This window comes from Phalacrocorax aristotelis, chromosome 1 (genome assembly GCF_949628215.1).
Source record: "Phalacrocorax aristotelis chromosome 1, bGulAri2.1, whole genome shotgun sequence".
Classification (NCBI taxonomy): domain Eukaryota; kingdom Metazoa; phylum Chordata; class Aves; order Suliformes; family Phalacrocoracidae; genus Phalacrocorax; species Phalacrocorax aristotelis.
In genome coordinates, this window is record NC_134276.1 from 216,193,531 (window position 1) to 216,416,897 (window position 223,367).

At 42.4% G+C, this 223,367-nt stretch overlaps 1 protein-coding gene across 2 annotated transcripts; it reads right to left on the reverse strand.

The window, feature by feature from the left end:
• Nucleotides 1-6,024: 6,024 nt before the first annotated feature.
• On the reverse strand, nucleotides 6,025-171,550 carry CHCHD3 (coiled-coil-helix-coiled-coil-helix domain containing 3). 2 transcript variants are annotated; one of them, XM_075081691.1, is made up of 8 exons: nucleotides 171,358-171,550; nucleotides 169,348-169,432; nucleotides 141,872-141,956; nucleotides 115,820-115,964; nucleotides 65,745-65,828; nucleotides 37,016-37,086; nucleotides 12,199-12,334; nucleotides 6,025-6,757 (listed from the first exon to the last, which is right to left on the reverse strand). In XM_075081691.1, the coding sequence occupies exons 1-8, from the start codon at nucleotides 171,541-171,543 to the stop codon at nucleotides 6,734-6,736; spliced, it is 816 nt and encodes a 271-aa protein (XP_074937792.1). In that variant the 5' UTR covers nucleotides 171,544-171,550; the 3' UTR covers nucleotides 6,025-6,733. The 2 variants fall into 2 exon arrangements, with proteins under 2 accessions (XP_074937792.1, XP_074937791.1); XM_075081690.1 differs by having other exon boundaries at nucleotides 6,025-6,760.
• Between the last annotated feature and the right edge of the window lie 51,817 nt (nucleotides 171,551-223,367).

Sequence of the window (223,367 nt, forward strand, 5' to 3'; positions counted from 1 at the left end):
TTCTCTGGCTGCTGACACCCTGCCTCTCCCCCGCCTCCCCTCTTCTGCAGCTTTCCCCAAACCTGTAAGAACAAATGACAGAGGCACGCGTTTGCTGCGGCACTCCCTCGCTGCTCCGCCGAGATGGCAAATTGGGACCGCAGAACAGGAGCTGGGAGATTTCCTTCCTATTTGGTGCTGAAGAAAGAATTTTGCTTACTAAGTCAGTGTATTCCCGTCTATCTGCTCCGGCCTCAGCTCGTATGTCCCATGCTCAGCATTCCTCCGGCACTTCACATTAGTCCTAATCACAGCAACAGCATCAGCCTCTAAGGTGTAAAAACACTAATGCACATGTGCTCTGTTCCTTCTGCCTTTTCTGTGCTCCTGGAGCTGTATTTGGACCCTGTTCATGTAATTCTCCCGACAAAGCTGATTTTTTTCAGGCAAAAGCAGAGATTTTCATTTGTTTGCCAATTCCAGGAGCGGGAACCTTAAGCAAAATTAAAGAGATCACGAGACCTTTCTGATAGCACTCGCTTGCTATCAGTCAGACCCCACTTACCTCTGCAAATACCTCCTTTATAAAACATCAGGCTCTGCTATTTAAAGCCAGCTATGGTGGAATATAGATTTCTTGTTTGCTTGCTTTTTAAGAAGAGTCAGATTAAAAGACATTCAAGCTGACTTTGACCTTTTCAAAACAGACCAAGTGTTAATAATATTAAAACTGAGAGGAAGAAAAAATCCCCACTATGGGCACCAGTACTTAAGGGGTGGCTACAGAGAAGATGGAGACTCCCTTTTTACACGGAGTCCCATGGAGAGGACAAGGGGGATGGACACAAGTTGCTCTTGGGGAGATTCCGATTGGACACCAGAGGGAAATTTTTCACAGTGAGGACAGTCACCACTGGAATAATCTCCCCAGGGAAGGGGTTGGCTCGGCCACGTTGGACACCTTCAAGGGTCGTCTGGACAGGGTGCTGGGCCATCTTGTCTAGCCTGTGCTCTTCCTAGAAAGGTTGGACTAGATGGTCCCTGAGGTCCCTTCCAGCCTGGGATTCTGTGTGATTCTGTGATAAGAAACAGGAGAGAGATCCAGTAAATTCTCATGGGCAAAAATGGTTCCTGGCCATTAATGGGTCTTCAGTACCTCACCTCCTTGCCCCCCACTATACTTCTCCCACTAAACCCTTTGCAGAACCAAACCCCTATACCACAATCAAACAAACCTCCGAACAACTTTGCAAGGAGAAGATGACCCAGTTTAAGGAATGTGAGAACAATTTCTTGCCATCGGGTTTTACGGAGGAGCAGAGAGGTGGACTCCAACATTTGCCAAGTCGCTTCCAGCCCCGCTATTTCTATATAAGCAACAGATGAGCACGAAGAGCCTGCTTAGCTTGCAGTTTACTTGGGAATTCAATCCGCTTCTTGCAGCTCCAACGCCACCTCCCAGCCGAGCGCTTGCAGTTTGATCCGTGCAGTCACCCGCGCTTGGGGAGAACGGGGACAGCTGCTCTGCCCCCGGCCACCCAGGGGACTTGCGAAGGAAGCAGGGATGGTTTTCCTGAGTAGGGTGCTCAGAAACTAACTGAGGTTTCATATGACGGCTGAACAGAAAACACTCACCTCCGTTTGCTGACTTGCACCCCAAGCTGGTAGAAATGCTGCCGTTAAACCAGCAAGGCAGCCCACGGGCAAAGGGATGTGGAGGATCTGATACAAGCAGCGGTGGAACAACCCTCGTCTCCCAGGAACAGCAACGCCATGGGGACACTTTGAAATGGTTACCCCAGAGGTGCCCCCAGCAGCCTTAACAGTGTGTGAAATCTTTGTAATAAATACCACATAACCGCTGGGCTACGTGCTGCCTCGGGTCCTCTTACGGCACAAGCGCTTTTGGATGTCGTCGGGAGGTGGTTCAGAAGTTTTTGGGCACAAAACCTCTGACAAGCAGACCCTTTAGGGCTCTTTTTCCTCCAAACCATCCCATTCTTAGCAATGTCAGATGCTACTTCCCATACAGGATGGAGAAGGGTTAACCCGGCAGGGGGGTGCTTCCTCCAGCACCATGGCTGAGAGTCCTCTTCCCAGCAGTTACTGGCTTGAGAGAGAATCAAACTAATTACCTTAGTAATTACCAAACTAATTACCTCTCCAATTACCGCGCATCTTTGTTCACATGGAGCTGACATTCTTGCAGAGGAGCCCTGGCGCAGCGCCCCATGCTCTCCGGGAACCTGCCTGGCTCTTTCACAATGACTTGGAGCCCCAGGTCCTCTTCACACCATGGTCCTCCTCACACATATTCAGGAGATCTCCCTCTCCATCAGGGAGGGGATGGCGCTGATCAAGCCTCTTGGCTGGTGCAGGTAAGTTTGCACTGCAGTGACTGTTTTGCTGCCAGGCAGACTGTGGAGGGCACAATGCCTTTGCTGCACATAGGTTTCTCTGGTGGGAATACCCTTAGCACAGCGCTGTAGGATCACCACCACACCGACGATCAAACTAGAGATGCGCTTGCCCCCAGGCCCGACTTGATACCGCTCCCTCTGATAAGAGCAGCATCTGAGAGCAAACAGGAAGGTGACTCGAGATGACAGACATTTCTCTCCAACAGAGTTGAAAACAGCAGGGTGTTCACCCAGCAAAACCCAACGCGAATGCCACTGTCAACTTACCTCCCCTTCCCAGGCTTACTCCTCCTTCGTTTTCCAGACTTCTACTTGAATCTTGCCCTTGGGCCCTCAAAAGCCAGGGTCTGGTAGTCACTCGCCGCTCTCCTTGTAGGGGAATAGACAGGGATCGGCGACCGGAAGATCACGGGCTGTGACGGAAAGACAGACTCCTCCCCATAGGAGTGGCAGGAACAGGAAGCGCAAGAGCTATATAAGCGTGTGACGCAGCTAAATAAACGGACATTTTGTATCCATCATATTGATGTCTGTGCATCACTGTCCCCAGGGTGGGTAGAGCCCTGTGTCCCGGAGATATGCGGCCCAAGATAAGTTCATGTGACAGCGGGTGCTCAGCCCTGAAAAGAGCCCCCAGCTCTTTAAGGAAGAGTCATTGTTCTGAAAGCATGAACGCAAATGGTTTCATTAATGCTGATCATGACCTGCGGATGATTCCGTATGAAGAGATGTTAGAGCCTGAACACAGAAAGGACTCTCGTGGCTGTAGGATGGATGCCCACCTTGCACGTGCCCTCTGTTGCTCTCTTCTTCCACAATCCCCTCTCTTGTGTTTCCAGCCAACTTCCAAAACACAGTGTCAACTCAAGACAAACCTCTGCAAATGATGAGCTGACCAGCTCACAAGATCCAATTCTGCAGCTATTTGCCTGCAGGTGAGAAGACACCAAAAGCACAGCTGCCTCCTTCCGTCCTGGCAGTACCTACTGTGCTGAACAGCTGGTTCTGGTTAGGGATCTTTAGGTGCTCATTGAATAGAAAGATGCTAGAAATAAACCACTAGAAATAATCAGTTTCCCTTGCCCAAACCCGATCAGCATTCACAGCTGGAGGGAAGACCTTGCAGCCGTTTGCAGAGAAGAATATTGTCTAGAATTTCTGTTATTTTGGAAAGGAAAACAAAAAGGATAGACGAGGGAAAGGCTCCCCCTCCTACTGCTTCTTCAGCTTGAGAGATGACATGCAACTCCTTCAGACAGAGCCCACCTGAAACTCCATTCCCCTCTTTAGATTCTCTCTAAAAGGGCACAGGATCTAAAGAAGAACAAAGCAGTGGCCACCTGAGCTGCCAAATTTATCTCAAACTGCAGCCATTTCCATATTAAAGCTAATTCCAAGTATCTGCTTAAAACTGTAACACAGGGATAAACTAACAGGTGAAAAAAACCCCAACGCTGCAAGGTTATGAGATCTGTCTCAGACACACATGACTCCTGAGGAAAGGAAGTCTAGTATTTGAAAGAGTCTAACACTGCTAAATTACATGAGAGTAGGATAGCAGTGATTATTTTGACACCATTGAATGACTTGTGATTTGTTCCACAGACACTGAGCAAAGAACAATGAAAAGCTTTCATTTAGTTGTTACAATACTGCTTTTCCATTTAAAACCCTAGGTAAAATTGCCCTTTGGTTACAGCTGATCAGAGCTTGTGAATGACCAACAAGAACATCTGAAATTATTCTCTACCATGGGCAGAGCGTGTTGTGCCTTCATCTGTCATCCCCAGAGAATATCATCCCTGTCATCCTTCTGAGATCAGGACCCATTAAGCTGAGTTCAAGCTCACAGTTTGGCAGTGAGCAATCTTAGAGAGATCTGGTTATTTCTGAGGAGGGAGACCTACCCAGGGGTTTCCCATTCTGAAAAAAAGAGAGAAAAATGGGAAACTTCAAAGATTTTCAGTCTTGAAATGCAGCTACAAGGTAAGTCTTGGCTGGAAGAACATTGTTCAGAACTGACTACACCCAGCGCTTTTCCTTCTTCCCCCCAGTACTATAAACAGTAAGCTGTAGACACACACTCCTCTTGCTTGTGCTTCTTCAGATCCTATGAACCTTGCCTTTTAAATTATTTTTTTTTTAAATATCCTTAGTCCAGTTCCAAAACAAAGATGGCAACTGTCTCTATTTTAGGCAGACCTACAGCTTCCTTGAGCAGAAATGTCCAACATCACCTCTCAACTCTGTTGTCACAAGAACAGTGTCCTGCTTGACGTCCATACCGGCAAGTGGGAGAAGGAAGAAGTCAAAGACTGACGACGGGACTAGGATAAAGGTAGGCAGAAGGAGGGGTGGTAAAGGCAGAAGGGGTGGCAAACTGAAGCTCACTCCACAAACATCCAGAACTGCCGCTCCACTTCAATGGCAAAAGTTGTCCACAGGGCGGACAATTTAAAGCCTACACCCCGTTTGCCACAATCGGCATCCCCCAAGCTCAAGCAACGCATGATAGAGATGCCGCTACTGATGATACAGAAGATGTTTAAAGAACACAACATCTCAAATGAAGCCTGAAACACAGTTGGAACAGTGCAAGCAAGACTGACTCCCATTGCTCAAGACTGTCAGGATGGGAAACCAATAAACATTTGGCAATAACAGAGACCTTCCTTCCCGACATAGCTCTTCTCCTGATTTTACGGAATCATCTGGCCTTAAAAACGTCTGCTTTTCCTCTATGCCGTATTTTGCTGCCAATTCTAAGTCTGGCAAGGATGGATCTGCCAACTTCTTGGCTCTCTGTTACAAAAGAGAACATTACAAAGGAGAATTTGTGAGTTAGCTGATTTGTAAACACTGCAGCAAGTCACCATGTAAACACGCTGCTTATGTCGCTGTTACTTCTCTCAAGCAGTTTACCTGGCACCTGACGTTGAACTCCAGGATCTTCCTCTCCTACTGATATTACAGTTGCTTCACATGTAAAAAAACCCAGCTCCTTCTTGTAGCATTAAAAAAAACCATCCTTAATTAAACAGTGCTCACAAAGCATCCTGATAATTAGAATAGGAGAGTCACTGGCAATATTTTGAATATAAATGAGATCCGCAGGTGCACTCGCAGTTGTACAGTAGGATGCAGTTCAAATGTAGCCAATTAGAGAAACAGAACAGGTAAATAAATAGCAGAAGGCTCTCGACACATTGCTCATTTGACACTGTTATCCTATTACACAATGGCAAAAACCTTTCCTAAGACTGCTTGATAAGACAAACGTGGCAGTCGTTATCTGAACAAAAACAATTAAATGAAACTGGGTACTTGCATAAAGCTGGTTTGCAGCTTTGGGCACCGTATGCCCTTTCATTCACCAGTGTTTTCCAAGAAAGGAAACTCTGGTGGTGCATGAATCAGAGCACACTATCACGTGGGATCCTTTTAGGTTGCTCTGATGGAAAACAGTTATATGTAAGTACCGTTCCTGAAATCAAGGTTGGTTATGCATAGAAGTGTATGCTTTAAAGCTTCAGCAATAACATCTGCTGGGAAAACGTGATTGACACAGCAGAGGGAACACCATCCGCCTCGGAGAAGTGGAAAGAGAGACAGACTGAAACATCAATCTTGTGCATAAAATATATTTATTGTTGGTACAGAGCAAAGCATATTCGTCAGTACTTGATAGGAGTGAGGAGCACAACAGAATCATTTCATGTAAATAAAGGCCATGTTACATCTTAAGTGTTGGATCATTAACATCATTCCAGCAGAAGGCCTGGAGAGAGACTTCATTAAGTTACATAATTCGTGAAATAAGTTAAAGCACAATTTACGTCATTACACATTGTAAGGAAAACTTAAAGCAACGAATGAGCAACGAATACAGGCTGTAGAGTGAGGAGCAGGGGCTGGCTGGCTCACAAAGCACTGCCACGTCCTGGCACACCAAGCATCACATACCCGTGCCTTTGACAGTGAGAAGTTTTTCAGGAGATTCTACAATGAAATAGCAGCATTTGAAGGATATTTCCCCTTTCTAAGGTCAGTGAAAGGTTCTTTTCTTTTCCTTCCTTCAATCATCAATAAGTGGATTTTACTAAGACTGAACAGTATCTTCAGATGTATGATTTCTGATGTAATAAGATACAGGTCTTGGCTTTTCAAATGGTCACGCTGATTGAACCGTGATGGCTGCTGCTCTTGAAATGGCTCTTCCAGTTCTTCTCTTTATTGGTCTGCCCTGTAAATGGGCCGTCATATCATTCTTGGGGAAAAATGCTCTTCTGCTGAAATTAGAGTTGATGGTCTTGTGCTTGATTTGGACAATGCCTTTATCCTCCTCTCCCAAGCATGCTCTGCTGAGAAAGTGGTCAGAGGGGAAGGGGAGGGAGAAACACATATTTCAATTATACTCAAAGTTATTCCAGAGAAGTTTGGCTACAGTTCCTTCTAAGGAGTTGCAATTTTAAAAATTAAAATATAGAAAAAGAAACATTGTCAACATACACGTCATCACAGAGACAAGTCACGGAGGCAGAGTGAAGCTGTTTGAGGACTCAACACGCCAGCCATTTGGAGGCCTGAAGAGCTGCAGGAACAATTCCTTTTCATCCATGCTAACGCTATCATGGCTCTAGTCATGCTATGGCTATTAAGGAAATTAAAACATCTGACCTTACAATACGACAAATCCCATTCCCAGCAATTACATACTCGAGGAAATATATCCTGAAGTCATACAACACTAAATATCTCCCCTGCCTACCTCCTTCCTGTGTTCTGAGTCATAATCAAAATCTCAATAGTCTGAACTTGTTGCACTGACCTTGCGCTTCATGAATCACCTCCTGTGCACAGCCAGGCCACCAAGGGCTAAAAGTACAGATCTATCAAGCAGTCCCAGAGTTACTCCCCCTGCCACACCAGAGAGCTTTCCCCTCAAGGTGTTGACTCTCCAGAGAGGTCCTGGCCTCTACCATGAAAATGCAGACTTGCAAGGACAGTAGGTAGGGCTCTACTAAGAACTTCCTGCTGCCGTGATCTGGAAATAAAGGGTCTGCAGAAACGAGCACATGTATGGATACTACTTGTCTAGATCAGTAAGGAGAACAGAAAGTGGGATCTAATTGAACACTGACAGGCTAGGCAGTAAAAGCATGCTGCAGGCCACCTACGTTCACTGGAGGATTACAACACTGACCAAGGCAATCTGCTGCTCTTGCCTACAAAATCCATAAAATGGAGAAGACAGTAATTATGAGTCTCCTTGTAAGAAATGGTAGGAAGGGATTTGATCATTTTCAGGGCTTATGTAAGGAGCAAGCCCCAGTGTAAACCCTGAAATCTTACACGAGACCTACAAACAGCTGATTCAAGCATTTGAGCAGCAGCATCTGGCCGGACAGGGCACATTGTCTTGCGAGTCTGGGCTGCACTGTCACAGTCACAGAAGTTATGGCTCAGGAAAACTAAAAATAAAGGGAATGAAAAACCTGTTGTCATGCATGTCTTTAACCAAATTTTCATGGTATTTCTAAAAATAAGCCAGTGAACCATTCAACTAGATCAAGCGGTGTTTCTGCAAGGATTAAGAGGTGTACCAAGGTGCAGGACAGCGAGCACACAGAAAGATGGTAAAAGTCCTTGTGGTCACAAATATTCTCCAGAATCCATGGCAGAGAAGTACACGTTGACAAAATAAAAGGAGTTGGTTTTATGGTCCCTAGGTGCTATTACAAGCAAAAATAAGGGAAACTTTTATAAGTTAACAAAATCTCCAATCTCAGTTTGACAGCATCCCCATGGACATTTCTGTAAGACTGATGAAGGCTACTTTACCTTGAAGACTCTTTTTGCAGTGGTATTACAGAAACTTGCTTGAAGCCATCACTGGGCTGAATATTAACTTTACATAAATTTAACACTGCATAAGTTAATGCAGAAAATTCCCAAAAGATCTGAGAAAAATCGTGTTACTTTTATTTAGTGTCCTAAGGAAAGAAATTGCAGATATTTGTTCGTCAAATGCGTATTTCTGCCCACAAAATTTCATCTTCAGACAACGGGGAGTGTCTCAGGGCTTGCTTTGGTTTTGCCTTCATTTTGGGCTTTTTTTTAATGTTCTTTACTGACCCTTGCCATTTTAAATCACCTACAAATTTATTCATGTATTTAAAATGTTTTTCTTGTGGTCTTTTCATTGCACCAATGTTGGTGTGAAGGGAACCTGGTCTGACTCTTCCATAATAAACTTCCTTCAGTCAGGGTAGTGTTAAATGGTGGCCATAAAAGACAATGCCTTTTTACTGCATTTCAGTTCAGTGTTTCCAGCTACACTAATTTTACATATTTTTCTATTAGATTGGAAGATGGTATCTAGTAAAAATACTTGAGGGTGAGGCTAAAATAATGGCTTTATTCTGACTAGGATGCATGATTAAGGACCACTCTGTCCTACAAATTAAAATAATGGTTACAACAAGGCTGAAGAGGCTGAAGGATAACATTTTGTAGCCAGGCTGTCAGACAGCAGCAGCTGTTGGTATCATTCTTTGAAGTACTTTCAAATCTCACCTGCCTGCAGAGCCTTGCATCCCTCTGAAATTCAATGGTCTAATAGTAAACTGTTGCACAGACTTCATTAAGCTATAGCCTAGTTGTGTTTCCATATAGGAATTAGGACTCCCTATAGCCCAGGGGAAAGAAAAAGGGAAAAAAACCGGGTATTTTAACAGCCACCTGTCCGTATGAGCAGACAGCAGGCTAGAAAAAGTGATAAAAATGCCACTGGATGGTCCATATTAGTGCAGTGACTGGTCTGGCTGGAGGTACTTCAGCAGTGGGAGCACAAATACGTGCCCCAGACAATCCTAATACCTTCCCCTTAATGGATCCATTAAGTAGGTTTTTCCCTCCATTACTATTATAATAAAATGCAAACATTAATAATAGAGTTTAATTTATCTCACTGGCTTCTCATGACTTTGGGAAAAGATTTAAAGTAAAGATACAACAATGTGTCAAACTCCTCTGAATTAACAGCTCTCTGGGCCTTTCTAACAAGGGGAGAAAAGGACAGATAGAGACATGAGATTACAGACAGGATGAAAAATAAGGAGCATACAGAAGAGAGGGGGAGATAATTATAAGCAAGATAGGAAAGAAAGAGGAGTCAATAAATTCAATTTATGAAAAGCACAGAGTGTGCTCAGCCTGCGCACAAGTGCTCAGACTCACCGCCAGGAAATCGGATTAGTTAACTTATTTGGTTTTCAATATCTTGGTCTATTCCCTCTAGCAAATTTTCTTCTTTGTTTGTTTCTTGTAGCCAGTGTCAGTTAACTTTTTCATTTCTGAATCTGCTATTTAGCCCACTCCTCTGTCTTCCATCCAAGCACACATAGTAGGAAATTTCGCAGTATTTTATAACAGTGTCTAGCAATTATTTCAAAGTAGCTGTTTGTCTGGACTTCTGGGCAATCAGCGAGTAAAAATAATTACAATTACAGCTGCAACACATGGAGGATGAGCTATAGAGGACTGATGTTCATTATGAAAAACAATTGTTCCTGCTTGCAAATATTCCCATCATAAAAGGCTTCCCTTTCTCTGTTATCATAAGAGAGGAACCTCTCTGAATTCTCATCTTGAAGCATGTGTGAAAGGGAATAAGCAGCATTTAGGAAACACTTTTAACTACTTGACAGGCTTGGTTGAAGATCTTCAACAAAGACGCTGTTTAAAAGGGTTCAAAAACCTAATGCTCATATTTATGCAATTTCCTTTTCCTGCACCTTCTGAACATGAATTAATTCATCCTCATCATAGTCTTCTGAAGACACTCCTATCAGATGCAAGCTCTACTTATAGCTTAAACATCTATAACTAATTAATCTAAATTTTCTAGTTACTTTTAAAAATAATATAGAATTATAAACACAGTAAATTAATGTTCCAGAGGATGCAAGCCACGGAAAAGATCTAGGCCACTATATAACAACGTAATATTATTCGCTGGCCTTTTTTCTAAAATATCTCAGAAACACCGATGGTCTGGTAACTTCAGACTGGATTTGGAATGTAAAAATCAAACTAAGAGAAAACTTAGAAAAAAATAAATATACACACCAGTTATTGTTCGTCATAGAAGGCATTAATTTAAAAGAAAAAAAAACACCATTCAATTTAAAGAAAAAAAAAATCCAGTTCAAAAGGTCACGGAGACCACGGAAGAAGGGGAAGCAGCTCCTGTGGCCAGGGAAGGTACCCGGCCAAAGCTGGTTGCACTGCTCACGTTTGGGGGTGTCAGCATGGCTCAACCGTCCTTCCAAAATCAATAAAGTGTCAGTAGCTCCATGAAAGAAAGCCTCAGGCTGGGAGATCGGGAACATTTTTCGGGAGCAGGGAGATCTGGGAGGCTGTAGAGTTTTTAAGGAAATGAAGGAGCTCAGGAGCTTGGTGCATGAACAGGAGAAACACCAAAGGATATACTGAAGGAGGTGATTTGGAAAGGGACAGGGTGATCTCACCAACTTTTATATTTCATCACATGGATCCTCTTTAAAGCTGTCACTGATAATAACAGCGTTTAATATCATAAAGTGATTTTAGAACTGCCCAGACAGCCACACAAATTGTCCTCGCCTTGCACTCTTCCGAGAACAACCACACTACAGCTGTTAGCTCCAGCACTGCCAATCCAGCCAGGCTGCCCATGCAAAAAGGAGCATACAAACTATATAAACAGAGAATTAACAACCGCACCGCACAAAGGTATTAAGGGCCACGGGTTGAGGAACAGCTTTTGCCTTGCCATGCAACTGTTGGCTCCTGCCACGTTTTACACAGCACTAGGGCACAAGCAGTGTTAATTCCAGCAAGATCTTCAGTAATACCAGAGCAAGACTGCACCGGCGTTACAGCAAAAAGGTCACAGTGGATGATTATAGTCAAAGTCTTACTATTTTTCTGTACAGGCAAAATTAACTCGGCTGAAAATGATCATTATCAATTACTAGACGTGCTTGCTGGGTCTCTGCTAACACGTTAGAGCACACGTTTTCACATGTTCAAATATTAAGTCATAGATTTTTAGCAGAAGTAAAGATTAACAAACTTATTTAAGCACTTTTAACATATACTATATATATACGGCCTTACGGGCGTATCTGCGACTAGCTTCCTAAGAGCACAATTGAGGTCAACATATATATCTCTATACTTGAAAGATGGAAGCTGCTGAAGAAGAATTGCCTTTAGAAATTTTAGCTTCTTTTAACTGAAAAATATATATATTACTATCATTTTCCCTTATGCTGAACTAATAAAGCATGAAAGTTTATAGTCCGCAGTAATTACCCCTACCCTAGCAAACTGGATGAGAGGGGGGCAAGAGCAGGTAAACGACAGTATTAGACTCTCAGAGTACATAACATAGAAGAAGTCAAGACTTCCAACTGGCAAGGAATCGGGTTTGAGACATCCATTCATTTCTTACTGAAAGTGGTCGTATTTATCACAAATAGTACCACATAGTTTCACCCCCTTGTTTTACTGCTAAAACTGCAGGTACCAGGAAACATCTGCCAACAGTGACACTAAACAAGAGCTTCCCAAGGGAAGAGGTGGAAACCTTAGCATTTAAATAAATTGAAGGTGGACCCCACAGAGCTTGTGAGAACGTACATACTGGTGAGCTGCACCGCTTTAGCATGTAAGAAGGACTCACAGGATAATCCGACATTTTCCTCTCTTCTTCATTCCATCATTAGTTCAGTGGCAATATTTCTACACCCACCTGTTTGGCATGATTGACACAACGCAGGTACTGGCTAGCCAGGGCAGAGCAGCTGAGGGTCTCCTGAGCGTGTTGCTGATAACACTGTAGAATTTTATCCTGCAGATCAGCGCAGATTGGATGAGACTCATATCGTCTGGAGAAAGAAAAAAAACCATTTTGGTTTCCTTCTCAAGAAGATTTCAGGAAAGATGCGACTCCTTTTTCTTGTTTTTTTTTTTTTTGAAGTAGTAGTAAGCTAAATAACAGAAGTGAAGCAAAACACTTTAAAGCTATAAACAAAGGCTGTTTCTAGAGCTATTTGGGCTATAAAGTGGGTAACATCAGACACAGACATCAAGATGAGTTGCAGAAGTTTGGCTGTTGGGACTACAAGTGTCCTCCTGATCCAGTACTCAGGTTCCAGCTAGCAGAGAAAGCTAACACCCAACTTCATACGAGCGCACATCTTTAACTGAAGATCCCGGCAATGCCAAAGCACATCTGATCTCACCTACATTAGAAAAACAGCCACACAACCACAGGAAAGCTTCATTGCTGCGTACCCCTACGACCATATCATCTCGCTACTTATTAGATGTTGCTTGCTATTGAAATCACCCATTGGGCTGACCTCGAGAATATAAAAACCCTGCTACCATCAGCAAATTCCACATCCCACTTTTGCTGATCTGATGATAGCCTCTATTTTTGGCGCATCCTCCTTCCCATCACCTCAATTCTAATCCTGACGCCAGATGTGCAAGTTATTTAGGAATTTTGTCTATTTTCTTTACAGTATAGATTCATTACTCTTGCCCTCTTTTTGGCTGACGCAATACACTTTTTGCCTTCATCTGAAGCCAAAGGAATGGAAGCTTCTCTAGGCCGTCCTGTAAAATCCAAACCTATTTTTTGTTAGCTCATGGTCTGTTTTATTGGTTTATCAATCCAGACCAGCGTTTCACTTGCAGACAAAAATCTTACCATTTGCATTGATCTATAAAAGCTTATCCACACTGATAATCCCACAGAATTAAAATGGGAATACGATATTTTCCTATTTTAAAAGTAAGAAAGTTGGTGAAGCATTTCAGAGACGAAATGTCCATTGAAATTTTAAGTCTACTAGACATTTACTTTATAAATCAAATATAAACTTCCTAAGGTACTCATTTCTATAAGAGACAATCAAATCACAATTAAACCCCTTTCACACCAAAGATAAAATATTTTGACGGTAGAAAATAGAAATTGAAACCACATGAAAATTTAGAAAACCATTTACAGTTCATATGCCCTGACAACAACCATTTGCTTCACGTGTGCGAACTGCAGATTTAACGCATCTTCCCATTTACCCTACCAGAAAAGCCTGATGGTGGCTGCTCTAATATCCATTCCAGCCCACATTATTTTTAGTTCAATTAAGGTTGTAAAAAAATAATGAGACTCATCAGCCACAGTATCATGAGATGAATATTCTGCTCCTTCTTATTTTGCTCATCGGCCAAGGGAGATCTCCATTTTACTACGGTAAGAAAGTGAAACGTGAAGCACAATGATGTTCCTTAGGGGAATTGACTTCTTGGCAATCACTCAAGATGTAATACCAAAAAAAAAAGAATGTTAAGTCGCCTTGATTTTACAGTATATACCTATATAAAACGTCCCTCTCACTCTTTTCGTTCATTACCATACATCTGTGAAACGCCTAAACCAGAATTTAAATGCAGTCCCCGGGGCTTACACACTTTATGATCTGAAAGTTCAAACTTCTGTAGACTCTTGCGGATGAGGATTTTCCCTTAATCCCCCCTCTGCTGATATCAGCAAGCACTTCAAAAGCGTGTTAGGCATCAAAATGTATGACCATAAACTGCTGCACACCGACTGATTATGGCAAGGTCTGTATCGGGATGGAGTACGAGAGGAAGCACTGCATACGCTCTTCGTAGACGTAACACTCACAGCGGCGATGATTTGGGTCCAACTAAACCAGAGCTCGTTTTAAATGCCTGAAACCCTGGTCTGGATTGATAAACCAATACAATAGACGGTGAGTTAACAAAAAATACGCACAGTAAACCTCGCTGCGCCTTTATTCACAAGTGATTTTAAAGTGACCTCCTACATAAAGGTGAAGAGTGAAGGAAATGGGCTGCTGTACACTTGCTACATAAATTCTGTAAATGTATTTAAAACCATTTCAGCGGGGGCACTCTAACCCACATTAAGGAGCTTTTTTGATTGCTTTTTTCCCTCAGCCATGCCATTAGTGACCATTCGAAGCCCACGTATTATCCCGTACTTGAAAGCTTCAATGGACTCTGTAGGTTGCCAACCACACCCCAGTCCTGTAAGACACGCCGTCTCCTGCCCCAGTTATTTGTTTTCATACTATGACTTTTCACTGGTGATTTTTCAAAATGCTGCCTGTCCTTCCACGCACTGCAGACCCAAGGCAGGTCAACGTGAAGAGGGCCACTTCCTTCAAGTCACAAAAATCCATTTTCTTGGATTAATCTGTTGAAGGAGAGCACCATCTCCGTATTGATCTGCTGTGCTTGTTACGCTACCCTAATGCACTATTTGCACTTTTGGGAAAACGCTAAATGAGATTACAGTCTAACATTAGATGGCCATAAACCACGTGCTGCAGGATCTCCCGTTCAGGAAAGAAGGTTTCAGTGTCTATTATGGTAACCCCACCGAAGGGTTTGCGATTGATTTCTGTTTGGTGACGGATGACAGGACTCTCAGATGGACGGGCAGAAACAGCCAACTGCAAGGAAACTCCTCAAAAGGGAAATGAAATATCTCCCTGAAAGAGAACTTCTCTGATGCTCCTATAAATATGGGTAATTTTACAGAAGCATTTAAGGATCTGTGGGGCTTGTAAGAAAAGGTAGAGAGTGCAAAATCAGTAATTATGTGAAATCTGCACTATAAATGTGGAGGTTTTAAATACCTGAATGGCTAAAGCGACCTGGTCTGGTCCCAGAGCTGACCCTGCTTAGTGCAGGAGGTCCCTTCCCTGAACCAACCTGCCCTGAGAGATCGATCTGTATTTTGGGATTACGGCAGGGAAAGTATCCCATTATTTTATTTTATTTTTCTTAATCACTTGGGAATTTCACAACTAAACTGAAGGAAAAATGCACAATGGAGCCATGAACCAGGACTGCCAGGGAACCCTGAGAGATCTCCATCTCCATTCAGTGCAACTCAATAACTAGAGAATCAACACACACGAAATCTAAAATGCCTTTCTTAGCAAAAGTCAATATGAACAGCAGTCTGATCTGCACCGTGCACCACATGGCACGCCAGTAACGATGCTGTTTTTATTAAGTTTACAATTACTTGATCTGCTTTCGCTTTTCCAGCTGCTCCTCAAGCACCTCACGTGCTAGCAGAATATTTCTGCGCACTGGAATAAACCTCTGAGGGAGCCGCGCACCCACCTTTTCCATAAAGCTGATGCACTGCAATCTCATAAAGGTAATAGGACGACAACACAAAAGAAAATGAGAGAGAGTTTTAAAAAGAAATATTCTATGCTAAAGCACGAAGAGAAAATTTAATGAAGGTAACTTTGTACTCATCTAGCCTCTCTCAAAGAGCATAGCTTATTGTACTCCTGGGGGCGCCGAGAAAGGAGCCCCTTCATGGCATTCAAACAAAATGTCTACTAAAGAGGAAAATTGAAATCACCACGGTAAGCTTTACAAGTTTTGTGATAAAACTGACATTCTGACGAAGGAATCTGAATCGCTGATGAGTTTCCAGCTGTGTAGGTATCTGGCATAATCCCACCAGATCAGGACTTCAGGCAATTGTCATAAAATATGGGGCAAAAAAAATAGTAACAAAAAACTAGCACGAAATACAAAAAACAGTGCCATTAGATGGCCAGAAGTATCCAGGGCTTAATTTTATTCCTCATTAAAATGCTGACACCTATCAAAAGCATCTGTTTTTATTTGTGTAACGCTTGGCATCTAAAGCTACCTCTGTAACACTAAATAAAACAGTCCAGAGATGACCCTCTGGCTCCAAGGCCAAGCAGCACGATACAGCACCACCTGCATCTCTTAAGTGTAAAATCTTGCCTTCCCCTCCAAATAAGCAGCTCGGCCCATCCACAACCAAACCACAAACTGGGGACACTCCCCAGCATGTGCTGTTCCCCCAGTCACGCCTGGTGTTGCCCAAGGAAGCGTTAGCTCCGAAACGAAACCCTATAAAGGAATGTGCTACCAATTAGACCCAATGCACCGGCACAGGAGAGCGCGGGGGACAATGTCCTGACCTGTTTTATTTACTCCTACTGACGCAGCAGAGCAGCCACGCTGTGACCAGACCCCCGCTGCGCCGGGTGACATACAAAGAACAACACAGGAGGAGGATGTTTATTTTCTCAACGTGCTTATAAAGCACACAAAGATAAGAAACAACAACTTGATGGTGAAACAAGGAAACCCTCAGAAGACCCTCAGCCAGTTTGCTGACGATACCAAGCTGGGAGGAGCGGCTGATACACTAGAAGGCTGAGCTGGCATCCAGCGAGCCCTGGACAGGCCGGAGAGCTGGGCCCAGGGGAACCTCATGGGATTCAACAAGAGCAAGTGCAGGGTCCTTCCCCTGGGGAGGAACAACCCCCCACACCAGCACACGCTGGGGGTGACCTGCTGGAGAGCGGCTCTGCTGAGAGGGTCCTGGCGGTGCTGGGGGGCAGCGAGGTGACCCTAAGCCAGCACCGGGCCCTTGGGGCCAAGGGGGCCAGCGGTGTCCTGGGGTGCATGGAAAGGAGTGTGGCCAGCAGGGCGAGGGAGGTTCTCCTCCCCCTCTGCTCTGCCCCAGTGAGGCCCCATCTGCAGGGCTGCGGCCAGTTCTGGGCCCCCCACTTCAAGAAGGGCAGGGAACTGCTGGAGCAAGGCCAGCGCAGAGCTGCCAAGGGGATCAGGGGCTGGAGCATCTCCCTTGTGAGGAAAGGCTGAGAGACCTGGGCTTGTTCAGCCTGGAGAAGAGAAGGCTGAGGAGGGATCTCATCAATGCTTATAAATACCTGAAGGGCGGGTGTCAGGAGGATGGGGCCGGGCTCTTTTCAGTGGTGCCCAACGCCAGGCCAAGGGGCCACGGGCACAAGCTGGAACACGGGAAGTTCCCCCTGAACATGAGGCCAAACCCCTTTGCTGTGCGGGTGCCAGAGCAGGGGCACAGGCTGCCCAGAGAGGCTGTGGGGTCCCTTCCCTGGAGACATTCACCCCCCGCCTGGACGCGGCCCTGTGCCCCTGCTCTGGGGGTGCCTGCTCCAGCAGGGGGTGGGACGGGGTGAGCTCCAGAGGTCCCTGCCAGCCCCCACCAGTCTGGGACTCTGTGAAACTGAGGCAATCTGTACTCTTGTGATAGGCAGCCAAGTATAGCAACAGCCTAATTGTTTTCCAGTGCTTTATGAGCAACTGAGAGGATTTTTAGAGGGATCTGTGGGAAGTTGCTCAATTAACATGGTCTACGTCTAGCAGAAATTCCTTCTGAGAAACAGTGAAACTTGGTGTTTGTTTGAAAAGTGGTTGAGTGAATGATGGAAGGTGGTGTCACGAGTGGTTCAGAGATAAAATCAATAGGAATTGGAGACAGCAGGGAAGTGGAAGTGGGGCATGCAGGTCTTCAAAAGCAAAGATGTGTGACTTCCACGGGATAAAACTGATGGGGAAGCCAGTGACAGGATGAAAGGAGATTATGTGAATACGGGGTAGGAAATTATCTGCAGCACTGCTTTCAACAGGGCAAGATTTCACTTCTCATGGCCAGGGGGCAAACAAACATAATAAAAAAGAAAACGCAGCGGTAACTGGTAGCCTGAGTTGTGATGGATTTAGCTGAGCAGATGAACAAGAAAGGCCTTGTTCGAGATATTTTGCATAAAGAGTCAGCAAGAGCGAAACATAAGCCTAGCTGAGAAGACCTAGAGAGAAGGTCAGCTCAGAGATGAATTGTAAACGACAAGCCTGAAACAGCAGCGAGACACTGGTGTTTTCCATCATGACACCAAAAGGTGGTGGTGAGGAGGGCTATTCTTTTTTTAAGATTACCTCATGCAAAAAGAGCCACTTCCAACAGCATCTCTGCCGAGTGAATTTGCAGGACTTGTTTACAGTATAGAAAATAGTTGCAAAACAGATTACGGGAAAAAAGACAAAAGGGCATATGGTAATGAAGGTCCTTACTGCCGTACAATTATTTTTAGTTTCTAAATTAATTTACTCTTTATATTAAATTATTTTTAAAAATTGTGTTCGCACATTAAGTAGGTGATGACTTGAAAGTGCATTATGAAACATGTGAAGCACAAACCAAATGGTTATGTTCTTCTAAAAATCATTTGGAAGTAATACCACAGATCTGATTTCTGAATATCTACGACTGATGTTATCAAGCAGTCCATAATCAAGCTGTGCCCACACAGAGCCCTCAAAATTACCGTGTGGGAAGTGCTGCCAGCAAAAGATCAAGTACTGTAAGTTGATTCTTGCTTTTATTTACACTTGACTACACAGTGTGACTTTTCCAAAAGGTGTTCAAGAAAGAATTTGCCTAACGAATCTGTGATAAAATGGTGGAAGAGAACCACAGTCGTTTCCTCTCGACAATCGAGAATGCTGAACGTGTGTAGTAATAATAAACGACTTATGCAGAAACTGGAATACAACTTACTCTGCCTGCTGATATATGTACCTTTTGTGCCACTAGTCTCCAGCTCTAGTCTTAATATTGCCCATGTTATTTTTAGACTCTTTTGCCTAACATCCCGGCACTGACAAAACCACAGGCAAATGTTTGTCGTCCTCTCATTTATTTCATCTCTCACCCAGCCTTCTTAAAAGCAAATAAAAATCTATTTCAAATATTCTGACCTTTGAAATTTAGGGACGGAGATGAGAAGAGGAGGAAAGACACGTTCCAGCATATTCACACACACACAGCTTGAAGACAGACATTTAGTTATGTCTAGAGACTACTAAGTCAAGTCCAATATGTTTACAAAAACCTGGTTTAACAACGAAGGCTGGCAGATAGTACTATTGACCTTTTAAATGCCTCTTTTTTTTTTTTTTTTTTAACGTAGTAAATGTTTCCCACCTGGTAAAAGCACCTGGTATGTTGGTAGGATATCGGTTCAGCTTTTAGCATAAGCAAAGTGGAAACCATTCCTTGTATTGCAACAACTTATTTATTGCATACAGGGAAGAAAAAGCATCACTAAGATTAACAGAGAGAATTTACGATCTCAAATCTGGCAAAGCACATAAATACGAGCAGAACTTCAAGAAGTGAGTAATTCCACATTTGCATGTGCAAAGTTATGCACATTCTTAAACCCCTTCTTGGGCTGGGACTTAAAACAGGAAGATATTAGGATGAGGATCAAACAAGATTTGCTGGTTGTGAATCCTAATTAGACTGATGAACTAGTTGCCAAGGTAAGTCTTCAGACTCTTAGGACATTACATTAAGACTAGATCGCTTCAGTCTAGAGAAAGACAACTGCAAGTGAACGTGAGATGGATCTGTGAAATCATCAATGGCATATGGAAGCGAGGCAGCCACTGAGGTCTTCTAGCAGTAGATTTACAATGAAAAAATAATTGAAGCCTTTCCCAAACAACACATAATGAAAAGCTGGGACTCACTGCTACAGGATACTGGAGTTCTCATAAGCACATTTGGGTTCAAAAGACAATTATATGTAAGTATAAGTAATGTAACAGATGTCCATCAAGAGATTATGAGCAAAAATACAATGTTTGGCTCAGGAAAGCCCCACTCCACTACTTGTTTGAAGGTAAAATGGTATCACTGCATACTTCTCTTTTTACAGCATTCCCTAAATACTCACTCCTACCTGTTGTCCAGCAAGCTCGGGGGACCTCTGATCTGACCTGCTGTGACTGCTTCTGCTCCAAATAGCTTGATAAGCAAGTCATCAAATGCATATAAGACTCCCATCAACCCCAACAGACAAAATTAGCTGGAATACTTTTATTTTAATTGATATCAATTGACTTTTATGATCCCAAACAACTACTCGTTTATAAAATTCTCCTCCCTGAAAAAAAGAACAAAACCCCTCTTAAAATACAAAGCACACCAACAGATTATTATACAAAGGTACCTTACACACAGCTGGGCCTTGCAGCTGCAAAGGGAACCACACGTTGGAATTACACAAATTTAGGACGCACATTTTCTTTTTTTAGCTTAAGGAACAGTTTTTATTGAAAACCAGGATACTAGAATAAACCATCAACATGGATGATAACGATAAAAATTTTAGACTTCTAACAGGGGCACTCATGCCTTTACAGCGTAGAAAGATAGCATGGTAATTACAGTCTTTAATGAGAAGAAACTCGGGAAGGGGAGGTTTTATCTACATGGAATATATTATATCCATGTAATGTACCTATAAGCTATAGATAAAGATATAGATATATATTTAAAGAACTTCTTGGTGTTGCACTGATCAAAACCAGTTCCTAAGTTTGGCAAGTTAAGAGACAAAGAACAATCATCTCAGATAAACATAAGTTAGTCCAACCACTCAGCAGAACAAAACCCAAACTAATCCCACCACAAGAGTCAAATCTGCTCGGTCTGAATTGAGCCAAAACTCCCACTTTCATGCATACGTGAGCAGCACAGCAACGGTTGTGTTTCAAGCGTTGTAAATGTAAATTCATATCACAAATGCTTTTTAAGAGTTTGCATGTGGCATCACTTGAGCTCTGTCTCATTACTCCGCCCAAAAAATTATTTAATGGAGACTGGCAAGGTTCCACTCGCTCAGCTGTTCACGAGCAGAAAAGTCAAAGATCACCACGGCCAACACACCAGGTGGTGCCATTTCTTAGTATTACGACTTTTTGGGGGGCTTTTTGGCACTATGGAGGTTTAGGCTGCAGGAAGCAGCAAGGGAATTACTGCCCTGTTCAGAGCTAGCTAGAGTTCATGATAAGGTAGATCTAGTCTTCGGGAACTTTAATTGATGCTTTGGCTGACATTTCTCAAAGAAGTGGCTGATGCCAGCGGTTTGCCATGTTGCTGTTGCAGGACTGCTTGGGTATATTAACTAGCATTACATACTATGTAAAAATATTTCTGATTTTTAAAGCAAAAACTAATTTTGCAATAGTTTTAAACCCGCTTCTATTCAAAGGTTGACAAATAAAGATATGATTTTATCCCCTTCAATGGATATTTTATCCATTTTCATTTTATTCCTGTCCCTACCGTAAATTTTCCACAGTAATGTTACATCACTGTGTGTGTAAAGCACACACACACACACAAAAGAATACAGACAGACCTAAACAAAGACCAAAAACCCAAATGAGCAGCATAAACCAAACACACGCCAGCACACCACGTTGTAGATTTATTACTGCCACTTATTTCCCCAGAGCTACACAAGTCACTTCAGGCTTTGTAAACTCACGAGTAACATGATCATCCCAAAATTGTGGTAATAAAATCTTCACAGCACCTTACACTACTCCACTAAAAAGACCAGCTTTCCCTTTATATAGGTGCTATATAATGTGTCCTAACCAGGAGGCACGTTTCTCATCTATAGCAAAGGTCTACTACTGCACTCAATGCAAAGCACCACAAGACACTAACTCGTGGCACATTATTAATCCAAATATTACTCTCTAGAGCAACATAGGTTTAACTATCTTCTTCAGCTGTAAGAGGCCCAAAAGCCTGCTTCTGAGCACAAAAATAAGAGATATTACGAGTAAAAGTAGTGTGCAGAAGAAGCAACCAACAGTTAAACACTTCAAGCATCGCTACTCCCGTGGGCGATGATTACTTGAGGGAACCCAAGGTTGCAATCTTAACAGATAGTAGAATAAATGCCAAGTTTTCATTTGGGCGTGACATTATTTAACAAAAAAGGCTTGGATTCACTCTGATAAGTTACAAAGGCTACACACGCTTCCCCAGGTCTTGCACTGGGCTGTGGCAAGCCACCCTTTTCATAAAATATAATCAGATGGGCTGCAAAAACAATAATGAGTTAGCAAACACGCAGAGTAATAATCACCATGCGAACGTGCTGGTAATAAGTGGGTACTGGCCCTTGCTATAATGTATCTTAGTTTTAATGCGCTTGTACAATGTGCTATAGAAATAATAAAACATAATGCCCTCAACATCCCTTTTAGCCCCCTAGTAGGGAAAACGCACCTCTCGCCATGAACAAATCATGAACTGAACTTAGAGGTGAGTTGTAAAGTACAGCATTCATGGCTTTTTCATTATTTTCTTTATTTTTTCCTTCATTATTATGTCATTATTTTTCACTTCATTATTTTTCACAGCCTACTGGTGGACGTTTCTCTGAGACTGCTATAAGACATGACAGCACCTGGAAACCAGTTTAACACCAGAAGATAGAGGGTATCGCAGGGGAACATCATCGTCAGCTCACAAAGATCTTACAAAGGTCTCTCCTTACACATTTGCTGCATGCTGGCAGCATTAATTAGACACTGGATTATTTAATGGAGCTCCAGCCTGATCCAAGAAAGTGATTCTGATGCCTTCTGGTTTATAACCTTACCATGTAGAGTGTTTAAGTTGCTATTTTTTTTTGCCAAGGTCTTCAGAGAGTTTGGTAGTGGAATGCTTTTTAGTTAAAGAATCTCAAGTTTGACAAACTTCAGATCAACCACCGAAATTTTTCCCAGTTAGGTCATGCCCCTTGATTTCAACTGGTTCTCACTAAAGTTTTACTGCTAATTGTTGCTAACTGAAGAATTCAACTTGCTCCTGCTGCAGCACGTCTCGTTACAAAGGGTGGTACTAGGCTAAGAGAAAGAAAATCATTCTTCTTGCCATCTACTGATGAAAACTGGTGATCTTTGCCATTAGGCTGGGCTTTTTGGTTTTTAAGGGGTCCAATACAACACAGTCTGAAATAACCCTTAACAGGAGAACAGTAATAATTTAGGGCAAAATACCTCAGTGATGGAAACTGTAACAGAAACAGCATTTTTTTTCTAAAGCCCTTTCCTCCTCCTCCTTAGCATCGCTCCTGCAAGTAGGTAAAATCTAAATGACCTCTTTCATTTCATGGCACAAACCAAAAAGGTCTCCTTTGGGGGTACTGCCTGTATAAACCAGCGGGATTGTAGCATGCTCGTCCCACTTCGTGGGAGAGGTGAGTCCACTTTAAAGCTAACATGGTAGCGAGGGCAAGCACCCCACCAAAGGTAGGGAGAGCTGAGAGAGACAATAATGAACGTAATTATAGTTAGTTATTGTTTGGTCTACTTACGGCCCTATTTTATAACACTACTGCCAGCAGAGCTATTTTATGTGATGTCTTTTTCATGCAGCAACCTTTTCATAAATCAAAGCAAAAGCAATACTAGGCAGTTTCTCCTGCAGCCTGTTTGACAATAAAAGTTAACACTGAACCCTGGCTGTTATCAATCTTCATAAATGTGTCCATGATATAGCAAGCCTGTTCCATATTACACCGAGTCTGTTACTAATGCATGCATAGGAGCAACCCAGTGGCTTAATGGATCTCCTAAATAGCTTGAAACTGGGACCTGTGTTAAGTGGCAAGGAAAGTTTTAAAGAAATAACTGCTTTTCTCATTTCTTTCAATATATGATAAAATGATTACACTTTACAGTGGGTCTAGCTCAAGAAATTTATATTGTACTGTACTACAATAGGAATTTTCACACACAAAATAGAGACCTCAAGAAAATGGATATTAATGTTCAAGAAACTATAGTAAGAAGCGGATAGGACAAGGGGTGATGGTTTTAAACTGAAGGAGGGTAGATTCAGGCAAGATATAAAGAAGAAATGTTTTACACTGAGGGTGGTGCAACCCTGGCCCAGGTTGCCCCGAGAGGTGGTCGACGCCCCATCCCTGGAAACATCCCAGGCCAGGCTGGATGGGTCTCTGAGCAACCTGATCTCATTGAAGATGTCCCTGCTCACGGCAGGGGGGTTGGACGAGATGGCTTCTGAAGGTCCCTCTCAACCCAAACCATTCTGTGATGACTCAAAGTGCAAATTATCAGTATTTCAGTAGTTCCTTTTAGCAGAGTTCTGTGTCTAAGGATGTTTATATTGAAGCCCTGACCTCAAAATCTGACAGAATTAACAAACTTATTTCTGTAGTACACACATCCTCTTAGGGAGAAGAAGGGGGAATGCCTGATCTGTGTTAATTTGGATATTACCTGAAAACAATTATTTTACAATTCCTATCCAGAACACGAGGGTGACGGTGGAGTGTGACCTTCACACATCCGTACCGCAAGGACCCGAACAGCAGCAATGTCTTTATCTACCTAAACATGAGATTTACCAAGTACTGAGGAACTAAGACAACTTCTGCCCCACGCAGTGTCACGCTATGCAAGCAGAGAGCAATAACAAGTCTCCAGGTTTGGAATAAAGAGAAGCTGGGACAGAGCCATTACATAGATCAACTTTATCCTTAATGAATTCTCTTGAAAAGCGACCAAAACCTCTTCTGCAGACTGTCCAGAAGAATAACTGCAATTTCTCTACCAAAATATTTAGTAGAGAGGAGCTGGTGAACTGGATTCATTTGACACTGAATTTATCTATAAAGAACTTGTTTTTAAAATCTACATTGACTGCACTGACGGCATCTTTTTATTGACAGGGTTATAACAATTTTTTGGCCAAGGTGCTGTGTCTAGCCAAGGCAAAGGGAAAAGAATATATGTGATGGAAGAAAAGGGACTGCATTTCATTAGCCCATGCAAGAGCAAGATTTCACTAACAGTACAGCTGTGTAGACAGAGAGGTAGTCTATTACACACGGATCTATAAAGCCCGTCTCGCAAAAACCTTTCGATCCTGATCTTCTTGTGCTTCCAGTAATGCATACAGCACAGTGCAGCATTTGCTACGGAATATTATCTGTCTTAACACACCCCTGACAGGGGAGTCTGTCTTTATAAAGTTTATAGCCACAGACATGGCACTAGAGTGGTCTCCTTAAAGATACACATATTAGTTTTATCTCTTTGATTCAGTTCCTTTCCCCAGGCTTAAATGTGTGCTTTAAATGTTGCAGGACTATACTTAGATTTTGTATTGCAGGCAGATGACTGGAAAGGCAGAGGACAGTGAGACAGAGTGCATCTTTATGATTTTTTTTTTTTATAACATTGGCAAGTTTTCCAATTTCAGTTCTAGATCCTCTACAGAGGCACATCGTACTTGAATTGAGAAAACCCACTGACACTTAACTGCTCCATAAACAGTCACGGGGAAAAATTTCTCCTGCTGAACAGCTTTGTGTCTTCTTATGTTCTTTCAGGGTTAGAAGGTGGTGTGCTTTTCATGCTTCTACGCGTGCAGCATGGAAGGTAAATATCGGGACACATCTACTCAAGAAAAAAATGTTTTAAAATGCCAAAGCAAAGCAAAAACATTTAGGAATTCCCCTCTTCAAAACCAGCAGGAAAAGAGTTTTGATTTGCTTAAAAACAAAGCTCATGTTCAAGCAAATGCATTTATCAGGTGCTGTAAAAGCCTTTAAAAAATTGGTTAGGACATTTCATGACCAGTATACGAATTTTCTCCTATAGATGTCAGGACTTGTGCTTTAAAAATGCAGTGCTAACCACTGAACAAATCAAAAAGCACATTCAGAAATAACCTAGCATTTTGCACTGGGGAGTACTGAGAAAAAAGGCAAAATTTAAAGAAAACAGAGGCAGAACACCAGGAAAAAAATTCCTGTAAAGGACATGCATTAAATAACAGCATAGTATTTCAAGGGAAAAAAAATAAAATTTGATTTTTCTGCTAGGAAACAGACAATCTTGTTGGACCTGAGTACTTCCATCTAACATGGCTAACCCTTAGCTCCATGGCTAGCTAACAGAATAGCTAACAGAAGGCTGGTGGGGCTGGCAGGGACCTCTGGAGCTCACCCCGTCCCACCCCCTGCTGGAGCAGGCACACCCAGAGCGGGGGTACAGGGCCGCGTCCAGGCGGGGGGTGAATGTCTCCAGGGAAGGGACCCCACAGCCTCTCTGGGCAGCCTGTGCCCCTGCTCTGGCACCCGCACAGCAAAGGGGTTTGGCCTCATGTTCAGGGGGAACTTCCCGTGTTCCAGCTTGTGCCCGTTGCCCCTTGGCCTGGCGTTGGGCACCGCTGAAAAGAGCCCGGCCCCATCCTCCTGACACCCGCCCTTCAGGTATTTATAAGCATTGATGAGATCCCCCCTCAGCCTTCTCTTCTCCAGGCTGAACAAGCCCAGGTCTCTCAGCCTTTCCTCCCAAGGGAGATGCTCCAGCCCCTGATCCCCTTGGCAGCTCTGCGCTGGCCTTGCTCCAGCAGTTCCCTGCCCTTCTTGAAGTGGGGGGCCCAGAACTGGCCGCAGCCCTGCAGATGGGGCCTCACTGGGGCAGAGCAGAGGGGGAGGAGAACCTCCCTCGCCCTGCTGGCCACACTCCTTTCCATGCACCCCAGGACACCGTTGGCCCCCTTGGCCCCAAGGGCCCGGTGCTGGCTTAGGGTCACCTCGCTGCCCCCCAGCATATGTCCAACATACCACAATCACACGCTATCGCGTGTCTAAAGGCAATGGGCGCATATCCTACGAGCCATTAGATGTAGAGCCCTGTTACAACCAGGATCTTGCAGTCTATGGATCAGAGCTTTGGTCTCCTACAACAAGGCAGGAGCAATACTCTGTGCAAAGTGTGTGTACGGTCCCACCAGTTGGTCTGGGAGTAGCTGCAGAGCGCCCTTCTGATCAATTAATTCACCTATACAGTTGTGTTTAGAGATGCCCTTTGGGGAAGCTTGATGGAAATTTCAAGCTAAAGAAAGAAAGAAATTTTTTTCAAGACTTGTATCTTCTGGGAAATCATTTCAGAATTATCGTTTTCAGAAAAGGCAACTACTGTCTAAAACTCAGTTACTGAAATACCAAATTTTCTCTGATCAGAGAAAAATAACTGATAAACTATGTAAGTTTGGGAGTAGAAAGAAGTAGTAATGCTCATGAGAGCAGGATTTATGCCGCTCCCCTGTTCAAAGCTATATGAAAATGTACATTCTTGTGCCCTGGTCAACTCCTAGAGAATGGAACTGGGTAAGAAACAAAAATATATTTTTCAAAAACAGCATTATCTTATGCTGGAAGTGCTACTGACAGGATCAACAAAGAAAGCCAAAATATTGCTGCTTGATTCTAGTTAAGATGGAAAACAAAGGTTTGGGGACCATTATAACCTCTTACCTGTAAATGAGGCCCACACCAATTAGGTCACGGAAAAAATATATGGCCTATAAAGTTTGTGTAAAAAATGGCAGTCATTAACCCCTTAATTCTAGACTCAGATTCGGCACATGTTACCCCACTGACCTCTGCCAAGTCCCCTAAACTTAAGGGATAACCATATGCATTTCTGTCATGTCTATACAGTCCTTTCATTATTTTTATTACAGTAGCACGTAGATGGAATAATTAAAGCTAAATGTACATTAGGCAGGCAATTTGTTAGGCATTCTAATACGTAAAAAGGCAGAAAAACGTAGGCAGACTTATAAAGGCTTCTCCATGATCCAACATCCACGTAGCACAGACGCTGCCAACTGCCTACTGCACAATTTTGCTCTATTCAACAAAAAATTAGAGTTAACAAGTGCAGCCCGGCACAATTTTATTTATTTGTTTGAGCCTGTTAGCAGCACAAAATGACAGCAACGAAACAAACTTCCTCCCTTCTCAACGCAGGCACGACGCCGCGACGTGATAAACCTGTGACTCCCAGACACCACCCTCCCAAAGGGCAGCAGCTGCAGCAGCCCCTTCTCCAGATGTTGCCAGCTGCAGCTCTGCATTGCCAAGATCTGCAACATGCTGAACCACAAACGCGTGAGGACCAGCACAGAATAAATGCAATCCGGTTCTGGTTCCAGCAGCATTTCTGCTGTTCGGACGTTTTGAGAATGAGGACTCTATTTTAAAAATGTAAATGAAACAGCAACAGGTTTCTGGGTGAGTGTTGGACAGTTGGAGATGCTTGTTGAACGCTCCAGGCCTGACAGACACGTTGTGCTGACACCCCGACTGCTAACCAAGGTCCAAATCTGATTGAGAGACACCTCAATTTAGACTGTCCTACGCAAACAGGAAGATAAAAAGCAATACTGGAAGATAAACTACAACTAAAAGTGCAGCTCTGCTCAGAAACAGAGCTATTAGAGCGTACCTGCTCTCTGCATGCCTATCGTCTTACCTAGTTCCCACAGGAGAAATAAATAAATAAAATATTTTTGTAGCTTTTAGTCTGTTTATATCATTTTACCTTTTAGCTACAGAGTAAGGTAGGTGCACTATACCTGCCCGACGCCACAATTTTCAAGTCCAGTAATAATTTTTACTACCAGCAGTTAAAGTCTTACTTTTGAACCAATCTCATGTGAACTCGGAGGCGACAGGACAGCTTAACTGCTTTGTAAGAGGTCTTAATACATCTTAATACTATTTTTACAAACCTTATTTTCTGAGTATGACAGCACTTTGCAACAAAGCATACGATTTGATATTATCTCCCAAAATGTTTAATGTATACTTTGGCTTCACAACTGTGATTTCACTTAGATGGGGTCTAAGCAGAATGACTGCAGTCTTTTTTTTCCCTGATTTAGCCCAACACTACTGGAAGAGAAGAAAAAAAAAAAGGGAAGAACTGGTTAATTACAAGTAGCAGCAAACGAGCTGTAATGGAGGTGTTATGAATGTAAATCAGTGATGCCTGGTGCAGCAAAGGCAGCATCTGTACATGCAGCTTGCAAAGCAATGAGATCATGCTGATGTACTGGCATCCTGCTTTGATCACTTCATCTTGTTCAAGAACTCTGATGGGAAAGCAAAGGTCGGTGGCACTGACCTCCCCTTCCTGCAGCTTGCACATGCACAAATATTAGCGACTGATCAAGGATTGCTGTCTTTCTGCCCCATGATTTCGGAACGGATGGTTACGTAGTTGGGGGCCTTAATGAAACAGATAGCACAAGCTCCTGCAACATGAAGTGTCATGTTCTAACATGTAGAGGTAATTGGCAATTCATTCTTCACCCTCTAACCAGGAACAGGTGCATGCTTCTTAAAACACCCATACCATCAACTCTGCAAAACATGCTCCCTTCCAGAAAGAGAGGCTTACTGCTGTGCGCTCCAAAGGGGGGGCTGTGAGATTTGTAGGCTTTGATCCTACAGATGGCTTGGACTCATAAAAAACGTCTTTAGAAAAGGTATTTGTAAATCTCAGCAATGGAAGATTACAAAATACAGAACAAATTAATAATAAAAAGAAGAGACTGTGGGTTTTTAACCTCCTTTGGTTTAATACTGTAATTGGGAAATCATTTACTCGTGTTCATACAAAATCCCAACAAAGGATGCTTAACGTATTAAAACAAGAGGCTTTAGCCCTTGAAAGGGAGCATGAAGCCAGCTGTACCGCTGCGGAGTGTGACATGCCAACTACGCCGCAAGGAGTCAGTCCTCGCTGGTTGCGAGTGGCGCACAAAACTCCAGCCAGCAGCAAGAACTGCCCTTAATGAGTGCATCCATCAATTTTCAGGGGACTTGGTTGATTACCAGCACACGGAGCTAGGGAACACGCCAATTTAACTGTTGGCCACTGATGCATGAAGCAAGAGCTTCACTCGCTTTCGTAAGGAAGTCTATAAAATAACGCGCCTGTGTAAGCAAATATTTAACACCTGTGGTGCGCTGGAACATGAGCATGTGCCCTCCCCTTCGAACACATCAACCGGACTCACCTGAAGAGGAAAGGGACTTTCAGATATAGAGGCATGTTCGCCCACAAGCTTATCCTACACTAACAATACCCTACAATAACTATCCTACCTTTCAGAAGATCCTTTGTAATTCTACATACTAATTCATATCAAATAATAATAATAAAAAATCCTAGTCATTACATTACTTTGTGCTTTACTAAAATTAATTTTAAGATTGCTTTCTCCATTCCAGACCTTAAAGTATCTAACTGTGTGTTAAACTGGTGATAGCCTGAGGAGAGCTTTAATGAATGTACCCACGATTTCTAGAAAGGAAACAAAAGGGGGGAAAACGATTACGGGAAACATGGGAAGAAATGGCTTGGCCCCCTTAAGTAACGTGCTATCTAAATTTTGAAAAATGGATTTTAAAAGTTAAAATAGCCCTCAAAAAACACATTCCGTGCTTCAAACATATCTCCTGACCAAATAAGCACATTTAAAGTTCACACTACAGCTCAAATATTTCATTGAAAACACACATCCCCATGCAAACAGACTCACGATTCTGGGCTTCACAGAAAAACACACAGATATTATGCCAGAATCCCCTGCTCCCACTTCTACAGAATGAATCTGCATTTAGCTAAAAAGTGCACAATTAATATTTCATCCAGCTCCGTTGAGTACTCTCATTCCTAATGGACTGTATTGATCAAAGGAAGAAAGTTAAACATCTATGTTGCTGTAGGGAAAACCAAAGTTGTCATTCGCGAAGTGATCGTAATTTCATAGGTAAATGTACCGAATAAAGGGGGCTTAGAGTGTTTATATTTTAAAGCTGCTCAAAGGATATCCTCTTATATATATTTATAGATTGAAGAGCAACTGAGACGGGTAACTACCGACCACCAAAGTCCCTTCATCAAGCCAAGCAGCTGAAGCAGTAGGCAACTCTATCCGAAAGGCAGAAACACATAACTCCTGCTTCCTCGCTCCGATTCAAAGGCATGCATAATGCATGCACGGTGTAAAGGGTTTTGCCAGCCAAGGGAACGCTGTGACCAAGCAAAATCACATATACAAAGCAGCAGCAGAGAGTCAGACACGTCGCTTGAACGAGCTCTGCCACGGCAGCCCTCGGGTAAGTCTATCAGGACCAAGTACCGGCTGAAGGGAGCGAGTAAAGGAAGCAGATTCTGTTTTATTCCTTTTGGATTCAAAAGGAACAGGATTTTGGATGTACAAGATAAATAAGAAAGATCGAAAAGATTTGTAGTCTCTTTATCAATTTCTCTTCCTACATGAAGCAGCTCTACGCATTCCGAATCCGGACTGGTTTAAACCTAAGAGGGGTGACAATATCACAATCCACTCTGGGAAACACCACTTACACGTTGCTCGTTAAGTGTAATGCCGTTAGATACCAGATGTCGGCACTGGTTAAATCAAGGTAAGGAACTCTCACTGCTACACCACCCTCTGCACGGTGTCAGCACAACTGTCTGTGCAGCTACACAGCAAAGCAGCCCTGGGGAACAAAAAGGGGATGGGGTGGAGGAATAGAAAGAAAGAGAACTAAGACTACTCGAATACGTCTGCTGCTAAACAAAGTTCCATGGGTTAAGCCGAGTTGATGGTATTTTACGCTATGCACTCCTCCTAGCATAATTTACAAACACATTAATCCTACTCTCATCTGCGGGATGTTGCGGATAACTAGGGACCATCGTTCCCAGCCATGACACGTGAAGGAAGAATTCAAGAATCACAGAATCACAGGCTGGTGGGGGCTGGCAGGGACCTCTGGAGCTCACCCCGTCCCACCCCCTGCTGGAGCAGGCACACCCAGAGCAGGGGCACAGGGCCGCGTCCAGGCGGGGGGTGAATGTCTCCAGGGAAGGGACCCCACAGCCTCTCTGGGCAGCCTGTGCCCCTGCTCTGGCACCCGCACAGCAAAGGGGTTTGGCCTCATGTTCAGGGGGAACTTCCCGTGTTCCAGCCTGTGCCCGTTGCCCCTTGGCCTGGCGTTGGGCACCGCTGAAAAGAGCCCGGCCCCATCCTCCTGACACCCGCCCTTCAGGTATTTATAAGCATTGATGAGATCCCCCCTCAGCCTTCTCTTCTCCAGGCTGAACAAGCCCAGGTCTCTCAGCCTTTCCTCACAAGGGAGATGCTCCAGCCCCTGATCCCCTTGGCAGCTCTGCGCTGGCCTTGCTCCAGCAGTTCCCTGCCCTTCTTGAACTGGGGGGCCCAGACCTGGACACAAAATAGAACAACACCAGCGACAGTATCATCAGGGCAAACAATACCGAAACAACTGTTTCATGACAAAGCACTACATGTACGTGCTACATTTGTAAGAAAAAAAGGTTAATTCGGGATCTACTTAGAGCCCATCGACTGGCTGAGCAACGGGAACTCAACCAGAAGAAGGAAAGTCTGCAGGTTCTGTCCGAGGAGTTCTAAATACCTTTCTGTTTTCTGTTCCTGGAAATACCCTATGCAGTATTTCACAGATAATTTATAAGCTGTACTTTTAACTTTAGTTTTTAAAAGCAACTAATGCTAATTATGGTAACAAATGGAACTGGTAGAAAACTGGAAGTTTCTCACCAGTGGTTCTGCACAAGCAGAAACAAAGCAGAAACGATTCGCTTGGGTATCTCCAACATGGATTTCTATGTCACAGTAGTATGTGAGTACAACGTGGTAGTTCCTGAAGATATTTGCATTAAGGAATTATCACTATTCCTAATTCACAGATAGCGCAGAAGAGTCCCTTAAAAGTCACCATATGTGCCCAACATCAGAAGGGTAACGAGAACAGTGAAATAAACCCACATTTCCCTGGTCTCAGTCCAACACCATTAAAAAGCTTATTTTCTGTCTATACTGCATTTTTTCCCAATGTCCAGAAAATTGGCATCACTGAGACAATTATATTTGAAGATCGAAGTGTCACAGTTATTCATTTAACGTGGCTTCATTACAAACCTTCTCAACTTCACTTCCCAGTTCAAAAGAATATTAGCTAAAACACAACTTAAAGGAAGTGCTCTTCATGCTTCTATGTATTTACAGATAACCCTCAAACATAACCGTGCTTTAGATTTTATTTGCAGTAAACATTAATAAGCCAAGCTTCATGATACAGAAGTCATCAATTAAAGGAAGACATGATATTGATGTTTTGTCATTTATTCCCATCCACTCCATCCTGAATCAAACCCCCCGCTGGACGTATTTTCGAGGTTGTAATAGCCTGTTGCCTGGCTATCACCAAGCCCTACCTTCCATCAGCGATCAGAGCAATGGAAATGATTGAGGATCACGTGACATGTATTGATTTGGTTTGTAAAACTCTTTTTAAAACGTCTCAGATGTGTGAAGATTGTACAGTGTGAAGCAGCCAGAGCAAACCCCAAACCTTTGTGTTTAACCAAACGAGCTCCTCCAGCTCCCGAGAGGCGTTCCTCCTGATGGCAAGGTTCGTTAGCAACAGTCTCAGAGTAAGGGAATAAAGCCATCAACATTGGTTGGACTAGATGATCCCTGAGGTCCCTTCCAACCTGTGATTCTGTGAAAATCTGTAACTCAGAATAAACACCCAAGCTTTCAGACGATGCAAAGAATCCTCCATGATTAAAACTGGATCATTTCATCCAGGAGCCTGTCAATGTACAAACCCATACAAACCCCATGCCACAACGCACAAGATCCGGAATGTGGCTTCGTTGCAGACACGGGAGTTTAAAAGTGACACCGAAATGACACACTGAGATCCAGGGAAAAACCTCACCCTTGCTTGGCTTCGCACAAACACCCCCCGGGCAGCACAACCCAGAACAGCCGATCCCCAAAGAGGACCTGGGTTTTCTGTGAGTCAGGCTGGCTGGGGACGACGTTTTTGCCAAGAAATCAGCAAGAAGCAGCAGCTCCTTGTTGCCTACGAGAGCACGGTGGAGCAGGAGAGGAATGGCAAAATATTTTGGAAAAAGCACTAGTGCACAGCTATGAATTCTATTATCTACCACAAGCGATCAAAACGCACATAAGATAAAGTAAAAACATTTATTTTAGGCCAAATTTGCCCTACCTGCTTACTCTATTACTAAATGAATGATCGAGATGTTACTGGGCTCTAGACACCACGGAGGAATAAAATGTCACCACCGCAGCTGCCAAATTTCCCGCTACCAGCCCTTCAAATTACGGGGGAAAAAACCCAATACAAACATACAATTTGATTAGTTAAAGTTCAAATCTTTGCCCAAAGCCCGGCTCTTCCTGTAATATTGCATTCTTTTCGTCTTGTGTAAACTTCTCATTATAACAGAGACATCTTCATAATATAATAATTCTGGTTATAATGTAACTGCGGGTAACATAACTCCTACATTAGAAAAGGCAGCATGCTCTAGTAATGTTGTTTTAATGTAATTTGTGTACTGCAGGAACTGACTGAACCTGGTCATTTAGGATTTGATCAATGTGAATTAGTGTCTTAAAGAGATGAACCGTTTGATAATTCAGAATTTGATCAATGTGAATCAGGACCTCACGGAGATAAAACATTTATCATGAACGTTTGGAATATCAGTCTAATCCAGGCAGCGCTGGAGAAGGTAATAAGCAGGCATCAATAAGGACTGCAGACAAAGTACAGAAGACCTGCCAGTTCTCTGATCCAAGTATATGGGATATTTGGTTTTTCCCTTCTAACGGGGTGAATTATCCCCAAAGGCCGATGAAGCCTCAGCTGATGTAATTTCAGGGACTAAACGGAGGAAGGAAAAGGAAAATCTAGGAAATATTTAAGTAATTATCCACTTCTCTTTGCTCTTCAAAGAGACGTAGCTTAAAAAGTTGAAGAAATGCAAGTTATCTCAATAAAACTTAGTAACTAATTCTAGACGTGTTTAAAATAAAGTGAGACTATTTTGTAATAATACCACAATTAGATCTATTAGTCTCACACTTATAACCTGAAATCACACTGACATGCAGCCCATCGGTTTATGCATTAACAAAAATTTAGCAGTTCAACCTTATTTAATTCTTCTTTTACAGCCAATTAAACAAGCTTTTTAAACACCATTGCTTGAAACTCCGTCCTCAATCCTCACATCCAATTAAACCGAATACGAGAAGTGCCTGGTGACACGGAAAGAGCGTCATCTTTAGGTTTCACTAGATCATTCCTAGTTTATCCATCAAGTTACATACAGAAACAAGTGATAAAATAACATCTGCTGAATTTAAACCTTCAATAAAAAGACATGGCATTTAAAAGCATTTTACGTAAGAAAAACTTTTAAATTATAAAGTAATATTGATATTTTACGTACTTTATCTAATCTAGTGCAATTTATCCATGTACTTCAGATATCTTTTTCTTTTCATAATATTTTCTTTCTGGTTTTTTTAAGGACAAAATTGGATTCACTGATCAAAAAGCTCCAAATAATTTTTCAGAAAATTTAGCTTGAAGTGCAAAGGAAGCACAGCAATTTCAGTAATGGCATTACGGCAAAGACTAGTCAAATAGGTGACTTCTATTTATACCTTTAGTCTCTAGAAAATTAAGAAAAGACCAATCTCATCAAGCATTAGGAATCTCTGATTCCCCCTCCAAATCCCTTTTCATTAAATACTCTTTGCTTTACGCAGACAGACTGCAACATCCTTCAAATGGCTTTCTTAAAATTCTTAAGATACTGACTGACGCTAAGGACTGGCCAGCTCCGTTTGTGCAAAAAGGAAGCCAAAACCATTTGATTTACTTAGAAAATTATTTATATATTATTTATATACTAGGGAGAAAATCCCAAACCCGAAACCATTTCCTGCCTCTGACCACACCCACCACCCAGAGCGTCAACAACTACTTCAAATCACAATAAAAGCTTATTTTGGAATAATGAAAGTCAGATTAGGCAATAATTAGATTTCAAAACCTGAAAATACCCCACTGTAACAAAGGAAGGGGAAATATTGCTTTGATTGGAGCCTTATCACAGCTGAAAAAAACAACAGTGAGTCACAACATACCAGGCTTCCCATCCATTAGGGGAAACCCTCTGAATTATGCTTAAATCAGATCTTGAGTGAATGGTCATTCTGTCCCTCTTGTTTAAGGGACAGATGGATCCAGTCCTCAGTATATGATGCACCATTAACCAGTACAAAACCTTTATACATACTCTACAGAATATTTAACAATTCATGATTTTAAGAGGTGAAATGATTTTTATCGTATGGTTAAGGACTTTATTTATATCATTATCAGCAGCTCAAAAAGGCCTGTTCTCTTCTTGCTCACCAAAAAAACCAAAACGCCAACCAAAAGAAAACCCCTCCACAAACATAAAAATGGTCACAGAATAATTCTTTTTACGCAACACTTCGTGGTTACTGCTGAGACTAAAAGGTTGTAACAAGTTCTCACTGTATCCTTACTAAAATGATAAATGGAACCTTCTCCCTAATGGATGAACCGGCAGAGAGGGAAGAGTCCAAGGCTAAGGGTCGGAGTCGCTTTGATCCATCAATTACTATATCTTCATTTAACCATCCTCAGGACTGATAAAAATTATTTAATTTGACCTTCACTGTTAAGGGCAAAGTGAAGTTGCTAATTTAAATCCTTTCACATCATGCAAGCACAGGATGAATACTATTGTAATGCAAAGTTGGAACTACATTTTGGGTTCTCCATTAGAGAAAAAACGTTAAGGAATATATTTTTAGAATATTTAATGCATCTTATCAAATATAAATTAATTAGTACATTACTAACTGTACATCCAATTTCTATGCAGCTTATGGTTACCATGCACTGGCTTCCAAATTCTTCAAAATTCTCTCATTTCAATAACCAGCACAGACTGATAGGATCTATGATCAGGGGAAGGGAAATTATTGTGAATTTTAATGTGGATAAGAACTCATCTAGCTGCCAGGCTCAAACACCACAGTAGAAAAGACTTACTTGAACCGAGCTGACACTTCATCGGCAGCTTTTTGGTATTGCTCTGTGGTAACTTTGTAGAACTGGGCACTCTGGAAAGTGGAAAAGAAAATACAGATTTTATATAATATCATTTATATGCATGCTAATATCTAGTAAGTAATGCTAATTCGGATATTTTATCCATTTCAGTTGCTCCAAAAAAACCCCCCCCAAACCCTCAAATATTCTACAAAGTTGCCGAAATTACTCTTTTTTTTGCTGTTTTTTTTAAGTAAGCGTGTCCTCTTGGATCCGGAAGGTTATGCAAAAGAGATGGCTCTTAGGGAGGAAACTGTAAAAAGACACAGGGTAAGATTCACATATTTAGCATAAGGTGCTGCTGGAGCCTTTGAAGTGTCTCCGTTAGAAAAAGGAGAAGAAGAAAAAAAAAATCAAAATACTGAATCCTCACTTCTTTGCACGTCCCTGCTCGTGCTACTGACACATATATCCCCATCTAGCTTGCAGGTGATACTCAAGTCAAACGTCAAAGTTGGACAATAAATTAACTATGGCTTGACTTTCTCTTTTGCTCTTTGCCTCAATAACGCCTCTCACAGTGAGGCATTTTAATATTCCAAACTTCCAGGTCGCTTCAATCGGTTGCTAATTTTAATTTTTGAAATCAGGCAGCTTCAGAATGTATTTTCATCTCCCCTAAACCCAGGAATGCCTTTCACTCCGTTCCACCAAATCATTAATTTCCAAGATGCAGGCAAGACAAGATTGAATCATCAAGCAATAGAACTTTTATATACTTAAAAATGGCAAAGTTTCTCAGTGGGATGTAGGATATTCAAAGACAAATCACTATAATGTTGTGATGCTTCATGTCTAGATAATATATACTTGGTATTTTTAAAGAGGTTTTTATAGCCTTAGCACAGTTGGACTTAAGATGTAATAACTAAGGCACCTGGCTTCACAGTTGGAGAAATAAAGAAAAGTTAAAGCAGTTCAAAAGTTCTCTAAACCCATTTTTTCTCTAAACAGTGGGGCAAACAGGTCATGGAGATGTAGAAAGGTTTTGTTGGCGCTCAGAAGAACTCCTCTGTAGCTTTGCAGCTCTTGAGTCATCCGGCATCCCAGGGAGCCACGTTAACACAGCAACAGAACTCTTACAATCACACACCGCGTAATTACATAAAAACCACTCTGAATCCTTATCAAAGTTATTCATTCCACAAGACGGTTTTGCACCTATAAAACATTTAACACACACGGAGGGCACAATGCAGCCCACAGAAAGCATCATTCCAATTTTATTTTGGGTTAAGTAGGCAGTTTTATATACTTAAGACCTTGATGTATGAAAAAGCAATATGCCTAAAACATTGTTAGGAAAAAAATATTTTAAAACCCCTGTAATTGGAGAGATCGCTCTTGTGTAGAAGTCAAAAATGACTTAGTCTCTTTGATCATTGGATAAGCAAACATGTCCTGAGCAACATTAATCTGTGTCAAATTACGCTATGAGGAAGGCAGGTATGATAGCCCACTGCAGCAAACACACTTGACGGAAACTCTGGAAGAGGCAGCGCTATCGACAGAAGTAAAAGGAGAAAACATTTTCCTTTTCCATTTGAGGATCTCACCTTCCAAGGTTCTTCCTCGGGAATTATAACCTTGCAATGCACAGAAATCACTGAGAAAGAACACCAACTCCAGACACGGGTAAAATTGTATTGCAAGTCTAATATTTTACCGCAAATTATAACAAATTGTGTAACATCCACTGCAGTCAAAGGTCACGCACAGATCACAAAGAGCATGTGGGCTACTGCACTCGTGCTTCTGAGATTCAGACCTAATAATTCATTTGTACTGGAATTAAGGTTTCCACGCATGTGACGGGGTCATTTATTTTTTCATAAATCATTGCTGGCCAGTAAGAAAATGAAAATGAAAGCCTCCTCACACCAGTGACCCCCTTGCATTTAGCAATCTCAGCTGCCCAATGACAGTCACATCCAGGTTCCTTGGACGCAGATGAAATCAATAGGTACGCGATTAGACAGCAGACTGACTATGGTGCGAGTGCGGACAGGTCACCATTTGAGATGATGAATAGCTCTCTATCATCCTACAGTCCCCTACGATGCTAACATTTACTATAATCGTATTTGGGCCACGATTTATCTTTCTTTTGCCTGATCAATAAAGATGAACACAACAGTTGTAAGGATCGATTGCAATTTTTTACCATTTTCAAGCATGAGGGAGCATTTCTGACACAAAAACAATATTCTGAGTGGACTTGTTCTACTTTTTAATTGCAGTTCAAGTGGTCAACTGAGCTGCTATATATGCCAAGAAGTTTTAATCCTATGGTAGACTCAAGCTATCAAGGAATCATTTGTTACCTTAGATAAAGCGTACTGTGTTTCTTGGATCAGGTTCTCCTTTGAAATTCATTCAGGTTCTCTTTTAGAGATACTCTCTATAATCCAGAGATGAAGTTTCATTTTAGAAGTCCTCCCTAATCCTCAAGATAAGAGTGCAGCGGTCATTTCTCTAAATACAGAAAAAAGTGGTGCTATAGCATAGCTCTGTTAACATAAATGATTTCCTCCGTCTCCAGATAACACGTATATGCATTTACACTGCCTGTACAGCCTGCATATTCACTTACTGTTCGACTCAAAGTGGAGGTAAAAAGCTACGGTCCAATTCTCAGGTTAGCAGCAGTGGCAAACTATCAGAGAGGAGCTCTGGATCCGGCCTGTGGAGCTTCAGGAGTTCCAGCAGCTCTTCCAAACGCAGCTGCTCTCTCCCCAAAGCGTGCACCGGCGGGGAGGAGGGAAGGAACAGAAATGCAACCCCGCCTACCGCTCTGCATCAAGCACTGCACGCATGAACATACAAAGCTCAGCTATTTATTACATTCCAGATATACATACTCTCTAAATATTCTTGGATTCTTTTAACTAAATAAGCACTAAAACGGTAGCAAATACTACAACCAAGTTCCCTTGTATCTTTGATTTGGGTCCCTCAGGCACATGTAACTCTTCACTTAGAGTTACACAGCATCTCCCTCTCTTTAAAGTCTATTCTGTTGCTGTATAACAAAAAGATGCTTTTCTGCAGACCTTTACAGTCTCCTTTGTTGCAAGAAGTATGAAAGTACAGGAAGCGTGTTCCAAAAGACGCTAGGAACTTCCAAGAGGGAACAGAAGTGTCAGGGTTACGGCAATTAATCATCAGCTCAGATTATGTAGAAGACGCTATTTCTGTCTCTGTTGTGAAGTTCTTGCACGATGTGGGCATGTTGCTTGACTTCAATATCAAAACAAAGCGGCAAATTTGGTTCCTGATGACTAACCCGTAGCTTCTTCAAAGTCAGGTATCTAGTCTAAACTGAGCATGGAGGTGTGCTCCAGAATCGCAGGGGTTGCTGGCTAGCAGATCCCACACATGTAAGTAGGGACATATGGGGGAACCCCAGCAATTACAGGAGCAGGTATGGCGTTACGTCAGAGGTCCGTGTCATCTGGAGAATGGCGATACGTCAGAGGTCTGTGTCATCTGAAGAAGCCCACTGCCTTCTATACTGACATTTTCCAACTTGCAAGTATTTGATTTTAGCACTTAGCTATTCTTTCAGCAGAGAAAGCTTAAAAAAAAAAGGTGAAGAGGAAGCCGGGGGAAGAGAGGAGAAGAAATCCACCAAATGGCAGAAATGCCATGACGTAAAATCATGACACTGAGCTTGCATCACCTGGAAAATTATGATGCTTAAGATCTTCAATACAATCCTGTTCTACCTGACCTAATTACACAGTGGGTAGGACTGACTTGTGCTCGCCAAGCTGTCTTACAGATCCTGACATTCCCAATAGCTATCAACCTCTCTGCTCTGTTCCCTCAAACCAGACAGCTTATTCTTCCGTCAGTCTACTCTTAACTCTACTTCCTACCCTGTACCTCCTAAAGAGGTGACTCTCCTGTTAACCAACTTCTGCCTTCTCACAGCCTTTTTAACCTTCTGTACCCCGTCCCCCTCTTCCAGGCTGCGCCTCTGATGTCCTCGGCTTGAGCCTCCTGCCCCTCTCAGTCTCACGCCACTGGCACAGTCCGTTGTACTTGAGCTGTTCTTCTCGACCTCTGGGCTTTGCATTGCCCAACATGTATTTTGACAGTCCAAGAGCGACAGTTCTCAAGGAGCGAGTAATCCTCAGCCTTCGCTAGCACTTGGGCAGCAGCGCCAAGCAGATAAATACACTATAGGAAACACGATTTTTCTCTGCTTACCCACCTGGATCTCCATGGCAAAAGGTTTTGGTTAAGATAAGCAAAATCTGAGTCCGAGAAGGGAAAACACTGTTTTAATGTATGCGTGAACTGATGTTTTTATAGGAACATCAGTTGTCCTGCTGAACTGGAGTAAGACAAGCTTAGGCACATTTTCCCAGGAACGACAAAAACGAGAACCCAGAAAACATCCAAACTCTGCCCAATTTCAGCTTCCTAGAAAATTCTTAAAATGCAGTTCCAAAATTACCTATTAATCATTTCCTAAAATACTGTAACATTGTGTTAGTTACCATACAGGCAGTAAGCCATTCAGAGGTGTTTTGTTGAAAAAAACTACAAAAAATTTATAAACATTTAGTCAAGTGACTAATTTCACGTGTGGCTTTAATCTAACTGACCTGAATACTAGGTGATCCCCGAGGTCCGTTCCAACCTGTGATTCTGTGAACAGGACCACCACATGTTAAGTTACTTAAGTGTTTCTGGCACAAAAATTACACATAGGATACAACCAAATCGAGTGACAAGTAGTATTTTCAATGCCTTTCATTTAGTACCCTTTGAAAAGAATGATGGGGGTTTGTCATTCTTGGGGAAGAACTGCTTTTTTAAGAGCTGTCTTCAAAGGAGGGACAAGAGAGAAGCGTAGGCTGGCATTGTGGAAGAGAAGCTAAAGAAAAAAGGACATGAATTTTGATTTTAAATCCATCCAATTTCCCCTGATAAATACACAGTGCCACAGCACATATAAATAATGTTATAATTCAGGTAGAGAAAAATGAGATCTGACCACGGGCAAGAGTACTTTCATCATGTTTTCCCCCAAAATAATCTTTCCCGAACAAAAGTAGGAGCAGAAGCTTCTTGAAGAACATGTTGTGGAAGAACAGGAGAATAATTATTTTGCTAGACAGATCTGATTTCAAAGGTCTGTGTAAGAAAAATAAATTCCTACAGAACCTCAGAAGGTCAGCTGTTTTGTCTGCACGCGGGACCTCAAAGCAGAAGCGTGTGTTTTAGTCTCCTCCGAAAATCTTCAGATTTTCGGCCAGATAAAGTTCTGAAAGACCTTGTGTCATCCAACCTGATAAAAGGTTATCAAAAGAACCAGGAGAACTTCAGAGCCCTCATTTAATTTCACTAAAGAAACATCACCTATCTGCACTATTTTATAACAAATGTGCTGAAACTGGTTTTACTGCCGGCATACCACGACTTCTTTTTGGCATTGAAATTTCTCTTTTAAGCCCCTTGGCTCTTAAAGCCCTGAACAGATTCCGTATGAGAGTAACATTCACGGAACCTATTTAAGGTTGGGTTGTTTTTTTTTTTAAATTTAATAGTTATGTAGTTAACAGTTTATTTGACAAAGAAAATGACGTGCGACTTCCATACAAAAGAGACAAATCTGGCCTTCGCTTCAAGTTAGTGCTGTGAAAGACAAAAATGAGCACAGCTTGACTTCAGAGCAGCTCAGCACCTGCTCCACCCACCAAAGGAACGAAGAGCTTGGGCTGTTTGGCACCTTTGAGAATCAGGGGAGAATTTTTAATTTAAAGACTTCTTTTTCCTTGTCATCCTCCCCCACGGAAGGACTCAAAGCATCAGCAGGCAGAGATTACCACGTTCCCTGAATGGCAAATTGGAAAGTTTTCTTTGCCTCTTTTTAATCCATTTCTGCTGAAGTTAAGCTTTCTTTTATCCCTTAATTGAACTTCTGGCCATTTCATCTCAGTATCTTTTACGAACCCATTTGTGGATAGTATGAAGCATTTTGTTTTATTCATTCTGTTGACACGCAGCCTGAGATCTATACGGCCTTAGAAGAGAAGACTTCCAAAGCCAGAAGGAAGGAAGCCTATAAAGTTGCTTCACAGATTTGAGTCCAGCCTCAAGACTGCCACGGTCCCCTTTCTGTCTGGTGCTGCAAAGGAGCGACAAGAAGCCTGGCATGGCCACCGCTGTCAAGAGAGACCTATTACAGCTGTTGTGCAAAGGAGACCCGTAAAGGAGCGTTTTGGTACAGGAGGGGGCCACGAAAGGTGTATGATCGCTAGATCGTGCCCCACGGTTATGCAAACTATAAAGCAGACCATGTCGATTATAAAGAAAAAGGTAAGATTAACTCTTAGAAGAAATAGCCTTAAAACCCCCAGCCATGCTTGATCTGTGAAGCTGCCGCTAAGAGCAACAAATGAGCAAGAAGAGGAGAAATTGGGGAAGGGGAAATAACAAAAAGAGAATAAGACTACCTACTGTAGTGTGCATACATCCCAGTTCCAAATCATACTAAATTACAGCTTTATAGATATAAGACCATTTTTAAGGCATCTTTATTTGAATTCAAAATCTCTATTTGTCTCTGAATTGATTTTAATAAGCTATGGAAAACCAAGTGTATAACGTCATACAGACTCCCAAGTAATACTGCATCTTTATTATACCTCAAATGCTATTAAAATGATATATGAATGAAGTAATTTCTTCTGAAATATCATCAGATCAGGCCTTTGCACAAATTTTTAGATAAGTTATTTTTTATACAAGTTATGACTTCTCTCATCTGATCCAGCTGCACTATTCAGCCAATTGTTGCATTTTTCAACTCCAGAGATGAAATGAAAGATGTTCAACTCCACACGCAGGGAACCTACCTACAGCTTATGACTTCTGCTCTTGTTGGGGTTTTTACATGCTATTATGAGCTCCTTTTTGAACGAGGGGACTGACTGCCTTCATCAGAACCCATCGGACGGACCAGAAAGTTCTCTGTACCTGTCATGGGGGTAAAAATAATAAGGCATTCAGCTTTTAGGAAAATCTACTCAAATGGAGCAGCGTCATGAAAGAATAGCTGCTGCCCAAGGCAAACCAGTTTCCCAATTCGGAACTGCAGCATGAAGGCAACCTCCAGAGAAGCACCCAAGAGATCCCTTGATGAGAGACTTTGAGCACATAACAAGGATGTTCAGGACAACTCAGAAATAGTCAGGGGCTAAAGATGCATGGGCAGATCAGGGGACATGCTTTCAGAGCAAAGGAGAACAACTGATGTGCAAGGAATGGGAAAAGTAGCTGTAAGGCAGGGAGAGAGCAGACTAACTGAAAGAAAAATCAAAAAAAGCTGAAGGTAATGACCTGGGATCCTGGACTAAGCCTACCGAGGACATCTGGATGGTAAGGAAGTTAAGGCTAAGACCAATTTTCAGGATTTTGGTGGAGTTTGCCCAGAGCTACGTATTTCTTCCCTTGGCTCAAATTCAAATGCAATTCCCTCTCTTCTGCCCTTTACTCCCAAGCCTTTATAAAACCTCATCTCCCCCTTATGTCCTGGAAGAAAATGGCTCTGGACCAGAGCACCCCTCCGACAGAATAGATGCCTGAACTGTTAGGGACTGAAGGGAGGAGTCTGGGCACTCAACGCCACCACGTACTTTTTTCTATAGAGGGATAAAAAAGCAAACAGGTATCCAAAACAGTGTTGAAGATGCCAGAAAGAGAGACAGCGCTACCACCCACTCAAACAAAGGAAACAAAGGAGAAGCACATGCTGTATCTTGGCAAATGTTCTGCCAGAAGACAATTCACTTCCCAACATAATTTGTTTGATTTCATGACGCGTGTTTGTCAGAGTATACATTCAGCGTGCGGCAAGTGGGGTGAGGTACTTAACTCAGTTATCAGCAGAAAATGGGGAAAATAGCATATTCTTTGACCTTTTCTTTTGAATTTCCAATTGTTTTGCAGGCACCACTAACTAATACCTTTAACTGCAACTATTCATGTCTTTAAAGTTTCTCCCAAGATACGCTTCACTTCAACTTTTCTGCCCTAGTAAAGCATTGATCTCTAATTTGTTAACACTCAGAGCTGCCAAAGAAAATGAAAACCTTTGTGAAAAGGACAAATCTATTCAAAGTTCTTACAGCTATTCAGCCAAGCATCTAATCTGCATGTAATTGTAGTAGTCTTTAATACAAATGTTCTCAATCTTAGAGATGCATGTGTAAATGCACAACTATATTTATGTCTCCTGCTGATGACAAGATGCCTCATCTAAATGATTCCTATTTACAACTTTCCTTCTCAGTCTCACTCCTTTAAATGTTACACTTTATAAATTACATTCTCCCTAGGGTACCAATGGGTATTATTTCTCCACGTCCCAAAGCAGACTTTCCCCCCAGCATGGCATACGAACATGTCAAGCTGCCAAGGGCCGTCTTGGAGGCATATAGGAATGGGTATTGCTGCTGCCAGGCGTGATGCCCAAGAAATATAAGTTGAAGAATCCCTTCTCCCAGTACCATCGGGCGCAAACTGCAGCACTAGGAACAGCACATTCATAAAGGATTTAAAATCCCTATTGTTGGTTGCCTTTATGGAATTATTCTTAAATACATATCCAATGGGCCACTTTTGCATAGCAAAAGCCACACCATGGGGAACTACATCACCTCACAAGCAAACTAGGATCAGCACGAGTCTGTGGGTTACAAGGATATCCCAATACTTTATTTCAATGTCCACAGCTGCACATTATGTATACATCATTTAAAAAAAACACATATTTTTGCTACAGCAGTGCAAAGTCAACTCAGTTTAAGTCTTCCATTACATTCATGTATTGTTGCAGCTCATCTGCTGCATGAATAACTCTCACAAAGTCCAGCGGTGTCAGAGACTTGAGGGAAGACAGTTTGAGCTTGCTCACAAAGCTGTTGCTGCAAACTTGGAACAGAGACAGCTCTGAGTTCAAGGCAGCTCTTCCACGGACTCCAGCAGCCATAATTTTTAGGATTATCTTGCTCATCCTCTGCAGTCCGAGGAATGATCTGGGAAAATCACTTTAAGCACCACCTGCTCCAAACTTGTTTTGGTCAGCTTTCAGAGGCAGGCAGATATCCCATTACAGTGGTCGAAAGAATAGGAGAAAATTGCTTCTGTGAATTATGGGTGAAAATTTGGCTGGATTATCAGGCTCTACCGTCAGCCATCCCCGTTTAACATCTTTATCAATGACCCAGAGATGGAGAGCATGCTCACCAGGTTTGCAGGTGACACCCAACTGGGGGAACATAAGGAAAGGCCAAGGGAACATAACTTGTTTAGCTGGGAGGAGAAGATGATCTGGGGGGACTGAACAGCAGCTTTAAAAGCCCTAAGAGAAGGTTATCAAGACAGAGACAGGCTCTTTACTGATGTGCAGTGGGACAACAAGAGACAATGGTTGTAAATCAAAACAATAGAGGTTCCAAATAAGGAAAAATATTTCCCTCCAAGGACAATTAACCAGGGGGACAGGGATCCAAAAAGGTTGTGCTATCTCCAGCCTTGGAGGTTGTCAAAGATCCCACGGGACAAAGCATTGAACAAAGCACCGAACAACCTTGTCTGTCCTCAGAGTTGATCCTGCTTTGAGTGGGAGGTTGGACCTCCAAAGGCCCTTTCCAATCCAAATAATTCTATGAATATGTATGCCTAAACTCAGCGATATATCTGATATCAGAATGAAAATCTATTTTGGCTTGTAGATGTGCGATCTGCTCTGCAGCTGTATGTGAAATTCATCTGGTGGCAGAAGCCCAACATAAAGAATCACAGATTAGCTATATCTGCTTTCAAATAAATGGAAAGTAGCTGGGTTTAGCTTTGTTTATTAGATCTACCACTATCACTGCTCAGTGAGATTGGTTGCCTAAGGGCATAATGAGTGCAAGATTACCATTTTTTGAAAAGCACAATGCTGCCACAAATAACACTTATGTGCCAAGCCTCAAGAGATCAAGAATAAAGCTCTTGAAAGAAATTCTAAAATGCTTCGTCTCTCTCAAGCCAACAGCCCTGGCAACAGTGTCATCTCACAGACTTGTTCCTGTCCCTAAATCACAGATTTAAAAAATTTTGTCTTTGTTTTTCTGAGCTGATACCAGGCTGCAATAACTTTCTCGGGTAACTGTCTCAGCACAGCCAACACCAACACTACACCGAGACTCAGAACCAGTTTGATCGATATTACCAAAGGCCTTGTATCGTGGTATTATGAGCTGCAGTATCCAAGTAGGATGAGCTCATTACTCAGGACCACATTAATATTTGCATTTGCAGAGACCAACAAACTTCTTTGGATATCGCTGGCACAAATGTTTTAAATCACAGAATCATTAAAGTTGGAAAGGATCTCTAGGGTCATCAAGTCCGACCACCAACCCAACACCCCCAGGCCTCCTAAACCATGTCCCCAGGTGCCATGTCTGCACGGTGTTTGAACCCCTCCAGGGATGGTGACTCCCCCACCTCTCTGGGCAGCCTGTGCCAAGGCCTGACCACTCTGGCAGGGAAGACATTTTCCTTAATTTCCAACCTAAACCTCCCCTGACGCAGCTTGAGGCCATTTCCTCTTGTCCCATCGCCGGTGACTTGGGAGAAGAGACCGACCCCCACCTCGCTACGACCTCCTTTCAGGTGGTTGTAGAGAGCGATGAGGCTGAGAGGAGGCCTCCTCCAGACTAAAATGTTGGTATCTGGCTTTTTACATCACTGTCAGGTGAAAAGATTTTGATTTTGTCAGGATCACCAAGTCAGTAAAGAAGAGGTGAATATGGAGAGACTGTCCTTTCACTGTGTGAAGTATCAACTGACTGACAGGTGATGCTGTGCAACAAGAGCAAAGCAAAACTGTAAAAAACTACTTATCAGTAACAGGTTTTGGTGATGATGAAGTCACCAGAGTACCTCAAGGATGGTCTTTTGCAGCTGCTTTGAACACCATGTGCGAGCAGTGAGGAAATAACAGGACTGGTACAAGAATGCTGAGGATATAAAAAAATTGCTCAGTGAAAAATGTTGTGTGTATTTGTTTGGATGACTGATAAGTACCTGAATCCAAGAAAACTATGTTTTACACTCAGTCTAGATTGAGCACTATGCTCATATTTAGTGAAGCAAGAAACAAAACGAGCTTTGAGCATGTTTAAATCAAACTAGTGTGAGAATTTTCCAATGCTCTTACAACAGTGTATCCCAGCAGACCCACCCTGTTCAGAAACAGCCTTCTGAAAGAAATGCAGCCAAAACTAAGGCAGGTGGCCCTCTCACTCAAAAACCTGCTGAATAAAAAAAATCCAAGACCTATGAAAAAGAAGCCGATTAAGCGTCTCAGCATGCCACAGTGTAATCATTAGCACCAAATACATTGCTTTGGACGTTAAAGATGTAGTTCTATTGCTCTCAAGTAATAAGGCAACGTGCCGCAAAATTCCTACAGCTGGATAATGTGTTAGGCCAAATAATTCAAATGCAGACCTTTAAAACCATTCATAATTTATAACTATGTTTTGTGACCTCTAAAGATGATTCCCGCGATTTACTGGGCTTCTTTTCCCTGCATTCTTTGCAGGTTCTGTTTATTCCTACTATCCATTTCAGTCCTCCCTCCCGCAGTGCTCAGCGCATCTTACAAGCCGGAGCCGTTATTTTGCCTTTCAACCTTCCTGCAGGTATTTAGTGTATGTTCTGTCCTACATACGTATATGCTCCCGCTGCTGTCTTCATTTTTCCCTTCCATTTTAAATGATCACTTGTGTTATACACCTATATTTTTCCCGACGTCCACAGCCTTTCACAGACACCTCTTCCTCATTAGCCCGAACAGATTTTCAGTTGTGCTTGAGAATGCAGCCTGCATTATACCCAGTCCCCCACACCATGTCCGTTTCTCTCGACAAATGTTGGGGGCTCAGAATTTGCCTGTGTAGGGCACTGCTGTTATTACGAAGCAGGTCTGCTAATCCCTCTACCCGTGCTGGCAACGGCCCACAGCGTTTGTCTCTTAGGATGGGACTCATCACACCGAACCTCAGCGACCTACGGAGAGATGCTTGAACTACGCTTCCTCAATAATCAACAGCCAAATGAGATGGTTTGATCAACTTTCAGCAGCATCTCTCTCACCAGCAACTACTGAGTGAAGCCAGATATTTAATGCAGACTAGATGTTTCCACTTTAAGCCAAGTTAGAGAAAATGCATCAATGCCACAGAACCTCACCAAGGACGAGATGCAAAGACACCGTAGTTTAGACCAACTTTTCTCTGCGGCACATACTCTGTTATACACTCCTGCTAAGCCAACATAGCAGCCAAATCATACACAACTACTGAGGGAAGAGTTACACACCATAGTTATTTTCAAAATACCAGAAACCCAACCACAATCATTTATAAATCTCCTTCATTCCTTACAGAAAACCAGTCCAGCTAGATAAATTATACCCCTATATCAATTAACACAGTTGCCTGATAAATGCACGGAAGTATTTGCAGGTTTTGGTTTTTGCAGTTTATTCTACAAAAAAAATGTTATATCTATATAATGTATGGGAGCATTCAGAACGCACTTGGTACAGTCAATATTTTTTTCTCTTTTTCCCCTCCATAGCACCAAAGCTACTCAACAAAAGCCCCTATATCTTTGGTTTAGTCAGCTATCTTAAATCCACCATGGAAAAAAACATCCATTTTGCTATTACGAGATCTGGAAATACCTTGTAGGATCTACATCACTGTGAGCTTACTGAATACTAAAGTAGCTCCTTGCAATACTGCATGTAGTACTGCAAATACTTATTCATTCTCCAGATGTAACAAATGGTAAGGCAAACTCTCTGAATCAGCAAGCTTCCTTTTATAGTGCCGACTCATAGAATAATTTAGGAGGCACCTTCAGAGGTCACCTATCCCAAGCGTGCGGCTCAAATCAGGTCCAACTACACCAAGTCGCTCAGGACCTCAGCCAGTTGAGTCGAACACCTCCACGGATGATTCCTCTTTTGTATTAAATCTGTGTCTGATGGATCATGCCAAAGAATTGTATTGATGGTACCTGCACACAGAAGCTTTCTATTTACTCTGTCTCTACTTTCATACTATTTCTTAAAGCCCGAACAAGAAAAGTAGTAAAATACTGCTAGTGAACCCAGCGCCACATGAGAACAGGGGTTCATGTGTCTGAAAACGTGTTTTAATTACATCAACTAGTCAAATAAAAAGACATCATATGTCCTCTCACATATTGTCAATAAATCCTCGTTCTGTTAACCACTCGTAAAACTCCCACTTCAAAAATATTCCACACGTGGTATGGTACAAACACACACAGCATTTTATACTTGGTTTTCCAATATAAAAGCACAGGTCTGGTAAGGATTTTGCAGTTTTTTATAAAGTTCTTCCTATTTTACAAGTATCGGAAATAATCTCTTGTCTGTTCATGGCAATAATTCAAAGAAAAAAAAATCACTGAAGTTTTCTGAATTTAAAAGGATCGCTTTCTGCTTTTGAAAAAGCACTTAAAAAAAAAAAAGAAAAAACTTCTTCACATTTTCTAACAAAAGGAAGTCCAACCTCCACTGTTATCCAATAGTTATCTTACCTATACACAGCAATATTTTGTTTTGTTCAGTTGAAAACCTACTAAAATACTACTGCCTGCTCAGCTGCAAGAGATTCTCAAATCCAGCATTCTGCATATTATTTTAAACTTATAATTAAAGAAAGTTTCAAAAAAATTAAGTGACTGTAGCAGCAATAAATGCTTAAGAAGAAAGGAACATCATGAAAGATGTTTGAAATGTGTAATGAGAGTTGGGGTTGTACAGCCTGGAGAAGAGAAGGCGGCAGGGAGACCTTATAGCAGCCTTCCAGCGCCTGAAGGGACCGACAAGAAAGTTGGAGAGGGACTTTTTACCAGGGCAGGTAGTGACAGGACAAGGGGTGATGGCTTTACACTGAAAGAAGGTAGATTTAGATAAGATATAAGGAATAAGTTCTTCGCTGTGAGGGTGGTGAGGCCCTGGCCCAGGTTGCCCAGAGCAGCTGTGGATGCCCCATCCCTGGAAGTGCTCAAGGCCAGGTTGGACGGGGCTTTGAGCAACCTGGTCTAGTGGAAGGTGTCCCTGCTCATGGCAGCGCGATTGGAACTAGATGATCTTTAAGGTCCCTTCCAACCCAAACTGTTCTATGGTTCTATGAATGAACACGGTATGGTCTCTATTAATTTCAAGGGACATGTTACGCTGTCAATGCATTATTTGGTAGCATTAAGTAAAAAAAAATAGTGTACCGATTCACTGGTATTAAAGGGGACAAGACAGCGAAGACATAGAACCACAGAATATCTCAAGGTGGAAGGGACCCATAATGATCCTCAAGTCCAACTCCCTGCTCCTCACAGGACTACCTAAAACTAACTGATATGACTAAAAGCATCATCCAAACACTCCTTGAACTCTGACAGGCTTGGTGCCATGACCGCTTCCCTGGGGAGCCTGTTCCAGCGACCAACCACCCTCTCAGTGAAGAGCCTTTTCCTAATGCCCAGCCCGAACTTCCCCTGATGCAGCTTCATTCCATTTCCTCATGTCCTATCGCTGGTCGCTAAAGAGAGGAGATCAGCTGCCCACCCTGAGGAAGGCTGTGATGAAGTCACCCCTCAGCATTCTCCAAGCTGAACAAGGCAAGTGACCTCAGCCGCTCCTCGAAAGTCTTGCCCTTGAGACCTTTCACCACCCTGATCATTCTCCTCCGGACTCGCTCTCATAGTTTGATGTCCTTCTTACACCGAAGCACACCGTGCTCGAGGTGGGGCCACACCAGTGCAGTGTAGAGTGGGACAGTCACCTCCCCTGACCTATGCCGTGCTTGATCACTAAATTGAACCCAAAATGATCACCAAATTGATCTGAACTACAGGAAACTATATCAAGGTGTTTTGTGTAAGGACAGACAGAGCTCCTGAGTGCCTGACACACAGGGTAGGGATGGCGCCCCGTGAAAAAGCAGCGCATGGAGTCCTCATCGAAGACTGTGGCTCTTCTCTTATTCCAAACCACCTTTTCTTTTCTCTTTATGCTTTACCGAACAATACATAGCTTCTAAAAAAGATCATTTGGGTATGTTGTGTTCACATCCAAGGTTACCTGCTGAATATAAAGCTTGCACAACTGAAAGCCAGTGGGAGGTGGGGAGAAGAAAAAAAGGGAAAATCTCCGTATTACTATGGTAATCACAAAAGCCATGCATACATCCAGCACCTACCTCTACTGTAAATCCCACAAAGTAGGGTTTGCTGCAAAATAATGCATAAGATATCGCTCTCCGCAATCTAGAACAGTCTTTATTACATATTTTTGTAACTCGCATTATGCTGTTTCAATGCGCTACACAGCAATACCCGTGCAACCCTATATCCACCTGATACGAAAAACAACAATTTGCTATCTTAAAAATGAAATCTGCTCAAAAAAATGTAAACTACGATGCACACTTGAAAACCCTGTTAGACAAGTTAAGCAAGAAATGGCAAAACAGTAACTTAAAATCATGCTTTCATATTTCTAGACATTTTGCTGAATAAAATGGTTATAAAAAAGACTGTATTTTAACTTGCTTGCTTCTCTAGACAATATGTGATATCTCCCATATAATTTATCAGAGGAGTCACCCTCAGTATGATACTCTGATGATTACATTGTTCTTCCCCTGCTTGGAGAAACTGAGGCAATGAAAAAACGGTGAATTTCCCAAGGTATGAAACAGAAATAGGACTATCAAGCAGATTTTCTGTTCAAATGTTTCCTCGTTACTCAAAGGCAAAATTGCCATTTACTCAAAAAATAGAGGCATTTTCTATATCTTGGGTCAAAACACAAGTATTATTAATACCTGTAGAAAGCAGTAATTATAGTTTATGTCATGTTATCCGCTGCCAAGCACTACTATGCTTCTACTTTTGAAAACTGTAGGCTAGTGAGGATTAACTCCTGGAATCAGTAGCAGGCTTGGCACGAACAGACATTTGAGCTGGCACGCAGCAACAATTATCTGCGATGCTTTTAAAAATACATATGGTACCAAACACCGAAAAAATATTCTGTATTATTGTCACAGTCTACTGGGAACAAGGAATAGCTTCTTTGGGCTTTATGTTTGGTAAATTAATATAGACAAACAAGCAATAAATTTTGTTGCAGGAAAAAACTGGATTACAGTGGTACCAGACATGGAAAACACTGAAATGTTATTAAGGTAAAGCATTTTTTAAAAAAATTACAATTCTCTGCGAATTAGACATATGTTTGAACTCCTCGGCTATGGTTCATTTGAATTTGCTTCCTAATTACTGCAGCTCTGTTTTTGTGTTTTAGTGTGCATAAATACATATTCCTGCATGATTATGGCCCACAGTAGCACAAACGGTTAAACTCTCTGACATGGGGAAAAAAATAAAGATTTCAAAAGTGGCAGGAGAGTATCTACTCATTTCAAACACATGATTATCTTTCCATATTTCAAAAGGAAAGGCCTTTTGAGGCATAGAAATATGCATGTGAATAGAAACATATTGAAAATTCTCAGCTTTCAGGTATAATGCTTTTCAGTTAGAAAGGCAGAAGATGGGGGAACTTTCAATTCTCTGTGACACGCTTAAAGAGACCTGAGCGCACCGCCAGCCTGGCATGATCATTCCCGTCCCCTCTCCCGGCTGCTGATGGCTCACTACTTTTGCTAAGCTCTGTTGATATCCTAATTAAAAACTACAAGCCCCTCCACTGGACCTATTTCATACCAAGCAGGTTATCAGACACAGAAGCCATCAAGAGCCGGGAAACCAGTTAAAACAGAATACAAGAAGAGAGAAAAAACTTTCACCTTGGAAATACTAGTGTAAAAATAACACATTATTTTTCCGAGAAGTATCTCACCGATACAGAAAAGCAATGCCAGCGGCTCCCTCCCTTCCGAAGGAACGGGGAGTCAGGGATTTTAAAGGAATCTGGGTAATGCCCAAGACAAACCGGTTTTGCTCTCTTCAAAGCAAAAACTCAACTGCAAACGGGTTGTCACTAGACTTGTCACCAAGTCAGTTTTTCTGATTTTCTCCCCCCCTATTTTCCCCAGTTTTCTTCCTTCAACCCTCGTCACCTTGATTTTGAGTTCCTTCTGCCACCTGTAAAGCCAGTATTTTAGTTTCTCAGGAGTTTCACAGAATACAGAAAAATCTGGAATTCTGAATTTCTATATTCAGTTTTTAACACAGAAGAAAACCTTTTCTTAAGCTTTCACTCCTTCTGTAGCAAAGCCTGGCCCAGGCTGAGATCTGGGCCACAATTAATCTTACACAAAACCCGGTACACCTGCCTTATCCCCCCTGTTGGCAGTGGGCTTAAAATGTGGCTGCATCCCAAGATGTTGGTTCAGCTCTTACAGTGGCTGGACTCTACCTGATGTTAAGAATGCCATCACTAGACACAACGGCTCCTGGGCTGGACTTGGTCTCTTGCACGTGAAGAGGACAATAAAATGAGATGAGAAAGACGACATGCCTATACCAGGCCACAATACAGAGCACCGATTTCCTCAAGCACGGTGTGAGCCGTGTCCCTCACACAAAGCCTTCCCAAAACCAAGCGTTTCTCTGTGCTTACGCTATAGGAACCGAAACGCGGATTAAATGCGCCGTCCCTTTTCCCTATATTCACACATACACAAATGGTGAACCACCAAAACCTCACATGAAAAAGGCCGTGTCTGAATCGCAGCTTATTGTTCAGCGAACCTAGAATAGCCTCACAAAACCCATCAGCGGCCAGATGTAAATGCCTGGTGCTAGCGCTGCATTTCGGCAGCTCCTCTGAGCTGAGCAGAGCCCTCTCTCCCTCCCAAGGCCAAGTTATTAAGAAATTGTTTGTCGACTTAGATTGGATTGATCATTTATTTCCCAAATTCCTTTTCCCATCATTTACTCATTATACGCCTCCTCCTGATGTAAGAGGACATTTATTAGCTTCTGCATTTATTGTGCCTGCAAATAGAAACATTCTGCAGCATTTCCTGGGGATTCTCTCATTTATCTATTGGTTACGGGACTGAAGTATTTTTAGGGGCAGAAAAAAATTAAAATATCACTCAGCCTGACAGCAGCGCAAATGAAGCCGGTATGTGCTTGGGAAGGCCATTCCAGCCGTCAGGTTTACAAGGCTATCTACAAAAAAAAACATGGCAACATTTCGCATAAACATTATTGTTTTATAATGAGAAAAATTACTAACTACTGCTTAGGCAGAAAAGGGACTGTTTGAAAGGGAAAAGGTGCTCAGAGACTGTTTTGATCCACATAATGTCATTGATACTTGTTTAAATAGAAAGTATACTTAAATTGGTACTTCTGGGTTTTAAATGCAATTGCACAAAGGACAGAGAACAGAAAACAAGTTAAAACAAGGACTGGTCTGAATGGCACTTTTTTACTGGCCAAAAGTAAAATTACTGGGCAATTTTAAAAAAAAAAAGTCTGAATATATTAAAAAGATAAATATGTTTAAAGAAAAATGTTTCTATCAGATTCCCAGGGAACTGAAAGAGACTAAAGGATTATTCCTGTGGAATTATTCCAAGTATCATACAACCAGTAAAATCGCCAGCAAGTATCCTAAGAATTCAGTATTTTACTTGTCAGGTGGTTCAGCCTAGAGTTGCAGTATTTTTAAAGTATGTTACCTTGACAAAGAAATCCAAGCAAACTCTCTCACTGAGTGTGCTTTCAATATAGTGTTAACTTAGTACAGGATTTGTTCCCAAACTTCAACTTCTGTAAAAGAAAGAGGGTGGGAGGAGGGAACAGACCTGGGTGAAATGAAAGCTGCTTATTCATTAACTACCCATATGTTGAAACATTTTGCCATATCCTATGAAACACGATAAACACCGCCTTTTAACATTCAAATGACAACATTTCTTTGGTTTGTTCCATTTTGCCTATTAAAAAAAATTCTCTCTCATGATACTTTTCTTTGCTCCTCAAGATGGGGAAGGGGAAAAGCGCAGCTGAAACTCTAAACGAAAACAGATGCAGACACAATCACTAAGGGTGACTTAGGCGATGCTGACATGTTTGTGTTTAACTGTATGCATCCACTAATTTGTACTCATAAAAGCGAGCGGTGCTGGATGAACAACCTGCTTAGCCTCGTTAGGATCCAGCACCTGCTTTTGCAGAACGGCCATCCCACGAGAGGAGCGCTTGCTCCCACGCCGCGCACGCGGCCAGGCCCCACTCACCGGGATTTCACAGAGTCCCAGACTAGTGGGGGCTGGCAGGGACCTCTGGAGCTCACCCCGTCCCACCCCCTGCTGGAGCAGGCACCCCCAGAGCAGGGGCACAGGGCCGCATCCAGGCGGGGGGTGAATGTCTCCAGGGAAGGGACCCCACAGCCTCTCTGGGCAGCCTGTGCCCCTGCTCTGGCACCCGCACAGGGAAGGGGTTTGGCCTCATGTTCAGGGGGAACTTCCCGTGTTCCAGCTTGTGCCCGTTGCCCCTTGGCCTGGCGTTGGGCACCACTGAAAAGAGCCCGGCCCCATCCTCCTGACACCCGCCCTTCAGGTATTTATAAGCATTGATGAGATCCCCCCTCAGCCTTCTCTTCTCCAGGCTGAACAAGCCCAGGTCTCTCAGCCTTTCCTCACAAGGGAGATGCTCCAGCCCCTGATCCCCTTGGCAGCTCTGCGCTGGCCTTGCTCCAGCAGTTCCCTGCCCTTCTTGAACTGGGGGGCCCAGAATTGGCCGCAGCCCTGCAGATGTGGCCTCACTAGGGCCTTCCCGTGTCCTTCCATGAGACAGGGCAAGCAATGGCAGGGAAAGGCATTATCTCCTGACAACATGATCTCAGACACGGGAATAAAGAAGGGGGAGAGTGAAGGAGCTGCCCAACATGCTGCTTTTCGCCTGCTTTGTTTTTCAGTATTGCCTCAGATGTTCCCAATCCCATCGCAGCTTATCCTTATCTATATCTTTTATTCATAGGAGTAACGTGCATATCTGTTCAGACTTCACAAGCACCAAGATTCAAGTTGACTTTAACACAAATTGAAACACTCACAGAAAAATAAAGATTAGTTATGACCAGTTATCATGGGACCGTAAATAAATTCCTATTCTTAAAGTACAGTAGGAGGTCAGAAATGCTGAGATCCAGAGCGGTGATAATTGTATAACTGAGGAAAAGTTAAGGAAAAAAAAATACAATTCAAGCAGTGAGGACTTAAAGGCTGCAGGAAGAGAAATGTGTTTTTGAAAGAAATCATCTTTACAAAGCTACGTGATAGTCAGATAAACACAAAGCACTATATAAATAGCCAATTCCTGAAAAGTATTATTTCCCTGTTTCTTGGGTCAGTAAATCCCCCATTAACTACCAAAATCTCTAAGAGTTTGAATTCTCGAGGTTTTGAGCATCTCATTTCCAATCAAAAGCTCTCCCGCCTCTCTGAGCGTACCTCTGCAGAGGCAGACAGAGCAACCGCACCTCAGAAACACACCTTCCCCCACACCTGAGGACATATCAGCGCCGAAATTCTGTAGGAAATGACACTGGGACATCCTAGAGGCAAAGAAAGGGACTTCGGGATGAGATTAAAACAGCATTTTACGCCAAAAAGCATAATGAAACGTAGCAGGAAGAGTGGAGGGGAAATATCAGAGCCAGTTCTGGCCAGCAATGCAAGAAAGATGTAGGAAACCAGAAGCTACTCAGGAAAAGAAAGTTGTAAGAATGAATATGGGTTAGAGGGAGATACTAACGGCGATAGAATAAAGGAAAAAAAAACCATAACTGCATTTCAAAAAGCAGAGCATGTTTGAAAAGTCCTGAAAGATCACACAAACACCTCCCTGCTGCAGGACCCTAAGTCAGCAGTCTGCACCCAGCGTACCATTATCCCTAGGTCTTCTGCAATGTCTTACAAAACAAAACCATGGAATTATTCACCTTTTGCCCCAAACTCAAGCAAGAAAAAAACCCCAAACCCATTCCAAGCCACGGTTTGGCACATACTGGATAAATAAAAAAAAAAAAAGGATTGCAAACAACCTAGATGAAACTAGTGGTTACATGTTAGAGGTTATCAAGCTTCTTACTGCACAGGGGAAAAAAGCCTGGAATCATAGTTATCGCACTTATTTTTTGGTCTCCATTTATATAAAGACACACATACAGAATGGAAAAATAATCTATAAACAAACATTCAGAGAAACATCAATACCTACTATTCAGCGTGGAACAACTCCTTATTTTGTTATTAAGCGGCATTTCAGCATTGCTATTGATTGGATACGTGATAGTGGACGACGAGACTGAAACAGGTATTTTTAATGGGAAAATGTCTCAGAAGAAAACACCATGCATATGTGGTGGGCTTGGAGGAAAATAATCTATATATATCTATAGGTGAGGTGTGTATTTAATAACAAACATCTTGGCTACTTATTCATAAATGGTAAATAAAAGATAATGAGCAGAAAAAACTAGAAAATCAAGGCTTAAAAACAATTGTTCAAAATAACGACTGTGGCTCAGCAAGATACGGAGGTAGCGCATTAATGCAGCATTCCTGTCGGAAGGCTACAGCTCGCTCTGCCTTTGTCAATCAGGTTGAGGTTTCAGATATTGTAATTGGTAGCAAGTTTCCTAATCTCAACCTGCCAGGCAAGAAGCGCTCAACAAAAGCTCTATCCCCAAAATATAATGAAATTTGAAGAGAGAAATTTTCTAGTATTGGCAACGTGAAGCAAGATCACAGGTTGGGTTGACAGCTTTATTATGCTAAACTGACAAAAACATTACGCTCTGGTCAGTCCTAAAAAGTCAGTCTGGTGGTTTTCATGAGCAGTGTGGAAATACAAAGCGCTGGGAAACTCTGATGAACTCCTGCTTTTATCTTATTGGTGCAGTGTATGAGCTCAGACATATAAAATCCTCCTGGCCCAAGTACAAAATGAGAAATTAAAATGTCTTGATTTTATACACAGGTCTCCTGCTGCACCGATTTGGGGAAAACAGCAAGAACCCCCTGTCACGGTTGAATATCCATTCAGGAAAAAGAAAAAAGACACCAATAACTTCACAGAGATAATACAATTCATTAATAATTACATGATAGGATACATGGTACTATTCCTCAAATGGAAGCTGTAATACCTTTTATTGCTTCTATCTGAAAAATGTTTGGAAATAGGGTTATGTATTGATATACAGGGTTTTTCTGTATATAGATATATGTATACACGCATATTTATTGCATATTGTATTATACATGTTTTATGTGATTATTTTGTTTTCAACTAAGAATCAATTTATATTGATTATTGTTTAATTGACATATTACATACATCATGTAATAACGTATATTGTGTATATATATGTACAAATATATATATTTGATATGGGCAGGGGGGGAGAGAGGGAAATAGGCAGACAGATAGCTAGAAACAAGAAAAAAACACTGAGAACATCTCACAAAAATGGATGGGAAATAAGAATGACGGAATTCTCTTCTTTCAAGCCATGGATATTTAGAGACTGATGCTATAATGACTAGTTAAAATGCAAAATTATTGTTAAGTGATACAACACAGGCTTAGAATTTACAGAGAAGAAAGGTCTGCAACTGCCTTTCAGCAACTCTCCTCTGAAATACAAGGGACGGGCTAGGTCAAAGACAACACGGGTATTACTGAAAGCACCAGTTTAAATAGCAGAAGAAAGAAAACGAGTGAGCATTTTTACCAAATTCACCTCTCCAGACAGAGGACTACGAAGCCTCCCCGTAGAAGCAAACTGGAGAAACTCTTGAAGTTGGGGAGGTTATAAGACATTATATAAGACACCGCGTTCTCAGAAAAGGTGTTGGCAGTATACGCTAAAGCCGCTACCGAGAGGTTGTTTTACTCATCTACGATAAGAATAATGCAAAATATAAAGCAAAGGTGGAACAGAGTGGTTGTTCCTGTTGCTATACATTATGTTTAGAACCGAAATCTATTTGAGCGACATTTTGTATTGCAATGGACAATTTGGAAAACCTACCGGTATGACGTGCATCCAACAACAAAACCACACGTTCCACTTGATCAACAAGTACAACTTCGCGAGTCTCAGCTCCGTGCTAGAGCTAATTCCATTTCTTCATGGCAACAATGAAAAGAGGTTTCCTGAGCTTTCCCTGCATCTCCCGTAAGTGCTCAGTACATACTATCATCAGGCAAAACCATTTCTTACTTTGCTGGATCCAGCCTCAAGTCTTGAAACACTGCGCCTACATCGCTGCTACTCGATTTTGAAAGACATGAAAGACTGCAGTACAAACGTGTGGAGAGTAAACATGTTTGCTCTGGTGAACACAAAACTCTAAACACAAGAGGTGAGAGAAGAATCATCCTCTGGTGATAAAATTCTTGCTGATACAGTCATGCAAGACTGAAGAAAGTAAACAGCCTGATAACTTAAAAATAAATAGAAACAAAAAAAAAATGTTTGAACTGCTAAAATACATTGTAGGGAATAAAAATGTTTGTAGTTATTATACTGCTTTATAAGAGTCCCCCTCTGTTATCTACATCTTGCAAACTACAGTTTACAAAAAACATAGCAAACAGATTCTGATTATTTAGTTGTTGAGATTTGAAAAGGTAAACAAGTCTCTGAAGCATCTGAACAAATGTGGCACTCGCATTGTTTGCATCTTAGCGCTTATGTTCATTATAAACACCTACAAAAAGCCAATACTTGGCTGTGAAGCTGAACCGTATATCATCTCCTTTTCTGAGCACTGGGGTATCACTGCAAAGCATGTTGGCCCATGCTAAGCCTTGAATCAAAAAAAAAAAAGGAAGAGATCATTAAATTATAATTTCCCCACACAACTGGTATAAGCATTTCCTACCAACAGGATTAGTATGAACGCAAGATCCCAGAATAAAGCTGCTCAGCAGCGAGGATGGCAGTTTAGTGTCTAGTAAATTTGATTTCTCTGAAAATCCTGACACATCATAATAGTGAAATCCTATTTACTGTAGCAAGCAGGATGGATAATACTATTTAACACCTGGTATAGTATATGCCATCAGCTCACAGCTTTGTGCTCTGCGTGCTCATCTTACCTTAAGGTTAATGCTCCTTGACAGCCTACATGGTAAGTAGAATCCCCAAATTAAGTGCCGAACCTACGATTTGCAAATCCTTCCTCAAAACTTAAGTCATGAAAAAATGGACGCAGATAAGAGGATCACATTTCCAGGAGTTATGTCTATATTCTCAGGCTCTGCTCTGGCAGTAAGCCCTGGATGGTGCAGGAGTATCCCTGCACAAAGGCCACTAAAGTCAGCAAGGACACGCACAGAAATTACAGAACGGGCAAGGAAGAGCTATTAGGGCAGTAACTTGTTGAGTGCTAAATCTTTAGCCTATCTACTGTAATGCCGGAACCTCCAAGCGCTAACAGAATCACTTTATTGCCTTATGCAGTACGCATATTCACACGCATGCTACTCGATACCTACGGAAGGTAGTTCTAGGAAATTCACAAGCATAGAAACTTTGCTCGAGTGAGAAATATCCTGATTAATACAGTCATATCTTGCTCATTCACACTGATAAACTAAGTAGTTGTGCCATACCGCAGTGTATTAAAATTAATTTCCGTTTGCTCCTATGACTAGAGGCATGATTCTCGTAATGAAGCATAATAGTATTATGAAGCAGTGTAACATGGAAATAGTTGGATTTGCTGAAGAAAATTTGAGGTAGGAAGAGTTGCATCGTTCTTGAAGCAACAGAAGCATGCGGAGATACACCTCACCATGAATGTCTGCCTGACGCCAAAACTACAGGCAGAAGACGGAGCAAAAATATTCCAGGGCAAAAGCAACCGGATGAGGGACCGACAGGGTGTTTTTCCTGTACGGGTGCCAGAGCAGGGGCACAGGCTGCCCAGAGAGGCTGTGGGGTCCCTTCCCTGGAGACATTCACCCCCCGCCTGGACGCGGCCCTGTGCCCCTGCTCTGGGTGTGCCTGCTCCAGCAGGGGGTGGGACGGGGTGAGCTCCAGAGGTCCCTGCCAGCCCCTACCAGTCTGGGATTCTGTGTCGGCTGCTCTGTAAACAAAATTAATGCAGCTGTTGGTGTTGACTGGATCCCACGCATCTCAGCGACATTAGAGATGCAAAAGGTGGTTATGAAGTCTAAAGCCACCGGGGCTTGGAACCGACGCTGCAACCAGTGGCACAACGGAAGGATGACGGACATGGAGGAGCTGAACGGAACAACGACGAATACAGAAGGACAGAAGTGCGTGACTGCACGTGTGGATACTCACATGAGCGAATGTTAGAGAAAGAGGCCATAGCATTGTCCTTCCAGGCAGCAAGCTGCTCAATCTGCCTGAGACATTAGTTTTCCTTGTTCTTGCTCTGCTATTTTAAAAGAAAAATGTTTAAAATGCCACTAATGCCACCTCGTAAATAAATAAGACAATGTAGGGTACACACATGTCAATGATCTGAATACTGATATCTCTGGGGTGTTTTTTTTTGCTGTAGTCAAAAAGCACCATTAGCCTGTAAGGAGACAATGAAAAACACTGACAAATTCTTCTCAAAGCTTCATGTGCAAACTCTTAAATAACAGCTTCACATCCTAGTCAGGTATACAGCATGAGAAGGTTATTCTTTAACTCCTTTGTTAAACTATCTCATTTTGCTTTGCTGCCGTGGAGCATGTAGTAACTCATAGCTTATGTACTATATTTGACCTAGAAACACTGGCAGCTGTTAGGGGAATCGCTGGGTTTTTGGAAAGTATCAAAAGGTTTTTAGCACATAAACCAAATTTATGAAGAGATATTGCCCTGGAGAATAGAATTGTTTATGTTTTAGTATTGCAGCTGTCACTGGTGCACAGTTATTTCGTCCTGTATTAATGCCCTGAAAAGGTTGAGCATCTTCACTCAGTCACTGAAATATTTTATAATTGACAGACTTCATCTGGCACTGAATATGTATAATAATTTTCTCCATAAGGAGCACACTGTGCTGACACTAATCTGTTCTGTTGTCGTCTCCCTTTATTATCAATGTCTGCATTGTTTTTTCAGCAGCATTGAAGAACACAAATACGAAGCTTCTAATTGAAAAAGCTAAGTAATCAAAAAGCCAATTAATCATACAGATGAGCTCTGACACTCAATGATGCAACAGACAGAAATACCACACACGCATAACTGAAGTATTTTTAAAGTGTGCTTATTTGATGTAAGAATGATCTGAGAATGTAATTAGCATTCTTTGTCACAGGTGACAGACTCATATTGCACACATCTTCATACTGACATTACTTCTGTGAGCTCCGCTTGCTCCGCGCCCTCCTTACCTCCCATTCTGATCTTTTCTCTGCCGAACAGCCCGTACTCCGACTTTGTGTACCTTCCACTGAAATCAGGACAAGTTTAGGAACAAATAAGCAGCCTATTATTGTGCTCTGTAATTTCCAGGATGTTAGGCCTTGCCAGACCTTCCTTTTTCCTTAAACCTCTGTTTTCAACCCAATGCTCAAAAATCACCAACTCTGAAACTCACAAATGACCTTAATAAGGGCTGCAGGCACCAGCCGCAGGGAAGCTGGGATTGCAGGAGACGCGACCTTTCTGCTTTTGCAGGTTTTCATTCTGTAATCTCCACATCTCCTAAAAAGTTCAAAGTCAGTTTTGGAGCACAGAGTTCACCTCCTTTCAGAGCTCGAACAACTCTTTTTTGTGTAGAAGGGATACGCACATGTACTTTGAAAACAACCTGGATGACAACCTGGCAAAGGATTTTTAGTCAGAAGGAGAAGACAAGCCTTAATACCACGAGAGCTCTACGCTGAAGATCGAGCAAACATCATCCATGGCACAAGTCAGTCAATTCAGAACCGCCTGCTGTCATCTTGGAGACTTCCAAGTCCGAGAAGAGAAAGCAAGAGACGGCAGAGTTCACCCATTTCACAGCACCTGGGAGACGACACTTCAGCAGCACTCAAATGCCGTTATTTCAAGTTCATTATCTCACTCGCACACAACAATGATATATTCACATGCATCTTAACATGTGATTCCACACCGGAATTCCTCACTTCACAGGAGCAAGCGAAAGCACTGTATCAGTGACCTACTTTAACCTTAAAAATAACTAAGAATAAGACCTTATTTGCTGCATAGCACCTTAAAAAGGTAAAAGAAAAGCTTTCAAAGAATCATGGTTTATCACACATCCCTCACCATGAATTACTCGGTACTACTCGCACCGAACCAATATAATGGAAGGCTGATAACTAAGAGCAGGGGCACAACCACCCCATAAGACGCCAGTTTAAATGAGATACTGCAGATGCTTTTTCCTCTAACCCCAGCCAGTTATTTGAGAACAAGGACAATATTCTGTGGCTTGGTGGTTTTTTGTTTTTTTTTTCTTTTGGTGAAGGATCTTAATTTTTAACTGCTTAAATAATGCACCATTTTAGAATCATTACCCTAATTTACCCTCGTCCTTTCAAACCATTTTTCATTGCCAAGAACATGGACTTCATTAATGTAATCTTCAAAAAGGTAGGACAAAACACTGAGACAGTATCTGATATGCCCTCTATTTAAAATATTCATTAAGACCAATTATACACACTGATAATTCAGGCAACATGCGTTTCTTCCTAATCCATAAAAACAAGGCGTTTTCTTCTATCCCGCTAAGCTGCATAAATGAATACATATTTTGATAATATCATTTCGAAAACTAACTAAAAAAAAATCCAAATTAATCAACAATAGGTAGGCTGAGGAAGAAGGCAGAGGGGTAAAGGAGGCAAATGTATTCAGGCTAATGGTTATGACGAACCTGGGATCTAGAAAATTATGACAGCAGTAATTATTAGAAATTAACATCCTATAAAATAAACCCTATAAAGAATACGAACACTAACAGCGATACGTTAGAAACATTGTAAGCATGTCACACAGCTTACCAAACTGTTCTGTACAGTTTAGTTTCAAGTCTACTGTAAAAAAAAGACACAGAAGTGCTTTTTTAAACACGGCATAACGAACCTGCAATTAACATCAAACTCTCCAGGTACTGGTGGCCTTTGGGGGAATGACTAACACCACCCAACGAAAGCAACTGCGAACTGCAACGGAAGCAGGAATTCGGTACGCATCTTCACACTTCACACGCAATTTTATGACTGCTTGACGGTACTCATTCACTTACACCGGCTCTTCGTTGGTGCTGGTATAAAAGTAACTTCGTTTTGAGTATTTCTCTGTATGGATTTACTGTGACAGATGAAGCCTCATTGCAAATGTGAGAACTTAGTAAAGAAAACAATATTCTCAATGTGAAAGTCTCCATCTTGTCAATATTAAGCCAGAAACAGTAGCAGTTAATGCCACAAAACCCCCTCTGGCCACAGTTTTTTTTAAATCTTTATCTGCTTAGAAAAGTCATCCTGTTTAACGGTAAAACATAACCAGAAAGTCAGTAGCAGAAACAAACAGAGAACTCTTCATTAAAAGGGAAAGCAGGCTTACCCTTTCTTCCAGTCGAGCCAGCTGCTCTTTATAGTAGGCATCGTGCTTCTTCAGCTCTCTGTCTTTCTCTTCCAGCTGCTTGGCCTAAAAAAAGAAATAGAAAGATAAAACTGGATCAAGAAAGAGCATCACTTGCAAAGCAAAACATCTACTATAAATTGTACCAGTAAGGAATATACAGCGATTGAGAACTGCAGTCTATTAGTTTCTGCCAAACAGTACATTAATAAGATGATGATTGCTGCATTGAAAATGTAAAGAGATTGTCTATTGTACTGGGTTTTTTCCTTCCCTCCTCAACAGCTGTGCCATAGTTTGTCCAAACATATCTGGAAGTGTCATGAAGATGGAACCAAGCATATCCTGCTGAGATTGATTAATCTTCTTTTTTTTTTTTTTTTTTTAAATTAACTTTGCGGATCACTTCTGAACTTTGGGAAACTTGCTCAAGCTACCGAACAAAATGCACGCAGAGCCTGAATATTTAACTTTATTTGTTAACTAAGTGGACGTTTTGACAGGAGAAAAGCTGAACCTGCCTCCATACATTTGTAGGCAGTGGTGAAAAGAATTCTTTTGAAGTAGCGGGTTTTTTTCTCTAAACCCCCAGTTCAGGAATGTATTTAGCATGTGCTTAATTCTAAACACATGAACAGTTGGAAAGAACCAAATGCTTACATATTTACAAAAGCAGATCTAAAAAGTACATCTAAAACTCTGCTGTCTTCTTCAATTAGTAATTATTCCTCTGGAAGCTCCTACATCGGTTGAAGTATCCAACTAAGTAAGCTGAAACCCTTTACTGTAGGATCTCTCCCATGTCCAGTAACTTAAAATAACACAGAAGACTTCTGAACATCTATCTTTTGAATACTAATATGACTTGAGCATTCATTTAAGAGACACTACTTCCAGCACTACTGAGCAAGCTGACGTTTTTTTGGCGTTTCATCTGTAGCATGTTCTAATGTGTAATATTAAGGGAACTCATTAAGAATTCTAAAATACATTAAAAGAGAACACAAGCACACAGAATACATACAAAGCTACAAGACCTCCAGAGGAAATACTAGACAAGTGATTTTTAACAAGCTATGGAGTATTTAATGCCTAAATTATCAGTGCAGATTCATTCGAGGCTCATAATGTTTTAATAATAAAATATCTTTAGTGACTAATAATTAACTATCAGTGGTCATTACCACAACTGCCTGTTCGACATTAGTCATTTACCTCTAACATGTTATTTTCACCCAGGTACTGATACTACAAAGCCAACTGCAAAATTTGCTATTTTAGCAGCATCATGTAAAATGGTAAACTCTTGCACTCTTACTGCTCACATGGTACCGCCAGGTCACGCTCACAGAAGCACATCATAAAACTTACTTAGACCATACACTGTGCTATACTTGTTCTACAGGCACTGGACTTATTTCTTTTTGTCAAGATTTGCACATTTTTGCAGCCAGACAAAGAATAAAATAATTTTGGGGTTTTTGGTTGTTCCTGAACTACTTACCTTTTTTTCTATATCCTGAAGCATGTAAAGAAAAATCCAAAAGTCAAATTAGATTTATTTTATAATGGCAAATAGAAACAATGCAGAAATAACCATACATGTTAGGCATATCTGTAATTTAGAACCATGCAAAAAAACTACTTGGAATTTGGTTTTCTTCATGAACTTCACCAAAAATACCCTGCTCTACCAAAAGCACAAAGCCCAGTTTAAACTCTACTTGGATGAAGCAAAACTTGTCCTCCGCCAACCACCTCATCTTCAGCATAGTGCCGTGGAGCACATGCTGCAGCCCTGCCCACCACCATTTAAATCAGACTATATTCACTACAGAAAACTAATTACAGGTTTTTCCAAAGCTGATTACACTAAATAATCTACAGCCTGACTACCATGCTTTGTATTGATCATGGTTTTGATTTTTCTAGATAATCCCTGTATCCTCTCTCAAACCCGCCTCTTGCTGTGCTTATAGAAACAACTCATTGCAGATTGTGCCTCCCCAAACCATCCTCTCCCAAATATCTAGTACAAGACTTCAATGCATTATCATAGTTACCCGTACATGAATATTTTATGTATAACCCCCTTACAACCTCTGAAATATTTGCAAACTCAAGAACTCAAGGGGAGTTAAATAGGCCAGTGACAAAGAAAACATAAAATTAATGTTCCATAATGCTCATGAGAGCTCAGTTAAGTTTTAGTTCTTAGAATTCAATAGGGTTTCACACAATTCTGTCGATGACCTGAAACCAAGCAGCAAATCTGACTTTGGAAAGCCAATAAGATATAATAAAAGTCATGCAAGAGCATCATGACTTAATTCACTCGCCCCATTACTGACAATTCACAAGGGCAGAAATTCTCAGGGTGGAAAAACCCAACAGGTCAAGGGCACACTAACAACAGGGGAGATGAAACCCATCTTCTCCTCCAGGTCCAGCTGAGTTCAGATTCTTTTCATCTGTGCCTTACTTGCTGATCAAATACCATTCAAAAGAGTGAAATGGATTTGTTTAACAGTATCTGATCACTAAATTTATCCATGAAAGACAGTATGAGCAGGGGAATGCAAATAACATTTGTTCCAAGGATATCCATCTGAATGCAAGTTTTTGCCCTGGAAAGTTTGTTAGTTTTTGAGTTGATTTTTGGGTTTGGTTCCCTGCCCCCCAAGATAATTAGCGGTCAAAACAGCTGGATTTTACTGCACTAAAGATATGGGGGTCAAGAAGTAAATTATAGTCATGCTTCTTATTGCCCTGATACTATCAAAGCTTTTATATAACTGATAAAGTAGAAATATTAGATTATAAGAATACTAAATAATACGTTTATCCAAAGATTTCATTCCCTCTATTGTGAAAGTAACTGGAAGGGTTGGTAGGCCAGGAAGAAATTCAGGTTTCTTCCATACGGCTACCACCCCTTGCATTTATACAGTAATGTAGATACAGCAAAGTTTAAAAAAAAATTTCATTTATACAAGAGACAAGATAAATATGTCAAAGGAAGAGAATTCACTGCAGAAATAAAAACCTGTAAGGTAATACTATATTTATGGGGCCACAGCAACATGATCCCAGTGAATATCAATTAGCTGTAACAAAATAATTAACAGTAGCCATGTATTCAATTAGCTGAATGCTGCACTTTAGTTGTAAATGAGATATTGGAACAGGTTCATTGCTTCTTCACAAAGTAGCTCAAATAAACAAAGCTTTTGCTTGGGTGTTATTTAGAAAACAGCTTTAGAAGGTCACCTTTGAGGCAGCCCATGTTCCCAAGACTACCCAAAATTAAAATCCAAAAATAGATCACTTATATTAAATACAGGCTCTTCACAATCTCTAGGAAGTTGGACCAAGATTTAACGGCCAACCCGGGTTTAATTTTCAAAAGTAGCTCCTGGCTTTAGCACAGCACTGCTACGAGTTTCCATCACTGGGGAAATGGATGTCTACAAAAGGCTTCCATGCATCGCCTCTTATACGGCTGCAGGGACACTTGCAGAGCAGTCCCGCGACGAGGCCAAACCCTTCTCATGCTGGATACAACAGATACGCGTTAATTTTTTCCTTTCCAGGGTAGAACAGAGCAAATCAGCAGCCAACTGAAAACATATGTTTAATAATTATCTTTAAAAAATAAAGGAATCCAGTTAGCTGTAGACAGCAAGGTTCATGGTGTGTGCAGTCTTTAATTGCTATTCTTTAAGGGTGTTGCAGGGGATAAGCCATTATCAGGTAATGTAGGAGAAGTTTGTAGGCAGATTTCAAAATCAGCTCTTGAAGCAATCGGCAGTCCCAGGTTTACAGCTGCCCCTCAGTGCAGGCTCCGAGCTCCAAACTCATTAATATCCAGCAAGTTTACAGAAGAACACCCCTGAGATGGCTTCAGTTTGTGTTTTTCTGGTAGAGGAGAATAGTCTGCTTCAAAATACAAACTCAGGTTTACACTAAATTGATAAAGCATCATCAGTCATCTGAAAGTGCCGTGCCTAGGTCTTGCCAAGCTACTTCATGGCCAGCTCCTCATCACCCCAAGAACGTCAGAGGACGAGGTAAGTGGCCAACCAAGGGACCAGGTCTCCCCAGCCACATTCAAGGCTGCGAGCGAGACCAGGCGTTGGGTCTGGGGGCTGAAGGAGCACCCTGTCACGACCGGCTTACAAGACTAAGGGGATTTGCCTGCTGTAACGCTGACTACAGCAGCGAGGGCTTTTCTCACGGGAAAGGTCACGCAAAACATCTACAGGCCTTCATGCGGGTCCATGTGCTTTGAAGAAAAGGTGAACTGTATTAATAAACAAGAGAGAGATGGCAGAGGGCTGGCCTTCAGCAGCTGCAGAAGCAAGACCACCTCATAAGAAAACTGCTGGCAGGTTGGGATGAATGTGATTCGCCAGTACTGCATGAGAACGGATCTCAAAAAATTATCTTTCATTACGTTGCTGGAGATTTTGTTTTACAACGTGAGGTTTGCTGGATGAGCATACCTATAGGTTAAGGCAGGGTGTGAATTCACGACCTCGTTGACACTAACGTCACTCAGGTACAGGCCATGACTGTCAGGTTGTGGAACAGTTATTCAGCTTTTGACGTCCACTGTATCGCTGTGCCCAGAAACCCTTTTGCAGTGGACTGCATTCACCCACCAGTATAGCCCCGTGCACCCACTTCTGCATGTTGACAAATCTACGATGAAAAAGGTCTGTAACTCGTACACGTTATTATGGCCAGCAAAACTACCACCTTCGTTCACTGCATATAGTGTCCCAATAAAAATGATTCTCGATTTCCGCATTTAATGTATGTCAGATTACAACACTTTTCAATTTTAACCTTCTGTTTCAACATATAGACACACGTCATTCTGAATGGGCAATAGGAGTAACTTATGGATGTTCTTAGGAACATATGCTTCTCCCTTCCCCCCCAAAAATAATTTCTTTTTGAAGCTATCGCTATTCACCAAATCATTCCTCACCACAAAAAAATTATCCAGACACATCACTTAGAAAAAACTGTGTTAATTTCCACTTGTAAAGGTAGAGAATAGTTATGAATTAGAAACAGAAGCAACAATAATGCATCATAAAATATATTATTTGACAGCTGTAATTAAAACAAGCTTTTGTAATTACCGGTAAATGTGCTACAGTACATTTTCTACAATAATGATGTCCTAAAAGAATGAGTGGTGCAGATTAAAAAGATCACATTGAGAGAAAGCTAAAGGAGAAAATTTAAAAATTTAAGAATTGAATTTACAGACAAGTTAGGATCTAGTCTATCCAAAACATGTGATATTAAGCGTCATTTACTAAATCTAGTTATAGACCAAAGGAGAAAATATACAAATGTACACTGTGCCAAACAAGAGCTACGGATTCAAATTTCTAATGTAAGCCACAGGAATATGCAGCTGAAATCCAGAGGCACGTTGCTATCAATCAAGACAGTTCGTTGATGTTCTTGCCCCAACAAAAGCAGCTTACATTACCATGTTAGAAGTAAAAAGCTGAACAAGGAAAACGTGGTACACCTGCAAACGAGGTGGGTGATTTAGAGAAAGTCAACAGTTGTGGCTGAAGTACTCAAAGGGACCTCAGGAGGTCCTTAGTTCTTGCTTGAAACAGGGTCAGCTAAGTGGCCAGACCTGGCATCTCAAGGCTGTATCCAGTTGGGTTTTGAAAACCTCCAAGCATGGAGACAGAACATCTACCATGCCTTCCTCATCACCCAGACTGCGTGTAGAGAGAGTGCAAGGAGGAGAAGTATTTACAGCAGTAAATAAGTACTGAGTCATCAATCACCTGAGAGGACTCCAGGTTCCTTCTAGCCTGAATTATTTCACCTGAAGCTGGGGCAGGGTCTGGAGCACAAGTGTGCTGGGGGGCGGCTGAGGGGGCTGGGGGGGTTTAGGCTGGAGAAGAGGGGGCTGAGGGGAGCCCTTCTCGCTCTCTGCAGCTGCCTGAGAGGGGCTGGAGTGAGGTGGGGGGTTGGTCTCTGCTCCCAAGTCACCAGTGACAGGACGAGAGGAAACGGCCTCAAGCTGCATCAGGGGAGGTTTAGATTGGAGATGAGGGAAAACCTCTCCACCGAATGGGTTGTCAGGCATTGGCACAGGCTGCCCAGGGAAGCGGTTGTGTCAGCATTCCTGGAGGTATTTAAAAGATGTGTAGATGTGGTGCTTACGGACATGGTTTCGTGGTGGACTTGGCAGTGTCGGGTTTATGGTTGGACTTGATGATCTTAAGGGTCTTTTCTAACCTAAACGATTCTATGGTTCCGTGTTATGATCCTATCCATAAAACACAGGACAGAATGATCAGACAGTTGTACCACGCTACTATGAAATGAGCAATGAGTACTAAAGAAAAGCTGCACTCCTCACCAAACTCTGCTCCTCACTGGGTGAACCATCTGGTTTGTTCAGTTTGAGATCAATAGATATTGAAGATTTTATTTTCTTGAAAGTAAAAATACATTCCTAACTACGATATTCATTAGCAATATGCAGAAAAGCCTCATGTTTCCATGCAATCATAGCTTAAAGAAAAAAAAAGATGCAAACAAATCTGTATTACATATATGCATGTCAACAGGAATAAAAGAAAGGCCTGACTTATTTCTGAAACTGTATACATGCTTTTCATTTAACTAACACAGTCCAAAAAGATGAAACATTTTAAAAGACTATCTGTACTGCTGCCAGGTATTTGTAGCAATTCAAATAATGTCTATAACCATTTCTGACAGCTTCTGATGTTTCAGTCATATGTCAAATATGTACAGTTTTCCACTAATCTTAAAGAAGCAGTCATAGACTGCTCCGTATGAGCCAAAGTGGATTTTTCTATACAAAAATGGAGCAGAAGAACTAATATCCTGTAAAATCCAGGAAAAACAACTGCCAGTAAGCAGATTTAAGACTACGTTCTATTTCCAGCTTTGTCGCTATACCACTATTGTAGTAAGCCATAAATATTTGTGTCAAATTTTTTACTGTGTCCAGAATTGATCTAATGATAATTTTACAGAAGTACTTGGAAATTCCTGGATGAAATGAACAACAGAAAGATAAAGAAAAGGTATTAGTAAGCACTGTGAGCCAATATTCGATGTGTTTTAAAACAATGCATCATGTAAAACAGAGGAATTATAAGGAAACACCGCCCTTCCAGAAAGTATTCTCACTCCAGATCACCCTCAAGTCCAAAAACAAGTCAGTAAGAAGAAACTTGCACCTTATTCACCTAAATTCAAAATTTTCTGTAGTCAGAATATTTAGATATCTTCTAAGCTTTCCATCTAAAAAATTTTGTCGCTTCACAAATCCAGCACTTATTGTCAGCACTTTGACATTACATTATTATATTTTTAAAAGCCACAATTTCTTTCATTCGGTCTTGTAAACTGAAGATTCAGTAGACTGAATGTAAATGGTGAAATAATTCTTATAGATGCTGCACTAATACAAGCAATGAAAACTCAACATCTCATTGAAGCCCACTTCAAAGTCAATCTCATCTGAAAAATAATAGAAAACTTACTGTATCCTCTGTTTATTAGAGGTCTAGCAGTGTCAGGGATCGCACATTCTCCAATGTTATTTTCCATCTGCAAATATCCTACTTCTTGTATCAAATGATCAAAACTGTACATGAATTGATATAACTTCCTTCCAACAGAACTTGCATCATTGGAACTGGCTGCTCAATCTGTTATCCCAGTAACCAATTTCCACTAAAGGTAAAAAATGATGATGCTCAAGTAGGTAAATCCACTTCTGAATACAAAATAAGCGTACATTTATTTCTTCTCAGCTATTCAAGTTATTGACTTCTGCTTAAGAGACAAAATTGAATCACTTGTAACTACATCAGGTGTTTCTCAATTTGAAAGATACAATATAAGCAGTACCATCATTTTTGGATGTTCAAGAAGGCACTAAATAAAAATATCTTTAAAACAATAGATTACTTGTATTTTTTTTTTTAAATTAGATCTTGTTAAACTGAACTCTTCTCTTTAGCAACAAACAAACTATCAAAACTCATTGACTCTGTCTTCAGATAAGGCAGCCATACCGCTAACCAGTATTCCAAAAAAGAGATATTTTCCTGACCAGCTTAATAATAAAAGAACAGCAAATAGTAGATAATTTAAGACAGAAGTTGTAGCTCCAAAACAAGCTGATCTTTCAAATGGGCCATGACTTAACAATGAAATATTCAGGTATTTACGAAAGAGTCATAGAATTATTAAGGTTGGAAAAGACCTCTTTAGGATCATCAACTCCAACCATCAACCCAACACCCCCAGGCCTCCTAAACCATCCCCTGAATTGCCACATCTACATGTCTCTTGAACCCCCTCCAGGGACGGTGACTCCCCCACCTCTCTGGGCAGCCTGTGCCAGGGCCTGACCACGCTGGCAGGGAAGGCATTTTCCCTCATCTCCAACCTAAACCTGCCCTGACGCAGCTTGAGGCCGTTTCCTCTCGTCCCATCGCTGGTGACTTGGGAGCAGAGACCAACCCCCCCCTCACTCCAGCCCCTCTCAGGCAGCTGCAGAGAGCGAGAAGGGCTCCCCTCAGCCCCCTCTTCTCCAGGCTAAACCCCCCCAGCCCCCTCAGCCGCCCCCCAGCACACTTGTGCTCCAGACCCTGCCCCAGCCCCGCTGCCCTTCTCTGGACACGCTCCAGCCCCTCCAGGCCCTTCTTGTCCCGAGGGGCCCAAACCTGAGCCCAGCATTCGAGGTGGGGCCTCCCCAGGGCCGAGCACAGGGGCCCCAGCCCTGCCCGGCTCCTGCTGGCCACACCAGCGCTGACACAAGCCCGGGGGCTGGTGGCCTCCTTGGCCACCTGGCCACTGCTGGCTCATGCCCAGCCGGCTGTCAGCCAGCACCCCCAGGGCCTTCTCCGCCGGGCACTTCCCAGCCCCTCTGCCCCAGGCCTGGAGCGTTGCCTGGGGTTGGTGTGACCCAAGGGCAGGACCCGGCACTCGGCCTTGTTAAACCTCACACAACTGGCCTCGGCCCATGGATCCAGCCTGCCCAGGTCCCTCTGCAGAGCCTTCCTGCCCTCCAGCAGATCGACGCTCCCGCCCAGCTTGGTGTCACCTGCAAACTCACCGAAGGTGCACTCGATCCCCTTGTCTAGATCGTTGATAAAGATATTAAAGAAGACTCTAGCCTCAGCATTGCCAAGGGAATACCATTTTGTCAGTTTTAGGAACGCTATAGCTTTCACAAAAGACCTTCTCCCATCAAGATACACATAAAAATCACAGGGAAAAGAAAATATTTATACCTAATTGCTATGCCATATATGTCAAGGCTATAGAACATTTACCCCAATGAACAGGTCACCGCTTTTTAGCTCTTATGTTTCGTCCTTTGCAGCATGTTGAAAACTGAATTCAAGGAAATAAGAGGACAGTTACATAGTTCTTTTCATCGTTACCTCTAAAGTGTTTAGCTAAGTGTGAAAATCCTATGTGATAGAAAAGTTACTATTCCTGTTTAAGTTACTAAATACAAACTAAGGTGCAGCAAAGCCAATGGGAAAGCAGGGGGAAATGGCAGGGAGAGCGTGGGGGGATACAGCGAGACTTATGCTCTTTGTATTTTAATTAGCAAATTACAATGCTGGTCTTTAAAGAAAATTCTGAAAGTTTTAGCAACTTATTCTGAAATAAACACACAGGAGAATTGCTGCCTGGAGTAGAGTACCTCTGAAAGGAGCGGGGATTAATTTATATATTGATTATTGGGGAGCATCTTCCTTTTATATAATCCTGTAACACGTGTCATTGAATTTCTGTGTCCAACTTCAATTCATTGCACTTTTATTTCTCTTCTCATTTGATTGCAGAGTCTCTAGGGCAGAGCCTGGAACTCACTACACATCTGTGCAGTGTTTAACATAATTACACTTCAAGCTCTGCTGGCATTTGTATTATTCTAACAGAAATAAATAATATTCTAAGCACAGAAAATACATAAAATTGATGGAAAAAAGCAAACTAACACAAGACAGTAAGGGAGACAAACACTGGATTTTTGTAAAGACCATGCAGAAAACGAAAGAAAATCATGGGTTTTTTTAAAGCCCAGCCCAGTTCAGATGACATATATCTGAATGTGCTAGTAATTTAGGACTAAGCAACTAAAAAAACCCCAAACTTACACATATCATCTACTAATTGGAGGAAGGAAATGTATTTAAGAAAGGGTCTGATGCTAACATTTTTATTCCTTACTCTGACATCCTTGTCATGTAAATTTGTTGACAGAATATTTAGAGCGATTAACATAGCAGGGCAGAGACTGGCTGTTACAAGAACGTGATTCTACATTTTACTATACATTTTTCTCGCAATAGGAAAGAATAAAACAGTTGTTGAATGGGATATTCAAAGATAATTCAACAATATCTTACACAAAGAAAAATGTAAAGCAAATAATCATAAAATCCAATGAAATGCTCAAAGGTTTAATAAAAATTACTGGGTAGAAATGGCCAAAAAGATCAAAACAAAGAAGACTACGTGCTCAGTGTCTCATGTTTTAGGCAGTTTACAACTGAGATGACTTCAGTCATCTAGAAAAAGGGATACATTGAGATGATAGCAACTGGAAATCATCTTAATTCATGAAGACCATGTAGAACATCACAAGAAGCTGTTTAAGCTACAAGGACCAGGCAGCCTAAAGCCAGGCAGGATCCAATGAGGACAAAGGGAAAATTATACAACTTGGAGGCAAAAGCCTACACCAGCCAGGTGAAGCATTTTTATTCTGACTGTAAAGCCCCAGAAAAAGGCCTTATATCCCTGCAGGCAAGCCAATAAAAACTTGTGCTGTGTGTAACAACAGCCAAATAAAACCAGAAAGAGATAAATGAACAAAAGAGGAAAGAGAAGACAGCACCACACTGAGACTGCATTATTTGACATAGACTAAATAACCTTCCAGATCCTCCCAGAGCTCTGGTCACTACACCCAAAAGCTTCAGAAAAGAAAGAAGCTGGAGGTACCTAAAGACCAAAACCATGGGAATTGCTTTGTGTGTGTAGAAGGGTGCATGATAGAGGTATACGAAATAATTAAATGTTCAGAGAAGGTGAGTCAGGCTCTCTTATTTACTCCCTTCTCATAATACAAGACCGAGGAGATACTCAGTGAACAGTGAAATTGAAAAGCAACAAATTTGAAACCAATTAAATGCATAATTAACCTGCAGAACTCATTGCCACAAGTTATCAGTGAAGCCAATCGCTTAGCAAAATCCAAAAAAGTTTAGATGTTTGTATTAACTCTGAAAACATCCGCAGTTATACCTATAAGGTAGCTGAGACACTGTATTCCTTTGAGGACTGTAAACCTTATCACTCTGATAACAATATATTTAAGTCTGTTACGCATGAATTATAAGAGATGAGGAGGAAACTCCCCGTCCTTTTTGTACCACCTGTATGTTACAAAGAGCCTCCAGAGAACTACTCTGTTTCTTGTGGTGTATGACAAAACCCATTATTTTAGTCAAAAATTTCAGCCGCTTTCAGTCAGCTGCTGCGATGCTGTATTTACATAACCAAGGAAGAAAAAAAAGCCCTAAATAAGCCTTGCCAACTTTTTTCTTTCACAATCAAGATGACAATTTATATAGGGATTACACAGATCCATACAGAAAGCTTCAAGAAGTCTTGCAGAACTGCCCCTCATTCGTGTGCTGGTAACAGCTAAACAATGTAAGGAACCGATGTTAAATGAAACTCAAGGTATAAAACAAAACAAAATATCTAATCAGCAGGGAAAAAAATAGCTAACAAGGAAATTTAAATACTGATGAGACAGAAACCAGAATGCCAAACTGGTTCAAACGACTTGTGCAGAAAGAAAGACTGCAGTTTCTCTGCTCAGCGAATTTCCTACCATTAGCCTTATTGTTCTTAAGACAGAGAAATCCATGCAGCAAAAAGCACAATTTTCCAGCCTGAAGAAGAGAAAAAAGTGCTGAGGAGCACACTGAAGACACGGACAGTGAATCCACACTCTGAGCTTACCAAAGCAAACCAATCCTGATGGCTCCTCTAGCCTCTCCCTTCCCATTTCTGCTCTCCCTCTTCTCCTCACCTTCCCAAACAAACAACGAAATGGCAGAATTGTCTCAGCTATCACTTACACTCTGACACTTCGGCTGCCTAAATAACTCTGAAGGGTGAGTATAAATTAGGACTGTAATTTCAATCTAAATAGTAAGAATTCAATCACTTGAAAATCAAATATTACCACTCTAAGGGCTGGGTAGAAATAGATGAGAACATCCCAGTACGATCCACCACTAGAGAAACTATTAATTACTGTGTTGGTTTGTCTCTCTGTTTCCTGCTGTATCACAAATAGAGCAGCTCAACCTTAACATCGATTAGGATTCAGCCGTGTTCAGCGCTGCACAAATGCAATATGGACAATTAGCGGAAGGAAGAACACCTGCGAGATTTAATGTAATATATATTCAAGAGATAAGAAGGTAAGAAAAAGACCAGAACTAACATTCACTAAGCCATCCTCTGAAGTATTTTGGGAAGTTTTCTATTCTTAGAGAGTGCGAGCGGTAGCAGGCACAGTAACAAATAAGCTAAACATGTGCTGTTATTATAACTTTCAGAGATGTAAATGGTATCAGTCATCAGGAGCATCCCAATATTCATGACTGTTTAATGTTTTAGGAGAAGAGAATTAGGCCTCCAATGCAGACAGCTTCTGGCTCAAGGGCATTCCCTATCAATGAAGTCCAACACAGAGCCCTTGCCGCGTGTCAAGCAACAGGTCTCTGATAAGGACTAAGCGCGGTCCTGGGGTGCAGGAGCACAAGTTGTGCCCTCGGTTCAACTGCTTGTGCAACCTTGGAAAACATTTCTTTCCCTTTTTTCTTTTCCTTTTTCAGGCTGCCAGTGATGTTTGCAAGGAGTCTGAGAGCTGTCTGTACAGTGCTTGGAGAATCTACAATCCATACATTTTATAAAGCGATACTATTATTTTTACATGACCGTTTTCTGTTGTGGGTGAGAAAGTCTCCAAGTGAAAGCAAGCACTTAAAAGTTCTTTGTAGAAAAACAGTTTCATCCCAGTCAATAGAATGCTTCACAAAAATATAAGCTCCCAAGTACTTTTATAATAATGGCAAAAAAAAAACCCCACCTCTTATATTTTGGGAGTTGCTAAAACATGTCAATTTTACACAATCTTTTGTGTACTGCCCAACATTTAGAGTGCTAGAAAGCAAAGCTCTTCTCTGAATTTGTGAAGTGGGGTTTTTTTTTTTACTGCATGCTTAAACCTTATTTGTCATGCAATACAGACTGTTCTAGCCCACAGTGAGAATTAGCGCTTAATTTTCTAAACGTGGAGAGACATACCAACTACTTGCAGAAGTAATGTCACTGGTATTTGCATGAAATTGAGAATAGCAAAGAATTGTTAAAATCAGATTAATTCAGAAATGGTAGAAGAGTAACAACTTTTCTCTGTCCTTAAAGAGGAAGAAAAAAAAGAAATAAATCTGCAGAATAAAACATGACTGATCATAAATAGGCAAGAAGACCTAATAAAATATTTATTCATCCCTCATAATACGGAGTACACGACCCCCTGTTGAGGTTTCCAGTTATTAAACAAGATAAGGGGTGGCTACAGAGAAGACGGAGACTCCCTTTTTACAAGGAGTCCCATGGAGAGGACAAGGGGGATGGACACAAGTTGCTCTTGGGGAGATTCCGATTGGACACCAGAGGGAAATTTTTCACAGTGAGGACAGTCACCACTGGAATAACCGCCCCAGGGAAGGGGTTGACTCGGCCATGTTGGGCACCTTCAAGAGTCATCTGGACAGGGTGCTGGGCCATCTTGTCTAGACCTGGCTCTTCCTAGAAAGGTTGGACTAGATGATCCCTGGGGTCCCTTCCAACCTGGGATTCTGGGATTCGGCACTGCAATGAAATGAGAAGGAAACCTGGCCTCGGGATTGAAGGACTTGCCCTTGTCTTCCAAGCGCCTTGGTCTGGTCTCAGAAAAATACAGAAGTTACGGTGACACGATCAAGGCAGATGGACTGGAAGATTGACTGAAAATGTCAGGCAAGGGGTGAACACTTGTTTTTTCCACTTTTTTCCCCTCCTCACACTGTCTTGTGAATTGCAAGGTAAGCCAGATTTCAGAGACAAACAACAGAAAAAACATATATAATTGACTTTCTATGAGCTCTTCCTGGAAGATTTTTTAAATTCTTCTTCATTCATGAGTGCAAGCAGCAAAAGCCAGCCTAAAGGGATTCTCCTCTCTTATAATTTTGGGTCTACAAGTAACACATAAAATACAGGTGAAAAGATTTGAAAAGGAAAAGTCAAAAGAAGAAAAACATTATTGCACTGCAGAAAACAAGAAATATATATTAAAAATATATTATCTGTGTGTGTATATAATTACATTTAAACAAGTCCATGGGGCCGGATGGGATCCACCCAACGATACTGAGGGAGCTGGAAGAGGAGCTTGCAAAGCCACTCTCCATCATTTATCAGCAGTCCTGGTCAACCGGGGAGGTCCCCGATGACTGGAAACTAGCGAATGTGACACCCCTCTACATGAAGGGTCAGAAGGAGGATCCAGGGAACCACAGGCCTGTCAGCCTGACCTTGGTGCCAGGAAAGGTCATGGAGCAGATCATCTTGAATACCACTACGCAGCACATGCGGGACACCCAGGGGATCGGGCTCAGCCAGCATGGGTTTATGAAAGGGAGGTCCTGCCTCACTAACCTGGTCTCCTTCTATGATAAGGTGACCTGCTTAGTGGATAAGGGGAAGGCGGTAGACGTTGTCTACTTGGACTTTAGTAAGGCCTTTGACACTGTATCCCACAGCATTCTCCTGGAGAAGCTTGGACAAGTGCACTCTGCGCTGGGTTAAAAACTGACTGGTGGCCGAGCCCAGAGAGTGGTGGTGAATGGAGTCAAATCCAGTTGGCGATCAGTCACGAGTGTGTACCCCAGCGCTCAGCGTTGGGGCCGGTCCTGTTCAATATCTTCATTGATGATCTGGATGAGGGGATGGAGTGCACCCTCAGTGAGTTTGCAGGTGACACCAAGCTGGGCGGGAGCGTCGACCTGCTGGAGGGCAGGAAGGCTCTGCAGAGGGACCTGGGCAGGCTGGATCCATGGGCCGAGGCCAGTTGTGTGAGGTTTAACAAGGCCCAGTGCCGGGTCCTGCCCTTGGGTCACACCAACCCCAGGCAACGCTCCAGGCCTGGGGCAGAGGGGCTGGGAAGTGCCCGGCGGAGAAGGCCCTGGGGGTGCTGGCTGACAGCCGGCTGGGCATGAGCCAGCAGTGCCCAGGTGGCCAAGGAGGCCACCAGCCCCCGGGCTTGTGTCAGCACTGGTGTGGCCAGCAGGAGCCGGGCAGGGATGGGGCCCCTGTGCTCGGCCCTGGGGAGGCCCCACCTCGAATGCTGGGCTCAGGTTTGGGCCCCTGGGGACAAGAAGGGCCTTGAGGGGCTGGAGCGTGTCCAGAGAAGGGCAGCGGGGCTGGGGCAGGGTCTGGAGCACAAGTGTGCTGGGGGGCGGCTGAGGGGGCTGGGGGGGTTTAGCCTGGAGAAGAGGGGGCTGAGGGGAGCCCTTCTCGCTCTCTGCAGCTGCCTGAAAGGAGGGTGTAGCGAGGCAGGGGTCGGTCTCTTCTCCCTAGTAACAAGCCATAGGATGAGGGGAAATGGCCTCAAGCTGCGTCAGGGGAAGTTCAGGTTGGTCATTAGGAAAAACTTCTTCACCAAAAGGGTTGTCAGGCAGTGGAACAGGCTGCCCAGGGAGGTGGGGGAGTCTCCATCCCTGGAGGTATTTAAAAGAAGGGTAGGCATGGTGCTTGAGGATATGGTTTAGTGGTGGGCTTGGCAGTGATAGGTTAGTGGTTGGACTCAATGATCTTAAGGGTCTTTTCCAACCTTAATGATTCTATGACTCTACGATCTTGCTACTATCTGCAAAATATAACAACTTTCTGCAAGGTAACACAGCTATTCAAGCCCACCTGATATTCTACCTTTATTTAACACTGATACACGCGCCTAGAGTTGGAGAGGCTAAAGAACTGAATTTCCAACAAAAATCACATTTTTGTATAACAGACCTCATTGTGTAGCAATCTCTGGCCACTCAAAATTACATGAAAATTATTTATATGTGAGAAAATACTCACAGACATCTTCTGGTACGTTTATCACCATGTAGTATGATCCTGCTAAATTTCAGCAACCGAAGGAGATGAGGTTCGGTTAGTTATCGAGTGAGGCAGCACAGCAAAGTCCACGCTGACCACTGTAGCACGTGGTATGGTTTCATTTCAGTTAGTACTGAATAAGTACCTCAACAAGGTGCTAAGGAAACTCAACACTTTCCAAATGGGACATAATACCGGTGTCCTAAGCACCTGTGAGTCAAATGTCTAAAGTCCTCCTGTAAAAATCAGGTTCCCCCATTCCCCTGACTGCCAGCTGTTAACTGCAATCTACCTCCCAAATTCAACAGGCAGTCTCCAGCAATGACTATTTTTCACTTCTTTCTTTATGCTGTTGAGCACTATTAGACGTCTGCCACATTCTACTTTCACAGCCTCAATTTATAGGTGGAGGAAGCAATATATTTACATGCAGAAGGTAAAATGTATTCGGGCACTGAAATACTGACAAGGTAACTGTGGTAGAAGCACAAGTGCTATTACCGGCGGTGACATACAGTCCGAGCCCAGCTCAGACGCACCAAAGGAGAGATGGAGCCATGAATCTGCATTATGCAGAATATCACCACAGGTGCATAAATTCAGCCCCTATAAACTAAAGAGAGCCTTGTTTGCTTTTATGAAGCCTTCATCTGTAACGCATAGCGAGCAGTTGTGGTGTTTTTTTTTTTTATGATGGGGAAATAGTCTCGTATCTCCTCTGAACTTAACTAGAGTCAATTAAAAAAAAAGCCAAAGCAGTTTTCCCTGAAATTTAAACTGGTAAAATATTTAAGACAAGCCTGCAGGGTTTTTTTGTTTTAACAATTCTGTAACAAAAAGACCCAAACACACATGGTCCATGGAGCTGCTTCATCAATCAGAACTAAAAAAAAAACACCCCAAAACTAGAGTTAAAATGAAGACAGCTTTGACCAGATTGGAATCTGCCTATTCAAACCACACAAGCAACCTCTGGATTCATTATATCCATTTTCGGTTTCCTTTTTTTTTTCCCTTAGGCTGCAGATCTGTGGTGGTGTCGGGTAGATCTGCTGCTTCTCTTGCCTTCTGTACCTGCGGTCACCGCTCCTCCTTCTCCTGTGCAAACAGGTCTCACCCTTTCAGTGTTTTACTGGTGCCAAAGCCTATCTTACTCTAAGAACTAGAGAAATATTCTAGACAACATATTTTTATAATAAATATATAAATTCATAACTTTATATAAAATATATTAATATATAAATAACTATTCTAGTAGCAAACACGTCCATTTTCAGGGAATGTTGGAAGTATTTAACATTCAGCGTACCCAAATTAAAGTAGAGCTAATAGTGTAGCTGTGGCTAAGCGACATAAGAAGTCCAAAACCCTGCCTGGGTTTCTTAATTACATCAAAAGCTACAGCTGGAAATGAAATATACCTGCTTTAGGCACACAGGCATTTTTTGCCCCACCAAGTATGTTACCTCACACATATTTTTGTGTCTCTGTGTGTATATATATATGTATTTATACATTTTTATGTACGCGTATATACAAAAACCCCTTCTCCTTCACCCCTCAATCTCAAAAATTACAACATACAGTGAAGACCTGACATGTTCATTCTCAAAAAGTGAAGTATTAAGAGAGAGGTAAAAGGTTTCTACAAAATACTACATGGAAATTTTTAACTGACACTTTCCTAAAAAGCAGTTTCTTTTTGAAGCCTCAACCTTTTTCCATTTTTATCCAGGTATAAGGCTTCCAAATGATACCAGGATTCTATCCGAACCGAAATACTCCCAGAGCACCAGTAGGGAGGGAACATGGACATAAGTAACAGCAAACAAAATTTTGAAAAGGGCCAGCATTTTTGTGAAAACACTTAACTACAAATCTACCAATGAATTCAGTGGGACCAAGACTAGGACCTGGATACTTCTGCAGGGTTTTTTTGTTGGTTTCTAATAGAACAGGGAGTATCAAAGACACTGAATATTTGACTAATCTTCTCTTTGTTCAGCTCCCAAAAACATTTCAAAGCATTAACACAAGCGTTCCCAAACTGCTAGAAAGAGGCAACAGGGTCTATTTTAAATGCATTTTTTCCACAATAAAAAAACCACCCACATCAGCAGTCAGATAGACAAAGATCTACCCTAGTAGTTACAGCCTCAAAAGGATACTGCACAGCGGAGCAGTACAAACAGATCAGGGAGTGTAAGCACAGGTACGCTCAGGGTCTTTTGAGCTACATAAGAGCAATAGCTTTTATCGTCATATTCCCTGCATATAACTTAGCTTTTCTGTCTAATATTTCTGGGAGGAATAATTCTGACAAATATTTTATTCCTCTGTCTGCTCGTAGACATTTACAGGTTCACAAGCAAAAAGCCATTCATTCGAGGCCAAGCACGAGAGACGGCTTGGGTAAAATTGCAGTCACAGCTAATCTCCTGCTCCGGGCTACCCGAACCTCCTCAGACATTATTCTCAGATCAAGACTGTGATAAATTTTGAAGACACCGAAAAGCAAGAAATAATAAATACTTTTGTAAGGGCAGAATGGGAAAAACCAGAAGCGTCCTGCAGTAAAATGTGGAGGGCTGATATAATCCTCCCGACGGCTACAAAAGGTCTAGAAGCTTCATGACGTGGCTGGGAGTGTGGGTGAGGAGGTAGAAGAGGATTCCTCCAAAAGCAAGTCAGAGAAGGAACTGAGGGCAGTGTCCAACTATGGCTGGCCATCACTGCTGGGGGAACGGAAACTTGTGCTAGAGCCGAGGAAGATTATTTTCTATTTCCATAGGCACAAAACCCAAGCCCTGCCTTACCAGTAGGCCAAGTATTGTGCAAGAAAGAGCACAAAGCTGTGCAGCTCTACGGGACGGTTGTGTCTGGCACACTGTTGCAAGGGGTTTCTCTGTATCTGACTTAGCTTGGTTAAATACTCGTCTCTGAACATGGGCAGGCCAAGCAGAAAGAAGCAGGATGTCAACTTGTAAAATTAAACAAATTGTGACTGGTAGCACTGCTCGCGAACTGGGCGAGGTAAGGAGGTGGGCCAGAAGACGACCTCTTCCACTTTTTCACCAGCAGCTCACCTCCTCACACACTGCATGCAGGAGAGGAGAGTAACTTTTTTAGTCTACTCAAGCTCTACAAGTGAGGTTTATGATACACCACCAGTGAAAACTACCAAAAAGGAGGAAATCAAGCAGAAATGACGACGACAGCACCAGCCAAAAAGTTTCACCTGAGGGTGGCTGGCAGGACTAGGTGAGGCCGGACACTGTCGAAGGACATCGGTAACAAAATACCAAGCCATGGTTTGAGAAGCCAATTTGTCGAAGCATACTTCTGAAACGCAAGTTCTCTTGTTTTCTGGTGGATTTCTTTTTTCTTTTTTGCAAGTTCTTGATTTTCTGAAATTAAGATGCACCCACAGCACGTAGAAGTGAAAGATATAATCATGCTACTATTTTCCTCATGATATCTGAAGCAAAATGATTTTTAATATTTTCAGTGCTAGAAAAAAAAGACTTGAAATGTTCAGAAATTCATAATTACTCTTGTAAGCAATTCAAAGATTGCCTTGGTATTAAAAAAACCCTTTGGATAAAAAGGAATAAAAACATCTAAGAGACTACGTTAAATGGTTAAAATAAATAGGTTAATAATTTGTATTATCTTGTCACTAAGGTATATACAGTCATAAAACCATAATGACAAGGAAATTTAGATTTAAGAAAGAAATTATGTCTACAACCTTACCCACTGTCCTAAATATTAACTTTTTTTTAAATTAATGATCTGCTTATTAACAATTTCATATCAGAAACACAGAGGAGAATGAGGCTCTCTCCCCATTTATTTTTAAACTATTCCCACTACTAGTACTCATGGCTTAATGCAAGCACCCTTTCCAATAACATATTATGGCAGTGAATCAATAAAACTCATTACCATAAAACCTGACTCCACTCTGCCCTATGACTTTCTCCCCAAAATGATAATCTATTTATAAACCCACAGGAAGAAAAATAATCTACAGTCTACGCCGTTGCCTGCATTTGGGAACAGGAGACCTCAAACACTGCTTCAGTGTGTGGCTTAAGAGATGAAGGTGTGAGGGTACCCTGCTATATGAAATCATTGGTCATAGACCCAAAACTCCTTAAATGCTTCATGAAGAAAGAAAATTATGTCAAAGAACTGAGTCACAAACACTCCTTATTTAACAGTTTTGAGTGATTCTTGTTAGTATAGCTCTTTTTATGCTTTAAGCTCTAATTTTTTTAGAGCTACAGAGTGTATCTTTATTTATAAATAATAATAATTAAAAAAAAAGGCATAAAGCACTCAGCATGCAATACCGACCAACCAACCAAGTGCCACGTGCCTTGAGAGAGATCTAAGACAGGAACAAATTAACTTAATCCTATTACTTTAAGGTCCAGGACTGAAAAGAGCTGCTGAGCATTTGTGGTGAACCTGTGTCACTTTGATCTTCACTGTAACAGAAAAAGCAAAATGACATGCTCAAATGAAAATCATTTATAATAGATGAAAGCAGGGCTGAGCACTCCACGGATTAAATGTGTTTAGGAGAGTCAGAGGGTGAAAAATAAATAAAAATTGCAATTTTATCCAGCCCTTTTCCCCCATCTGAGATCCTTTTCTCAAACACAAGCTCCTGCTTCCCAAAATTACTCCTAATTACGGCATATATGAAAACCAAGTGAAAAGAAGAATGTACACGAAAATATTGGTTGTACCTAATATGTCATTCTGTAGCTGCCTCAAATGCAACCGCGATTAAACAAGTAAATCAAACTAGAAACGGAAGCGTGAACTTTTATGTTGTAAAATTAAAAACCGGGAGGACAAGAGTTCCATTCTTCCACAAAATTGAATTCATTTCTCCATATTTCAGTCTCTATTTCTAGAAAGACAAAATGACATGTGACTATTTTAATACAGTATTTGACAGGCTGCTACAAAAGGATGCTATGAATGCAAAGCAACACTCACTCATATACAACCGAGGTAATGTGACATACATTAAAATTAAAATATGTTGATAATTTGACCTCGGGGTACCTTGCAAGGTTTGTGTTTTCAGAACCCATTTTTACTCAGCCGTGTGTGCTCCAAGTAGTATCTTAGTGATGATTACGTTAAGATCTCCATCATAAGCCAATGAAAACATAGTATGTCAAAATATAGCATTTATTTTTTTCAGAACTAAGCTTCTGACTGTTTTAATCTTCTTAGAAGTACTGCTAAAAATGAATTTTGAGAAAAGAAAGCAACCTGCTCTAGCTGAGCCTGTTTTTAGAAGGGGGGCTCGACTAGATCACCTTCAGAGGTCCCATCCAACCTCAGCTAAGAATTCTGTGAAAATATTTGTCTTCTTTCTGAATAACTATTAACTACTAAAAGTTGGCAGTCCTACCACTCACATTTTATTCATTTCTGGCAGATTTGAAGTTGTCTGTTGTATCTACTGCTTTGTTGACTATTTACCCTTTGAAATACCAGCACAGCTTTGGGTACAGTGACTGTCAGCTGCCAAACCACCCATTCCAAGAGCGATTTATCAGCTGCTTCTCTAACAGGAGAGAGTTTTAAAAACTCTTCTGTGCTACAGTCAAACAGCAGATACTAATTTCATTCTTAATATTTGCACACATAAAGACCTGTTTAAATTCTGTTGCGAAATCTTTCCAGAATTCTCAATTCTTCTGTCTGCTCTGGTAACCTTTAGGAGGAGGCTGCATGCGACGAGCTGTGCTGAACACCCTGAACCTCAAGTTTGTGGCTCCTTTATTGAGAAACAAGTAATTGGCAGTTTGGGGTTATCTGCTGCAGTAGCCGTCCCTGGAAAGGCATCCCTCTTCAAAAACTGTTCATTCAGAGCAGTCAAGGAGCTGAGGCACTTAAATCACCAGCTGTTCCTCCACCCACACCAAAACGCAATGTAAGCATTTGGGTCGAGTCCTACAAGTATTACAGAACAACTCAAAAATCACAAGTGCAACCCAAGCACCATGAGAAATAACCTGTACTTAGGGCTGGTAAAAATTAGTATCTTCAAGAGGAGCTAAAGATTTTTTTGGCTGTTATAAGTCTATAAAGTTTTGATTTTAAATATTTATGGAAGCTTACATCTTTGTCTGGAACTCCCCACTCTTGCCTAATTCTGGAACACCATTCTTCTGTTGCAGAAAACATCGCAAATGAGCCCATACTTGCAAGCAGAAGTGAACAAAACAGTTCAACTAAAGCAGTCTTAGTCAACAAACTCTATCTGACCACAGAACATGAGGATTTGCTCCATAATTATCAGTTTGGTACATTCCTAATATATGGTCTTCCTTTAGCTCCACTGTCAAAATTCACCTTTATATACCAAGAGGCCAAAACAACCAAAGGGAGAACAAAATAAATATTACTTGTGGCCTAATGTTGGCATAGAGTTTCCTTATACCATAACAGCTTTTCTCCATCTGTAACAGTAGGAAATTTTCACGTGTACGTTGCAGGACAGAGACAGTAATTTGGTTGTTTCCCTACGAAACAACGTAACAAGGCTGATGCGTTGTACGGGCTTTTTAGTTACCTTTTGCCTACCCAATTCTGCTATCTGCTAAAGCCCACAGCATTTCTAAAATGGACAGGTATCTGTGTCATCTGCTCTGCCTTATGTCAACTCACCGACGGCCGGGAGGTGCTGGGAGAAGTTCAGGGCACAACCTCCACGAGGGGACTAAGAAGCTTTAGCAACACAATTTGGCAAAGAGCTTTTACTGACTGTGCCAATGATGCCTAGGTTTGGGAGGGCAAGACTAGCTTCCCCAGCCGCAGAAGGTTGCCACTTGCTTAAGAAACGCTCTGAGCAATTTGCATTCCTTTCCAAATGAAAACAAGTATTGATGAAACCTTCCTAGCTTTCAACCACCTTTGCCGTTCTGCCTATGAAAGTATCGTGGACCTGGTTTAAAACAGTCTGTGAGAGGTCTAATACGTCTAGAGCACAGCAATTTATTTCTTTTTATTCCAAAATACAGAAGTTGGTGTTAGATGATTATCTATCACATGGACAACTGTTACACGGATTACACCCAAACGATAATGGAAGGTGATGTAAACGGAAATTAAATACAAGAGACAGGATTATGGAAGGAAGGCTCAGTTTGCTGAAGCTTAAGTCTCCAAAATTACTCACTATCTGAGCTATCATCTGCACTCGCTACTTTAAGGTCACAGTCTTGCTTCCTCAAAGAAATTTTTATTATTAACTGCAGTCCTTAATATTAATTTTGCTGAGCTAATAAACAAGGTGTGAAAACAGTGGACCAAAACAAAACTATCTTTTAAAATTAAATTGCCATTACATGTAATACTGGAAAAGAAGGTAGAAGTTCTGGTACAAAACATCGTTCCCAAGCACTGAGTCAACAAGCCTGAAAAAAAGCAGTTCCAGAGAATTCTGCGCATTTCTGTACTGCATAAGCAGCACTGGGAGAAAGAAAACCTCCAGACTCACAGAATAAAACTCATGCACGTAGAGTTCTTCACGGGGACATTAAAAAACAAAACAAAAATAAAATACCTGTGCTGGGGATACAAGTGAGTCTACAGAGATACTAGCGCAGGACTGAGATTGCCAAGCTGAATGCCAGGCACGTGCCTTAATTCTCCATAATGCTAGACAAAATGACTTTTTATTGTTAAAAAAAGACTCTTTTCTTTTGAAGTATGAGATATTACCAGCCTAAGTCACTTTCACTCTGTTTTTATGACACCCCACTTGAATTTCCAAAGGGAAAATAAAAAAACTTTACACAATAAATAGCTAGAATACCTCTATTTGTAAGTATTTATTATAGCCAAATATAGGGGGGTTGTATCCTGCATATTATCACACCCTCCAGCTTTAAAATAATTTCCTCCCCTAAGCAGGAAAAGAAATAAAAACGAACTACAAGCAGGAAAAAGACAATACATTCTCTATTTGCTTTCCAAAATATTTTTCTCTAAAAGTAAAGCCTGCCGGTTTATATCCCCTCAATCCCTTCTCATTGCTGTTTCTGACAAGATATATTAATGAAGAATTCTGAAAATTAAAGCAGTAAGGTGGCTGCACTGCAGGGAGTCGCCACATGGGGGATTCCAAACTGATGGGAATTACACAGAAAATCAGGGGGAAAAAGCTGTGAGATCATGGAATGGAAAAGGTAGAAAATACAGACTTTACTTTTTAAAATGACAGGTCAAACTATATGGATTTAAACAGATTCCCTGTGTACTTCTCACTAAACTTCTGCTCTAGGAAACTACTGTTTGAGGGGGGGGTTCCCCTCTGAAGCTAGACCTGTATTTGTATATTGCTTCTAACGATATAAAAAGATAAATCAGTAATTTTATCTATTTTCCATACTTGGATCTTTTCTATTTTGCAGATGTCAACTGGAAAAAAATTGTAGACGTACAAATACACACACACCCCCAAAAGTACGCATGGATGCTGGCACATAGTTCAAATCCGTATCTCATACTTCATATTTTCAGCCTTTTTTCCACACCTAGCAGTAAGTCTGAGGTCCAAACTCAATTATGTCTGAGAAATCTCATTGTTTAAGCAAATGAAATTTTGTTTCTCAAAGTACAGTTAGGGACTGGGGGGGGTGGGAAGGAGAAACAGGGTTTTTCCATAACTGCCATTAGTACCAACAATTTGGGTACTGATTTGTACTTTTTGTACTCCCAATTCCTTTAACTTCCTTTACAACTTTAGAAGTGCTCAGCACGTGGGTCTCAGCTGCTCACAAAGGAAGAAAAAACATCTAATATATGACGAGGCAATGTTCAAAAGCATTTCTTGTACAAGGCAAGTGACAGAAGACATTGATAAACCACTATTTTTTTCTTTATATATCAATGGCCGTTTATTTTACTATTTTACCAGTTCAGCAGTGGATCTTTCTGAAGGCCACCATTTGATAAAAAAAATGTACTTTTCTAAATGTTATTTTAAACAGGATTTGAGAGCCAAGCCTCAGCATATTACAATCTATTACCTGTAGTAACAACCTAACGCTTGGGTATGCAGCGTGAGAACTACCTCCTGTCTTTAGAAACCGATTGCATCCAGTGCAACGCAATTCACCCAGTAAAGAGAAATCTGTATTTTCCCCCAGTCACTGTACTTGGGTATTGCATCAGTGATGACAAAATGAGAAGCTCAAATATAGACACTCGTACACCAAGGCATACCACGTTAAACCACACTCATACGTTTCAAAACAAGACTCCTACTGAGCGAGTAGGTGTTGTGAGAAAAGAAGCCCGTTTTCTACTATGCATGGAGTCACGAAAACCACCGGCTGAAGGTTTGAAGAGCACAAAACTCGTTGAGCTACAGGAAAAAAAAAGCTTTAAGATTAGAAATAATTTCCAATAAACTTTTTTGGTGTAGATACACACAGTGTCTTCCGTTCACTTCTAAACAGACCTTTGCTCGTTAGGTGGAGGTTTCCAAGAGAAACAGCCTTGGCATCAACCAACAGCATTTCTCCTTTCTCCTGTAGCATTTGCTGCTCACTGAGAAAGAAACCTCCTGGTGCCATACCTGGACTGTCCCCACCAAGTGCTATAGTGGCGTGTGGGGAGGGGGAGGGAGAGGAAGCAGATGAAGGTGGCATCAGCTGCAAGGTCACTTCTAATACAGCAGCCTGACTGGTCAGCAGGAAGGACGGCATCATGAGGTCATCAGGCATATCACAAAGTCCAAGGCTTCGTAAGGCAGGACTAACAGGTCCTAGCAAGGCTGGGAGCTGGGCAGGGGCCGTCACTTCTGGTCTTTACCAAGGATTCTGGCATACCCAGGATGGCCAGAAGAGAGGAAAGCCACTGAGAGATGAGAACGAAGGAGGACTACAGAAAAAGACCCAAATTAGTCTATTCAAAAAACTACTAATATTACTTTCAACAGGAAAAATGCTTGTATAAGGCTACTCGAGACAACCCTGTTGTTATTATTATCATCATCATCATCATTATTATTTATTCCATGGACTGAAAAAAAACCCCCATGCATCTGTGCGGGCTTCTGCACCACATTATCCACTTGCATATCACCCCCGAACAACCCTACCATTTCTGAACCATTTCAAGCCAGAGCAGAACATTTTTGAGGGAACTTCAACCCTTCAGGTCCTCGCCCAACCTCAGATCACTGCCAGAAGCAGCCCCAGTTTCCATTTCATCCGCTGTCATGTGCTGTTGCTGTTTCTACTAACTCAGAGTTAAGAATTTGGTGGCTACCCGACAACTCTGCTCAGTATAGTGCTTCTACACAAAGCCGGTCCTAAATAAATATCGACTGCTAAACCAGATCAGACATAACACAGAAACACAGCTACCCAGTGCAGCATTATGTTAAAAAGCAATAGGCTTGCAATTACTACTTCTAGATATAGTTAAGTCCCTGACTAGAAGTCATTAAAGCTCCACGCAAAATTGCAGCCCATAATGGCTGTTAATTCAATGTCCTCTATTCTGAAGGCAATACTTGCCTCGCCTGTCTAAACTCATGCTGCTGATTCATTTTAGGGTCTTCCACTTCCTATTCGGTCTAGCACTAAGTCATCTTGGTACGCTGAATTTCAACAATACTAGTACTGTATTTTCCCTCATTTAAAAGCAAAATTTCACATAGTAGATCTTCACACCACAAATTGCTTCTGTGTTCTACCACCGAGAAAAAAAATATTTCTGTGAATAGCGTGAGATAATATACTTAATTATATATTTAACTTGTAAAAGCCCTTTGAGAGCCCCCAAGATAGAATTCATTCTATGGAAGCTCTCTTTATTAATAAAAGTACTTATACCAATTACTTTGAACTTCTATAGACAGTGCCTTATTTCAAACTCTTTTAATCAATCCTCACAAAATCTCTTGGCAACAGCATACAGGAAGCATACAGAGGCAAGGGAGTCGTGGTGTTTCAGTCAAGCTCCCAATTCTTTATGTTTATTATTCATCCTTACCATGCTTTTTAATTAATCAAACAAAATAAAACCAATGCGGTTTGCCAGCCTCCGAGTTCTCCTTTATTAAAAAAGTGATTACATCCACTAATCTGAAGTTAATATTAGAAAGGCTCATAGAATTTTCCAGCCCATACTACTCATGAAGTAACTAATCATTCAAAGAGATTTAAATTAATTTGGGTCAAATGAGACTCAACATCATCTTTCAGGTGCAGCTGCTCCCGCTGAAAAGGTTACTGATCCCACTGACGTGCTTACGGAGTTGTTCATGTGCATCTAGCGGGGAGGGAATCAGTCTAGCTCACACCATCCATTTAAACTATTTCAGCAAATAGATGTTGCCCAAAGCAAATTAGGGAAGTGTTTGCATGAATTGCTGCTAGGCCAGTTGGTGAGGGACACCCATCTCTAGCAAGGGGAAACGATGAGGAGCTGCTGAAACCTGTGACTTTCTCCGCTAATATTACTGGATCTAGAAGAAGATACACGCCACAGAGACCAGAGACTGCCCAGGCAGTAAATGACAGGGAAACGACACGGATTGACTTTCCATTTCAGCTTCAGCCCTGTGATGTTCTGGCTGCCAACTGAAATTATGTGCAATGGGACATGATTTATATTCTATGGGACTATTAATATATTTGACAGACGGAATTACAGATGTCTTAAAAGCATGAAGTCATTTCTTCAAGAGAAGTTTAATTATTACACACCATAAAAAATAAAAAAGCTTTATTTTACAAGCCTTAATTTTACCATCTACTGAGATTGAGTGAATCTTGCCCCAGAAGTATGGATTACTAAGAATTCTATATTACATCTTTGGAGCAAAATACGTGCTTGGAGATAACATACACTACCAGTTTCTTTCAAACTGACAGTTTATGTTGGGCTAAACACAGTTTGGTGGCCATTATCAAGAAAATTGGAATTGCTCAGTTCTGGTATTACTTGTTTGGAAGCTTTGTGATTTAGTGAAATCACTAGCAATTGTTTAGCAGGTAATTAAACCACAAAGCTGAGACCTGTGATTTTCAGTCTTTTGAAAACAATAATCATCAGAATTCCCAGCACCGTTTAGACGATTCCCATCTAGGATCACCAGCATAATTTGTGTTACTGTTCATCCCCTTCATACAGCTGTTAGTGACTTTATCCAAATTACACACTACTGTCTGCTGTTTTACTGAATTTCACTATTAATGTCCATCTCTCAAGAGATCTGGGTCCATTTCTTAATCGTGATACGCATGTAAAATTTTAGCATTTCTGTTTATTCGTTCTGAGCGAGACTTTCATTAGCATACAAAAAATATCTGAAGTGAAATCAAACTTGAAAAACTGGACGACTGATTTCTTCACATTTTTTAAACTGAAGACTGCGTTATATAAATTTCACGATTCCCCTAAGTGCCTTTAAAATTACAAGCAATTTAGACCATGATTCACTTTCATGCAGACTCTGACTGCATGCAATTTTTTTTTCCCCCCATCTCAATTATATCTTAATATTATGGGGGCTGAAATGCATTAAATAAATCATATTTCATAGTAAAGCAATAATACTTACATGCATTTTCAAAGAAATTGTCCTGCATTATAAATGTATTTATAATGTCATTACCTTATTTTCCACATTGACTGAAATATTAGGCAGCAGCAACTGCTCCAAGCTACGGATGGAAGCTTTTAGCAAACCTTATGTTTATTCTGCTGCTGGTAATTAGCTGTTTTAGTTAATATAATACAACATTTACAAACAGCAATTTATCCAATATATAAACTCGCTCCTGTAATTAGTGAAACATTGTTATTGATTAAGATTTAATATGGCGGTTGCTGTTTCTGCAATGTACTACATAAAGGGAACGATCGCTAATTTGTCAGAGGACAGTTCCTAGTCAAAGTAATCTCCTGGCAGAGTACCATGAATTTAATTCTCTATAAACAGTTTTCTGCAATATTTTATCCAACCTGCAAAATTTAAAATGTTTTAAAGGAGCAGGTTATAGCAAAGAGAAATTTCAGAGATAATTACACACCTGTTCTCTCACAAAGAGACCAAAACTACTTGATTTTTCTTTAATTTCAAAGCAAGCTTAAGGTGATACTTATATTACTAAGACCCACTAATCCTATTCCAAAATATTTTCAAAAGCACACACAAAAAAAGAATCTAAGCCATCATTTTAAATTCAACAGTAAATACACTAAAATGGTATTACACAGAGGTATCAATATTTCTATCGGTAGTATCTGTGAAGCATCAGACATTGTATTTTGTGTAGGAGTACAAACAAGAAAAATTCCTTGTCAGAAAAAAGGTTCTTCCTGAAAATATTTCAGTTCATTGCAGTAAAATAAAGAAAAAGTTTACGGTGTTTCAATTTCAAGTTTAAGGATGAACTCACACTATCAAAACTTGAATCTGAACAGTAATTTCTACTGCCAGCATTCCCTGGGTTCAGGCTTAAATCCAGCGGTGTTACTGAAAGTGAAATATGAGCCCTAGACTCCTGCTGAATCACTCAGCTGAACAGACTGTTACCTATTAGGAATATCACATTTTATACTTTCATTATCAAAAGCAAATGAGGCAACTCTAAGTGAAGTACAATTTCAGCTCTTTAGATTTTCAGAACATGTAGTACATTTCAGTAAAATACACAAGTAACGTGCTCAGAAGCACCAAACACCATGCAAGACAAACGTGTCTTAGTCTAGAGCTAGTTATCTCTAATTCTGAAAATCTGACTCAAACCCAGCTTTAAAATTCCATATTTTGAAAATGCTGTAATCCAAAACATTTCTTTTAATCTCCAAGCAATTTCAATTTTTACAATGCTATTTTGTTCGGGTTTTTTTAAATTAATGAAAAAGTAAGAAACCTTCACTGACAAAGCAAAGGGCATATTTAAAAACACAAAACACTCATTAGTCTAAAAGCCCTCCTGTACGTTTGACGGAGAAAATGTATGCATTATCTAAGAGCCTAATATTAACTGGAAAAATGACAAATATTCCAGTCTGGGAATACAGGCATCCTCATAATATTGCATGAGGTGCTTTTGATAATGACAGAAATAACATATATAAACTTATTATAGTAAGTAAAATGAACAGAACTATGTATGCTTTTGATCCATTCCTCGATACCTGTGGAATTCAGAGTAAGACTAAAGGATGAACTTTTAAAAGTATTCTTATAATTTAATCCAGTTACATACATATAACGACCGGGGGAATACTGGAGGAACAAGGTTTCTCTTACAGAGGAAGTCAGGAAAACTATTATATTCATTAAAATGCTCCTAAAATGACTAGTTTATCATCTTTGCTACAGAACAGAGCAAGCTGAGCATAAATTATTTATGATGTGTAACAGTTTAATGGAGTATAAAATAGCTTTTTTTCTTCTCACTAGTAGTACAAGTTCTGGGGTTTTTTTTGTTGTCAGCTCCACACTCAGCGATGTACTCTACCCTTTTACAATTATGGCAGATGCAACAATTTTAAAAATTGTTCTATATACACTCTAACTTAAAGGAAATACTTCTACCACCTATTTCTTATTTTCTTTAAGTGCTATCATCGCATTCTGCAGAGATCTGTCGAACTGCATGAAATTCAAGTAAATCACAGGATGGTTCTAATTTCCTCCAGAAACTCAGGAAAATCCTTGTTTCAAACCTGCGTGTGGCCCGACACCATTGTGGGAAGATGCACTAACATCAACTTTCATTTCACTGGGGCCACAATCACTCACTCCACAATCCTGCAGGACATGCTCCAGTCTTGGGGAAATGTGTGAATTTTTATAAGTCTGTGATTACCTATGGGGCCAAAGGGATTTTAACACCGAAATAGTTGAAACCTTAAAAAGCTAGAACTACAGAATGTACCATACATCACAAAAGAAAAAGGAAGCTGGTATAAAACCACTGTCACCAGTTCTTCACAACTCATTACAAAGAATAAATGTGTTCTGATCTAGAAACACAGAATTGTTTGCGTTGGAAAAGACCTTTGAAGAACATCTAGTCTAATCCCCCTGCCATGGGCAGAGACATCTTAGAATCATAGAACCATTAAGGTTAGAAAAGACCTTTAAGATCATCAAGTCCAACCATCAACGCAACACTGCCAAGTCCACCACGAAACCATGTCCGTAAGCACCACATCTACATATCTTTTAAATACCTCCAGGAATGGTGACACAACCGCTTTCCTGGGCAGCCTGTGCCAATGCTTGACAACCCTTTCGGTGAAGACATTTTCCCTCATCTCCAACCTAAACCTCCCCTGACGCAGCTTGAGGACGTTTCCTCTCATCCTGTCACTGGTGACTTGGGAGCAGAGACCGACCCCCCCCTCACTCCAGCCCCTCTCAGGCAGCTGCAGAGAGCGAGAAGGGCTCCCCTCAGCCTCCTCTTCTCCAGGCTAAACCCCCCCAGCTCCCTCAGCCGCCCCCCAGCACACTTGTGCTCCAGACCCTGCCCCAGCCCCGCTGCCCTTCTCTGGACACGCTCCAGCCCCTCAAGGCCCTTCTTGTCCCGAGGGGCCCAAACCTGAGCTCAGCATTCGAGGTGGGGCCTCCCCAGGGCCGAGCACAGGGGCCCCAGCCCTGCCTGGCTCCTGCTGGCCACACCAGTGCTGACACAAGCCCGGCGGCTGGTGGCCTCCTTGGCCACCTGGCCACTGCTGGCTCATGCCCAGCCGGCTGTCAGCCAGCACCCCCAGGGCCTTCTCCACCGGGCACTTCCCAGCCCCTCTGCCCCAGGCCTGGAGCGTTGCCTGGGGTTGGTGTGACCCAAGGGCAGGACCCGGCACTGGGCCTTGTTGAATTTCATACTGTTGACTCTGGCCCATGGATCCAGCCTGCCCAGGTCCCTCTGCAGAGCCTTCCTGCCCTCCAGCAGATCGACATTCCTGTCCAACTTGGTGTCACCTGCAAACTCACCGAGGGCGCACTCGATCCCCTCACCCAGATCATGGATAAAGACATTAAACAAGGCTGGCCCCAACACTGAGCCCTGGGGAGCCCCGCTCGTGACCGGCCACCAACTGGATTTAGCTTTGTTCACCCCAACTCTGTGGATCGGCCAGCCAGCCAGTGTTTTACCCAGCTTACAGCAAGCCCACTACACAGCAGATAATCTAGATACTAAGCTTTTAAGGCAGCATAGATTGGAGACTCCCATATTTATCATCTCCATAATTAACTATCACACACTTGAAAGTAAACCTGAAGTGACAGTGAACTTATTTTTTGAATAATTGTGAATGAACCCCTGTAATTTTCCTCCAATTTATTGGTCAAACTTGCACTGAAAGCTATTGGGGAAAAGTAGCAGTTTTCTCCTTACTCTTCCATCATCTGTACAAAAGCCTTGTATCATCCTCTACACAAAATAAAATTACTTTCTATTCATTTTCCACTCCACAGATCCTCAAGCTACAGAGTGTGAGAAGCAAGAGGAGGAAAAGAGTTAAAGATGCCACATGCTTCATCTCCAACATTTCTGAGGGCCTAAGCCAAATTCATTTCATCCACATTAAAAAAAAAGAAAGAAAACCATCCGCTAACAATAAATAAAATTTATTTTTGTTCTTCTGAGAAGTTTGAGCATTCACGTAGCTTCCAAGGAATCCAATACCCGCCAGGAGAGCGGTGCCCACCACATCAACTTCAGGGCACCTCCTCTTTCTACTTCCAGTAAAATCAAATTAAACTTAGTCATGTCCAAAAGCCTCAGGGCAGGGGGAGCCACAAAAAAAAACCACCCACCACATAAAAACCACACCACAAAGAGATCAGAGTCGGTAAATTTTTGTCAGAGCCTGATAACAGTGTTCTGCATTAATTTAATCTGCCAGATGCATGCTCCAGCGCCGAGAGCTCTTGTGGGCCAATTCACACAGCCCAGCAACTTCCACAGCTTTGCTGAACGCGCGTCCTCCCAGGACTGCAGAGATTATAGGGGATTCCTCTGCAATTATTTCTTCCACCAGCTTCAAGACACTGTAGCATCAGGCCACAGAAGCAAAGAGGACAATTAGCTCCCAGACATCATAGAAAAGAAGCAGTAGTTTGTCCTGAAGATATGAACAGAAGGGCTTGGTTCTTTTGCAGGGAGAGAAAAAAAAGGGAGAGAAGAAGAGTTTTAAGTAGGAGAAAAATAAAAAGAAAACAAAAAGAAGGACCTAAATGAGGAATGGGGTGACTAAGGGCAGGAAGGAGCTACAGGGGTTGGCAAAGATGGAAAAAAGCAGAAGATTTGAGAAAGAACTGGGGCCTTGGGAAAAGTTGAAAGAGAAACAGATGTCTAAGAAAACAATTTAATAACAGTATTTGGGAGAGAAATACCCACATTTAAAAAGAAGTAATTAAATCCCAAATATGATCCTATACAAAATACTTATTGACTCAGAGTTCCCAAATGTAAAGACTACTTTTTCTTTTCAGGACAACTTGTAAAGCTTACAGAAGGCATGACAAGATGAACGTCCCGGGTTTCTCCAGTAGTTCACACGGAATAATAGTTATATCGCTCTCCCCAGTACCTAAAATCTTACATGAACTTAAACATCTTTCCTTTCATGGGGCTTTGGAAAGATGAAGCAAAGAAGGAATAAGATTTGTTTTCTTAAAACAGAGAAAATTACAGTCAAGTAAGCCACATCAAAACAATAACAACATAGCAAAACCATGATTTCAGAAGTCATTTTATCTGATATTTCTTATTTGTTGGACTTCAGCTCCAAACTCGGTATTTATGCAATTTTAAATCTAACATATTTATCACCTTTACACTTTCTCGGGCACCAGACTGTCAGCACTCTCTGAACAGATAATTACGCACAGCTTTTTCCATTATATTCCACGTGCAACAGATTCCTCGGCCTCTAGAGTGACACATACCAACCCAAATAAATACTGAATGAAAAAAAATCATCTGTAGTGCTTTCATATATGGTAATGCTTCATATCACATCCCTACAAAGCAAGTTTAGAGACCAGAAATCAAGACCAACACAGTCAAGTGAGTTCATTGGATCTGAGTACCCAACTAAAAATTACTAGAGCCTAATTTTTCAGGATCCCTATGTGATTTTTTTCACTCTCCAGAAATAACACTAACCATCTTTAGGAGATTTTGCAATCTTAATCATAGAATCATAGAATCATTAAGGTTGGAAAAGACCTCTAGGATCATCAAGTCCAACCCTCAACCCAACACTACCATGTCTCCTAAACCATGCCCTGAAGTGCCAAGTCTACATGTCTTTTAAATACCCCCAGGGACGGTGACTCCCCCACCTCTCTGGGCAGCCTGTGCCAGTGCCTGACCACTACTCCTAACGGACTGACAGTTAATTGTTGGGGCAGCCAGAAGTGCTGTTGAGCACACAAAAATGTTATGTACACTAGCTCTGAAAAATTCTAGTAGTCAAAACTTATCACGTGGCTGAGGCCACTGCAACTGGGCAACGACAGAAATTCATAATATCTACTCGAACAGCTATTAAGACACTGTTCATAAAAGACACTGAAGGTTTTTCTCAGAATCTGCTTTGTCCAATAAAACATTAATGGAACTGTTGATCAGCATTAGAACGACATCAATCTCTCTTATCAGGACACTTCATGCTCGTCTTCCAGTAGAATCTCTCTTACTCCTCAAGGCTACATGGATCCGCTCCCCTAATATACCAGGATTGACCACCAGTTAAAAAAAAAAAGTGTGTCAAATATTTGACAGATTTTGAAAGATGCTTCAAGGCACACCCCTGCCATACTGACTCACAGCAGTTATGTGGTCACCTTCTTTTCTTGCTACAAACTACTTAGCTGCATTTACACTTGATGGAACTTGACCACCAGTTTTCTACTAGTCTCCTGCATGAAGATATAGTTACTCTTCTAGAAAGGAAAGTTTAATTTCTCCATGAGCCTCCAAACCAAAGAGGAATACGGGAATAAAACTGACAGCAGTAGAAGATAACATAGGCTAGCAAGAAAATCTTTAAAATAAATGAAAGCTTGCCTTAATACCCCATTCTTTTCCTTAAGGTCAAATCTGTTCATATAAAAAATTTAAAATGAATTTTTAAGACATACCAAACTGCAAGAGAAAACGACAGGCACTGTTTTTCTGCTGTACAATAGCTGACTCGCAGGTAGCATGTTCAAAGAATGATTTTCTCAGGTTCAGTATCTTCTTCCAGCATCGTTACTTTCAAGAGAAATAACTATGATTTTTTTTCCCCACGCTTCAAAGAGGGAGACAGAAGTGAGAAGGAAAATTAAAACATCACATGAGTTACTACAATGTAAAACGAAGATCCAACTAACCTGTTTGTCTGAGTACTTCTTAGAAGCTCTCCCATTACTAAGGCAGAAACAACACCCACTCACTATCCTTCCTTCCAACATCCCTCTTGCCTACCTTCAGAAGCATTAAAGGAAAATCTGATATACACTCTAACAAAGTATTATTTTCCTTGCACCAAAACAGGGGGTACATTAAGCCATTGCTGTGAGTCTGCTGTCATGACATGAATATTTGGTAGACCCTACAGGCTAGGAATGACTCTGCTGTCGCTGTTGGATACAGCAATTCTCTTCCCTCTGAGAGTTCAGAGCAGTCTTGATGTGCTCTAAATGCAAGAGCCACCCAAACAACGGTGTGGAAGGCTCTTTGTTGGGTTATTCACCAGCTTAAAGATAGACATGTGGTCACAAATGGACTTTGAAAGCCAACATGTATTCACCTCCAGAACTACTGAATTTCAATTCACTCTTACACCCTTCGTGCCTACACACTCCAACACTACACTTGACCAAAAACATTCACCTACACCTAGAACTCCTTTTTCAATGTCATGGCTTTTTTCCTCCCTGGATGCTAAATGCCCTAGTAGAAGTTATTTTGAAAAGCAACCATTAAAGGTATGCTAATGACTATGAATCGTGACAGCTGCTGCAGAAACAAGCCTGTTGGCTCAGGCACAGCACCATTAACTATCTATCATAAAGTACTCTGGACTTGCTCATTTATTACTGCTGCATAGCCCAAGGGGGGGAAAAGAGGGAACAGCAAGAGTTTCTTTCTCCGAGGCAAAATCATAAGCCACTTACTTATCCTAATGTCACGATCCCCACTGTTTATCTGCATGATAATTAGGAAAATGAGAAGTAATTAAATTTTTTACTTATTTATTTATTTACAAACGTGATTTGAATTCAACCATCTATGTAAAAGACAATGCCGTATCTTACCATGCTAACAGACTGGTGGATCTTCCAAGCTCACAACTAAATTATAAGCATCAGCCATAGTGACTGAGAAGGAATGTGACAAGCACATATTACCTCCTCCTTTTGCCATGGCTTCCCAAAAATGAATGTTGACAAACTTCTCCCATATCCTTCCTATGAAATTTTTTTAAACAGCAGGCTTGACAGCTGAAACCAATTTCTGCTTTCAAAATTCATTTTAAAGGAAAAAAAATAAAATTGTACGCTACATGTTGAAATTTGCATATTTTGAACGGGAAGGAACGTCCTGAAAGGAAAATGGCTTGGCTTCAATTCTCTACATTACTTGTATAAATCAAAGTTTGAAATTTTTTTTAATTAGGAGCAACGCAGCCACCCACATGTCAGATTCCCCAAATACACCACCTCAGAGAGCAAGAAACGAGCACACGCATACAATCGCCCATAAAAAGGTATCAACACTACATTTCTTGGAAGGAGACTGAACTCCCAGCTACAAACTCCACTGCACTTCGCAGGACAGAGATGACATCCTGTCCTCTTGGGAACAGGGAAATTAAACAGCCCTCAGTCTTCAGAGGATTGTATTGTCAAAAGGATAATTTTTATTACTGAAATAAAATGGTGTATTAACATTCCCAATTTATTAACCCTTACACTTTAAACTCTTCCCTCCTTAAAAAACTAAAAGGAGGCAGACTGTTTTTTCCTCCATGCGCACACCGGCACGTCTGCCACAGAATATATCGTACAACTAATACATGATATGGCAAAAAAATTTCTTACCATTTATGTAGAAAAGCCAAACCCGCAGACTTAACCATGACATTCCACTTTCTTTCCTCATACTCTCTCTGAAATATCCTTTTTAATTAGATTTGTACAAACCTGCTTTAGATACACTGGCACCTATTGCTATAACACTTACGCATCTCAACGTGTTCCAGACACCTGGTGGGACCCTGATATGAAAAGGCACGGAAACTTAAAACTATATCAAACACTGAGATTTTTTGTTGTTGTTTTTAATTTGCCCCTCTCTCCCTTTTTCCCAGAATACCACTCCCTATCAATACACCTTTTCTAGAATTCAGATTATCATCAACTCTACCAGCATAAGTATTAGTAACTTAAACCCTCCAGCATATTTTGTGACACTACGTAAGCCAATCTACAGCAACGGGAACACCAATAGTAATCGTCTAAGATGGCACTTTCTGACCACGTTTCATTCTAACCTGTGACACACAAATTCGAGAACTGTTATCTTTGGTGAAGGTTAAATCATTCTTCCCGAACACAACTATTACACCATCCATTACCTGTTGCAGGCTCTTTGCTAACCAAACGTTGTAACTAAGACCGAGAACTGACAGACAAGGAGAGGCAACAGAGCTTTTCAATCTTAGAAACTGCATTTGAACTGGGGGAAAAAAAAAAGGCACGCAACAGTATTTCAGTGTCATTGTTTAGTTCTCCTACAGAGACACGGAACTTTCACTACTTCAATAACGCACAGTGGAAACACAAGTCATCCAATTTGATACTAATAAAGAAAGAATATGTCCAAGTGCACAAGGAGCAGAAAAAGCATTAAAAAAACCAAATCCAATAAAAATGTCTCAGGCATCACTTGTGTTTGTGGTTTGGTTAAAGCAGAACATGACATCACTGTGGGAAATGCTGATAATGTAGATGGTCCTCCCACTCGCTTTGGCCTTATCAACGTTAAAGTCAAAGTGCTTTTTTGTTTGGTTGAAGAATTTAATAGAGCTTTCCTAAAGTGTATTTTCTCTCTATCCCTCACACAAACACAGCACCAGACTTAAGCTTTCAGAAATGCATAAGGAAAAATACTTTGTTAATGTTGCCTTGGTGGTTCTAAGGCTGGAAGCGCTCAAGGTAGAGGAAACTGGTACAGGTTCCATTCCCTAATTCAGGGCACTACAAAATAAGCACTCAAGGGAGGGGGGGGGGCGGGGGGAAAGCTTTTGTCCTTATAATCAAGAAGATAATTTTCTAAATGGGAAAGAGACGTAAAATTGGGTGGCAATGGGACTCCTGAATGTAAAAGAGCTTCAAGTAATAGATCAAAGATGACAATGGACATCCACCGCTTTGTGTTCTCCAAGAACGCCAGGAGAATCAGCTCCTCCTAAATGAGGCAATGTACGTGTAAATAACTCTTTACCTACCAGTTTCCCACCCTTAATTACCCTCAAGTTTATAACCCAATGTTGGGCAGAGTTGTGAATATAGAAGCTGGCGGAGCATAGTCTGTTAATCTGCTTGCTTACAAGGAAACTCAAGATTTCTTCCTCTCCCCCTCTCCCCTCCACTCCTCCCATTCCCAAGAAATACTGTCACAACAAAACTGCCTGGAAAAGAGAGACACAACATGTCTCCCAGGGAAAATAAATTTTCCATTATTCCAGGATTTCTGAGATGGAAGAAGCACATAACCCACTCACTCCTAAACAGGCTCTGTCAACAAAACTCTGTATCCAGATTCTCACCTGCTCCCAAGAGAAAGGAAGATACTCAAAAATAAGAGGGATGTCTACAAAATAAAATCATAAAATTAAGCCATAAGGAACATGGTATGTGCCACGTTGTCACCTTACTGCTACTCACAACAAATCCTCTTTTTTTTTTTTCAGCTCAATACGTCAAAAGGAAGAGCAGCTGTCTCAAAACTTGCTTGCAACAGGATAGGCAGAGCCCTGATTATAGCAAAAACTACAACAGTACAGAGTGAGTATCACAAAACAGCAACATCAAGACCTTTAATCAATAGAGTGACTTATTAATAAATAGTGATTTTTTTAAAAAAATATATATATAGTTGGCTAGGTCATCTCCAAACTGTCCTCTTTCGATGACTTGGTCCCCTTCTTTCAGCTGATGCTCCTAAACAAAATACCCACATTCCACAGTGAAGAGTCCTCAGGTAACTAGAGATACCATGAAATAAGGATTTTCATTAATTGTTCAGGTGGTCATTAGTAAAACAAATTGCTCTTAATTTCCACCCCCTCGACCCCCAAACAACCCTTCTTGTCGTAAGTCTTCTAATTCAACCCAAAGGAAGGAAGATAAACTAGAGTATTCTACAGGAGAGACAAGGGCAATATTTACCCAGCCAAAATTAACCTAACCTGAGAGTAAACAAATATTAAATGAAAGTGAGAATGAGAGTCTCAAGACGCAGCAAATTGTTTTGTTGAAATGGAGGAGGCTGTCCGTATTATGTTTCAAGACTTCTGCTGAATGAATCTGTTTTAATCCGTTGCATGTATTTGTACCACGTCACGTACAAGGACAGGTCTTGACAACACTTTGATTTGGCTTTTGCTGTGTCATACAACTGGCAGGCTATACATGCTCCAAAGGCCCAGAAGTAATCAAGAGGAGCCCGGATAGGAATATTTTTATATAAGCATTGTACTCAAAGCTTCACAAGAGCATTATTTAAAGCATTCTTTTTATGATATCTTGAGGGCAGAAACGGGACTTCTCTCTGGAAGAAGGGAAGGTATATGTAAAAAGGATTAATATGCTTACTTGTTGCCCATGCATGACAAGGAATGATGATATTCATTTGAAAAGATAGCATGGCAATTTTTTTAGCCATTCAATAAAAAGGGAGTAGCAAGAACAAATTGGTTAATGAATGAGGGAGGGGAGAGGAGAGTATTATGCAGCAAATCTATAAAAATGAACTCAATTTGAATTCAACCAAAAGAACAAATTGATGGAGCGGCAGGCTTTGTAAAGCACTAGATCTTCATCTGGATCTGAGATAACGCAGTGATTAATTTTGCTTCTGTCAAATATCTTGGGATTTGCTATATAAGTATTAAAATAGCAATGCTGTTTGACTAACAAAACACATTCCTCGCACCATTCGAAAAGAAATATTTAAAGAGAATAAATACTCACCGTATGTACCTTACTTGGCTTCAAAATTTTCTGGTTTTACTGTGTTTTTCCCATCTGTCAAACTTTGACGCAGAGGAAAAAACCCAACTAACCATTACATGTGAAATAAAAATCATTTTAAAAGTCTGTAACATGTTGCCAAGTGAAAAACTGAAGGAAGGAGAAAATTATTTGTGTTGTTCCACTGAAACAAGTACTTGAAATGTCCAAACGGATGCGTAAGGAGCCAGAGGAGAGATACAGGTAAGCAACTTCTTATTCTAGTTCACAGGCCCTTGATGGCAGTTTCAGAGATGAAATAAAACATTTGCTTAACAGTTCACATGACAGAGATCATGCTGGGATTACATCCTACAGCACAGAGAGTGCTATCACCCACAGGCTATTTGAAATTATTTTTACTGTTTAACTAAATCAAGGAGAGGGGGAATTGTTCACTCTTATTAATAAAGTAATTTTAGACATGCAAGTGGGTCTTTACCATTTCAAGGCACATACATCTGTCCAGATAACAAAACCACTCATGATTTGCAAATATTTGGTGGGGAATCCCATTTCTTGCATTGCTGGAAAAAAGCATTATTAATCTCTATTTGCATAGCACCAGATTCTTTTTCCTAGAGTTTCACATCATCTATTTAACATCCCAGAAAGAGAGATTCCTACCCCAAACACCTTACCCCTGCAGTAAAAACACCAGAAAAGAAGGGGGAGAGTCAGTGAGAGAAGAAAAGTGTGCCCCGAGAGACCTAAGCCATATCCATGATACTATGTTTATTCAAACGAAGATGAGCACGTAAACTGGAATGGAGTTTGTATTTTCAAAACGTAAATGACTTATTTATTGTATCCCACTTCTAAAGGACCAAAAGTAACTGCTTCCTCCGCTCGTCTCTTACCCTGTCTTTTACAACAGGAAAAAGCAAACCCAAGCAAATTACTTTTGCCCATATCACAAGAGCACTAATGCAAAAAGACTATTTGCTGCAACAAAACTGCTATTTCTGAACAGCAGTAACAAGAGTGCATGGCAAAAAAAGAACCACGCACATAAACCTGAACGAAATCTTATGAGTAAATCTCCAAAAATATCCACTCTCAAGGAGACTTTAAGAGAAATTTCTTCTTTCTAAATCATAAAAATGAAGAACAAGAGACAAAACAACTGCCACTAGATTTGATTTTGTACCACGTGGTTTCTAAACCTTAAATCTAATTTTCAAATATGAGCCTTTAATATTTTTACTATCATAAATTGTAAATTATAGTCACCAATCATACTGTACTTTTCAGAAATAGCTAGGCCCTCCCTACAGTAAGCAATCATGTTTTGCCTCAGGCTATGTAGTTTACCTCAAATTATTTCAGAATCATCTAAAAAGATTCATTTTTCTATTAAAATGATGAATGAGCTAAATGAGGTATGTAATAAATACTGCACGTTTGTAAACAGACTTCTTTTCTCTTGAGAAGTAATGCCTTAACTCATTTAGTAATTCTTCCCCCTGGTATTTTCTAGTGAAGTCATCCTTAAAATACGTTTAGCACAGGACTGTTAGGAAAGAGCAGGAAGGGTCAGAATATAATCTGCTTATGGAAAATAGGGGACCTCCTCTTGACAAAGCTAATTCATTAAGGACAGGAAAAATAAATGCAACGCTAAAGCAAAGGTCATTGCGTAGCATGTGTACACAGCGGTAGGGACCAGCCACCCAAGGGTGACAGGGAAAACATCTAAACAGTTGAGACACAGAAGAGTGAAACACTATTTTAACACTACGTATTCAATTATGACAATAGGTCAAATTCCCTCCTAACATAACTCAACACGCTTCAGCTCGAATGTACCTAGGAATGTATTTTGTCTATTGATTTCGGTACTCAGAAGAAGAATTCTACATCTTAAACATGTTTTTGCTAGGAAAAAATATCCAATAATCTGATTACCACATTCACCTAAGATGCAAAAAGTGCTTTTTAATATAAGGATACTTCTACCAAATTGATTTTCTGAACACAGAATATATTAATACACCTTCCTGTGCAGAAAATAATTTACACAACAAAAAAATACCTCAGCAACAACAGATTTCATTCTCTAACAGGTTCTTCAATGAAAGCCCAGAACAATACATCGGAAAATATATTTAATTGTATTAGTATGGATACAGATTTCTACTGATAGCAATAATCAAATTTTAATGTTATGGTTACAGCAAATGAACAGAACACATTGTTTCTGTGCCTCTTCAAAGGGAAATGAGACTTTAATGTCACTGGCAGCTCAATAAAACCATTTTCTAACATACAGGGTCTTAATGACAGCTCGTTTCAGCCCAGACAGCGAAGCAAATATGTTAACAGTAAACTCCAGGTCATTATAAGGAGATGGAAATACAACAGGTCCTCTGCACTTTGGATAACTATTGATTTTTTTTACTCCATATTCTCGACGTCTCACCCTGACTCACATAATGACTCAAGTGATGGAACGTCAATAAGCTATTTATGGCAAAGCTACCACATTTAAAGCCAGTCAACAAGATGATGCCCAACTCAACTAACCACAATTTCTAGATGTGCAGGCAAAGCTCTCCAATAATAAACACCGCAAAGGAGGATAGGTCTGCGGCCTATGTGTGTAAAACATAATACAAGTACTCTTGGAGAAGCCAAAAGTACAGGGGCTTCAACTGCACCAACCTTTGTTAAAGAGGACCACACGAATATCAAAACTCTTTATGGACAGACTGAAATAAAAGACTTAATTTATTATGAAGTCCCCTTTCAAGACAGATGGGCAGAAAAAATATCATTGAATCATGGAATCACTAAGGCTGGGAAAGACCTCAAGGATCGTCAAGTCCAACCACCAACCCAACACCACCAGGCCTCCTAAACTATGCCCTGAAGTGCCATGTATACACATTGTTTGAAAACTCCCAGGGATGGAGACTCCCCCACCTCTCTGGGCAGCCTGTGCCAGGGCCTGACCACTCTGTCAATGAAGACATTTTCCCTCATCTCCAACCTAAACCTCCCCTGACGCAGCTTGAGGCCGTTCCCTCTCGTCCCATCACTGGTGACTTGGGAGCAGAGACCGACCCCCCCCTCACTCCAGCCCCTCTCAGGCAGCTGCAGAGAGCGAGAAGGGCTCCCCTCAGCCCCCTCTTCTCCAGGCTAAACCCCCCCAGCTCCCTCAGCCGCCCCCCAGCACACTTGTGCTCCAGACCCTGCCCCAGCCCCGCTGCCCTTCTCTGGACACGCTCCAGCCCCTCAAGGCCCTTCTTGTCCCGAGGGGCCCAAACCTGAGCTCAGCATTCCAGGTGGGGCCTCCCCAGGGCCGAGCACAGGGGCCCCATCCCTGCCCGGCTCCTGCTGGCCACGCCAGTGCTGACACAAGCCCGGCGGCTGGTGGCCTCCTTGGCCACCTGGGCACTGCTGGCTCATGCCCAGCCGGCTGTCAGCCAGCACCCCCAGGGCCTTCTCCGCCGGGCACTTCCCAGCCCCTCTGCCCCAGGCCTGGAGCGTTGCCTGGGGTTGGTGTGACCCAAGGGCAGGACCCGGCACTGGGCCTTGTTGAATTTCATACTGTTGACTCTGGCCCATGGATCCAGCCTGCCCAGGTCCCTCTGCAGAGCCTTCCTGCCCTCCAGCAGATCGACATTCCTGTCCAACTTGGTGTCACCTGCAAACTCACCGAGGGCGCACTCGATCCCCTCACCCAGATCATGGATAAAGACATTAAACAAGGCTGGCCCCAACACTGAGCCCTGGGGAGCCCCGCTCGTGACCGGCCGCCAGCTGGATTTAGCTCCGATCACCCCAACTCTCTGGGCTCGGCCACCAGCCGGGTTTTACCCAGTGAAGAGTCCACCCGGCCAAGCCATGAGCCGCCAGCTTCTCTAGGAGGGTGCTGTGGGAGATGGTGTCAAAGGCTTTGTTAAGCTCCTGGTAGACAACATCCACAGCCTTTCCCTCACTCAGTAGGTGGGTCACCTGGTTATAGAAGGTGATCAGCTTGTATATGATATGTATCATACACATGTTAAAGGTATGGAAGATTTTTTTTAATCAGCTGCACTGCTACAGGCAGTTCTCAAGCACAACTTCAAGCACACAGCGTGCTTTGTCCTTTGGTGACAACACTCAGACATACTTGCAAGGATCGAGTCTCAAAAGTGACTGTAAGTGAAAGGTACAAAAAGACTCTTTTTAGTGGCTAGGCCACTTAAAGAAGTTTTCATTTTCTTCCCCCAACAACTTGCCCTCCCATACGCAGTTTGGAATTTCCTCAGTTGAGCTATTTCTGTAGTCAAACTAGAAAGCAGATTGTGGGCACAGCTCCATTTGAAAAAGGCCTCCATGACAACTTTGTAATGCATTTGCTCCAGCCCACATCATCTGCACTGACACAACTGAACAGGAGGTGAACTGCAGCGCAGAGCTGGAAATGGGTAGAAAAAGAGGTAAAGAAATTCTTCATCAGCAAAGCATCCCTTAGACCTAAGATCTGACCCTTCAAAATAAGGTAGTTGTCATTATTTGCCAGACAGCAGAAACAGACAAAAAAAAATTCACTTCTCCCAGGTGAGCTCATTTCGGTATCAATTATCAGCCCCACTGCAATGGAGACACACAGCCAGAGATGGGGGAGAAGCCAGAGGAGATGCAAGACCTCACCAGCTCCTCAGCACACTGAGTCCTCACCGGCATTGCTTTTTAAAGACTAGACTCAAATGCTGCGGGATAAGGGAAGTTAGGCTACCTCTGAAATACTCCTCAAAGCCAATGACATCTGAAGGAATCAACAGCAGCTGGATTTATTTCTGCTGAATTAAGCATCAACAGTTGAACAAATCCTCATACTGACACCATGAGGGATTTCTGGGGCTTTGGTCAGGCTCTGGAAATTCCACTCTAAATTGTAATTTCTACCTTGGTTGGTACAAACATCAGAATTACTGGCTTGTAAACCTCTGGATCTCCCCTAAAATTGTTTTTGAAGAAGTTGACATCCCATCAGCCACTTTCCAGTCCACTTGTACCAAGGGAGCTTTCCCTAACAGCTTACACAGCGCATAAGTAGTTCAGCTATCATTAGCTCATCTATCATCTCCGAGTTTCTTTCAGAGCTTTTATGAATACCATCCAGGCTGGAAGAGCTGTTATTGGTAAAACTGTGGATTTCCCTTAATGTTTTCTACAGAAACTTCACATCTCAGTCCTCGTTTGAGGAGATCCCTGCAAAGTTTTGGCACGGCACTTTCAGAAGTTCCTCTCCTCTAAAGAGACAAGTCAAGAATTTGAGTCAGGCTGTTTTTCTGCTACAGCCTCATCGCTTATGCACGCTGCTCATACTCCTCAGTCTTCTCCTGGGTCTGCAGTCTTTGGTGGGTTCCCTGTTCCACAGTGGGTGGCTGTCATACTAGCGATGGACGAGAGGAAACGGCGTCAAGCTGCATCAGGGGAGGTTTAGGTTGGAGATTAGGGAAAATGTCTTCACTGCCAGAGTGGTCAGGCCCTGGCACAGGCTGCCCAGAGAGGTGGGGGAGTCACCAGCCCTGGAGGGGTTCAAACACCTTGCAGACGTGACACCTGGGGACATGGTTTAGGAAGCCTGGGGGTGTTGGGTTGGTGGTTCGGCTTGATCCTAGAGGTCTTTTCCAACCTTCATGATTCTATGATTCTATGAGTGCACATACATGCGCGCGCGTGTGTGCATGTGTGTGTGTTAGCTTTTATACCTTTTGTTAATTAAAACCCTTTCCGTCATACTTGATGGTTTTTGGAGGGTTGGGTTTTTAGGATTTAGCCTAGCAAGTGTCACAATCCTCCTCATTCTGCTCACTTAAATTACCTCTTTTTTTTTTTTCTTTTTTAAGGATGCCCTCCTTTGCCTTACCTTGGTGTCCAAGCTCTGCTGACTTCTTTTAGGTTTCTTTCTTTGAGAAATGGAATGCTTTCATTTAAAGAGACAAATCATGTCTTTCTGTAGTTCTTGTCACCTGCAAAGCTTTTAGTTTTTTAGATGTTCATTTTACCTTCATTTTATCAAGTTTTTTCTTGTTTGTATGAAGAGTTAATGCTAACTTTTGGGTTGTTAACACTTAAAAGTTTCTTCTCTCTGAAACTATAAGCAACAGCTGGTGTTAAAATTGTTTAGGAATGAGAAATATTACTGAAATCTAATAATTTTATATCACTTCTATTTATATCTATTTTATATAAATTTATATTTTATAAAACTATACTTTATATTTATTAAAACTGAATTAGCCTTTATAAAAAAATGAAATTCCCCCTTGCTAACCAAAAATTCTTTTCCTGTGCACTATTTAAACAATTAGCAAAGGAATTAATTTTGTAGATAATGCTACTGACATTTCGGAACCACTCCTTTTTTTCTCCAAATAGAATCTGACAGGCCAGATCAAATCCAGGCTCCATAAAATACAAACCTACCGTAGCAGTTTACTAGAACATGGACTTACTCTTTCTACCTGACAAATGGTACAGAGATATATCCCTCTTGTGTTACAGATTTTAAAAACTCAGCTTGGATATATAAAACAAAGAAACTGCTAGCATAAGCAACGAAGCCAAGGGAATAAAAACTGACCAGCTATAGGAGAATAAAGAAGGCAACTTACAGAAGGACTTGCAAGGAAGGTGAGAATTACTAAATGTTTTAATATTTAGACCCATTTTAAGGAAACTAATCCACAAAGCATACTTGCTGCTTTCATAGAATCATAGAATCGTTAAGATTGGAAAAGACCGTTAAGATCATTGAGTCCAATCAGTGACCTACCACTGCCAAGCCCACCACTAAACCATATCCTCAAGCACCACGCCTACCCTTCTTTTAAATACCTCCAGGGATGGAGACTCCCCCACCTCTCTGGGCAGCCTGTGCCAGGGCCTGACCACTCTGTCAATGAAGACATTTTCCCTCATCTCCAACCTAAACCTCCCCTGACGCAGCTTGAGGCCGTTCCCTCTCGTCCCATCACTGGTGACTTGGGAGCAGAGACCGACCCCCCCCTCACTCCAGCCCCTCTCAGGCAGCTGCAGAGAGCGAGAAGGGCTCCCCTCAGCCCCCTCTTCTCCAGGCTAAACCCCCCCAGCTCCCTCAGCCGCCCCCCAGCACACTTGTGCTCCAGACCCTGCCCCAGCCCCGCTGCCCTTCTCTGGACACACTCCAGCCCCTCAAGGCCCTTCTTGTCCCCAGGGGCCCAAACCTGAGCCCAGCATTCGAGGTGGGGCCTCCCCAGGGCCGAGCACAGGGGCCCCATCCCTGCCCGGCTCCTGCTGGCCACACCAGTGCTGACACAAGCCCGGGGGCTGGTGGCCTCCTTGGCCACCTGGGCACTGCTGGCTCATGCCCAGCCAGCTGTCAGCCAGCACCCCCAGGGCCTTCTCCGCCGGGCACTTCCCAGCCCCTCTGCCCCAGGCCTGGAGCGTTGCCTGGGGTTGGTGTGACCCAAGGGCAGGACCCGGCACTGGGCCTTGTTGAATCTCATACCATTTCTTATAGTATGCTTCAAAGAATGAACAAACTACAGTGGAAATGACAAATTTGCAGTAGTAACAGCAAATGTGCATAGCAGTTTTCACCAAAGAACCTCAAGATATTTTAAAATTTCACAGATCTAGACAATCAAAAATGAGATGAGTACACCAGGATACATAAGTCACTAGCAGAGCTCAGATACCTTGCTTCTCTTCCAAGGTGCAATATCTATGCCCTGACACGCCTGGGATTCCACTAAAGCAAATATTGGGTAGTTGGCTCTGAAATGCCAGGCAGGGATGCCATCGCCACGGAAAGGCAGCAACTCATGCCGTCCTCCACGTGAGGGGGCATCCTGCAGGATTTTAAGGTGTTCCCGTCATTTCATTAGCACCACTTGTATTTTCTTATTCCAACTCCATACACAGCAACACCACACTGCTTGAAACACCACTCCCCAGGCTGATAAGGTTCAAAATTACTTAACAGCAATTCCTAACCACTTCACGTTGGCAGTGCTAACTTATTTCTCTAGTAAAAATTAACAATAAAACTGACATAATGGTTAAATAAACCAATTTGATATCCATAATATCAGATGATGAGAAAGGTACCGTGTGCTTCTCAGAAGCGCAGTGCTAGCTGTAGTAGTAAGCGAAAGATGCAAAACCCCTGTTAATTATGCAAATAATATTCCCCATTAGAAATCTTCAGCTCCTCATTAGCTGGAGACCACAAAACCCTCATCTCTCCTGCACAATATTGAGAATCCAAGGGTTTAAGGCATAAGACTAAGGTTCTGCCTTGGTCGTAATTCCTCTCCATTTACCTTTGTTCCTATATTTTAAAATGCAAAGTATTAAATGTTTGTTTCCCATACTGCAATTATTTTTCAACAGTAACACTACCACAGAGGTGAAAAAGCATTGGGAAATGTCTGCAAAGGGTACTAATTCTATGGTGTACTTAGGTGAAATTTGATTTTAAATTGTGATTTGGAAAAATAACACGGACAATAGATTTTTACTTACGCAGCATAGGTAAAGCTATTGCTTATTGAAGTCATTGGTTTACTATGTTACCAACCAATAAACCTTAGAAAACTTTGACTTTTTTTCGTATACAGAGGGCCAAACTCTGCTCTTTGAAAATACCAATTTTTATACTATTTATACTCAGGTATTTAAGAAATAAAAAGGTATATTCATACCTCAGAGAATAATGATTATTCTTACAAAGAAGAGTCAATACAGACTCAACGTAGCAAGCAACTGCTTATGTAAGAAGTTATAAATCTGCCAGACATTTGAAATGGACTGAAATATGTAGTGCCAGTTTTCAGAGGAAAACAGCCAGCCATATGTCACAACTTCCTCGTCAGAAGGTTTTATACATTGGCTCTAATGAAATATGATTCTCTGACACAGAATTTTTCACCAAGCTGGTTCCAAGGTCTGAGCCAATCACCAAGAGTTAGACTTTTTGTTGTTGTTTTCTAGCACATAAGAAACTTCTAAACTGATACTTTTTTAATTCTTATTGTTAGCCAGGTTTGCAGCCCAGAAATATTATGGACTTCCTATAAATATGAAGTAATTCCTCTCTAAAAAAGTTCTCTTGTATCCCATAACTTCTTGACGTAGAATAACCACATTTAAGAAATTGATCTAGACTATCATAATATCTTTCACCCTCTGATAAAAGACATATAATATTACACACACACACAAGATGACATGCTGTATTTGCAACTTCAGAAAGGCTAGGCTCTGTGTAATCAGCTATTCTTAAGACAGGGATATTTGACAAAAAAAATAATAAAAATAAATAAAAAATAAATAAAATTACATAATATTAACTAGTAATAAAGGAAAGAAGATAACAAGAGGACATCTGTTTTCCTCTTCTACTAATAATAGTCTGCAACAAGTCTGAAGACATGATTGAAACATCTGAGATTTCTCTAAGAGTTTCTGAACTTACAAAACGCTGTGCCTTCTGACGCTCCTCTTCTGTGGCAGCTCTCTCTCGAAGAATGGCTCGAGTCAAATGTTCATTTGAAGAAATCCTTTCTCGTTCCAGAAGTTTGCCAAACTCATCACGGACATACATCTGTTCTTGTTTCAATCTACAGAAGGTGGAGGGAAATTTAGATGGAATGTGTATTTTCCAAGCATAATTTAAAAGGTCATAGGCACAGTCACTTTAAAAGCAGTCACTGTAATAAGTTATGATCGGCTTAAAGACACCTGAATATGAATGTTCACTACAAATTCCTGAAGTCTATTTCAGATTGAAGCGTCAAAATCAGAACACACGAATTTATCAAGTCTTAGCAACACTATTAAATCACACAAAACACAATTTGTTCAAGAGCTCTCAGAAAATACATCTTTTAAGTAATAAGAATATGCACAAAGCTCTCTCTGTTGGTTGCTGGTTGTTCTGTTTTTAAGAAAGCCTATTTCCACAAAAATCCCTCTTTCCACCAGCCAGTGGGCATCCCACTTTCAGCTAAAAACTCTTATTTTCTGCAATGGAATATTGCTTTCCCATCTCTGGACATACCATAAACCCAAATACTGCATCTATTTACCAAGCTACAAAAAGACCGAACAATCATAATGAACCTTTCCCAGTGATTTGAGAGGATGAGATGAAAATTGCTATTGAACTCGCTGCAACAAAATTAATAAAGGCAACTCCAGTCCGAGAGAATTCTCAATATTTGTATGTCACAAACCATAAATATAATTGTAATCTTCACTATAGTACTTGATATAAGCACACCATATCTAATTTTCATGAAAATACATAGATATCAATTGCTTAGCTAATAAAACTTCCCTGCTGCATGTATGTTGTGACACTGAACACAGAGTCAGCATTAGGGAACTCGGAATAGTAATGGCAGTATCAAACACTGGTTTTCAAATAGATTTTTGAAAGAGTGATGGAGAGGAAGCTTAAGTATTCTCAGTGCATTTATACATTGTCAAGGGAGCTTCGGAGAACAAATCATAATGAGTAGGGTCACTTTGTAAAACGTACTAGCATTGCAGTACATTAGATTCTTCCCCAGGGAAAATATTTAAGTGAGGTGGGGAGGAAAAAAAGACAATTACAAGATGTATTACTTCTGTGCTCAGACACAACCCTCTGAAACGCAGCAACCAACTGGGAATCTTTATAAAAAGTTTATTAAGCAGCATCTTCAATTACTCCAGCAAAAAAGTCATATTATGCAGACATGGACCAAATTCCATTAAGTGATTTCCCAAGGTCCCCCAAATTATTCCAGCAGCATTGATATAACAAATCCTTCACACAATCAATGGTGCAGTCAAAACATGCCGGTTGTCTTTTCGATTGGAGAAATCATGTTTTGTCTAAAAAGAAAAAAAAAAGTGTCAAAATAGAAGCCTCAGCAGCTTTTTCTGGTGAGAGACAGCAGAGAAAGCATTTAGCTTTTCCAGAGACTGAAGTAAGCTCCTTCCTCATCCTTTCTGGATTTTACTTCCCACGAGCGGTTCTCCCCTAAAGATGTGTCTTCTTTATGCACACTGTACCTACTGATTTCGCCTACTGTAATTACTCTGCTAATATCTGAAAAAGGCTGCCAGAGGTTTCCACATTACAAACGCTCCAAAATTAAAAAAAAAACAGGTAGATGTTTACATCTAATTCTTGGCTAATTATTCCCATATTTGACACGAGCTCAGTTAGTCTTCTCATGTCTCCTTCTTGCCCCTGGAATTACGAGCCTTCATGAGGTCTCCTCTCAGCCTCTCTTACAAAAAGAAGAAAGTCAGTTTTCTTAATGCTTAAAAATAATGGGCTCCTAATGTCAAGAAAAACCCTTTGATGGCTTAACCTGCCTGCTGTTACATTCAGCTTCCCTGCTAAGTACACTACAGAGGGATGGGATCTTCTTTTCTATTTTTGCCAAAACTCCGCGTGTCCTTTGCTGCAAACTTGCTACAAGACGATGACCCAGAATCTCATCTGCATTCGCGAGTCATCTGACTCCCCACCCTACAAGCCAGCAGTTAAAAAGCTTTTCATCAGAAGCTCTGACATCCCACAGAATTAGCAGGCAATATCACAGCTGTGGGTATGGCCACACCCATGACAGAAGGGATGGCTACATAATGCTGGTTTCCCACAAGTGGAGAACTCAGGGTAAGACTTGCTATTTCAACGTTAACTAGCCCATTTAAAATTAGACCAGATATCTCAATACTATCTTGTAGCCCTTCCAGTTTTGAACATGATCTTGGCCATGAATGGCTACATCCTACCACGGCAAGAGAGGAAAGAATGGGGATAGGACACCTGAAACTGGGACCTAAAATTCCCTGCCGAAGTTGCATAACCCTACACCTGACCCTATAGGTTATGGTTTCCAAGTACACCACATAATAAAAATCCCAGAAAGAGGATTCTGTGCCATCCTTTGTTGACAATCAAATCTCACTGTTGTTGCCGCCAAACTGATCCCCCGAGGAACCTCCATCGCAATGGAGTGACTGGTAGGAGTGCAGGGAAATTCTCTCACTTCCAACTCCCACCGTTGGTAATAATGCATTATATATTTTATTACTATCCACCCACCTCCTTTTTCCCTAATCCACATGTAAAATGATATTACTAACCAGTTAAGTGATGTGTTCTTTCCCAACATACGAAGATGAAAAACAATATATAATACTAGCTTGCTCTTTGATACCAATACCAATAACGATGTGAAGTATTTAGATAAAATCTTTCCATTTTTGATGTATGTCATTTGTAAAAGTTCATCGAAATCCAGTTTTCTTAGTTACAGACCACCCTTCTTTCTTAAAGTGGGATTTCTTGGTGTCTTCAAAAATGCACTTAAAATGGTGTAAGAGTCAGTATAAATAGCCAAACACAAAACTAAGCATTTACTGGGTCATCAGGCAGTCCAGAGTTTTGCAGCTACGCAGTAATGCCTTGCACAAATTGATCAACTTCATCCAAAACAACCACCAAAACAGAAAAAAGAAAAACATACCAGAAAAGAGCCCCCCCCCAAACCAACAAACCCAAAACCGCCAATCCCCCCTTGTAAAACCAACCCAAACCCTACCGCTGTCCCTATTCCTCCTGCGAGGCTGCAGCAGAAGTTCACTTTCTAGAGATTTAGGAACATTCTTGTAATGTCTAAACTCAATTTATACTTGCTCCATTTGAACACATTCACTCTGGAGACAAAGATCATTTTAAGACAACCGCCTTGTCTGTGGTTCCATCTTCTGTTTTTCAGGCAGACAAAATTCATGCTTTCAGCCTTTTATAAGAAATATTTCCCCGATCAACCCATTAGCTCTTCCCTACAGCTCTTGCACAACTACACACTCCATTTCCAGAGGATTTTGCATTGGTGATTAACTAATACTTACCAGGTTTCTTATTCCCCGCTATTACTAGATGGAAGACGTACAATGCCAAAACATTCGTTTATTTGGTAGCACAAGTACCCTGCACTTTCATACCACTTATCAGTTACGAGGAGTCAGTCGTTTATTTGCTCACATAAGACACATCAGCTTTTCTTTTGCAATACTATCACACAACCTTTCGGAAATAAAAATATTAACATTAGTTCCAAGACTGCTTTCTGAGAAACCCCATTACCAACCACCTTCCAGACTAATAACCTCCATTTGTCATGTCTGACAAATCTCCACCTTCTCCAGTTTAACCAGTAATTTTCTAAAGACGCCACGTGTTTTCGTAGCCATTACAAGATTAAGTCTACTGTTTTTCTGTTGTTTTAAAGTAGTTATGTTCTTTGGGGAAGTAGCTATGTTGGGGGAATCAAACTATTTATTCTCTGCTGCTATTTCCCTTTAGTAAACGTGTATTTTGTCTTACTTTCCATTCCCTTATCTACGTCACAGAATCCCAGACAGGTGGGGGCTGGCAGGGACCTCTGGAGCTCACCCCGTCCCACCCCCTGCTGGAGCAGGCACACCCAGAGCAGGGGCACAGGGCCGCGTCCAGGCGGCGGGTGAATGTCTCCAGGGAAGGGACCCCACAGCCTCTCTGGGCAGCCTGTGCCCCTGCTCTGGCACCCGCACAGCAAAGGGGTTTGGCCTCATGTTCAGGCGGAACTTCCCGTGTTCCAGCTTGTGCCCGTTGCCCCTTGGCCTGGCCTTGGGCACCACTGAAAAGAGCCCGGCCCCATCCTCCTGACACCCGCCCTTCGGGTATTTATAGGCATTGATGAGATCCCCCTCAGCCTTCTCTTCTCCAGGCTGAACAAGCCCAGGTCTCTCAGCCTTTCCTCACAAGGGAGATGCTCCAGCCCCTGATCCCCTTGGCAGCTCTGCGCTGGCCTTGCTCCAGCAGCTCCCTGCCCTTCTTGAACTGGGGGGCCCAGAACTGGACGCAGCCCTGCAGATGGGGCCTCACTGGGGCAGAGCAGAGGGGGAGGAGAACCTCCCTCGCCCTGCTGGCCACACTCCTTTCCATGCACCCCAGGACACCGCTGGCCTCCTTGGCCCCAAGGGCCCGGTGCTGGCTCAGGGTCACTTCGCTGCCCCCCAGCACTGCCAGGGCCTTCTCAGCAGAGATGCTTTCAAGCAGGTCACCCCCAACCTGTACTTGTGTGGGGGGTTGTTCCTCCCCAGGGGCAGGACCTTGCACTTCTCTTTTTGAATTTCATCAGTAACAGGTCAGTTCCTGATGTCAGTAACAGATCTTCTCTTCCAAGATTTGTTACGTCTTTGGCCACTAATTTTACTTCAACAGTTCCAGAGGTGGCTGGATGGCCTTCTACTCCCCCAAAAACATCCTTCTTTGGTAAGTGAAACAAACCCAAAACTCCATCTATTTAGTTTAAAACATACCAGAGTAAAGAAAATGAAAACTTCCACTTGACTTTTAGTAATTCTTATTTTGACTTCTTGGCTGCCTTTGGCTCCATGACTTTTGGCATAAAGCTGTCTTTGCTGACCCGTATGTCTGCATAGCTGCCTGTCTCATGGATCTTTTGATCAACTGCAATCCTTTCTGAAGGCAGCTATTCAACCAGCAAAATCTGGAGCTCTTTCCTACACGACTCTTCTTCTTATCTGGCTCTCAAATACTGGAGAGTTTTCACAGCTTTGTCTTTTCGATTCTTTGAATTTGTCTTTGTCTTTGAATTTCCAACTCTCCTCTGCATGAAGAGTTTATCAGCTCTTCATTTCAATTGGCTTAACTAGATGCCTCCTTTCATCAAGACGAACTTGCTGATGCCACAAAGCAATCCTACAATTGATGTGCTCATCTCCAGAAGCAAAAGCTTGCTCCTTCACTAGAGGCTAACAGCAAAGCAAAGTCGTTCCCTGCCTTACTGTGTCTATAAGCTCAAAGGCTTGGCAACATCTGTGTTTCCAGCTCTGCCAATGTGTTTAGCAGTAGTTTTATTAAACTTCAAGGCCAGGTCACCTCAGTCAAAGAGACTTGCACAGCAAACATTTCACTGGGCTGTTCTGTTTGGTTATTTTTTTCTTCTTTCCTTGCATGGCATTCCACCATAAAAGAAATTTATACTATTTAATGATCAAAATTTATACCATTTAGGCCAAAAAGGTACGTGTTTAATGTTCTTCAAAAACATTCAATATAGCCTTGCTCAGGCAGCACCTTAACACAAAAATTTAAAGTCTCTCCTATCCACTCTAATCCTCATTCATGGGATCAGGAATGTATCTCATTGTACCTGCAGAACAAAATATAATGCGTTAACTTTCTGAAGGACCCACTAGATTTCATTTAGGGCAACTTTTGTTCAGGAAGAAGTCCTAAATAGCCATCTCAAACGATTTAAATTCACCAGAGCTTTATCAAAAGAAGTAGGATTTTGAATTAATTTTCATTTATTTGAGTTACATAATTGGGTGGCTTGTAGGAGCTTAATGAAACAAACACAAGGCAGATACATACTGATCTCAAACATTTGCTTGCATCGACTTACAGTAGTTTTCTTCTTTGACATTACAAATTCATTTTACTGGCATTCAGCATGTACTGCTGCTGAATAAAAGGCAAACATCAGCTAAACCTACAGTAATAGATTATATTATCTAGCCGAAAGTAAGAAAAATAAATAGATGCACGTCTGCAATTTATAAGGAGTTAAACAGCACAACTTGTCAGTACAGTCCACTACTCCAAGAATTCCACATAAATAGACCACTTAAAGTGACATTTTTAATTACAACAAATATAAAGGCTCAATAAAATGGTTCTCACATTTAAGCACAAAGCTCTACTTAAGACACAAGAGCCATTACGCGTTACACTGATCATTTATCCAGAAACAAAGAAAGTGCTTTAAAAAAGTGCTGAAACAGCAGAGAAGGCTGCTGGCTATACATTTTTCTACACAGTTGATAGTTTGAATAAAATACTTCTGAATAATTATGAAATACCGTTGCAAGAAGTGTACAGCTATTTAGTTACAGTAGGTGATTTAATGAAATAAAGTAAGCAATGCTATCGTTTTTCCATAGCGCTGTTTGAAAATACACATAAAGCATTAACAAGAACCTCTACGCACTAAAGTTTGGATTCACACTTCACAGTATTTCATGCTCTCAACTGTTTTATAGCATACAATCATACGCAGAGAGCAACAGCTCCTGCCTTTCTACAGCACTGTCTTTCAGGGCTTTAATGCTCTGAGTTAACGCTATGAAGAGAATTTATTCTTCCATGACTCGTACTTTTTGCAATTGAGTAAACAAACTCCCAATGATTAAGTAGCTCATCTTTTTATTATGCCTAAAGCTTCTGGCACTCTTAAATTCTACATCACAACTACTTTCACGCATCCTTTAAATGCTTGATGACTGTCTCTTAATTTATTAAGTAGTAGAAGTGCAGTCCACAGCTCTCAGAATCACGCAATTCTTCAGGCTGGAAGGGACCCCACGTGATCACCTGGTTCTAACTCCCTGCTCAGAGTCAGCCAACGCAGGCTGCCCAGGACCGTCGCCAGTTGGGTTTTGAATATCTCCACAGATGGAGATTTCACAGCCTCTTAGGGCAACCCAATCCAGTGTTTGGCCACCTTCACAGTGTTTTCTTGTACTCACGTCAACTTTCATGTGATTCAGTTTGCATCCGTTGCTCTCTGTCCTAATCCCCAGATCTCCCTGTTTGCCCTTCTTGTAGATGGAAGTGACATTTGCTTTCTTACCGTCTTCAGGAACCTCTTCTGATTGCCACAACCTTTCAAAAACAATCGAGAGTGTCCTCGCAGTGACATGAGCCAGCTCCCTCAGCATCACGGGTGCAACTCACCCATCTGTGTGGAACTGCTCTACGTGCAGTTTAAATGCAGTTTAACCTGATCCGCCCTCACTATGGGTCTGTGCTCCACACCAACCCTCTGGTCTCAGGGTCCTGGGATTCCTGAAAGCCAGCATTAACAGTAGAGACAGAGGAAGAGAAGGCAAAAAGTGGCTTTACACTATCTCCACCTTCTCTGTTTCCTTTGTCACCAGGGCACTGCTCCATTTTGCAGTGGGTCCACATATGCCCCAGTCTTCCTTTTGCCATTGAATTTAACCCTCTATTCTGGTAATTCATATCTAGACAAACATCTCCATCTGTCCATAGGTCTACCTGCTGGTAGATAATGTAAATACTTAATTACTTTTAGATAAGTAAAGCAATAGCAAAACAACAAACTACACCTTTAATTTTGCTATTTGCCTGAATGCCAAGTTCATGGATGCAAGACAGGAAGATGCGGCACACCTTCCTGAAATTTTTCTTTGAAGAATCAAGTACGCACAAAGTTTAATTTTTAGCTTGTTCAGTGAAGTGGTACTTCAGCCTTGTTTTATCTTGGAAGCAAGAGTACATCCCTGCAGTCAATGAGTGACATAATTAACCTACTGGACATACTTCTCGTAACTATGATACCTCAAAACAACGCGTTCAGATCAGCTCCCATCCTTGTTCTGGAAATCTGTTCTCAGTACAACCCAAACTTGTCAATATTAAAATCAAAAACCCTATCAATGAATACCTACAACACTTCCTGGGTTTGTTTTTTTTTTGTGCTAAGATGCAAAGATTCATTTGTTATGTATGTTTCAATAAAAGCATGCTTTCCAAGTAGAAAACTGATTCATCTCCCGAATATACGTATTCTAAATATAGAAAATATTTGGGCATTAAAACATGGGACGGGGGGGGAACTTTTGTCAGAGAACAAGTTGTACTGGCTTAGAGCTGGACCCACCTTTGTACCGACAGTCTTCACAGCACTGCAAACATCCTGCTTATCTCAAAACAGAGAATAAAAATGCGCTACCTGAGGCTCTTATTGCCTCTAAAGACAGCACTTAAAAGCTTAGCTAGAAGAGGAAAAAAAAAAAATTTCATTTCCTTTGTAAATAAATACTGTGACAGTTATGAAGCTTACCTATCTGAGTGAAAAATTTCACTCCAGATTCCTCTCAAGAAAATTCCCAGATTCACGCAATCCCCACTTCACTGGAGACAGCAGCCCCTTGGAGTCACTCAGAGCAGAACACCACTGGATGCATTGAAATTACTGGACTCTAGAGACCCAGATTTAGGAAGTTTGGATTTTCCTCAAAAAAATAAAACCCAAACAAACCAGAAGTACAGCTGAACATTGCTGTCATTGAGGGGGATGGGGGGGAAATCCTGGAGGAAACTGCAAGAGGCTAGGTTAATCCTGATACACCAACCACCAAAGATTTTTGGATCTCAGAACAGAGGCACAGTAAGAATTTGGATATTTTTGTTATCGTATTACCACATTTAGGTTCCTCTGTAAAACCAATTTTGGACCATCTTATTCCTGAAGTTACTTTAATCAAAGTAACATTTACAGTACATTCCACCTACACCAGATACTGTTAAAACTGAACACAAAACCAACCCCATTTTTCTCAAGGAGCAATCTCGCACCAGCAGGCAGATGAAAAGAATTCTGAAAGATGTTCTTATATATATAAGCCAACTTGTTCTTACATCTAGATATTCTGAAGTGTGGGCAGGAGGGACAGAGGCAAAATCAAAGTTATACATGTGATTAAAACATCTGTCCCAACCATCTCCTGAGGCAGATGTTCAGTCTACACCCAAAGAGGAATTACCGATTTCAGCAGAATAACCTTTTTGCTTCTGCATTCCTCTCTTTTACTGAACTCTTTTTTTCTCTAAAAGCAAGTAATGCAAGATTCTAGCTGGCATTTGTCATTATATAGTTTTTCAGCTAGCTCTGAACATACTTCGTGTAAGATGAAGTGGAAAAGAATCTACGCGTGAATATACCAAACATTTCAGAGCATTATGTAAAACAGCCTGAAATGCTTACCCCGCATCTCTGGGAAGAAAACCTTCTTCTCTGCAGCTACGGAAGAGCCCAAATTAATTCAATTATGGCATTTCCCCAAGCTAGTGGTACTGATATAGCCCCAAGTTGAATTAAGAGATGCTGAAAAATCATGTCAGTGATGCTGTACCATACATTCCCACTGAACAAACAGGCTACAGGTGAGAGCACCCATCTAGCACACAACAGTCTCATCAATTCTGGCTGACCATCACATGCACCGGGGGGGAGGGGGGAATCTCAGTTGCATAGTTAACCTCGGCCATTTACTGTCATTGACAGAAAATGACAAGTAAATTTCCCTAAATAATGCATATTAAGGAATCACAGAATCATAGAATTATTAAAGTTGGAAAAGACCTTTAAGATCATCAAGTCCAACCATCAACCCAACACCCCCAGGCCTCCTAAACCATGCCCGGAAGCGGCACGTATACACATTGTTTGAACCCCCACAAGGGATGGCGACTCCCCCACCTCTCTGGGCAGCCTGTGCCAGGGCCTGACCACTCTTGGTCATTTTCCCTGATCTCCAACCTAAACCTGCCCTGACGCAGCTTGAGGCCGTTTCCTCTCGTCCCATCGCTGGTGACTTGGGAGCAGAGACCAACCCCCCCCTCACTCCAGCCCCTCTCAGGCAGCTGCAGAGAGCGAGAAGGGCTCCCCTCAGCCCCCTCTTCTCCAGGCTAAACCCCCCCAGCCCCCTCAGCCCCCCCCCAGCACACTTGTGCTCCAGACCCTGCCCCAGCCCCGCTGCCCTTCTCTGGACACGCTCCAGCCCCTCAAGGCCCTTCTTGTCCCGAGGGGCCCAAACCTGAGCCCAGCATTCGAGGTGGGGCCTCCCCAGTGCCGAGCACAGGGGCCCCAGCCCTGCCCGGCTCCTGCTGGCCACACCAGCGCTGACACAAGCCCGGGGGCTGGTGGCCTCCTTGGCCACCTGGCCACTGCTGGCTCATGCCCAGCCGGCTGTCAGCCAGCACCCCCAGGGCCTTCTCCGCCGGGCACTTCCCAGCCCCTCTGCCCCAGGCCTGGAGCGTTGCCTGGGGTTGGTGTGACCCAAGGGCAGGACCCGGCACTCGGCCTTGTTGAACCTCACACAACTGGCCTTGGCCCATCAATAATAAATGGATGGAATACATCTGTATTTAAAAACTGACACAGAAAGTTGCTCTTTAGGTTTTCAGAATTTTACATTTTCAGCATATATCATTTTAAAGTATTCATTTCTACTGAAATTAAACTAGTATTAAATAATAACAACATAAAAATAACACCAAAGGAAGCAATAACAAGAATAATCCCTCAATTATGGAATGACTTAAAATGAATAACTGGCAACTATTATATAGGGTCCAACAAAATAAGTCAAAATACACAGCTAGCTCCTCTCTCCAGTTATTGTGCAGCAGAATTTGAAATTTAAGAAACAAATAAGAATGCCTCTCTGACAGGACAAGCAGTCTCTTTTCTCTATGAAATACAAAAATACATTAAAAAAAAGCATGATAAAACTTTGCTGCACTTCAAAAAAAATTCAGTCCTTTTCAGATCCATTTTTAAAATGGATTCAAGAGAAGAAAAGTGTTAATTTTGCCATGTGAATTTATGACATGGTACTGTAATTTTGCACAGCATGATACATGTTAGCCACACTAACAAGATGAATAATTTAATTCTCAATCCAGAAGAATTCACTCTACTGTTTACTTCAAAATATCCATTTCTGTCATTCTTGAAAAACACCTGCAGGTATGAAGGATTATCATTACGGAAAAAGCACATTTTAATTCACAGACAACAGCAACACACTGAGAAATGTTAAAAAAATATTAGTTTTGTGCTTCGATGCCCACTACATGCTTTATTCTAAGTTAATCCAGAATCGACAGGACATCTAAAATTGGTGAACAATACTATATTAAAAGCAAATATAGCGATATATCATTTTCAGCCCTTATTATGGATATCGTAAATTTATTATGCTATCAAAGATTAAACGTTTTCTTTCTGTTACTTTTCAGGGAAGTGATTACTTGCCAGTTGTTATATCTTTATCACAGTCTCCATGCTGCACAATCTGATGGATCTGTGGTGATCCAAGATAAACTCATACAAGCCCAAAGCATGAACTGTGTCATTTTTCATTCCCTCCAAGCACCAAAATCAAAACTTTTCTGGTTTAAAGTCCACTATCAGGAAAATCATCCTCTCCTATATAATATCTAGAAAAATCTGAAGAGGTATTAGTATCCAAAGTTGGAAATTATCCTCAAATATTAACTCCATGTACGATGACAAAACTAAAACATTTCAGTATAAAAAAAAAAATCTGTACACCTTCTCACAAGGTTTTAACATTATTATGCAGCTTGCTTAATCTTTCATGATCTCCAAACACCTCCATCTCTATATGATACCCCCTCAACTGAAACAGTTTATGCTGACTAAAACTAAGAGTACAACGTGTTTACGGTGGAAACTGTTCATCAGGTTTTTTGCTTAGTTTGACACAAGCGAGTTTGTTAATGCATTCTGACAGACTTGCATAATATCCAAAAATGTTTTGAACAATGCAGTTTAGGCCATGATGCAATATTAATGAATGAGTAATGTTTCTGAGTACTGAGTTTCAATATTTAATGAGTGCATGCTGAACGTGCCATAGAAAGCCGTGGTTGAAAATCACTGGAGCTGGCAAGGGATTTGAAAAGATGCGAGAGATCAGGAAAACAACTTTAACCTGAATTGAGGTCTTGGAAGTGTGATATGGATACTTCTCCTACTCAATTTCTAGTAACTGATAATTCACCTGCCTGCAAAGTCAGATAAATTACATGAAGTTCATCTGCCTCTGCAAAACATAGGACTGCGATATGCAAAACAAATTAGAATCACAGAATCATTAAGGTTGGAAAAGACCTCTAAGATCACAGGTCCAACCGCCAACCCAACACCCCCAGGCCTCCTAAACCATGCCCTGAAGTGCCACCCCTACATGTTGTTTGCACACCCTCCCAGGGCTGGTGACTCCCCCACCTCTCTGGGCAGCCTGTGCCAATGCCATTTATCTGAAAGGCAATGTCTTTTTCTTCACCAAAGTCTCAGAATGACAATACAAAGAAGCTCTACTAAATTGAAGTGATTCCCTAGCACTATTTACACATTAAAAAATTTATTCTCTTTTCACATAAGACTTTGCATACTACAGGCGAAGGGGGCTACTCCTAACATCAGTAGCAATCACTTCCTTTAAACATCTTTCCTAAAATTTCATTTCTAAACCCTATCTTTCAGATTATGCAAATGTTAGCGGAGGGTGGGGAATCATTCTCCTGCGCTGTGAGGCCATGGTGTAAAAAGGACTCATTTTGCCTTCAACTTCTTTGCACTCGTACTGCCCACATGTCCCAGGTAGGCAAAATTTATTTTTTTAACCTCTAATTCACTTTGCCTTTTTGGCAAATTTTTATGTGAATTTTATTCTAAATGACTCATTGCTCTAGGTGAGGACTGGAGGGAAAACCCAACATATTACTAAAAAACCATGGAATGGGAATGCAGAAAACTCCTCTAAATTTAAGATCGGACTATAACCTTCCTGAACTTTGGTTCAGTATGTAGATGTCTCAAAAACCACTCAGGTAGAACCTATCTCTCACTAAGTACAAGGGAATTAGGACTGGTAAAGTATAAAAAGCAAGGCAAACTAAAGCTTTAAAAATGTGGGAATATGAAATCAAAAAAGGAACCTGCAGGCCAAAGCAAGATGTGCAATCATTTCATGAGCACTTAGCCCAAAACCATTCAAACGTGACTGCATGGATCCAAATTGCTGTCCACTTCAGGGACCACACCACGCACAATCAACGTTCTTTGACAAATTCACTACAAACGATCAAGAGCTCTCATGCTTATGGTGCACACAGGAAGGGAGAAGAGATCAAAAGGTACCATAATGCTTGCAGTCCCTGTCCTGTCAAACCATTCTGAGTAACGCCACTTGTCCTATACACGAGCAGGCTGCAAAATAAAGCCCTCCAACTCTAACCTGATGCTCTCCAGACCTAGTGACTGGCTCCTCCCTTCACTGTGTAAGCAAACCGCAGCCCGGCACTTGCCAGTACCATGGCAAGCGTCCCAGCTGATTTACCACAGCTATAACATGGAAGCCAGTCATCTTCCAGCACTTCCGAATGAAGTTAAAGAAACAAACGAAAAGGAGGAAGAGGAAGAGAAAGGCCAAGTTACACACTCAGGATATAGGTTGGGAGGGTCTCTTCGTCCTCTGAGAGGAGGCAGCTGCAGCTCTGGAACTTGCAGATTAATATAATGAAAAAAAAAAAAGATCAATAACTGTTCCATGTACCTTTTATACTTTCTGGCAGATCTACCCCAAACTGCATATAGCAACCTGAGTGAGATTTTCTTACAGTCTTATACTATATTGCTGTTACTTTCCTATGTTTGCACTTCATATTATTAAATTTAACAAGAACTCCACTACTTTATTCCACATCCACTTCTTTCTCACGGTGACCTGTTTCTCCTTTATGCTAGCCATACACATACACAAATTACCTTTTCCTTAATCAGAAATATTACTGAACACATAAAAGTGGTAACGATTCCAAAATTGATCCCTAAGCAGCAAGTAAACTTTTCCCATAACGTTAACTTCTCCCTCCAGTATGTCCCACTACACTTGTCTTGATCAGTCCTGAATTGCCTTATAATTCTTACATTAGCTTCAGACATGTCCAGTAGCAATAACAAGGAGGGCAAGGTACGAAGTGCTTTGCTTTACTCTTTCTTTAGGCTGAGTTTGTTATCCAACCCAAGAAAACACTGAACTTAATACAAAATATCTGGGTTAAGACTATGTTCCACCTCACCCCACTTAACCATCTCTTTCCATTCTCTCAATTAACCCCCACTTCAAATGCTATACTTCTCAAATCAGCCATAAGAACGAGTCCAAGTAATAACATTCAGTGGAACATATTCATTCATTTCCTTTTTCCAGCTGCCTTCCAGTCTCAGCATTACATCTGTCAGTTGAAAAATCTTTGCTAATGGCCATGTTATTTCATGTGCCAGTCCTTGATCAAAAGATCAAAGACACTAATTTCAAAACTCATAATTACATACAGCTCTTCAATTTATCAACAGTACTTCCATGGACAGCTTGTTAATACGTATCGCGTATGGACACAGGCTCTTGTCAGTCTGACGGCTGCTCATACCCTACAGAAGATGGTTGACTTGACTTTCTTCATTAAGATGCTTGGGGTTAGGGTTTTTTTGGCAGAGGGACGTTGAGAGGGAGGACGAGTAGCAGGGAGGGAAGGTTGTTTGAGGGGATTTTGTAATTATACTTCATAAAGCCACTGTTTTTAAACTGTGTGCTGATAGATCAGTGTTACATAACAACAAAATAGACAAACTAATTTCTACCTTTATGCCAGAGGCATGCAGAGAACCTAAGTCAGAACAGTAAAACTGTTTTACATAATTTGTGTGTGTATTTAGCTAAGACTTCTCCCAATATCCACATAACTCCACTTGAAATTACTTTCCAATTTAATATCACTCCTCTTGGGATCTGCAAAGGCAGTCATGAAATTACGACAACATTAATTATCCATTAAAATGAAGTGACAGTTACAAAAGTTTGTATTATTATTATTTTGTATTATTATTTTTAAGTGCTTCTCTGTATGTCTACTCATTTGCTACTTTTCAAAATGAAAAAGCTCAGCAGTTTGAAAGCAAAGGTTTGTTTAAAATTGCCAGGGGGAACAGTTTCCCTCGTCCCTACTTGAATCTAAAACTATGAAGCAGCATTATTTTTGTTGACGTTCTCTCCAAATAAACTCACTGACTTCAAGTCATTTTGCCATCTCTCCTAGAAATAAACTTATCAAGATGAAGCTTGGTATACAAGTTGTCAGTTGAGATGCCAAGTTTTAAAATCGAAGTGAAAAATAATCCTTTGAAAATCGGGATTTATGAAGGTAGGAGTGAATTATAGCGCTTTCTCCAATTTCCACTTCCTCTCCCTGAGATTCATCTCCATATATAGTGAGAACCAGGCAAAATGGTATTAATGGAGAGTCAGACCAATAACAGAGTCTTGGAGAGTAACTCTACTATTGCCAAACACTGTTTTTTTTCTTCACAGAAAACAATAAGTAAAGTAAATCAGGCTTGGAAGATAGCTTGGTATTTCCAAACCCTCAATCTCATAAGCAGCATGGCTGCAAATGTTTTCATGCTCCCTTGGCATTTTGCAGGTAAGATCGCACGCTAAACTTTTACAGTTTTAAAGAGCAAAAAGGTAAAAGGCAGCCCCATTCAGAAGACAACTTACGCCTCCATTATAGAATTGTCTTTTCAATAGCTGGCTGCCCAAAGAAGCATCAGTTACAAGAGCTCACCTGACCACAGGATTTGTTTCACAGGTAAATCTGTGCTCAAACCCAAAATGTCTTCACGCTTAATCTTGGCCTCTCCCCTTGCCTGCAAAGGGACAGTCTTGACCCAGCCTGACCCTCCTGTGTCAGAGCAGTATTATCCCATAATCCTCCAGACTTCAGTAATATTATAGCTGTCAGCGAATAAATTCACTTCTAAACTGTTTGCTGAGAGTGAGATCAGACAAGGGAAACGTCTGCTGTGAGAGAGGGGAAAAAAAAAATAAATATTTGCGATAGCATGACTAGGAAGGGGGAACAGGACAAACCCAGCCTGTGGAAGCGAGGCCAAAACTTGCCACTTTCTCCACAGATGTTCCCCAACCCTGAGGCTTGTGGCCTTTCAGACAACCAAAGAAAATAGGTTTTACTATTTTTATTTTTCTAAACTCAGTTATACACACAAAAATTGAATGTTTTGTTTTGGTCAATGAGTAACCCTCATCACTGCCCAGCATTATCCAAGTTTTGATCTCTCAGATCAATATCCATGTTTTTTTTCCTGATACACTGAATGTCAACCTTTTTCTAGTATAAGATTCCCAGCATTTGTGGAGGACAAATCATACTGTATAAAGGTGAGGCCCCACCTCGAATGCTGGGCTCAGGTTTGGGCCCCCCGGGACAAGAAGGCCCTGGAGGGGCTGGAGCGTGTCCAGAGAAGGGCAGCAGGGCTGGGGCAGGGTCTGGAGCACAAGTGTGCTGGGGGGCGGCTGAGGGAGCTGGGGGGGTTTAGCCTGGAGAAGAGGGGGCTGAGGGGAGCCCTTCTCGCTCTCTGCAGCTGCCTGAGAGGGGCTGGAGTGAGGGGGGGGTTGGTCTCTGCTCCCAAGTCACCAGCGATGGGACGAGAGGAAACGGCCTCAAGCTGCGTCAGGGCAGGTTTAGGTTGGAGATGAGGGAAAATGCCTTCCCTGCCAGAGCGGTCAGGCCCTGGCACAGGCTGCCCAGAGAGGTGGGGGAGTCACCATCCTTGGAGGGGGTTCAAGAGACATGTAGATGTGGCACCTGGGGACATGGTTTAGGAGATATGGTAGCGTTGAGTTGGCAGTTGGACTTGATGGTCTTAGAGGTCTTTTCCAACTTCAATAATTGCATGATTCTATGAACAAAGATAGAATAATTATCCACAGGCTACATAAATATGACAATGGAGCTTTACTTCAAACGTATGCCTTGTCACAGCAGAGTATCTAACTTTTGACCCCCCAGGGAATGACAACGGCAATAAAGAAGTTTCCCTCTGAAAGCAGACTTTTTAAATTATATTTTTAAGCAGTGGTTGAATCTCTCTGCAATACTTAGGTCATAGGAACCTTGTCAGGGAAAGGACGACCAGAGGAGGCAAGCTTTGGTGCAAGTCTGCTGCACCAATTCTTGCATTCTGAAATATGATAATCAATCAGGTAATATCTTCAGCTGTTTTGTAAAAGAAATTGTATGGTCCCTCATGCCAGAAGATATTAAACTCTCATTCTTGACCTATCAGAAGTCAAAATTATTATAATCACGTTTGCTGCTTCAGGAAGTTTTTCCAGTTTTCCATCCTACTGTCAGCAGCAGAGAAGATCTGTTTTTCCTGACTGTTTTCAAACTTAATCTAAACACTACGAAGAGGTCCCTATGGCAGACTAGATTACAACTGTTTTCAAACAAAGTAGCTTTTTGTCTCCCGTGACAAGAACACTGCAAGAAAAAGCCAGTCTTCCAATTTAACATTGCTAATTACCTGGGAAAATATAATCGTTTAAGAAAAATAATCTACTTCAAAAAGGTTTTCACCACATTTAGTGCACTACCCACATGAACTGAAGATATATTAATATGCTTGTCATAAGTTCACCTCAGTAAAATACAGAATGAATATTGTAAATAAATAATTTTACTTTTTCCTTATATTCTCCACACCTACGCCAGTAAACTAGAATAAACATGTTATTAAAACAGAAATCAATAGTAAGCTTTGAAATATACAGTAGCACAAAAAGGTCAAGCCCCAGTATTGATTTTAATATAACATTTTTGGTGTGTAGTTTCCCAAAGGGTTCTTCTCTAATATTGTTCCTCATTCTTCTTTCGCTTTACATTTTTGCTGGTGAATTTGTCGTTCTCTTCTGCAAAAGCTGCCTACTCCAAGAAGTTTACTAAGAGTTTGTCATATATGCAATGTAATGCTGAGACATGACAAAACAAGGTCGGGGGGAAGCACTCAGACACATCAGAGCATCAATTAAACCATAAAGTGAACTACAGTTATATAGGGACCCTCCCCCAAGCACAACAACAACAACAACAACAACAACAAATATAAAGAAGCTAATGGCTGCAACTTAATAACCTACCACTGAGAGCCACCTTCCTGCACCAGCGTGTACATATTTTTAAAAGCTGATTTAGAGTTTAGAAAGATTTTCTTTAAACAGATGAGGATGTTTAGAAATACAGAGGTTGCAATAAGTTATCCAGCTAATGACAGATAAAATGCCACACCATATGGAGCCCAGCTAGCCAAGTAGAACAGACGCAAGCAATTCATTACCAGGGAATGTTTGAAAATCTATCATCTGTATTACTCAAGAAAAGCATTTTTCATGTGGCTTTCAAGACAAAAGTTACCAGAGCCATCACAGGAGACTAGACAATCAAAAAATAGCAAAACCTAAGAGTTTACAAAAGCCATCATGGAATCACAGAATGGTTTGGGTAGGAAGGGACCTTAAAGATCACCTAGTCCAAACCCCTGCAATAAGCAGGGACACCTTCCACTAGACCAGGTTGCTCAAAGCCCCGTCCAACCTGGCCTTGAGCACTTCTAGGGATGGGGCATCCACAGCTTCTCTGGGCAACCTGGGCCAGGGCCTCACCACGCTCACTGTAAAACATTTCTTCCCTATCCAATCTAAACCTTCCCCCTCTCAGTTTAAAACCACTGCCCTGGTGAAAAGTCTCTCTCCATCTTTCTTATAAGCGTCCATTATATATTGAAAGGCCTCAAGGTCTCCCCACAACCTTCTCTCTCCAGGCTGAACAACCCCAACTCTCTCAGCCTGTCCTCATAGAAGAGGTGCTCCAGCCCTCACATCATTTTTGTGGCCTGCTCCGGACCCGCTCCAACAGGTCCATGTCTTTTTTGTTCTGCTAATTGGCTTTTTGGTGACAATATTGGAAAATAAGCAGAGGCAAATACAGGGAAGAAACAACTGGGATCACAACCAGCAACCACTAGAGGACCCAGAAAGGTGGACAAGGACTGAATAACACTACAGAAAAAAAATGCAGGCTTGTACCTGTAGTACAAGGTAGTTAGGAGACACTGAAACACTCCTGAGGCTGCAGACAATAGTTCTCCTCTGGATCTGCTGGTTAAAATCATTAATCTCCAAATACCCACCATTTCCCACCCACTGACCAGTTATCACCCACTGACTTCCCTTCACAAGAGATCCTGGGAATGTGACCCATTCAGCTTCAGATGAAGTCACCTGGAGAAGTTCAGGTGTGTTCCTCAAACCACATCCATGATCTTAATTTAAACAGAATTAATCCTGCAGGGTTGAGACTGTCTAAATAGATGTTTTAAAATAGATTTAATATACACTGTGTAACTTCTACATACATCAGATCCTTTTTAATGAGATTTTGAGCAACAGTTGCACAATGCTTAGTGCTAGTCCCGATAATTCATTACATTTGTCACGCCTTAAACAATTTCAGAGCAGACCTAGCAACGGAGTTATTGAAGGGCCAACAAACCAAACAAAAGGTTACTTTCAAACCTTTCCCTGCCCTAAAATTCCTACTTACAGTAGTACTTTTCCCCTAAGAAACAAATGCTAGAATCACTGGAGATATGATATAGGAGAATCCAAGTACAACTAAGCATAGGGAAAGCAATCATTTGGGTCTCTTGGGACAGTCATCCATCAGTAAACTGCACAGGGACATATACTTGGCATGCTAAGAAAATTATATGCATGTATATATTGAAACCTTGAACAAAATAAGCTTTCTGCAATATTGAAAGGGCTCTCATGCACAGCCTTTTGCAAAAACAACTCATTCGACATATCATTAATATTTGCCATGTGCCAAACCATATTTAAAAAATGGAAGTTAGGAAACACTTGCCAAGCGAAAGAGACTGAAAACCCACAAATATAATTAGCATAAGCTAAATGATTAGTAAAATAAATAAGTCTGAAATGTCCCTGATTTTCAGGGGGAAGGGGGGAGAAAGGTAAGTAATCATTCATGAATGTTCAGTTTCTATGGGAAATCACATCCTTCACTTGCCTCTGAAGTATTGCTTTGTGTGTATTTTAGTGGAGGAATCCAGCAGTCTGACGAGGTTGACAGTAGCTAAAGTTTTATTAATATGCTGATGAAAGAAGTTATTTACTTTTGCTTTTTCAAAATACTTTTTCTTCTGCATATGCCGTTCATAATGCAAACTCTTTATAAACCAAAAATTTATTGAACACCATCAGTACAGTATCGTGGACTGCAACAAATTAATAGTTTCATATTCAAGAACAAAGTTAGCCTATGTAGTAGACAAAATTCCATTCAGTTTAGAAGTTAAAGATGGGAGAAGGGAGATCACCTAATTCCCAATGCCTCTTCTCCAGAGACATAACGTTAAAATTTTTTACTCATTGACTTCTTGGGAAATTAGGAAAAATGCTAAATATTTCCTGAGCATGTCCAGAATAAGAAGAGAAAAGGTACAAGTTATTACTACATATTTAAATTCAGAAAACCGGTTTAAGAGGGACAGTACAACAGTTCCAGTACCATGTTCTGGCAGTAAGAGGCAAACTAGAGCAAGCCAGACACTGAGGCACAACAATCAAAAGTGGAAAAATTTCAGATGCATCTTGCTGACCAGAAGCAGCTTCTCATCACCCAAGTTCATGAGCCATCACACCACCTGGTACAGCACGGGGCCACCTCTGTGCTGTCAGAAGGAATGCTTCCGATTACCTCAATAGGAACAGCTATTTCAGACTCTCATCACCAACATCAACAAAATTATTAAAATAAGAGAGTTCAACTGCTGTGACAAGACACAGTGTCATGATCTACATCTGCAAGACTACACCTCAGGAGGAAATCCAAACAGCTAAAGGATTCAGAAGTTTCACTGTCATATTTTGCATCATCTCATGTCACAGCAAATAACTAGTTTCACAAACTCTCCATCTCTTTCTATTATGACACTGGAAATGGAGTTAAGAACTTTGTGAAACAAAGACACTGCATCAACAATTATCATGTATTACCTGTCACTACTGTCAAATTCACGTTCTTGTGCCTTTTCTCTCATTTTTAAGGGTCTCTTCTTACAGAGTTGTGTAACAGCATTTTTGGCACACGTTTCCGTGGGGCAGAAGCCTGCTTCTTTAGTAGGTCTGAAGGGACCACACATACCAGAGGCAGTAACAAAAATCACACCTAGAAAGCCTTTTAAAAGATGCCCAGAGCAGTGACATGTGTGGTTTGCTGAACCATTCAGGTACTAACCTACACCTCGCTTTCAGTAAATACGAAACCTTATAATGAGTGGAGTCTCTCTGTAACACTGTAAGAATGGGGAATATTTGTGAGAGGTACTGACATGAAGTGGAAACAGACTATAGAAATGCCAAAGCTATATTTTTCTCTGGGGGGAAAAACCACATTACTCTTTCCTCTTACTTCTGCTCAGAACACAAAGAAGCTCCCCAGTATTATCAACTGTAAAAATAATAGTATTATTGCTACCCATGCTATAACACCAACAGCGTTACAACCTGTATGTTACCTTGAGTATTATCATAGAGTTGTAGCTCTGACACATTAACTGGTCTCATCTCCCAACACAGTCACTGCAATTTCTGTTGCAATCAAATAATAATCAATTAAACTTTTATAAATGAAAATACTTTTAAGAGGAAACATTTCAGATATTCAAGAACCAAAGTGAGAAACAACAGCTGGGCTGAGTAAAGGAACAAATAAACTAGAATCAACTTTGGCTCCTCAGTGGGGTTTGTGGTCAATGTGTCTTCATTATGAAACGCAAGACAGAGTGAACGCATTCCTCTTTTCCACAACTGACCGGAAAGAATCCCTACACCGGTCAGCCAAGAGGTCCGGCCTACTCAAATAACCCGTCTCCAACACTAGCCAGTAGACGCATGAGAAAATATAAGACATGAGACAAGCAGACATCCTTCATGTACAACTCTGCTCATTTCTGAGAGAATAAACGTTGCTTCCACCTAAGATGAAGGAAAGGAAAAAAAGGCTTCTATACACAGCAACTGCATTCAGCCAGTCTATCTGATTAAGTAGGTACATTCTCAGTGGACAAGCAGCTGAAAGGCAGCTTTATTGAAGCACTTCCAGGAATGTTCATCCATCAGTTGGACTGCAAAAGCAGCGGGATGAGGCAGTGTCCTGGCCCAGGACAGGCAAACGCAGGAAATTCAGCCACTGGTAATGCTCAAATCTCCATCAACGGACTAGACGCCACACAGGTTCTCATGACAGTAGCTATAAACCTTCATATCAACTTGCAATGCTTCCACAACCTCCATGTGGACTTTCAAATTCTGGGGGAAGAAAACCCTGTAAAGGTTCATCATTATTTGTTGAGAAATTTAAGTTCCCAAGGAGCCTCCTGATTTTCATCCTACTCTCACATAGTCACAAGTTTTGGCAAGCTACATATCCTCAGCCAAGAAACATATAGGTTTGTAACCATACGCGAAGCAGCATACAGAAATAATATGAAAGACCAATGGCCATACCATTTTGGACACATGGTCTGAAGTAGTGACTTAGACCCAGCTTTATGTATAACTGTTCAAAGTCCCTTTAAACAAAAGCTGGGTAATCCATGTATTGTGAGTGCACTCACAGCATTAAAATACAATTTGAAGAGTCACCCTTTAGCTCCAATCCCAGAAATAAGCACAGAACTTAACTTTATGTAGTAAGAGTAGCCCATCTGTACTGTGTAGGTATATGTGAATAAATAAATTATATAGCAAGTTAAAGTTTTCTTCAGTCTGAAATGAGTAAAATACTTCTCACAATCAGATCAAAATGTGGTCATACACTGCATCCAGAAGTAGTACTGAAATTAGCTAGTAGACAGTTGGAATCAAACACCACAGAGAGTTGCAAGTTTCAGATATTTATATGCTTAAATGTTGTTTCACTTAAAGATTGGAAAAAGCTACATTTTTGAGAATGGAATTAAAATGTACTCATGCAAAATATACCAACTCTGGTAAAAAAAAAATCTCATAAAATGAAGGCAAAAATAAAAGATCTTTAATTTTGTGTCATACACCCTCGGCATGTCTTAAAAGACAGTCAAAGAAAAGTAGTGGGTTATCAAATTAAATTGTTAATAGATTAGAAGCATTAGTGGTTTTTAATACTACGATATCAGTCAGATTCACCAATGACGGGCTTATGTCCCTATCATACCATACCTCTTCAAAATAAAAAAATAAAAAAAAAGAGTAGAAGTCCAGCACTTTGACTTCTTTTTCCTAGATGAAAGCTGCAAATCTTATGTTCAGAGAGTCAGGCCTCATTGTATTCATTTCCCCACCAAAGGGCCAACATCGGCTCGTTGCTACTCACAGAGACATGAGACGCCAACACGCTTCAGTCCAACCGGCCACGCGCAGCTCCAGTGCCTTTGTACACTGCATCCCTCCATATAAATTGTGAAACCTGCACTACACTGCGTTCTTTCTTGTGCAACTATTGACATACGAATACTATAAGCTCTTCTCTGCTAACAGTTTCCTTCCGTTACATGTTTTAAGCACAGACCAGCTGGGAACTCAGGCTTTGTTCTGTTTTCCAACACTGCATCGAAGTGTTTGTATGTTTATTATGAATAACTACAGCTGAGAGAATCTTTTCCTTTTCCTCTTTATATTACCTAGAACACTCTGCACTGGGCAACCACGCAAGACGGAAAACACCTTCTCTGAACAACGTGTATCTGGCTCTTAAGTAGGTACTTCACAACTGAAGTCCAGTAAAGATGAAAATTTATATCGACTCCGTAAGTGCACAAGCGTCCAGACGATTGGCACAGCAGGTTGCACAGAAGACTATTTCTTCCACCTGAAAGTACGTATCCTGACTTGAGAAAGAAGATTGCACAAACATCTCTCATGCCCCTGTATTGTGAAGAGATTTCTTTCTCTACTAGAATGAAAGAGAAGGGGTAGGTATGCTGAACCTGAACAACAGAAATCTGTTCTTAAAGCGATCGACAGAGCTGCATTCACTTCCGTCTCAGAAGAGAATGAGATGAGAATGAGATTCTTATGAGAAGAATAAAATCCGGAGGAGAACAGCTCCATGTTTGCTACAGCATTTCTTGAATGCTTTTAAAACACAAACCTCAACCAGAATTTAGCCCATGAAGACCTCAAGTAATAGCTAAGTAAACATTTCCATCTTTTAAAGTTGTTTGATCATGAAAAGAGCTTCTAGAATTTGGTTAAAATATATTTTTTATACTGGGTGAAAACTATAATAAGAAATCCTTGCTTATTGCTAAAAAAAAAAATATTCAAAACTAGAAAAGGATTAAAGCTCCTAACTATACTTGATATTTATAATTTTATTCTTTATATTTTTATTTTTTACAGCTGGCATTTCAAAAGCACAGATTCTTCAACCTAAATTTTAAGACAACAAAAAGATCTTACAGGATCTTTTAACATGCAATATCTTCCTCACTAATCCTTCGCCAAATAAAAGGGAAGACTGCCAGCATTGCTCCCTACAAAATATAAAATCAGGTATACAACAAGCCAGTCTGCTCCCTACCTTTCACAGATCAACGCACAACCCATGAAAACTAAATTATGGAATACTTAATGAAAATTACTGAAAAGCGTCAAATGACAAAATACTGAAGCTGCAAAACAGATATTTCCATACCGTAATCACATTTAGCTGAGCTCGTGAGCAGTCAACGTTAAGCTCAGATGTTACACAAGTCTTCCTGTCAAAGCCCAGTTCAAAAGAGGAGTGATTTCACTGTACCATATTGATCTCCTTTATTACTGATTCAGGAAAAAAAGGCCTGATTTTTTTTTTCCTGGGGCATTTATATAGTCCTATCTAATTATATACTCCATCAACTTAACTCAATTAAATAATAATATAATGATGTGTAGGAAATAACTGATACATACGCAGGCAGTTTAAGTAGTACTAATTACGTTCTAATTTTTTTAATTCATCATAATGAGCCTTTCTTCCCATTCCCAGAATGGAGGACATGTAGGTTAATATGTACATTCAGTGCATCATATTATCTATTTAGAAAAATCACTGAAAGAAAGTACAAGTTAACACCCAAGTCCACCGAGTTCACCATACAGCCAAACTCGATTTCAGACTCAAACAGGAAATGTATTAATTGCTAATAATCCCACAGCAGCACACTAAACATTGCAGAGGATATTTTAAAAACGCTGCACCTAAAGTCTGCCAGTGCATTCTGTACGAGTCTACCCTGTCTTTCACAGTAACTACAAACTCTGCAAAAAAAAAAAAAAAAGAACATGCATAAGAAAGTAACGTTTCACTACGCAGGAAGGACATCAAAAGGGTTTTCTACTAGTAAACTGTTTTAATGCACTACTTTGTACCTTCAAAGCACTATGCTGTGCTACTAAAGCAGTTCTAAACACACCGCAGCTCACAGAAATACCTAGAATTCACAGAAATACCAAGAATTACCATTTCTGCTGCTGTTAAAATTTACCTTTTGATCAAACAGAGGGATTGTAAGTAACCCGCCTCTGCATCACTCTCAAGCTATTTCTGTCTCTGCACCGCAAAGTGAATATTTGGACTCGGGAGAAATCAACAAAGACTGAGCTTAGAAGACCACAAAAGAGAGTCAGGCTTATGAGGTCAAAAGGGATTTAGATCAACATTTTACATCAACTCTTACAAGGAAACTGCAGTTAAGTTGTTGCTTTAACACGTATTTAATATCAAAACTTGCTATATCACCCAAAGGTCTTACCTACCGTTTTGTCTTGGGGCACAAAATTTAACTGTTTATAGTAGGTAGATGAATAACAAAAGCATTAAGTACATGTTTGTTTTAAACATTGTTATCAACAAACCAACCTTCTCTTTTGAGCTTCAGAGTCTCTCCTGGCTCGTTCCAGTGCCAATTCTTCAGCTATTCTTTTCTTTAGTTCTTCATCATTAACTGCAATTAGAAGAAAATTAAATGAAATGTTAACAGAACACAACTTATTCCCAATTACAGAAACAACTGCATAATACAATGCTCTATTTTACTTTATTCTTTTGTAAAGCAGTTGGAGCGCTTTCTTGTGGCTTAACCACCTTTCGTATTTTAGCATACAACACTAGAGAGCTTTTTAAAATTATTCTTAAACAACTTTTCAATTACTGGAATCTTTTGAAAATGGAAAAACATACAGTATATGTTACATTAATCACATTTTTCTTAATAAATGTGTCTTTATAAGGTAAAATTAGGGGGGAGGGGAATGGGACTGAAACCTACATAGTGAAGTCATAAAATGTGGCTTTTTATTCATATGGAACCAATGGAAACATCTTCCTGTGTAATGAATCAAGTATTTTCAGATGTATATTTTACCCTGCAGCGCATTTACAACATCCTAGATACCCACACTTCTAGTTTCTATTGTTACAAAAAGATTTTGCCTCAAATTCCCCCAGTTTTGTTTGAATGAGCAGATGTGCAAGTAATATTTTCTTCATTTAGATTACATCAGATGAACTAGTGGAAAGTCTGGTTCAGAACTGAAAAATTAAAAAAAACAATAGGGAAGCTACTTCTTCAAGTCTATGAATAAACTTTTCCACACACAGGTAGAAAAGTACGAGACACCTTAATCCTACAAGCCTGGAAGACAGCTGTAAGACTACCAAAATCCATTCAATAAGGTTTGGAAACACCAAACAGGTCCATCCCAAACCCTCTTTGACATTGAAGGGCTCAGTCATGCAAGCTACTACACTGATACTGTCCAATATTAACGATCTCTGCATCTACAGGCAACTGCGTACTTCTGAAAAACCTGAAGAGTTTAAAATACCCAGATAACTAATAAGAAAGAATAATATTTTCCATTTGGGAAAATGTAGTAGCTTGATAAACAAAAGTTACACCAACTTCTGTAGCTGTTAATTTTGCATAAAATATTGATTTGTAGCAATCGAAAAGAGTGAGTTTTCCTATAGGTGGAAAAGGAAACAACTATAAAGTACAGCTGTAGAAAGAGATTAAAAATCAAGTAGTTATTTCCAGGTTTATTCCAATATAAATACTTATCTAAACCTGTCTGTCTGGCATAAAGGTATACCTGCGCTAGCTGAGCTGTTACAGGCATACAGATAATTCCCTTATTTATATGAAGCATCTGGCTCAAATTCCACCCTAGGGAACCACAGAGCTAAAAGACATGTAATCTCCCTCCAAAATGCCTACCACTTGAGCATAATAGAGATGTTAAATTCAAGAAGGTGATACAACCCCCTCATCCGCCCTCAGCGGTAACAAAAACACTTGCTTAGGTAGCTAAAAACCCGAGAACTACATTTTCAGGCAAGACAAGACATGAAGGAATTGCAAGACAAGAAACAGCCTCCTTAGAGGTTGCATTTGTAGCAGGTATTTATGCACGGAAACAGCATTCAAAAACTATTAGTATAGTTGAACAGTGGTTCGCTGTAAGTTCTGTAGTGTATAAGCTTGTGAGATACAGGGACAGAGGGGGGAAATCGGTCAGCCTCCTCTTTTACTGAAAGCTAATACTTAAAGCATTTGCCCAGAAAGTGGAACATCTGGAATTTAGACCCTCCTAAGATGGAGAGGTTTGAGTCCACATATCCCATATACTTCAGTAAAGTGCTCTAATCACCAAGCTACCACCTAATTTAGGCAGATACAACTTCATTTTGCTTGGTTGGGGTTTTTGACACATTAAGCTAAAGATAAAAGCATCTTAGAGGGTGTCTAGTGATTAGAAGACAAAACTGGGACAGGCTCCAATTCTAGTACCCACTTTGTGGAACCGGCTGTATGTCTTACATCAGGCAGCAATCAGATTCTAAAAAAAAAAGTAGAGACACACAAAGAAGCCAGCAACAAATAGCCATGTAGCTCAGTGACCTCGTCTCCAGGAGTTGCCTTTATCTGCAAATATTATCTAACATCATTAGCCCACCTTCCCATTAAGAGTTAATAGAGTCCAGTGCGCAATTCTTCTCATCCTAAAGTAGACTTGTAAAACAGTGAATTTTATGAATGGATGAGGCAGCTCCATCGACTATATAGGAGTCTTGGCCAACTAATTCAGTTATAAGCATCTTCAGTAAAGCAGAATGAATCGATATCCATCCTGCCAGATGCAGCAAATGCTTAGATGACAGAAACAGAGTTGCACTTGGGAAAAGTGCGGGACGCTTGTGATGGCAAGTGAGACCCCAGCCTGAAAATGTATTAGCATACGCGAAAATTCAGAGGTAAATATGAATCTTGTAACAGATCACTATCCCAAACCCTAGATGAAAAAGCAAAACCCCATTTTATCAGGACTATCTCTGCTGACCACTGACACTGCTCCACTATTTCCTCCTCCGAGGCTACGCGAGGATACTCTCCGTTCCAGAAGATACCGAGCTGTTACATCACACCTGCACATTTCCAAACAAAGACCAGCTAATCACAGTGAACTGTATCACCAGAAGAGAAAAGTTGTTTAGCAAAATATCAGGCAATCACAAGGATCCTGCTTCTGCACTGCAGCACACATTAATCTCCCCTACACCTCAGTAAGCATCACAAGCCAAAATGAGAGCAGTTAAGGTTCTGCATTTGTACACTTAGAAATGATTAAGCTGTCATAAAAGGAAAGAATTTATTTCACATCACAGCTACCTTACTCACAGGACAATCTGAAAACCCATGATCAAGTATTTCTTACTGCAGTTCTGCTCAACCCAGATACCTCAACATTTCATGTCCTTTTAATACTGCACCTGAGAACACACAAAACGTCGCATAAGTATACGTTCACCAGCACCTACATCGTCAAGTTTTTCGTTCTGGTGTGCAAAAATGGGTACAAGAGCTCTTAACAGACCATAGAAAGGGTTTTTAAGTTGTAATGAGAAAAGATTCAGACATCCACCAATAAAGACATTTGACCTTAACAATCAATTAGGTTACCCATCGATCAGCCAAATACTAATAGGGATTAAAAGTGGAGCTATAGATCATTCAATAGAATTATTGTAAGATATAAGTGGGTAGCTCCCAAATGGGAACTTTATGATGTTTCAGTAAAAAAAAAAATAAATTAAAAAAAAAACCTCAGTTCTACATGTAGGAAGGATTTATTCTAAGGGAAGAAGCATTTAAAGAGAGAAAAGTTAATGTATTAGAAAGAGGATCAGAAAAAAAAAAAAAGGAACTATTTCTAGATAAAAGCAATAACATTTCTCTCTGATGGCAATCTCTGCTGAGACTATAAGGCATTAAAAACAGACAGCTGACCATTAAACTACCAGAGAATACTGGAACCTGGTGGGTGCAAGGCTGCTAAAATAAGCATGATCTGGAGACAATAAGTATACAGCAGTTGCCAAAAATTATGTAGCCATTTCCACCACCATCCGTTTTAGCACTTTAAGTTCTTCAGGATACTGAAATCAGTGTCAACTTTGTAGTAAGTGCATCCCAGAGCAGACAAATTTGGAAGAATTTCAGGCGAGTACATTTAGGAAGGTCACACTTGCATCCCAGTGCTTTCTTATGCTCCTACAAGAGCGTAAAATGAATGCAGCTCCACCATTTCCCACGTCTGAATGTGCTAATGCACAGCTCACATCACAAGACAATTTAGATAGATGGTCAGTAATGGGAACTATACTCAAAAAGCCATAGTGCTACAGCCAGAAATAACTCTTCTCTGGCCTCTTAGCATGTGAAGGGTGGATGCTGATAGGTGTCTGATAAGCAGTATTCTCTTCAGGATAATGGAAATGGAGTGCCACCAGCTGCATTGCCAATGGGCTCATTACCATGCTCAGATCTAGCAGCAGGTTGCACAAGGCTTAAAAGAGTGACCAGACTGTGACACGTCACAACGCCGCAGACACAGAAAACCAGTATATGATAAAAACGACAAAGCTCTTGCCTGCATCTCGGCAGACCAAGCAGCAACTGTCAACAGACAAGGACATTTTGGCCTTTTAGATGGCCCCCCGGATGCAGTAAGCCGACATCTCTTATTTGTCCACCTACTCTTTTGGAAAAGTTTGAAAGACAAGGTCATTTATGCCTGATATTACAGAGCCAGCATACACACACACGAAGGTAAATTCAACTTCTTTCACATTTAAAATAAAGCTTTAAGAGCATGGAAGAAAGAGGACAAGACAGTCAAAGATTAGATCTGAAGAAACTATTAATCACGTCCAATGCATACCTTTTGGCCAAAGCCTGTGACTGTGCCCAGCTTCCAGAAGAGAGGCAACTTCCAGAATAAAAGTTACAGCACAAGTTTTCTACCAAATTGTTCTAGCTGGCGTTATGCCTTCGGACAGATGTGTGGAGTGAAAGGGTGTGGAAGGGCGTGAGAGTACCTCTCACCAGAACATTGGTTTATGTTGAAAAGGATGCAGTGCAGGCTGGCAGTTATGGAAGCATATGAGCATTCTCTCCATTGCCATGCTTCAACACTTTTCTGTTCGGCTTTTTCCAGGAAAGGAAGACACCGAGACTCCTGTCCATCCAACACCCTTTGGCAAACTGGAAGGAGGCTTATTCTGCTACCTTCCTGCAAGGCCACAGAACCTATGAAAATACTTTTTGGGAGCCACTTGTAGAGATACGATATTGTTTTCTGTAGTCCAGGTAAAGGCTAACCTGATTGCACACTCTTATCATTCAATTGTTTTGGGGTTTGGGGGTTTTGTTTGGGTTTTTGTTTTGGGTTGGGTTTTTTAATCAAAGCTATTTGCTTAACCCTTATAATGGATTCTTCACTTGTGCTTCAAAAGTAAAGGAGTAAGGAAGCATATACCTGATATGCTTCCCAGGGTCCAAAACGCTTTGAACAATTACAGGAACAGCTGATGAGGACAGAGGAGCTAAGGGTACTGAAGAGCTTACACACCTACCAACAGTTACTGAGGTTTCAGATATATAATATGCACTTCATCTTGGAACTTCAAAGGCCATCCACTAGCAGTATCAGAGCAAAGCCAAGAGCATCACATGTCGACAGCAATTCTTGAGAAGCAATCAGCAATTTTATCTTTTAGGTCTACTCTAGGTTGGTGCATAAGGGTACATACAACTCCTCTGCCATTGCTAGTCACAAGATCTAAATCCATACCTGTCCCTTCTCACTCTAAAGCAGTTGCTTCATAGAAAAAACATTCAGCGTAGTACTAAAAATAGAGCGAGAAGGCGGCACCCAAAGCTGCAGACTACACACCAGGTAATGCAGACACCAGCAGCCTCAAAAAGGTTAACCTGAGAAATCAGGAATACAATACGGACAAATTAAATCAAATAGCCTCTAGCCTGCAGAGCTGGGAATCTGCCCATTAGTCTTGCATCTGCAAAAAAAAAAAAAAATCATTAATGGAAACAGCATTTATTATCAGGCACCTTAACTGAATCCTCTTGAAAGGGCAGGTGCATTAAGTTATTAATGAAGAGACACTTAGGCTTGATACAATCAAACATCTTTTAGAAAATACTTCAGCTAAATAATATTCAGAGAATGAATTTACCCAAAAAAAAAAGAAAAAACAAAACAGTTCCACTTCTTTTCGTTCAGCTTTGCTAATAAAAAGAAATAAAACCGTCACTGAACAGGATGTCCTTCGGAGAGGAACTTCTCAAAAGCCAAAACAGAACCATACAGATGTACGCCAGGCCTTATGACCACCTTCCTTAAAGAGACCAAAATCTGCTTCTGCAAAATATACCTCCAAGGATGGAAATGGCACAGTCCCTCTGGGCAGTATGCTTCAGTGCTTGACTGGCCTGATGGCAATAAAGCTTCTCCTGACAGGTCAAAAGCGTTCTTGCTTCAACGTAAGCCTCTTGTTCCTCGCCTTCATGCCACGCACAACCACGAAGATACTCGTTCTGCCTTCTCAATGACTTCCTTGCTGGAAGGATGCTTCCAAGCCTAACAAGTCCAGGTCCCTTAGCCCCTCCTTTCCTGTTTCAGACCACCACTTCTTCACCCAAGGAGCTCTGCAATGCGTTCGGGGCTACGCCGGCTACTCCTGCCTTCAAATAAACAAGTCACAAGGAAGGACAACCCATGCCATTTAAATTAAGCGCACGGCTTGGGTGCAATCCAGAGGACCGACGCAGGGGTAAGAGACACAAAAGCAGAATGCACAATCTTCAAATTAGTGTCTGAATGCATCAACAAGACAGCAAATCTGTTAGTGCATATGAAGCCACATATGCGATTCACTTCATCTTTTACATCAGCACTCAGGAGAGGCTGTTAGGAAAGTGTAGTTATAAAATGAGTGGTAAATTACCCTCATGGATTAGAAACAGGCTAAGACAAAACAGAGGACAGAAAGTGCTAGCAATAGGAAAGCTAAACAGAGGCTTTAAACTCTGCACATGAATAGTCTAAAATCATTTTAATCAAGACTTTGTAAGACTGGAAAACTTTAAAAGGGAGAAAATAAGGCCAAGCAAGCTGAGCAGCACAATGCTATACAAATTCAGTTTTGAAAACTGAATGGTCACACACACTGGAAAGCATAATGCGATTTTATCTTGCATTTTGCTTGGTTTTTAAATCAACCATAATCACATGTAAGTCCCGAGTATCACACAAAGAAAATTTGTTTCACGACCAGCTGGGCGCAAGAGGGAAGAAGGTAGAAGGGAAAGAGAAGGTCCAACAAAAGTATAGGATATATAAAGAATGAGAAAGAATATGAAAACTAGATACAAGATGATGCACCTCCACACTCCCTCAAGCACGGTGTTTTATCAGTCTTTGCACACAACAATTAAAGCCAAGATCTCAGCAAAGCTTATCCTATTTCAGTTCTGCCAAAATTTATAGGCTCAACACAATAATCACTTTGAAAAGTTCTCCAAACTATTTTGTCCAATACCTTATGTTAACATTGTCTTTCTTTTAAGGCAAAGGGGAAACATCAGAACATTTAGGCTTTGAAACAAAGCACAGAAAAAGTGAGAGGGGTTGTTGGCGTTTCTTTGGTTTGGGGTTTTTTTTTTTTTGTCAGTTTTTCCATCAGAAGCACTGGTTTCTCACAGATCTGCATTGCACATTTCTCTGCCCCCTCATATTAAGCCACGCTGATCTCTCTTGTCCCTGCGACATTGTCTTCGCTGAGCACTTCTCCAGCCTCCAAACTTCAGCTCTCTCTCCCATCTCCTGCCTTGGCGATACACAGCACAGGCTGTAGTTGCTTCTGCAGAACATGTGCCAATCTGCCAGACACAGAGTACACGTGGAGTGGTAAACCTTCGCCAAAACGGCCCAGGCAGCTGAAGACCTTCTCTCCAAAAAGGCATTTGTCTTCTTATCTCTTTTCTACCTAGCCCTTGATTTATCAAAACCCATAGAAATATCAGGGCCTTGAGTCTTTCAGCCCCCTCTTAGGGAGATTTGGCTGCAATCAATAAATTCAGAAGTTATCAGAAGGCAACTGATGAATGTGTGGCACTACCACACAACACTTTTCCTTTGGGAAAGCACACAGAAATAATGGCAAGAAAACCTGAAATGGCTCAACACAGAGAAGAGACATGTTATAGAAAATAATGATGTAAAATAGGCAGCTCTGGGTTTCTATTCATAGAATCATAGAATGGTTTGGGTTGGAAGGTACCTTCAGAGGCCATCTCGTCCAATCCCCTGCCGTGAGCAGGGACATCTTCAACCACACCAGGTTGCTCAGAGCCCCGTCTAACCTGGCCTTGGATGTTTCCAGGGATGGGGCATCGACCACCTCTCGGGGCAACCTGGGCCAGTGTTTCACCACCCTCACTGTAAAAAATTTTTTTCCTTATTTCCAGTCTAAACCTCCCCTCCTTTAGTTTAAAACCATCACCCCTTGTCCTGTCACAACAGGCCTTGCTAAAGAGGTTGCCCCACCCTTCCCACAGCCCCCCTTTAAGCACTGGAAGGCCGTAATAAGGTCTCCCCGCAGCCTTCTCTTCCCCAGGCTGCACAACCTCAATCCCAGCTATGCATTCTTCCACCACACGCTGTTAAAAAGGCTCACAACAAAGCTGATGGGGCAACATTTAAAAGGCTTTTTTTTTAATATTTGAAGTACACAGCGGACAATATATTGTCTACTCCTTTTGCTGAGGCCAAAAGCAAGTAAAAATCAAGACAGGGGAGGGAGGAAGACTAAAGAACACCAAGAGGCTACGTAATACATAAAGAGGAGCTGAAGAACACTGCTTCAAGGTACGTACCAACCACTGCCAGAAACAGGAGACTTCTCTTTTGCTAGAAAAACTATTTCACACTTACTGCAGAATTTCTTGCGTTCACCTCTGTAGCATCTGGTATTGACAAGAGAGCATCAGGGCATTCAAACCATCGATCTAAGCCAACAAGGCAGTTCTCATGTCCCTGTGCACATTAAGTATGAACATTAACCAGCTCACTTGGGACAACGTACCTTAGGGCTGTCTTCAAACCCATCATCTGTCTCAGTAGCTGGCAGGGCAACTGCAGCTTTGTAGACATTAAAGTTAATGAAGATGTCACAAGGAAAATTCCTAACTGCACATTAACAGTCATAAATATTGAACCAGAAGTCATACATTGGCAACCTGGTACCTTCACAACGTCAAGCTGTGGGCTTATAAACACAATATGGGTCTTCCATAATTAAATTGGAATGTGGGTGGGAGAAGTGTTTTAAGATGCATAATACACAACTATTACAATTTGCAAACACCCTCAATTTATTCTTTCTACTTAATAAATGCTCCAGTTTGGTCCACATTTAAATTCATAGAGTCACAGAACAGTTTGGGTTGGAAGGGACCTTTAAAGGTCATCTAGTCCAACCCCCCTGGACTTCCATACATCACACAAAAAATATCAATATCAACAGTAGCCATTTAAGTTGAACAGCAGAGAAAAGACTAAATATCAAATCCATTAAGCTTAATTTAGAAAGAGTAGCCAACTATGTAAGTGACAGGCACACAAATAGCGTACAATAATTTCCACTCGACCAGGAAAAAAAAAAGTATACACTTTATTTCTCATTCAATTAAACAACATTGTTACTTTTCCTGACATTCTCAAAGTTGTCTAAAGCAGCTAACCGTGGAAACAAAATTTGTCTCACTCCTGAAACAGGTTATGTGAGGTCCAGGTGGAAGTGCACTGGTAAATCAATGCCAGACAGTCCATCTACGCCTACCCATGCTGCCCGTCATCTGTGCATACGTAAAAGCTTCAGCTCATCAGAGCTGTCAGTCGGGTAACTTATGAGCATAAAATTCACTGGTAGAATTATATACTTTAGTTTGCTTTAGATATCAGCAACACTCTCAAGGAACTCTTATCCTGGACTCCTAAAAACATGAGTTTTTACGACAGCCATATATATATATATTCATTGCGTACTAAAGAAAATAGTAAGACTGCTAGTTTTGAACTCAAACTGTATGATTTCAATGTCGATTAAAGCTGTAGCAAATATATTTAGTGTGTCTAAATTAGGTGATAAGTCAATGACACCATTAAATATACTATTACTTCTTGAATTATTATTTTTGAAAGAGCCTGCATTTGCTGGCAACAGAATACGACAGGAAACAAGGAAGCGTTGTAATGGTTAGTACCTCAGTATTCCTGGCATACAACGCTTCTTAATGGCTTTCAAACACTGTTAGACCTGGTCTTTAACCTTACAAATAGACCAAATTAGCCTCACACTCAGTGAAAAAAGTAATGAGCCTCCCCTTCATTCCACCAAGAAAAAACTCCAGAAATAAGTTATTTTCTTTAAAGACCAAACTATCTGTTTCCCTCCCCACAACAAATGAATCCCTTGGAGACCCTCAGGAAGTTTACTGGTATATGCACAAGTGAAGCCTCAGAAACAAGCATCTATGTGTGCCCGAACAGTTGCTTTCACGAGGGACCTTACTGTACATTTCCCAAATTTCTTTATTATAAGCATGGATGAGAGCACAGACAACATTTAAATTGGGGGGGGGGGGGGGGGGGGGAAGCGGGGTGTTATTTAATTAATTATTCTTTTTAAAGAATAGCATTCTTAATAATAAAACTATTTTCAGACTCATACAAATTGAACTACCACACACATATAGCAACCCTTCCATCTAAATTCAGAATTACAGGCACTTCCTACAATCACGGATTCAGTACAAACATACAGTGTGCTTCCAAGGACAGATATTTGTATTAACTGTTAAATATTGGTAACGCGGAGCAATACTTACACAAGCTCATGGGATAATTAAATACAAAAACAATGCAATTAAGTGTGCATAATTTGAGAATATTTAATATTTTAGTTTCCAAATGCACTCTTGCATATATTACATTATCTGTTTTACAATGTAAATGTGGATATCAATTTATACTAATTTAAATGAGAAACAAGATGGTACGTGATCAGGAAATAGCAAAGTAAACTTAGTTCCTATTATATTTTGAATATCCTCTTTACAGCATCTCATTATTGTTGTAACTTTAGCAGTAATTCCAACAACAAACTTACGACCGGGGCTGGAAAAAACAGGCGAGAGCAGGATTACAAGGTTTTCCCCTGCAATTCTTTGAATTGGATTCTATCTGCCTGTGCTTAACAGCTATATTTAAACAAGAGTACTCAGTTCTGAGATTCGTACCTAAATGAGAAAAGCAGAGAATTTTCATTACTCCCTTGCATGTCCAAGGTTACATTCTAATAAGTTAAGAGAAAAATCAAGTAAACAGAAATAGATGTATACAATCCACAGAAAGAGAGAAAATTAAAACATACAAGATCCCAAGGCTAAACTTAGAATTAGATCTTTCAAACAACACACAAAGGAGAAGGGGAGCATAGGAGAATAATGCAGTAGAGTCAAGAAGCAAGGACACACGAGGAAAGGCCTGTGCAGGAGAAGACCATCCTGCTGCACCGAAGAGCCTCCCCTTCCAGTCACTGATGGCTTAACAACAGATGTGCGAGCTCTTCCACGACAAAAGCCTTATGCAATATTAGTCTGGGTTTTCATATCGCCCAGAAAACACATCAGCCTCTCCTCCATCCATGCTAAGCTCAAGCTGTCAGCCCTGAGCGCAGGCAGGGAGAGATGTCCCGGAGTCACGGCAACCACAGCGGCAGAACAGACAGAGGTTCTCACCACAAGATTAAAGTTGTATATTTGTGCGATTCTTCTGTCAGACTTCGTGACTATTCAAAAATGTTACAGGAACTTCAATGCAGTACAGCGAATCCTCAGAAATCTGTCAAGAATTTCCTTCCAGAAACTTAGAATTCATTACAAGAAATATGCACGCTTGACACAGCAGAAACACCCTGTCTTAGAGGACTGAAGTTAGATATAACGGGTGACAGATACAGGGAAGCACTGCAAGAGAAGAAACATGAAATATGGGCAATACGTCTTGAAACGTGACAGCTAATAAAATAAGCCATTTACCACCAATAAGTAGATTGAGTTAAAGAAGCCAGTTAACATAAAAACATACCTAATTTTTATTTTCTCTGGGAATTCCTGCTGTGCCAGCTACAAGACTACGTGAAGTTTTATTTTAACTTTTAAAATTGTTCTCAATGCCCTTACAAGGTTGTTAATCATTTCAACCAAACCTTCATAATCACCCACACTTCTCACCCACCTCTGTAATACACGTGTGTGTATATTCGTGAAATAACCTACTCCAGCAGCTATTTAGCCATAAGTCGTTTTGCTGCCCTGTTCATTTTCAATAATTAAAAAAAACTAACAATGAAACAGAAGTGTCACAGACCTTTACAAGCCTACCACTGGCAGAATACTCTTAGACTGAATACAACAGTTGATAGACTTGCTATTTCAGCTGTCTGTGCTAGTAATTCCTACTATACATACACCGTAAGGCTTTTCTTGCTGAATACAATAGATAAAAGTATCAGGATTCCATAATTCAACATTTAAAAAAATAATCATATTGTAAGCAATGATGGGAAGGATTTTATGAGTCTGCTTTCAACAGGATTAAGCATGCAGTGTTCTTTCAGGACAATTTCAGTTGTCCAGTTCCTGATCTTTATGGTTCATAAGTTTATTCTAAAGCTCTTTTATCTGACAGTCTGGGCAAATTTACTGGTATCCCTTTTATTTTCTTGGACAAAATCATTTCTAAATTCTTTCACCACGCGTATTTTGATGAACATCTATCACTATAGAGGGCAGTGCAATAATCACGTATTTCTACACATAATAGCTAGGTGAAAGGGTTTATAAACTAAAGCATCTCTTTAGTTTTACATTTGTAAGTCACCACTAATGGCAAAGAATTACTAACTGCTACTGCACAGGCCAGCGCTCCCAAATGGGACTCTCTGCACTGTCAAGGCTACATAAATAGCAAATTTTGACGTGCAGTTCATCTATTACCATCAACTTTAAAGAGGATTCTCCAGCTGTGATTGCACACTATCAGTGGCACTGAAAAGTGAGTTTTCCCCAATTACAGCTCTGGATTGCAGTCACTTTCGACAGGACTAAGGAGATTCACAAAGCTGCTCATCACTCTGCATCAGAAAGCCTTTCGTTGAGGATATTTTCACATACCTTTCCACTGGTGGGAATACAGGCTCAGAGCAGCTCTAGGCATTGAATTTTCTTGTCAAATGTCCATGTGCCAACTGTTTGTGGGGCAGGGGGCCCTGCTTTTACAGAAATGTGGTTCAAAGCATAGGGAACGGGCCTTGCTACCCAAAGGCAGCAAGTGAAGATGTCTAATGAGCGACTGAATGGGATAAGTTAACGAGAACAGGTAATGGGATAAAGAATAGCATTATTTTCCAATATTGTGCACTCCATACACGCAGTACAAATGACTGTACACACTTAAAAGAAACAACCACCCCCCTCCTTTCTTTGTTTTTTTGTTTTTTTTTTGTTTTTTTTTTTTTACAAATAAATGTTTGCAAAACAAATTTCTATTCACCTAACCTTTTAACCTAAACTGAAATTTTGTGTTCCATCCACACTCACATACTGGTAACTTTAAATTATCTTATCAGGCCCTGTGACAGAGCCTCTCCCTTCATAGCAAACCAATCTGAAAAATCACTCAGGAGAAAGAGGGGCAAGGCAAATAAACATAAAGAAAGATAACCGAAGACTGGTATTTGCTGCAAGATACAGCTTCATGATGATGATGCTTCATCAGCCTTCTGAAATTTAACCCCATTCACTACTGCTAACGCTATTTCCAAAGCCAGCTGCATCCTCACAGCTCCAAATGCCAAAGGAAATTCTCTCTCTACTTTGTCACATTGAAAACCAACAATGTCTTCCTTCCCATGAGCCACTAAATTAACAAGAACCTGGCTCGTTGTGGATTTACGTCTTTTCCTCTTATACACACAATAACCCTGGCTTCTCTCATGTCACGGTACTAGGTAAGCAAAGGTGGTGAATTTTACAGCTGGCCCAGAGCTATGCTCGCAGTGACTGCCCACCAGCACGCTTGTATTGACTGAGCAGTAGCATAACATACTCCAGGGGAGTTTTGCCTACTTTTCCTGTAGGAGGTCATAATTCACAGGTCTCCCAGCCTCCTGAGGGGTCACACAGTAGGTAACACACTAAAATTGTGGTTCCAAACGACCATCCTGTACTAATATCATCACACATCAAAACCTGCATCCACCACTAATTTGCAACTACTCTTACTTAAAGCTATCACGAGACATGTCAAATTTAAGTCATTACCTTTGAGTTTTACTAGAGTGGAGCCACTGCTTGTTTGTCCTGTCCCACAGCTGTTCTCAAAGAACAGTGTCTTTCTGTACCCAGTTCCTTCCCTTCAGCTACTGAATTTCAAATACATGCGACCGCTGAGCATCCGAAAGCACGCCAAGAACAGCGGTACAACCACTACCTCCAGAGCCTTCCAGAACCTAGTCTGGCCTATGCGCATACATTGCCCCAAAGCATCTCCCCCCTTCACACTTGACCCAAGCTCTCCCAAATCTCCCAGGCTCACTGATGCATGGGCTTTTCCACAGTCTGGTCACTCTCCAGGATTCCTCCGCCTCTGCCTTTCTATGGTTGGACTTGGTGCTCTTAAGGATCTTTTCCAACCCAAATGATTCTATATGCATCAGGTACGGCTGCAGAAGCTCTTGCTGCAAGTCTCCACATATCATTGTCTCCTCCAAGGTCAACCCTATCATCAACCCCTCTTTCCTTTCTCACCAGTAACGTTCTGAATTTTCTCCACACAAGATTATGCACAGGCAGACACAGCAAGAGGTACCATTCCCTTTCTGGCCACGGAGACCAGCCCTTTTGAAGGGAAGGGACTGGTGAAGAAATCCTGTAAGGAAGAGGATGGGAAGATGAATACAGACATTTCAAAGCACTGATAAGGTGGAAGGGGAAGTTTATGGGATTTAGAGAGGCAAATCTACAATTAACCTAGGAAAAGACAATAACAATGGAAAAAGAATATGACGGTAATGGTGGAACAGGTATGGGTACCTGCTGGAAAGAGACCTTTGTAGCCATTCTGCAGCAGATCCACATCTGGAAAGGAGCTTCCCCCAGCCACCCTGAACACATCCTTTTGAGGAAATTTCTAGGAGTGCAACAGAAGTCTGAATGTTCAAGCACAGTAAGTTGCAGCATGCACTGCAGGATCCATCAGTGGTTATTCTCACTTTGCAAATCAGTTCAACAGTACGAAGATATTCTATGATATATAACACTGGTCAATAATAATATCAGGAAACACTGCAATAGCACCATTATCATCAATCCGTTTGCAAATTTTCAGAAAACATGTAAATAAATTAATCATCCTTGAGAAATCTACCTCTCTGACCAGTTTGGATACAACTGGTTAATAACTTTGAACATTATTCTGGGAAAGAGGGAAGGTAAAAAACAAATTATGTGAGAGGCCATAATGCAATGATACTGTGAAAAAACAAGCAGTGAAAGGGTGTCTTCATAGGTAAATGTTAATGAAAGAAAAGAAGAAAAAAAAGGGGCATTTTTCCCAGAAATAACACTCATCGATACATCAGCTGATCCCATTAACCAGATTTCTCAGTGGTTGGAGTTGCATGGGAAAATTCATCAAGATGCCAAACTTTTACTTTGTCCACTTAAAGCAATCTGACAACTTAGTACTGAATCTTAAAAGGTGTAAAAATTTTCCAGTAGAAGCTGACTATTCAGCAAATACAAGTGTAACTATCACCATATCAAGTCATAATTTTATTTATCAAGGACGTGGGCACTGAAACCGTGCACAAAGCCTGAAAGCAATCACTCCACCTAAAACTAGGCACAAAGAAGCCTGCAGTGATAAATAAGTGGATCTCAACAGCTGTTGTGGCACGCTCAAATCTAATCTCCTGTTCATTCATTCAAGTTATAACAACAGGCTGATACATGGATGTTTTGCATCAGTGCAGCGAAAACAGTAATTCCAGAATTTGTTTCTTCAGCTCAGATGCAAACTACAGCATATTCGGTCTCATTGTTGCTGACTCAAGGACACAAGGAAAAGAATTTAGATCTGAGTCAAAAGTGTAAGAACCTTTATACAGCATATGTAACAAGGTCCTGGAAGTGAGAAACGCTGACTTAGAAAGGGAAGAGCAGGAGAATCTAAGTACTTTCTTATGTCTCAAGGGTAACGTTTCCAGTTTCCTACATCCCATACAGCAGTGAGTTTGTTCTAGAGAATAATCTGAAAGCCAAATTTCAGTAACAAAGTGACAGAACACTTCTTTCATGTAATATTAATGGTAGGCCACAAGAAGTCAGACTAGAAATAGCCAAGGTACACATTTCAAATCTATGTACCACAAAAGTATCAAGGGCTTTTGCAGCCCTTGCAGGGGAGCAAGGACATGTTTCTGTTAAGGAAAGAGGAGGTGACTTACAAAGCATCGTAATGTGTCTTCCTTCAACTTCAGCAAAACCGGCTTTATATTTAATTGTCAGACGCAGCTACAGTATTTTGAAGTCTTGAAATGTGGTAACTGAAGTATTTTCAGCCCAGCATTTAGTGTTACTGCTTGTAATAACAACTGAAAACTGATTGTAAACAATATGAAACTATGATGTTTGTCCGAAACTATATAAAAATAAAGGACAAATGCTGAAATGTTTAAAATTCTTGCAACAACAATAATCTAACACCTACATTTTTAGTAATGGGTAAGGAGATCTGCTAACAAAAACAACTTTTTCAAATGATTGGTCTCTAAACCGATGAAATACCAAAGTAACATGATGCGATACCCAGTGCTGCTTCCCCAGAAATTATGGCTTCCTTAGCTTTCTGATTAGCACTAAAGTCACTCTTCTATATAATCACTGTCTTTATTAATTCTACCAATTTCTGCAGATACTACTCTTTCCACTTAAATTTCAGAATACTCAGTGCCATCCCCCCCACCCCACCCCCGTTGAGAAGTGTCACTTAGTAACATCAGGGATAATTAAGTCCCTTCCCTGATGATAAGCTGCCTCCTTCTCACCACAAAAAAAAGGCAGGGGGAGGAAGAAAAAAAAGTCAAGTATTCTGGATGACCCACTCAACTCTTTCTGCATAAAGCTCCAGAGATTAAGGAGAGCTAGAAGCCTTTCCCAGGATGGGATGAACCACGGTATCTCACTCCTAGCCTAAATGACCAGCTTAGATTATATGCTTATTTTTCACATGATTAATGTTAGGTGAAATTAAACACCGTTAGTGAAGCTAAAGATGAGAATCAGATAAACTGCCTTCCTGAAGCCCTGTCAGAGGTACACAACAAACTTTGCAAATCGAAGGAAAGAAAGAATGCTCTTCCTCTAGTTTTTAAATTTCAATTTCAAAAAACAGGTAGCAGCCTCTGAAAAATGCAATTTTCAGGCTGCTGTTCCCCAAAACTTCAGTAACGTATCTCAACATGAGATCATTGACAATCGAGGAGTTCAGTACACTTGCAAAGCAGTCCTGGAAAAAAAAACCAATACATAGCAGTAGCTGAAACTGCATGCTTTTCCCCTGAGGCAGAAGAAAAGTCTAAGTGCTTACCGCCTGTTTAACTAAAAAACAACTAGTACAAAGCTTTCAAGAAGCAGCACTATACAATATACTTAACCTGCCTGATCTGACAAGTGATGAAGAGTTTTAGTAACACTTCGCTGCAGCCTGAAGATGAAAGACTAAAACAAAGCTTTTCTGTTCATCTTAATGCGATAAACCATACATTTAAAGTATTCTGTAATATCACACTGAAGATTGCTTAACCGGTAAATAAACTGTGATGGAAAGAAAGAAAAATAGCATTTACTATTAAAACCACAAGATTTTATTACTTGGAGGTCTTCTTGTCCTGTACCACAATCTTTTACCGGTTCATTGGAGACTTGGTTTAGAAATATTTTCATGCTTTCTCCCCTTATAGCAGTCCCTCCCTTTTTTTTATTTTATCGAAAGTTGTAGTCAGTGGAGAGATAATTTGGACAAAAATATATTTTACTATAAAACTGGAGAGGATGCTATATAGCAGAATGACAATTTCCTTGCATAGAGTTATCGACTAACACTGGTGAAAGCAAACAGTTCTAATTTAGTCATTGGTTTTATTTCACTAAAGTTATCAATATTTTTGATCTTATTCTTTAACATAGCAAAATCACTCAAACTGCTCCAATTACTTCTACTCTAACAATCCTGTAAATTACATCCCTTTTATCTTAGCCATCTATCTGGCTTTTTGACCTATAATCCCAGGAAGGTCTCTGAAGGACAAAGGAAAAATAGCTGGGTTTTATTCTGGTGCCCAGACACAGCATGGACCAGAGAAGTCAAAGGCTGAAATTTCAGAAGAAATATTAAATGGTTCATACTGAGAGTTAAATGAGCTGAAGATTGATGGTAGTAGGGATTGAACTAAGAACCTGAGCACGTGTGAACCATTATTCCTGCAAGAACGTACATGGGAGATTTGTAACAAGGCCCGCAACAGATCTGTCCCAAACAGGCATCTTCCTCCGTCAAATTCTGATTTTTAACAGACAATGTAAGTGGAATTAATTTTAAAAAAAAAAAAGGGGGGGGGGGGGAAGCATGCTCATGGATAGATTATTTAATTCTAACATGAAAAAAAAAAACCAACCCAAAGAAAAACACCCCACACTGTCTTTCCCCAAATCTGCCTCAAACATTTGATAAATTCTGGCTGCATTTTCTAGAAGTTCAGCCTATGGCTAAGCTCCAACTGTCTACGCTCAAAGATCTAAAACTTTGCCAGGATTTAACTACAAAACAATCCAGTACTCGGAACCAGTAAAAGGCAATGGCGCCAACTCCATGCATAAATGCATAACCATTTAGTCCTTAAAACTCATCATTATGTGCTGTTTTGCAAAGGGCTCCATGAACTGCACACAGTCTCTTTTTCACAGGTTAATTTTTTCCTCTGTGTTTTTAGAGACCCTTTCCCTGGCTTTCTTAATTAAGCTTACTGCAGCACCAGAAATTAATACAAGAATCACATGCCAGCCACCAACAGTTGTTATTCAACACGGCTTTCTGCTAACTACTGGAAGATTATGTTTTAGCATGCACGCATCTTGTGCTTCAACATGAAAAAGCGGGTGGTTCTAACTTTTAACTTGCAAGCCATATCTAAGCAAATACTTTGGATATGCTTGTTATACTAGCTATGACAAAAATTGCTTTTTATGTGCACTGCACAACCTCTCCAAAAGATTTTTAGAGCAAACGTCTGCACTCAGTAAACCCTAATAGAGCACATGCAGCCTTAAGCAGAATAGCATGAAATTTAATTTCGACAAATCCACTAGAGACCAAAAAGCACACAGTATGCAGTACATAAGAATTACCCTTCTCTAAGAATATATAGAAACAAAAATGACACTTCCAAATGAACACCCATTGAAAGATAAATTCTGCCTATCTGCAAAGAGCCACACACACAGAAACCCATTTGTAAAAACTCTAAAAGAAGCCAACTATCATCGCAATGAATCTGCCTTGGCCTGAGACCTAGTTACTTGTGCGTACGAGTAGGACAGGACCTGACACATCGAGTGCTCTTGCTTTAAATTTCATCAAAAGTTCTCTACCAGTTGTAAAATGAGAGCCCCTAAATAAATCAGTCAAATGTCCCCCTAGTATTTGACAATATTCATGGGATATATTAGCTTTCTCCCTGACCCTCATGTATTGGCGGAGGGGGGGAAATCCAAACAAAACACAGCTCAATCCCACAAGCTCTCAGAAACCAAATTCCTCCATTTGCAGTATCCTCACAAACCTCAGAATTCGTTCTTTAGCTCTGTTTACAACACTGAATACCAAAAAATAAAGCAAAAGCAGGAGCAGGAGGAGAGGGGGGATGTGAATCAATTACTGCAATTCTAGCCTTAAATGCCTCCCACACACGGGCCACTTTTTCATACAAAGTTGAACATGATCGTTTCATTACAATGAAAGAAATGGAGGGAGGGAGATATTCCTCATTTGGCCTGTCCTTCCAAGCACACAATCAAACTTAAACCAAATTTAGACCATGTCAAACTCCAGGTTGACATTAACACAAATGTCATTTCTTAGAGCATATTTAAGTATCTATATTTATTGCAGTCCACTACTGTACGGAGACATAAATAAGGTATTTCAGGGGGCTGGTTGGGTTGGTTTTTTTTAATTGTTATTACTGATTTACCTGTAAAAGTTATGTTTTGTTTAGAAAAAAAAAATATCCTTCCTTGAACAGCATAAAATATTATTTCAGTATTAAGAAAAAATAATAATAATTTTAGCCTACGGAAGCTCAAGGGCTGTTTCACCTCCCAACACTCTCCTTCCTCTCCTTCTGAAGACCACTTGAGCCATGCCTGCGCTCTCCAGCTCCCCTAATTGCACAATCACACTTACTCCCTTCCCCTAGCGCTGGCACTTCAACAACCAGTGATGAAACTGCTTAAGCAGCTGATTCAGGAAAGAAAAACTTAAGCCTGACACAATCTGCAAAGCTGTTCCAAAAGGTGGTCATCACCACAAAAGAAGAGTGATGCTATTGCTGCTCTGTACACTCCTGCCTCCCTTCTCTGAATACACAAGGTTCAACTAAGGGAGCTAAGCTGGTACAAAACTCTTCATGTAGGGTGTTTCTGGATGGTTTAGATCTCTGGACATCAAGTTATGTAGTGTTCTATGTCTGGAACAGACGTGATCAGAGATGAGATCGTTCGATAAGATTAGTTGTAACATCAGACTGTACCTTTAAAGACATGACATTTGCATGAAAAGTTTCGACACCTCTTGACACCTTTAGACATTTTTTTAAAACGTCTGTCGTTCCACAGGATGTATCAGCATTCAAAATGCAATTAAAGCAGGCAGCCCAAACGCACAGGCTTGATGGGGTCTCAAAAAGGGGATTTCAGTGAAGAATCAAAACACTGCTTTTGAATTGGAGAAATGCTGGGAATATAGTACAACAGAATACGCCAGGCACATCAAGGTTTTTGCAATCCCACCTTAAAAAGAATTCTGTTCATAAGCGAGGCAAGCGTTCATCAGGTTCTAAGTATTCCTCTTACACAGTTATGTACCTTTTCCATATTCATCAATCCAAGTCTTTTAAAAATTAAATTAGGGCTTTTTGCCCATTCTTTAATATTTTTGTCATGTCCCAACCCAACCTTCCGTTACCCACGCACCATCTTTTTGCTGAGGTTAATACTGTCCTTTAGGGACACAGTGAACTAAGCCCTCCCACAGCCCTGAGTTCCAAATTACTATGAACTAAAACAAAACCAGACATACAATTTGCATTATTTGCTACTTTTTCCTTCTAATTCCAATACCATTTTACAAGGACATACCCAGCCACCTGAAAGCTTTCACAGAACACCTTGCATGTCACACAGACAGTGAGAACTTCAATTTATGCAATACTTAGTTCATCTCCCATGCATAATTCTATCTTCCCTATACCTCCGCCATCCAGTGACATGAATGTCAGACTCAACTAAAGATTTGCTGTTACAGTGACAGCATTAAAAGTTTGGCATCTTTAGCAGTCTAGCGAGTTACAAGACGTTTCACCTTTTGATAATAAAATACTTCCATCAATAGCAAACCTTTAACCCAAAGATATCAATATATATCACTGAAAATCAAGTTACCTCCAAGAAACTCAGTGACAACTCAGTGGCAATACAGCAAGCTACAGGAGAGCGGGAGCAAGCACTGCGGCATCAGATACGCAAGAACACCCAAGACAGCTTGCTCAAATTTAGATCACTCATTAAAAAAATATATACCCTCGGCAGACTATTGCCTGGGTGCCAGAAGCGATGACGTTCTGACGAAGCTGCCCTCCCTCTACATCATATATTTACTCCCTTTACCAAGAGCAGTAGGTTGAACCTTCCTCAACAAAATTGCCAAATATTCTTTGGAACATATTCCTGCTGTAACAGCTACATTAGAGGCTTCTGAGATTTTTCAGACCAAAAGCCTATCACAAGTGAGTCACAAGAGGTCAGAGGGATTATCAAACCAAAAACCGCAAGTATACTATTAAAATAAAATGCAGTATTATTCTAAAAACGCAAATCGTGGCCTTCCAGGCTACCAGTGGTCCACAGACCAGCTCAGTTTGTTGACTAAGGATTCCTACTTGATTTATTTCACAGAGCTTTTCAGTACCAGTTAACTGTAAAACTTCCTTCTAAAGAGTACGCAAAGCTGTACCTAGAGAAGTGCAAAATAAACACTACCAAATGGAGAGATCAAGCCCTCACAGTTGCTGCTTCAGGAAGAAAGGTCGCAAATCCATGTCAGTGGCTGAAAGGAACTGCTTGAGATTTACTGGTGTCTCACAGCAATGCGAGCAGCAGGGAATGAACCCAGCATTGCTAAAACTCTGTTGTTTTCCTTTTTCCAAAAAGAGAAGAATTCTACAAAACAAAGTCACAGAAACAACAGCTTACTTCATCTTTCTGTTATGCAGAGAAAATGTGTTGTTGCAACAAAAAATGTAGATGAAAACTATTAGTACATTAAAGGGCACAGAACTCACATTTATTTGCAGAGGATTCCTGATTAACTGGCATAAATTTAGCCAAACTCTGTAAATTTCCACATACTCATAAAAAGTGAAAATACACAACAATTCAAAGTTAAAGCAATAAAGCCGAGCCTCCCACAACATTTATCATTAAGTATTCCAGTTTTCCTTATTTTTTTTTTGCATGCAGCATCTGACTACCCACAATTACTTGTGCCATCAGTACCTGCTGTAATTCTTCAAATTAAAAAAATAAACCTTCCTAAAAGCTGGACAAGAAACAAGGGCAATGACTCTGGGGTAAAATTTCTTGCCACGTTCTCTTGGGACCAACCCAGGTGGTCACAATGGTCCCTTCTCATGTTATAAGGATTAGAAATGCTGTGTTTCAGTAAGCAACATTTTCCCACCCTACTGCCAAATCACAGGATCACAGAATCATTCAGGTTGGAAGGAGCCTCAGGAAGTCATTCTGTCAAACTCTCTGCTCAAAGCAGGGTCAGCCTTGAGATCAGACCAGATTGCTCAGGGGTTTATCCACTCACTTCTTCAAAGCCTCCAAGGATGAAGGCTGCACAGCCTCGCTGGGAAACCAATGCCTGACTGGTCTCATTGTGACAAAGTTTTTCCTTATATTTCCACTCTGAACCTACCCTGCTTCAGTGTCTACTGTCTCTTGCCCTCACACGATGCATCACCATGAAGAGCCTGTTGGCAGCTTCTCAATAAGCCCCACAGGTATGGGAAGGTTGCTATTAGGCCTCCTCGAAATCATCTTTGCTCGACCTTGAACAAGCCAAGCTTCCTCAGCCTCTCCTCACAGGGAAAGCACTCCAGCCCCTGGACTTTTGTTGGACTGGTTCCAGCTGATCAATGGCTTCTAACGGGGGACCCAAAACTGGATGCAGTATTCAGGATGTAATCCGTAAAGTACTGAACAGAAGAGGATAATCACTTCCCTCTATCCACTGGACATGCTCCTGTTGATATAGCCCAGGATGCTCTTGCTTTCTGAGCACAACACTGGCTCACACACCCCACGCTGCCTGCCAGGGTGCTCAGCTCCTTTTCAGCAGTTACTCCCCAGACAGGCAGGCCTCACTTGCGCTATGGCAAGGGGTTGCTCTTCCCGCAGTGCAGGACTTCGCATTTGTCCTTGTTGAATATTATGAGGTTCCTGTTGGCTCATTCCTCCAGCCAGCCTAGGGTGCCTCTGGATAGCAGCCCTCCTCTCGAGCATACTCGCTGCATCCCTCCAACTTGGGATGATCTACACAGAGGAGCATGTACTCCACCTGCTCCTCCAGAGCACTGACAAAGCTGTTAACAGGACAAACTCCTGCAGAACCCGATATGATACCAGCCTCCAGGGAGAATATGATCCATTAACTACAATCCTTTGACCCTGGCCATCCAGCCAGTCACCTAACTTTTTGTCCAGTCACCCACACTGCGACGTCCTAACATGGATATAAGAATATTGGGAGAGACCGTGTTGAACACCTTGCTGAAGTTGAGGTAAATAGCACCTACCGTCCTCTCCTCATCCACAAATCCACTCATTTTGTAGTCTGTCTCTGCTTCCACCCCCTGCAACCTCATTTTTCCACTGAAGCTCTATAATGAGCTCCCTGTTTAACCAGACCAGCCTCCCAACATAGCTATTAATTTTCCCAAGTACTGGAATGGACCATTCTTGCACTAGGAAGAGGTTGTCCTTAAGGACCTCACAGCTCTCCTGAGCTTATCCCTCAGAGCTGCCTCCCATGGGATCCCACCAACTAGCTCTCTTCATAAGCTGAAGTTTGCTCTCCTAAAGTTCAGTTAAACGCTGGTTGCTCTCCAACTAGAACCTAATTCTTCAAATACTCATTCCTGTACATCTCAACAATGCTTCCTTGTGTTTCTGACTGAACCAAGATAACCTGGGCCACTGAAACTCTGCCAAAAGACACGGACACCAACACAACAGAGTACACAATTAAAACGCAACATTCCCCACAAATGAACAAGGCTAAGAAATATATTTTTCTCCACTGGAAACATGCCAGGTCTAACCCAATTTCTGAGGAGGCATCAGTAGCGCTCGCTGTATTACACACCTACATCATACTCTATGACACGGATCCTTTACCAATTTTGTTTTCATGAGGACAGTAAAGTAACAATAACAAAGACAACAGTTAAATACTAAATAAAAAGAGAAAAATCCTCTGTATCCTCAGTGTAATCTGTTTCTGCAAAGGGAAAAAATGGCTGTTGAGATGCAGAGACTCTTGATAATTTAAGCATTTGTTCTTTTTTTTTTCCCCCCCATAATAGGCTATTAGCTTTCCAGATACCCACGAAGCTAAAACAAATTAAACCATTCCCTTTGTCTGTTATGACTAAAGCTTTAGGTATAACACACACTCAAGAAAAAAAAGAAGAGCACTCGTCGTCTGACCGAATTGCTTTTCATCAATATTGCTTTAGGAATTACAGACATACTTCAAAGATTTTACACTTGTTAAATATTTTAGTGCATTTAATATTACTCAGAAGTCAGAAAATGATCCAAGGAAGCCAGGATGCTTTAAGACATAGTATTTAGATGTCAGATTTCATTGTAGCGTATGCAATTTCATTTTCCGACCTTGAACTGAAGTCAATAAATTCATCATATATTGGCAAGCAACAAGATACACATTCTTTCATGTAATCTAATACATTATTCCTCTACCAAAAGCTATCAGAGACTTGCCTTAAAGAAAGGGCTGTTTTTAATACCTCTAATGTTTCTCCCTCTAGACATCTTTTTTATTTTTGTAGAAAAGTGTTATTTGTCTAGAAGATATAAGCGCAGGCTAACAAACTGTCAAGTTCGACAGTTGCCCAGCTGGTAATCCAAGAGCCAGAGCCAGCCTCCAAATGCCACCACCCTTGGAAAGCTCTTTTCAGAAGCAGCGAGCGATCCACTCTCAGAAAAACAAGTCACTAGCACCAGATTCATGAGCAGGAGGGGAGGAGCTGCCTGGAGAGAGGTCTCTCGTCAACTGTGCAAGAGGCTTTACCAAGAAACCAAGCCCCAGCACTGCTGGGGATCCCCAGATTTGGGATCTGGGCCCCACAGCCATCAACAGAGAGCAGTTCGATATTAAGTGATCAGAGCACCAGCTTTGAAGCGAGCGCGCCTTCTGTAATGACACCTTATCAGACCAACGCAGGCTCTGACAAAGTTAGATGTAGCCACAAAATAAACAAATAGGTTGACTGTTCTGACAGCATCCAAGAAATTCAATAGTTGGTAATTCTTCGTCAAAAAAAACATTCAGTGAAAGAGGAATGGATGGTACGGTAACATGTACTTAGGTACAATTTAATCCTCTTAAATACAAATCATTTTAGCAACTGCAGTAGAACACTGATTATACTTTCCTGGGGAAATACAAGCACTTGACCTAAATCACTAGTTCTTAAAGCAAAAATACCCATAAGGTTTCTCAAGCTTGTGAAGGGTCAAGCGATTCATTAAGCCTTTCAATAAATATTTTTAAAAAAAAAAACAAAACAAACAAACAAAAAACCAGAAAAGCACCGTTTCAAACACACAAAGAGAAATAAAACAGAGGTTCAGGTGTGTACATACTGTGAATTAGCAAAGAATTACTGGGGTATTACAGCCCTCATCTCTGGTCACCACATACCCCCCCACGTGCAAAAAAAAAAAAAAAAAAATCACAGACACTTATTTCACAAGACTACTTCCATTACCCAGGTTTGAGGATGACAAAGCAACAAGCACTGCCATGAAGCAGGCAGGATGTGCAAGTATTCCTTAGTATAAAACCTTTTACTGTGGCAAAGAAATTATTCTAGGTAAATACATGTACATAATGAGAAGGCTATTATTTAAAAAGAAAAAGAAAAGAAAAAAAAGATGGACAACCTGGCAGTCCATGCATGAAACTACAGCCCTACTCGATCCAAACCTTACTTATGGAAGCATTAAATTCTAAGCAATTTTATTGGGCAAACTACATCTCACAAGCCAGGTCACAGTTTAAATCATTTTTAGCCCTGGTATTTTCCCTGCCTTCACTATGCCACAGTCTTCCTACTCATAAAGTGGAAAAACAAACCTCTAAAACAGCATCGCCTGGGAGCCCCAGTGTTTGTAAAACATCCTGTGTTGGATTTGCCTGACATCGTTAGATGCTTCAATCCGACCTCTTCACCCTGGTATTCCTAGAGGGCAATTCATCTCATCCTCAAGTAGAATTCTCAAACAAGCCAGATAATTCTCCCCCAAAATGTCTTTTTCTAGTGACTACAGAGGGAGCCCAGCTCAGATATAGACACCTTCATTTAAACAAGAGGAAACCAACTTCCTAGGCTTGAGATGAAAGACACTATGTTCTGTTCATTCAGATCTTGCTGCAAGGCCCACAGACTTGGTCACGGGACTTGTTTTTAATCAGCATGTCGAGTTTTGGTGGGATTTTTTGTAAGTATCAAGGCAAAAGGCCCTTAGGGAATACTGATATCATTCATATTTCTGGAGCACTGATAAGAAGCCTTACTCGAACCTTACAGATTTCATAGTCAAACAAACATAAATCACAAGCTCCAATCTCTGCTATTCATTTTCACTCCTCCAGTAGCTACTGTTTGTCGTGTTCACTGTGCTGAAGTATTTTAAATTAGAGTACCGGCTGCCTGGCACGAAGCCTGCTTGACACATCTGAACAGGCCTCAATAATGAAATATAAAACGTTAGGAAAGCCATCATTTTGAGCCATCGATCCGTATGAACTGCATGCGTCTTATTTTCACTGTTCCATGATAGGAAAATAGCATATTATTCTTTTCATGTTTGCTTAAGTATATTTCAACAGAAGCTCACTATACTAAAATTCAGTGTTAAGTATGCAAGAATTTTCACTTCAGAACTCAATGCATATTTGAAATGGATATTTGCTTTTTCTGTTCAAAAAAAAGTTTTTAACGATGAATAATACCTTAGAAAACCAAGTCTAATAAACAGTTGTGTTTTACATTTTAATGTCAGTCAGAAGAAACTAAAGAGTAATATAACTCCTCTAAATGCCTACAAACTGCTTCCTTCTTCAAAATGAGGCGAGCAAAAAAGTTATGTCAAAAAAATCATCTCTACAAAACAGCAATGAGTTCATTATAACGCTCTGAAAGGCATATTCAATTTTCTTCTTGTCTCTAAAAAACAGAGAGCGTGGGCATACCTGCACCAGATGCTGACTGCGGAGACTGTGGTCTTCCACTGGGTGAAGAAGGTTCCTTCATACGATCAATGACGCTGTCAGACAGCTGAAAAATATAACCCCCAACCCAAACAGAGTCAGGCTGCATCTCCTCCTTTATCCCCATTATCCTCCTCTTTCCCCAAAAATGAAAACTTTATAAAAAAAGAGCATAGAGCCCCAGAATCAGATATAACAGCTGCTAAAATTTTATCAACAATGCAAAACAAACTTAGTATTTCCCATTTTTTATGGGGCAAGCACTCATTTCCGAGTGCAAACAATCAGGCTGAACAAGACCACTTTGGCTTTCACAGAACACAAGAAACTGATATGACAAAATATAGGATACAGGGAAAGATATAGGAAATAACACCCTTTGAGATGTTGCTTGTAATTAATCAGCCTTTTTGCCTGTCTCAGTTATTTGGATGACAAATACCACACTGTGCAGGTGCAGAGCACTTAAGCCACGAGGAACTTCATCCTGATAAAGACCTCAAAATATTTGTGCAACACAAGTGGTCAGAGCAGGTATCAGCAACCACTAAGTGCATTCTAATGCTGACGCACAGACACACAAAAACACTGTCACAAATTATGTAGAATCAAACTGAGAATAAGAGTAATGCCCAGTTTCAGATCTATTGTAGCCCAAAGAAAAAAATTAACAAGTTAAAGAAGTCCTAATGTGAAAGCTTTTGTTTTCCAACTTGTAACTTTCTGTTGGTTTCCTCAAACATCAACTCTATCAAAATATTGTTTTGACGGCCCATGAAAGTTAATTTTAATTAGCAAATTCTTTACTAAACCTGCAGTAAGGCATCTCTCACTGGCAGAAATCTGATACAAGGATTTTGCTGAAATCTGTAGTATCAAGTGTAAAATTTCTTCAGCATAGAATCATTAAGGTTGGAAAAGACCTCTAAGATCATGAAGTCCAATCATCAGATTTTGTAAGATTTCTTAATGCAATCCTTAAAACTCTCAGCTTAACTTCACACAGTTAGTTTTATTTGTGTAAACAGTTACATTTATCTCACTTTCCGATGCTCTATTGACTAATGTTATTTATTTAGCCAAGAATTTTCCTAGTACCCATGATATCATGCAGTTTTTATTCCCAGTTTTTCAAGATCCAGGATACTTTCGAGACATTCCAGTAGCCCTTCCCAGTATTTAAGGTTGTTTTGGAGCTGATAACTCTGCTGTGAACACTTATGTTACTGTCACGTCTTTGCCCAAGAGCATTAAATGACCAGAACGTTAAAATATTAGTATGCTGAAATAGGCAGCAGTTACTATCATGGCTTATTCTGCAACACTCCTCCCTACAGGCAGCAATAAAAGACAACTTATTATCCTCCCTAGTATGAGCTACAGTGCATTCCATTGAAAAACTTCTAAGCCGTAAGGATTCTCAAAGTGTCTTCTGTCACAAACTACCTTCTGGCATATTACAGACATGTCATAAATAGGGAAAAAATGGGAATGCTTCTGCAGGTGCAGAGGCAGACGGATATACGGCACGTAGGAGAGCGGAACGTGGGAAAGGGAGGAGCTCTCACACACAAAGGTCAGGGAAAGACAGAACAAGCTCTTCTAATTACACATCTCTCCTACAACCGTTCTGCAGCCCGTCTTGGGAGACCAGGCCGGGCCAAGGCTGACAGCCTCGCACTGACGGCGCGTCCCTCCCACGGCAGCCGCCTCCACACCGCCCCCGAGCACCACGGCGCTCCCGCCGCTCCCCTCAAACAACCCAACTGAAGGAGCGGAGGGGGAAAGGGGCGGAGGTGGCTGCGGGAGAAGGGATGGAGAGGGAGGAGAGCAGCCGTGAGGGGACGGGGCTGCAGGGCGGGTGCCAGCAGCGTGGGGGGAGGAGAAGGCGGCAGAGGGACGGGGGCGGGCGGAGCCAGGCCCCGGGAGTCCCGGCGAGGGTCCCGGCGAGGGCCCCGGCCCGGGGCAGCCGCGGGGGAGCCGCGCTCTCACCCGCACGCCCTTCACCACCGTGATGTTCTCGTTCTCATCCGCCTCGAAGGTGACGCGCCGGGTGCTGCTCCCGCCACCGCCCATCTTCGCCCGCCGCCGCCGCCACCAGGCCGCGGCCAGGGACGGCCCCAAGGAGACTGGGCTATGCCCGCTGCCAGGGCGCCCCGCAACAACGCCGCCCTTCATTGGCCAGCCTCTCGACTCATCCCGCCCCCGGCGTATAGAACCCGGCTCCCTATTGGCCGTGGAGACGTACCCATGGAAACCGCGCACACCCTCTGAGGAGCGGCAAGGTACCCGGAAAGGGTGCGGAAACTTTTTCGGTTTAAACTTGGATGAGGCGGATGGAGACTACAAGTCCCATGATGCTTAGCAGGGGGAGGGGGAGTGGCACTGCCGCGCCCGCGCGGTGCACGCTGGGAACTGTAGTTCTCGCCATGCCCGGGCTGTGCCGTGCAGCCGGGGCTGCGCTGAGCGCAGCAAGTGGCGTCCCTCGTGGCCTCTTGGGGTCTCCCGGGACGCAGCCCCGCTCTGAGGGGACTCTCGGGATCCCCCGGCTCTGCTTCTCCAGCTGGGCTGAGGTGGGGTGTGCTCCTGCCCTCCCTCAGCGAGGGAGCCCAGTGCGAGATGGGTGCCCCAGGCCCCTGCTGGAGCCCTGGGCCTGAGCTGGTGCCTCGTCCCCTTTTCCACATCATAAAGACATAAAATTACCTTTGGGCATGTAACTTGCTTTCCAAGAGATGCATAATGTTAATGACACATAATACTTGGGGGTACTGGTGGACGAAAAGCTGAACATGAGCCAGCAATGTGCAGCCACAGCCCAGCAAGCCTGGGCTGCATCCCCAGCAGCGCGGGCAGCAGGGCGAGGGAGGGGGTCCTGCCCCCCTGCCCCGCTCTGTGAGACCCCCCTGCAGCGCCGCCTCCAGCTCGGGGCTCCTCAGCACGGGACAGACACGGGGCTGTTGGAGCGGGGCCAGAGGGAGCACAGAAATGCTCCGGGGGCTGGAGCCCCTCTGCTGCGAGGCCGGGCTGGGAGAGCTGGGGTTGTGCAGCCTGGGGAAGAGAAGGCTGCGGGGAGACCTTATTGCGGCCTTTCAATATACAAAGGGGCTTGTAAGAAAGATGGAGAGAGACTAAGGGAGGCAAGTTTTAGATTGGATATAAGGAAAAAGTTTTTACTATGAGGGTGGTGAGACCCTGGCCCAGGTTGCCCAGAGAGGTGGTCGATGCCCCATCCCTGGAAACTTTCAGGGTCAGGCTGGACGGGGCTCTGAGCATCCTGATCTCATTGAAGATGTCCCTGCTCACTGCAGGGGGGTTGGACAAGATGACCTCTAAAGGTCCCTTCCAACTCAAACTGTTCTATGATCCTATGAATACATTTCCTTTTCAGCCTACAATATAAACTGCGCCTGGGTCTGGCTGTTCTGCAAGTAAAATCTTTTCTGTAGATCCCATGGCCTATTTTGATGGCCAGAATTGCAGAGGGGCGTGCTGGGAAGGCATCTGAAAGGAGAAAAAGGTGGGGTTTAGTGTATAATATCAGAAAAAGTATTGCATTCTGGATGACAATCATGTCAGATGCATCTTTGAACTTCTCTAGCCTAAGTATGAGGCAAGAAGTACCTTTATGTAGCTGGAAAATATGAACATACATTGTCTCATCTCTCCTACCATCAGGCCTCTTTGCTTGTTTTACCCAATGAAGCCCCAGCCTTCTGCTGGGACTTCTTGACACTGGTAATGTACAGATGATGATAACCATGATATTTGGGAAGCTTTATCTTTTCTTTTTACCCCTTCCAAGTCCTTCATCTGCTCGGCTAAGGGAAGGATAGCCTGTTTGTACCAAAGTGACACCGAAGTCTTCCACTCCTCTTGCAAGGAGTTTGTTCCAAAGTGTTTTCACAATGATCACAACGGGGTATTGCAGCCTGTGTCAACTGATGCATTCCATTTCTCTGAATCAATGCAAACATGTTGGTTGCATCAGCAGAACTGCTCACATGTCCTTGATATATTTTCAAGCAATTTTTATTTGGAAGTAAAGTGTCTATCGGCCAACATTTCAGCAGTATCTGCCTTCCTTGGGGCTTAAGATATTGCTGAAGCATTGGCTGATAGCCACTTTACTATCAAATAAAAATTGGTTGAAAATATATCAAGGACATATGAGCTGTTCTCTTGAGGTATGTGACGCGATGTTTATACCTGTTTTTATAGATGTTAAACCAGTTTCTACGAGGGGATGCTATTAAGAATTCAGCATCCTGGTAACTGTATGTTTTTAAGGGGATAAATGGATTGTGCATCTATCTGTCTTGACACTGTGTGAGCACCAACAAATGGAAGGTATTGAATTTTCTTTTTTTCTACACTGGGACTGTTTTTAGGGGGTCAAATTGTATTTATTCAGTTAGTGACATAACTGCTATGGAAATGCCCATCTCCAAATCAGAAGCAGCTCTTCTGATATATTTCTCCTCTGTTGGGAGAGATCGGAGAAAATACTCTTGACTTGCTGAACAGAAAGATTTGTATTTAGGAATTAAGGTTTTAACAACAGCTATTTTCTACCAGGATTTATGATTGTTTTGTATGACTTGAAATTAAAGAAGACTGTAACATATGCATACATTTCAGGAGGGGGTAAAAGAACAAATGGGCAGAATTACATCTCAAAATTGCTTTGGGTCATTTTGATGGGTTAGTAAGGTTCACTTACTGTAGAAAGAGCAGGGCTGAGGTCCCCCAGAATTTATGGCTCCCCTATTACAGGTGGAAATGAAAGACTGTTTGCTACAGGCCAGAGCTATCGATATGTCAGAAGCTTTTCTCTGTGGACTGTCAAACCTATTTGAGAGCTCTTTCAAAGACATTTCTAGATGAAAAAAGTATTAGAAATTAATGTTAGAAAAGGCTACAACAAATTTTCAGTTCATTCATTAATGACTGGCAAATAAACTCATGTCTAGTTCACAACTCTGACTATGAATTTGCAAATAGAAAAATAAGTTTTTCTGTGTATAGCGTCAAACAATTTATATGTTCACATAAATAATACACTTATTTTAAGAGTAGTGTCTATCAATGTGGTACACAGACTTGACAGCTACGTGGCATAGAAAAACCCAACTTAGTTTAAACTAACTAGTGCAGGCAGCAACAGTAATCAAAACATCAAAACAGAGCTCAGCATAGAGTAACTTGTTACTACTCAGTAGTGTTAATCACTCTACAGGAGTTCTGCGCAGCCAAACCAGGCGCTTTTGATAGGCGTGTTACCTCAGATTCCCGTGTCTCACTCTGGTCAGAGTAAAACTTTTCAAAGGTAGAGATGATGAAGCGACATGCCCAAGGTCGTTCAGTGCCAAAGCAGCAGGATATTGGTCTTCTATATCAGTTCTCTTCAGTGGTTACTAGAGAGTACATTTCTACAGAGAAAAAAGATAACGCAAGAGCAGAATGACAAATAAAAATGTAGCAATCAATACAAACCTATTAAATGCTTCTGATTCTTCTTTGATCTGAACCCATTTCTGACTTGTGTAAGCAGAAAAATCCATCTCAAACTGGTAAACTTCAGGTATTTCATTCTGTATCCAAAAAACAAGCAGTATCTTCTTAGGTTAAAAACATTCACTTCTTGTGGTGCTGTGCGCTTTTCCATGTACCCCGCACGTTTTTATGGCCAGATTATAAATGCTTTGTTAATCCTTTGTTAAAAAGCAATGCTGTAATCTAATCTTGTTTGTCCTTGACTGGACATATTCCTCTGTGGTAGAAGTATTTCTTGTACCATGTAATACTCAAGTTGTTCACTATAAAGTATAGCCAAAGAGTAGCAAAGGACAGCATTGCCAGACCTTCACAAACAAATAAATCCTAATGAGCCCAGGAGCGAGTTCCTATTACATTTCAGAGTCTTGTCTCAAGACTTGAAAAAATACTGTGAAAACACTTGATAGGTGAGGTGACATATAAAGGCTCATTGCACACCTGCTGTGAGTTTTTATTCTGCGGAGGATCATCTTGCTCAGTCACTGCCACGGTGAGCACGTTGTACCATATGACTTTACCTGGTTATCCCTTGATGGTCATCTATTCCTTAGAAATGTTCAGCATGGAAGGACTTTGATAGTACCTAGGTTCCTTTTCATCAGCAATAATCGTTATAGCAAAGTCTGCAAGTTCTCAAAATCTGGAAATTACTCTTTCCTGTTGGGTGCAACAGTTCATAATGCCTTCTGCCGTAGGATGAAGTTTCATGAGTAAATAATGCATCTTCAGTACATTCCTGGTGTGCCAAATCCTGCTTCTCTTGGTGCTATTGGCACAGGTTTCAGTACCTGTTATAACTGAAGGGCAAATCAAGATAAATCATCCAATTCCTCTAAATGAGCTTTTCAAACATATTTGAAGGCCTGGTTATGTAAAGGGCAGAAGACCTTCCCTTTCAAGCCCAATTCAGCTCCTGCAGAGGCTGAAGGTTTGTGGCTCTTCTCAGAATGCTTCAATCATTGCTTCACCTGTTCTTTATTCTCACTAGTTCAAGACAGGAACTAATTCACGTGAATTTTGCCACATGCATACTACACGGAGACTCATATCTGCATGGTTTGGTTTGCTGAGTCATCAAGGTTAACAACCTGATCAACGAATAATGAATTATTCTTTTTCTGAGAAAAAAAAAGTGAGTTCAACTAATCATATTCATTGTAGGAGTGAGGCTGGATTTCAAGTTGGTGTCTGAGACGGATCCATGTGATGTGTGCTATCTGCAGGACACCACCACGTCCTTGGGTAGCATTTCTAGAGTACCTGGGATATTTTATCAGTCTTTATTTCTCTCTTGGCTACTGTGCACTGTGTATTGGATTACAACTATGTATATGACCCCAGAGATCCGTGTGCTTTCCACAGATGGTGGCCTGGAAGGCTGTGCTGCCATCAAGAAGACCTGGCCAGGCTGGAGAGCTGGGCCAAGGAGAACCTCGTGAAATTCAACAAGAGCAAGTGCAAGGTCCTGCCCCTGGGGAGGAACAACCCCGAACACCAGCACAGGCTGGGGGGGACCTGCTGGAGAGCGGCTCTGCTGAGAGGATCCTGGGGGTGCTGGGGGGCAGCGAGGTGACCCTGAGCCAGCACCGGGCCCTTGGGGCCAAGGGGGCCAGCGGTGTCCTGGGGTGCATGGAAAGGAGTGTGGCCAGCAGGGCGAGGGAGGTTCTCCTCCCCCTCTGCTCTGCCCCAGTGAGGCCCCATCTGCAGGGCTGCGTCCAGTTCTGGGCCCCCCACTTCAAGAAGGGCAGGGAACTGCTGGAGCAAGGCCAGCGCAGAGCTGCCAAGGGGATCAGGGGCTGGAGCATCTCCCTTGTGAGGAAAGGCTGAGAGACCTGGGCTTGTTCAGCCTGGAGAAGAGAAGGCTGAGGGGGGATCTCATCAATGCTTATAAATACCTGAAGGGCGGGTGTCAGGAGGATGGGGCCGGGCTCTTTTCAGTGGTGCCCAACGCCAGGCCAAGGGGCAACGGGCACAAGCTGGAACACGGGAAGTTCCACCTGAACATGAGGCCAAACCCCTTTGCTGTGCGGGTGCCAGAGCAGGGGCACAGGCTGCCCAGAGAGGCTGTGGGGTCCCTTCCCTGGAGACATTCACCCCCCGCCTGGACGCGGCCCTGTGCCCCTGCTCTGGGGGTGCCTGCTCCAGCAGGGGGTGGGATGGGATGAGCTCCAGAGGTCCCTGCCAGCCCCCACCTGTCTGGGATTCTGTTAGCCTTGAAGCATGAGCCACAGGAAGCTGTCGCAAAGCTTATTTACTTAGCGCATATCATGCAGTTCAGGACCCTCAGATTTACCTATGGACTTCAAGGCATAATATATTAATATTATGTCATATTAATATCTGATTATTTATGTTGATATACTTTTATCTGACTGGTGTGGTTCACATCAGTAGCAAGTGAGCTGCAGAATTTTTAGCCTGTCTGTCTGTCACCTCCAAGACCAGATTTGATTCATGGTCTCATTTCCTGTTTTTACTCCCACTGCTCACAGCCCCCTTTTTTTTTTCCTTTCTCCATGGTCCATTTATTAAATGTAGAGTTAGAAACAATCAGAATTTACTCAACTCTATAATGTCTGAATACTAAATCTTTGGAACAATAAAAATTCTTTCCCAAACCTGTCTTATCTGGGTTGCCTGTTCAGCTGATGAACTCAGCCTGTTTCACTGATTGAATGACTAAAAAAGAAGCACCTGATTTGAGCAATTCCAAGCAATGAGTGTGTGAATAATTCTGAAATTCCCAATCACCACAAAACAGTCTGCAAGTGCAAAGGCACAGCAAAAATATTTTCTTAGCATCCTGTAGGCACTGATGTGTGAAGCTGAAAACCAGAAGTGTTGTGATGCGAAGCACTGATGCACCAAAAGAAAAAGGTAAAGTCCCAAACCAAGGAGAGGACGCAGTCTCCTGTGGACCGTGGAAGGGGCTTGTTCTGAATCTGTGCCAGGAAAAGTGGTTCCAGTAGGGATTCTGCCTTGAAAACATGTATGCATGTAAAGACTCTTGCTGAATATTTACAAGAAATCAAGGCTTGGTTTTCAAAGGTGCCAGACCTGTGCCACACACATTCCTTGGGCTGTCACCCCTTAGGGGTTTCTGAGCTGGAGTCTACCTAAGGGCAAGACCAGTAGCCAACAGAGAGACAAACGAAGGATATTTCCCTTCCTTCCCGCACTCTGCAGCACATCACAGCTGTACCACGAAAGGGAACCCAACACTCTGGGGAAAAAAAAATCAAATTATCATCTGTAGAACTGGCTATTAGAACATTTGTGATGGGGAACATCTGCAATCCAGACACGGCTTGGTGTATCGTGGAGGGAGCTGAACTCACATTTTGACAGTACAGTTGTTGGGCCATGGTTTTCGTTCAGGCTGCTCCCTGCGTTCGTTCTTTCTGCTGTGGCTGGTCAGATGGGTCACATCAAAGGGTTTCTATACCTAGGTTATATGCTCAGTTTTATAGGCCATCTAAATATCTTTTCCAATTGGAAAGCATCTGAGAACATTTTGAAATGTCTGGTATATCTTGTAGAAATGGGTTTTTCAACAGAGGTTTATCCAGTTTATGACAATGTTCATCGTAAATGGTTCATACAGTTTATGACAACACCTCCTTGTGCTTTTAGCCAACAGATCTACTCTTCTAGGCAAGCACGAACTGTCTCTGGTACAGAAGACAGAAGAATGCTGGTGGTCAGACTTTGCAGGAGGTCAGTGTATGAGAGCATTACAGAAGTTGCGCTATGGCTGGAGGCTCCGTGTTCCGAATGATGTTTCTGTTACACAGAAAGCATGTATGGTGGTCTGAGCACAGCTCACATCTTCCTCTAAAGGATGGTCCTTTAGTCTTAAACTCAAATTAAACTTCATTCAGACTCCCAACACCTGAACGACCTTTAGAGATGACTCATCATCTGTTCACAGAGGCAACCAGGGCAAACTGCGTTGCTAAAGAAGATATCTCAGCTATGTGCCTAAAATTAAGGGCTAATGTAGTTAGTCAAGCAAGCATCTCTCCTGAAGAAAGCAAGCTCGGTCCCTCCTGACAGCTCAGGTACTTGCAGCAATGCTCTCAGCAAGCCTGCATTCACAGTGCTTTCTATGAAGACAACTATGAGGAAAAACCTAATCACCTGGCAGTGGTAATGACAGGCTCAGGATGCTGTGAACAGTGAAATTCATATTATGGGCAATAGTAGAACACTCCTCAAGAGTAGAGCTACTAGTTTACTGTTAGCCCAGATAACATTGCAACAGTCTAGTCATCCAAACTAAGTCATATTTTTGGTCTCATCAGTAATGCATTTTAATTTTTTGTGCAAAAAAAGCCTTCCTAGACTCTACCCTTACCTCTGGTGTGATGCTCCCCCTGCCAGCGTCCCTCTGCATCCCAGGATCCCTCAAGCACCATCAGGGAGAGGGTTACAAGTCACCACCACCCTGAGCTCTTCCCTGGCAGGAGTGTGATGTTCACGGCGGGGTTTCTTCCTCCTCACTCTTGGGACCAGCGGGGGGGATCCTCATCCCCTCTCCCCACCGCCTGCTCCCCTCTCCCTGGCCCCCGGCACCAGCGGCAGAGCTGCCCAGCGCCCAGCCCGGGCACACAAAGGGCTGGTGTTTGCTGGGCAGTGCCTGCCCGGGGCGGCAGCCCTTGGCCGTGCGGGGTGTCCCCAGCGCTGAGCTCGGGCAGGTCGGGCACGAGGCCCTTGGCCACGGGACGCTTGTGACCAGAGGGACGCCCGGCTCAGGGCACGGCAAGCCCAGTGATGCCCTGAGACCCTGCGGTGTTGGGTCAGTGCAAACCCCATGGCCTTCTGCTAGTGATGGCAAAAGTCATGTTATAGTATCAATGTGACAAGGTCATAGGATGAAAAATTAGACTAGCAAAAATACTTGGAAGAAACAAACGTGTTTGAACATACAGAGCAGTCTTCAAATCTGACACAGCATAGGGCAGAACCTCTCCTCACTTCAATATCTAAAAGCCTACAGAAAACAAAGAATGAAAATTCAGGTTTACCTGGTTTTAATAAATTTAAATGCTTCTGGTAATGCAGGGCAAAAAGAAAGCATTTTGTTTCCACTTTGTGTATTGTTTTTTTTTTCTAGAACTCGCTCTCTAACACAGAGAAAGGTCTCAGGGACAGCAAAAATGAACTGCTTAGTGGAGGTTTACAACAGTGTCAGACAGATTGTACTGGATGCTGCAAAGTGATCCATGGATTCAGGTGATCATTGAAGACAGGGGGTCGCCTGTCAGAGGTGGTCTTCTGTGCCTGGCTTCATTGCAGGTGCCTTCGTAAATACACGAGTGGCAGGGACCGCAGCGCATAGCTGGGTTCCAGCTGCTTCAGTACAAAAGCAAAAGGATTTAGTATTTAACATCAATGTCAGCAGAAATGTTTCATGACCTTCAACAGGCCTCTGCCCCCTATGGAGTTATTCATCAGAAAACTTGGCTGGGCTGTAGCATCATCTTGGACACATTCAAGTGCCTCCTGCAGAGAGCATCAAGGACTCGGGGACTTAGCATTGATAGTCTCTCTGGCCTCGCTCCGCTGGCGCCTGAGTCACAAGGGCTGGGAGCTGCATTTTCAGAAGCAGTTTTTTTGATCATTATCTATCCTCTCTGCTCTGTCTGAAGAGAGAAAGAGAGATTTGAAGTAATCTCAGTTAATATTCACTTCTTCCACTGCATCATTAGACACCTCCCTCCTTCCCTCAACATTTTTTAGCTGAAATATACAATTCCTCTCTGGAAAACTATTATCTGAAACTTCTGTTTATTACTTGTGCTTCCTTAGCACCTAGGAAGACCAGTCACGGTCTGCACAGTGGTCAGAGTGGTCAAATAGGAAACAGCATGGTCACAGTGACCTTCATGGGAACATGCAAGCCTATAGACTCGGAGGGATAGGCTGGCCATGGGGACCTGGAGACTGCTTCACTGGACAGCTACAAGGCTACATCCCGAGTGACATGTAAACCGTTCGTTGCTGAAGAGCTCAGCCTCAGTCAGGAGACGGCCTGGCCAGCGTGAAGAAGGCACTAGAGAAGAAGGAGGCAGAGGAAAGATTAGAACAGAAACTACTTTTCTGCTGCGCAAGCTGGGATCTCCTTGAGGGAGCACATAGAGGAAAACTCAGAGGTCATACAGGATGGGGCAGTCATTTACTATCTCTCAGCAATGGGGTCAGAAAAAAATCAGAGTTCTTGGATACCAATATTAACAGTCTTCACCCTTCTGTAATTGAATTTTTACTGGGCCCTTTCTCTTTACAGATTAGTAGCATGTGGAGATCCTTCTATTTCCCCACTGTTATTGGCCTGAATCCCATCCCCAGTCCCTCCAGCAGACATAAGAGGAGACAGAATCACAGCACCCCAGACTGGTGGGGGCTGGCAGGGACCTCTGGAGCTCACCCCGTCCCACCCCCTGCTGGAGCAGGCACACCCAGAGCAGGGGCACAGGGCCGCGTCCAGGCGGGGGGTGAATGTCTCCTTAGTAGCTCTCTGCTGGACTTGCTCAAGACATCACATGTTGGAACATCCTCACCACTGTTACTAAAAGGGACTTTTTCTCTTACTATAATACAGCTTGTCTAGCATGTGTAACATGTTGTCCAACATTCTCCTAAGCTAAGTAGGAAACTTAAAAATTGTGTAGGATGCAACTTAAAAATGGTGTAGGAAGGTCATTATTGGTAGTTTGTTATTTAAAAGAGAAAGCAGTACTTAGCAGCCGCGGACGCTCACTTCTTTGAAACCCTTCCTATGGTCACTTCCACAGGGAAATTCATGCCAAGTGAACTAGTCTCAATCTTACGGCCAATCTTTGGGAGAAAGATAAACCTTTGGTCAAATCCAATGGCCTCAGCCTTATTGGAGGCAAAAGGATCAACATCACTTTGCTACAAATTGCCTAAAGCAAGAAACATTTCATTTTTTCAAGATAACTTAATTTTATGAGTCCAAAACCAAAATGGGGTAGCAGTGAGATTGTTTCTTTACACAATTTTCTTTAAGAGTTCCCCAAGGACATCACAGTTCTTTAATTGAAATGTCCCTATATTTCTTTTATCTCATTATAGTAGCTTTAAACAAGACATAGGCATGGGAATCAGTGGGGGAAAGTCCTCTATTTGCCATCCAGGGTATTCCATTTGCACCGTTTGCTTTTCCAATAGTAAATTTTCAAAGAGGCTGTCAGCGAAGTTGCTGAAGTGCCATAATAATTAAACAGGAGATTAAACAATTCAGGAGAACTGCAACTAATTTAAGGAAGTGCATTTACCTCTGAATACAGCATGAGTGACACCAGTAATGGTATTCTGCCCCCAAAATGTAAACGTGCTCTAGAGGTAGATGCAGTGCAGGTAAGAGTTCAGGAAACAACTCAGCGGTTAAAATGAAGCTTGAGAGTGAGTTAGAGAGTTCAGTGTTTCTGTCTCGACAAAAAGACAACTGATGGGTTATTTGATTACAGTGCTTAAGCACTCTCACAGAGAGAAAATATTGAAGCTTTTCAATCTAATAGAAGAAGGCGTAACAGAGGATGGGTGTTAAAGGAAGAGAAATTCAATTTACAAGACAGATCAGCAAGGCGTTGGAACAAACGCAAAGGAACAGGTAAATCGCACGGCCTCCTTCAGACAGGCAGAAGTTATTGGTAAGTGAATGACGCTTCATGGCAGGAGGTCAAAGCAGGTTATTTAATGACTTCTGTCGGTGTTAAAAAAACCTATACTTGTAGCTGCCTGGGACTTCATAATCAACAACTAATCTGCGTATCATGGACACGTGGAAGATCAAGACGAGGAAGAGACTTTTGTATTGCTTTGAGAAGTCAGGTATCTGCTCAGATATGACTGGGGCATCCTATGGAAACAACAGGCTGTATTAGGGGAACTGTACCAGCTCATTGCTTCCGTTAAACACCTCAGCCAGTCTAAGCTGAAACGGTAATTTCCAGAAATACAAGCTGGCTGAGCCTCAGGTGCCTCAGAGCAACCTGTCACACCAATTTCTGTCAAGTTTTATTCTTTCCACTGGAGGCCAGAGCATTCAGCATGAGGGGCTGCCAGTACAGTATCTCTGGTCCATTGCTGAGTTTGACTCAGTCTAACAGAGAGGGAACAGCGGTCACATACTGGCCCTTCCGTAATGATCTTAAAATAGGAAAAGAGCTTAAAAAAAGATTATGGGAATTAAAGTGGAAAAGAACTTAGATAGTCCCTTTCTTTGGTGTAACCTTGAAAAGGACCACTTGCATTTGCTGGTCATGCCATTGCCTACATCAACAGATCTAGGCACATGCTTAAAGCAAAGCATATGCTTAAATGATTTTCTTAATCTGGTTCTTATTAAGATATAATAAACCAACTTAAAACAAATGTTTCTGTACATGAAAAGTCAATGAATGAAAGCCCGAATATACCCATGGCTGCATCCCCAGCAGCGTGGGCAGCAGGGCGAGGGAGGGGGTCCTGCCCCTCTGCCCCGCTCTGTGAGACCCCCCTGCAGCGCCGCCTCCAGCTCGGGGCTCCTCAGCACGGGACAGACACGGGGCTGCTGGAGCGGGGCCAGAGGGGGCACAGAAACGCTCCGAGGGCTGGAGCCCCTCTGCTGCGAGGCCAGGCTGGGAGAGCTGGGGTTGTGCAGCCTGGGGGAGAGAAGGCTGGGGGAGACCTTATTGTGGCCTTTCAGTGCTTACAGGGGGACTATAGGAAAGACAGAGAAGTACTCTTTGTCAGGGATTGTAGCGATAGGACAAGGGGGAATGGTTTTAAACTGAAAGAGGGTAGATTTAGATTAGATTTTAGGATTAAATTCTTCACTGTGAGGGTGGTGAGGCCCTGGCACAGGTTTCCCAGAGAAGCTGTGGATGCCCCATCCCTGGAAGGCCAGGTTGGACGGGGCTCTGAGCAACCTGGTCTAGTGGAAGGTGTCCCTGCCCATGGCAGGGGGTTGGACTAGATGATCCTTAAGGTCCCTTCCAACCCAAACCATTCTGTGATTCTAGGATTCTGTAGTAGCTGTTGTGGCCATGTACTGGGGAATGCTTGATTATACCATGTTTCTGCAGATGTTTGACCCCCTTTAAGAAAAGTCTTTATCTCCAATGTGCCACTCATGCACCCCAGCGGTCTCACGTTTGTGCAGTGAGGTCTCCGGTTTATCCTGAGAGCCATTCTGTTAAATCTGCTGTTTTCCTTTCTAGAAGAAAGCATGCAGTCAACTGCTTGCCTGTGCAACAGAGGCAGTCATAGCAAAACACAGAGTCCCATATTATTTCCCAGGTTGGACAAGAATGGTTGAGTCTTCTCTGCGATAGTAGATTGATTAATTATACATGACCCAAGCAGATTATTTACTCTGTGAGAAACTAACACAGGATCTTTTGTCTTGTTTTGAGTCTTGCTTTCTAATCTGTTTGATTTGGCAGTTTGTAAATAACTGGTTAATAAAATTTGGGAATATTAAACCTGAGTGATGAGAAAAGGGCAGCCAATGCTTACATAAAAGGGCAGTGAAAGAGCAAGATTTTTTTAAATAAATTGAAATGGGGAATAGGTAACAAAGCAGGGAGAGAGAAACAAAGACGGCCATCCAAAATGCAGGTTATATTTTGAAAAGGCTTTAATTAACATTGAGAAATACATCCATATAACATATTGAGCTTACATATCCTTTTGCCCGTTGCTCACAAAGAAATTTGAAAAGTTAAGCACCATTATACCTATTCCACAGATAGAAAAGGTGAGGCACAGAGCAGGAGAGTGTCTTGCTCAAGATCACACAACACACTCCTGGCAGGGCTGGGTGGTCCTCGGCGTTTACACTGTGGGGAGATGCACTCTGTGGAGCATCCCGAACATCTAGTCTGATGCACACCCTCATCCCATCCCTTCTCCATGCTTTTGCTTCCAGCTCCATTGTGTGCTCCACAAGGTGTCCTACACTAAAGGGGATCACAACTGGAGGCCTTCCAGCGAAGGCATGGCTGGCAAGGACCCAAGTCTCCACGCTCTTAAGCCTCTGTTCTGTAGTCTGAGCATTGCCCTCCTTCCACTGTAAATGAGGACCCTGAGGCTGAAATGGAGTAGTTACGACCTATGACGTATCTTCTGTCAATTCACTTCTTTTCTGGGAAAAACATATGCAACGTTTGCATTCAAACACAAGCGCATAAAAGAAGGGCGTTACACAGTCAAGTACTCAAAAGTTCAGACATGTTGGCGAGTGCCCAGCTCATTTGCGGTGCATATGCGTGATGGTAGAATGTTAATTACATGATCCCGTACTGTTTCTTTCTGCAGGATACCTACCTTCAGCGCACGGGAGAATGGTGTTCATCTAATGAGCAGCTATGGGGTGTTTTCACATTGTGGTTCCGTGTGTGGCCCCGTGCTTTATTTTCTGCACACTATTCAAACCCAGCTCTCAAGGCAGTGATTAATGCTCTCAAGGACTTCTCCATGGCAACAATCAATCTGGCATTCCCTAATTTTCAAGTGCTTTACTTTGCAGCATTAACAGTGGTTTCTGTTAAAAAAGATGTGTTGTGTCCTATATTTTTAATGCAGGGTGTTAGTCCTGGCTGGAAAGCTTAAATTTATATATCTTCTTTGATTTTGAAGATTGCTGAGGTAGTAGTAGCAGGGTACTTTCCACTCCATATGATGTGGTTGCCTGTGATAACATTTTTGTCCCATATTTCTATTTAGGGTTAGTAAATAAATGATTACATACTACAGAGAGGCAGTAGCTGACAAGAGTATTGGAGTCTGTTTGACACTGCAGAAGAAGGAGCCAGGAGGCCCGTACAGAAATGAATGGGAACAGTAAGAAGCAACTGTCTTTTCAGTCACACGGTCCCTGCCCAGCAGCGTGCCCTCACTCAGAGCCCGGAGGTGCTCCACAGCCAACCAGTATGTGAATTTGGTTTCTATTTTCATTGCTGAGAGGTAACCATCAACAGATGGTGTTTTGAAACACTCATAATTTTGGCTAATAGAGTTACTGTTGCCAACTGTCCTGTCCTCCAAGCAGTGATTAGATATATTATTATTAATCAATAATACCTAATAATGATACAAACAGTCCTAACCCTGCAGTCCTTAGTCCTCAGCAACTCCCACACTCTTCAATGCTCATGTCTTTAGATGACTAAGCGTTTTACTGGACGGAGCCAAGTCCTTCCTCCTGATCTGCATTACCAATCAGTATTTTTTTAAACACAGATCCTATTGGCATCCACCAGATGAGCTCTCACCAATGGGAGTTCCATATGGCCATTAGAAACAGAACTTGCTCATGCAGGACTCAGCCATAGAAACTTTAATCAAAACTTCCATTAAATTCCCAGAGCAGAGGAGCCAAAAACTCTCACTGATTTTACGTTCTCACATCCAGATGGCCCCTTCCAATTCACAGAATTCAGGTGTTCATTTGAAAGGAAGAGAGAAATCCCGTCTTTTAGGGTTATTGCGATAACCTTCTGGACATGGCTGGAAGGTGAGCCAATGACTTCTACCTGGGCAAGCGTGTGCGGTATAAGGCAAATCACTCACAACAAATGAATGTCTTGTACTACTGACTGTTTAGAAATAGTACACTGAGAAAGCAGCAGAAGGTGGGAGAGAATCCAACTTAAGGCCAGTCTTCAAAAAAGGCAGGAGGATAACCCTGCAAGTCACTATTCTGTAAAAGCAACGCCTACACTCAGTGAAACGAAGGGGAAGGATACTGCGAGAACAAAATGCACTCAGTGTTATCCTGGAGGATCAGGGAACAGCCTCGTGAAAGGGAGATATATGAGAATGGAGTGACAGGTGCAGTACAAGAGTATAATTAAGCAAATCATATTTCAGGACTAAGTATTATATTATTCCATGTGAAGAGACTGAGCTAAAGAAAGGTGCAAATGACTTGCGAGCCTGTGAAGCTCCCAACAAATCATGAAGCTCCTGACAGATCATGAAGCTCCCCACAATCAGCCACACGATGCAGCTGGGAAATATTGTCCCTCTCTAAATGAGAGCAGCATAATTTCAGCTCTATCATATCTAGCATATGCAAAATTTTTAGGCAACCGCCTAAATAAATAACTGCACACTATTAAATTCCTGGATTACTCTTAGTGACCAGGTGGGACGTGCTGTCGTTTCCTATAGTAGTACTTCTGCTTACATCCAGACTTTGATCATATAGACCAGCTTCATTGGCAGTTTTGCCAGACAAAGGACTGATGATTTACAAACTTGGCCGAAAACTTCAGAGCAGAAGTGGCAGTAAACATTAGTCACTGTAGCAAACTAATTTGTTTTCCGTATGGCATTTTCAATGGAGTGGGGCAGATTCACAAGTGAAATAATAATTACAAATGAGGAATACTTTGGAAAAAAAAAAGTGTTTTTCTCCCTATGCATCGCTTAAAAGGATTTCTAATTAAGTCAATACTTGATTATGCTGGAGATGACATTGGCAGCCAAATTACAGTTTGTGGGGTTTTGTTCTCAGGGAAAGATTGTTCCCAGGGGCTGGAGAATTCCTGCGTCTATTCAGCCTGGGGGGCTGCTTAGATGTAAGAGGGGAGAGAGAGGTGTTTAATTCCCTTTGGAAAACCAGGTGGTGAGTATTTTCTTAATAACGTTGCTTGTAGTAGAAAATTTTGCTCAGCAAGATGAGGGGCTGATATTACTGATTAAGCCAAGTCAGAGACAGATGCTTTAAGATATCCTTGGATCTGTACCTGGCTAAATTCAAAGCCAACTCAGAGCTGGAAATTATGCTCCAAGGCAGAATGGAAGTAGCTTCATGAGATCTCAGCCTTAAGATAACAAAACCCAGGATACCTTATTCTCCTTTCAAACTATCGTCATGGGGGGAAAAGAAAAAAAGAATAAAAAAAGTAGAAACCGACAATATAAATGGAGCCAAGAATTTGTTAGTCCAATTAATATTTTGAAAGGCTAATATTAAAAAATACCTAATTAATGTTTTTGGTCTCATCAGTAATGCATTTTAATTTCTTATACAAAAACCACTTTCCAGACTCTACCCTTACCTCTGGTGTGATGCTTCCCCTGCCAGCGTCCCTCTGCATCCCAGGATCCCTCAAGCACCATCAGGGAGAGGGTTACAAGTCACCACCACCCTGAGCTCTTCCCTGGCAGGAGTGTGATGTTCACGGCGGGGTTTCTTCCTCCTCACTCTTGGGACCAGCGGGGGGGATCCTCATCCCCTCTCCCCACCGCCTGCTCCCCTCTCCCTGGCCCCCGGCACCAGCGGCAGAGCTGCCCAGCGCCCAGCCCGGGCACACAAAGGGCTGGTGTTTGCTGGGCAGTGCCTGCCCGGGGCGGCAGCCCTTGGCCGTGCGGGGTGTCCCCAGCGCTGAGCTCGGGCAGGTCGGGCACGAGGCCCTTGGCCACGGGACGCTTGTGACCAGAGGGACGCCCGGCTCAGGGCACGGCAAGCCCAGTGATGCCCTGAGACCCTGCGGTGTTGGGTCAGTGCAAACCCCATGGCCTTCTGCTAGTGATGGCAAAAATCACATTTTCCAAGTTACCGTTTCAGCCCAGACTGTAGAGCACAGGGAGGTTTGGATCTGGAGACTCAGTTTTAAAATATAAAACGTAAAATCTGAGGAAGATCTAAGATCTGGCTCAGGTCTCTGCTCACTTTTCAGTCCAGTCATGTAAGGACATTTTTTTCTGCAGCGAGTTATGCAGAGATTTTCTACATGTAGATGGGAAGATATATAAGACCGATTTGTTCATACTCCCTTGTAACCAAGGCATTTAACAACTTGTACTCAAACATTCATTTTCTTTCTCACAAAGCAGTCAGAGGAGAGTCGTCCTTTCTGATTTTCACTGCCAGTCAATCACAGGGAACCTGCAGAAGTGAATGGTGCTACAGCCACAGATGACCGAGCTTGTGGAAAGCTTTAGAGCCCATGACTGTATTTTGGTTGGTAGTACAAATGAGGATTGTACTTTTATTTCTTTCATGCAGCTTGGATCCTGTCTATTCAGATCTTTATACAAATTTGGGTTACAGTTCTTATCTTTTAATGGTTGACTAGCATATGCACAGAGCAGCCGTGTCAGAGCCCTGTTCTGAATGCAGAATACCCCGACGGTAGCAAAGCGGAGCTGCATTAATTAAATGACCCTCCCTGAAAGAAAGCTCAGGCCTTAAGCATCAGATCCCATGGGGAAACGTCCACTTCTATCACATGTGCTGTTCGGGAGCCTCAAAACACTTTAAGGATAAGATTTTTTTAAAAAAAGCCTGCAGGGAACAAAATTCCTCTTTCTCTCACTCGAGTCCTTTTGGGAAGAAGACATTTTATCCCACATTTTGCTACAGTTGAATATGGAGAAACTTCTTCTTTTTGCAGATGTGTCACAGAATCACAGCATCCCAGACTGGTGGAGGTTGGCAGGGACCTCTGGAGCTCACCCCGTCCCACCCCCTGCTGGAGCAGGCACACCCAGAGCAGGGGCACAGGGCCGCGTCCAGGCGGGGGGTGAATGTCTCCAGGGAAGGGACCCCACAGCCTCTCTGGGCAGCCTGTGCCCCTGCTCTGGCACCCTCTGTCCACTCAGTAGGAGGTATCACTGGAAGGGAAGGTCAAGTCTTTTCCAAGATTTTCTTATTTTATTGATATATTTGATCCTCTGCTTTGATAGGATCAATTTATACTGCTTTTACCTGTATGCGTTGATTGATGTGCAGAGACCCAAGAAGGACACCGAGAAGATACGATACTGCTTTCACCCTTGCAATGCCCTCTCACTCTGGTGCAAGTTGGCTGTAAAGGGCTACTTGGAGGTGCTGGTTTGGGATCAGAACAACCACATCAGACCCATAGCTGACCTTCGAGAAGTTCACCTCATAATTAATGATTTGCATCTGAATCGCTGAGAGCCACCAAGACAGTAACGAAGACAATTTTTAGCACCAGCGCTCGCAGCCAGGTGAAGTCCATATGTTTTCACTGCTCTGAGGATGAAGGTGGAAGTAGTATTTAGTCTCAACCAGTTTGCTAACCAGCATCACAAAGGCGTTCCTTTTCCTGCTTCACATAATATCTCTAATCTGATTTCAGAGGTTTAGGTATTCCTGGGATGATGAGGATATTCTTTCACCTCTTCCTTGGCATTGCTAATACTGCCTATTAATGGCTGCGAGTTAACATCCCCAGCTTCTGGCACACAAAAGCCCACCTGTTCTGGTGTTGCTCCTCAGTGTGCCGTGAGGTCCCGAATGGGCCTGCTACGCCGACATCTTTCCTTGAGGACAGTGAAGTTGGCTGGTTTAAAAATGCCATGAATCAGTCACAGTCCGTCACCATCACCAAGATGTAACTTTACTGAAGTGTCTTAACAGAAATTTCAAGGGGAAAGGCTGAACAGGGTTGTAGGGCTTTCTACACAAATGTGGCCAATAAAACTAAGGCAGGAAATTATTTTGTTGGGCTTATAGAGTCATGCAGCAGAGACAGAGCTTGGCCATTGGCAGAGGCTCTGTTCTGATACAGAAGACAGATGGGTTATCTTCGCTCAGAAAATGAAGAAGACACGCAGAAAGGGACTGAGCACTATACCTCCATGCTCCACCACAAAGACAACAGGGGAAATAGATGCCTGCACAGAGAAACTCATCTAACCCGTTGCAGACATCTGGTTTTTAAGATGTGATACCCTGTCCTCTGGATGGACCCATTGCTTTTCACTGGTGATAAGGGGGACCCAGGGTGACGAGCTTAGATGTGGATATCTAACATTTGGGTACCTAAATCAGGGCAGATAAATCCCACCACAGGGCACTCCTTAGCCTTGGCTGCCTCATATGTTAGCACCGGCGCGGAACGCAGCAACACATAGGGCGTTGAACTTTCCCTCTTTTCACCGTCCGTCCATTTGTGCGTTGAGGTGCTCCAGCGTACCTTGTGTCTGTAGGGTAGCTGGCGTGCTGAAGCTGTCATCTCCTACAGCGGTTTTAAATGTTCGGGGAATGTAAATAGTAATAATGGCCAGAGCAGATGCCAACTGGTGCTAGGTCACGGGGGGGTATTGGATGCATTTTCCCTTGATAAAAGCGATCATGTGTGTACAAGGCACTGGAGATGTAGGCGCACCATGTCCTTCAGCATGCAGCTCTGATAAACATGCACGGAGTTTCCTCTCGCCTGCGCAGTTCAGTTCATAGCCCAAGCGTCTAAGCCAAAACGACACAATATTAAAGTCATAAATTAAAACTATTAAACATTTAATGATGGGAGGCAAAAAGCTTCTAAAAGCATAAAATATCTACAGGGTAATATGAATTGTATCAGACAGAAATGTTGCGTTAGCAGAGATGATTCTGAGTTTTAATGTCTTATTTGAGGCTATTCCATTTTTGAGAGCATGCAGTGCTATTGCCATATAAATTTATGAACAAACTCCTGAGGCCACATTTGTTTTCTGCTTATTGTTTTTCCCTGACTTCCTTGACACTTTGGGATTGCCAGTGCTGGAGGATAAGTGATTTTGATTTTTATCTTCTGGTGTTGAGTCCTTGCCATTTCCCACCTGGGCTTTTTTTGGCTGATGGAATTCCAGGACTTCATGAAACTTGCTGTAAAACACACAGCGTAGACCTCTAACGTGACTATCAGAGATATTGTCAGTAAGCATTTCCATCTGCCCTCTCCCCATTCTCCCTCGCCAGGATTATTCTGCACATGACAGATTTGGTACATAAAATGCCTGAAGTACAGGCTGCTGCAGGGAGAAGGAGGGATGATTAGCCCACATCAGAAGACACGACTGTGAGCAGAGGAAAAAACCTTGCCCTCAGGACCTCTGGAGAAATAGGCATAATAAAATTAATTTACATGTCAAGATCTTCACTTAAAACACAAAAAGACTCCCATCAGATTTAAAAGATGTCATAAGAGGATTCAATTGTATCATTGTGCAATTGAAGTCCTTAAAGAACTTTGCCAACGCTGTTAAGACTCTACATCCTTGAATGTTCATTGAGATTATACAGACAGCATTATGGAAAGGGTTAGGTTATAGCATTTGTAACGGTCCCCGTCAGCTGCTGAAGACTCTGCCAAAACATTGCTTTAGGCATGAAATTTTTCGCAAGGTTTGTCTTCCGACAAGGGGGAACCTGTTGGGGTTGGTAAAAGATGCCATTGCATTATTTCTGGGTGCAAGTGGAAGGACCCACCTGTGAAAATTTGTCACCTTCGAGCCAACAGAGCAGCCGTTTAACTCTTTGCATCAACTCTTTGCAGTAAGGATAGAGCGCGGGAAGTGAAGGAGACTTTGTCACATAAGAAACCGCAGGAGGGGGGATTTGAGACGGAGATTACTTGAGCTGGAATCCGGCCAGGTCACGGGGTTAACCCCCTTGCTGTTGCAAAATGCCGTGGGATCTTTAATGGACGTAAGTGTTGAGGAGCTTGTCTTTCACATCTCATCTGATGGCAGGAGAGCGGGGAATTAGTTTGCTCTCTTTAACACTGGGCTTCTGTACTGCAAGTGTCACAAAGGATATTTCTTTGCAGGCAGATGTCGGCTGCCAGTGGGAAGCTGAGAAATGCCAGTTTTAATTAAAAGCTTTATTTTCAAATACAATTCAGAGATTATAAGCGGTAAGAAGGACTTCTCCGCTGGGAGGCTTCAATGTGCGGCCCTGAGCAAAACAGCAGTAATTGAAAGACAAGGCCTAATTCCCCTTCTCCCAGCTGGGTCTAACCACGAGGCAGGGACATCAATCCAGCCCTTGAAGGAGGGCTGGCAGCATCTCGGATTTGTCATTGCCTCTGTTGTCGGAAGGAAGGAAGCCAAAGCAAGGCTTTTAGATCTTCCTATCACTTTTCTCTAAAGTTGGCTTATGAAGAGAAAACAAAAGAGAGGGGCAAAGCTGTTAGAGAAGGCTGAAAGGCGCCAATCTGACACATCTTCGTTGCCTGCACAGATGCCTGTTATAAAATTGTGTCTTCATGTCATTTGGGTGTACACTAGCCTCATCCCGGGCACTTGGACCCACCTTAGTCTACCCTAGGATGGTTCTGGGTCACAGGAAGGCTCTTCTGGCTTCAGCTTGCACTGGTAGCCTCACCCATTTTCCACCTCAAGTGACGGCGTAGTTGAAATGGGACAACACCAGGCGTGAGCGCTCTGTGCTGCCTTTACCAGGTGGCTAGTCTCCAGGGCTTTCATTGGCCATTTTTAAGGAGTTCACTGCTTTTAAGCAAAACATCAGCTCATATCAACAATTACATCTGTTCTACAAATCAGTTCTACAAATACCCGCCCTCTGTCTTTAGAGAGTTTTTGTAGTGCCTGCACATCAACTTCTAGTCTCTTGTTTGGTCTGTTTCATCACTCCTCACAGTTAATGAAAGTAAAAATAATGACTATAGAATCAATTATCTCCTTTTTGGCTAAAATAAAATTCCTGCCTTCAGTTATCTACACATGATCCTTTTCATAGAATCACAGAATCATAGAATTATTAAGGTTGGAAAAGACCTCTAGGACCATCAGGTCCAACTGCCAACCCAACACCCCCAGGCCTCCTAAATCATGTCCCCAAGTGCCACGTCTACATGGTTTTTGAACCCCCACAGGGACGGTGACTCCCCCACCTCTCTGGGCAGCCTGTGCCAGGGCCTGACCGCTCTGGCAGGGAAGACATTTTCCCTAATCTCCAACCTAAACCTCCCCTGACGCAGCCTGAGGCCGTTTCCTCTCGTCCCATCACTGGTGACTTGGGAGCAGAGACCGACCCCCCCCTCACTCCAGCCCCTCTCAGGCAGCTGCAGAGAGCGAGAAGGGCTCCCCTCAGCCCCCTCTTCTCCAGGCTAAACCCCCCCAGCTCCCCCAGCCGCCCCCCAGCACACTTGTGCTCCAGACCCTGCCCCAGCCCCGCTGCCCTTCTCTGGACACGCTCCAGCCCCTCAAGGGCCTTCTTGTCCCGAGGGGCCCAAACCTGAGCCCAGCATTCAAGGTGGGGCCTCCCCAGGGCCGAGCACAGGGGCCCCATCCCTGCCCGGCTCCTGCTGGCCACACCAGTGCTGACACAAGCCCGGGGGCTGGTGGCCTCCTTGGCCACATGGGCACTGCTGGCTCATGCCCAGCCGGCTGTCAGCCAGCACCCCCAGGGCCTTCTCCGCCGGGCAGCTCTCCAGCTTCCCGGTCCCTTGTACAGGGGCAGGTTTACCAGCAGTGACCAAAGTAAATTTTCTTTGCAGTTTAGTATCATCCTATGCAACACCTGCTCACACACCAGTTGATTTTGGTTGCCACCATGTGACCCCTCGTCTCTATTCTTCAAGTCAGAGCAGAGCGATGCTCACATTGGGTGTGTCCACCAAGTGGAAATGGAGTTTTGCCATCCTCTTAACGGCACCAACTGTGTCTTAGCCACTCCTATGAACTTGTAGAGCCACTGAGCCACAGAACCGTCAAGGCTGGAAAGGGCCTCAGGAGGTCTGTACTCCAACGTCCTGCTCAAGGCAGGGTCACCCATGAGATCAGACCAGGTTGCTGAGGGGTTTGTCCACCTGCACCTTGAAAAACTCCAAGGATGGAGACTGCACAGCCCCAGTGGGAAACCTCTTCCCATGCCTGACTGGTCTCATCATGAAAAAGTTTTGCCTTATTTCCAGTCTGAACCTCTCCTGCTTCGGTGTCCACTGTCTTTGGTCCTCCTACAATGCATCACTGTGAAGAGCCTGGTTAAATTGGTCAGGCATGATTTATGCTTGGTAAATCCATCCTAACCCTTCCTGATTCCTTTATTCTCCTTCCTGTCCCCAGAAATATGTTACAAGAAGAATTGCACCGTGAGTTTTGCACGGACCAAAGTGAGCCTGACCACCCTGTACCTCCCCAGATCTTCCTTTGGGACTTTTATGGGTTTCGTCAGTGTACTCTTTGTGGAAATTCAGGTCATCTTATCTATCAATTCCCATTTAAATATGAGAACAGAACTTAATAACAACAAAAGCAAGAAAATTATGTAGGTTTTATTGGACTGATAAAAAAATATATGCATTTGCTTTTAAAGCTGTTGCATTTGGGCCAACACAGCAGGGACATCAAGAGTTAAAAGCATGAACTGCAAGGACTTCCATAAGACTTAAGGATCCTTGATGAGGCTGTAAGAGGGTCAGATGTGCCATGGATTTCTGCGTACATACATCCCCAGGCTGTGCATGCACTATGTTGTACAAGAGATGTGTATGCTCCTTCTGCTGAAGACCCAGTTCTTGGCTTATAATGGTGTGACTTCGGAAAAACTACATTAGGGCAGATCTGCAGGGCTTGCCCCAATGTTTCAACATGTTAACGGCTTTTCCTCCTTTGCCTCCTTCTTCCTGGACATTTTTCCTTGCCTCTTTCAAGCCCCGCTGCTGTTGTACTATATCGAGTTCTGTACATATATTTAAATGTAATAAGATAGATTACAAGAATTGATTTTCCCCAGGGTCAGGTCGATAAGACTGTATAAGCAGGGAGCATACAATGGTTCAGAATGAGCTAGCTGTAGTAGATTAATTAATGATATGTAGAATAGAAACGGCCAAGTAACCACAGCTCTTCTAGCTCACCTGAGCTCTTAGCTGAATCTCTTGCAGGACTGAACAGCGCGCTGCCAGCCTAACAATATACAAATTTCTCTTGGAGAAATCACAGCAGCACCGGAGCTTTTGAAGATCCAAAGGTTACTTTGCCCTTACTCTTTCAAGGAGAAATCACAGTGTGAAGTAAATAAACTTTTGAACAGCACAGCACTGACCTACCTAATCTTTATTGCAATCTAACAGGGAAAATAAAAAACCTGCTGTAAATTCTTACTCACATTTTATTTCCCATAGATATTCAGCTTTTGGAAACAACAGGAAAAAAAAAAGAAACAACAACAAAAAAGATGCTGCTTTCTAGCAGTATGGGGAAAAATATATTGGATTATCTGTATGAACTAATATATTTTTATTAAAGTGGTCTGATAGTTAGAAGAGGATTAGGAGGCGAGAGTCCTGTGTTCCCTTCCCAGCTCTAGGAGACACATGACTTTCAGCTGGAATCTAGAGGAGGGAGGAGGGAAAGGTGGGGTAGATGCTGCATCTCCCTTACCAAATTTCAAATTCATGTGCTCAAAACCAAAACTGGGTGTTCCGTACCTAAATCTTGGTGAACGCACTAAGGCCAGGTGTCCTAACAGGTTTGTGGATCCGACCCAGATCTTATCACAGAATCATAGAATCAGAGAATGGTTTGGGTGGGAAGGGACCTTTATGGTCATCTCGTCCAACCCCCTGCCGTGAGCAGGGACATCTTCAACCAGACCAGGTTGCTCAGAGCCCCGTCCTGACCTTGGATGTTTCCAGGGATGGGGCATCGACCACCTCTCTGGGCAACCTGGGCCAGGGTCTCACCACCCTCAGTGTAAAAAATTTCTTCCTTATATTGAGTCTATATCCAGCTGTAATCATAGCTTCAGTGAAACAGCTTAAATAAATGTATGGTCGAGCCTTCAATGAAGTTTAGAATAGATTGATTCTGTCAGAAAATGTATCATATAGCTTGATTTTTTTTCCCAAAAAGTGTTTTTTGGAAAACATAAAATGAAAATAAATATAATTTAAAATAAAATACGTACTTGGTGCAATAAAACCGAGAAGTACAGCCTCCCAGTTTTAGTGTGTGGGCAGCTTTTGAATCTTTTGCCTTTAGTTCTGCTTTTAAACACATAGTGGAAGATTTTTAAGGATTGGGGTTCAGCTTCTTGTTTTATTTCAACCAGTTCAAAACCAAATATCTTAAAAGACTTCTGCAAGATCAAATAAATGTCATGTATCACAGAACCGTACCCAAAAGTGCACTGCACTGGGGGTTAAGGCTTGGGGATGTAATTATCACGATAGCTACAGCAACGTGTGAGATTCGATGTGAAAGAGGAACGAGGAGGTAAATGGTAACGAGAGGGGGGTTTAAACACTTATAATGAACAGGTGCTGAGCGTGGTTGTGTGGGAGCCAAACTGCGACAACCGCAGAACTCCTGGAGAAACCTCTGACCTTTGGGGATCCCACTTACCTCCTACAAGCTTGGCTCCCGGTTCTCTATTTTTTAAACTGTCTTTTTTAAAAACCTACTCTTAAAACGTTGTTTTCAATGGAAAAATGAAGAAAGCAACAAAATCTAATATTTCCTGTTTAAATTTTAAGCCAATATTTTCCCAAAGTTTTTAATTATATTTTTGGTGGCCAGTTCTGATTCTTGTCTCTGCTGTAGGTTTTTCCTTTCTTGACTGTTTTTTTCCCCAGTAAAATATTTATTTCAAAAGCTTTTGAAAAGTTTCCCATATGAAGAAAAGACGTGGCACTTTTTCAAAGAGCAGAGCATTCTTATTGGAGACATTGCTAACCTCACCAGAAAAAAGGGTTTAAAAGTTTTGCCTAACCCCACTCTGGCAGGTTTGTGCAGTCACTGTAGTTTCAAGAGCATTTCAGATTTCAGCAAGGACAGGGTTTAGCAGCATGAACTGGGGCGGGCTGGACACAAATGAGCCAGAGCTCTAATCCTGGGTTTTCATAGCGGCTGTGATTCAGCAAGCTCATTCACTGAACAGTAAGATTTTTTCCTAACAGGTTGCCTGACCTTTTCATTACTATTATTTATGGGCCAGTAATGTGCAGAGTCTTTTAAACTCTTAAATGAGCACTGTTGGGTGAAAGGTTGATATTTTAAGGGAACTTTCTTCTTCTTAAAGTTTATTAGAGCTGAATGTAATGCTGTCGACATCTGACATTTATAGAGTATGCTTAACTTCTAGTAATCCCTGAACATTTTGCAAATGAATGAGCCAGATACTCAGCTGCTAAAAGTTTTCACACCTTTACCAGTATCACCACAGACATCCTAATTTACACTAAGGTACGGTATGCGGCAAAGCGAGGCAATGTCCTTAACCAGATCACCAAATTCATCCATAGGAAGCAAACTTTTGGACAGCTTCTTTGTGATGCTGTGGTTTGACCCCAGCCAGCAACTCAACCCCACGCAGCCGCTCCCTCACTCCCCTCTGTGGGATGGGGGAGCGAATTGGAAAAGTGAGAAAACTCGTGGGTTGAGATACAGACAGTTTAACAGGTAAAGCAAAAGCTGTGCACAAGCAAAGCAAGACAAGGAATTCCTTACCTCCTTCCCACGGGCAGGCGGGTGCTCAGCCATCCCCAGGGCAGCAGGGCTCCATCACGCGTAACAGTGACTTGGGTGGACAAATGCCATCACTCCAGGGACCCCTTCCCTGTCCTTCCCCCAGCTCTATACGCTGCACATGACGTGATATGGTGTGGGACATCCCTGGGATCAGCTAGGGTCACTGTCCCGGCCATGTCCTCTCCCAGCTCCTTGTGCACCCAGCAGAGCACAGGAAGCTGAAAAAGTCCTTGCCTAGTGTAAGCCCTGCTCAGCAACAACTGAAACATCTCCACGTTACCAACACCGGTTTCAGCACAAATCCCAAACACAGCCCCATACTAGCTGCTGTGAAGAAACTTGGCTCTATCCCAATGACTTTTCATGATCTCCAGGCCAGCTGGGGACCCCGAGATCTTGCCTGTTTCTTCCAACTTTGTCAGTTTGCCTGAAAAATTGATCACCATTCCCTCTCCCCTGACCTCCCTCATATCCTCAGGCAGCCCCAGCAGCTCAACAGACCTAAGATGTATCTCTGAAGTTTCCACCGGCAGAAGGTTTTTGCTTTAGGAATGGGAAGTTTCTCTAAGATCAGTGTGTTTCTTCATAGTTGGTGACTGATTCAAACCAAGAAATAAATATTTTCAGACTCTGGGAAGTGTTGGATATGAATCCGCAGTGCAGCTTGCTGTCCCAAGACCACATAATTCATAAAACATCAGAAATTTTTTTCCAATATTAATGTGAAAAGATCTCTAACCCTATGTAATAAAGCTTGGGAGAGGGCTTAAACACTCAGGCCATCCTCAGCTTTGGGAAGACCATTGACTGTTCTGGGGTGAGGTCTGCAATTGTATTTGCTACCTAGGGGAAAGTAACACCGGGTCCATACCTAGAAAAAAAGTACAGAAGGAAAACACTGAGATCTGCCACTGTGCACCTCCTTCATGAATTCAGACTGTGGAAGAGGTCCCACCTTCCAGCTCCTGGTTTCCTTTCTCTCATTGCCTGCTAGAGGAAAGGTAAGCCACCTGCAAACTGTAATCAAGTCTTAGAATCATATAATCACAGAACCATTAAGGTTGGAAAAGACCTCTAGGATCATCAGGTCCAACCACCAACCCAACACCCCCAGGCCTCCTAAACCATGGCCCCAAGGGCCACGGCTGCACGGTGTCTGAGCCCCCACAGGGCTGGTGACTCCCCCGCCTCTCTGGGCAGCCTGTGCCAGGGCCTGACCGCTCTGGCAGGGAAGACATTTTCCCTCATCTCCAACCTAAACCTCCCCTGACGCAGCTTGAGGCCGTTTCCTCTCGTCCCATCGCTGGTGACTTGGGAGCAGAGACCAACCCCCCCCTCACTCCAGCCCCTCTCAGGCAGCTGCAGAGAGCGAGGAGGGCTCCCCTCAGCCTCCCCTTCTCCAGGCTAAACCCCCCCAGCTCCCTCAGCCGCCCCCCAGCACACTTGTGCTCCAGACCCTGCCCCAGCCCCGCTGCCCTTCTCTGGACACGCTCCAGCCCCTCAAGGCCCTTCTTGTCCCGAGGGGCCCAAACCTGAGCCCAGCATTCGAGGTGGGGCCTCCCCAGGGCCGAGCACAGGGGCCCCATCCCTACCCGGCCCCTGCTGGCCACACCAGTGCTGACACAAGCCCGGGGGCTGGTGGCCTCCTTGGCCACCTGGGCACTGCTGGCTCATGCCCAGCCGGCTGTCAGCCAGCACCCCCAGGGCCTTCTCCGCCGGGCACTTTCCAGCCACATCCAGCCACAGTCATCTTCATCTTGTGACAGTTTGGCCCACCTTGCTTTCTGAAAGAAGCTATTGAATCTGATATGGTGGCCGTATATCCTGATACCCCCTGGCCTTGAGACTTGACAGCATTCTGCTCTGTCGGGTTAGCGAACACAGCCTGGTGCTACACTTTTGCCGGATGCCTTTCTTGGCCAGCGCTGTCTGGCTGTTTGGTCCAAATTCTCCCCAAATTCACTGCACCTTCCCGAAGCAGTTCTGTTTTTCTGATTTCATTCTTCATGAACAAGAAGTGAGTAAAGAAATAAAAACCAGCCGTAGCAGAGGAGTTTCTTACTCAGACATACTTCAAATGTGTGAAGCCAAGAGCCAAGCAGGGGAATAATTTTGCTGCCGCTTCTTTCCAGACATATATTATTGCCAATACAGTAAAACACAGCATCTTGAAGATATGTGCAAGCTATAGGCTTTGCAGATCAAGTACCAGAAGAAGTGTGGCTTTTCAGAACTGCACTTCACGAGTATATCTGGGGCTCTCCATTGTGAATTCTTCGCTGAGACATAGACATATACTCCAAATTTTAAAGCATGAAGCTCCTAAAAGCTTTTCAAGGCTCGCAACCAAGCTGAAGTCAATATTCCAAAAGGAGCACAGAAACAGGAATGATGGAGAGCGAGCCTGCTGTGTTCCAGGTACCCACCTCATGAAGAAAAAATATAATGCAACATTTACCAAGCTAACAGGGAGTTGATGCAAGGACACAGTTTGCAGACGTGAATTAGAATATGCTTCTCAAATGTCACTGGAAGGCAGATTTTTTGCATTGTTCTTGCTCTTTTCTTTACCCTTCTAATCTTGTAACACCCTTTGCAAAGTGCAAACGTGAGAACTAGGTGCATATATTCAGGAATGGTCTTGCAAATGTCCTACGCGGAGGCAGCATTGCCTTTCTTCCATTCCTGCTCCCTGTTGGTGTATTTGGGGATCACATCCTCCCTCCGAGTTATGGCATCACGCTACGAACTTACTGCTGGGTGAGTTTCTGTTGTTGCCCCAAGCCGGCTGCGGCGTCACGGATTGCGTCTCCCATCTTGCCAGCATGACCTACGCTCTTCAGAGCTGGACACACGACCTTGCAGTGACCCCTTTCAGAGGCCGGCTCAGGTCAGCCCGTCTCACCAGGTCATGCCAGTTTGGACGTTATCAACTTCTTCAATTTCAGAATCATCTGCAAATGTGACCATCAGGAGTTGTTTTGCTTTTTCTACCAGATTCCTGGTACAGAGACTGAACAGCGACAGCACCGTTCATGCACATTGTCTTCATTAGCTCTGCTCTGGGGCAGCAACCTTTGCAGAGAGGAGGGGAACAGGCATCTGAGAGGAGCCAGGTCCTAGATTGTCACAGCAAGGTTCTCCAGCGCATTGTCTGTCAGAGCCTTCTGGGGAATCTGTTACGCCAACACAGTCATTGTTCACAGCCAAACTTGCAGACCAGTGAAAAAGTCAAGTTTACTTGATGAGAGCTATTTTCTGCGCAGGCCCATCGATCGCCAAAGCTATCCTACCTCCCTAAAAGCCTGTAGTGATTGCAATCCATATCAGCCTTTCTATAATTTTATCCCCTGCTGAAGTCAGACTGAGCAGCAGCTTTTGAGGCCATCCCATTTATTCTTAGTGTATTGGTATGACATGAACTCTCCTCTAGAACGGCCGCAATACTACAACATTAATGAAGAATCAGCGTTTAATGGTTTAGAGAACTTTTCAGCCACTTTTAATTAAACTAGATTAAATTAAAAAGAACTTTTAATACTCTTATGAGCTAGTTATTTGGCCTGTCAATGCAAGTATGTTTAACTTTAATAGTTGCTGTTTAATATCCTTCATAGTTACTCTTAAAATTGAAAGTATTTCCTTATTACCCTAAGATATGAATACAAAATCTGTATTCTGTCTGTCAAAAAGCAATATTTATGAAACTTCTATCTTTTTTCTTTACCACAATCACAAATTTTATTAGCCTTATTTTGTATCATGCATATCCTGAAGGTTTCATGTCTTTCTGATATTTTCACATCAGCCTTGTTGTAAGACATTGTGTTGTCCATAGTTCCTCAGCCACAGGTTCGTTGTTGATACCTTTACATTCTCTTACCGAACGCCAGAATTACCTAGCTGTTAGTATGTGCTATTGGCCATTAAGCTAACCTCTTTGATGATGCTGTTGCCCCAAATCCCAATATAAAGAAGGCCCTACTACCACCCAGCACACAGGATCTTGTGTAGCCCCTGGCTACACTCATAAAATTAATAACCTGCAAATTTCTAGAAGCCAGGAGAGAACACCAAGGAAGTCTGTTCGAGTGCTTAGTCTCAGAAGCAGGATATTGAATAAGATACACCTTCAGCTTGAGTTGGGATATTTGCTCTTATGTTCATGTCTACGCCCTCGCAAAATCCAGGTCCTTACATGAGTAGCAAGACGTCTAGCTCAACCATTCTTTTTGCAGTGAAACAACCCAATTTTCCCCATTTTTCAGTGGCTGCTTTAAAACAGAGACCTGGTGATAAGGATACATTTGATATTGAAGCCAAAGTCACAATTCACAGCATAAATTGGAGTAATGGGACCACTAGGATGTCTTCCGAATGTCGACTGTCGTAGTGCATTTGATGCAGACCACAGGTTCTTGATGTAATGCGTTGCTCCATCTAGGAAATGCTCCATTTGTCTTTTCCTCCCAAAGGTGATCTTTCTTGGTGTTCTCGTTCTGGGTTTTGAAAGCGAATGGCGGTAGCATGACATGAAATTCAGCAGCTGCGCATCCGTTCTGGGGGTGTCCACTTTGTTCCGACTAAATTAGTTACCCCCCAGTTGCAACTAGAAACAAGAAATAGCTGCTAAGAGAAGAGCTCCGTTTTATATTATTTATTTTACTTCCTTGCCTGGCTAAGTGCATTGACATATGCTGCATGTTCCCAGCATGTCACATTAGGGTAACACAGTCTGTTGAGTTGGATCACATCAGCCTAGGTCATAATGGTATCTAACATGACATGTTACGACACAGAGCGCTTCATTATACACTGGAGTGCTTAACTTTGCACATAGACACATCTATTCAGACCAGACCATGCTCACAGTGGTTGTGCTATCAAGAAGTATTCCTTGCAAGGTATCCGCGTCCCCACACGAAGCCAGACAAGCTGCGAAGCTGATCTTTGGTTTCTTCTGTGAAGGAGGAGAAGTCTCTCTCGTGCGTGACTCAAAGCACCTAACTTAAGCTACTGCTCAGCAGTGCCCTCGGAGGAGCCAACCTCTCTCCTCTGCCCATAGAGACAAGTCAGCCAATGTAAACGCTCACATCAGTGGGCTTTTTTGTATTTGGATATAGCTTGCAGAATAGTATTATCAGATATGATACCTAAACCAGTATTAGACTGGCTCAATATCACTACAACAAGCAGGAATGTTGTTGGTCTTCCTCCTCCCTCTCCTCAGTTCATCTTGTTTATTATACCATTATTATTCTGGGTGTCTTAACTGCTTGGTTGCTACTGAAAGCTAAAACTATGTTCATGTACGGTGCACCTGCTGTTTTGCTGAATATATCAAGCATGGCCATGTAGAGCACACCTGCTGTGCTGGCCTAATGGCAACAGGATACCACTGACACTTCTGATCCACTCCAGCTACTCTTGGCGTGCCTCCGAGAATGACGACTTTGATGGGTAGACATGTTAGACAAGTTGGACAAAAAAAATAAAATTTAAAAAAAGGCAGAAACGCAGACTAAAATGGTCGCCAGGCAGATTGTCTAGGTTACGTCATTATTACTTAAGTTACCCACTCGTGGAAGCAGCAAATACAGTTCTGGGAACAACACGGTCCAGGTGGAATTAAGTATGAAACACCTCCTACACGCCGAGATAACTGACTGTGTCTGGATTGAGTGCGTGTAGGAGCTGCTGCTTTCTGCCAGTTGACATTCGAAATTATTACTACTATTTGTCACTCTCCTAGTCATAAAACAAGGAACCGAGTGTTTTGCAGAAAAGAGATGTACCTTGCCCAAAATAGATGCACCTGGGACATTTACAATGAAAGCAGTAATCTGTTACAGGATTGCCTTTCCCTGGCTGAGAATACCAAGCAGAACCAGAAAATAAAGCACGTCGTAACCTGCTCTATAGCCTCTGACCTCCTCAGAAGTCCTGAAAAGCAAGGGAAGCATCTCAGCGGTGCCCAGAGGGGCTGGGCAATACCCGACACAGATCAGGACGCTTATGACCGATCGGTCGCTCGGCGTCGGTCGTGTACCGCAGCATACTTTGTCCCAGGACTAGCACGTGCCTTGTCATCAGTGCTGCGATAGCAAAATTTTAGGGATTGATGAAGCAAAGATAGACGTTGGCATATTGATTTAGGAAAGGTGGGAAGGTAATTTAGCTGTCAGGACCAATAAGGGAGGGGTGGGGTTTTGCAGCATTAAGTAGAATAGGGGAGAAAAGGGAAGTCAAACATGATCTTCAGTTTAATCAGCCAGAATGCAAGAAAAATAATGGTGTTATTAAGTGTATTAGTTACAGAGGTAATAGAAAGAGTTTAGAGGAAAGTGAGTCCTTTGGGAAGCTCGATCTGAATTCTACGGTTCCTGAAGCGCCCCAGTGGAAATTCAAATAAAGTTGTAAACAACTGCAGATGAGTGGAAGGTGAAAATGAACGATGGCGTAAACATGACCCTGACTATGAAATGAGGTCTGCAAAAGCAGATAAATAAGTCACCTAATTTGTGCTCCCCAGACGAAATGTTATGCAAATTGAGGCATCAGAAGGATGGGGGAAGATGCAAGTTGGAAGATTTGGACTGGAGAACAGAAGCCAGATCCCTGCATGCCACTGACGTACAGGACAGTTTCAAACCTGCCTTAGACTGAAACTACCAGTTGATGGTAAAAAAAAACAACAACAAAAACCTGGAGAAGAGTTCCAAAATATAGGAAATATAGGAAAAAGGAAATAGGAGGAAGAAGGGGATAGCTGTGGAAAGAGAAATACTCAGCACCCAGAGAGGTGCCAGTGACACCAAGTTGCAGAAGCCAAGAGAAAGCAAGAACTCAGAGGGGAAGATCATGATGGGGCATGAAAATGAAGCAAAGTTTTGACCACCCGCTCAGGTAGGAATCATTCCAAAGTGGTTTCCATGGAGACAGAGGATACTGGATGGAAGTGGGTAAATGGGGAGGGAATAAAAGGAATGCAGGAGAGGTACATAGATAAAAGGAAGTGAAGAGAGATGGGACAATAGCTGGAAGCACAGATGAATTTAAGAGAGCGGTTTTCAAGGAGGCAAGAGTGTTTTTGAAAGTGGAATTAAAGTAGGCAAGGGAGAAGAATATGTTTGTAGAACAGGCTAGAGAGCGCCGGGGAGGTTGGAGCTAATTTTAAGATTTGAAAGCGACGTTAATTTAAGCCATCACGAGAGTTGGACAGCTTCAGAAAGAGCAGGTCCCATTTGCGCATGTCCTATTTGAGAAATTAGGAAGAGCCACATTTGCACACAGATGAGATTTTAGACCAGCCTGTTTTCAGCTTTTTTCCCAGCCGGTGCCCGTTCTGCAGTAAGCTGATCATGGCAACGCCTGCGTGCTGGCAGCTGTGGGTCTTTCCAAGTCCCTCTGTACTTAAACCACAGTCCAAATTTCATTTAGCGAGCTTAGATTATCATATATTGTGCCTGGACAGAAAAATGAGCTCTCTTCTGCGTGCATCAAAAGGCAGCAGTGGTTCGACGCCAGAGAGAAGCAATATCACCAGGCCCTTGAGAAGCAGGGTATGGATTTAATGTGTGATGGAAGGCAGAGTTTAATGAGGGCTTCTTGGACAACAGTGGTTAAGGTGCTTTCCAAGGACCGGGAAAACCCAACGGAGTGGCCACCAGCTCTTCTCCCCTGCAGCTCACAGGAGCAGATTGCCCGAGATAAGAGCCCTGACCCTGCAACTGCTCCGTGTGGACAGCAGCAAGGTCACTACCCTCCCCAGCCAGGATTTTCCTTATTTGTTTCAGTAAGGACTCAATAGAGCAGCCAGCACAGACAATATTCATTTCACCCTGTCCCTTCCAAAAACTAACACACTGGTAGTGCCTTCCAGCTGGAGCAGCCGCGGCTGGGGCATGGCCAGGATGAAGATGCAGAAGGAAGAGCATGCCACCCATAAATCCCATTATACGCTCTGTGATTAAGCCCCCGGGGCAGGAATTAGCAGCGTGAACACGCCACGTAGCTAGCGCTGCCATGACCAAAGCAAGGTGCTAAATTGCTCTGGTTTAGCTGAAATCCCTAGTATATCTGACTAAAAAATACATGATTATAAGTGCTCCTCTGTGTGTCTTTCCGTGTTCATTTGAAAGAAGTATGGCAGATCATAAAATACGGCAATGAAGAATTAAGGAGATTGTGACTGCATAGCTGAAATAATAGGGAAAAAATTGAATTATTCCACCCGTATTAAATGCATATATTCTTGAGCATTTCTGCCAGAATTACTTTGCTAACCCATGGTGTGAAATACAGTCTGTTTTCACATGGGTGCATTAAACAAAGATGCCTGCTACAGTACAACAGCTTTGAAGGGAACAGAAAGGCATCAGGATGAAAAAGCGCTCCCAACGTATGGTTATATCAGCTCTAAATTGTCTCACAGCTGTTTCTAGCTCCATTAGATGGAAGACTGGGTAATTTATAGAAGTCATTTTTAACAATTTGATTGTTGGTATATATCTGCTGAATTGATTGGCTGGGAAGACAGATCTTTATTTTTATAATAGCAATAACATCCTTTGCAGATTACTGCTCAATTTATCCCTGATGTTAATGGTGCTAGCCAGCAACTATCCATTTATATTATGCTGTTATTTCTTAATTATCAGTCTAATTGTAGAGAAGAGCAGAGCCCAGGATGCAGGAGATTGGCTGGGCTGGACAAGAAACCACGGAAGTTAGGGGTCCGGCTCTTTCTCTTTTGATGTACTTACAGCTCTGGCTGAGATCAGTGGGATTTAAACGCTCAAGCTTGTGCTTCTTTTTTTTTTAAGTTTGCTAATCCTCTGTGGCTAGAGCGATATTTCCCACTAAAGTCAATGGGCGTTTGGTTACAGATGAGACCGACTCACATCTAACGATGCTGGAGGCGATCATCCTGAAAAAGGACAAGCTTCCTATTCAAATCCGAAGTCTTTGATGGGCACATGGGGATGTTCGTAGATGACCAGACCAGTGGGCTGTGTAATTCCTGATGCTGCCATTGAGGATAACCAGTGCCACTTGACTCCCAGGTGGCTCCGCTGTGAACTGTTATATGTCTTGGGATGAGTTTGATCCCGGCCTCTGAGCATCAGGATGTGGTTTATGCCTTGAGGCTTGAAGAGATATGGTCTTCCCTGAGCTTGTTTGGAAATGTGTATTTATTGCAACTGCCTATTTTAATTTGACAAATTAGTATCCACACGTTTGCTCTGAGTCCTCCAGTTCTCCGGGCCTCAGCACTATCTTGTGGCAGTGAGATTTGCAGATTAACAAAGAAATCTTTGATAAAACACCTTCTTAGCTCAACTTTGAATCTGTTGCCTCTCAGTTTTGCCCTTCTGCTCTCACGGGATGGGAAACAACTGGAAGTCCCACTTTGGTCTCCTTCGGCTTTTTGTTTTTCTGCATATTTCTGTCATCACTAAATAGATTATAAATCCGAGGTACAGTCGTCTCCTGCATTTTTAGTCACTGAAGAGGAGACATCACTCAGTGGAATACATAAAAGCTCAAGACCTCCCCAAACACCAGGCTAATTTCCTATGTTTTGTGCTGCTCAAACTCTAGTCCTCAGTAGCTGAACTTCTCACAGGTGCTAGTTTCAAAAGCCAAATCCCAGGATTGGGATTCGGTGTTTTCCTGACCTCGGTGAGTGTTTTGTTTAAGCAAGAATATGGTGAGAGGGGGTTCAGTCGTTAGACTGGTAGCCAAGGGACTCTCTGAAATACTTTGTTTTTATTGGAATGAAAGGGTGGGGGAAAGAGGGGAGAGAGTCTGCTGCGGGTAGATAGCAAACTTGCTGAAAATGAATGGAATGAACAATTTTTTTTCTCATTTTGGGCTTTGGAAATTTTGAAGCAGGAAGGAAAAGCTGCTAAAACAGCAGTTACTTATCCCCCTCTTGCTTGAAGGAGTGAGTTAATAATAGCTTTATAGTGAGCAATTAAAAATAGTGGAGTCATTTACCTTCCGTGCTATTTCTGGAGAGGTTTTTTCCCTCCCTTTCCATGTCACACCCAAGTTTCTTCCCCTCAGAGAGACGGTGACACTGCTAATCTATGTCATACGCTCTTCATTCCCTTTCATCTTTTCCTCAAGGGGTGAACTGTTACGTGTTGGGAAGTATTTTCTTTTCAGAGGTTATTATTAACCCTTAGATTGTTTGTGGATAGTTGGAAGCAGGATCAGAGACTTGCTGGGGGTTTTTTTATGAGCATGTATTCTGTATGTATTAAAAAGAATAGTGTCCACATCACTTATACGTCACCAAGCCCAGCAGGCTTACGGTGACATCAATGGCTTGAATATATACATGGGCAAGCTCCCCTGTAGTTTATCAGTGCAAATCAAAACAGTCTCCCTTCAGCTGGTAATCCATGGCTTGTAAGTGATACTGAAATCCAATTTATTAAAAACACATTTGTTTTTCAAGCACACCCGATTCCTGATTAATTTCCAGCACCGTGGGTTATTTAATGCTGTAGGTTTCATTGTCATTTTTGATTTTCCACAGAGTGCTTGATTGATAGGAACTATTGTGAGCCTGTTCTTTGAGCACATTGTTCTTGTCAAATAACAATGCGCATCTTATTGATGAAAAGTCAGTGTGCCTTTTATATATGGCAAAATCATCATGCAAGCTTTGGGACCATGTGCTGAGCATATGCACAAATGAATGAAGGAGTGGTGAATTACGCCAGGAAAGTTTAATATTGTAGAGGAGTTACCGTGCCAGTTGAATAGCTAAATTCAGCTGGCGTAACATACCCCAGCAATCCATGACTCAGATGTTAATCAGCGTTAGATGCTCTTTTTATTTTTGTGCTGCTGCTGAACGTTACAAAATCAAGTGTCTTGTACCAAGAGTGCAAATCAATTTTAAATTAAATTAGTCTTTTGTTTGGAGGGCACTTGGGATTTGTTTGGGGTTTGATAGTTGCCCCCAGCAATGGCTTTGTAAATCGCAGGTGGTAGAGGGGAAAAGAAGACTCTACCTGGTCTTTTGGCTCACCCTTCTGCCACCCGTAGGATTGCACCCCGTAACAAACAACCTCCTGTGCCCCTTGGAGAGCCAAATCCCCCGCCGTGCCCTCTCTCCGCTGCCCTGAGGTGCTGCAAGCGAAGGGAGTGCAAATTGCGTCTTACGGAAGCGGTGAGATCCTCAAGCATGAAAACCAGAACTGACAGTGTCTCTGTGCTTCTGTCAAAGTAACCCCGCAACTCCATGGGCTGTGACACTGATTTAAGTCATCAAACTGCAGATATAAAGGTCAGACAAGTTGGAAGTGGAGCTATAGTCCAGAGAAAGAGGTTTCTCACATACAGAATAGTGATGCTTTTAATAGTAGAGGAAGTAACCTATGAATATCAATAGGCACCTTTGCAGTCTCCCAGTTAGTGATAAAGTATGAGCTACAAAAGTAAACATTTTCCTTTTCTCCTGTTGTTAAGGATAAACACAGATAGATTTTTGACAAGTTGGTTGTAAACTTTACCTCTGTAAAAATGGATGGCACGTCAATAATAACGAGTGGCACCATCAGGTTAGTGCTAGAAGAGGTACAGAGACCATTTACCTCTTCCACAACCAGCTCACTTGTCCCAGTATAAAAATCCATAAGGGGATTATTTCTGTTTTCAGATCAAATTCTGGAGACGCTCATCTAATACTCGATGTTCTTGTGAAGAACAACGGATTCATGCAAACAAACTTGAAAACAAAATTCGGTTTTCCATCTCCACTCATGTAGGCTCACCTTTACCTCCTGCCTTTGCTCATGCGCCTTTTGTGGATGTTCTGCTAAGCAAAAGTCAAAAGTCCTACAAACAAACCCTACCCTACCCATCTTATATCAGCCTCATCACCATCCTTCTTATCCTTCTACCATCCTATACCTCTGGCAAGCAAACTGTGCTCTCTTGAGACAGCGTCAGAGAGACTGACCCGTGCAGAAGGAGCTTCTGGGAGCATTGAGCCCATACTTAGAAATATTCTTCAGTACTGGGCAGAGCCAGCTTAGTGCACAGTGAGCTGCAATCGTAAGCCCCAAGACCATTTCCATTTCCAGAAGCAACTGCATGGAGCTGTTGCTGGAGGAAATGTGATTTAGTTGAGGACAAGAAAGCTGAGACATCTTCTAACATTGCTTTAACAAAAAACTGGGAACAGAAAGAGGGAGATAAGAGGGATTCTTTCCTTAAATGTGGTACGTTTTAGCCCTACGCATTTTATCAGTGGGTTTTGCTACATGCCATGGCCTCTCTCTGTTTATCTGCCTCGGGTTGGAGGCTTTTCATGGCAGAGACAACATTGCTGAGTTGGGAAAGACTATCCAGAACCTGTTATAGGCAGATAGTAATGGTCTCATGGGATGCTGTTCCCAAAGTCTCCTTAGTTATTTCATCAGGTAACAACAGAGATGAGCAATTTGTAGGCAGATGCTAATAAATGTACTTAAGACACCTATGCACTTTTCATCTTCAAGGGGCCTAAAAGTTCTCCTCACTCTAATCCCATGTGATCCCATGTAGGATGGACAACACGTTAGAAGGTGGAGGACAGGAATTAAAATCTTTATATTAGAAACCCGTAAGCTGTAGAAACCACATTAACTTTTTCTGTCTTTCTCTGCACTACTAGCAGGATGCCTCTAGAGCATCTTTTGCAGGACAAGGGACTTTGCATTGATAGACAGCACAAAGGGCAAGAGCAAAGATGCTCTGCTGAGAAGGCCCTGGCAGGGCTGAGGGGCAGCGAGGTGACCCTGAGCCAGCACCGGGCCCTTGGGGCCAAGGAGGCCAGCGGTGTCCTGGGGTGCATGAAAAGGAGTGTGGCCAGCAGGGCGAGGGAGGTTCTCCTCCCCCTCTGCTCTGCCCCAGTGAGGCCACACCTGCAGGGCTGCGTCCAGTTCTGGGCCCCCCAGTTCAAGAAGGGCAGGGAACTGCTGGAGCAAGGCCAGCGCAGAGCTGCCAAGGTGATCAGGGGCTGGAGCACCTCCCTGGTGAGGAAAGGCTGAGAGACCTGGGCTTGTTCAGCCTGGAGAAGAGAAGGCTGAGGGGGGATCTCATCAATGCCTATAAATATCTGAAGGGTGGGTGTCAGGAGGATGGGGCCGGGCTCTTTTCAGCGGTGCCCAACGCCAGGCCAAGGGGCAACGGGCACAAGCTGGAACACGGGAAGTTCCCCCTGAACATGAGGCCAAACCCCTTTGCTGTGCGGGTGCCAGAGCAGGGGCACAGGCTGCCCAGAGAGGCTGTGGGGTCCCTTCCCTGGAGACATTCACCCCCCGCCTGGACGCGGCCCTGTGCCCCTGCTCTGGGTGTGCCTGCTCCAGCAGGGGGTGGGACGGGGTGAGCTCCAGAGGTCCCTGCCAGCCCCCACCAGTCTGGGATTCTGCAAAAGCTGCAAGGACCAGTCTACCATGTACTTGTACAGGGCCAAATGTGAGTTGTGTGCCTGGGAGAGGGGCTGGGTAGGCGGTTCTGAAACAAAAGCAGATGAAAGCACCCAGAGTGAATGGTGATGGCAAGTGAGATGGAGCAAGTATGGTATCCCTTGGACAGGCTGGCTGAAAGAGGGTTTTATGATCAAAATAATTTTTCTTAGACAAATTGTTTTACTTAGACAAACTGTTTCCTTTGTCTGTGTGTTTGGAGCAGGTGGGGAAATCTTGCTGATATTCAGTCTAAATCCTCATCCTTATTCCACAGCAAGTTCACTTCATAGGGACTTTTAAATATTTGGTTTCCTTTCCATGAGTGGATCTATCCCAGCTTGACTTTTGGCAGTTCTTACTTTCTGACCTCCACGATGAAACTTTCTTGGCTGCTCAGGCTGTCCACAGAGATGACAAAAAATCTTACTTCCACGGCTGTCAGCCAGGGAGGGGAGTCATGCATTTCTGGAGCTGAAAAGCAGGGTTCGCTTCCCTACTACTTGGGTATGTGAAGGATTTACTGCATCTATTTGCCAAACACGGGTTTGTTAGTGGGATGTCTGAGTCAGAATAAGAAAAATGGCTGGAACAACTCACTGCTTATGGAAGAAAATGGCTTAAACCTCATCAGCATCCTTGACTCGGGGCTTAGCTCCTGCGTGCAGATTCTGAACTTTCCCTTATGAATCACCCCCTTTCTGCAGCTGCTTTAAGCTTTGACATAAAGTTGTATAAATCTCCCTTTAAAGTCCATGATTTTCCCAGTGCTGGTAAAGGAAGAACATTAATTACCTGAAATTGTCTCTGCTCCACTGAGGTACAGCATTTGCCTACAGCATAGCTCATTTTCCAGTATGAAAGTGATTCCAGCAGATGACTTCCTTTCCTCTTTACTCTTACCCATGCTTCTTAAAAAATCCCCCCTGCACCCCTCAGCATAAACTCCCCAAACTTTTAGATTAATCAAGATACAAATTGCGCTCCTGGGAGAGAAAAATTTCTCCATGTCTCGGAAAAAATCCACCCTTGCTACTGCGCCGCAGTCCAGCGCCTAGGCTTCAACAGGCATGCAATGAACTAAGACCCAACAGATTGGCTCATTTTAAACTGAGACACAGCAATGCATCAAACATGCAAATCTGGTCTGGTGCTGCAGTTCCTTTCTAGGATATTTGCCCAAGGGAGCCGAGCAGCTGCCTGCCAGAGCCTTTGATAGTTTTAGCACTGAAAATCTATTATTCATACACACACAAACACGTACATTGAACCAAGGATTAATTTAGCTTCAAAGTTGTGCAAAAATATTCCAATACTATTCTAAACAAGAGAGGAATCACCAGCTGAAGTAATAGGGTCTGTTGGGATGAGCTTTTGAGAGAAGCCAAGTGTGATGTCTACTGGGTGCCACTTCCCACTGGGTGACCACCTTTCCAAGAAGCTGTTGGTGCGAGCGTGTTGACTGGGCTTCGTTAACCCTGCGACGGAGTGAGACGGAGAGCTGCCCTCTCCTTCCCACCCTCCATTCATGCATCTCCTCCTGAGATCCCTAAACCTTTCACATGATTTCTCACCCAAGGCACCCTCAGGAGTGCCTTAGTCCCTTAGAAGATAACACGTCATCACACTAACACAACTGCAGAGTGTCTACCCAGACACAGTTCAGGTGCAGAGCTTGTATCTAGAGATAATAGAGTGTTTGCACCCTCCATGGCTGGTCTACTTGAGTATCTCAATATTTAACCCATGTATTCATACTTATCCCTTGTATTATTACCTCCATTTTATAAACAGACACTGGTGAAACAGAGCAGTCACAGAATCACAGAACGGTTGAGGTTGGAAGGGACCTCTGGAGGTCATCTGGTCCAGCGCCCGTATCTGAAGTAATGAAGTATTATTGGAGGACTTTGGTGGAGTAGATGGTTACACCCCTGTGTCACAGTAACATGAGGGCCTCTAAAGGGTTGCACAATGCTTAATTTTATATCAAGCAGCTTCTTAACAATGAATTACATGATTATGATGAATTATGGGGGTTGTTCCCATCATCTTGTCCCATGTCTCCCCAAGGACTGTCCCTGCTTTCTCTACATCCCAAAACTCTTGCTCTCCATGCTCTTTCTTCCTGCAGTACCCTTATTTACCACGCTTCCCATCGTACAGCTTCCCATATGCCCCCTTGCTGCCTTACCCTATTCAAGTGGTGGGGGGTGTGGAGCATAGAGGTGGGAAAAATGTGAGCTGGGACGTGCAAGAAGAAGGGAGTGTGAGAAAGGGACACTTGAAGTACTCTCTGAAAGGGCTTTTTCCTGGAGCTGGAAAGGAGAAGGGTGGTGGAGCAGAGCTCCCTCCTGGCGAGAACCACACTCCGTCTGAGCACCGTGAGTTGTTCAGCTGATAACGGAGGGGCAAAGCTCTCCAGAGTGATGAAATCAGCCAATACTGCTGTCATGGTGATGTCCTCAAATATGCCTCTCAAATAATCAATGTTCACAGCATGCTTCAGGGCTCAAGAAGTCACTTTGGGTGTGCAGCACTTGCGGAGGCTATGAGACCCTCAAAGCACAAATTAAAAAAAGCCTGTGTGGGGTCCTCTAGCCATGGGTCCTTCCTAAACAGGACAGATGAGGCTGGCGTTTTCCTGCAAAAGCTTTTTGACATTCTGATGTGTGCTTTTTAGTTCATCAATAAAACCCTATTTATTTGATCATCTGAATTTCCCTGAAATCCTGATTTCCCCAGAGCATCTTGCTGAGAGTGCAGAACTAAAGGAAAAAAAAAAAAAGAAAGGAGAAAGCACTAGTTCTTTTCTCTTTAATGAGTTCATTTGCTGGTGTTCAACTCACAGATTTGCTATTAATGTTAAATTAGCTGGTTAAATTAGCTAATTATGTAAAATGTGTACAATACTCTCCATTTGGGACAACTGGCAAAGAAGGGCTACTCAGCTAAACTGACGAAGAAACTACTTTTTAGACCAAATGAATTAGAAAAACTGGAAACATTCAAATCAATTGGACAGTGACCTCTGTCCAAAATCCTGATGAATGAAAAGGCCAATGTGTTTTCGAGGGAGGTGGATTAATATGGTGTACATTTTTACATTTTTAACATGCACAGGTACAGCCGGTGCATGTGTTTGCACTTACTTTATACATTTAAGTAAGCGGGAGAGTCCCTGTTAGCCCAGTGCTCTGGGGCACTCAGGACTTCTGGATTCTCTTCCCGGCTCTGCCAGCACCCCATAACGCAGACTTGGGAAAGCTGTTGTGGTGTTTTCTGCTTCTGCTGCCCCAGGAGTGTTTTCTGCTTAGATAATCAGCTGTTTGGGGTCAGACATTCACCTCTGTTTAGGGGACATCAGCACAGCATGGTATGATGATATGAAGACATTGAAATGGGACCCTGTGAAACTAGAAACCAGAGCAAGGAGCCCTGCATTGATTCAGCAGGGACAGCCGCTAACCCTAACTAGCTCCACAGAGAAAGGCTATTCAAAGCTAAGTTACGCTTACCTGCCTGCACGATGTGATTTATATAGCTGTATCTTACCCAGCAGCATGGATAGCTGTATCTCACTGCTATTATACAAGCAGTGGTGGATTCTGGGCACCCACATATTTCACTGTCTTGCAGATTTTGAGTGGTTCCCTTGAAGCTCACATCTTCAAAAAATGTGGCCTGGCATGACTACGATGTATATGGGGGAAATGGGTTTCCCTAAGCTAGAACAGTTCCCTCTGAAGTGGGCAAAAAGTACTGACAGGGGAGCATAAAGGGGCTTTTGGCTTAGGCAAGTGTAGCCAAATGCAAATCAATGTAATTTTTGGAGTTAACACGCTGATGAAAATGACTCACTGTATCCCTCTGTCTTTTGCATTCAGGCATGATACAGAACTTGCTCTGACTGGCATTTGTTGACATTTTAGCATAAATTTACACTTTTTCAAGTCTGCAAAAGCCAGCAAATCTCATTAAAAAACGATATTGATACACCGTTGTGCCACCTTGCTCAGGATGCAAATTCAGTTTCTCCTTGTTGCTGTACCCTGTTGAGCAAACATATGTCATGGCCTTTGAATAAGAAACCGGCAGATGTCTAATTGACCTGAATAAATTTCCAGCATATACCAGAATGGGTCAATAGAAGGTCTTAAAATCCCCCACCAAATTTTCATCAAAACTAATGAGATGAACAAATGGATGCAGAGATGAGTTATGTGATGCAGAAAAGGCTGGGAAGCTCTGCATCTAGAACCACAGGCGATTAATTCAAATGCAATTTTCTCTTCCTGGAGCTCCAGAGAACTTTGCTGGCTGTGTGGCAGGGAAGAGGTTGAAGCAGAGCCATTTAAGAAGTCCAGATGGACCCCATCCTAGCAAAGAGCATGGAAGATTTCTCTCTTTGGAGGGAGTGGTCCTAGTTAGGAAGAAGGTACTGGGATAGACCTGTCATGAAATGAAGTTTCATCAAAGATCTGAGCCAGAAAGCCACTAAACCCTACAGGACAGAAGTCCATTGCTAGTAATGAGTTGTCTGCACTTGGAGGAGAGCCAGAACCAGACAGATATAACCCAAATGATGCTGTCAGACTTGGGCTTCCTCTCGCAGCTACCTCCCGGCACGATGGAATGTGTCCTCCCAGCCCAGAACCTTTGAATGCAGATGTAGCTGCAATATATATGAAAACACTTGAAAAAGAAGCAGGGCATTGTTGAGTCTCAATATCAGACATGGCAGAGAAACTCCTGATGCTGTTGTGTGAGGGAGGAATTTGATCCTGTGTGTAAGTAGAAAGGATGGGTGAAGGCAATATTTTCAGTTGCATCCTTGAGAATCAGACACGGGAATGCTGCCTAGTGCATTTTTTAACACTCTTAGGTGCTGGCACCAAGAGCCCCCATAGCAGTGACACACACCCCTCAGCTCCTGGCAATTTGTGTCAGGCAATAAAACTGTGTGGATACCTCCGTCAGTCTGCTCGGTGTAAGGGATCGTCATAGAATCACAGAATAGTTTAGGCTGGAAGAGACCTTTAAGATCAAGACCAACCTTCAGCCCAGCACTGCCAAGCCCACCGTTAAACCACGTCCCTCAGCACCACGTCTGCACGGTGTCTGGATCCCCCCAGGGATGGAGACTCCCCCACCTCTCTGGGCAGCCTGTGCCAAGGCCTGACCACTCTGGCAGGGAAGACATTTTCCCTCATCTCCAACCTAAACCTCCCCTGACGCAGCTTGAGGCCGTTTCCTCTCGTCCCATCGCTGGTGACTTGGGAGCAGAGACCAACCCCCCCCTCACTCCAGCCCCTCTCAGGCAGCTGCAGAGAGCGAGAAGGGCTCCCCTCAGCCCCCTCTTCTCCAGGCTAAACCCCCCCAGCTCCCTCAGCCGCCCCCCAGCACACTTGTGCTCCAGACCCTGCCCCAGCCCCGCTGTCCTTCTCTGGACACGCTCCAGCACCTCAATGTTTTTCTTGTAGTGAGCTGGATGGTATAATTGTCATTAATGCAATCATCAGCTCTTCTACAAAATGTTTGTATCAACAGTATGATACAGGAATATAACAAATTATGAGCTTGTGTGGGCCTGGGGCGTCTCACCATCTTTTCACCATCTCCCCCTACTTACACCCCAGAGCTGTGGATAATTCAGCCAAGACCAATGCTGGTTCTTGTAACAGCAAAACCTAGTAGTGTCAGAGCCATTGTGCAAAGCACTGTACAAACTCCAAACGCATTTGCTACTTGTCTTGAAGGATTTACGGCCTCCATCAGTTACTCAAGGGAGAAGTTTGGACTTTTTGAAGGTAGTGCTAAGGGCAATGCTCCTCTTGTTGTCGCACCCCATCCCTGACACCTTGGGTCTGACTCTTGCTATAGCTGACAGGGTCTATAAGGAAGTAGTAACAGGGCTCAGCACATTCTGCATGGCTTTTATCTCATGAAAACACAAGTTTCCACTCAATATTTCTAGCTGCCAACTGTGGGTTTTGTTTTTGAAATCAGGCTGAAAGACCTAAAGGAGTAGTTATCAGTTTTATTACTTTCAGTTCAGACAACAGTTATGGACAAGGGCCTGCTCATACTAAGAAACTGTTGAACCTCTGAAGCATTTATTGTTTGGGTAGGTACTCTGAAAATTTAAGATTTCAGTTTGAGGTTTATATCGTGTTTAAAAACATCCTGCTTTTGGACCTTCACCTTCCAAGGAACTCATCCAAGCCATCATATTCTACTAGATGATGTGATTTTAGAGGGGGTAAAACGTTGCAGAGTGAGAGCGCAAGAGACAGACGCAAACTTGGTGTACATCCTTGCCACCATGATGGACCTCAAGCATGTCCATCTGTGTGTTTGACCACACGTCATCAGTGGAATATGAGTTCTGCCCCACAAAAAGCTACAGACTGGCTTGTGTTGAGGGGAGCCAGACTGCTTTCTTTGCTCTTTCAACAATGACCATGGAGGAACAACTCATCAATCCAAGCTAGGTATGGACTGGTGCAGGCAGTAAGGTTCACAGCACAAGAGAAGACCAGTCCCAAAGAAATAAGTAGACAATTCAGACAAAGTAAGTAAGGGTGGAGAAACAAATGCATGGGGCAATGGAGGTTCTTGCTTCAGAGCCCATAAGGCATCAGTACCCAAGTAAGGAAGAGGACCCAGGAGTCCTGCACTTGAGGCGATGTGGGATGGACCCTGAAGATGTCCCAGGAAGCAGGAGATGACCAGACCAGCATCTCAGCTGAACTCAGGGTCCTCTGCATAAAGTGGGAGCTTTTGCCAAATTTCATCAGGTTTAAGTGAACATACATTTGCCATTTCATCAGAGTTATTCTTTCTGTTGCAGGGTCTTGTGATTTAAGCAAGCAAATGCACAGCAAGATGAAATGCCCTTTGAGCCTGCTGGGAAGATTTGCGTCAACTCTTGACCACAAAGCCTGGAAGCTGCCATGTGAGTTGAATGTGCCTTTGGGAAATTTAATCAGATCCTTTTTGTCAAGGCTTCCAAAGCAGAAAGAAAAATTGGGTGACTGACAGAAATCTGCCAGTTTTGAACTGGGAAGCCAGGAGTTGGGTGACGGCAAAGCATATAAATGTGGGTGTTTTCCGTTTCCTGCATTACTGCTGCATTAGATGTGTCAATCCAACACAGTAAGTCAGAATGCAGAGAGACAGTGTATTCAGATTTAGCAAAGCCCATTACATTTACAAAGGCTCAGGAGAGATGTCCCAGCAAGACAGTGATGTAATAACTACAAGAAAATGTATTTTCAAAAAGATAGGCCCTTAGCTAAACCGTATGCACCAGGGGATCTCTCGGCAGAAAGCTTCAGTTATTACTTTCTTAAAACCCTTATTACATTTGCAGCTCTATAAAAACTGAGTAATTACTGTCTTCAATTACCTCTTGGCGCCAACTCGATTAATGTCCTTTACACCGATTGCTTTTTGAACTGTTGGAGAGAAAAGATGATCTGGGTCAACTCTATAAATGGTCTTTTCAATGTCTTGTTAGCTCAAAAGTAGAGACTCATGCTTTCAGGGAAGGGTCATCACTTGATTGCTCTGAGGAGGTGTAATGGATGGACTGCAAGGAGCCAGATTTTCAATATAGGGTCCCAAATTTAGGTGATACCAATGAATCAGCCATTCGAGGTGGTTTGTTCTCTCTCTTTCCCTGCAAACGCCCTTGCCCTAAACCCCTGGGATCTAGGCTAGAGATGGCACTAAGTGGGAGGATCAATGGTTGTCTATACTGGCTTTAATAATTAAAGCTATTGAGTCATTATGTCTTGGATCAACAAACAGGGCTAACAGGTCAGTCTCCCGGCCTTGTGAATTGATTATTTTTCTACAGACAATATTAGGGTCAGGGGGCTTGACTGACCTGCTCTCCCAGGTCTTGGTATAAACAACTGCTGATTGGCACCATCTGGCCACAGTTTGGCTCAGGCCATTCATTATTCTCAGCAGTAAAATAGTTTTCTCCTCTAGCAGAAGTGAGTGGTGTGTCAGTACTGAGCTTTCGTCTCCCTTGAGCAGGACCCTGCACTGTGGAATGGGACAGCGTGTAGGATTTGCTGCTGGTAGAGTTGTCCAATACCTCAGGACCTGGTGTTTCATTATAATCTTGAATTCTTTCTTCTGGCCCAAGTCATTTTGGGACTTGTGTACTGTGAATTGCTGGGCAAAAGCTCTAGGAAACTCCATCAGCTGCTCGTCTCCTGCTTCGGCATCCAATGCTGGTGCTGATTCAATGAGGCAAACTCAGGAATTTCTTGAACCACCAGGGAATGATCTGGAATGGGATGGAAGGAAGGTGGGAGAGGACCACGGCCACTTGATCAGTGTTGGGATGCTACTAAATTACTCAAGCTATGAAATCTCACTCTGCAGCTTGGCCTCCTGCCCCACAGAGCCCCTTCCATGGCCCTGCTGGCATCTGACCAGTCGCTGGGAGGAAGGCTGAGCCAAGCTCCTAAACCAGCAAAGGATGAGGGAGCCAGGAGGTCTGCTGGATCCTTCCCGCAGCACAGCAGGGGGTGATCCATCGACCACTGCCAGAATCCACATTGAGTCTTTCCCTCACATCGCAATTTTCCTTACTCCGTGTAAAATCATCCAAGCTATTATCTTGCCTTCCTGATCCTGGCTTTTTTGGGGGCCCATCTCTTCTCCAAAGGTTTGCACGCTGCTGGCCGCTTGCTGCAGCTCCGGGGCCCCACGTGGGCCAGTCTGTCCTCTGTGGTGCAGCCACACGTGGATGCCTCCAGCTAAGGACCCCACTGTTTCCTGCCAGATGATTTTTGGAGTCACCTGGGTCAAGATCTTCAAAGAAACCAGGCTTCCAGGCTCTTGTTTTAACCTACAGAGCCAATCACCGCTAGGACTACTTGGAGGGATGCTGTGAGCTAAACACGCCAGCATTGCTGCTGTGTCTCAGGCAGGGTTTGAAACTGGCACTGAGCATCACATTGTGGATGCTGCCCTACTATCCATCCCCCCCAGATGGCTATTTAAAGCTCTCACAGCACATCTACATGGTCTACAGCCACACTCTATTTGCAGCATAAGTGTTTCCATTATAACAGAAGCCTTGGAGAAATATTCCAAAAAGCTGTTCTCCTCCCACCTGTTTCCATGTGGCAGGAGGTTAGCCCAAAAAGAGTTTTGGAATCCCTGAACATTAATGTTGTTTTGTAATGCCAAATCCAGATACGAGTTGCCAAAGGTCTTCTTGGCGTAAAGGATTTTCAAGCAGAGACTTGCTCCTTGCGGCACAGTGAATCAATCCCCAGCAGAATATTATTCCGAGCTTGGGTTTCATTGTATTATCATTTCACCTCTCTACATTTGATAGGCGGGTCCTGGTGTTTAACTCAAAGCTCTCTTGTGCACTGGCAATGTTCTCATTCCTTCATCAGGCCCCCACTGCCACTTTCCTCATCAAGGCTTTCTGTGTCCCTCGTTCTCAGCCTGAATTTTCTCTCTTTTCCTTCAATACCTGCATGAGTTTGGAGCACTGAATTTTACATGCCACATCTTGATTTTTTGTTAATTTGTTTTGCTCGTTTTGACACAGGACCCTGGTGAAAGCATATGCTACTGACTTTCTGCTCTCCCAATTAACACAAGCAGGGTGAGTTCTTCACTAGCAGGGATATCCACCTGGCATATTTCACTGCAGAGAAAAAAATGTGTATTTTTTCAAATGATAGAAAATTTAAATATTAGGAAGCCATTGTAAAGGAAAACCTCATGTGCATAACAAGGCTGCTAATGTGCTTTTCCTGTTGTTCCTTAATGATGCAGATGGCATTAGTCCCTTCCTGAACCCCGACATCTCAGTCGCTGCCGTATGTGCAGCCCAGGTAGCCACTTCTGAATCAGCTCACAGTGAGTTATCTCAGCTGCTGACAGCAGCCCAGCCCAAAGTAGCTCAATGTAAGCTACTCCCCTGAGCGTTAAATCAGCTTCTTGGGTGAGCTTTGCAACTCAGAGAACTTCTGCCTGGCACTGAAGAAACCATCTTTTCCTCTCCTGAGCCCTTACAGACTTCAGTGTGGGGTTGGATGTTCCCCAGGAGGTAAGGGGCTTGAAGCACCACTTGAGGGAGGGCAGGGATGAGTGCTCTAAGCCCTGTGCTACCACGGGAGGCCACTTCTTCCTTCGACAGGGCTTTAGACAGTCAGCAGGCAACACTTACGATCATCTAGGTGTGCACTGGATGGGTAAAGGATAAGTTAACATCAGATTTTTTTAAGTGAGAGACAGAAGATTGCTTCATTCTGGGTGAGAACAAGGGCAGTGAGGAGCTCATAGAATCACAGAATGCCCTGAGTTGGAAGGGACCCATAAGGACCATCGAGTCCAGCTCCTGTCCCTGCACAGGACACCCCAAATTCACACCAGGGCTCTGAGGGCCTTGGCCAAGTGCTTCTGGAATATCGCCAGGCTGGTGCCGTGATGCCTCCCTGGGGAGCCTGTTCCAGGGCTCCACCACCCTCTGGAGGAAGAACCTTTCCCTAATGCCCAGCCTAACCCTCCCCTGGCACATCTCCCTGCCATTCCCTCGGGGCCTGGCGTTGGTCACCAGAGAGCAGAGACCAGCCCTGCCCCTCCTCCTCCCCTTGGGAGGGAGCTGCAGAGCGCCATGAGGGCTGCCCTCGGCCTCCTCTGCTCCAGGCTGAACAACCCCAGGGACTCCAGCCGCTCCTCGTACCGTTTCCCCTCTAAACCCTTCCCCAGCCCCGTGGCCTCCTCAGGACACTCTCCAGTACCTTTATACCCTCAATGTCCTGCGGCGCCCAACCCTGCCCACAGCACTCGAGGTGAGGCCGCCCCAGCGCGGGGCAGAGCGGGACAATCCCCTCCCTCGCCCGGCTGCGATGCAGGGCTCGATGCCCCCCAGGGCACGGTTGGCCCCCTGGGCTGCCAGGGCACGCTGTTGGGCTCTGCTGGGATAAAGATGCTTCTGAGTTGCAAAATGAAAACTTTATGTATCAAGAGATAGTTACTAGTGAAAATGTCGGCACTTACAGAGCCTGTAGGGGTTTTGAAGAAGAGAATTTTGCTGCATCCCCAAGGTCCATCCTCATGCCTGAAGTCACACTGGGAGACCATAAGGAGGATAAAGTCGGACCCGTATTATCAGAGGTTTCAGGTGTGTGCCAGCCTCCCTGCCCCACTTACCGTGCTGCTGGCCTGGTGAACCTTGGCGGCTCCAGGCTGTTTTCTGTATTCACTGCTTTGTCTCAGCTCAGGGAGAGCTGAGCATCTGGGAGCAGCGTGGAAACTCAGGGCAAGTGTGAAACCAAACAAAGGAAAAAACCTCTGGATTTTCTTTTCATTCTGCAGCATGCTGATTTATATTTCAAGCTGTGGTGGGTATAACATGCTTATAGATATTCTAGCCCCCCTCATATGTCCACGGCAGCAGGGGAGTGTTATCTTTGTAAGGACTGAAGGCAGAAATATGCTGAGGAATATATCTACCCCCATGACTTTTCCTGCCATCACATCCTGGCAACTTCGGGATCCACTGAACTAAAACCACTTCAGACAAATGGTTTCTTACTGAAAAGTCAGCAGCAGTTTTCCAAAGGTTCCAAAATTTACTGAGCTTGTAATGACTGCAGCCAGTCGCTGAGACTGTGATTGAGCGATCAAGATGTTCATAACCCAAGGCTACGCACTTATTGCTTTTTTCCTTGGAAAAAT

What these genes read in the sequence shown, in the direction of transcription:
- CHCHD3 (XM_075081690.1), bottom strand. Translation starts at nt 171,543, where the DNA reads ATGAAGGGCGGCGTTGTTGCGGGGCGCCCTGGCAGCGGGCATAGCCCA. An exon ending in CGGTGGTGAAGGGCGTGCGG is followed by an intron (nt 169,433 to 171,357) that starts GTGAGAGCGCGG and finishes TATATTTTTCAG; the next exon opens with CTGTCTGACAGCGTCATTGA. An exon ending in GTCAGAAGGCACAGCGTTTT is followed by an intron (nt 65,829 to 115,819) that starts GTAAGTTCAGAA and finishes TTCTTTTTTTAG; the next exon opens with GCCAAGCAGCTGGAAGAGAA.